This window comes from Salvelinus fontinalis, chromosome 1, assembly GCF_029448725.1.
Source record: "Salvelinus fontinalis isolate EN_2023a chromosome 1, ASM2944872v1, whole genome shotgun sequence".
Lineage (NCBI taxonomy): Eukaryota > Metazoa > Chordata > Actinopteri > Salmoniformes > Salmonidae > Salvelinus > Salvelinus fontinalis.
The window spans coordinates 42,837,880-43,126,237 of NC_074665.1; the positions used below are offsets into that span (position 1 = coordinate 42,837,880).

The 288,358-nt window shown below is 42.5% G+C and overlaps 6 protein-coding genes across 16 annotated transcripts in view; 2 read left to right on the forward strand and 4 right to left on the reverse strand.

Moving 5' to 3' along the window:
- Positions 1-49,180: 49,180 nt before the first annotated feature.
- svild (supervillin d) lies at positions 49,181-165,658 on the reverse strand. Of its 4 annotated transcripts, none has more exons than XM_055922005.1 (31): positions 165,183-165,658; positions 134,826-135,361; positions 120,488-120,667; positions 117,199-117,233; positions 108,864-108,928; positions 107,004-107,125; positions 94,174-94,279; positions 91,158-91,475; positions 90,465-90,712; positions 90,006-90,135; positions 81,247-81,394; positions 80,974-81,057; positions 80,480-80,566; positions 79,829-80,012; positions 74,482-74,654; positions 72,526-72,681; positions 72,056-72,192; positions 67,867-68,014; positions 67,384-67,529; positions 67,123-67,298; positions 66,369-66,498; positions 65,545-65,857; positions 59,737-59,891; positions 59,442-59,547; positions 56,744-56,951; positions 56,350-56,483; positions 53,614-53,769; positions 53,317-53,460; positions 52,852-52,964; positions 52,327-52,482; positions 49,181-51,222 (listed from the first exon to the last, which is right to left on the reverse strand). In XM_055922005.1, the coding sequence occupies exons 2-31, from the start codon at positions 135,182-135,184 to the stop codon at positions 51,136-51,138; spliced, it is 4,704 nt and encodes a 1,567-aa protein (XP_055777980.1). In that variant the 5' UTR covers positions 135,185-135,361; positions 165,183-165,658; the 3' UTR covers positions 49,181-51,135. The 4 variants fall into 4 exon arrangements, with proteins under 4 accessions (XP_055777980.1, XP_055777962.1, XP_055777972.1 ...); XM_055921987.1 differs by having other exon boundaries at positions 94,165-94,279; XM_055921997.1 differs by lacking the exon at positions 165,183-165,658 and adding an exon at positions 150,305-150,515 and having other exon boundaries at positions 94,165-94,279.
- On the forward strand, positions 99,021-178,322 carry LOC129854894 (sperm axonemal maintenance protein CFAP97D1-like). 2 transcript variants are annotated; one of them, XM_055922040.1, is made up of 7 exons: positions 99,021-99,147; positions 102,762-102,921; positions 175,077-175,147; positions 175,395-175,516; positions 176,092-176,215; positions 177,895-177,963; positions 178,228-178,322. In XM_055922040.1, exons 3-7 carry the CDS (start codon positions 175,085-175,087, stop codon positions 178,243-178,245), a joined length of 396 nt encoding a protein of 131 aa, XP_055778015.1. In that variant the 5' UTR covers positions 99,021-99,147; positions 102,762-102,921; positions 175,077-175,084; the 3' UTR covers positions 178,246-178,322. The 2 variants fall into 2 exon arrangements, with proteins under 2 accessions (XP_055778015.1, XP_055778006.1); XM_055922031.1 differs by lacking the exons at positions 99,021-99,147; positions 102,762-102,921 and adding an exon at positions 174,361-174,849.
- Positions 178,321-183,947, reverse strand: nmt1b (N-myristoyltransferase 1b). Its single transcript, XM_055922021.1, has 12 exons — positions 183,883-183,947; positions 183,489-183,600; positions 183,086-183,230; positions 182,778-182,899; positions 182,372-182,463; positions 182,081-182,197; positions 181,626-181,796; positions 181,338-181,452; positions 181,000-181,170; positions 179,586-179,753; positions 179,043-179,180; positions 178,321-178,740 (listed from the first exon to the last, which is right to left on the reverse strand). Exons 1-12 carry the CDS (start codon positions 183,900-183,902, stop codon positions 178,720-178,722), a joined length of 1,392 nt encoding a protein of 463 aa, XP_055777996.1. The 5' UTR covers positions 183,903-183,947; the 3' UTR covers positions 178,321-178,719.
- Positions 183,948-194,386: 10,439 nt separating this feature from the next.
- On the reverse strand, positions 194,387-250,423 carry plcd3b (phospholipase C, delta 3b). The gene is made up of 15 exons (XM_055922113.1): positions 249,948-250,423; positions 231,467-231,634; positions 218,714-218,942; positions 214,229-214,358; positions 213,468-213,693; positions 212,800-213,001; positions 212,427-212,571; positions 211,871-212,023; positions 209,699-209,839; positions 209,202-209,355; positions 208,036-208,152; positions 206,895-207,073; positions 206,484-206,619; positions 198,239-198,388; positions 194,387-198,147 (listed from the first exon to the last, which is right to left on the reverse strand). Exons 1-15 carry the CDS (start codon positions 250,027-250,029, stop codon positions 197,945-197,947), a joined length of 2,415 nt encoding a protein of 804 aa, XP_055778088.1. The 5' UTR covers positions 250,030-250,423; the 3' UTR covers positions 194,387-197,944.
- Positions 250,424-251,573: 1,150 nt separating this feature from the next.
- Positions 251,574-266,021, forward strand: acbd4 (acyl-CoA binding domain containing 4). 2 transcript variants are annotated; one of them, XM_055922127.1, is made up of 11 exons: positions 251,574-253,652; positions 253,763-253,973; positions 254,235-254,355; positions 254,828-254,912; positions 255,709-255,829; positions 255,984-256,244; positions 256,479-256,636; positions 256,779-256,992; positions 257,310-257,530; positions 261,552-261,611; positions 265,016-266,021. In XM_055922127.1, exons 2-11 carry the CDS (start codon positions 253,844-253,846, stop codon positions 265,145-265,147), a joined length of 1,503 nt encoding a protein of 500 aa, XP_055778102.1. In that variant the 5' UTR covers positions 251,574-253,652; positions 253,763-253,843; the 3' UTR covers positions 265,148-266,021. The 2 variants fall into 2 exon arrangements, with proteins under 2 accessions (XP_055778102.1, XP_055778112.1); XM_055922137.1 differs by having other exon boundaries at positions 251,574-253,636.
- A 165-nt stretch (positions 266,022-266,186) lies between these two features.
- Positions 266,187-288,358, reverse strand: part of arhgap23b (Rho GTPase activating protein 23b) — a 68,620-nt gene continuing 46,448 nt past the window's right edge. For 3 of the 6 annotated variants that reach the window (XM_055922091.1, XM_055922082.1, XM_055922053.1), the window contains exons 3-24: positions 288,343-288,358; positions 288,060-288,231; positions 287,884-287,944; positions 286,370-287,333; positions 285,477-286,112; positions 284,334-284,528; positions 283,830-283,938; positions 283,677-283,716; positions 283,381-283,518; positions 282,410-282,724; positions 281,987-282,048; positions 281,222-281,328; positions 280,845-280,951; positions 280,217-280,369; positions 275,174-275,252; positions 274,983-275,056; positions 274,699-274,788; positions 274,305-274,430; positions 273,462-273,506; positions 272,036-272,135; positions 270,882-270,913; positions 266,187-269,054 (exon numbers count right to left, since the gene is read on the reverse strand). The exon at positions 288,343-288,358 is cut by the window's right edge and continues 15 nt beyond it. In XM_055922091.1, the coding sequence (XP_055778066.1) occupies positions 268,062-269,054; positions 270,882-270,913; positions 272,036-272,135; positions 273,462-273,506; positions 274,305-274,430; positions 274,699-274,788; positions 274,983-275,056; positions 275,174-275,252; positions 280,217-280,369; positions 280,845-280,951; positions 281,222-281,328; positions 281,987-282,048; positions 282,410-282,724; positions 283,381-283,518; positions 283,677-283,716; positions 283,830-283,938; positions 284,334-284,528; positions 285,477-286,112; positions 286,370-287,333; positions 287,884-287,944; positions 288,060-288,231; positions 288,343-288,358 (4,614 nt within the window). In that variant the 3' untranslated portion in view covers positions 266,187-268,061. Of the gene's footprint in view, positions 269,055-270,881; positions 270,914-271,163; positions 271,189-272,035; positions 272,136-273,461; positions 273,507-274,304; positions 274,431-274,698; positions 274,789-274,982; positions 275,057-275,173; positions 275,253-280,216; positions 280,370-280,844; positions 280,952-281,221; positions 281,329-281,986; positions 282,049-282,409; positions 282,725-283,380; positions 283,519-283,676; positions 283,717-283,829; positions 283,939-284,333; positions 284,529-285,476; positions 286,113-286,369; positions 287,334-287,883; positions 287,945-288,059; positions 288,232-288,342 lie in introns of all 6 variants that reach the window. The other 3 variants (XM_055922100.1, XM_055922062.1, XM_055922071.1) reach the window with 3 other exon arrangements.

Here is a 288,358-nt window from a genome sequence, read left to right on the forward strand (position 1 = left end):
TGCAATCTGGTTTCAGAGCTGGTCATGGGTGCACCTCAGCCACGCTCAAGGTCATAAACGATATCGTAACCGCCATCGATAGGAAACAATACTGTGCAGCCGTATTCATTGACCTGGCCAAGGCTTTTGACTCTGTCAATCACCACATCCTCATTGGCAGACTCGACAGCCTTGGTTTCTCTAATGATTGCCTCGCCTGGTTCACCAACTACTTCTCTGATAGAGTTCAGTGTGTCAAATCGGAGGGTCTGTTGTCCGGGCCTCTGGCAGTCTCTATGGGGGTGCCACAGGGTTCAATTCTTGGACCGACTCTCTTCTCTGTTTACATCAATGATGTCGCTCTTGCTGCTGGTGATTCTCTGATCCACCTCTACGCAGACGACACTATTCTGTATACTTCTGGCCCTTCTTTTGACACTGTGTTAACAACCCTCCAGGCGAGCTTCAATGCCATACAACTCTCCTTCCGTGGCCTCCAACTGCTCTTAAATACAAGTAAAACCAAATGCATGCTCTTCAACCGATCGCTGCCTGCTCCTGCCCGCCTGTCCAACATCACTACTTTGGACGGCTCTGACTTAGAATATGTGGACAACTACAAATACCTAGGTGTCTGGTTAGACTGTAAACTCTCCTTCCAGACCCACATCAAACATCTCCAATCCAAAGTCAAATCTAGAATTGGCTTCCTATTCCGCAACAAAGCATCCTTTACTCATGCTGCCAAACATACCCTTGTAAAACTGACCATCCTACCAATCCTCGACTTCGGTGATGTCATTTACAAAATAGCCTCCAAAACCCTACTCAATAAATTGGATGCAGTCTATCACAGTGCCATCCGTTTTGTCACCAAAGCCCCATATACTACCCACCACTGCGACCTGTACACTCTCGTTGGCTGGCCCTCGCTTCATACTCGTCGCCAAACCCATTGGTTCCAGGTCATCTACAAGACCCTGCTAGGTAAAGTCCCCCCTTATCTCAGCTCGCTGGTCACCATAGCAGCACCTACCCGTAGCACGCGCTCCAGCAGGTATATCTCTCTAGTCACCCCCAAAACCAATTCTTCCTTTGGACGCCTCTCCTTCCAGTTCTCTGCTGCCAATGACTGGAACGAACTACAAAAATCTCTGAAACTGGAAACACCTATCTCCCTCACTAGCTTTAAGCACCAGCTGTCAGAGCAGCTCATAGATTACTGCACCTGTACATAACCCATCTACAATTTAGCCCAAACAACTACCTCTTTACCTACTGTATTTATTTATTAATTTATTTTGCTCCTTTGCACCCCATTATTTCTGTCTCTACTTTGCACTTTCTTCCAATGCAAACCAACCATTCCAGTGTTTTTTTTAGTTTTTATTTTACTTGCTGTGTTGTACTCACTTCGCCTCCATGGCCTTTTTATATTTTTATTTATTTATACATATATCTGTTTGCCTTCACCTCCCTTATCTCACCTCACTTGCTCACATTGTATATAGACTTATTTATTTATTTTTTTCACTGTATTATTGACTATATGTTTGTTTTTACTCCATGTGTAACTATGTGTTGTTGTATGTGTCGAACTGCTTTGCTTTATCTTGGCCAGGTCGCAATTGTAAATGAGAACGTGTTCTCAATTTGCCTACCTGGTTAAATAAAGGTTAAATAAAAATAAATAAATAAATAAAAGTTGGTGGAGAAGTAGTGATGGTGGCCATTTGAACTGTGCTTCTCAACAGCTTTCTAAGAAGAGATTTCTATTTACTGGTAGTTATTATATTATCTACTCTGAAATAGAAATGCAAATAAGGAGTGGGTTTTTTGTGGGGAGATATTTCGAAGTGTTTACCAGTAGACAATCCATCCTCAAATGACCTTACACAAATACTCTCATAGGCATATTGTTTTTGATGCTTTGCGGGCTGGATAAAATTGCTTGGCTCAGCAAGATTAACAAAAGGTCACATGCAATCCCTAAAGGCCAAAGCAATGCAATTTATATCCACTGCTATTTTACCACCAAGCCGTATCCTTATTCTGTCATGGCATGCTAATATGCAAATTATATACTAATGCTAATAATAACGCAAATATGGTAGTCATGACACCAATGTTTCTAGATCACCTTGTCTCACGTCAGAGATTGCAGATGTGGAGGGAAAGAAAGGGTGGGTTGGGGAGAGAGAGAGAGGGGGGGAGGGAGAGGGGGAGAGGGAGAGAGAGGGGAGAGGGAGAGAGAGAGGGGGAGGGGTAGAGGGAGGGAGAGAGATAGGGGTAGAGGGAGAGAGACTGCTAAAGGACAAGCCACAGAGGACACTCCCTCAGCTCAGTCAAGCTTGGGTAGGTCAATGGCTGTGAGTGAAAATAACTTACTCATGACTATCTGACTGTCAGCTGCTGATATCTTGGTAGTGCAAGTGGACTCATATTAGCATCAACACATTGATTGATTGGTTAATTATTTCATTGATTGAATGGTTTATTCTTAACCATTAGACAGAGAGGAAATTCCAACTTGGGCAAAAGGTGACACTGACTTTAGCTCGCGGGCTACCTCATTACAACAGTCCAACTCACCTTCGCTACATGCAGAGCTATAGTGCAGATCCACACTAAAACAACTAAATCAAATACATGATGCTGAGAGAGACCTGATGTCTGCTCCAGTCTATTACTCCTCTTGGACATGATAGTGCTTAACTGTACAGTACAACAGGCCACAGACTAGGCTGTCTCTCTCTCTCTCTGTGTGTGTGTGTGTGTGTGTGTGTGTGTGTGTGTGTGTGTGTGTGTGTGTGTGTGTGTGTGTGTGTGTGTGTGTGTGTGTGTGTGTGTGTGTGTGTGTGTGTGTGTGTGTGTGTGTGTGTGTGTGTGTGTGTGTGTGTGTGTGTGTGTGTACAGTGGTTTTGTCTCTCTGTCAAGGACATCGAATCAGAAAATGGAAACCTATTCTAGTTTCTGTGAGCCAGCATGTGCAACAGTGGAAGGATATGGATAGACATGGCATAGTCAATCCACAGATACCCAAACCTTTTAGTTTATACTGTTGACATCAGAAATTCGAGTCTTTACCTAGTATTTACCAGCAAATAACATATTGTGCAAAGTGAACTTGTTTCAGTTAAGTTGTTTCTTGGTTAGTTTGGTTGGTTCTTGGTTAGTTAGGTTGGCTTTGTGCATGCTACCTGTGCTGTGAAAAATGTCTGTCCTTCTTTGTATTTGGTGGTGAGCTAACATAAATATATGTGCTGTTTTCGCTGTAAAACATTTTAAAAATCGGACATGTTGACTGGATTCACAAGATGTGTATCTTTCATTTGCCGTATTGGACTTGTTAATGTGTGAAAGTTAAATATTTCAAAAAAATATTTTTTGAATTTCGTGCTCTGCCTTTTCAGTGGAATGTGGGAGGAGTTCCGCTAGCGGAACGCAGGGGCTAGACAGGTTAATCCTAAAATCTAAATGTAGCCTAATTATTAAGTAGGCCGACGCTGTGCGACCAGATAGAACCACCTGTTCTGCCCCAGCCTCACCCCCAAAGATGCATCTTTCCCAGAGCTAAACCACCGTATTACCTTCTGCACGTGTTACTATACGAACAAATCAGTCTACCAGTAGCATGTGGAATGTGTAGCTGGATACTGCATAAAAAAAGAACACTATTATTTAGACTGCCTGTCTGACTTACTGCTATTTGTGATGTAATCTTCATAGATATGCTGCCATATTGTAGCCTTAAAAGAACACTGCTTCTTTGACTGCCTGTCTACTTCCTGCTTATGTTTGCAACAGTGATGTGCGGTCAGGGAAGGCAGGGTAGGCACTCAGTGACATGCGATCAGGATGTCACCTGATGTCACCTGTGAAAATGAATTTTAAAAAAAACTGTAGAGAAAAATAAATATACATTTGATCAATAATCATTTTGTCATCCTCAGGTTTCTTCTGCATGATAAAATCGATTTCTGAACTAGTACTTCCCAGATTTGCAGTGATCTGGTACAACATGCGCAAGGAGGCCAGGGAAAAGGCAGCCTCCCGTGTTAGAAACACCACTAGATGAAAAAGATGTCCGTTTTCATCCACTCAGCTCCGCTTCAAGTACAAGTGATTGCCGCAGCTCTGACCTTAAGCCCCTTCCCAACCAACATGGCATGACGGGAAGTGGATTTTTAATGAGTCAAACTTGATGGAGCTTTTCCGAACCTGTTGTCAGTTTGGGAATGAAATTGTGGAGAAGAAGCTAATGACCAAAGCAAGTAGATCAAGATTAGATGGCAGTGTATCAACAACCACACAGGAGAGCGAAGTTCTTGTCCATCCTTGAGGGGCATGCCTGAAAACAAACTTTCTGTCAGCCTCCGCCATTACCTTCACTTGAGTCACGTACCAAGACATTTACGTCTGGTCAACGTCGATGAACCTACTGGTTCCCAGAAAGACGACCTTCGATGCCCTGCAGTCAACTTAGTATTTGCTCCCTGCAATAGAAAGTGAACACAAGCTAATGAACAACGCTATAATTGAAAGGTTTCTCCAAGATGCAGAGGCTGGACAAGGCATAGACATGTGTGGAGATGGGAGGTCTGATTCACCTGGCTACAGCGCTAAGTACACAAGTTACTCGTTCAGGGACGATCAGTCAAAGAAGGTTATTCACATGGAACTAGTACAAGTAGGCTCCATTTATATTTTTTTAGGACATTACAGGTATTGTATACATTGTTGGGACATTACATGTGTTATACAGTGGCAAGAAAAAAGTATGTGGACCCTTTGTAAATACCTGGATTTCTGCATAAATTGGTCATAAAATTTGATCTGACTTTATCTAGGTCACAACAAGACAAAAGCAGTCTGCTTAAACTAATAACACACAAACAATTATACGTTTTCACGTCTTTATTGAACACACCGTGTACACTTTTTTTAATTTTAACTTTATTTAACTAGGCAAGTCAGTTAAGAACAGATTCTTATTTACAATGACGGCCTAGGAACAGTGGGTTACCTGCCTTGTTCAGGGGCAGAACGGGGATTCACAGTGCAGGGTGGGAAAAGTATGGGAATCCTTGGATTTAATAACTGGATTTAATAACTGGTTGATCCTCCTTTGGCAGCAATAACCTCAACCAAATGTTTTCTGTAGTTGCGGAACAGACCTGCACAACAGTCAGGAGGAATTTTGGACCATTCCTCTTTACACATTTACATTTAAGTCATTTAGCAGACGCTCTTATCCAGAGCGACTTACAAATTGAAAGTTCATACATATTCATCCTGGTCCCCCCGTGGGAATTGAACCCACAACGCTGGCGTTGCAAGCGCCATGCTCTACCAACTGAGCCACACGGGAGGTAATTCCAAAGGGTTCACATACTTTTTCTTGCCACTGTATATATATATTTATTCTCTTAGGTCAGTCAAGCATCCAGTTCAGTCGGCATGGACGTGCTTGGTTTCAAAACTGGCATGGAAATGTTGTTATAACATGCCGTTAAAAAGGAGTGCGTCACCACTGACCAGTCCCCGTCAATCAAGAAGACGATGGCGGAGGAACACAGCGACGTTCCCCATGAGCTTGATACCTGGCACACTTCAAAGGGTGGGTTTGAATAATTTATATTTTATTCTTCCAATTCTAACCATCTCCCCATCATGTTTAAAAACATTTATTCACCTATTGCTGACTGGGTTATTTCATTTAATCTATTGTCATTCTAATCTATTTGATTACAGGTCTGAAAAATAAATTGGTTGCTCAGGGAACTGAAAAGGCCAACCGAGAACTTCTTCCAAGTCGATCTCAAATCACTTCGTCTGCTCATCATGTGGTGAGGATGATGAAATATTGGCATAAATTACTAAGCTTTCTATTCAGTGCTTTCACACCATTATACTGTGTCCGTGCGTGCACTCCAGTTGGTAATGTCATTTTGGAACTATTTATTGATTCTGTTTTTTGTCATTTAGTTTGTTGTTAGACCTTCCACTTCACTCTGTCTTATTAGCTCAAGAGAAAACGCAAGTCCCTCCTTTATCATGTACAAGGAGTCCACTCGTGGACTGAAAATGGTGTAGAAAGGAGGTACTACCAAACAAAACTCACAGAAGATGAGGACCTCCGGAAGAGGTGGTTGTCAAAGGACTCGGAGGTCTACAAGGATATCTTTGAAATAGTCCTTTTTTATTTATTTTATTTAACCTTTATTTAACCAGGTAGGCAAATTGAGAACACGTTCTCATTTACAATTGCGACCTGGCCAAGATAAAGCAAAGCAGTTCGACACATACAACAACACATAGTTACACATGGAGTAAAAACAAACATATAGTCAATAATACAGTGAAAAAAAATAAGTCTATATACAATGTGAGCAAGTGAGGTGAGATAAGGGAGGTGAAGGCAAACAGATATATGTATAAATAAATAAAATATAAAAAGGCCATGGAGGCGAAGTGAGTACAACACAGCAAGTAAAATAAAAAATAAAAAACACTGGAATGGTTGGTTTGCATTGGAAGAAAGTGCAAAGTAGAGACAGAAATAATGGGGTGCAAAGGAGCAAAATAAATTAATAAATAAATACAGTAGGTAAAGAGGTAGTTGTTTGGGCTAAATTGTAGATGGGTTATGTACAGGTGCAGTAATCTATGAGCTGCTCTGACAGCTGGTGCTTAAAGCTAGTGAGGGAGATAGGTGTTTCCAGTTTCAGAGATTTTTGTAGTTCGTTCCAGTCATTGGCAGCAGAGAACTGGAAGGAGAGGCGTCCAAAGGAAGAATTGGTTTTGGGGGTGACTAGAGAGATATACCTGCTGGAGCGCGTGCTACAGGTAGGTGCTGCTATGGTGACCAGCGAGCTGAGATAAGGGGGGACTTTACCTAGCAGGGTCTTGTAGATGACCTGGAACCAGTGGGTTTGGCGAAGAGTATGAAGCGAGGGCCAGCCAACGAGAGTGTACAGGTCGCAGTGGTGGGTAGTTTATGGGGCTTTGGTGACAAAACGGATGGCACTGTGATAGACTGCATCCAATTTATTGAGTAGGGTTTTGGAGGCTATTTTGTAAATGACATCACCGAAGTCGAGGATTGGTAGGATGGTCAGTTTTACAAGGGTATGTTTGGCAGCATGAGTAAAGGATGCTTTGTTGCGGAATAGGAAGCCAATTCTAGATTTGACTTTGGATTGGAGAAGTTTGATGTGGGTCTGGAAGGAGAGTTTACAGTCTAACCAGACACCTAGGTATTTGTAGTTGTCCACATATTCTAAGTCAGAGCCGTCCAAAGTAGTGATGTTGGACAGGCGGGCAGGAGCAGGCAGCGATCGGTTGAAGAGCATGCATTTGGTTTTACTTGTATTTAAGAGCAGTTGGAGGCCACGGAAGGAGAGTTGTATGGCATTGAAGCTCGCCTGGAGGGTTGTTAACACAGTGTCAAAAGAAGGGCCAGAAGTATACAGAATAGTGTCGTCTGCGTAGAGGTGGATCAGAGAATCACCAGCAGCAAGAGCGACATCATTGATGTAAACAGAGAAGAGGGTCGGTCCAAGAATTGAACCCTGTGGCACCCCCATAGAGACTGCCAGAGGCCCGGACAACAGACCCTCCGATTTGACACACTGAACTCTATCAGAGAAGTAGTTGGTGAACCAGGCGAGGCAATCATTAGAGAAACCAAGGCTGTCGAGTCTGCCAATGAGGATGTGGTGATTGACAGAGTCAAAAGCCTTGGCCAGGTCAATGAATACGGCTGCACAGTATTGTTTCCTATCGATGGCGGTTACGATATCGTTTATGACCTTGAGCGTGGCTGAGGTGCACCCATGACCAGCTCTGAAACCAGATTGCATAGCGGAGAAGGTGTGGTGTGATTCGAAATGGTCGGTAATCTGTTTGTTGACTTGGCTTTCGAAGACCTTAGAAAGGCAGGGTAGGATAGATATAGGTCTGTAGCAGTTAGGGTCAAGGGTGTCCCCCCCTTTGAAGAGGGGGATAACCGCAGCTGCTTTCCAATCTTTGGGGATCTCAGACGACACGAAAGAGAGGTTCTGGACAAGAGACTCATGAGAGACCTCTCTCAAATGTTCGAGATTCAAGCACACAGGTATTTTTTACACACATGTACTACAAAAAGTAAATAAATTACTGTTGCTTTCTTGTACAGGTGTAGGCAACCCTGTTCCTAGGCATAGGCATAGCACCAACTGAGCTAATTTATCAGTTCAGATATGCCTAAATCCTACACACTTGGTCTAACAGGTCAGTAACATCAAAAACACTCCAAAAATACACAAAAAACACCTGGTGTAGTAGAATATGCTTTCAAATCAAAATGCTGATTGTAAAACTGGAGGTGTTCAACAACACTGCTCAAGTACACCCCCAAAAGAATCCACTTGAAGTATCCATTTATGGCGACACGGACCCGGCTTACCATCCTAGATCACAACGAAAATGTGGGACGTGCACGAGCCACGACAGCTGCAGCCATAGAACACATCACATTTCACCACGCAGTGTCTGGTTTAATGCCTCTTATGTCTCTCCACCCATCTACTTCCCTCTTATCACCTCTAATTATGTATTTTCTTACTATAGAGCCAGCGCCTATAGCCACTGAAATTTGATATGGGTGTCAATTTTTTTATATCTGTTGCTATATTTGAACCTTTAAAGTGGTAAAAACTATCTTCCGGGAAGGGCGCTAATGGGCACCTTTCCCAACAAATCAATACTTTTATTAGGGGCAGCGGGTAGCCAAGCGGTTAATCTGTCGATGTGCCCTTGAGCAAGGCACTTAACCCTAATTGCTCCTGTAAGTCGCTCTGGATAAGAGTGTCTGCTGAATGACAAATGTAAAATGGAAAAGTTAGATTTCGTTAAAAATCGATTCACAACATCCTGCTTGTGCACTTCCTTCCTTTCTGTTTAAGGAGGAAATTGAAGGGCGGGGGGGGGGGGGGACACAATGAACCATATTGTCTCAGATTTGATCTTTTGTTCATTTCCCCCATGTTTGTATGCTTTTCACACCCTTTTCAAAGAGGAAAAGAGATTCCTCCACCCAGGCATCCTCAAATAGTGTTTGTCATAGTTTCTTTGCCATTGCCATCAGCGAGGGAACAGCTGCTTAGAAATCAATGAAAGCTGCTATACTACCCGCGAAGCATTGCTACAGTACTTATTACCATTTCACACCTGTTACACGTGCAGTGTGACTGCTATGTAGACCACCTGCACTCATCTATCATCCTGAGCTCCCACATGCTGACCTCTGATGTCACCTACTAAGGAAATGACCTACCTTCTGCAGTTAAATGCAACTAAACATTATTTATAAAATCTATTATGTTTTTTGAACAGTAATTTGTTAACAATCATGATAGCTTGGTTACTAACGGAGCAGAACTAATGCTGAGTGACAGTGCTAATCTCATTGTTGAGTTTTATAATGTGTTTATAGTTTGTGTGTTTAAAATGTTCATTTAAAAAAAACTTGGAATACAATGCAACTTTTTTTAAACAATAGGCCTATACAACATAAAATATAACAATAGGCTCAAGGATCATTAGGCCTATTCAGTTATAAGCCATATTGATGGCACAAAACTATTGACAGCTCTCTTGGTCTTGTATACTTGAAGACTGCTTGGTTGTAAGGACAGACGCTGGGAGACGAGATGCAAGTACAGGGAGTGAACATTTAATAAATAACAGACTTGAAACAGAACACGGACAGCGTCTGGACAGGGGAAACAAAGCAACATTTTGGGATCAAACTGAGGAATATAGACAGATATAGAGGGGGCGATCAACAAAGTGAAGGAGTCCAGGTGAGTCCAACGAAGCGCTGATGCGCATAGAGAGGGGGAGCAACGCTCGAGGAGGCTGAGGCGTGGGAGCCCGACGAGCTGGTCGGAAGCGTGGGAGCCTGATGAGCCGGCTGAGGCGTGGGAACCTAAAAGGCCGGCTGAGGCATGACGTGGGATGGGAGCATGATGAGCCAGCTGAGGCGTGGGAGCCAGACGAGCCGGCTGAAGCATGACGTGGGATGGGAGCATGATGAGCCAGCTGAGGCGTGGGAGCCAGACGAGCCGGCTGAAGCATGACGTGGGATGAGAGCCTGCCGAGCCAACCGAGGCAAGAAAACCTCTCGAGTCAGTTAAGGCATGGAAGCCCAATGAGCCAGCTGAGACACCCCCGGTTCCTTCAGCAGCGGCACCCGGACCCAACGTCACCCCCCCCCCCCCCCCCCCCCCCAAAAAAACCTCCCTGAATCTTCCAATAGGGGGGTCAGCATTCTGTAAAGACAGACGCTGGGAGGTGAGAAGCAAGTACAGGGAGTGAACATTTAATAAATAACTGACATGAAACAGAATACGGACAGCATCTGGACAGGAAAAACAAAACAACATTAATGCTGACACAGGGATCAAACTGAGGAGCAGACAGATATAGAGGGGGCAATCAACAAAGTGAAGGAGTCCAGCTGAGTCCAATGAAGCGCACAATGATGGTGACAGGTGTGCGTAATGATGTGCAGCCTGGTGCACTCGAGTGCCAGAGAGGGGGAGCGGGTGCAGGCGTGACAATGGTCAACGTATTGTTGAAAGGGTGAGAGTGTCAAGTGTGAGCAGTGGCGGTCGAGGCCATTTAATTTTTTTATAATTATGATAATTAAATTATTTCTATTACATTATATCATATTCCATTCACCCATCTCAATGTAACATCGATAGGTTTAGTTTCAAGTCAAAAAGTATTGAGGAAGACTGAAGATGGCGGTGCAGAATGCCTTGTGAGAAAACATAAAAATGAATGTCCCTCAAACTGACCAAATAATAGTACTTTTAAGCTGATCTGCTCACTCGTGGGCAACAATATCCAAACTGGATAATAACTCAAAACAACTTGTAAGGCTAGAGAATTTTATAGACAAACACGGACAGAATAGAGAACCAAACTCTAAAAGAAAACTAAGAGACTCTGACTGACACGGATGACCTATTTTCACCACCCTGTACGGTAAACTTGGAAACCGAACTGCTAAAATCTATGTGATAAATTAGGTGTGCTTGAGTTAGTCCGTAAAGCTTTACAAGGGATGAAGGCGAGCCTTGAAATTAGTAATGAGACAGCCGCAACACTGGAAAAATAAACTGAAGGCTACAGTCAATGTTATCGAAGCTGACGTTAACTTAAAAGAGAGAACAAGTTGTTAAGAGAATCCAGACTTGATATACAGACTAGTGTTTACCAGAATGAAAGAGGATGAAGGTGAAGATCCAGAGAGTGTGGTGAAAGAATTCATGGTTAAACCTCTGCAGATCCCAGAGCGACACTGTTGACCAAATTTAACTTGAACGTGTACATCGTTTCGGACAGAGAGGACAGCAATACTAGTGCCAAATTATTGCCAAATGTGCATAATTTAAAGCTAAAATAATGGTTAAAAGCATGGGCAAAAGACTCAGCAGCTTTAAAAAAAGGCATGAACGATCAGTTCCCAAAAGAACTTGCAGAACGACGCAAAGTACTGTATTCACTCTTCAAAGAAAATAGACGAAAAGGGAGACGTGTAGCTCTCGTAGTCGACAAGCTATACATTGATAACCAACTGTTCAGAGACACAAAGATCCCCCCTGTCACGCCCTGACTAGAGAGCCCTCGGGGTTCTCTATGGTGTTTTAGGTCAGGGCGTGACTCGGGGGTGTTCTAGTCGTTTTATTTCTATGTGGGTGTTTTGGTGTGGTTCCCAATTAGAGGCAGCTGATTATCGTTGTCTCTAATTGGGGATCATACTTAAGGTGTCCCTGTTCCCACCTGCATTGTGGGATATTGTGGAACTCAACACACGCTGCGCCTTGGTCCGACCTTTCCGACGAACATGACTATGGCTATTCTAAATAAAATGGAACATCCAACACTATTAATGGTAGGGATTGTAATAATAAAAAGAAAAACGGAAATAATAAAATGCAACAATAAAGAAACTATAAATACATTATACTATTCAAGTTAGGGAATGTTGGCAAATAATTGGTATGCTATGTTTTATGTATAGTATTTATAAATAGATAGAAGATAGGACAATTAATGAAATAATAAAAATGAACTGGAACACAAATACCCAAAGCCCGAAATTAGGCAGGAACCAACAAGGTAGAAATAAAAACATGATAAACAGAGGACATAAAAGGCACAATATGTGGGTATGTATGGGTGTATATGTGAGGGGACTGTGGGTGTGTTGGAAGATGGGGTGCCTGTGTGTTTTGTGTGATTGGAAAAGTGTGATGAGTGAGTAAGGAAAATGGTTGCAAATACCAGATCCCATGTGTGTCTGCGAGCAGGAGTTGTGACAGAGCGAGAGTATTCATTTTTGTGCAGATGTGGGATATACATTTTAAAATTAAAATATGTTGTTTGTTTATTTTTGTCAATGGAACAGTTCAAATCCTATATCTAAGACACCCACCTGAGCAATCCACCCACTAGGGAGAAGTCCTTATCCGTTGTATAGGCCTACTGCAAGTAGCCTATGCAGCCATGACAGAAAGGTGAAGACAGTCAGAGACCCACTAAAGCAGCACCACACCCTCGAGAGTCTGAGCCTGCCTGGCAGGGTAGGTCCAAAAGCCAAAGCCCCCGGATGGGTGAGCATAATATACAAGTATTTTATCAAAGCTGCTAATCAGAACCTTGACGACCTCGTACCTAGCCGGTGGGAATTCCAGTGGAGTGCCCCACCCAGGTAGTGGCAGTGCTGTAACACTGGCTGCAGTAACCCACGGGGAGGGAGTTACACTCGGACAATCAGAGAGGGGGCATAGCAGCACAGAATAATCAAAACGGTCTGACTGCACAGAGGTGCTTGGGAAGATGGGTCACAATGGAGGACCAGCGTGTGTGGGTGTTGGGGGGAAGGGGGGTATCCGATCTCCATCAGCTTGGACCAGATATTGGTTTATCAAATCTTCTCATTCCCGCTCAATTTGGCATGCCTTCTTAAAACAGCTAAACTGTATACGCATTCATACATCAGGTCTTCTCTTGTGTTAGGCTCGGCGATGGAACAACTGTTGAACATTTGAGATTGTGGTTGTGTGTGTGCGTGCGTGCGTGCGTGCGTGCGTGCGTGCGTGCGTGCGTGGGGGGGCAGAGATGTTCGTTTGGGTAGGGTGAGTGAGCGTATGCATCCCACATCTGTAGAAAAAATGTAGAATTCCTACTGCCAGCCCTTGTTATCGATAACAATCCTTCGTAGAAATGCTTATATTATTATGCATATTATTTCTGAATTGTGGGAATAAATTAAGATATGCAAGACTTTTTAATATATATACACAGGATATATATTTTTTATAACTAGATGCTGTACAACGAGGCGAAAGAGTTTCGAAGGATGTTGGCTGCTGATCTGGTTCTGTACTATAGGTGGCACCATGTGCTCTTTTTAAAGGATGGGCCCCTATCTCTTAAAGGCCCTAGTCTCCATGTGTTCAGGGATGGTCAACCAGTCACTGGGACGACAACCCAAATTGGGATGGAGGGAGGTTTTAGTGGGTGGAACATTGGAGGACAATTAGAGGTTTACATAGTCACAGTATCGTTAACAGTGCAATGGTACATCTACAGTTGGTATAGTTGAACACGGAACGAGGAAGAGCTCGGTATTGTTGTTTTGAAAAGATTTGTGAAGTGTATTATTGGAAAGTTCTTAGTAGTTGCGATCCCGCAACGCAGTTGGCATCAGTTGCTAGGACTGCTAGTCTCTGCCCAGTGATCTTGCCGACCAAGGATGGGTCTTAGGAGCTATTTGGCGTTGCAGCTAGCCTAATTACTAGCTAGCTGCATATTAAGCTAGCAGAGTTTTCGTGAGGGCTTGAACGCAGGCCGCGATGCGGTTAGCCATTGTGGCCGGGACCGCAGATTGTCCCGGGTTTGTGGCTGTCTAGATCCCTGCTGTTTGTTGTTTTCAATCTTCCCTGTCACCTGCCCTGCCTGAAACTGTGAGGAGTAACAGCATAACCTACGTTGCTAGCTACCATGACAAAGACCAAAGCCAGTGGGAGTACCGTTGAGGACAGTGGTGTCTCTCTATCAGATGTGAAGGATCTTTTAAACAAACAAAAATATTTCTACAAGCAGTTATTACAACAAGAAAATAGCTTCAAGTGTTTTGTCCGAATACCGGTGGATCCAACTAATAAAAGAATGGACGACCTGACCAGAGAGGTCCAGGATCTGAAGAACAGTTTGCAGTTCTCCCAGGGCCAGCTCGATGAGTTGAAACAGGAAAATGGCAAGATGATAGCAATCTGTAAGTCATTGAGAGAGGACATCAGTTCTGTGTGTGAATCCATGATAACAATGAAGGATAAATCGAGGGACAATCAAGGCGGAAGAACATGGTTGTGGACGGAATTCCAGAATCTCCACGAAACCTCTATCTTCCACAGGAAGATAGAGGTGGAGTGCGCCCAGAGGACTGGAAAACCCACCACTGGCCCAGGTGACAGGCCCAGGCCGATAGTGGTCAAGTTCCTGAAGGACAAGGTAGCTGTTATGGAAAGAGCCAACAGGAGAATGACCCAAAGCACATCTCCAAACTGTGCAAGAACTATTTAGGGAAGAAGCAGTCAGCTGGTATTCTGTCAATAATGGAGTGGCCAGCACAGTCACCGGATCTCAACCCTATTGAGCTGTTGTGGGAGCAGCCTGACCATATGGTACGTAAGAAGTGCCCATCAAGCCAATCCAACTTGTGGGAGGTGCTTCAGGAAGCATGGGGTGAAATCTCTTCAGATTGCCTCAACAAATTGACAACTAGAATGCCAAAGGTATGCAAGGCTGTAATTGCTGCAAATGGAGGATTCTTTGACGAAAGCAAAGTTTCAAGGACACAATTATTATTTCAATTAAAAATCATTATACAGTGGGGCAAAAAAGTATTTAGTCAGCCACCAATTGTGCAAGTTCTCCCACTTAAAAAGATGAGAGAGGCCTGTAATTTTCATCATAGGTACACTTCAACTATGACAGACAAAATTAGAAAAAAATCCAGAAAATCACATTGTAGGATTTTTAATGTATTTATTTGCAAATTATGGTGGAAAATAAGTATTTGGTCAATAACAAAAGTTTATCTCAATACTTTGTTATGTACCCTTTGTTGGCAATGACAATGACAGAGGTCAAACGTTTTCTGTAAGTCTTCACAAGGTTTTCACACACTGTTGCTGGTATTTTGGCCCATTCCTCCATGCAGATCTCCTCTAGAGCAGTGATGTTTTGGGGCTGTTGCTGGGCAACACGGACTTTCAACTCCCTCCAAAGATTTTCTATGGGGTTGAGATCTGGAGACTGGCTAGGTCACTCCAGGACCTTGAAATGCTTCTTACGAAGCCACTCCTTCGTTGCCCGGGCGGTGTGTTTGGGATCATTGTCATGCTGAAAGACCCAGCCACGTTTCATCTTCAATGCCCTTGCTGATGGAAGGAGGTTTTCACTCAAAATCTCACGATACATGGCCCCATTCATTCTTTCCTTTACACGGATCAGTCGTCCTGGTCCCTTTGCAGAAAAACAGCCCCAAAGCATGATGTTTCCACCCCCATGCTTCACAGTAAGTATGGTGTTCTTTGGATGCAACTCAGCATTCTTTGTCCTCCAAACACGACGAGTTGAGTTTTTACCAAAAAGTTATATTTTGGTTTCATCTGACCATATGACATTCTCCCAATCTTCTTCTGGGTCATCCAAATGCTCTCTAGCAAACTTCAGACGGGCTTGGACATGTACTGGCTTAAGCAGGGGGACACGTCTGGCACTGCAGGATTTGAGTCCCTGGCGGCGTAGTGTGTTACTGATGGTGGGCTTTGTTACTTTGGTCCCAGCTCTCTGCAGGTCATTCACTAGGTCCCCCCGTGTGGTTCTGGGATTTTTGCTCACCGTTCTTGTGATCATTTTGACCCCACGGGGTGAGATCTTGCGTGGAGCCCCAGATCGAGGGAGATTACCAGTGGTCTTGTATGTCTTCCATTTCCTACTAATTGCTCCCACAGTTGATTTCTTCAAACCAAGCTGCTTACCTATTGCAGATTCAGTCTTCCCAGCCTGGTCCAGGTCTACAATTTTGTTTCTGGTTTCCTTTGACAGCTCTTTGGTCTTGGCCATAGTGGAGTTTGGAGTGTGACTGTTTGAGGTTGTGGACAGGTGTCTTTTATACTGATAACAAGTTCAAACCGGTGCCATTAATACAGGTAACGAGTGGAGGACAGAGGAGCCTTTTAAAGAAGAAGTTACAGGTCTGTGAGAGCCAGAAATCTTGCTTGTTTGTAGGTGACCAAATATTTATTTTCCACCATAATTTGCAAATAAATTCATTAAAAATCCTACAATGTTATTTTCTGGATTTTTTTTTTCTCATTTTGTCTGTCATAGTTGAAGTGTACCTATGATGAAAACTACAGGCCTCTCTCATCTTTTTAAGTGGAAGAACTTGCACAATTGGTGGCTGACTAAATACTTTTTTGCCCCACTGTATATAACCTTGTCAAATCTTGACTATATTTCCTATTCATTTTGCAACTCATTTCATGTATGTTTTCCTGGTTGAGGCATGAGAGCCTGTAGCAGTTCCAGGGCCCGACGTCATTACTCCATGGCACAGCTGGTGCGAGATGCCTGGTCCGCAATCCTTTCGGCCCTCAGCAGCAGCACTGCAGCAGCACGCGGAAGGCATACAGAGGGAAGAAACCGAAAAGGACCTGAAAGCCTTCCTGGGAGATACTTCATGTTGTATCCTACAGTCATAGAAATCGTCTCCACGCCTGGTAGCAACACCAAAGATAAGACCAACTACACATTGCCCACTGCCAGCAAAAGCCTCCCTGTATATATGCACACAAGACACACTTCCACACATCCCTCCAGCACACACTATGTGTACACACTCCTATGTCTCCCAAGCATTCTCCTGCCCCCTATCCACTTGTTCCTACGAGCGCCATAGCCGTAGAGAAAGATTCCTTGAGCCCAAGGCCAAACATACAGTGAGGATGGCACAGTTTGGTTTCACCGAGACACACAGTTCAATTCCAGTCATACAGCAGGCTCTGCCTGTGGCTCAGCTAAACAGTCAAAATGAAATGACAGCTTTGCCCTCTCTAATAGAAAGAGCAGTGCTGTCCAGCAGACTGTGTTTGGGTACTGAATACCATTCGGAAGGGTTATGTGTTGCAGTTTGCTTACAGTCCTCTGGGATTCATTGGTGTCAAGCCCACTATTCTAGAACAGGAACAATCTCCCTTCTAGGAAAAGGAGCTATTCACCCAGTGAGGGAAGCAGACAAAAATGGGTCATTACCAGAAATATGTTCTAGTGCCACAAAAATTCATGAGACCAAACTTAGATTTGAAGGTGCTGAACAAATAATTACAAAACGACTTTTCTGCATGTAAAACACACCACATCCATTCAAAGTTATCAGACAGGCAGATTATTTCACCACGGTGGACATGAAGGACACACTCTTTCATGAACCGAATTCTGGAAAGGTACAGGACATTTCTCATGTTCTCATTTCAGAACAAAGAATACCAGTTTTGTGTCCTCCTGTTTGGCCTAAACTTAAGCCCTCACTGCTTCACCGTTTGTGTGAATGTAGCTGGTTAGGGTTTTACTGGGGCTGATGGCTGCAGCATCAGCAGTCTTACTACTCTGCCTATTACGCATGAGACCTTGCCAACGATGGTTTACCAGCCAACGCATTCCTCCCGAACAGAGACCAATATTGGCTGATAACCATTATACAGCCATGTCGCCACAGCCTATCCTTCTGGCTAAACCCGAGCATGCTCTCTCAGTGGGGATCCAGCTTGGTTCAGTAACCTTGCGGGTTGTCATAAAGACCGATGCCTCCCTGAGGGGATAGGATGCAGGTTTTCGACAGACGCATAACAAACGATCTGTGGGAAGAAATCATCATATAAATTCAGAGCTGGACGCCATGTGTCTGGCTCTATTACATTTTGCCTCCAGGATAGAGGGGCATCACGTTCTGATTCGTTCCGATAACTCCGCCTCGAAACGTCAATTGCCAGGGGTGAGTCCGCTCAGATACAGCTGTGGGCACACAAACACCTATGCTCACTGTCAGCAGAGCACATTCCAGGCCGGTTGAATGTAGGCAAAGACCTTTTGTCTAGGGGAGAGCCTCAGTTTGCGGAATGGACTATCCAGCCACAGGTGATAGAGGCGATTTGGCGCCAGTTCAGATGAGTCCATGTATATCTGTTCGCATCTCGAAACGCAACACACTGCCCTCTTTGGTATTCTAATCATAATGACAACCCAATGTTGGGTCATGATGCCCTGCCCCCCCCAATGGCCCCAAGATCCCTTATATGCATTTCCTCCAATTCCCCTGCTACAACAGGTCTTGGACAAAGGGAGGGAGCACAGGCTGATACTGGTGGCCCCGTTTTGGCCCTAACAGACATGATTTGCAGTGCTGAGTTCAATGGTGTCCGGAGCGTTGTGGATACTCCCGTTACGCACGGACCTTCTGTCTCTGGTGGAAGAGGATATATTCCACCCCTCCCTGCACAAATGGAAACTGGTCCGTTAACAAGGTCTCAACACATACAGGTGGGCAAGCGTTTGTGCAGTATCTGTACTGCAGTATTTGTTGCGAAATCGTACTGAGCTTCCTTCAGAGTCTGTTTGGTAAATGCCTTTCTCCTGTGACATTGAAGGTCTATTTAGCTGCTATATCAGTGTGCCACACGGATATATAATGAACAAAAATATAAATGCAACATGCAACAATTTCTAAGATATGACTGAGTTACAGTTCATATAAAGAAATGAGTCAATTGAAATAAATTCATTAGGCCCTAATCAATGGATTTCACATGACTGGGAATACAGGTATGTATCTGTTGGTAACAGATACCGGACGAGCAGCCTGAGCCACTCAGACCAGTTGTTTGTGTGCATTTACACAAATAAAGTAAGTCCAGGGAAGTATAATAACCATAAAAATATGTTGGCTTTACTGATAATATGATTACATATAAGTTGATGTAACAGAAATATTTAGTAAACTCAACATAATAGAGTTTCACAGAGAGTTAACGTTCAACATTGTTTCATGTATTAGATCATTTGCACTTTCAACCCACTTTGGCCAGCATTGTTGAGAACAGTGCTTTATCCACCAGCAGTAATTAGAGGTAGAACTGCAAGCATTGCAGGATGCTGCATTTGCCACTGTCATTTAGAGGGGTGATGGGGGTCTCATCATTGAATGTCATTTTGCTAACTACCTGCTTAATACTAATATAGAAATATACCTTTCTTTCTTCAAACATGCGTACGACATTGTGTAAAGAAAAAATAACTACACTTTTTAAGTAGAGATACATATTAAAATGGAGCAAATTAAATCATTTCAATATCTTTTTAGCAACATATTAAGTTGCATTTACTCTTAATTGTTTTGGGTAAAAATTATATTAACCAGTTAAATGTAACTAAATGTAATTGAAAATGTAATCTATGTAATCCCCAAAAGTAATTATTTAACATGAAAAGGCCATAAACAAGAACTAGTACATTTACATTTAAGTCATTAAGCAGACACTCTTATCCAGCGCGACTTACAAATTGGAAAGTTCATACATATTCATCCTGGTCCCCCCCGTGGGAATTGAACCCTGGTCCCCCCGTGGGAAATGAACCCACAACCCTGGCGTTGCAAGCGCCATGCTCTACCAACTGAGCCACACGGAACCAACTAGTAGTGCTGCATACTAAAAGAAAGGTTAAAATCTCACCTTTCTGGTAAAAATATTTATAAATTGCTGAGATGTAGTCACTTTTGAGGACACAAATATGATGAAAATATTAAATATTTTATATGATGTATTTCTTATTCAACAAAACTGTATGAATAAGGCTTGAAATAATGCATATGCTTTCTAAATATAGCATAATCAAATTATAAAACAACTATAAGATTTCACCTTCCATATTTGCATGTTTAGAGAAAATGTGCATATTTTCTAAATGTCTCTGTTGATCAAAACGCCTGTCCCCAACGCTGGGAAAGTCTCACAGAGCTCTAGCTTAGCTTCCTGAACTCGTTAGGAACTCGACTTTCAACTCATATTGGTTTATGACAAACAGAAAGTGTTTTTTGTTTAAAATCTATGAATTATATTTAGACTAATGGATAGAAATTGTTCTCTTAATGTGGTACCGTGATGAAACCACTCTCCCCTGCACTACGATGTAAGAATTAAAGGCATGTGCTTTGACAGTGGCTGCAATGTAGGGTTCAGCCAGGAGTTGATGGACAGTTGCAGGAGCGAATTAAATGGTAGAAGGGACATCCCAAATTCAAGTGGTTTCAGATTTGACATTTTACGTCACACTGGCACTGTGTCAGTGGGAACCAGGGCCATCGCTCAATGCAAGCCATTTCAATCTATGGTGTCCACAGATCGATTTATAAGCGAAAAGGTCCATCATAACCTGTACCAAAACCACGTAGGTCCCCAAAACAGGGGACCTTACATCGAAGTTGACAAATCATTAAAACAACTTGCATTCATTTGAATTAAGTATAATGCTATTATATCCATTTAAATTCACCCCAGAATAGGCTACATTTTACAGTGTAGGCTACAACATGTCCATCATGCTGTGGATATGCATAACAGACAATAGACAAAGACGTTTGTAGAGTTACAGAAGGTAGGGTGGTTTAGTTATCAGGAAGAGGCATCCAGAGAATCAGTACAAAGAACCCGGTCACGCAATCCAGTCCCATAGGGCAGGGCACAATTGGCCCAGTGTAGTCCGGGTTAGGGAAGGGTTTGGCTGAAGTAGGCCATCATTGTAAAATAACAAGTTGTTCTTAACGGACTTGCCTAGTTAAATAAAGGTTAAAAAAAATATACAAAACGTAGCCTCTCAGTATTAAGTAATTATTTAGCAATTGCCATTTTACTATGGGATTTCTAAACTAAATACCAGGTACATAACAGGATAAAACAAATCACAACCTTAATTCATAGTTCATGGTATTTTCGTAGTCATTGTAATGACTGAATTGGACCGACAGAATGCAATGGAAGCTTCTTCTGTTTGTGTTACATCACCCTGCTGTTTGGTTGAAGTTAGATAAGACAGTAGCATAATTAGGCACATCTGGAGGTCAGCTGCTATTCATACTTGATTGGCCTTCGGACAAAGCACAAACACACATGCATGCACACAATACATGCACAAGATATTGGGCACTATTATAGTAAACACACCTCTGTCACGTATACACATTTCATACTACTACACACACACACTACCACCACCCCTAAAGCTTTGATTAAGTAAACAAACTATCACACACACATACAGACACTTCCTCGCCCTTACACACACACGTACACACGTACACACACACACACGTACACACACACGTACACACATGTACACACACACACATGTACACACACACACACACATGTACACACACACACATGTACACACACACACACACACACATGTACACACACACACACACACACACACACACACACACACCTGGTCCTGCATGCCCTGCTCCTTCCTCTTTGGCCCTGGGTGCAGATGAATGAAGCATGAAGGCATGTCCGTATGTCACTGTGTCTCTTCTCTTTATTCCTTATGATGAAACATTAACCCTGCCTTGTGTTTTGTCAGAGCACACATCCCTCCTCTCACTCCAGACACACATAACGGAGAGGAGTGTGTAGCTGGATCTGAAAGGTGAAGTAAGCCAACATAGGAACCAAGCTAGCTAACCGCTTATCTCTCTTTTGACATAACGGACCTCAACGGTGTGTGTGTATGAGAGAGAATGAGAGTGTGTGTAAAAAAGAACGGCACTAACTGATGGTGGTCTTGAAAGAGGGGCCTGTTTGAAATATAGGAACAACTGTCCCAGCGTCCCGGTAAGACGATGTAGATCTCACGTTTTGAGGGAACTTGCAATTGGCATGCTGACTGCAGGAATGTCCACCAGAGCTGTTGCCAGAGAATTGAATGTTCATTTCTGTGCCATTCTACGTTGTCTAACCAGGACACCGGGGCCGATGTACCTATATTTTAAACAGTTACCTCTTTCAAGACCACCATCAGTTGGTGGTGCTCTTTTTCACACACACACACACTCTCATTCTCTACATACATACATGCATGCATGCATACATACATAGTGGGGCAAAAAAGTATTTAGTCAGCCACCAATTGTGCAAGATCTCCCACTTAAAAAGATGAGAGAGGCCTGTAATTTTCATCATAGGTACACTTCAACTATGACAGACAAAATGAGAAAAAAAAATAGTAGGATTTTTAATGAATTTATTTGCAAATTATGGTGGAAAATAAGTATTTGGTCACCTACAAACAAGCAAGATTTCTGGCTCTCACAGACCTGTAACTTCTTCTTTAAGAGGCTCCTATGTCCTCCACTCGTTACCTGTATTGATGGCACCTGTTTGAACTTGTTATCAGTATAAAAGACACCTGTCCACAACCTCAAACAGTCACACTCCAAACTCCACTATGGCCAAGACCAAAGAGCTGTCAAAGGACACCAGAAACAAAATTGTAGACCTGCACCAGGCTGGGAAGACTGGACATCAATGCGAGCTGTGGCAAGAAGGTTTGCTGTGTCTGTCAGCGTAGTGTCCAGAGCATGGAGGCGCTACCAGGAAACAGGCCAGTACATCAGGAGACGTGGAGGAGGCCGTAGGAGGGCAACAACCCAGCAGCAGGACCGATACCTCCGCCTTTGTGCAAGGAGGAGCACTGCCAGAGCCCTGCAAAATGACCTCCAGCAGGCCACAAATGTGCATGTGTCTGCTCAAACGGTCAGAAACAGACTCCATGAGGGTGGTATGAGGGCCCGACGTCCACAGGTGGGGGTTGTGCTTACAGCCCAACACCGTGCAGGACGTTTGGCATTTGCCAGAGAACACCAAGATTGGCAAATTCACCACTTGCACCCTGTTCTCTTCACAGATGAAAGCAGCTTCACACTGAGCACGTGACAGACGTGAGTCTGGAGACGCCGTGGAGAACGTTCTGCTGCCTGCAACATCCTCCAGCATGACTGGTTTGGCGGTGGGTCAGTCATGGTGTGGGGTTGCATTTCTTTGGGGGGGGGGGTCGCACAGCCCTCCATGTGTTCGCCAGAGGTAGCCTGACTGCCATTTGGTACCGAGATGAGATCCTCAGACCCCTTGTGAGACCATATGCTGGTGCGGTTGGCCCTGGGTTCCTTCTAATGCAAGACAATGCTAGACCTCATGTGGCTGGAGTGTGTCAGCAGTTCCTGCAAGAGGAAGGCATTGATGCTGTGGACCGGCCCGCCCGTTTCCCAGACCTGAATCCAATTGAGCACATCTGGGACAACATGTCTCTCTCCATCCACCAACGCCACGTTGCACCACAGACTGTCCAGGAGTTGACGGATGCTTTAGTCCAGGTCTGGGAGGAGATCCCTCAGGAGACCATCCGCCACCTCATCAGGAGCATGCCCAGGCGTTGTAGGGAGGTCATACAGGCACATGGAGGCCACACACACTACTGAGCCTCATTTTGACTTGTTTTAAGGACATTACATCAAAGTTGGATCAGCCTGTAGTGTGGTTTTCCACTTTAATTTTGAGTGTGACTCCAAATCCAGACCTCAATGGGTTGATAAATTTGATTCCATTGATAATTTTTGTGTGATTTTGTTGTCAGCACATTCAACTATGTAAAGAAAAAAGTATTTAATAAGAATATTTCATTCATTCAGATCTAGGATGTGTTATTTTAGTGTTCCCTTTATTTTTTTGAGCAGTATAATATATATATATATATATGTATATACATACATACATACATACACATGTACAGTACATACATACATATATGGAGTATATGGAGGTGATTATGGAGGCCAGGTCATCTGATGTAGCACTCCACCACTCTCCGTTTTGGTCAAATAGCCCTTACACAGCCTGGAGGTCTGTTGGGTCATTGTCCTTTTGAAAAACAAATGATAGTCCCACTAAGTGCAAACCAGATGGGATGGCGTATCGCTAAAGGAATGCTGCGGTAGCCATGCTGGTCAAGTGTGCCTTGAACTCTAAATTAATCACTGACAGTGTCACCAGCAAGGCACCCCCACACCATCACACCTCCTCCATGCTTCTCGTTGGGAACCAAACATACGGAGATCATCTGTTCAACTACTCTGCGTCTCACAATGACATGGCGGTTGGAACCAAAAATCTCCAATTTAACTCATCAGACCAAAGAACAGATTTCCACCGGTCTAATGTCCATTGTTTATGTTTCTGGCCCAAGCAAGTACTTCTTCTTATTGGTGTCCTTTAGTAGTGGTTACTTTGCAGCAATTCGACCATGAAGGCCTGATTCACGCAGTCTCCTCTGAACAGTTGATGTTGAGTTGTTTCTGTTACTTGAATGTGAAACATTTATTTGGGGTGCCATTTCTGAGGATGGTAACTCTAATGAGCTTAATCTCTGCAGCAGAGGTAATTCTGGGTCTTCCTTTCCTTTGGCGGATCTCATGAGAGCCAGTTTCATCATAGCGCTTGATGGTTTTTGTGACTGCACCTGAAATTTTCCGAATTGACTGACGTTCATGTCGTAAAATAATGATGGACTGTCGTTTCTCTTTGCTTATTTGAGCTGTTCTTGCCATAATAGGTACTTGGTATTTTACCAAAAAGGGCCATCTTCTGTATACCACCCCTACCTTGACACAACAACTGATTGGCTGAAACGCATTAAGGAAATAAATTCCACAAAATAACTTTTAACAAGGCACACTTGTTAATTGAAATACATTCCAGGTGACTACCCCATTAAGCTGGTTGAGAGAATGCCAAGAATGTTTAAAGCTGACATCAAGGCAATGGGTGGCTACTTTGAGTAACCTCAAATCTACTACATGATTCCATATGTGTTATTTCATAGTTTTGATGTCTTCACTACTATTCTACAATGTAGAAAATAGTAAAAATAAAGAAAACCCCTTGAATGAGTAGGTGTCCAAACTTTTGACTATACAGTTTAAGTCGGAAGTTTACATACACTTAGGTTGGAGTCATTAAAACTTGTTTTTCAACCACTCCACACATTTCTTGTTAACAAACTATAGTTTTGGCAAGTCGGTTAGGACATCTACTTTGTGCATAACACAAGTAATTTTTTCAACAATTGTTTACAGATTATTTCACTTATCATTCACTGTATCACAATTCCAGTGAGTCAGAAGTTTACATACACTAAGTTGACTGTGCCTTTTTAAACAGCTTGGAAAATTCCAGAAAATGATGGCATGGCTTTAGGAGCTTCTGATAGGCTAATTGACATCATTTGAGTCAGGTGTACCTGTGGATGTATTTCAAGGCTTATATTCAAACTCAGTGCCTCTTTGCTTGACGTCATGGGAAAATCAAAACAAATCAGCCAGGACCTCAGAAAAAACAGTGTAGACCTCCACAAGTCTGGTTCATCCTTGGGAGCAATTTCCAAACGCCTGAAGGTACCACATTCATCTGTAAAAACAATAGTGTGCAAGTATAAACATCATGGGACCACGCAGCCGTTATACCGCTCAGGAAGGAGGTCCTTCTCCTAGAGATTAATGTACTTTGGTGCGAAAAGTGCAAATCAATCCCAGAACAACAGCAAAGGACCTTGTGAAGATGCTGGAGGAAACAGGTACAAAAGTATCTATATCCACAGTAAAACGAGTCCTAAATCGACATAAGCTGAAAGGCCGGTCAGCAAGGAATAAGCCACTGCTCCAAAACCTCCATAAAAAAGACTACGGTTTGCAACTGCACATGCGGACATCGATCGTACCTTTTGGAGAAATGTCCTCTGGTCAGATGAAACAAAAATAGAACTGTTTGGCCGTAATGACCATCGTTATGTTTGGAGGAAAAGGGGGAGGCTTGCAAGCCGAAGAACACCATCCCAACCGTTGAGCACGGTGGTGGAAGCATCATGCTGTGGGGGTGCTTTGCTGCAGGAGGGACTAGTGCACTTCACAAAATAGATGGCATCATGAGGTAGGAAACTTATGTGGAAATATTAAAGCAACATCTCAAGACATCAGTCAGGAAGTTAAAGCTTGGTCGCAAATGGGTCTTCCAAATGGACAATGACCCCAAGCATACTTCCAAAGTTGTGGCAAAATGGCTTAAGGACAACAAAGTCAAGGTATTGGAGTGGCCATCACGAAGCCCTGACCTCAATCCCATAGAAACTTTGTGGGCAGAACTGACAAAGCGTGTGCGAGCAAGGAGGCCTACAAACCTGACTCAGTTACACCAGCTCTGTCAGGAGGAATAGGACAAAATTCACCCAACTTATTGTGAGAAGCTTGTGGAAGGCTACCCAAAACGTTTGAACCCAGTTAAACAATTTAAAGGCAATGCTACCAAATACTAATTGAGTGTATGTAAACTTCTGATCCACTGGGAATGTGATGAAATAAATAAAAGCTGAAATAAATCATTCTCTCTACTATTATTCTGACATTTCACATTCTTAAAATAAAGTGGTGATCCTAACTGACCTAATACAGGGACATTTTACTAGGATTAAATGTCAGGGATAGTGAAAAATGTCAGGAATAGTGAAAAATGTTAAATGTATTTGGCTAAAGTGTATGTAAACTTCTGACTTCAACTGTAGGTATGCATGGAATTTCTTGACGCTCCACACTAGCGCCAGTGCTTCTTTGTCGATTTGTGATTCGTTTTTCTCTGCATCATTCAATGTTCATGACGCAATTGCAACTGGCCTCTCTGACCCATCTTTCAATGTGTGTGAAAGGACGGCCCCTAAGCCGTAAGGGAACGCATCACAAGCCAACTGCACTGGCAGTTCAGGGTCGCAATGCATCAGGACCTGTTCAGATGTGATGAGCCGTTTTGCCTCAAGAAACATATTTTCCCATAGTTCTGTCCACTGCCATGTCCTATTCTTTTCCAGGAGCTGATTGAGAGGGTGGAGTACTGCTGAAAGGTTTGGGAGGAATCTTCTGTAGTAATTGATCAGTCCCGTGAAAGATCTCACTTCTGTGATATTTTGTGGATGTGGTGCCTGTACCACTGCCTCGATTTTGTCCTGCGTCTTTAGCAATCCATTGCGTTTGATTTCATGTCCACAGAAGACAATCTTGTCTTTGAAGCACTCACACTTCTGTAAGTTTGCCTGTAGTCCATACTCTTTCAGTCTCCTCAGGACCTCTTCCAGGTTAGCCAGGTGCTCTTTGTCGGTGCGTGCTGTTATGATCATGTCATCCAGGATACACTGGGGTCCTGGGATTCCTTGCAAAATCTGGTCAATAGTTTGTTGCCAAATGGCTGGGGCCGACGCAATGCCAAAAACCAGGCGGTTATACCTGTATAGACCTGTGTGTGTGTTTATTGTCAGGTACTGTTTGGAGCTCTCTTCAACCGGTAGCTGCAGGTAAGCCTGTTTCAGATTGATTTTAGTTAAATGTTTTCCACCAGCTAGTGCAGCAAAGATGTCATCCAGACATGGCAGGGGGTATTGGTCCACATGCAACATTGAATTCACAGTTACCTTGAAGTCCCCACACATTCTAACAGACCCGTCTTTCTTTACAATAGGAACTATGGGTGTGGCCCATTCGCTTCTGTCCACTTTCGTCAGGATCCCTGTATCCTGCAAGCGATCGATTTCCGCGTCCACCAATGGTCTCAGGGAGTATGGAACAGATCTGGCTTTGCAGAATTTGGGGGTTGCGTCATCTCTCAGTACAAGTTTGGCTGTGAAGCCAATTACTGTTCCTATCTGATCACTGAACACTGTTTTATTTCTTCCGCAAGTGTTCCAGTGTTTGGTCTGTGCCTTTCTCTTTGGGCTGGAACGTGTGGAGCGTTTACAAGTCACACCAGTTCAGTTTTATTTTTGAAAAGCCATTCCTCTCCAAATAATGGGGGGCCAGTTCCAGGTACCACATACAGCTGTAACTGCTGTGTTTGCTCCCCATAAATCACGCTGACCTGCAAACGCCCCCATTGGGCTCAATCTCTCTCCTGAGCAGGTCTTCAGCAACACATTTGTGTCCTTCAGCTTGATATCCTTCAAGTGCTCATTGTAAACAGTCGTGGAAATTATAGACACTGCAGATCCTGTGTCCAGCTCCATTTTGAGGGGTTTGCCTTCGATGCTACTGCTGGGAGAAGTCACTGTGCTTAACTCCATTGTACCAATTAATTGTTCTCTGCTCTTGCATTCACAGACCCTTTCATTTTCTCAGTTCTCCTATTGTGACTGAATTTTGCTCTGCATGCTCTTTGAATGTGCCCCCTTCTATTGCATATCTGACAAATTTCGTCTTTGAAACGGCAGTCTTCTGCTCTGTTGCATTTTTCGGCAACCCGGGGGGCGCTGTCGGCTGCGTGAAAACTTGTGCGGGGAAGTTTGTGATAGGTCAGTATTTCTTTTACTTTGCAACTCAATTGCATCTTTAGTGGCGATTTCCATAGCCACAGCAATTTCAACAGCCTTTGCAACAGTGAGATCTGATTCTGTGAGCAAACGTTTTTGAATGTGTTCATGTTTCAGTCCACCAACAAATCTATTCCTTAATGTGTCATTTGGGTTCTCTCCAAACTGGCAATGTTCAGACAGTTTCTTCAACTCTGCTACATCTGTACTAACACCCTCCCCCTCATTCTGATCCCTCGATTAGGAGTGGTTTAGGTGATAGGTGATTTTGCAATATCTCCACAATCTATGTGAATGTTTTATTGGAGGGCTTCAGAGGGGCAGTCAGAACTCTAAGCAAACTGTACATTTGTGGGCCAATTAAACTCAACAACGCTGGTACTCTCGTTATCAGCAATGTTGTTTGCAATGAAGTACTGTTCCAGTCGTTCAATGTAAGTTGCCCAGTTTTCTTGCGTGTCATCAAACACATCTATTTTCCCCGATGCTCGCCATTCTCTTTACCTCCGGCTCCACGGGTCTTTGATCTGCCGCCTCGTTCTCATCAGCGCTCCACTCGTCGTCACTGCTTGCTAGCTGTTGTGCTACAGGGTCAAAAATATTCCTACTTTCCTATGAGCTCCATCTGCATTCGTGATGCACACCGCAGGTCATCACCCTCGTCGTTATTACTTATTTATATAAGAAGAAAGACTCCGAATACAAGGAAGTGAACTGGGGCTTCACATGTACTAAAACGAGTTAGCATAGAACTCACATTTACTACCAGAATAACATAGAACGCCGCGCATGACCAATGGTGCTCCATTCTTAAAGGGGACATCGGTAATTAACGGAACATAAGAAGATTCGACCAGGATGGGCTAGGGATATAAGCAAGACGAGAGAAAACCAACATTGACCCAGCCAAAGGAAGCACAACTCAACTGAATGCACAGTCCATTGACTCCCTTCACCTGCCCATGCAGCTTGACACGCAGCCTGCTGCTCCAACTCCACATGTTGGGAGCGCATAGCCCTGCAGCACCAATGGTTCAACAAGCTGCCGCACTGCAGTTAAAATTCTTCATTCAATCCGTTTTGGGGATGTATTAGTTGGTTTTTGTTGTGTTACAAAATGTCAAATTGCAATGTTAATGTGTTGGCTATCATGTGAACAATAGCTTGTGAATAGAATTGGGTTTGCTACGGAAACTAGTCAACTGTGCTTTTTCTCTTCTTGAACGCAGTTGTGCTGTGTTGTGGTTTGTTGAGGAATTATTTCTAATGATTGTGTGCTTTGGTGGGAGGTTCCGCTGTTAAGTGAGTCCACTTTGCTGGATTTAGTTGGGTGGCACAGGCCCGATTCTGCATGGAGAGCTCTCAGCTGTTTTGTAAGTGGTGCTGCTCATGATTTACGCTCTTATCTATTAAATTGTGGGGGTTTGGAGTCAAACAAGCTCTGCTGCACGATAAACAGTTTAGTTTGAGTTGAGTCAGAGCTCTGTCTCCCTCCCTTTCCCTCTATTCCCCCTTGTCGTGGATATCAAGAGATCTGGAGCAGTGCTCGCAATAGTTTCTCACTTCTATTTTCTATTAGTTTACAATTCTATACTCTCTCGCATGCCTGCTCCGGCCCATGTCAAACACACTACTCCACTAGCAAGCAACACAGGGCGCGGTCCCGGTGGTGCTGGATCAAGGTGAGCACTTTTCTCTGAGATGGCTTGCATAGCTGTCCATGGTCCTGAACCCGTTTTTTTGGGGGGGTGTTCAGTTTTCTTAGGAACGATCTTGTTTTTACTAATTTAGTTACCACATTCCCTTCATTTTCTCTCTCTCTCTCACACACCAGCTGCAATTATGCAGTACAAAGAAATGTGCACGCTCTTCACAATGGGCTTTTATTTGGCAAAAAGCCATGAGTTAAATGACCTTGGCTACAGTGATACTGTGACCGAATCTTGTCCTATGCTTAGGCTACTCATTACATTAGGAATTGTATTTTATTCTTAGTCTGCATAGAGGCATGCAATGCTTTATTATGAAGGTGATTTTGGGGGGCTCTCACTCACTCACTCACTCACTCACTCACTCACTCACTCACTCACTCACTCACTCACTCACCCCCAGGGCACATAAGTGTTTCTAAAATCTATGTCTGATAATAAAATGGGTTTATTGCTGTGATATAAGCTACTGTCATGTCGAATGGTATTACAGATTCAGAATATGGTTCGCAGACATTACATTCCAGCAAGGAGATGAAGTGTTCAGAAAAACATGCACGAGGCATGTGCACGCACAAAGAAGGTACAAACACACACACAGTTAACTTCTATAATTACATGATTTTCAAGTAATTAGATATAAGCCCATCGAGTCACATTGCACCCACACACATTTCTATAAACCCAGCTCTCATCATAAGATAAACTTCATAGTGACCCAATTTGACCGACTTCATCAAAAACCACAGCCTCTTCAGAACTGAACGAGTCCCTATCCCACCCACCCCACAACACAATGTAAATGTCCCTTGGTGAGTGAGTGTGTGTGTGTGTGTGTGTGTGTGTGTGTGTGTGTGTGTGTGTGTGTGTGTGTGTGTAAGCTAATGGAAATCTCTCCTCAAGGACGAATGGTCAATGAGAACTCATTCCTCCCACTCAAACCAACTGTCTGTGGCGGTCTAAACTGGTTTAAACCAGATTCAAAACTATATTTTCAGAAAGTTTATGATATGAGTGTAATTTTTTTAACTATGTATCAAGCATCTCAGAGTAGGAGAGTTGATTTAGGATCAGTCTTACTTTTAGATCACAATGAATAAGATTACATGGGAAAAAATGTCATAGCACTTACACACACGCTAAATTAGCACAACAAATTACTAGGCATGACCAGTTAGTTAATGTGTGAAAGTTAAATATTTTTAAAAAATAGATTTTGAATTTCGCGCCCTGCAGCTGTTGTCATTTTCGTTCCGACGTCGGGCTTGCAGCCCAAACAGGTTAACATTACTAGCCACCCATCATCTCAACCACCTTTTTTTGCCACTTAATCCTAAAAGACCAAAGACAAAAACTCTTGACAAATACCTATGACCACAACATATAATTTAACCTGCAGCACATTGTATCAATACAATTTAGCAATAAGGCACAAGAGGCAGTGCTATGTGCTGAATACAATCACAGGTAAATGGCATTGTTTGGCCCGCCGCCTCCCCATAACACCTTTTTCTATTTTTTTCCCATAAAATTTCCTTAAAACTAAAGAGACCAACCCATGAGGAATCGGCCCAGAAGCGGCCCTCTTCCGGGGGGCAGACACTGATTTAATAGGCCCGGAATTGGGTGTCGGCCTGGAATCAAAACAAATAATTGCCCAGAATCGGCCCAAGTACATCGGGCCGTTTCCGTCTTCCAGAATTCAGACAAATTTGCCAGCATCTTTTTTTTTTTTTTTTTTTTTTTTTTTGGGGGGGGTGGATCAGCTTAATATTGCGGAAAGAATGTTGCTTCCAATGTAATTGTCTGCATCATTTCCAATCCCCCATATTTTTTTGGGTAAATATATATATCCATTCACGTATGCATACATATACACATACCTACATAGACATACATACTTTTTTAAAAAGAGTATACCTTTATTATTATTCCCCGCAAACCCTACCACCGATCCCCCAATTGGAGTAAACTGATAAACATTTCTGTTTTTACCTTCAATTTATACATCTTATACACATTTTACAGACACAGTCTACTTTATAATAGTTCTCTCTTGTTTGTTCTTAGTCCTTGCTCTATTTCTGTTGTCCATCCAGTTTGATTTCCACTTGTAACTGTGCCATTTCACAATAGCTCCGCACCTATACACATTTCACAGATCCCGTATGCCCTACATTGTTTATCTTATTATTAGTCCCGCCCTTCAGCTCCACTCAACCTTTCCCATCTATCTTCCAACATCATCCATTTCGGATTTTTATTTGCCATATATTTTTCAACTGTGCTGTGATGCTTCACAAAAGATTTGAATCTTCCTATTCTCATAGCTTCCACGGATTGTAAATTAAAAATAAACATTTTTGCTAAAATAATTATTATATTATTGATTGATTGACTATGGCTTTTCAAATCCCCCAGTATTGCTATCTGTAGCGTTAGTTCTACGCAAATGTTGCAATTCTTCAACCATTCCTGGACCTGTGACCAAAAACGAGCTACATGCGGACAATACCAAAATAAATGGTCTAATGACTCTGCCTCCTCACAGCAGAATCTACAGAGCTGGGAAGATTGTATCCCCCATATATATAACATTCTATTAGTTGCAAGAATTTTGTACAATAATTTAAATTGAAAAATTCGAAGTTTTGAATCCGGCGTTGTTTTGCGTATCAATTCATAAACCATGTGCCATGGAATGGGTACATCGAAAATCTCTTCCCAACTATTTTGCAATTTATATGGCACAGCTGTAAGTTTTTTGGTCCTTAAAGGAAATTGGTATATGTTTTTATTTATCACACTTTTCTTTAACCATTTATGTTCTTTAATATAAGGCCGACATACAAGTTCCTTACTTTTATCCCCTTCCACCTGCCTCTTCCATTTTTGTGGTAATGCCGCAATTAATTGGTTGTAATTTTGGGTAGAGCAGACATTTCCATATGTCTGTGTTAGCTGCATGTGTGACATTACTTCACCAGTCCTATTTATGATATCATTCACAAAAATTATACCTTTTTTAAACATTTCTTCGATAAATACAGTTTTTTTATCAATTACTATATTTGAATTTAACCACAAGATTTGTTGTACTATTTGTTCCGTCCTTTCAGGTGGATTAAACTGAAATTGCAACCAACTTTCTAAGGCTTGTTTAAAAAATAAAGATATTTTGGAAATTATTTCCTTTTCAAGCAACCGAAAGTGAGCAGGTGTAATCTGAATAAAGGGAAAAAGGCCCTTCTTGAACATAGGATGAGACATTCGTACCAATCTACTAGAGAACCAGTTTGGATTTAAGTATAACTTTTGTATGACTGATGCCTTTAGTGAGAGGTCTAATGCTTTAATATTTAATAATTTCTGCCCTCCGAATTCATATTCGTTATATAAATAGGCCCTTTTAATTTTATCTGGCTTGCCGTTCCAAATAAAATTGAATATTTTTTGTTCATATAATTTAAAAAGCAGGTCACTAGGTGTAGGCAAAACCATAAGCAAATAGGTAAACTGTGATATGATTAAAGAGTTAATCAGGGTGATTTTCCCACAAATAGACAGGTATTTTCCTTTCCATGGTAGCAAGATCTTATCTATTTTTGCTAACTTTCTATAAAAATTTATTGGAGTGAGATCATTTCTTTCTTTTGGGATTTGTATACCGAGTATGTCCACATCACCGTCAGACCATTTAATTGGTAAACTACATGGCAATGTAAAATGTGTATTTTTTAGTGATCCAATACGTAATATGGTACATTTATCATAATTTGGTTTTAATCCAGAGAGGATAGCAAATGTATCTAGATCCTCTAAGAGGCCGTGGAGAGTTTCTAGTTGTGGTTTTAAAAGAAAACATGAATCATCAGCGTACAATGACACCTTAGTTTTTAAGCCCTGGATTTCTAATCCCTTAATATTAATGTTTGATCTAATTTTAACAGCTAACATTTCGATGGCAATAATAAATAGATATGCCGATAGTGGACAACCTTGTTTTACTCCTCTAGATAGTTTAAAACTTTCTGAGATGTAGCCATTATTTACTATTTTACACCTAGGGTTACTATACATAATTTTTACCCATTTTATAAGAGATTCCCCAAAATTGAAATATTCTAGGCATTTATATATAAACTCCAGTCGTACTTTATCAAAAGCCTTTTCAAAATCAGCTATGAAAACCAGGCCTGGTGTCCCCGATATTTCATAGTGTTCCATTGTTTCCAGTACTTGCCTTATATTATCTCCAATGTATCGTCCATGTAAAAAACCTGTCTGATTAGGATGAATAATATCTGACAAAACTTTTTTTATTCTATGCGCCAAGCATTTTGCTAGGATTTTTGCATCACAACACTGAAGTGTAAGAGGTCTCCAATTTTTTTAATGGACTGGATCTTTATATATACCACTTGGGTCCTGTTTCAGTAATAATGATATCACACCTTCTTGTTGCGTGTCTGATAATCTATCATTTATATAGGTGTGGTTAAAACAAGCTAATAATGGTCCTTTGAGTATATCAAAAAAATGTTTGTATACTTCCACTGGTATGCCATCCAGTCCTGGAGTTTTCCCATCCTTAAAGGTCCCAATTGCATCAAGTAGTTCCTCCTCTGTAATTAGGCCTTCACATGAGTCTTTCTGTACAGATGTTAATTTTACATTATTATTAGGGAAAAAATCCATACAATTAGTTTCAGTTAGTGGAGATGGAGGAGCCTGAAACGAAAATATATTCTTAAAGTACTTTACTTCCTCTTTCAAAATATCATTTGGTGAATCATGCGTGACTCCATCATTTGTAACAAGTTTTAATACGTTTTTATTGGTAGCATTTCTATATTGACGATTGAAAAAGAATTTGGTGCATTTTTCCCCATATTCCATCCAGTTCGCTTTATTTTTGTAATATATTACACTGGATCTTTCTTGAATAAGTTCCTCCATTTCTTTTTGTTTTTCCTCTAACTTATTCTGGTACCGTTTTTATTGTTATCTAACTGTACTGTTAGTCCTTCAATTTCCTTTGTTAATATGGACTCTTTTGATCGAAATTGCTTTTGTTTTATAGATGAGTACTGAATTGCATGGCCTCTAAAGGCACACTTAAAAGTGTCCCATACAATATGGGGATCTGCTGTACCTATGTTATGTCTAAAAAAGTCAGTTATAAATTCTTCTGTCCTAGTTCTAAACAAGTTATCATCTAGTAGGCTTTGATTAAATTTCCAATATCCTCGCCCACGTGGAAATTCTGTAAGAGTAATATATATGCCAATTATGTGATGGTCCGACCGCATTCTGTCCCCTATCAAACACTTTTTAACTTTTGGTGCCAGAGAGAATGATATAAGAAAGTAGTCAAGGCGACTAGCTTGATTAAGCCTCCGCCATGTATATCTCACTAGGTCAGGGTATTTAAGTCTCCATATATCCACTAATTCCAATACATCCATGACATTTCTGATTTCCTTAAGTGCCTGAGGGTGATAGTTTGTAGTGTGATTTCCTTTCCGGTCCAAAGAGGTATTTAAGACCGTATTAAAATCTCCCACTATAATAATAGAGTCTAGTGTTGCTTGTAAAGTTGATACATTCTTATATATATTGTCAAAGAGGCTTGGATCATCATTATTCGGACCGTATAGGTTAATAAGCCATATATGTTTATTGTCCAATAACATATTTAAAATAATCCATCTACCTTGAGGATCTGTTTGGACAAGTTGCACATTTGGATCAAAGTTATTATTAATTAAAACCATCACCCCTTTTGAATTTCTTTGCCCATGGGAGAAATATATTTTGCCCCCCCAGTTCTTTTTCCACAAAACTTCATCTAAAACTGTCGAATGGGTTTCCTGTAAACAGTAGATATTATAATCCTTCTCTTTTAGCCAGGTAAATACTGATCGTCTTTTCTTATTATCTGCTAAGCCATTACAATTGTAACTGGCTATACTTATTTCACCACTTACCATAATGAGACACACCTTTCAATTATTTTTATCAAAATATATGTTTGTAAACGTCCTATTAAAAAGTAACATAATGATTGAGTGTCTATATAGTTGTACCATGACATTTGCATCTCCACTAAGCAAACCTCCAATTGGTCCCCACTATTCCACCCGCCAAAAGCACCCATCTCGAGTTGGGTTGTCATCCCAATGCCCGGCAGACCACCCCCGACCCTCCGCATCGCACACCCCCGGACCGACTGGGATCCATCCTTCGAAAAGTGCACACAGCACCATCCACCGAACCGAAGCAGATCCATTGCCAAATGCATTTCCATCGCCCTCACCTCGATTTTTATTACATATTGCTGTGAATCATCCTCTATAGTCCCTAACATCTTTTACTTCTTCCTTCGCAACAGTTGTGGGATACACACATACACCCACACACATTCAGCCCTTACCCCCACACAACCATAAGCTCACCCTCTCAACAATTGCACCATCCCAGAGCCCAACTCAAGATGGGTCATGATTTACAAATGTACTTGCAGTGCAGCTGCATGAGAAGGCCTGCAAGACCGCGCAAAAAATGAGCATAAATGTAGAGATTTATTTACCATTGTCACATCCTAGATGATGGAGGTCAAATGTACACCTTCTTCCTGAAACACCCACAATACGGTCATCCATTTTGACCATGTTCCCAAGCATCTCCATGCAGTCCGATTGGTTTCGTGCCACCAGGGCCACAATAATATACCCCCTCTCTGAATGTCCGAGTGTGACCCCCTCCCCATGGGTTACTGCAGCTAGTGTTGCCAGCACTGCCACTGCCTGGGTGGGGGCACCCCACCGGAATCCCCACCGGCTAGGTACAAGGTCGTCAAGGTTCTCATTAGCAGCTTTGAGAATTTCCTTGTTTATTATGCTCTCCCTTTAGGGGGCTTTGGCTTTGCAGGACCAACCCTGCCAAGCAGGCTCAGAATCTTGAGGGGGCAGTGCTGCTCATGGTCCCTGTCCTCATTTTGGCTGCATACAGACCGTTTACAGCATGCACATAAAACAGTTAGGGACTTCTCCTTAGTATCTGGGCCATTCATGTGGGTGTCTAGGGTATAGGGCCATGGACCGTACCATTAAAATAGGATAATAAATAATTAGATATAATTTATTTTAAAAATGTAGTTCCCCATGATAGGACAATAAATAAATAAGACGTATAATTCATTATAAAAGTATATCCATCATTTGAACAACATTGAAAGCCCTCTCATACCCTGCCCACAGCAATACACTGGCTCTGGGATATGCAACTATTTCATTACTCACTCACTCAACTTTCCAAACATAACAAATAAAAATAAAACACACACCACACCATCCACACATACTGTGCCTTCTGTTTACTTAGTTTTTATCTTCACTATGTAGAAATAGTGCTTGTGTTCAATTAGTTATATGTGAAGATTTATAGAAAAGCTATATTTTGTATTGTATTGTTACAATCAGTAACCGGGCTTGAATTGTGTTTATTTTCCTCATCTATGAGAACTTTGTAATTTTTAAAATAACCATGGAGTAATCTTTGTGTCTCTGAACAACTGGTTATCAATATATAGTTTATCCACGACAAGAGCTACTCGTTTCGCTTTTAATCTATTTTCTTTGAAAATTGGATACAGAACTTTGCGCCGTTCTGCAATTTCTTTCGGAAACTGATCATTCATGCCAATTTTGGTCCCAGCAAGTCTTTTACCTAGGCTTTTAACCATTATTTTATCTTTAAATGAAGCAAATTTGGCAACGATTGGGCGTTCGTACCTCTGCCCTCTCTGTCCGAGGCGGTGTACACGTTCAAGTTGGATCTTATCGATAACTTCGTGTGGAATCTGAAGCGCTGCAAAAAGGAACTCTCTAACTACAGATTCAGGAACCTCTCCTTCTTTCTCTTGGATACCTGTAAGTACCAAATTCTATCTCATGGATCTAGTTTGTATGTCCAGTAAGCATTCTTTCAGAACGTTGTTCTCCTTTTTAAATTCATTCATTTCGGTTTCAATCTTATTGACCGTCACTTTTAGCGCGTGTGTTTCCTTCTCCAATGTTGCAGCTTTTTCATCACTCATCTCTAGGCTTGCCTTCAAGTCTTTTATATCTTTACTAACTAATTCAAGTATACCCAGTTTGTCATTTATTGATTTTAACAGATCGGTTTCGACCTTTACCATTGCTGGTGTTGAGAATATTAGATCATCCGTGTCGGTTGAGGAGTCACATTTTCGTTTTTGATTCGGTTCCCCTGTCTTATTCTCCGTCATGTTTGGGTGTTGCTTGTTTTCGTAATATTTGTCGATAAATGTCTCTAGTCTTAGGATTTGTTTTCTGTTATTATCCAGATTGAAAGTTATCACCCACCAGATTATTTAGTGCTAATATTTTAGTCTAATTTAGCAGATATTTCGAATATTATGTTTTATCTTGAGGTGCTCTACATAACTTCGTTCAGTCCGCCATTACCTTTACGTCCGCCGTCTACGCTGTCTAATTTGCCAGCATCTTACCAGACTCCCCCCAGAAGCAGCCCGATGAAAATGTAAAGAAATGTATACAAAATTACCCGGTTTAGTAATTTAAATATTAGTATCATACATACAAATTATACCCATCCATCCAAATTATACCCAGCCTCATGGTTTCCTGGTCGCGGCCGGCACAGGTCTTGAACCAGCATCTGTAGCAACGCAGTTTGCACTGCGATGCAGTGTCTTACACCGGGAGGCTCCATCCAGAAAGTTAATGCTTATCAATTGCCTTGCACAAAGTATCAAAATACTAAAATACAACTTAAACAGGACTCTTAAAGAAGTTTATTTAAATGTTAATTGTATTTTTTGATCACAGAAACTATGAGAAAACATGTTAAAATAAATAATTAAATATTAATTATATAAAGCAGCCCATGTAATCATCTGCCAGAGCCCCAAGTAATGCATTTGTGCCAGATAACTCACACCGGAATCGGCCCGAGCCCCAAGTAATACATACATTTGGGCCAGATAACTCTCACCGGAATCGGCCCGAACAATACATACATTTGGGCAAGATAACTCTCACCGTAATCGGCCAGAGCCCCAAGTAATACATTTGGGCCAGATAACTCACACCGGAATCGGCCAGAGCCCCAAGTAATACATTTGGGCCAGATAACTCACACCGGAATCGGCCCGAGCTCAATCCCCGCATCCTAGCCATAAGTAATACTGCCGAAGGCGGCCCAGACTTGGGCCACTTGACGTCGGCCGAGTCTGACTCTCAGCCGGAATCGACCCAGATCCATTGTGTACATATTTCCGAGCTAGCACAATGAACACTAGACCTGCAGCACCTCAATCTCCACCCGGCACAGCCAGAAGAGGACTGGCCACCCCTCATAGCCTGGTTCCTCTCTAGGTTTCTTCCTAGGTTTTGGCCTTTCTAGGAAGTTTTTCCTAGCCACCGTGCTTCTTCACCTGCATTGCTTGCTGTTTGGGGTTTTAGGCTGGGTTTCTGTACAGCACTTCGAGATATTAGCTGATGTACGAAGGGCTATATGAATAAATTTGATTTGATCTGTAATCTGCTCCGAATCTTGAACGGCATTGATCACTTGCGCCATGTACTTTTAATGTAATCTCAACTGCAATCCATGTCATTTGGTTCTGCTATTCAAATGACATTGTATTTGTCACACGCGCCGAATACAACAGGTGTAGTAGACCTTACCGAGAAATGCTTACTTACGAGCCCTTAAACCAACGATGCAGTTAAAAAAAATATTTACTAAATAAACTAAAGTAAAAAATACAATAAAGTTACACAGTAATATAGCAGTATGGAGGATATATTTTTTATGCATTTATTTAACCTTTATTCTTATTTACAATCACGGCCTATATACAAGGGAGTTCAGGTTAGTCAAGGTAATTTGGACATGTAGGTAGGGGTAAAGTGACTGTGCATAAGTAATAAATAACGAGTAGCAGCAGTGTACAAACAAAAAGGGGGGGGGGGGGGGGGTCAATGTAAATAGCCTGGGTGGCCATTTGATTAATTAGATGACGCACAGTGATATCACATTAATCAAAATATCGGACATTGCATTCCCAATTATACTTTGCTGCATAGGCGGAAATCCCAGGGGGGACAGGGGGGACACGACAATACCAAAACCACAATACCTAGCACAATTCATATTGGAGGACACATTGAAGAAAAAAAGCTGTACAGTTATACAGTCAAATGGCAAAGGTGAATTGGGGGGGGGGGGGGGGGGGGGGGACAAAACAGACTGGTCGGAAATGAGTCAACTCTGTTGAGAGCAGGGAGAATATGTTGTGCAGGGTCATGTTAAATAGGGCACACTGTAGCAACACGTTTTGCAACAAAGAAATAAAATCAAGTTCAGGTCGTACCTCCCCACTTCACAATGTTTACTCCTTACTGAACATGACCCAGGTGTCACATTCACAAACATTACCGTTTGGTATCCCTATAATATTTAACATAATTGGATTCATTACTATAATTATAGGTGATTAAAACATCAGATGAAATGACAATGACATGTAATTAATCAAATTACACAAAAGACTAGTATGACCAACAGATAAAGCAATACGCAGGATTCAATTGAAGATGCATCACAGTGGAAGTTTCTCTCCACCGTCAGAGTGAAAAAGACCAGGTCAGATGTACAGTATTGTCCATCAAACATAGAACTATCATTAACAAATAATCTTGGGGTAGCCTAACACTTTCACCAAAAACCCCAATCTGAGCTCTGGCAGTGTGGCCAAGGCTGTTTTTAAGATGGCCACAGTAAACAGCAATTGATAAACAGACATACTGGTGAAAGAGAGAAAGAGGGATAAGAGCGAATGAGGGACGAGAGACCTAGAAGGCAGTGAGGGAGAGAAAGAGGGATAAGGGTGAGAGAAGGGAAGGCCAGTCAATCTGTCATCTCTCATTCCTGTCTCATCCGGAGGGGGGGGGGGGGGGGGGGGGGATGTCACGGTCAATACAAATGTGCCTTTCTCCCTCACACACACACACAGGTGTTTGTGTATGCATGTGCGTGTGTCAGGGGCTTGGGGGGGGGGGGGGTCATTCTAGCAGATGCCTTGACAAAGGGTTTAAACAAACACACAAGGACTTGTATACACGAGGATATTGTATATCTATGGCAAATTGAATGATCAATATGGGTTTCCATGGAGAGGAACGACCTTGGCGGCGGCCATGTCTTCCTGGTAACAGTTCCAACTCCTTTCCATTGAAATAGGTTTCATACAAATAGAAAAGCATACGCAATCGTGACCTATCCGTCACCTTATGTCCCAAAGGGAATTATGAGGACTAAATATGGAAGTAATGCAATATAAATATACAAAAATAACTGCACCCATAGAATTAGTTTGGGACCCTTGCAAAAATAGCAACTTAGCAGCAATGGCATTTGCTATCAAAAAAACATGAGTGAGTTAGAGATTGATAAGATAAAGAGCAGAAGAGCAAGCCTAATAATAATAATAATAATAATAATAATAATAATAATGGACCAACATTAAATAGCTTAATTATTATTGGATGTGGATGGGGTAGAGAAAGTATACTTTGTCAATAACTAAAATCTGTAACAGACCCTGAATTCTTTTTCATGGATAAGCCATTACAAATTCTTATGCTTGTATATTGATTGCAATTGTTTCTTTGTTAAAAAATAAATACATGTTGAAGTACTCATTTATGAATATATGTACACTATTAGTTTATTTGTGCATATTCATGAAAGTGAGCTTATTATAAAAAGTGTTACTAAAAAGTGTTTTTATTTTAAGAATCAAGAGGAAAGTCCCCCTGGACCTAAAACTAGTGAATGAAGATGAATAAGATCTAAATCAAGGCACTGAGGGCCCAGCTGTGCATTAGACAAGCATCATGTGCCACTATAGGTCTGAGCCAAATGTCTCTTTCTATGGTCTTTAAAAAAAATCTTCTAGATGTATAAACGTATGGGATGAGGGCCAAAAACAAAACATCAATTAACTACATTATCACCTCATTCCTTCAGATTCTAAACTAGATTGGAAAGGTTCAACAGTGTTGATGCACCACTGACACACATTCAGTATAAATGCACACACACACCTCTCGCACACACATGCATACCTCAAACACACACTTTCCCACATGCTCAAGGTCAAAGCTTGTTTCGAGGTAATATATTCTCTATTGAACAATTTCATTTTTTTTTCAAGCCCTTGGATTTCCAGAGCATAAAAACCCAGAGCTTTTACCTGATGAAATGCTACTTCTCTACAGTACGTTCATTATTTGTGTCTCAAGGACATGGTCAAGTAACAGTTTGTCCTCCTCTACTTCATCTAATGGATGTCCTACAGTGAAAACCATTAGAAGAATAGAGGAGTGAGGAGTGAGTGAAAGAGTGCAAACCACTGAGGACTTAATTGTGCAGGAGTATTCAAAATGCTTGCGAGGAAGCTTAATTTTTTAATTTTTTTGTGCTCTTTTGTTGATTCCTCAGACGACGTTCTCCTCGTACATTTTCAAGTATGACAGCGTATTCCTTGGAGGAGAAAACATGCAGTATTTGCTCTGTACTTATCTCTAAAGTTGGACAATCGACAAGGGCAAGAGGGTCTCAAGTGATTTGCTTGGAGAGTGAACTGTGCAGCGTGAAATATTTCACACGTCTCTTTCGTAAAAAGAGACTACGTCTAAACAAGCCTGCTAAAATAAAGATAAAAAGGAAACAAAAGGAGTAAACTTCAGTAGATACAGTAGATGCACTAAAGTAGCTGTAACGAAGGTGGTTCGTCGACATAACTCTTGTGATTAGTAACCTTCCTTGTGAGCCAAGGATCATATTTGCTCTCAGAGCTGACACCCAGAACCCAGGGCTTTAGCGCAGAATGCTAACATGGTCTTCGAACACAGACGACCTGTGTTCAATACCCGGTTGGTGTACTAAGCAATGAATTTACATATTGCTTTATCAACAGATACCTTTATCCTAATCAAATTCATTATTCCTAAATGAACTATTTCTTATAAAACCTTCCTTATTAGCATTATCTCTCTTGTAGCCTACAGCGCCATTACTGGTTTCTCGGACCCGGATTTAAACCTTGTCCTGGACAAAAATCACACTAAATCTCATTTTAACAATGCTATTTATTCCAGGATTAGGCTTGTGGGTCCGGTAAAACCAGCCCATCCCCATCATGTTATTACTCCAAGTTAATTGGAGTCTTATTAACAGCACTGTTTTCCAGCAGCGTTGTGTTGTGTCGTGGGCTGGTCTCTGTCTGTCTGACACCTGTGCCAACAAGCTGCTGCATGGTCCATGTGATTAATGCTCCCAGGACAGAGATAATAAATAAATAAACTAACACAGCCGCTGTTCTAGGAAGCCATCGCTGGCTGAGGCCATCTGCTGTGGAAATGACTTCACATCTGTGTGTGTGTGTGTGTGTGTGTGTGTGAGGACAAGTGTGTGTGTGTGTGTAAACAAATTCAGAAGCAGAGGTTGTGTTTGCATCAGGGACCATGATGATACCCAATACCTAGCAGGTAGTATCATGGGTATCTAAAATAGCAGATATTATTACAGCCAGTACACTATGTACAGTATGAGTCAGGTAGGATACAGTGAAAATCCATCATGCAATTTTGGACATGGTAATGCATTACCTTTGAACTCCACTGATGGTGGATAGACCCTAATAGACCCTAGAAACCATTATCCTAATAAAATAAAAAAATTGCACCCACCTTGGGGGTAGTCGATTCAGCAAGGCCGTGTGGCTTAAGCCTTAGAGAATTAACAGCCATATTTGTTAGTATTATCATCATCACAATGTGCTTCTGCTCATAAATTAGTTGATTTAAAATGCAATGCTTGAATTTGTAATGAAACCCCAATAACCTTCAGTATAGTTGAGTGAAAAGATACACTTACCTGCTTAATAAGTCAATACTGCCACCTGGTGTGGCAAAAAAAACATGTTGACATGTTGAAAACGTATTTTTAAACCTGAAGCCAAGGGCCTTAGCCTGGAATCCAGACACAGTTAGCAGTTTGGATTCCAGGCTAACAAAAAAAAGTCAACTGAAGTTGCCAGATTTTTTGTGCTTTCCCCTTCACCTATATGCCATTGAACAGTATATGAAATGTTGTTATTGAATGTACATTTAAAAAAAATAAAAACACCTTATCCGACTTGCCTATATCATTGACATCCAACACACAAACACAGCAGATGTATCCACAGTATATTTGAAACAGTATATTCTATATTGTAACATGTTACGTTGGTTAAAAAGGGCACATTTAGTACTATACATTTGTGCATACAGTTGTAGCTATGAAGCCAGCTTTATACTGTGCCTAGTGAAAGTCTACACACACCATGCAGTTTTCACATTCTGCTGCCTTGAAATTAAATCTAAAAAGGAAATACACATATAACCAAGTAGGACAAAAATCTGTATGTGAATAACTCACGTTGGAGAGTTTGGTGAAGTTCAAGCATAATCCTTTACTCAGGTATAACATGTTACAGGTCACGACATCCTAATCAGACACTTATAATGCACGCGTTTATATATCCTAGATAGGTGCCCCACTAGCGCCATCTCTGGGTTGGCATTATACTCATTATCTACTGGGTTGGAATTATGCCCAACACTACTGATCTACACAACATACTCCACGTTTTCAAAGTGACAGAAAAAATGATAGAAAATGTTAATTCATAAAAACAAAGATGTCTAGATTGTGTTTGTCTCCACACTCCAGAGTTTATACATGGCGGAAGCAATTACAGCTGTGCATCATTTCTAATAATGTTCTACCAACTTTGCACAACTCTTAGGGCAACATGCAGTGCCATCAGAAAGGTCACAACTCTTGACTTTTTCCACATTTTGTTGAGTTACAGCCTGAATTTGAGATTTTGTGTAACTGATCGACACACAATAGCCCATAAGGTCAAAGTGGAATTTTGTTTTTAGATTTTTTATCTTAATTTTTTTAAATTTTAATTAATTTGTAAAGTTGAAATGTATTGAGTCAGTAAGTATTCAACCCCTTCGTTAAGGCAAACCTAAATAAATACAGATGTAAAAATGTGCTTAACAAGTCACATAAGTTGGACACTGAGTGCAATAATAGTGGTTAACATGATTTTTGAATGACTACTCCATCTCTGTACCACAAACACATACAAGATAAATGTAAGGTCCCTCAGTTGAGAAGTGAATTTCAAAATACAGATTCAACCAAAGGCAAGGGGGGGGGGGGGGTTCAAATGCCTCGCAAAGATGGAGTTACTTACCAAGGTGACATTGAATGTTCCCGAGTGGCTTGAAAATCTATGGCAAGCCTTGAAAATGGCTGTCTAGCAATGATCAAACAACCAACTTGACAGAGCTTGAAGAATATTAAAAAGAATAACGGGAAAACATTGTACAATCCAGGTATGCAACGCTCTTAGAGACTTACCCCAAAACACTTACAGCTGTAAATGCTGCCAAAGGTGTTTCTAACATGTATTAACTCAGGGGGTTGAATACTTATCTAATCTAGATTATTTTTCATTAATTGTTAACAAATCGTATAATTTTTCTTCCACTTTGACTAGTATTGTGTGGATCTTTGACCAAAAAGGACAATGAAATACATTTTATTCCCACTTTGTAACATCACAAAATTTTCAAAAAGTCAAGGGTGAGAATAATTTCTGAAGGCAGTTTGTCTGTGACGGTCAAGCAGATTTAAGTCAGTACTGAGAATGGACCATTCAACACCTCTTGGAACGGTTCAACAGTGTTGGTGCACCACTGACACGGATACAGTATAAATGCACACACACCTCTCCCACACAAGGATTAGGTATTCAGAAGACCGAGGCAGGTTTTCCTCTTACTTTTTACCTGGGCTTCTCTCCTTTCATATTTATCTTGATCTTGACAAACTCCCTTGTCTCTGCTAGTGACAAGCATACCCATAACACGATGCTGCCACCCCAATAGATGAAAATAGAGAGTTTCACTCTGTGATGTGTTGTATTGGATTTGACCCGTACCTTAAGGTTTTAATTTAAGCAAAACAATGAATCTTTGCCATGTTGTACTGCAGTATTCCTCAAAGCTGGAATCCGTAGCTATGAAACTGCCACGTAGGTTTACAATATTACAACGACAGAGAAGTTACTTCAAACCAAGAACCCAATTGCACCCGCAATAGAACAGAAGAGTATGTACTGCGATTTGTTTTTTAACCAAGATGCTGTATGCTCCTCTCCTCGGTTCATGAACCAAACAAAAATGATAAATGGAGCCTGGGGCGACCAGTGGCACTGTTTCACCTACTGTAATGCGGATTCAAGCTTTAACGGCCTCGATTTTTTAAACACAGGGTTCCCTTCTTTTCGCTTCATCATACGTGCCAGTAATGTGGAGTGAATGTAATTTTGTTGATCCATGCACTGTTCTCTCAGCTCAGCCATTGAATTCTGCGGCCATTTTAAAACAATCTTAAACCCCATAGGGATGTCCCCGAGCAGTTTACATTCTATCTCACAGCTCAGTTAGGAATGACAGCCAGAACTTTGCAGTGTCTGGGTCAGTGGCGGTCGGTGCCATTTAGGATTAGGGAGGACACTTATTTTGTATTTTTTTATGAGCATGGCCTTATTTCTATTACAGCATATTGGATGACTGTTATTCATATTCCATTCACCCAGCTCAATGTAATATCGATAGGTTTAGGCTACATGATATTCAAATTTGCCCTACACCCATCATGAGGTTGCTAAAACATAGCCTACAAATTAAAGTTTAAAATGTAGATCCACCGGTTGAGAGACAAAGTGGAGTCATCATGGCGGCAAAGGGACATATTCGATACCGCCTTGCACACTCTTGACTGCATCTACTGTAGCTGATCTGGGGAGTAACCATTACGATGCTTTACATTTTACAGTCTTCACAATCCATGTGCCGCAATACAACAAAAATACTCATGCTAGACAGTGGTGGTTTACTACTAGTACTGCACGGCAAAGCAAAGGAAAAACTGAAAAAAATCTCTCTTATGACACAGCATGGAGTACTACCCGCAACCTCACACTGGATGGAGTACCACCCACAACCTACGCCTCGATCAGACCAGCAGTATCATTGCGTTTTGGTACACCAGAAGTATACTGAACAAAAATATAAATGCAACATGTAAAGTGTTAGTATCATGAGCTGAAATAAAAGATCCCAGAAATGTTCCATTAGCACAAAAAGCTTATTTCTTTCAAATGCTGTACACACATTTGTTTACATTCCTGTTAGTGAGCATTTCTCCTTGGTCAAGATAATACATCCACCTGACAGGTGTGGCATATCAAGAAGCTGATTAAACAGCATGATCATTACACAGGTGCACCTTGTGCTGGGGACAACAAAAGGCCACTAAAATGTGCAGTTTTGTCACAACACAGTGGCATAGATGTGTCAAGTTTTGAGGGAGCATACAGTTGGCATGCTGACTGCAGAAATGTCCACCAGAGCTGTTGCCAGATACTTTTATGTTAATTTCTCTACCATAAGCCACCTGCAACGTTGTTTTAGAGAATTTGGCAGTACGTCCAACCAGCCTCACAACCGCAGACCATATATAACCATGCCAACCCAGGACTTCCACATCCGGCTTCTTCACCTGCGGGACCGTCTGAGACCAGCCACCTGGACAGCTGATACAACCGTGGGTTTGCACAACCCAAAAAATGTCTGCACAAACTTTCAGAAACCGTCTCAGGGAAGCTCATCTGGGTGCTCGTGGCCTTCACCAGGGACTTGCTCTGACTGCAGTTTGGCATCATAAAAGACTTCAGTGGTCAAATGCTCACCTTCAATGGCCACAGGCATGCTAGAGAAGTGTGTCTTCACTGATGAATCCCGGTTTCAACTGTACCGGGCAGATGGCAGACAGCGTGTATGGCGTTGTGTGGGTGAGCAGCTTGTGGACTTCAACGTTGTGAACAGAGCGCCCCGTGGTGGGCTATGGTATGGGCAGGCATACTTTAAGCTACTGACAACGAACACGTTTGCATTTTATCTATGGCAATTAGAATGCACAGAGATACCGTGAGGAGATCCTGAGGCCCATTGTTGTGCCATTCATCCGCCGCCATCACCTCATATTTCAGCATGATAATGCACAGCCCCATGTTGCAAGGATCTGTACACAATTCCTGTAAACTGAAAATGTCCCAGTTCTTCCATGCCCTGCATACTCAGCAGACGTCGCCCTTTGAACACACCAGATATTGACTGGTTTCCTGATCCATGCCCCTACCTTAAAAGGTCTGTGACCAACAGATGCATATCTGCATTCACAGTCATGTGAAATCCATAATTTAGGGCCAAATTAATTCATTGCAATTGACTGATTTCCTTATATAAACTGTAACTCAGTAAAAAACATTAATAATTGCATATCGCATTTATATTTTAGTTCAGTGTAGCATTCCTCTCCGAGTCAGGTTTTTGAGTCGGCTAAATTAGCTGCATTAGCTAGCTAAGTAAGTGAAAGATAAACTAAAAATAAATACAATGAAATGTAGCTAGCTCTTTCTCCCTCTGCTGCTTCTCCATTTAAGAAATTAATTTGTTCAAAACTGTTAAGTATTGTATTTCTCTCTCTCCGAGTGAACTACTAGCTGTAGATTATGCTCTCAGTATTAGATTAATGCCCTGATCATCTGATTGGCTGGACAACATGTCAGTTCATGCTGCAAGAGCTCTGATAGGTTAGAGGACATCCTCTGGAAGTTGTGTTTTAACAGTGCATTTTAAATCAAATATTTGGTGACATGTGAATATATTTAATATAGTTTATTCTAAAAAGTGTTTCACTACATTTAAAAAATTAGGAAATTCACTTAATATGATGGTTACCATACTTGACAACACTCAATGGGATATTCAGTGGCTTAGAATTATTTCTAAACCACCCCTGATCTATGCCTGTCCAAAAATGTATCCCAGACATGCTTTTAAAGGTCATTGGGTGTGGCTCGGAGGTTGAATCACGGTTTGACATTCATTATCCAATTGAGGGACCTTACAGAGAAAGTTGTTCTTAAATCAGGAAAACCACAACTTTTGCATGGACCTCATTCAACAAGTGTGATTTTGTATGAAGATAATTTGCAACTATACGTATTTAGATGTGCCACAGCGAGGGGTGTGAATAAAAAATAAAATAAAACCTGAAAAATTCTAATTACATTTTTCTAGGAAAATGGGGGAGTATGTTGTGTAGATAGATCAGTGAGAAAAAATACTTCTTGAATATTTTTGGGGGATTTAAGTTTTAGGCTGCAAAATGGGAAAACTGTGCAAGGGTTTGTAGGCTTTCACTAGGCACTGTAACGCTTACTCATCCACCACACACTCCAAGAAATTCATAGTGAAGAGGTACAATACAGTCAGAGGTTTGGTCCTAGAGAAGTAGTCACACCATTGTCAAACACATGTAGTCGCTCCAAAGATTTGGGTCCAGTTCCCCAGACAGAGATTAACCGTTAATCATTCAAGGGAGATTCTCAATTGAAAGAGCTTTTTAGTACAGAACTAGGCTTATTCTGTCCAGGAAACCGGCTCTTAGGGTGTACTGTATTCATAATACTTAAAACCCCACAAAAAATCTAGCACCTTTTTTTTGTGTTTTTTGTGGAGCCATTAGTATTAACCAATTTTTAATTTCATCTTTAATTATACGGGTTAGTCTCAATGAGATAAAATCGCTTTTGCAAGAGAGACCTGAAAGTTCAAGGGGCGATTTCCCGGACACAGATTAAGCCTTGTCCTGGACTAAAAATCTATCTCAAAGGAGAATCTCCATGAAATGCTTTTTAGTCCAGGATTAGGCTTGATCTGTTGGAGAAACCACCCCAAAGAGACTTATTGTTTCAACTGCAGATTGAACCTTTAACAAAGAGGCACCCCACTAGTGTTTTGGTGAAAAGCTGAGCAATGGGTCTGGAGAAATAAAACCACTCTCAAATTCATAGACAAAGCTATGGACCATGATATCAAAATTATAGTTTAAACCATGGTTTGAGGCGATACAGTGTTTGTTGACATTTATGTTGTTTACAAACATTAGGTCAAACAAGCTTATATTTTGGGTCGCAATGGGGTACGACAGTTGAACAAAGCTAATGAGGCCTTCGTAAATTATAGTCCTAATGAATCAATGGGTATATATAAAAAAAAAATGTATGTATGTAGCAACTGCAGATGGCCTCTAACTTAGAACGGCTAATGAGTATTTCTTCTCTAAAAACTGGTGGCAACTTTTAGGTGATGGTTAGGTGTATGAATGACCCTTTGAGTGTTTTTGTTGAACACAGCCATTCAACACAACAGACACAAAGACAATCTCCCACTCTTGACAGAATTGACAATGCTAGAGTACACATGTAAGAACAGACATTTATAATACATATTTATAATTCAGGGGCATATATAGTTCACTATAATGAACAATAACCTCGCTGCCAAAAGGTAACACTTGCATATACTGTATATATTTGGCTACAATATATTGCTTTGTAGGAAAGGTCTATAAAAATTGGCATTTTTAAAAAGAGGTTATCGTTTTAAAACAGATACAAGTCTGTACATGTGTTTTGTTCTTTCGGTTTACATGAAAAAAACTACATGATTTCCCACAGAATACAAAACAGTATGAAAAAGGTGCCATATGGACTTTAAAAAAAATCCTCTTGTTTTTTGGTTTGTTTACAACAACAAAAAAGGAAAACTTTTTAAAAAAGGCCCTTGCTTTTCTTCAGGTTCTTCTGTTTCCAGTTTGGCAGGGCGTTGAATTCGGTGCGAGTCATCTCCAAGACCCTCTGTAACAGACATTTATAGGAAAATAGAATAAGTGTGATAGCAGTCATATTCATTACCATTATGTCGCAGCAGTTTATTTTTTTCCTCGGTACCAGACAAAGCACTCCGGTAATATGAATAAATGGATGTCATTTTCGCTAACAACCCAATTGGGTTTTCTAAATAGCTCTCGAGTCATGGAGTGCACTCAGAATTATGACAAATTATACACAGATGACAACGTAAATGTTCGAGATTGATGTGTGTATGTTGTTAAACGTAAGTAAAAACAGATTCCCTATAGTTCATTTATTCATAATTAAATGTTTTTAAATTGGATTTTAAACAGAACAGCCTCAATTCATCGGAGCATGGACTCTACAAGGCGTCGAAAGCGGTCCACAGGGATGCTGGCCCATGTTGACTCAAATGATTCCCGCAGTTGTGTCAAGTTGGCTGGGTGGTGGGCCATTCTTGATACACATTGGGAAGTGTGAAAAACCCAGCAGCGTTGCAGTTCTTGACACAAACCGGTGCACCTGGCACCTACTACCATACCCCATTCAAAGACGCTTATAAATGTTTCGTCTTGCCCATTCACCCTCTGAATGGCACACATACACAATCCATGTCTCAATTGTTTCAAGGCTTGTAAATCCTTCCTTAACCTGTCTCTTCCCATTCATCTATACTGATTTAAGTGGATTTAACAAGTGACATCAATAAGGGATCCTAGCTTTCACCTGGTCAGTCTACAGTATGTCATGGAAAGAGCAGGTGTGCTTAATTTTTTTGTATACTCAGTGCAGAGTATAACCACCCTCGGCTACCTCAATCAAGTTCATTCTCAAAATCTATCAATACAGCTTTTATGTGCTATATTAACCAATATTTCAAAACAATAAAACCTTGCTCCAATTGTAAAGCCATATGTACTGTTAATCTGTACGTTTTTTTTGTGTTCTTTTACATCCTGTTGGATTGCTGTGCATATCGTCTTAATGTTGTAAATGTGTCGATGAAAGATGTTTTTTTTTAAATAAATATATCAATACAACTTTTACATTCAGCTAAATAGTTTCAGTTCCGCCAAGCCCCAGTATGGTTCCAGTAAGTCCCTGTACCTGGAAGTCCTGGTCTGAAAGGTAGATCTCCAGGCGGAGGGGGTCCACTCCTTCTGGTAGAGGCTTGGCCGTCAGCTCCTCCACAGAGTATTGGTTCTTACTCAGCCAGTTCAGGGCGTCCTGCACCAGGGTCACCTTGTTGCGTGCCCCCTCCGCCTACACACACGTTCACACACAAGATATCAGCGACAGCGTATCATACTCAGACTTCAAAAGGAAAAACACAACATGCTACATTAGGGGAAGGCACCACCCTAACCCCTCCCCTGTCAAAGTACAACCGTGTTTACAATTTGGGCTGTACAATATGCACTGTATGGCAAACATGGCGGTATATGATATTTGTTGTTGTTGATACAATCACTTTGCAGGTTACCAGTGTAACATTAATCCACCACACAGGAAGATTCCCACCCCCCCTTAACACAAAGATATGTGTGTTAAGTCTCTCACGATCAACTACATTATTGCTGACTAGAAGGGTATTCTTGTATTAGTAGGGGAGTAGGGCTGTCAGTCTCTTGCCTGGGTGGTGATGTTGGGATCTCTCTCCCAGTAGGGGAAGATGTTGGTGAAGGTCAGCGGTTCAGAGCCCGCAAGGACCAGGTAGGCCTGAGGGGGGCGGCGAGAGTTCTTCTCTGAAATACGACAGCACAACATTATCAATAGTCAACTCAAGTACCACAACCTTTATATACTGCACATACAACACAACATTATCAATAGTAACATCAACTACCGCAACCTTCATATACATACAACATTATCAATAGTAACCTCAACTACTATATCATATTCACTACATCTACATAAACAAATGAATACACAAAACCTAAACAAACAGCACTGTGTCAATATAGCCTCTGCTGAATCTAATACATCTAATAATGATAATACATAAGATTTAACTCTCTCTCTTTTTCCTTTCTCTTAGACTTCTGTTCATCTCTCCGTCAACGTCTTCCCTCTCTCTCGTGACCTCTGACTGACCTTTGCAGTACTGCAGCACCGTCTCCATGGCACACTTCTTCTGGTTCTCCCAGCGGATCTTGGCTGAGCCTGTACACTCTCCGTCGTCGGGCTGCTGGCCCTGCCACAGGTACACCTCCATACGGTTATCTAGCATGAAGAGGGCTGGAGGGAGAGAGAGTAAGGGAGGTGGAGGGAGTTAAATGAAAGACAGGTGTAGAAAGGAGAGAGGGCGTACGCATGCATGAAATATTGTGGACAGAAACAGAATGAGTAAAAAGAGAGCGAGAGACAGAGCTATCCATCTGGGGTCTGTACCTGGCTGTGGCACAGAGTATAGATTCTCCTGGAGGAAGGGCATGGCCATGACGGCCCCTGTCACACGGGCCGGGCTCAGCAGTTCCTCCCCTTCAAATACCCCCGAGCTGGCGCTCAGACAGAACAGACGCGGGGTGAAGTTGTACTTCCCTGGATCTGGACCAAACAACACCACACAGGTGAAACAACACCACACAGGTGAAAAACAACACTACACAGGTGAAACACCACACAACTGAAACACAACACCACACAAGTGAAACACAACACCACACAAGTGAAACACAACACCACACAAGTGAAACACAACACCACACAAGTGAATCACAACACCACACAGGTGAAACACAACACCACACAGGTGAAACACAACACCACACAGGTGAAACACAACACCACACAGGTGAAACACCACACAAGTGAAACACCACACAAGTGAAACACCACACAAGTGAAACACCACACAAGTGAAACACCACACAGGTGAAACACCACACAAGTGAAACACCACACAGGTGAAACACCACACAGGTGAAACACCACACCAGTGAAACACAACACCACACAGGTGAAAAACACCACCACACAGGTGAAAAACAGGTGAAACACAACACAGGTGAAACACAACACCACACAGGTGAAACACAACACCACACAGGTGAAACACAACACCACACAGGTGAAAAAACACAACCACAACAACACAGGTGACGGAGGTAAGCTGGATGAGTAGCTAGTGCGGGACAACAGCAACATATAATTATCTGGTAGATGCTAATATCCAAAGTGACATAGTGAATACATATAGTCAGTTTAGTGTGTGTCAGAATAAGGAATTGGAGTGTTGCACTAAGGGATGTGCATTACGGTAAGGAGTGCGTGTTACGGTAAGCAGGAAATGTTACGTCATGAGTGTGTGTTGCATAGAAACGATGTGTGTTACGGTACGGTTAGTGTGAGTTAAGATAAAGAGTGTGTTACCGTCCAGGGAGTGTATGTTATGATAAGACGTATACGTTAGGGTACAGTAAGAATGTGTTGCGGTAAGGAGTCAGTTTAAGTTATGGTATTGGAGTCTTTATGTTACGGTAAGGAGCCTGTGCAGTGCATTCGGAAAGTATTCAGACCCATTGACTTTTTCAACATTTTAGTTATGTTACAGCCTTACTCTAAAATTGATTAAATACATTTTTGTCCTCCTCAATCTACACACAATACAGGCTTTAGATTTTTTTGCAAATGTATTCAAAATAAAAAACAGAAATACCTTATTTACATAAAAATTGAGACCCTTTGCTATGAGACTCAAAATTGAACTCAGGTGCATCCTGTTTCCACTGATCATCCGTGAGTCCACCTGTGGTAAAATCAATTGATTGGACATGATTTGGAAAGGCACACACCTGTCTATATAAGGTCCCACAGTTGACAGTGCATGTCAGAGCAAAGACTTAGCCATGAGGTCAAAGGAATTGTCCGTAGAACTTCGAGACAGGATTGTGTCGAGGCACAGATCTGGTGAAGGGTAACAAAAACGTTCTGCAGCATTGAAGGTCCCCAAGAACACAGTGGCCTCCATCATTCTTAAAAATGGCCACCTTGCCAAACTGAGCAATTGAGGGAGAAGGGCCTTGGTCAGGGAGGTGACCAAGAACACAATGGTCACTCTGACAGAGCTCCAGAGTTCCACATTGGAGATGGGAGAACCTTCCAGAAGGACAGCCATCTCTGCGGCCCTCCACTAATCAGGCCTTTATGGTAGAGTGCCCAGACGGATGCCACTCCTCAGTAAAAGGCACATGACAGCCTGCTTGGAGTTTTCCAAAAGGCACTTAAAGGACTCAGACCATGAGAAAAAAGATTCTCTGGTCTGATGATACCAAGATTGAACTATTTGGCCTGAATGCCAAGCGTCACGTCTGGAGGAAACCTGGCACCATCCCTACAGTGAATCATGGTGGTGGCAGCATCATGCTGTGGGGATGTTTTTCAGCAGCAGGGACTGGGAGACTAGTCAGGATCGAGGGGAAGATGAATGGATCAAAGTACAGCGAGATCCTTGATGAAAACCTGCTCCAGAACACTCAGTACCTCAGACTGGGGCGAAGATTCACCTTCCAACAGGACGATGACCCTAGCACATAGGCAAGACACCGCAGAAGTGGCTTTGGGACAAGTCTCAATGTCCTCGAGAGACCCAGCCAGAGCCCGGACTTGAACCCGATCGAGCATCTCTGGCGAGACCTGAAAATAGCTGTGCAGCGACACTCCCCATTCATTGACAGAGCTTGAGAGGATCTGCAGAGAAGAATGGGAGAAACTCCAAATACAGGTGTGCCAAGCTTGTAGCATCATACCCAAGAAGACTTGAGGCTGTAATCACTGCCAAAGGTGCTTCAACAAAGTACTGAGTAAAAGGTCTGAATACTTATGTAAATGTAATATATCATTTTATTTTTATGAAACCTGTTTTTGCTTTGTCATTATGGGGTATTGTGTGTAGATTGATGAGGATTTTCTTTTTTTAAATCAATTTTAGAATAAGGCTGTAACGTAACTAAATGTGGAAAATGTCAAAGGGTCTGAATGCACTGTATGTTACAGTATTTGAGCCTCTGTTACAGTAAGGAATATGTATGTTACGGTTAGACTAGCGATAAGACGTGCGTTACAATATAGTCAGAATGCGATATGATAAGGAGTGTGAAAATGTTACTGTAAGAAGTGGTACGGTACCTTGGAGCATGCAGTCATATGCCTTCCGGTCCTGCTGTCCCAGAGCATTCCTGAACCCAACTGGCTCCGTGCCTTCCTCTACCTCCTCTACCTTCAGACTGCTGTTACTGTTCAGGCCCAGCTCAGAAGGATGCCTGGTAGACACACACGTGTGCACACACACACACACACACACACACACACACACACACACACACACACACCACCACACGTTACCAAACAAACACATTAACTTGTATACATAAACTAAACGAATGGCACACCAAACTAGTCAGAGCCTAAACTAGTCAGAACCTAAAAACGAATGTATTTGCTTTACGTTTGGTTGCTACTTTACGTAAAGAATAAAGCAGATGGCAACAAGTCTCTCCCATAAACTGTATAGGATACTCACCTCTGTTTGAGCCTTTCCACAGCCCTGGCGCCCACCTCCCTGGCGCTGGCGTGGGACTTACATCCGTGCCACAGGTAGAGCTGTCCCTGGTGGGCCTCCAGCAGAACCAGGGTGGCACGGGAACGCAGGCTGGCACAGCAACACTCCACCTCCACCAGGGAAGCCTCCACCGTGGCTTCCCCGCGCACGCAATACAGATGCCAGCCGCCTGGACAGGGAGACACACAGGGAGACACACGTCAAGCTCAGTAGAGCAAGTAGACGCACACAAGCTCAGTGGCACAAAACAGACAGACAACGTGTGGTAAACACAAGCACTATGTTTTAATGCCACTCAAGGCATCCGTTCTAGTAGTGCCAAGTGAATAATAAATAAGTAATCGCCCAGCTACTAGCCATATTCCTCATTCAGATTTTGTTTTGAAAGAGCCTACTAGATTACTTTTGCAGTAATGAAAAGAGTGCTATATATTGTATCGACAGTATAAATGTAATACATTACTATTATTAGTAGTAGTAAGTGCTCATGTGAAACATACACTGTGCTCTAAATAACAAAATGTAATTAGTAGCACTGGTACTCCCAATTTATAAAAGTAAGGAGCACAACATAACATTTAGGAGCACCAGAAAATGTTTAATCGATTGAGATATAACCTATATTGGGCCCATACAGTTGAAGTCGGAAGTTTACACAGAGCTTAGCCAATTACACTTAAACTCAGTTTTTCACAATTCCTGACATTTAATCCAAGTAAAAATTCCCTGTCTTAGGTCAGGTAGGATCACCACTTTATGTTAAGAATGTGAAATGTCTGAATAATAGGGGAGAAAGATTTATTTCAGCTTTTATTTCTTTCATCACATTCCCAGTGGGTCAGAAGTTAACATATACTCAATTAGTATTTGGTAGCATTGCCTTTACATTTTTTTTTAACTTGGGTCAAACATTTCAGGTAACCTCCCACAAGCTTCACACAATAAATTGGATGAATTTTGGCACATTCCTCCTGACAGAGCTGGTGTAACTGAGTCAGGTTTGTACGCCTCCTGCTCGCACACGCCTTTTCAGTTCTGCCCACACATTTTCTATAGGATTGAGGTCAGGGATTTGTGATGGCCACGCCAATACCTTGACTTTGTTATCCTTAAGCCATTTTGCCACAACTTTGGAAGTGTGCTTTATTGTCCATTTGGAAGACCCATTTGCGACCAAGTTTCAACTTCCTGACTGATGTCTTGAGATGTTGCTTCAATATATCCACGTAATTTTCCTTCCTCATGCCATCTATTTTGTGAAGTGCACCAGTCTCTCCTGCAGCAAAGCACCCCCACAACATGATGCTGCCACCCACGTGCTCCATGGTTGGGATGGTGTTCTTCGGCTTGCAAGCCGCCCCCTTTTTCCTACAAACATAATGATGGTCATTATGGCCAGACAGTTCTATTTATGTTTCATCAGACCAGAGGACATTTCTAAAAAAGAACGATCCTTGTCCCCATGTGCAGTTGCAAACCGTAGTCTGGCTTTTTTATGGCGGGTTTTGGAGCAGTGGCTTCTTCCTTGATGAGCGGCCTTTTAGGTTATATGTCGATATAGGACTCGTTTTACTGTGGATAATAGAAACGTTTGTACCGGTTTCCTCCAGAAAATTCACAAGGTCCTTTCTGTTGTTCTGGGATTTTTTTGCCCTTTCCGCACCAAAGTACGTTCATCTCTAGGAGACAGAACGTGTCTCCTTCCTGAGCGGTACGATGGCTGCGAGGTCCCATGGTGTTTATACTTGCATACTATTGTTTGTACAGATGAATGTGGTACCTTCAGGCGTTTGGAAATTACTCCCAAGGAAGAACCAAACTTGTGAAGGTCTACAATCTTTGTTTCTGAGGTCTTGGCTGATTTCTTTTGATTTTCCCATTATGTCAAGCAAAGCAGCACTGAGTTTGAAGGTAGGCCTTGAAATACATCCACAGTTACGTAGCCTAGTGGATTATTTTGCTCTTCACTCGCGTAGGCTAGGCTACCCCCGACCAAAAGCCTGTGAGTTGTCTGATAATCAATCGGATTTAGTTCCACTGAATCTTTGTCTGTATTTGGTTAATTAATCTGGCTGGGCAAATAAATGGAGGTTAAGATTATTGATTTCTTAGCTCATCACTTATCAGAAACATTTAGCATGCTATAAAGTAGCATAAATCAAGTGTAGTCTATTATGTAGCTATTGACTAGCTCATAGGCAACACCAAAAGCCTGTGGAGGTTGTGAAATATGAACACGAGACTCACCTGCATCTGAAAATATACATTGCTATTTTCTATGCGTATTGTGATGAAGATATTGCCCAATTTAAAACCCTACGCCTGCTCCTTAGCCTACTAGGTGTAGGATCTGCCATAGGAAGGAGGTTGGTAATTTAGGTTGGTAATATAGGTCATATCATAGGGGTCAAATCTTTGAACTGTTTTGGCTACAAACAAGCTGTAGTAATGGTATAACCATGATGGCAACAAATATGTGCTCGCTTTCTTCTCTCCGAAACAACAGTTGAGTGAAGACTAATCATGACAACAATTATTACCAGGGCGATTTTCTTTCTAGGTGCACTGGTGCTCCCAAATGAAAATATGCAGGTCGCACAGCAAAATATTTAGGAGTGTATGCGAACGAAATGGTCAGACTTTAGAGCTGTGCATATACCTGTGTTGTTGACGCCATCATCTTCTCTGCTGCCCTTTTGGATGACCAGGCCTCCCTGGAAAAGCTGCAGGAAACATGGAGGCTCCTTGCCCTGTGTCACCAACACCTAACCACCAGTAAGAAAGACAGACCCCATTGTAACACAATGGATTCAATCAATCAAGGTCCTGTTGAACAGCTAATTCATACAATCAAGTGCGCTAGATTAGGGCTGGAGCGAGAGCCTGCAGGAGGGTAACTTTCCTGGGTAAGTGTTAGGCAAAAAAAGTGATACTTTTGGGTGCGGTGGACTCACCTGCGCCCCCCTGTGGTTCCCCAGCTCTACGGTCATCAGTGCGGAGGTGCCCTTGCCGCTGACGCTGGAGTGACGGCCCTGCCAGAAGAAACAGGCGCTGCGCTCCCGACCTGGACCCCCACTACTCAGCTCCCCCGGCTTCTGCCTCTTACCCACTGGAGGACAAATAATGCAACATACAAATTACAACATGAATGGAGTAATATAATATTTGTCGGGTTATGATGGGTAAGATATACTAAGCTATTTGTATGTATTATGCAAAGGCAGCAGCTCTCCTCACAGGGTCCGGCAAAATTAAGGTAGTTATACAATTTTAAATACATTACAATACATTCATTACAGAATTCCCAACACACTAAGTGTGTGCCCTCAGGCCCATACTCCACTACCACAACACAAAATCCATGTGTACGTGTGTGTATAGTGCGTATGTTATCATGTGTGTGTATGCATGTGTCTGTGCCTATGTTTGTGTTAAATCTGATTCTACTGCTTGCATCAGTTACCTGATGTGGAATAGAGTTCGATGTAGTCATGGCTCTATGTAGAACTGTGCGCCTCCCATTGTCTGTTATGGACTTGGGGAATGTGAAGAGACCTCTGGTGGCATGTCTTGTGGGGTATGCATGGGTGTCTGAGCTGTGTGCTAGTTGTTTAAACAGACAGCTTAGTGCTTTCAACATGTCAATACCTCTCACAAATACAAGTAGTGATGAAGTCAATCCCTTCTCTACTTTGAGACAGGAGAGATTAACATGCATATTATTAATATGTTTGCTCTCTGTGTACATCAAAGGGCAAGCCGTGCTGCCCTTTTCTGAGCCAATTGCAATTTTCTTAAGTCCCTCTTTGTGGCACCTGAACACAGGACTGAACATTAGTCCAGGTGTGAGAAAACTAGAGCCTGTAGGACCTGCCTTGTTGATAGTGCTGTTAAGAAGGTAGAGAAGAAGGTTAAAAAGGACAGTCTTCTCCCCATCTTAGCTACTGTTGTTTCAATATGTTTTGACAATGACACAGTTTACAATCCAGGGTTACTCCAAGCAGTTTAGTCACCTCAACTTGCTCAATTTCCACATTATTTATTACAAGATTTAGTTGAGGTTTAGTGAATGATTTGTCCCAAATATAATGCTTACATTTAGGACTAACTTATTCCTTTCCATCCATTCTGTAACAAACTGATGCTCTTTGTTAAGTGTTGCAGTCATTTCAGTTGCTGTAGTAGCTGACATGTATAGTCATCCGCATACATAGACACACTGGCTTTACTCAAAGCATGTCGTTAGTAAAGATTGAAAAAAGTAAGGGGCCTAGACAGCTGCCCTGGGGAATTCCTGATTTCTACCTGGATTATGTTGGAGGGGCTTCCATTAAAGAACACCCTCTGTGTTCTGTTAGAGAAGTAACTCTTTATCCACTATCCACTATTATCCTCAGTAATTTTCCATCCAAGTTGTCAAGACCCCGGTGGCTTGTTTTTTATTTATTTATTTAACTAGGCAAGTCAGTTAAGAACACATTCTTATTTTCAATGAGGGCCTAGGAACGGTGAGTTAACTGCTTTGTTCAGGGGCAGAACGACAGATTTTTACCTTGTCAGCTCAGGGATTCCATCTTGCAGTTAATTTACAGTTAACTAGCCCAGGTTTAAAAAATATATACTTGTGTATTGATTTTAAGAAAGGCATTGATGTTTATGGTTAGGTACACGTTGGAGCAACGACAGTCCTTTTTCGCGAATGCCACCGCATCGATTATATGCAACGCAGGACACGCTAGATAAACTAGTAATATCATCAACCATGTGTAGTTAACTAGTGATTATGATTGATTGATCGTTTTTTATAAGATAAGTTTAATGCTAGCTAGCAATTTACCTTGGCTTCTTACTGCATTCGCGTAACAGGCAGGCTCCTCGTGGAGTGCAATGTAATCAGGTGGTTAGAGAAGGTGGACTAGTTATAACATTTATAGAAAAGACAGAAATGCCAGTGGTGGAGGTGTTTGCTCTAACCACCTGCATATTTAGTTAATATTGCCTGCTAAAATGAATTTCTTTTAACTAGGATAATGCTGTCACTTCTCTTGCAACAGAGTCAGGGTATATGCAGCAGTTTGGGCCGCCTAGCTCACTGCAAACTGTGAAGACTATTTCTTCCTAACAACGACAGCCAACTTCGCCAAACGGGGGATGATTTAACAAAAGCACATATGCGAAAAAAGCACAATCGTTGCACGACTGTACCTAACCATAAAGATCAATGCATTTCCTAAAATCAATACACAGAAGTATATATTTTTGAAACCTGCATATTTAGCTAAAAGAAATACAGGTTAGCAGGCAATATTAACCAGGTGAAATTGTGTCACTTCTCTTGCGTTCATTGCACGCAGAGTCAGGGTATATGCAACATTTTGGGCCGCCTGGCTCATTGCGAACTAATTTGCCAGAAATGTACGTAATTATGACATAACATTGAAGGATGTGCAATGTAACAGCAATATTTAGACTTATGGATGCCACCCGAACGGTTCCGGATTTCACTGAAAGAATAAACCTTTTGTTTTCGAGATGATAGTTTCCAGATTTGACCATATTAATGACCTAAGGCTCGTATTTCTGTGTGTTATTACGTAATAATTAGGTATATGATTTGATAGAGCAGTCTGACGGAGCGATGGTAGGCACCAGCAGGCTCGTAAGAATTCATTCAAACAGCACTTTCGTGCGTTTTGCCAGCAGCTCGTCGCTGTGCTTCAAGCATTGCGCTGTTTATGACTTCAAGCCTATCAACTCCCGAGATTAGGCTGGTGTAACCGATGTGAAATGGCTAGCTAGTTAGCGGGGTGCGCGCTAATAGCGTTTCAAACGTCACTCGCTCTGAGACTTGGAGTAGTTGTTCCCCTTGCTCTGCATGGGTAACGCTGCTTTGAGGGTGGCTGTTGTCGATGTGTTCCTGGTTCGAGCCCAGGTAGGGGCGAGGAGAGGGACGGAAGCTATACTGTTACACTGGCAATACTAAAGTGCCTATAAGAACATCCAATAGTCAGAGGTATATGAAATACAAATCATATAGAGAGAAATAGTCCTATAACTCCTATAATAACTACAACCTAAAACTTCTTACCTGGGAATATTGAAGACTCATGTTAAAAGTAACCACCAGCTTTCATATGTTCTCATGTTCTGAGCAAGGAACTTAAACGTTAGCTTTCTTACATGGCACATATTGCACTTTTACTTTCTTCTCCAACACTTTTTGTTTTTGCATTATTTAAACCAAATTGAACATGTTTCATTATTTATTTGAGGCTAAATTGATTTTATTGATGTATTACATTAAGTTAAAATAAGTGTTCATTCAGTATTGTTGTAATTGTCATTATTACAAATAAAAAAATAAAAATCGATGTGATCAATACATGTTGATGATTACATTCCAATGCTATTTGTAACTACCCCGGGAAGGTTGACTGATAACCTGGACCAGGTTGCAGGCACTGGTTACAGCTTGATGAAAGCAAGTCAATATTCAAATCACCCAGAAAATAGACCTCTGTTGATATCACATACATTATCAAGCATTATCAAGCATGTTATCCAGATACTGACTGTTAGCCCTTTGGTGGTCTATAGCAGCTTCCCACAAGAATGGGCTTTAATTGAGGCAGATGAACCTGTAACCATATTACTTCAACAGTATTTAACATGAGATCCTCTATAATCTTAACAGGAATGTGGTTCTGAATATAAACAGCAAACACCTCCACCACTGGCATTTCTGTATTTTCTATAAATGTTATAACCTTGTATTGCTACCACTGTAACAAAGGTATTGTCTAAGTGAGTTTCTGAGATGGTCAGAATATGAATGTCATCTGTTACTAGCAAGTTATTCATTTAATTAACCTTGTTTCTAAAGCTGCATATGTTAACGTGGGCTATTTTGAGAACTTTTCTGGGATGTTTGTTTTCATTGGGAAGCTTTGCAGAAGTAGACATTCTCGTGTTATTTATGTCCGTGCAGGGTGAGCTGCACACAGACTTCCTACTAGGGCCCAACGCCTCAGTGCTAACAGCATAAATCTGGTTCATAGACATGCTTGCTGCATACAATAGCTGTAGGATCAGCAGAGGCATTCGGGGCGGTTTGAGAGACCACAATTAGGTTACTTACATTGTGTCTACCAATGTCCTTGGTATAATATACATTTGTTAAAGCATTATGTTGACTCAGGAACACAAATGGTAGGGATTAACTGGGCTTGGGTCATTGATAAGTCATTGTCTCAACGCAGCCTTATAATGCTGTGAAAGGGTCCAGGAAGCCAAATTATTTGGGTGGATCCCATCCTCTTTATAAAACGTGTTTTGTTTCCAAATGGTATCAAAATTGTCAACAAGTTACACCCATTAAGCTGCAATAATCACGTAGCCAGTTGTGAGGAGAAAGAAACCTAGTAAAGTGTTCAATGCCACAATTCAGAGAGGTCATAGGGCCAGATATGATGGATCTTTTATTAGTGTCAAGCAGAGAGTCAATCAACTCTTTGAAATCCAGTTTAAACTTTTCAGAGCAGCCCTTCATAATGTCATTAAAACAAAAATGGACTACGATAGAATCGATGTCCATGTCCTGCCGTACTACATTCGGGAGCAGATTAGTAATGTCATTTACTCATGCTCCGGTATAGGACATTGCATTTGCACCAGGAACAGTCACATTTCTTACCACGGAGCTGCCCAAAACCCCGGCCGGCGAGAAGGACGAGGAAAGCCCCCACTCCCACAATTCACAGGATGGCTCAGGCATCTGACAAATGGAGAAGCCCAGCTCGATCCAGAGCAGGGACGGACACTCGCCGACGTCGAAATCGTAGGGGAAGGATAGGAGTAGGCACAGCGGCCGCAGACACAGGTACCCCCAGTGACTAAGGTGCAGGAAAATCAGACTCCAGGGCCTCTCGCTGGGAGTGTAGGCTGCTTTGCGGCTTCCACGGCTCGTGACATGCGACCATCGTTGATTGCCATGCTCCCTTTTGCTTCAACTCAGCTATCAGATGGGGAAGGAGAGGTAGGAGATGGCTCCCCTGGCGAACGAACTCCGAGCAACACCGGCCAGTCGGATAACGACAAACGACAAGACGGAAATGCATCCAACATGCGCAAACGGTAAACATTCCACTCTGCGTTTTCCCCCAGGTTCTTACGTAGGCTGGCTATCTGCATGATCAAGGAAGCCACCTCGAGCATATAATCCTCGGCAAGCAAACAATTGCCGCACTGGATCTCTTCCAGTTTGTCCCGAAACAAAGCGTAGGAGATACAGCTCCTACAGCGCTGCTTCATTTACCTCTCCAGACAGAGGGCTCCATTGGAAGACTCATCTGGGACTAACTTCATAAGCTGAATGGCTGACGTTAGCTATAGTCAGCTCATGAGATATTATTCTTCAAGAACCGACGGGTATACACATATGGCAAAAACATCTTTAACTATCACCGATTGTGTACTTAATCCTGGTAAAGCATTGATCAAAACTTTTGACGAGATCCAATTAGTTGTTTTTGAAATATTCAAGATACAATACCAGTGAGCTGGAGTTTCTCAATCGTCTTTTCCTCCATGCCTCTGGAACTACGAACAACTACAGCGTGCAAAAACATCCCTCTCCTCAACAACCCGCTGTACTACATCTACTCCCATAGAGATACAATATAATGTTACACCTAATACCGTGACTCACCCACAGTGAGTCTACCTTAAGTAGATTTTGATGATGTTCGTCTGACATTACTCACCCACAGTGGTGACCGAGTACTTCCAGCGGATCACGTAGGTGTCTCCTTCATGCAGCTGGCCCAAGCTCGCCGCCACCAGCTCCTCCTCCTCAAACTCCCGGATATGCCAGGTGTCCACTGCCACTGTGGCGAGCTCCGCCTGGCGTCCGTCCTCCGTTCGGACCAGCCCGTAGCCACGCTGCACGTCTACGCCCTCCAGGAGGCTACGTACGGGGCCTCCCACACTGTCCAGCAGGGCCTTGGCGTCGCACTGTTTTAAGACGTCGGGCTTGGCCGCCTCAAGCGGCGAGCGGAGGGTAGAGTGGACAGGGCTCTGGAGGGGGAGAGAGTGAGGAGGAAATGGGTGTTAGTATTTCCCCCCCCTTCTTTCCACAAAAGCAATGGGAGCATATACTGTATGACTAAGTATGTGATTATGCCTCATAACATGATGACCCAATGTGGGGCCTGAAAAGGGTACATTCTATGAATCTATTATTTTTAATACTGTATTGAGGTAAACATTTTTAATTGCATCCCCATACCAGAACGCTTTTCATTTGCTACACAGACATTCTTCTCCCTGTCTCCTCATCTGCACTGATCTGAAAAAAACTGATCAGGTGAAAGACAGCCTAACGATGAGCTTGCACCATATTGCTTTCACCTGTCTTTCCCAATCCATTGCTTGCTCTCTGGGGTTTTAGGCTCGGTTTCTGTGTAAGCACTATGGTGACAACTGCTAATGTAAAGAGGGCTTAATAATAATTATGTTTTGATTGAGGACAGATGTTTAAGCAACTGAGATAAAGCCCATGGCCTCCCCCCTAAACCCATTTCCATACCTTGGCCTCATCCATGGCAGACTCATCTTTCCTCTCGGCCCAGTCCAGGAACTTCTCTCTGAACAAAGCCGTCTCGTTGTGCTCCGACAGTCGGCCGAACAGAGCCCAGCTGGGACGTCCCTCACCCTGCCTACACACAAAACACATACAGATACACACAAACATTGAGAAAACGACACCAACAAAAACACTTTCTCACAGACAGATACAAGCGGTGCATCTAAAGCAGTGATGGGGGAAGAAAATGGATACAAATACATATCGCAATATTATTTGATGATCTTACAACGATACTTTGACTCCGAGTATGTCTCTCTGTAGCAGACAAGAGCAATATGTTTGGAAGATCAAATCGCAATATCGAATCGCAATACATATAAAATCGTGAATAGCAATACATATCATATTGGCACCTAAGTATCGTGATAATATCGTATCGTTAGGTCCCTTGCCCCATCTTCACTCCATCGACACTGACTTCAACATTTGCAAATACTTATCACTGCTAAACAGATGCTAGACACATGCTGCCATACTCTAGTGTAGACAGTCCTTTGCCTCTGCATATTCGTGTTAGTGGTACTCTGTTCAAATGAGAGCACTGGTCCTTCAAACACTAGCCCTTCAAGCAACTCCAAACGTTTTTGTGGCATGACCCGGCAAAGACCTTTTGAATTTTCCTGTGGTCATCAAAAACTGAGCGATGTGATTGGACAGTGTGTATAAATGGGCAGGCTAAGAGCTTGCAACTCACTCAGGGACATCAGTATTGGTTGAACAGGAGTCCAGGGGGTTGACCCTGCAGCTGCTGTAGTCGTAAGAACCGCTCCACAGCTGCTTCCCTAATTGGACAGCCACCTTTCTGTCACCCAGGGGGACGTCCTTCCCCGTCCACACGTACACCTCACTGCCAAAGTCAAACACTAACACCTAGAGAGAGAGGGAATCAGGAAAGTCAGACACACACACACACATATATACTAAGACACACAAACTTACACACACAGCTATATACCTCTTTAGAGTTGAGCAGGGTGACACTGGGGATGGAGGCCCAGGCCTCTTTGTGGGGCACCAGTTTGCCCTCCTGCAGCCCGTAGACCCCATTAGAGTCTAACACACCACTTTCATACAGCTCATCCTCCTCTGGCTCCCCTGCACCTGCACACAGATGGACATGGAAATGGACATACGTGTGTGTGTTTTGGGTGTTGGAAGGTGGTGTGTGTGTGATGGGGGTGTATTAGATATGGTCATCAAATAATATACGGTCATCTAATGTGTGTTTGTGTGTGGTCTGTGTTCAAGAGTGCACCTGGGATATGTTTACGACCTGGTCCACCGTGTGTGTGTGTGTGTACAAGAATGTGTTTATGCGAGTAGGCGCATTTATTTATTGTGTAAGTGTACACTGTGTGTGTGTGTGTGTGTGTGTGTGTGTGTATGTGTATGTGCGTGAGAGAGACTGCAAGAGACATGCAAACATGCATGCATGTACCTCTGTAGTCGGTCTTGCCTCCCAGTAGGTCCCAGAACTCCTTAGCCCATTTGTTGTCAGTGTTGATGCCCTCCTCTAGCACAGTCACCTGGGAGGCCTTACAACCAAGGTCCCTCTTAGCCTGCACGAACGATGCCATCTCTGAAGCCTAGGGATACAGGACAGGCCAAAGAGCTTAGACCATGGCCATGTTCATTCGGGCAAGCAACGTAAAACTTTTTCCCCCAATTCATTATTTGTATTTCGACTAACTTCCTGACGTGAATGAAACGGACTACTTTCGGATCAACAGAAGTGTCTGGGGGATTAGGACCTACTGTAGATACCGTTTCGGGATGGGGATCAACTACAGTACATTGATCAAATAGAAAAGCATTATAACAGAGGCGTGAGACGCTACGCTCCCCAGATAGACGTGGACATCAGCTCGGAGCCAGAGCGTCAGCAGTCTCAGAGGAAGAGGACCAAGCACTGAACTGAACTGCCCAACTGCTTTTACTCTTTAAAAATATAATGAATATATTTTTTACACATTGCCATTTTCAAAATAAATATTTTTAAACTATACTATTTTGGGCTGGTCTTCCTAAATATCATATTTAGACAATAAAATGAAGATATATTTAAAATATATATTTTTAAACAAATAGTTCATAAACTATAACAGTCTTCCTTATCATCTGTTCATTTGAGAACATGTTGAGAAGTCGGACAGTGTTAGTGAATGATAGTCATGTAGAATAGAGGGTTGAGAGTGATGGATGGAAAGGTGGAAGGAATGTAATGGGAGAGTGCTCAGCCCATGTCCCTGTGAGTAGATCTGAAAGGATCAGATAACAGTAGCCTGTTCCAGGAGAATGTTGTGGTGAGTACATCCTGTTTGAAGTACATTATACCAACATAGCAGTCATGTAGCATGTGTCAAAGCTGAGTGCTGAAAAACCTTGGAAGTACATGAGTGAAGTTATGGCTATGAAGCTCATTTGAATTTCCTAGCTTTTTCGGGCTATGGATCAGTCCAAAATGTTCACCTAAAACATTGGTTTTGTGTTTAATTATAGACAGAGGCTGCGGTTACAAAAGTAACCACCCCATTCCGGCCCTGTCAAGGACCCCCCGAGCAAAAAACAACACTGAATCTTCCCCAGAGCAACAGCTGTATCACGTTCTGCACGTGTGTTTCTTTACCTCTACTTGACCTCTACTTTTGTCGTCATCCTCCCTTCACATTTCTCACTGTCAATTGTGAATGAAAAGTCATGTTTTACGATGAACCATCCATGCCAATCATCTGATCAGTTTAATGGGAATATGCATTTAGATCTTCTTGAGGTGTGTACAGTGTTGTTTCGAAGTAGTGTTGTTTTGAATGATGTATAATGACTGAATTTTTGAGCAGATGGAGTTCAACTGAAGCATAGCTGTGTTTTGTTTCAATCAAAACACATTTTGCCTAGTGGCGCACGCTGTTGAGTTTTGGCCGCATGAGAAATACGCACAATCTTCCTTAAATCTCATGAGGTGATGTTTTTCGTCTTACAGTATTGTTATAATACGCTGTTATATTCTGTTTTGTAGATTGTAGACAACTATCATTATGCGACCTTACACATAAGTGATTGATTCAACTTTGATTCATGTGCAGAAGCTTCAGATATTTTGCTTTCAGGAATAGGACAATAGGACTGTTTTGTCTAGTTTGACAAAACAGATGCCTCACAAGTCCTCAACTGGCAGCTTCATTAAATAGTACCTGCAAAACACCAGTCTCAATGTCAACAGTGAAGCGGTGACTCCGGGATGCTGTCTTTCTAGGCAGAGTTCCTCAGTTCAGTGTCTGTGTTCTTTTGCCCATCTTAATCTTTTTAAAATATATTTTTAATTTATTTATTTAATTTTTACCCCCTTTTCTCCCCAATTTTTGTGGTATCCAATTGCTAGTAATTACTATCTTGTCTAATCGCTACAACTCCCGTATGGGCTCGGGAGAGACGAAGGTCGAAAGCCATGTGTCCTCCGAAACACAACCCAACCAAGCCGCACTGCTTCTTAACACAGCGCGCCTCCAACCCGGAAGCCAGCCGCACCAATGTGTCGAAGTAAACACCGTGCACCCGGCTCCCTTGATTAGCGCGCACTGCGCCCGGCCCGCCACAGGAGTCACTGGTGCGCGATGAGACAAGGATATCCCTACCGGCCAAACCCTCCCTAACCCGGACGACGCTAGGCCAATTGTGCGTCGACCCACGGACCTCCCAGTCGCGGCCGGCTGCGACAGAGCCTGGGCGCGAACCCAGAGTCTCTGGTGGTGCAGCTAGCACTGCGATGCAGTGCCCTAGACCACTGCGCCACCCGGGAGTCCTAATCTTTTCTTTTTATTGGCCAGTCTGAGATCTGGAATTTATTTTGCAACTCCGCGAAGGCCAGCATCCTGGAGTCGCCTAGTCACTGTTGATGTTGAGACTGGTGTTTTGAGGATACTATTTAATGAAGCTGCCAGTTGAGGACCTGTGAGGTGTCTGTTTCTCAAACTAGACACTCTAATGTACTTGTCCTCTTGCTTAGTTGTGCACCGGGGCCTCCCACTCCTCTTTCTATTCTGGTTAGAGACAGTTTGCGCTGTTCTGTGAAGGGAGTAGTACACAGCGTTGTACAAGATCTTCAGTTTCATGGCAATTTCTCGCATGGAATAGCCTTCATTTCTCAGAACAAGAATTGAATGATGAGTTTCAGAAGAAAGTATTTTGTTTCTGACCATTTTGAGCCTGTAATCAAACCCACAAATGCTGATGCTCCAGATACTCAACTAGTCTAAAGAAGGCTTTTTGGAAGGTTTTATTGCTTCTTAATCAGCACAACAGTTTTCAGCTGTGCTAACATAATTGCAAAAGGGTTTTCTAATGATCAATTAAACTTTTAAAATGATCAACTTGGATTAGCTAACACAACGTGCCATTGGAACACAGAAGTGATGGTTGCTGATAATGGGCCTCTTATGCCTATGTATATATTCCATAAAAAATCTGCCGTTTCCAGCTACAATAGTCATTTACAACATTAACAATGTCTACACTGTATTTCTGATCAATTTGATGTAATTTTAATGGACAAAAATGTGCTTTTCTTTCAAAAACAAGGACATTTCTAAGTGACCCCAAACTTTTGAGTGGTAGTGCATGTTGGGCGATTAGGCCTGGCTCGCAGTCGGCGTTCCAATTCATCCCAAAGTTGTTAGATGGGGTTGAGGTTAGAGCTCTGTGCAAGCCAGGCAAGTTCTTCCACATCGATCTCGACAAACAATTTCTGTATGGATCTTGCTTTGTGCACGTGGACATTGTCATGCTGAAAGAAGAAAGGGCCTTCCCCAAACTGTTGCCACAAAGTTGGAAGCACAGAATCGTTGAGAATGTCAATGTATGCTGAAGCGTTAAGAATACCCTTCACTGGAACTAAGGGGCCTAGCTCGAACCATGAAAAACTGCTCCAGACCATTATTCCTCCTCCACCAAACTTTACAGTTGGTCCTATGCATTCGGGCAGGTAGCGTTCTCTTGGCATCCGCCAAACCCAGATTTCGACCGTAGGACTACCATACGATGAAGCGTGATTCATCACTCCAGAGAACGCGTTTCCACTGTTCCAGAGTCCAATGGGCTTTACACCACTCCAGCCGACGCTTGGCATTGCGCGTGGTGATCTTAGGCTTGTGTGTGACTGCTCGGCCATGGAAACCCATTTCATAAATCTCCCGACAAACAGTTCTTGTGCTGAGGCAGTTTAGAACTCTGTTGTGAGTGTTGCAACCGAGGACAGACGATTTTTAAGCGCTACACGCTTCAGCTCTCGGCGGTCCCGTTGTGTGAGCTTGTGTGGCCTACCACTTTCATGGCTGAGCCATTGTTGCTCCTAGACGTTTCCAACAGCACTTACAGTTGACTAGGGCAGATCTTAGAGGGCAGAAATTTGACAAACTAACTTGTTGGAAAGGTGAAATCCTATGACGGTGCCACGTTGAAAGTCACTGAGCTCTTCATTAAGGCCATTCTACTGCTAATGTTTGTCTATGGAGATTGCATGGCTGTGTGCTCGGTTTTATACACCTGTCAGCAACGGGTGTGGCTGATTAGCCGAATCCACTAGTTTGAAGGGATGTCCACATACTTTTGTATATATAGTGCATGTCTAGTACCTTGGCTTTCTCGATGACGTTGGCGAACTCTCCGCTCCACATGAAGCAGTGTTTGGGGGTGATAAGCAGGAAGCAGTCGCCGCTGTTCAGGGAATGGGCAGACGGCTCCACCAGACGCACCTGCACGTGCCTCCGACCTGCAGACCACACCCAGACAGACCTCCTTTAGAAACCAGACACTCACTTACGGTTTATGGATGTTTAGTTAAGGAAAGAATTTCCGAAAAATATATGATACTGTACACTCCTTGGAGATGAAGTGGAAGGGTGAAGCAAAGTTTGAAATCTGTGCCACTGTTGTATTATTCAAGAGTACTGGTAATATATATATATTTTTTTAAATATGTCAATTTTATTTACAATGAAGAATCATTGTAAATAAAACGTAGTGCACTATATTGAGAATATGGTGCAATTTCTGAACAGAAAAAGGGCGTTCCTGACCTATTGACCTTTGCCCTCTGACTGACCTTTGATGCGGATGAGCATGAGCTTGTTGAAGGGCAGCGTGCTGTTGTTGGTCACCACCTCAGTGGACTTGGTGCTGCGCAGGTTGACCTTGCGGAAGTTCTCCTTGCTAGCCAGGCCAGCCAGAGCTGCGTCCGCCAGGTTGGAATGCTTGGCCACTGTGGATGACAAGAGACAAAATGGAGGTTAGTAGGCCATTATTGTACTTGGCCAATGTGGACGTGAGCTGAAACGGGGGTGGGTAGCAATCAAAAATAGAGGTTAGCAGCGACTCATCGACATCCCCCACCCGCAGCCTCTAATCCTCTGACTCCATGGGGGATCGTGCATTCAGCTATGTCACCCTCACTCTCTGGAACTCTCTCCCCCCCCTTATACCCGCGAATCTGACTCCATTCAATCCTTCAAGTCTAGGCTCAAAACCCACCTTTTAGTAATAGTATTTACTAGTATGGGGTCCAAACAGGAAACAAAACAAATAAAATACATAATGTAATATTGATACTACTCTATTATCTCCTCCCTCCTCACACTTCAGAAACAGGAGACGGCTCCTGCCCTATGAGCCCCTACATAATACAGTGCAAATTACAATACAAAATATATAAAAATGTCTGTCTCTTCACAGTCCCGGTTGCCCGTAAGGTGTTTTTTAAATGTGGTTTTATTGCTAGCTTGAGTTACTTGGGGTTTCAGAAAGTGCATTTCCCAGCCTCTGTTCTGGACCTGGGGAGTGACGAGACCACTGATTGCATATCTTGTGTTGCACCGATGAGTGTCCGAACTGTGTGTCAAATGCTTGAACAGACAGTTTGGTACCTTAAACAGCAAGCATTCAGCCTATAACATTTTATTCTTGGTCTTGCTCTCTTGTCTTTTTATCATGTAGGCAATGTCATGTAAACTGTTGGTCCCATGTTTCCTGAGCTGATATAAAATATCTCAGAAATGTGCCCTCCCAGGCCCACCCATGGCTGTGCCCCTGCCCAGTCATGTGAAATCAATAGATTAGGTCCTCATTTATTAATTTAAATTGTCTGTTTTCCCTTCTATGAACTTTAACTCAGTAAAAAAAAAATGAAATTGTTGCACTTTGCGTTTATATTTTTAGTTTAAGTATATTTTATTCAGCTAAGTTCAATTCTATTCTTCTTACTATAAAATCTGATAAAACAAAATAATGGCAGGGGACTTATAATCAATCATGTCAGCTAAATGAACAAGCCTACAGCCTATGTCATGGGAGCGTAGCCAGATAACATAGGCCAATAGTAGGCAAACTCATTCCCGTTCTTCAGATCATGTTTCTTTAGACCGGAGGTAAGGTAAATGCATAAGGTAAATGTAGACTGTGATCAAGAACAGTGTAGTGACAGAATATAATAAAATAGAATAGCACTTCCTTAGCCACCTGGAGATTGCCTTTGGATTCACCTTTTAGAAAATGATATATTTACAACTTGTTAAACGGATAGTTATTTTTGAAAACAGAGTTGCATGGGCCTCCTGAGTGGTGCAGCGGTCTAAGGCACTACATCACAGTGCTTGAGGCGTCACTGGTTCGATCCCAGGCTGTGGCGCATCTGGCCGTGACCGGGAGACCCATGAGGCGGCACGCAATTGGCCCAGCATCGTCCGGGTTAGGGGAGGGTTTGGCCGGCCAAGATGTCCTTATCCCATCGCGCTCTAGCGACTCCTGTGGCGGGCCGGACACATGCATACTAACGTCGGTCTCCAGTTGTACGGCGTTTCGGGTTAAGCGAGCAGTGTGCAAAGCAGGGTCGTTTTTCAGAGGACGCATGGCTCTCGATCTTCGTCTCTCCTGAGCTCGTACGGGAGTTGCAGCGATGGGACAAGCCTAACTACCAATTGGATATCACAAATTTGGGGAGAAAAAGGGGTTAAAAATAAAATAAACAACATTGCATTACAGAACGCATATCATAGGGATGGCTTACTCCTCTCCACTTGGATCCTCTTGGTTTCCACGGTAGCTATATTGAGTCTCTGTTCCGTGTAGACCTGGCGGATGTCGTTGCGGGCCGCCAGGGCACGGAGGGGGTTGCGTGAGCCCTGGTTATTCCGAGTAGGACGCACAGCACGCTTGTGTTCCGTCACTGCCGACGTCAACCTAGAATCATACGTAGAAGAGGGAGGTTAGAAGGAGAGATATACACCTTGAGATCATTTACAAATGCAAAAGGTTAATTAAAAACAAAAAAACGATGTTAAGTGAGAATAGGCATTGGTCTGAAGCCAAAAAATAAAGGAAATTCACATGAGCACCACAATGCCTATTCCACCCATGTTCTACCAAGGTTTTCCAGGAAACAGCTCTGACCTGCTATAGTAGCTATGTTGGTATTGTACTTCAAACTGTGTGTAGGCAGGTTGCTTAGGATTCAAACGTTCTCAAACCACCTAATTCATATTTTTTGAGGTGCTTCCACAATAATGTGATTGTACGACATACAAGGTAAAGTATTGGAATCTTCACCCACCACAGTAAGACACTTTCCCATTACGCTACCTTTTCATGCTTTATAAATTAAATGAAGGCAAACTTTGCTTTTATTCTTACAAGACCATCAGGCTTGATTGAGACGATTTGTCTTGTAGTAATGTGGTGCATGCCTGTATTTCCTTAAGCTTTAATTTTAGCAAAACATGCAATTTAAAAAAAATAACATAATAACATTATTTTTTTGGTCAGTAGGTGCCCAACATAACAGGTGGTGGTGTGTTGGACACAGTAACTCAGATAGCATGTCTGCATTCATGATTTTTGTAACTGTTAGCTTATCTGTGTAATATTATGCTCAGAAGCACTTGTTTCAAACATGATCCTGTTTTATCAATTGCTGTGCCGATTAACGGAGAGTTCATTACCTCTGTCAAAATAATATGTAGTTGTTTGTACTTGTATTTCTTTTTGCAATAAAGATGGCGACGCAAGAATAATATACATTTGTGAATTTCATTTATTTTTTGGCATCAGACCAATGCCTATTCTCACATAAAACATTGTTTTTTGTTTATAATTTCCATGTTTTTTTACACCGGAAGGTGATTATGCTAAATTATTATACAACATTATAAATAAGCAATAAGGCCCGAGGTGGTGTGGTATATGGACAATATACCACAGCTAATGGATGTTCTACATTCCAACCTTGTCTAGCATTATCTACTCTAAATAATGGCATTATTCCATTGTTTGACTCACTTTTATATGGGGTACTTTTATTATGAAGGCGAACTGTAGATTCCACTATTGTGGCTAATCCTTACTGTGGCTAGCATCACACAGGTGTGCACGGCAGAGTTGAAAAAAATCCAACACATGGTAGAGTCGTTAGTATGGCCCTGTTGATCAGCACACATAGATTAAAATGCCAAAAAGAAAGGAGTATGGTGTCAACAGATCAATATATAAGCGAAAATATTGCTGGGAACCAGTACCAGAACCATACAGGTCCCCTAAACAGAGGACTTCACGTCTAAGAGGTTTAATGAAAGAATGGTCACAATATCTCCTCCAGGAGGCGATACTGCAATGTTCTAATCCACAGGCAGGAACTCTAACCATTACGTTCCAAATCCTGTTCTTAAAACGTTGACTTTGACAGACTATTTAAATGTCTGGAAGCATTCATTCCAAAATGATTTTGTTCATACACTCAGTAGTGATTGCACATTTATTTATCTTGCTTGGTGAAAATATAGTCTAAAACAGTTGATTTGTTAAAAACACTCAAAAACAGACTCAATTGATCAAGTAGAAAGCGTTTCCTTTTCTTTTGACCGCACGCTGCTGGCTGGCTGTGCTGCAGCCTGATCTCATAGCATTTCGTATGATTATGTACAGTACCAGTAAAAAGTTTGGTAACACCTACTCATTCAAGGGTTTTTCTTTATTTTACTATTTTCTACATTGTAGAATAATAGTGAAGACATCCAAACTATGAAATAATACATATGGAATCATGTAGTAACCAAAAAAGTGTTAACAAATCCAAATATATTTGATATTTTAGAATCTTCAAAGTAGCCACCCTTAGCCTTTACAGCTTTGCACACTCTGATTTTGATGTTATTTTACACTTGTGCAGCCCCTGCACTACTTTGGCGACTTCAGATTTTACGTGAACACACTGAAAAGTAACTTGACACTGTGTTGATCAGTGAGCACAAATGTGACCGACCGGCTCAAAATCGGTCTTATGTAGCACTCAGAGCTACAAAATGGCATATCATACACTACAGTTCAGGAACAAAGGGAAAGCAATTTTGCTTTGAAAGTTGATAAACTTGTAAACTCAATTTGAGAAAATGGCCTTTGAATATTTTGCTACTACTATTGGAGAGCCCTTCTTTGTCTACACCCATTCAGCATCGTTCACATCCTCTTAAGCTTTAGCCTCACCCATCTCTTTAAGGGTAGATCCAAATGTACTAACTTGCTAGCTACTTCCAGTCATCTACTGTAAGTGAGAGAGAACAGCTCACTGAACATTACTCGCCCTAGCAGAGCTGGTTAGGCTGTTATGTTATCCAGTGTGCTGTCAGATTGTCCATTCCAAATTCAGAGCATCCACTGGACACTCTGACCGATGAGTTTACTGACACCGGCCATATTCAACGGGTGTTAAGTGTTTGTAAATGAATCCGTTATTCTGCGCTCTCTGGCACACTCAGAGTGCTCTGAAATCGGAGTAGATGGACAGATTGAATTTAGGAACGCACCCGAAATGGTTACTTGCATGGTGGAGTCTTTTGATAAGACATGTAGCAACTCATGACGTTACTACCCTGCATGCATCTGCAGGTAGCTAACCAACCAGGTACAATGTTAGCTAGCTAACATTAGGCTATAGCTAGCCAAGCAAATGGCTCTTTCTGATAAAATTAGAAACATGTCATATCCGAAAATGTAGCTAGCTAGACTATCTTAATCGCATACATCATTCATGGTTGGAGGCGTCTCCTGTCGGATGCCATGGTTGTCCTGGTGTTTTCTCCATCTCCTTAGCTATCATACTTGAATTCCACTGATTTCAAAATATGTTAGCATTGTTTATAAATGCTACAAAAAAGGTAGCACATTGTTGTTTCTTATGTGCATGTGAGAGCGATAAATTATGCATTTTATAAAAATTGTTGCACCTACAAATTTAGCAAATCCGGCATAAAAAAAAAAAAAAAAGTCCAATAGTCACTTTATGGACGCTATAGTCTCGTTTTAATCCGACGTCTAGAATTTGAGCTAGGTAGGCGCAATAAATTGTTTTAAAAATCAATTGCTAACAACCCAGTATGTGGTTCTCGGTAACGGCTGGACGGCTCATGACGAGTTGCGGGGAGCGTGTTGTGTCCTCCAATCAAGTTGATTTACGAATTTTCATCAAGATTGGTGTCATATTGGCTTAGATATGATGGTGGGGATTTTTTTATTCAACATTGAGCTTCAATCAATGCCTATCGCCCCCACAATGATCAAGTTAACTGGTACAGTACATCTCATAAAGTACATTGGTATGGAAGATTCTGTATAGTCATGCTCGTTCTGTAGGAATAAATAAAGAAGAGCAATTTGCCTAAATGAATATGGGGAAAAAGACAAAACTAAAAACGACTATCTATACTTTGTTAAAACAGTGTTTCCAAATCTCACCTCAAGTACCAACTACTCTAGTAGACAAGCAAACTCAACTAATCAAATTGACTAGTGGAATTCCCTGACTTATTCTCCCCATGAGAACTAAACTCAGCAAAAAAAGAAACGTCCTCTCAATGTCAACTGCGTTTATTTTAAGCAAACTTAACATATGTTCATACAAATATTTACACAACAAGACCCAACAACTGAGACATAAACTGAACAAGTTCAACAGACAGGTAACTAACAGAACTGGAATAATGTGTCCCTGAACAAAGGGGGGGGTCAAAATCAAAAGTCAATACAGCTGGTGGCCACACCAGATACTAAGTACTGCAGTGCATCTCCTCATGGACTGCACCAGATTTGCCAGTTCTTGCTGTGAGATGTTGCCCCACTCTTCTACCAAGGCACCTGCAAGTTCCCAGACATTTCTGGGGGGGAATGGCCCTAGCCCTCACCCTCCGATCCAACAGGTCCCAGACGTGCTCAATGGGATTGAGATCCGGACTCTTCGCTGGCTATGGCAGAACACTGACATTCCGGTCTTGCAGGAAATCACGCACAGAACAAGCAGTATGGCTGGTGGCATTGTCATGCTGGAGGATGAGCCTGCAGGAAGGGTATCACATGAGGGAGGAGGATGTCTTCCCTGTAACGCACAGCGTTGAGATTTCCTGCAATGACAAGCTCAGTCCGATGATGCTGTGACACACTGCCCCAGACCATGACGGACCCTCCACCTCCAAATCGATCCCAGTCCAGAATACAGACCTCAGTGTAACGCTCCTTCCTTCGACAATAAACGCGAATCCGACCATCACCCCTGGTGAGACAAAACCGCAACTCGCCATTGAAGAGAACTTTTTGCCAGTCCTGTCTGGTCCAGCGACGGTGGGTCTGTGCCCATAGGCGACGTTGTTGCCGGTGATGTCTGGTGAGGACCTGCCTTACAACAGGCCTACAAGCCCTCAGTCCAGCCTCTCTCAGCCTATTGCGGACAGTCTGAGCACTGATGGAGGGATTGTCCATTCCTGGTGTAAGTCAGGCAGTTGTTGTTGCCATCCTGTACCTGTCCCGCAGGTGTGATGTTCGGATGTACCGATCCTGTGCAGGTGTTGTTACACGTAGTCTGCTACTGCGAGGACAATCAGCTGTCCGTCCTGTCTCCCTGTAGCACTGTCTTAGGCTTCTCACAGTACGGACATTGCAATTTATTGCCCTGACCACATCTGCAGTCCCCATGCCTCCTTGCAGCATGCCTAAGGCACATTCACGATGATGAGCAGGGACCCAGGGCACCTTTCATTGTTTTTTTTCAGAGTCAGTAGAAAGGCCTCTTTAGTGTCCTAGGTTTTCATAACTTTGACCTTAATTGCCTACCGTCTGTAAGCTGTTAGTGTCTTAATGACCGTTTCACAGGTGCGAGTGTTCATTAATTGTTTATGGTTCATTGAACAAGCATGGGAAACACTGTTTAAACCCTTGACAATGAAGACCTGTTAAGTTATTTGGATTTTTATTAATTATCTTTGAAAGACAGGGTCCTGAAAAAGGGACGTTTCCTTTTTTGCTGAGTTTATATTCAACAGGACTGATTCCAATACAGTTTGTAGATTGCTACATTGACACAGACTGAACCGTACTTTGGCGTGTCGGCTTGAAGGTCGCTGAATTCCTCCTCTGTCAGCGCAGTAACGACAGTGCCTCGAGCGGTGGGCGACACAGACTTGTAAAAGCGGCCAAACGTCTCCTCATCATCCAGGGTCATGACCTCCTTCTCTGTCTCGGCAGTCACCTCGATGGTGGATGTCCGGCTGTGCCCTAGCCCTGCCAAGAAACAGAAAGCAGGAAATGAGAACTTTCAGGATTCAACCAGTTTGACTGAACTCTTACTACTGTAGATCAAAAGGCCACCGCTGTCTAGTTTTCTACAAAACCCCATGTGTATGACTCATTATGGATTCATTACCAGTTTACCCATTATCGCACTATAGCCCTGCAAGCCAATGTGTCAGAGAAGTTTGAACGTCAAGAAACTCAACAAGCGATTCCAGTTGCTTTCTGTAACTCTGAGTGTGAGGAAGATTCAGGCAGAAGTCTATTGGACAGAGAAATGTTCTTATTTATTGGCAATTGTGTGTTGAGTGTCGATTTTCAAGCTTCTATGGCACAAAGGGTGTCATGACAAAAAGTGTGCCTACAGAGAAACCTGATAGTGGCTTTATTTTTAAAAGGTGTCATAACAAAAAGTGTGGCCATGGTGAAACCTAATAGTGTCAGTGTGTGGGATTTACCTTTACCGTGGAGCTTGTCCAGGAAGGACTCTAACTTGTCCAGCCTCTTGTCCCCTTCCACCTTGACGCCAGTCGGAGTGGAGATTTCTTCTCAGCAAAAGAGATGACAACATACAGGCGGCCATTTTGACAACAGGTCACTTGATGTATGGTTAGTTTCCTAAGTTCAGAAGTCTAGGAAAATGGCACTTGTATAGCACTTTTAACAAATACATGTCATGGGGCAACTAACTATGGACCTAAATCCCAAATAGCAAGCAGAGGCTTAAAGGGATAGCGCAAGATTTTGGCAATTAAGCCCTTAAGCATGCTATACTTCTAGTAGACTTCCAGTCATTGCGCTAACGCTAGATAGCATAGGCTCGAGAAACTAATACGAGTTCATCGGACTCTGGGTAGGTAGAAAAAGGGCTTAATTGCCAAAATGTTACACTATCCCTTAAGTCTATCTAATCATCAGTCTATCTAATCATCAAAAGGAGAACATAGTATACCTTCATGTGGCTTGACTGGCGTGGAGCTGGACTTCTTAATGTGAGAAATGGGAGACTCCTCTTTACTAGTCTCGGACACAAGACCTGATGGGAAAGAAAACAGGGGTCATACTGACGTCAATATGAAGTATGAAGGTGAGTATATACTCTAAATATAGTATTTCCAAGCTGCATTTTTAAGCCCACTCCACATACAATAGGATTAGTCCATATAAAAACAGCATGCGTGTGTGTAACGATAGGTGTGATAAAAGAGGGGTGTCTGATGCAGACCTCTCTTGGCCATGCGCCCGGCCACGGTGAACTGGGTGGAGTCGTTGGCAGCGCCCCGCCCCCTGCTCTTCCATGCCTCCTCCTTCTCCTGCAGGATCTTCATCCTGTCCGCCAGGGACATCTTGGTCTCCACGTCCGCACTGGACTTCTGATGGGGGAAGAGAGAGGAAGGAGAAAGGGATGGAGAGGGGGAGACAGGTTAGAAATAGGCAAATGAATGTGTAACACATGGGAATGTGTGAAACCGATTCCTCAGTCTGAAGTGTCCCAACTTGTGTCAGCAAATAGCTAGCTTTTCGGGGTGGCGCAGACTGGTAAGACGATTCAGGAAGGCGGTCACGTGAGCTGGCAAGGCAGAGGTCCCGAGTTCGCGACAGGTATGGGCCAAATCGGGAGGAAGTGGCACTCGCTAAGTAAAGAGCGTGACGTCCTTTAAGAATTCATGTGTTGACAGGTGTTACAGCATCGTACCTAGAATATTAGGCTACTTCTACAGCTGAATGTTGGAGACAAAGAGTGTGGGAGAGAGATGCAGAGAGAGCAAGAGGGAGACAGAGAGACAGAGAGTGGAACAGAGCACAAACACATATTGGAACATTTCCCAAACTACATTGGTCTTCAGGAAACTTATGAGCTGCACTACCAACAGAGAACCCCACTTCCCCCCTCAGTAGCAAAACAAATGTATACTCATGAATTTTGCTTCATTGCCATTTCTGCACCTAAATTCCATCATTAAAATGAATTACTGTGGAATTTACCAGGCACAAGTCCCACAAGCTGTTGCACAGTAATTCATGATATTAAATATCCGTGATGCATTTTATGGCCTTGGCTTGATTTCCAATGGCTGAGTACAGTACAATGGTGTGTGTGAGCTGTGAGACACAATAACAAAACCCCTTTCGGGAGTGCATGGTTTCAAAATGGCAATTGTTATCAACTTATTAGAAAATAACAATGTGATATTATTTAATCTCGCTAATTTACTCGGGTGAAAGTTAAAATGCTAATTGTGAAACGTAAAACTACAATGATTGAATGAACGTCGAGGGAACGTTGCCTAGCGCCACGCGGAGAATGGAATCATATGTTAAACATACATACAGTAGATCAAAAGAACTCCTAGAACCACCTGGCCTGTCAAAGTCTGCATTAGTTTTTGTTCAGCTGAAAACTAGGAAGCAACTAAACCTGCTGACTCACTGATACATTCAACAATAGAGTACCAACCTAAACACACAGGGCCGGCATCCCAGACACAGATTAAACCTAATCCTGGACTAAAAAGCATTTTCAATGGAGATTTCCCATTTGAGCATGTTGTTAAGTCCAGTACAAGCTCAATGTGTCCAGAAAACTGGAGTAAGGTAGATAGGTAATGCAATGGTCCCAGTCTAGATTATTGAGAAAGTTGATATTACATAGAAATATACCAAGATATATAGATATTGAATTAGTCAAAAGGAACTGAATTACGAGAAATAGAAATATGAACAGAATGACTAAAACTGTTCAGCTTTAGCTGGCAGCTAAAATGTCTATGAATATAAGTGTTATGCGGAGACATAAAAGAGATAGGGTTTCAGGCCCCAAGGCTCCATATAAAATCACATCCCCAGACTTGACACCCACACCTGAACATATATAAATCTTGGGTCAAAACATGGATACCCATTTTGAAGGAAAGGCTTGGTTGATTCCACAAACTAAAATTTTAAAAAGATGGCCATCTCTATTATTACTTTAGAGAAGAAAAACGACCGTCATGGATATTACAGGGTCTGAAATACACAATGAAATCTTAAAGATTACTTGATGAAAATCTATCATAACACATGTTGTCATTTGGAATGTTTTTAAAAATGTCAGCAGAAGGCATAGTACCTTATGATTGCATAAATAGAGGTAGCCTGAATACTATACAAGGACAGGCACCACACAGTTACAGATAAAGGTATACAAACACACACAGTTGAAGTCGGAAGTTAACATACACCTTAGCCAAATACATTTAAACTCAGTTTTTCACAATTCCATTTAATCACAGTAAAAGTTCCCTGTCTTAGGTCAGTTAGGATCACCACTTTATGTTAAGAATGTGAAATGTCAGAATAATAGGAGAGAGAAAGATTTATTTCAGCTTTTATTTCTTTCATCACATTTCCAGTGGATCAGAAGTTTACACGCACTCAATTAGTATTTGGTAGCATTGCCTTTAAATTGTTTAACTTGGGTCAAACGTTTCAGGTAGCCTTCCACAAGCTTCCCACAATAAGTTGGGTGAATTTTGGCCCATTCCTCCTGACAGAGCTGGTGTAACTGAGTCAGGTTTGTAGGCCTCCTTGCTCGCACACGCTTTTTCAGTTCTGCCTACAAATTTTCTATAGGATTGAGGTCAGGGCTTTGTGACGGCCACTCCAATACCGTGACTTGGTTTTCCTTAAGCCATTTTGCCACATCTTTAGAAGTATGCTTGGGGACATTGTCCATTTGGAAGACCCATTTGCGACCAAGCTTTAAATTTCTGACTGATGTCTTGAGATATTGCTTCAGTAAATCCTCATAATTTTCCGTCCTCAAGATACCATCTATTTTGTGAAGTGCACCAGTCTCTCCTGCAGCAAAGCACCCCCACAACATGATGCTGCCACCCCTGTGCTTCACGGTTGGGTTGGTGTTCTTCAGCTTGCAAGCCTCCCCCTTTTTCCTCCAAACATAACGATGGTCATTATGGCCAAACAGTTCTATTTTTGTTTCATCAGACCAGAGGACATTTCTCCAAAAAGTACGATCTTTGTCCCCATGTGCAGTTGCAAACCGTAGTCTGGCTTTTTTATGGTGGTTTTGGAGCAGTGGCTTCTTCCTTGCTGAGCGGCCTTTCAGGTTATGTCGATATAGGATTAGTTTTACTGTGGATATAGATACTTTTGTACCCGTTTCCTCCAGCATCTTCACAAGGTCCTTTGCTGTTGTTCTGGGATTGATTTGCACTTTTCGCAAAACAAAGTACTTTCACAGTTCCAATCCTGATTTGTTGGTCATTACTGAGACGTGGTTAAATAAGAGTGTTTTGAACACTGACGTTAACCTTTCTGCTTATAACATTTTTTGGCAAGACAGATCTTCCAAAGGTGATGGAGTGGCAATCTTTACCAAGGAACACCTTCTGTGCTCGGTTGTCTCCACCAAGTCTGTCCCCAAACAATTTGATTTGCTGGTTTTACGCATTAAACTTTCAAATAGCTCAGTTGACTTTTGCTGGGTGTTATCGGCCACCATCAGCACCGGCCTGTACCCTAAATGCCCTAAGCGCTCTCCTGGCCCATTACACGAAGTCTGAATTTGTCCTGTTAGGTGACCTAAACGGGGACATGCTTAAACCACCTGACCAAGTCCTAAAGCAATGGACGCACTAAATCTTTCTCAGATTATTACCAATCCCACAAGGTATGACTCCAAACACCCAGAAAAGGCTACTCTCCTTGATGTTATCCTTACAAATAATCCTGATAGGTATCAGTCTGGTGTTTTCTGTAATGACCTTAGTGATCACTGTTTGACAGCTGGTGTTTGTAATGGTAGCTCAGTGAAACGACCTGTCCTGATTTGTCATAGACACTTGCTAAAAAAACTTTAATGAGCAAGCCAGCCTTCATGACCTGGCCTCTAAATTGGTATAGAATCAGCTTTATCCCCTCTGTCAAAGACGAATGGACCTTCTTTTTTTATATTTTCAGAGGTATCGTTAACAAATACGCACCCATAAAGAAAATGAGAATTATAAACAGGTTCAGCCCCTGGTTAAACCGTGATCTGGCAGAGTTACTCCACTTCAAGAATTCCATTTGGCAAATCGCTCGGCACAAGCATACTCAGGCTGACTGGCTCTCGTTCAGGAAAATTAAAAATAAGTGCACTCAGGCTATCTGGAAGGCCAAAGTTAGTTACTTTAAGGAGCGGTTCTCCCTCTGTGGGTCTAAACCCAAGTAGTTCTGGAAAACGGTTAAAGACATGGAGAATAAACCCTCCTCCTCACAGCTGCCCATGTCCCTTAATGTTGATGATGTGGTTGTTACTGATAAGGAGCACATGGCTGACCTCTTTAATCACCACTTCATTAAGTCAGGATTCCTATTTGACTCTGCCATGCCTCCTTGTCTGTCCAACATTTCCTAATCTCCCACCCCTTCTAATGCGACTATCCCCAATACTCCTCCCTCTTTTTCTCCTTCCCAACTACAAAGTTTCTCCCTGAGTCCAAGGTGCTAGAGCTCTTTAAACTTAGATGGCTAATACAACCTGAAACCAGTGCTGGTGTAAGCCTAGATCAGCATTTCTGTGTAACGGTATCTACAGAGAGAAATAGGCAAAGCATGAATATGTTAGCTAGTTAGCTACATAAAAGGGGAATGTACCATCGTATAGGGCCCCCTGGGAAACGATGACCAACACTTTGGTTCCTACCTTTTCACAATAATTCCTCCCTGACTTATTTATTTGACATCATGTCAAATAACATGTATTCAAAGTGCTGCCCACTATACTGTAACTATTGAACTACAATAATCATTCTATTCCCATGATTCCAACAGTACACCGATAAACTAGGCCTATATATATTTTGATTCCATGTGTTATTTCATAGTTTCGATGTCTTCACTATTATTCTACAATGTAGAAATTATAAAAATAAAGAAAAACCCTGGAATGAGTAAGTGTGTCCAAATGTTTGACTGGTACTGTACATACAAGCTTGCACACACACTAGGTGTACACACACACGCAAACACAAGCGCGTACACACACACACTCCCAGTAACTCACCTGATTACTACAGACTTGTCAGTGTGTACGGTTGACAGAATAGGCAGGGTATCATACAGAGATGAGGAAAGGGTCTTGAGGTGGAAGCAGGGGAGGAAGAGAGGAGAGAAGGGGGTGGAGGGTGGGTCATCCTTAATATCCGGCGAGACCACAGCTGGAGTGGGAGGAAATTGGGTTTTGAGACCGTGCAGAGAAGCAACAGGAGTCATTCCCAACCTATGAGGGAATGCGGGAAGAGCGAGGGGAAAGGAGAGAGGGAGGTGAAAAGGTGGACCTATTCAGTGAGAAGAGGGGGATACATAATTAAGATGGTGCCCACCCTTCCCATTTGAGATTGAGGCCTGTAGGCTTTGGTAACACTTTAGTAAGCCTGCAGGTATAATGCTTAATAAACTTGCTATAAGTACTCATGCACGTCTTTATCAAATCTCATAAGACTTATAATATTTGAAGTCCCTATGTAACAGCATTTCAACAGACTCAAAATGTGTGGTATTTAGTCAGGATCAGTATGAGATAAGAGGGTCGTGCATGCTCATGACAGTACCTCAATGCATTATAACTGCATAATAATGCATGATACCTGTAGGATTTTAAGTAAATGGTTACCCAAGTTCTCCTAACGAATACAGCAGAATCTACACAACAGATGAATTCTAAGACAGACTCGACCCTTTCCCCTCGCAGACCTAGCATATGGCTCTCGTCTTTCATCTCCACAGAAAAGACTGTTTCTCCTATTTTGATTCGGGGAGAACAAACGTCCAACCAATCCCAAGCCCAGACAGGTGGGAGTGGGCGGGAGGGGGAGTTGCACACATCGCTGTGGTGAGCTCACTGTTATGGCACTGGAGGCAGCCTGTGAGACCTAAATGTCATTACATTTATGTTTTTCACTCTAAGGATGTTATAGATGGGTTAGCTGACAACGTCACGAAAACGATGCACTCAAGGCCTGTGTGTTATGATTCTGGATGGCCAGCTAGCAACAATGACAAGAAACTGCCATTTGGTGAATAAAAAGTGGGTTGTTTCAATTCGTTTGATCTTGTTCGTGATACCATGTCTATGCTAATATGGCTACAATTTGCTAGCTAGCTAGGTAACCAACAACTGTAACGATGTGTTTGAGAAACAAGTGCTCAATGTGCAAATGTATTTATGTTTTCAATAAAAATTGGAGACAAAATATAGTTTACATGTTATCAACAATCTAAGTCAAACCCATCTGTTTTGCCCCATAGTTGTGCAAGCATCGGTTTGGTTGCTAAACAACCAATCCGTCTATAGCCTAGTCGACAGATGTCAGGCAGACCTCCAGTTACTGGCGAGAGGGGAAACTTTTACAGGTTTACTGCAGGTTGGGGGAGGTGAGAATGAATTTCATAGGTTTTGTGGTATTTGTTGCTGTAAAAAAGGATAAAAGTATTAGCCAGTGTTTCTCCTAGCTAAATTATTTTCCAAGCAGGGGACCGCAAAGCCACCATAAAATCATCCAGGTCCACGTTAACATAACATTTCAATGTAACCAATTTAGGTCAAATTATTTTAGGTAGAGGGGAACATAACAAGGCTGGAGTACCCATCTTATCTACACAAAAGTATTCGGAACACTGAATATTTCAAAGCTCTGGTCAAGTTTGAACCCAGCAACAAGTCACATTGGAATTCAAGATGAGAACTAGCATTTTCGCTACAAAAGATTAACTTACTCCACTGAATGACAGTAGAACTTTGCATGTAGAGTACACTAATAAGTGACAGCCACATACAAATCAGTGTCACTCATACACTCCAACAAATGTTTTTTCAATAGCATTTTAAAAAATAAATAAAAAATGACACCAGAGTGGAAAATGTTGCGCTAGCAGGAAACATCTGTAGCTTGTGAGAGAAGGTGGCGGCGGTGTATGTTCCATGCCCCATTCTCCTGACGACGGCGAAAGAGCAACAACATCTGTTCCGGCTCGGTTCCACAGCGACTCAGAGGAGAGTTCCTGTTTTTCCTAAACGTGTGCCTGGAAAACTAAAGGTGCTACCTAGAGTTAAAAAAATTATAATAGAGCATCTGGAACTATGATTTTCACCATTATATCCACCCAAGATGATGAGGGGCACAACTTGTGTGCTGGTGAAGTGTTTCACTGTTTTGAATCAACTTTATTGATTGAATAGACTTCATTTCCCCCCTCCTAGCTGTTGCACTTCACCCCCACTCAATAGTTTTGTTTTTATTGATTTCAATTGACAGTTTTCATGCATTCAGGGTCAAATTTGGTATCAAAATGATACATTGTACCTTGGCTCTGGTGGTAGCTAGTCTCCTTATAAACTTGTGCTCCCTCTCTCTCTGCAATGCTGACAGCTGCAGCATGATGAGTTCCAGTCCAATTCATCAGTAGTGACCTCAGATGGATTAAAGGAAGAAATCCACAGGCATATTTGGAAGCTTGGCATACTTTTTCCCTGGGACGTTTCTGAGCTGTCTGTGAATGCCTCCGATGCACTTTTTAGGTTAACTGTGGACTTATCCATAAATTACAGACATAAATTGAATAAATAGTCCGGTCTCCCTTGGGAAATAGGTCTTCTGACCTCAATGGAACTACATGGTTAAATAAAGTTGAAATAAAAATCGTAAAGACCCCGTCTGTATAAAGGAAGATTACATCATTTCTGGAGCCCAATTGAATGTTTCTGGGATTTGTGTTGAGAATGCTTTGGCTCCCGGTGAACACTTGAGATGGGATTTTCAGACTAAGAGTGTATTTATAGGGAAGATGGCAGCTACTCTCGGATGGAAGCTTCACCATAACCAGTACACCCATCGAGGTTTGTCTCATGTGGAAGCCTAGAAAGATGTTCCATCCATATGAATAAAGATGACATTGTTTCTAGTGTCCTATTGAAATGTTCTGGCGATTTGTGAAGAGCTCCACAAATGCGTGCCACAAACGTTATATAAATGAGTAACATGATGATGCATTCAGAGTTGGAAAACAAAAAGGAGAGGGCGAGCACATGATATGTCGAGTGAGTTAGAGACAGAGATAGATTAGGTAAGGGAGTTTGGTGTGAGTGAAAGAGATGGAAAAAGAGTGTATGAATGAGAGAGGGAGGAGAGACTGAGCATGTGTTTTTGTATATTTTATATGAGCGGGAAATTACACTTATGTTTCTGTGTGTGTGAGAGAGCAAGAGAGAATGTGTGTGTGTAGCACAGAAAAGTACAGAGAGAACTTTAATTTCTTATTTCTATTAGTGAGAGACAGGGAGAGGGTATGTATGTACGTGTAGGACAGAAAGAGGGAGAGAGTATGTATGTACGTGTAGGACAGAAAGAGAGAAAGTGAGAAAGACAAATAAAGGGAGAAACAGGAAGTAGACCAACTCGCGGGAGGAGAACCACAGGAAACACCCTGTACTGCGTGGTATTTTATTTTTATGAGTGCGTCTTTCTCTGGGAAGCTGCATGGCTAGGCCCTGGATTTGGCCTCATCGCACAACCACTCCCAAATATCCCTCCCCACATCACATCTCCTCCCCACCCACCCCACCACACTCCCCCCTTTCCTTCCCCTCCCCACCTTAGCCACACTCACCCTTTTCTCAACCTCCTACCCCCACCCTACTACACTCCCGTCGTTTTCCTCCGCTTTCCCACCCTTCTCTTCTTAGCACAACACACAGGAAAGCAAACTGGATCAGCACATTTCCACCACAAAACCCAGACCGAGTCTCAGTCTTTACAGACAGGTCACATTTCCTGGGTCATGATCACTACCAGAGGCCCAGGCTTCAGAGGCCTCCAGTCCTTAACCTTGTCAGACCCAGAGTTTCTCCAAACTTCCAAAGCCCAAATCGAGCCTCATTCCTAGCCTCACAAACAGCTCCAGTCCTCTGTATAGAGTGACTCAGAGGCCCAGACTTACCTTCTTCTTCCAGGCATCTCCAGAGTCCTGGAGCTGGTTGAAACGGTCAGCCAGGGACTTTTGCACCAGATCCTTGGGCTTCTTCAGCTTGGCCTTCCACTCCTCCTCACCACTGCTCAATTCAGCCAGCCTGGGAGAAGGAGAGGAGGGCAGTCAATGTAGGCCTTACTAGCAAAGAAAATCACATGTAATGTATAGGCTATTTTTCAAACAGAGTAACACACAAAGTGTGAAGGACTACATCTGAATCGTAAGAATATATCTTATTTATACAGTATCATAGAATATGCATCTTACAGTATGTTTATACAAAATACACTGTAGAGGTAGAAATGCTGTCAATGTCCATGTATGAAGTGGGCAGACCTGTACCAGTCATTTGTTTTATGATAGGTAGGCGATGTCTACAAAATGAAAACGCATGTGTGTGTGCATGCGTTTAAATTTCCCCTACTGTACCTCTCTTTCAGGGATGACCCCACACTGCTGTCCAGACTGCTATCCATATCCTGATCCTCTCCATCTTCCGTGTCCAACGACGACATCTTCTCCATCTCTTCCTCCCCCAGGCTCTCGTCTGGAGAGGGGGTCCGGCTCTGGAGGTCCTCCGCTGAACTACTGCTACCACCACGCCCACTGCCCCTCTGCATCTGGGGGGTACTGAAACGCCCACCGTCAGGGCTATCGTCCACTATCGTCTCATCTTCCTGAAATAACAACAATAATTATTGATTGGGCTGATCGCTCGTTAAACCATCAATACACGCTAAAAATCACCCGCACAGCTGATCTCAATTGCAACCATCATCCGCCACCGGATTGCAGCTCCATAAAGCGGATGTCGGGGTTATTTTTTAGTCCTGATTGCAACCAACGTTTTCCAAGACAATTTCGCCCTCTTATCATCGGAACAATTTTCTCTAGCAAGTGATCTATTATACAGTCATTCAACTGAAATAAAGTATTTCACATAATCCAGATGATCATAGTGGGAAACTAGTGTGGATACTAAATTACATAGGGCCGATTTCCCAGGCACAGATTGAGCCCAGTCCTAGACTAAAACACATGTTCAATGGAGATTATATAGAGACGTATATAAATTCAGATCCTCAAACTGTTTTTTACATACTAAGAAGTGAGAAAACACACCTCGTCCTCCTCTTCCTCCACCTCCTCTGTTTTCTCCTCATCTTCCTCGTCGCTCTCGGGGTGGCTCAGGGTGACGCTGGTTTGTCGGACCGCCCCGGTGGTGGGGGTGCTTTCAGGGGTTCCTCCCTCACTGTAGTCCGACTCGACACTAGTGGAACGACTCTTTTTGAGGATGCCCTTGATGCCGCTGCGGGTGCCCGAGTCTTGGCGCTGCAGCAAGACAGGCTGGGAGGGTATAAGGGACTTGTCCTCTTCGTCCTTGCTTCTGGGGTATGGTGTTTGGTCGGAGAGGGGTAGGGGGGAACTGGAGGACGAGAGCTGGACGGGGGAGGGAGGAACAAGGGAATTATCGAATTATGAATCAGAAAACTTCATTGAAATTACAACATCTAGAGTGTACAATGGTAAGCTAAAGAAATGAGAAACACATTTTTTACAAAGTGGGATTCAAACAGTTGTCAAGGATCTATACAAAACACAATGTCAAAGCGGAAGAAAAATGTTTACTTAATTTTTTATTTCAAATAAAATATTAATTAGATAATTACTCAACCACCTGAGTCAATACATGTTAGAATCACCTTTGGCAGTGATTACAGCTGTCAGTCTTTCTGGGTAAGTCTCTTAGAGCTTTGAACACCTGGATTGTACAATATTTGCCAATTATTCTTTAAAATAATTCCTCAAGCTCTGTCAAGTTGGTTGTTGCCATAGATTTTCCAAATTCCAAATTGTAACTAGGCCACTCAGGAACATTCAATGTCGTCTTCGTAAGCAACTCCAGTGTATGTTTGGCCTTGTGTTTTAGGTTATTGTCCTGCTGAAAGGTGAATTTATCTTCCAGTGTCTGTTGAAAAGTAGACAAACAGGTTTTCCTCTAGGATTTTGCCTGTTCTTAGCTCTATTCCGTTTCTTTTTATCCTAAAAATCTTCCTACCCACTGGGCACAGATGTCAATTCAATGTCTATTCCAGGTTGGTTCAACTTAATTTTGTTGAAATAACGCTGATTCAACCAGTTTGTGCTAATCCTTGCTGAGGACAAGCATACCCATAACATGATGCATGCAATATGAGGAGTGGTACTCAGTGAAGTGTTGGATTTGCCCCAAACGTTATGCTTTGTATTCTGGACCAAAACAAATAATTTATTTGCCCATTTCTTTTGCAGTATTACTTTAGTGCCTTATTGCAAACAGGATGCATGTTTTAGAATATTGGTATTGTGTTCAGGCTTCCTTCTTTTCACTTTGTCATTTAAGTTAGTATTGTGAAGTACTACAATGTTTTTGATCCATCCTCAGTTCTATCACAGCCGTTAAACTCTAACGTTTTAAAATCACTTACCATCAATTTACCATTGGCCTCATGGTAAAATCCCTGAGCGGTTTCCTTCCTTTGCGGCAACTGAGTTAGGAAGGACACCTGTATCTTTGTAGCTCGTCATTCAGGACAAAGAGTTCAATCTTGGTTTCATCAGACCAGAGAATCTTGTTTCTCATGGTCTGAGAGTACTTTAGGTGCCTTTTGGCAAACTCCAAGCGGGCTGTCATGTGCCTTTTTACTGAGGAGTGGCTTCCATCTGGCCGCTACCATAAAGGCCTTATTTGTGGAGTGCTGCATAGATGTTTGTCCTTCTGGATGGTTCTTCCATCTCCACAGAGGAAATCCAGAGCTCTGTCAGTGACCATCGGGTTCTTGGTCACCTCCCTGACCAAGGCTTTTCTCCCCCGATTGCTCAGTTTGGCCGGGAGGCCAGCTCTAGGAAGAGAGTCTTGGTGGTTCCAAACTTCTTCCATTTAAGAATGATGGAGGCCACTGTGTTCTGGGAGACCTTCAATGCTGCAGACATTTTTTGGTACGGTTTCCCAGATCTGTGCCTCGACACAATCTTGTCTCTGAGGTCTACGGACAATTTCTTCGACCTCATGGCTTGGTTTTTGCTCTGACATGCACTGTCAACTGTGGGCCCTTATATAGACAGGTGTGTGCCTTTCCAAATCATGTCCAATCAATTGATTTTACCACGTGGACTCCAATAAAGTTGTAGAAACATCTGTAGGAATATCAATGGAAACAGGATGCACCTGAAGCACAATTTTGTGTCTCACAGCAAAGGGTCTGAATATTTATGTAAATAAGCTATCCGTTTTTTGTATTTTTAGAAATTTGCAAAAATGTCCTAAAACTTTTTTCGCTTTGTCAGTATGGGGGTATTGTGTAGAATTCTGAGGATCAAAAAAATTAATTTTAGAATAAGGCTGTAACGTAACAAAATGTGGAAAAAGTAAAGGAGTCTGAATACTTTCCGAAGGCACTGTATATATATTTATATACACAAAATTAAGTATGGATTTCACAAGGCTGGGCAGAGGCGCAGCCATGTGTGGGCCTTGGAGGGCATAGGCCCACCCACTGGGGAGCCAGCCCAGCCAATGAGAATTAGTATTTCACCACAAAGGGGCATTGTCAGACAGAAATACTAATTTAGTATTGTTTTCTTTAGTAATATAGCTACTATTCTTTAATATGAATCATTTAGCTTTGGCAACACTGACCTTATCCTTTATGCCAATTAAAGCATTTTGAATTCGACAGAGAGAGAAAGAGAGGAATGGGATGAGGAAAAGGAAGTGAAGAAAGGAGGAGGTGGAGAGAAATAAGTAGAGAGGTAATAGAGGAGAGGAGTCGAAGGTAGTAATGAACAAAAAAGGGAAAGCATTGCAACAATGATAAAGGTTAACTACAGTGTGACGTTTTTCAACACATCTTCAAAAGCAGAATCCATTGCTAATTAACCGACCCTGACCTGTAGCTACCACTCACAAGACCTGTATTTTTAGCATGAACACGCTCAATCCATTTTTGTAACACACGACTCAACCCTGAAATACACACAAACCAATTCTCACGCATACCCCACAGACTGATACAAGAACACACATCCACATGCATACACTGCTCTTACAGTAGAACACACTATCATCCACATGTTTAAAAAGACTCACCCTCTTCACCTCAAACTCAGTGACCGGTTGTGTGTGGGAGCGCTCCCCCTTCGACCTGCGCTTGTCTGTAGCCTCCTGCATCTCTGAGCCTTTAGACTCTTCCTCCTTGGGAGGGCTGCAGAAAAAGACAGAGCGAGAGACAAAGGAAGAGAGTGAGCGAGATAGAGAAATAAATAGGGAGAGAGACAATGATGGACAGAGAAAATACAATTGAGGATGGCATTGATAGAGGTTGCCTACCAGGACTTTTATTACTGGCACCAACAATCTCCTTTATTATGACACCTTGGCTGGCTGGCTGTCATTTGTGTTTATCATGGGCACTAAATGTACCTTGCCTTCTGATTTGATAGTGGCACTGGCCTCATTCAGGGCTTCTGATAACAGAATCTATGTAAAATATAATCAGTGAGTGAGTGCGTGCGTGTGCATGCGTGTTAACAATTCCAACGTATATTCAGTTCAATGAAAAACCTGTTAAAAAAATAACTCCTAGCACCATAAATGTGGGTACAACACTTTAGTGATCTATGTCTATACTGTGCATTCGGGAAAAGTAATCAGACCCCTTGACTTTTTCAACATTTTGTTACGTTACAGCCTATTTTTCAAATGGATAAAAAAATATATATATTTAAAAAAGTAATCTACACACAAAAGTGACAAAGCAAGAGTTTTTTTCCGAAGACATATCTTACTTACATAAGTATTCAGACCATTTGCTATGAGACACGAAATTGAGCTCAGGTGCATCCTGTTTCCATTGATCATCCTTGAGATGTTTCTACAACTTGAATGGAGTCCACCTGTGGTAAATTCAATTGATTGGACATGATTTGGGAAGGCACATGCCTGTCTATATAATGTCCCACAGTTGACAGTGTATGTCAGAGCAAAAACCAAGCCATGAGGTCGAAGGAATTGTCCGTAGAGCTCCAAGACAGGATTGTGTCGAAGCACAGATCTGGGGAAGCGTACCAAAAAATGACTGCAGCATTGAAGGTCCCCAAGAACACAGTGGCCTCCATCATTCTTAAATGGAAGAAGTGTGGAACAACCAAGACTCTTCCTAGAGCTGGCCGCCAGACCAAACTAAGCAATTGGGGTAGAAGGGCCTTGGTCAGGGAGGTGAACAAGAACCCGATAGTTACTCTGACAGAGCTCCAGAGTTCCTCTGTGGAGATTGTAAAACTTTCCAGAAGGTAGAGTGGCCAGACGGAAGCCACTCCTCAGTAAGAGACACGACACGACAGCCGGCTTGGAGTTTGCCAAAAGGCACCTAAAGACTCTTAGACCATGAGAAACAAGATTCTCTGGTCTGATGAAACCAAGATTGAACTCTTTGGCCTGAATGACAAGCGTCACGTCTGGATGAAACCTGGCACCATCCCTACTGTGGGGATGTTTTTTAGAGGCAGGGACTGGGAGACTAGTCAGGATCGAGGGAAAGATGATCGAACATCTGATCTGCAAAGAATGGGAGAAGCTCCCCAAATACAGGTGTGCCAAGTTTGTTGCGTCCTACCCAAGAAGACTCAAGGCTGAAGTCGCTGCCAAAGGTGCTTCAACAAAGTACTGAGTAAAGGGTGTGAATATGTATGTAAATGTCATAATTGTTAAAAAAAAAAAAAAAAGTCAAATGTATAAAAACCTTTTTTGCTTTGTCATTATGGGGTATTGTGTGCAGATTAATGAGGAAACAAACAATTTAATACATTTTATAATAAAGCTGTAACGTAACAAAATGTGGAAAAAGTCAAGGGGTCTGAATACTTTACGAATGCACTGTAACCTGAAAGTAAATGAAACAAGGTTGTGTGTGGAATTTATGAAGGAATGAAAATTGTCACATTCCTGACAGTAATAATATTAGTGGTTGGTCTCAGAATGAAACTGAAGACAATCAGTAGAACTGGTCAAATTCCAAAAGGTTAGAGGGGAAGGTACGCATTGACATCACACACACACACGCACATAGTGGACATGACCCAGTGGTAGACACCTGCAGCCAGATAACACTGATTATAGAGATTATACAGAGACACCATGCACCAAGGTTATTATAGTTTGTGTTTTTACATTCGTTTTTATTTCTATTAGTTTTAAGATTTTTATTATTTGAAATTCAGTTTATTTTCAGAACCACTTTACACGTTTTATTTATTTGAAGTTTTATATTATTTAGTTTCAGTGTTCAGAACTGAAAGTAGCTTATGCGTGGGAGGCTAGGAACAATTTATGTGTTGTATAGATTTTTGGGACATCACTTCTTGCCAGCGTGAGGCAGTAATGAATAAGGTGATGGGTCAGATCATAGGTTAGGTTTAGGAAATGTTCTGGTTAGGTTTGGGAAATGTTCTGCTTCCTGGAATTGTGTACATATCCTTGCGACATGAGGTGATGGATGAATGGCACGACAATAGGCCTCAGGATCTCATCACGTTATCTCTGCATTCAAATTGCCATCAATAAAATGAAATTGTGTTCGTTGTCCGTAGCTTATGCCTTCCCATACCATAACCCCACCATGGGGCACTCTGTTCACAACGTTGACATCAGCAAACCGCTCGCCCACACGACGCCATACGTCTGCCATCTGCCCCGTACAGTTGAAACTGGGATTCCTCTGTGAAGAGCACACTTCTCCAGCGTGCCAGCGGCCATCAAAGGTGAGCATTTGGCAACTGAAGTCATTTATGAAGCCTAGCTACAGTCAGGTCTAGACCCTAGTGAGGACGACGAGCAGATAAGCTTCCCTGAGATGGTTTTTGACAGTTTTTGCAGAAATTCTTCGGTTGTGCAAACTAGATGTAGACCGATTATTTGGAATGGCCGATTAATTAGGGCCGATTTCACGTTTTCATAACAATCGGAAATCTGCATTTTTGTACACCTATTTGGCCAATCTTTTTTTTTTTTTTTTTACACCTCCATTTAATCTTTATTTAACTAGGCAAGTCAGTTAAGAACACATTCTTATTTTCAATGACGGCCTAGGAAGGGTGGGTTAACTGGCTTGTTCAGGGGCAGAACAACAGATTTTTACCTTGTCAGCTCGGGGGATTCAATCTTGCAACCTTACAGTTAACTAGTCGAACGCTCTAACCACCTGATTACATTGCACTCCACGAGGAGCCTGCCTGTTACGCGAATGCAGTAGAAGACAAGGTAAGTTGCTAGCTAGCATTAAACTTATCTTATAAAAAACAATCATAATCACTAGTTAACTACACATGGTTGATGATATTACTAGTTTATCTAGCGTGTCCTGCATTGCATATAATCGATGTGGTACGTATCGTTGCTCCAATGTGTAGCTAACCATAAACACCAATGCCCTTTTATAAAATCAATACACAGAAGTATATATTTTTAAACCTGCATATTTAGCTAAAAGAAATCCAGGTTAGCAGGCAATATTAACCAGGTGAAATTGTGTCACTTCTCTTGCGTTCATTGCACACAGAGTCAGGGTATATGCAACAGTTTGGGCTGCCTAATTTGCCAGAATTTTACGTAATTATGACATAACATTGAAGGTTGTGCAATGTAACAGGAATATTTAGACTTATGGATGCCACCCGTTAGATAAAATTACGTAACGTTTCAGTAAGTCACTGAAAGAATAAACGTCTTGTTTGAGATGATAGTTTCCGGATTTGACCATATTAATGACCTAAGGCTTGTATTTCTGTGTGTTATTATGTAATAATTAAGTCTATGATTTGATAGAGCAGTCTGACTGAGCGATGGTAGGCACCAGCAGGCTCGTAAGCATTCATTCAAACAGCACTTTCCTGCGTTTTGCCAGAAGCTCTTCGCTGTGCTTCAAGCCTATCAACTCCCGAGATTAGGCTGGTGTAACCGATGTGAAATGGCTAGCTAGTTAGCGGGGTGCGCGCTAATAACGTTTCAAACATCACTTGCTCTCAGACTTGGAGTAGTAATTCCCCTTGCTCTGCATGGGTAACGCTGCTTCGAGGGTGGCTGTTGTCGTTCTGTTCCTGGTTCGAGCCCAGGTAGGAGCGAGGAGAGGGATGGAAGCTATCCTGTTACACTGGCAATACTAAAGTGCCTATAAGAACATCCAATAGTCAAAGGTTAATGAAATACAAATGGTATAGAGAAAAATAGTCCTATAATAACTACAACCTAATATTGACGACTGATGTTAAAAGGAACCACCAGCTTTCAAATGTTCTCATGTTCTGAGCAAGGAACTTAAACGTTAGCATTCTTACATGGTACATATTGCACTTTTACTTTCTTCTCCAACACTTTGTTTTTGCATTATTTAAACGAAATTGAACATGTTTCATTATTTATTTGAGGCTATATTGATTTTATTGATGTATTAAATTAAGTTAAAGTAAGTGTTAATTCAGTATTGTTGTAATTGTCATTATTACAAATAAATAAATACATAAAAATCGTCCGATTAATCGGTATCGACTTTTTTTGGTCCTCCAATAAATCGGTATCGGCGTTGAAAAATCATAATCGGTCGACCTCTAGTGCAAACCCAGTTTCATCAGCTGTCCGGGTGGCTGGTCTTTGACGATCCCGCAGGTGAAGAAGCCAGATGTCGAAGTCCTGGTTCTTGCGTGGTTACACGTGGTCTGCGGTTGAGATATCGGTGGCCTTTTATTGTCCTCAGCATAAGTTGTGCCTGTGTAATGATCTTTTTTTAATTTTATACCTTGATATGGCACACCTGTCAGGTGGATGGCACACCTGTCAGGTGGATGGCACACCTGTCAGGTGGATGGACTACCTTGGCAAAGGAGAAATGCTCACTAACAGGGATGTAAACAAATGTGTCAAATTATTTGGGAAATGGCATGAGCATTAAATATTTTGAGGAGCGAGGGGAACGTGACGGAATTTAACATGCTAAATTAAAGACAGTACAGTAAATGTTGGGATTGTAGCTACATGTCCAGGCAAGACAACGTTAGCTGGAAATCTACAGTGATTTGGCCGGTGGGTGAAACTGACTAAATGTGGCACACGTTGCTTCGTTCATCTTTCCCTCTATCCTGACTAATCTCCCAGTCCCTGCCGCTGAAAACATCCCCACAGCATGATGCTGCCACCACTTTGCGCCATGTTTCCTGCAGATGTGATGCTTGGCATTCAGGACAAAGTTCAATCTTGGTTTCATCAGACCAGATATTTTTTTCCCCCATGGTCTGAGAGTCCATTAGGTGCCTTTTGGCAAACTCCAAGCAGACTGTCATGCCTTTTACTGAGGAGTGGCTTCCGTCTGGCCACTCTACCATAAAGGCTTAATTGGTGTAGTGCTGCGGAGCTTGTTGTACTTCTGGAAAGTTCTCCCAACTCCACAGAGCAACTCTGAAGCTCTGTCAGAGTGACCCCTTCTCCCCCGATTGCTGTTAGGCCGGGTGGCCATCTCTAGGATGAGTCTTGGTGGTTCCAAACTTCTTCCATTTAAGAATGATGGAGGCCACTGTGTTCTTCGGGACCTTCAGTGCTGCAGACATGGTACCATTCCCCAGATCTGTGCCTTGATAGAATTCTGTCTCCGAGCTCTACAGACAATTCCTTCGACCTCATGGCTTGGTTTTTGCTCTGACATGCACTGTTAACTGTGGGACCTTATATAGACAGGCATGTGCCTTCCCAAATCATGTCCAATCAATTGAATTTACCACAGGTGGACTCCAATCAAGTTGTAGAAACATCAAGGATGATCAATGGAAACAGGATGCACCTGATCTCAATTTTGAGTCTCATAGCAAAGGGTCTGAATACTTGTGTAAATAAGGTATCTGTTTTTTTTATATTTTCAAAAATGTCAAAACCTGTTTTTGCTTTGTCAGTATGGGGTTTTGTCGGTAGATTTGAAGGGGGGAAATATATTTAATCCATTTTAGAATAAGTCTAACGTAACAAAATGTAGTCAAGGAGTCTGAATACTGTCCGAATGGTGTGTAACTAGTTAACATTAGCTAGATAGCTCAACAGGGCAGTATATAGTTTGTGCGAATTGACGCGGCTAGCTCACTCGACAACACACGTCCTATCGCGCAACAGTAAGCCAAGGCCTAGCATGTAGTGACACGGCTAGCTAGCTAACTCAACAAAAAGCCTTTTTGAGCAAAGTAGCTAGCTAGCCATTGTTTCAGCTCATCTTGAGCTAGTTAAAGTTAGCAACATAGCGTCAGCTAGCTAACATTAGCTTACTAGCAACCATGCCAAACATTAGCTAGCTAACATTAGTTATAAAGAGGCTGCAGCCAGCCAACAGCAGAAAATACCAACACGGATTAGCTAACTAGTTAACAACATGAAAAACATTTGCTTCGTTTATTGATTCCAATAAAGATTTGATTCCTTAAAAATAATAAATTCCCAATATATTAAAGCATGTAAATCGCGAATCATTTCCAAATCGATTCCTGAAGAATTCATCAGCTTTCTGACCAAATGGCAGCCGTCATTCTGCTTCATTGTATTTGCCTCGGTAGCTACAAACATGGCTTGAAATTTGGACCGAGTATGCCAACAGCCGACAAATACAGCGAGGGCCGCGTAATTAGCTACTGAGAAATATACACTCACAAAGCACGACATAGTCAACTCAGTGGTTCAAACATGTGTTTCCTTTACTACTAATGCAAGTTTGTTCAACTATTTTGCTAACGTTAGCTCCCGTGCAAAACGTGCTAGCTAGTGAAAGTATTCAGACCCCTTGACTTTTTCCACATTTTGTTGCATTACAGCCTTATTCTAAATTTGATAAAATCGTTTCCCACCTCATCAATACACAATACACCATAATGATGAAGCAAAAACAGGTTGTTAGATCTTTTAGCAAATTCACAGGTCTCTTCAAGTCCGGGCTCTGGCTTGGCCACTCAAACCACCAAGACTCATCCTAGAGATGGCCACCCGGTCTAACAGCAATCGGGGGAGAAGGGGTCACTCTGACAGAGCTTCAGAGTTGCTCTGTGGAGTTGGGAGAACTTTCCAGAAGTACAACAAGCTCCGCAGCACTACACCAATTAAGCCTTTATGGTAGAGTGGCCAGACGGAAGCCACTCCTCAGTAAAAGGCATGACAGTCTGCTTGGAGTTTGCCAAAAGGCACCTAATGGACTCTCAGACCATGGGGGGAAAAAATATCTGGTCTGATGAAACCAAGATTGAACTTTGTCCTGAATGCCAAGCATCACATCTGCAGGAAACATGGCGCATAGTGGTGGCAGCATCATGCTGTGGGGATGTTTTCAGCGGCAGGGACTGGGAGATTAGTCAGGATAGAGGGAAAGATGAACGAAGCAACGTACAGAAAGATTCTTGACGAAAACCTGCTCTAGAGCGCTCAGGACCTCTGGCTGGGGCGAAGGTTCACCTTCCAACCTGGCAACCCTAAGCATACAGCCAAGACAACGCAGGAGTGGCTTCTGGACACGTCTCAATGTGTTTGAGTGGCCAAGCCAGAGCCCGGACTTGAAGAGACCTGTGAATTTGCTAAAAGATCTAACAACCTGTTTTTGCTTCATCATTATGGTGTATTGTGTATTGATGAGGTGGGAAATTATTTTATCAAATTTAGAATAAGGCTGTAATGCAACAAAATGTGGAAAAAGTCAAGGGGTCTGAATACTTTCACTAGCTAGCACGTTTTGCACGGGAGCTAACGTTAGCAAAATAGTTGAACAAACTTGCATTAGTAGTAAAGGAAACACATGTTTGAACCACTGAGTTGACTATGTCGTGCTTTGTGAGTGTATATTTCTCAGTAGCTAATTACGCGGCCCTCGCTGTATTTGTCGGCTGTTGGCATACTCGGTCCAAATTTCAAGCCATGTTTGTAGCTACCGAGGCAAATACAATGAAGCAGAATGACGGCTGCCATTTGGTCAGAAAGCTGATGAATTCTTCAGGAATCGATTCGCGATTTACATGCTTTAATATATTGAATTTATTATTTTTAAGGAATCAAATCTTTATTGGAATCAATTTAAGGATTCATGTCTTTTGTGTGTGAAATGTATGTATTTATTTTATAACTGTTACTTTCGAAATAAATAAATAAATGAAACACACCCGAAACGAAACAAATTAGAAACTTGGCCTCCTACACTAACTGAAGTAAAATAAATACCATGGTAAATTATTGAGCTTGCTAAATCAACCTTTTATAACAGACTGACCAGAAAAATTCGAATTACATGATCTTGAAATGATTCTAAATGGTCAAAAAATATTACATTAAAAAAAAAAGACTAGATAAATCATAAGGGAATAAGGTTACTGTATGTCAACGACAGCCCATTAAGGTCCATTTGGCTACATCTACACTTGCAGCCCAATTCTGATCTTTGCCCGATTATGGGCAAAAGAGCTGATCTGATTGGACAAAAGACCAATTTGTGGAAAAAGCATCAGTACTGGGCTGCCTGAGTAAATGCTGCCATAGGGACCCATGTTGTAGCCCACATGGGTATGTCCATGTCTGGCCCAAAAGGTTAACCCAACTAGGTCCCAGTTAAGATGTCCATTTAGAGTCCTTGGATATGAAATGTTGCACTAGATCAGTAGCCTAAATACTTTGTTTTATTTTCACAGCTACCTATGAACAAACCCGGATCTAACTTTTTTAAAAAGCAGAGGAAACTTCTGATCTGCAGACAGACTCCGACTTGGATGAAGAAGAGTCAGAACCTGACAGTGGTAACACGGCGACAACTTCATTGCTGACATGCACAATTTTGGGATTGTATAAAGTGTGAGTAAACCAATGTGCACATTGGTAATTTTCTTTAACTATACCTGTAATCAGAGTTCCTGCATTCTATTTGATCTGAGCATGTGCTATAAATAAACATTCATTTGTTTTTTTATAAAGAACTGCTTTTGTCATCTCTTAAGACAGCTTGCTCGGGCAACAACATCTGGGTACTGCATGGAGACAGAACAAAGCCAGTTTGGTCCCAGGTGGACAGCACAATTGAGAAAAAAAAAAAAAAAAAATGGTACAGCCTACTTTTTGCACATACACATCCATTTGGGTAAACACCTGGGACCCATGTAGGTAAGTATGATAACCCACATGGCCCTCGGGTTTAAGTCCACTTTGAAGGGCCTTGTTGGGTTTCCCCTAATGGGGCCCAAGGAACAGCCCTTCATTTCCATGTGGGGCCCATATGGAAATGTTGGCTGCAACATGGGACCAACAGTTTACATGTTTATTTTTTTGATCAGTCTGTGTGTGTATGTATGTATGTATGTACAGTTGAAGTTGGACGTTTACAGGCACTTAGGTTGGAGTCATTGAAACTTGTTTTTCAACCACTCCACAAATGTCTTGTTAACAAACTATAGTTTTGGCAAGTCGGTTAGGACATCTACTTTGTGCATGACAAGTCATTTTTCCAACAATTGTTTACAGATTATTTCACTGTATCACAATTCCAGTGGGTCAGAAGTTTACAAACACTAAGTTGACTGTGCCTTTAAACAGCTAGGAAAATAACAGAAAATGATGTCATGGCTTTAGAAGCTTCTGATAGGCTGATTGACATCATTTGAGTCAATTGGAGGTGTACCTGTGGATGTATTTCAAGGCCTACCTTCAAACTCAGTGCTGACATCATGGGAAAATCAAAAGAACTCAGCCAAGACTTCAGATAAAGAATTGTAGACCTCCACAAGTCTGGTTCATCCTTGGGAGCAATTTTCAAACGCCTGAAGGTACCACGTTCATCTGTACAAACAATAGTATGCAAGAATAACCACCATGTGACAACACAGCCATCCTACCGCTCAGGAAGGAGACGCATTCCTTCTCCTAGAGATTAATGTAGTTTGGTGCAAAAAGTGCAAATCAATCCCAGAACAGCAGCAAAGGACCTTGTGAAGGTGCTGGAGAAAACAGGTACAAAAGTATCTATATCCACAGTAAAACGAGTCCTATATCGACATAACCTGAAAGACCACTAAGCAAGGAAGAAGCCACTGCTCAAAAACCGCCATAAAAAAGCCAGACTACGGTTTGTAACTGCACATGGGGACATCAGTCCTCTGGTCTGATGAAACAAAAATAGAACTGTTTGGCCATAATGACCATCGTTATGTTTGAAGGGAAAAGGTGGAGGCTTGCAAGTCGAAGAACACCATCCCAACCGTGAAGCACAGGGGTGGCAGCATCATGTTGTGGGGGTGCTTTGCTGCAGGAGAGACTGGTGCACTTCACAAAATAGATGGCCTCATGAGGACGGACAATTATGCGGATATATTGAAGCAACATCTCAAGACATCAGTCAGGAAGTTAAAGCTTGTTCTCAAATGGGTCTTCCAAATGAACAATGACCCCAAGCATACTTCCAAAGTTGTGGCAAAATGGCTTAAGGACAACAAAGTCAAGGTATTGGAGTGGCCATCACGAAGCCCTGACCTCAATCCCATAGAAAATTTGTGGGCAGAACTGACAAAGCGTGTGCGAGCAAGGAGGCCTACAAACCTAACTCAGTTACACCAGCTCTGTCAGGAGGAATGGGACAAAATTCACCCAACTTATTGTGAGAAGCTTGTGGAAGGCTACCCCAAACATTTGACCCAAGCTAAACAATTTAAAGGCAATGCTACCAAATACTAATTGATTGTAACTTCTGACCCACTGGGAATGTGATGAAAGAAATAAAAGCTGAAATAAATCATTCTCTACTATTATTCTGACATTTCACATTCATAAAATAAAGTGGTGATCCTAACTAACCTAAGACAGGGGATTTTTACTTGGATTAAATGTCAGGAATTGTGAAAAACTGAGTTTAAATGCATTTGGCTAAGGTGTATGTAAACTTCCGACTTCAACTGTATGTATGTATGTATATATGTATACACACCTCTTTATCTATTGTTCTGAACTATTCTCAAAGATGAACACACACCACCACTACACTAGTGTGTTTTCCTGTATGTGATACAGGGCCTACAGCCTCAGAGCTCAATTCAATATATTATAAAAGATAACCAACTCTCGCATAAACAAACGCACATACATAAAGTACATGAGTATGAGCACCCACAGACACACGCACACAAAGTGTTTGCATCTATACAAATGTTAGGGACCATTATCTGCTACCACTACAATAGTCTGTGAAACTGGCCTGATGAATGCGGAGTTGCACTGATCAAAAAGCCCGTTGAAATGCTATGCAAGTTTGTCTGGAACTCTGGTTATAAAACAGGGTCCGGTTGCACCAGTTGGGTGTAAAAACGTGGTCTTAAATGCAAGGTCGGGCGGAGCTACGTCAGAATTTACACCTGTTGCACCAACCAAAAATAAGAGTAGTCGTAGATAAATCCGTAAGCAATGCGCATTCATGAGATTCGATGCTTCATAACGATAGTTTCTAGGCTGTTAATATCTTTACGTCAGTTCTAAACTTTGCGAGGTATGTCCCATCACTTCGCAAAGCCCACCACTATGCACGCACCTTTTCTTAACCACAACTGGATGGATCAATCAATAATTATTGTGGGAATGAATATCACTGAATGACGAAAATATTGGTATAAAGGACACTAATGCCATTGAAGGCATTTGTCATTATTGTTGCTTACTGAAACTCTCCAAAGTCATCCAACCGTTTTAAATACTTTAAAGCAATAGCCGTGGGGGATAAAACTATAATTTCAGCACCGTTATGATTGGGACATCATTATCACGATGCTTTGAGACAAGCGTGGGGACTCAGATTTTTCTTTTCACGGAATCTCCGTTTGGATATTTGGTTACAATTAGGCTGGGAAAGTGTTAGCCAAATTGAGTTGAGTGTTAATGATCTTTAGTCTAGTTTGCTCGTCTAACAGTGTTATCAGAACATTTTGAAAGCCTGTTATGTAGCCTATGATAGCCTAGTATAACAGGCGGATTACTTTGCTTTTCACTCACGTAGTAGCCTAGGCTATATCCGCAAAGGCAAATAAGTGGTGGCAGCTCATCTATTAGTTTGCTAATATCTAATTAGACACATTTAGCATGCAAAAATGTAGCATAAATCAAATGTATTACTTTGCTAAAAGCCCGCGGAGGTTGTGAAATATGAACACAAGACTCACATCCTTTTGAAAATATAGATTGCTATTATTTTCTGTGCATATCATAAAATAACAGTCCCAATTTAACACCTTACGCCTGCTCCCTACTAGGCGTAAGATCTGTCCCAGGCGTAGCTCATAGAAGGGCTTACACCCAGGTGGTGCCACAGGTATCATTTTTAGGTCCGGTTTAAGGCACATTTTATGTCGGACGTAGAGTTTACTAACCACTTGCACCACTTACCGACTGGTGCAACCGGCACCAGGTGCACTAGCCTGGCCGCTATGACAACCGGACAGACCACAGTAGCCATGCCGATGGGATTTAGACTGTTGTAGCTATGGTAATGAGAACATGGCTGTAATTGGTGCACTATCCACTTGGGATGTGGGTGACTTGGGGGAATGTTGAACTTTGCTAGGAGGAGTGAGGAGTTGAAGTGACCGGTTCAAGTACCTGCCACCCACAAAAAAATATGCACAGGAAAAAACGCACACAACACACACACATGTACACCACCACCGTGTGATACAACTTATCTGACAGGCTGACTGTGCTGTGTTTTTATCTGTGCTGACTCACTAGACTAGCAGACTACAGTGACATGTTGCTCCGACGCACCAGAAAACACTTATATAACAACTGTGTGTGTGTGCTCATGTTTATATTTTGAGTCCACAATCCAGTGCATAATCATTCAAATTTGTAGACAATCCCATGACCTTATAAATATAATACAATATCTCCTCGACGCCGCCTACCTGCCTGCCGCCACCATCTCCTTGCTTGTGATTGGCTGGGTGTGCGCTCGGCTGGCGTTGTTGGCATGGCGACCACTCCCCTCTGTTGTCAGGGGAGACGACTCTTCAGTCTTCTCCAGCCCCTGGTGGAAAAGGGATTTATGAGTATTTCCCACAGACAGCGTCCCCAGGGGTTTCAGGGTGAGGTTTCCCATAGATAAAGTTCTAGGATCAGCTTCCCCTCCCCTAATTCGAACCTCAACCATTAGTAAGGGAAAACACAAATCTGACCCAAAACAGCGTCTAGGGGCATCTTGGGGAGGCAACATTGTGGTTTTACTGTCCCCAAAGTTCCTCTGTCCAGTGTCTGTGTTCTTTTGCCAATCTTAATCTTTTATTGGCCAGTCTGAGATATGGCTTTTTTTCACAACTCTGCCACACATAGGGGATCCATTCACAAACTCGATGAGGAGGAGAAAGAGATGGAGGAGGAGCGAGGAGAGTTGTGTTTCTCAGCCAGCCAGTGCTGGACTGGAGCCCTCAATATAAATAAACAAAGAGAACACCCAGGGAACTGGACAACAAGTGAGTCCAGACCTACAGCAGAGCAGATGTCGATGAGAACCATACGGTCGAAGGCCTACAATGTATACGTGTCTATCTATTTGGTGCCCGGGTTGTATTAATTAGGCACCAAAGAAATAAAAACAAACGGACTGGAACAGAGAGGGACAATGCAAAATTGTGCAATAAGAAATGCTCATTCTCCATTGAAAAATGTTACCATGGGCCCTTATGAATATGACCCTGAATAAACCTCTTTATCTATGGTTCTGAACTATTCTCAAAGACAAACACACACCACCACTACATTAGTCTGTTTTCCTGTATGTGGTGCAGGGCCTACAGCCTCAGAGCTCAATTCAATATATTATAAAAGATAACCAACTCCCGCATAAAGAAACGCACATTCATGGAGTACATGAGTATGAGCACCCACAGACACACAAAGTGGGTGCATCTCTTTCTTAAAACACTGTCATTTGCTACCATCTGGGTCCACTTGGCCAACCCCTGGCACTCTCCTAAGGCCAATTATAGAACCACAACAACACCGCGTCCTTCTTTTAGGTCTACGACTACACAATCCCCTCATGGAAGCCCAATAGCCTGGGAAAAAGTCAGTTACTCTGTTACTGTGCTTTTCTGTCATTTGGTTTAAAAATGTGTGCACGTGCACAAAAAAAGGGTCAGTACTGGGATATTTGTTTTTATATACACTATCGTTCAAAAGTTTGGGGTCACGTAGAAATGTCCTTTATTCTTGACAGTTTATCATTTTAAAAAGGCTAACTGATCATGAGAAAACCCTTTTGCAATTATGTTGGCACAGCTTAAAACTGTTTCTAAGTGACCCCAAACTTTTGAATGGTAGTGTATGTATATGTATATGGCCTTAAGTATGCCTGAGTACACAGGCTTTCTTTTCCTTTCCAAATCTTGGCTCGGTTTGTACTCCAATCTCCAAGGGAGTGGAGGAGCCAAGTCTGACTCCAGGTGCGGGTCAGTCCGTATACTCTACGGGACAACTCAATTATAGAGGATATTTTGGAGTAATCAGCTTTGGGGGATATGGGACTAGGCCAGATGTATGGAGCAAGAAAGAGGAATTGAGATTTGAGGATAGTTGGAATGGGGCCTAGGTAACACACACACAACAGAACTGCAAAATACTCATACTTGTACTGTAGCCATATTCATAATTGCAGATGACAAACACCCATACAAGTATGCACAAATACATGGCTGTACACAGAGGCATATGTGCACATAAACACACCTCTACATACACAGGTACACACACACACGCACAGAATATACCTTAATCAAAGACATGTTGGCAGCCATGTTCATCTTGGCTCCGTCATCAGTCTTCCTGTCAGTTACTGGCAAAAAACACATATTAGCACACGTGTATGTGATTTGATTTAAACATTGGTCAAAAATCACATGAGCACAAATTCACAGGTTCACATCAGAATGTTATTCTTTCATTATTGTGGAGGATATGAGCGACCTATCAGTCACCTCAGGTCTTGGATTAGGTCTTTGTGTGTGTTTTGTTTTTAAAACAGCTATTGCTGTAACGCTGTTTACAGGGTTGGCTTGTTGGTGTGAGGCCCACTTGCACACAGAAGGACAACTCATTCTCGCTTTCACGCGCATGCACATGCAGTCACACACACAGCGAGACAGAGACAAACACACCTACTTCCTTCCACCCACACATACATACATACATACATGCACTAATCCTACCATAGCTGGACTGAACACTCTGTACTCTGTCTGGGAGGGAACAGTACTGTACATTCACCACCTGCTCTGTAAAGTGATAAGGGTCTTTCCCAGGAGCGAAAATGGCAGAAAAGGGCCTGGGAATTCTGAGGATATCCCATCAGTTTCAGTTTTACAGACAAGTGCCTCTGAGATTGCAGTCATCGCCATACCTATGGAAATACGCCCGATGTTGCAAGAATGTTCCCAGAACACATTTTATATGTTCTTCAAAAGGTTCCCAGAATGTTTTATTAGATTGTAGGGAACAGTCTGGTCAGAACATTGCTGGACAAAACAAAATACACTGCTCAAAAAAATAAAGGGAACACTTAAACAACACAATGTAACTCCAAGTCAATCACATTTCTGTGAAATCAAACTGTCCACTTAGGAAGCAACACTGATTGACAATAAATTTCACATGCTGTTGTGCAAATGGAATAGACAAAAGGTGGAAATTATAGGCAATTAGCAATACACCCCCAAAAAAGGAGTGATTCTGCAGGTGGTGATCACAGACCACTTCTCAGTTCCTATGCTTCCTGGCTGATGTTTTGGTCACTTTTGAATGCTGGCGGTGCTCTCACTCTAGTGGTAGCATGAGACGGAGTCTACAACCCACACAAGTGGCTCAGGTAGTGCAGTTCATCCAGGATGGCACATCAATGCGAGCTGAGGCAAAAAGGTTTGCTGTGTCTGTCAGCGTAGTGTTCAGAGCATGGAGGCGCTACCAGGAGACAGGCCAGTACATCAGGAGACGTGGAGGAGGCCGTAGGAGGGCAACAACCCAGCAGCAGGACCGCTTCCTCCGCCTTTGTGCAAGGAGGTGCACTGCCAGCGCCCTGCAAAATGACCTCCAGCAGGCCACAAATGTGCATGTGTCTGCTCAAACGGTCAGAAACAGACTCCATGAGGGTGGTATGAGGGCCCGACGTCCACAGGTGGGGGTTGTGCTTACAGCCCCACACCGTGAAGCATGTTTGGCATTTGCCAGAGAACACCAAGATTGGCAAATTCGCCACTGGCGCCCTGTGCTCTTCACAGATGAAAGCAGGTTCACACTGAGCACATGAGCACATGTGACAGACGTGACAGAGTCTGGAGACGCCGTGGAGAACGTTCTGCTGCCTGCAACATCCTCCAGCATGACCGGTTTGGCGATGGGTCAGTCATGGTGTGGGGTGGCATTTCTTTGTGGGGACGCACAGCCCTCCATGTGCTCGCCCAGAGGTAGCCTGACTGCCAATAGGTACCGAGATGAGATCCTCAGACCCCTTGTGAGACCATATGCTGACACATGCACATTTGTGGCCTGCTGGAGGTCAGTTTGCAGGGCTCAGTGCACCTCCTTGCACAAAGGCAGAGGTAGCGGTCCTGCTGCTGGGTTGTTGCCCTCCTACGGCCTCCTCCACGTCTCCTGATGTACTGGCCTGTCTCCTGGTAGCGCCTCCATGCTCTGAACACTACGCTGACAGACACAGCAAACCTTTTTGCCACAGCTCGCATTGATGTGCCATCCTGGATGAACTGCACTACCTGAGCCACTTGTGTGGGTTGTAGACTCCGTCTCATGCTACCACTAGAGTGAGAGCACCGCCAGCATTCAAAAGTGACCAAAACATCAGCCAGGAAGCATAGGAACTGAGAAGTGGTCTGTGGTCACCACCTGCAGAATCACTCCTTTTTTGGGGGTGTCTTGCTAATTGCCTATAATTTCCACCTTTTGTCTATTCCATTTGCACAACAGCATGTGAAATTTATTGTCAATCAGGGTTGCTTCCTAAGTGGACAGTTTGATTTCACAGAAGTGTGATTGACTTGGAGTTACATTGTGTTGTTTAAGTGTTCCCTTTATTTTTTTGAGCAGTGTATATGTTCCTAAAACACAAAAACTGTCCAGAGACACCCTGTTTTTGCTTTGTCATTATGGGGTACTGTGTGTAGATGGATTAAATTGATGAGGGGGAAAAAACTATTTTAAAATGAGAACGTAACGTAACAAAATGTGGAAAAAGTCAAGGGGTCTGAACACTTTCCCGAATGCACGGTATATCCTGTCATATCCCGACAATGTTCCCACAGCCTAAAAAAATGTTTTAAAAACTTTTAAATAATATATATTGCATTCTGAAAGTATTCAGATCCCTTGACTTTTTCCACATTTTGTTAGTTAGGTTACAGCCTTATTCTAAAATGTATTGAATTGTTGTTGTTTTTTCAATTTACACACAATACCTCATAATGACAAAGCAAAAACATTTTTGCCAATGTATTAAAAATGTAAAACTGTCATGACATTTACATAAGTATTCAGACCCTTTACTCAGTACTTTGTTGAAGCACCTTTGGCAGCGATTACAGCCTCGAGTCTTCTTGGGTATGACGCTACAAACTTGGCACACCTGTATTTGGAGAGTTTCTCCCATTCTTCTCTGCAGATCCTCTCAAGCTCTGTCAGGTTGGATGGGGAGCATCGCTGCAAAGCTATTTTCAGGTCTCTCCAGAGAAGTTAAAATCGGGGTCAAGTCCGGGCTCTGGCTGGGCCACTCAAGTACATTCAGAGACTTGTCCTGAAGCCTCTACCGCCTTGTCTTGGCTGTTTGCTTAGGGTTATTGTCCTGGTGGAAGGTGAACCGTCACCCCAGTCTGAGGTCCTGAGTGCTCTGGAGCAGATTTTCATCAAGGATCTCTGTACTTTGCTCCATTCATATTTCTCTCTATCCTGACTAGTCTCCCAGTCCCTGCCGTTGAAAAACATCCCGACAGCATGATGCTGCCACCACAGGCTTTAACATAGAGATGGTGGCAAGTTTCCTCCAGACGTGATGCTTGGCATTCAGGCCAAAATGTTCAATCTTGGTTTCATCAGACCAGAGAATCTTGTTTCTCATGGTCTGAGAGTCCTTTAGGTATCTTTTGGCAAACTCCTGGCGGGCTGTCATGTGCCTTTTACTGAGCAGCGGCCTCCGTCTGGCCCCTCTACCATAAATGCCTGATTGGTGGAGTGCTGCAGAGCTGGTTGTCCTTCTAGAAAATTCTCCCATCTCCAGAGAGGAACTCTGGAGCCATGTCAGAGTGAGCGTCGTGTTCTTGGTCACCTCCCTGACCAAGGCCCTTCCCCCCCGAATGCTCATTTTGGCCGGGCGGACAGTTCTAGGAAGAGCGTTGGTGGTTCCAAACTTCTGAATACTTATGTAAATAAGGCATCAGTCTTTGTTTAAATTTTACTCTAAAAACCTTTTTTCGATTTGTCATTATGGGGTATTGTGTGTAGATTGATGAGGAAAGAAATGTATTTAATACATTTTAGAACAAGGCTTTAATGTAACAAAATGTGGAAAAGGTCAAATGCACTGTATAACAATTTCTTTTTAATAGTTTTTGGAGTTTTAAATATTGAACTTTTTTTCCGGGTAACTTCGGAACAACTCAGAATGCACTATATCGACCGTCATTAAGAGAACCTACTCTGCTACAGAGTTCGTATGCTAGCTCAATAGCTAGCACGAGCTGGCTAACTTTAGTCACTAGCCATGCTAGCATGTAATTAAATTCCAGACCGAGTGTTGGTGGTGGTGAGCTACAATCCACCAATTACGAGAAAATGTGATGTAAACAAGCTATCGTATTACCAATCAGCGAGTATTCCCCACACGTGAGGCATCCTGCATGTTCAACAGGCAGGCTCTTTGTGCCTTCTTGCCTCAGGCTCACGAAAGGAGAAAATCCTCCCTGCCTGCTTTAATTGTTTAGTACCTCATCTGTTTGGTACCTCATTTTTGTCCTGTGTTTTGTCACCTTTGCTTCTCTGGTAGCTCTGAATTAGGCTACCAGAGATTTATTTTAATTACTTTTTCAACGTTGGCTTAGTGTTAGATGACTGACATCGGAGTCTGGACTGTGCTATTGTGTGATCATTTCCGATTGCTGACTGTCTCCCTAGTCTACTGTGCACTCTGCCGCTTCTGGAGTATTGCTCCTGGAATCCATCTACTTTGGATTTCCCTCGCTATATAGCTATTGGATTATCTGCCTCACTGACTCTCAGCCCGGTGAAACGGCCTATCCCTCCGAAGGGCCTCGCTCCCTGGCTCTCGCTTAGCAACTCAGCCACTCTTGCCATAGGTTGGGCCCCAAGCATCAATGTCTCTGCTCTCTCTTTGCTTTTGATCTGCTGGTGTTGTTTAAATTGTGGTCTGTGGGTTCCTGCCTGTGCTAGTTGGTCTCGAGTTGTTAATCGTGTTGCGCTCTGGCTTGCTACTTATGCTGACCTTGGTGGTTGGCTAGCTAGGCTAGTTAGCTAGCTGGCTAGTTAGCTAGCTGGCTAGCTTAGACAACTGCATATAATACTATTTAATAACTGGTTAGATGGTGTTTCAGATTACTTTAATGTGGCTCAATTCAATATTAAAAAGATGTAAATTAGCTAGCTACTGTCGTGCCAATTAGCAGCACACCGGCCACCATGCTGCAGACAAGGAACCAGAAAAAAAGCTGCAAAAACTAAACTGGTAAAACATAGAAATAATTGTTAGAATAAAATGTTAGAAATATAAATCTAAGAGAGTGCACTCAATTTAGAATTAATATATGCAACAATTTTTAAAAAATGTGTCTGATTTTTTAAATGAAAACCATGCATTGGTCATGAAACATTTGGTGCAAATGAATGTTAAAGTGCAAATGATAGGAATATTTAGCTGTGCGGCTACATGTGGCCGTCACATTGACGTAATCCAAAATCCACCGGAGTCGGCTGTTCAAAACTACTTCTGACACAAGTCAGCAAAGACCCATTACACACACACACACACACACACACACACACACAAGCCAAGGAAGTTGAGCTTCACTCTAGTTATGCTCAGTGGGGGTTTTGGGTTTTGACTTCAAGCCAGAAACCATTTTGACAGAGTCAGAGAGTAGGAGTGCTGATCTAGGATCAATTTTGCCTTGATCATAATGATATATAAGATATACAGACATGGGAAAACTGATCCCAGATCATCACTCCTACTCTAAGATACTGTTTGACTCAAGTCCAGCCCTCATCACTTCATCCTAGACCTTTCGCAGAGATCAAAATAAACACAAAAGCCTGGAAAAGCCTTGGCAACATGTCCACCTCTGAAGATTAGCAATTGTTCCGTAAGTGTTTCCCATTCATCTTGAAACAGCTTGTATCCCTCAGGGAAAGACAGGGAGCCAATTGGAAAGCGGGGATGGCTGGAGGGGCCAATGGATCCAGCAGCGCTGATGTGAATATTACCCAGCATCTCTTGGGACGCTCCAGAATTGAGCTCTGTGGTTGGAATTCACACATTAATTCAAACCGTCACCCGTTTCTCTTATTTTCAAGGAGTTAGACAACTTTTAAGTAAGTGAAATGTACAATACCAGTCAACAGTTTGGAAACACCTACTAATTCAAGGGTTTTTCTTTATTTTTTTACTATTTTCTACATTGTAGAATAATAGTGAAGACAAAACTATGAAATAACACATATGGAATCATGTAGTAACAAAAAAAGTGTAAAGTGTTAAACAAATATTTGATTTGAGATTTTTCAAAGTAGCCACCCTTTGCCTTGATGACAGCTTTGCACACTCTTGGCATTCTCTCAAACAGCTTCATGAGGTAGTCACCTGGAATGCATTTCAATTAACAGGTTTGCCTTGTTAAAAGTTATTTTATTTTTTTTCCTTCTTAACGCGTTTGAGCCAATCAGTTGTGTTGTGACAAGGTAGGGGTGGTATACAGAAGATATCCCTATTTGGTAAAAGGCCAAGTCCACATTATGGAAAGAACTTATCAAATAAGATAAGAGAAACGACAGTCCATCATTACTTTCAGACATGAAGGTCAGTCAATCCGGAAAAGTTACTTCAAGTGCAGTCGCAAAAACCATCAAACGCTATGATGAAACTGGCTCTCATGAGGACAGCCACAGGAAAGGAAGCTCTACCTCTAATGAACGTATCCTCTGCAGCAGAGTTACCAGCCTCAGAAATTGCAGCCCCCGAAAAATGATTCACAGAGTTCAAGTAACAGACGCATCAACATCAACTGTTCAGAGGAGACTGCGTGAATCAGGCCTTCATGTTCGAATTGCTGCAAAGAAACCACTACTAAAAGGATATCAATAAGAAGAAGACACTTGCTTGGGCCAAGAAACACGGGCAATGGACATTAGACCGGTGGAAATATGTCCTTTGGTCTGATGAGTCCAAATTTGAGATTTTTGGTTCCAGCCGCCGTGTCTTTGAGACACAGAGTAGGTGAACGGATGATCTCCGCATGTGTGGTTCCCACTGTGAAGCATGGAGGAGGTATGATGGTGTGGGGGTGCTTTCTGGTGACACTCTGTGATTTATTTAGAATTCAAGGCACACTTAACCAGCATTGCTACTACAGCATTCTATAGCGATACACCATCCCATCTGGTTTGCGCTTAGTGGGAATATCATTTGTTTTTCAACAGGACAAAGACCCAACACACACCTCCAGGCTGTGTAAAGGCTATTTGACCAAGAAGGAGTGTGATGGAGTGCTGCATCAGATGACCTGGCAGCTGACAAGCAGGCAACAAGTGCTCAGCATATGTGGGAACTCCTTCAAGACTGTTGGAAAACCATTCCAGCTGAAGCTGCTTGAGAGAATGCCAAGTGTGCAAAAATGGCATCAAGGCAAAGGGTGGCTACTTTGAAGAACCGAAAATATATTTTGTTTAACACTTTTTTGGTTACTACATGATTCTACATGTGTGTTATTTCATAGTTTTGATTTATTCACTATTATTCTACAATGTAGAAAATAGTAAAAATAAAGAAAAACCCTTGAATCGGTAGGTGTGTCCAAACTTTGGACTGGTACTGTATGTGCTGAGCCAGCATTCTTCGTAGTTCGACCAGCCTTTTCCACTTGAGAGAGTTAACCTCTGCCACACTTGCCAGTGGAACAGTTTCACGGATGGGGAACTCCATACTATCAATGACGGGACACCGAATCTGAACCCCCCACACTCCCCTTCCTCCAATAGAAAACTCCAAAAGCAAAACAGAGGCTTTGCCAACTCTGCATATACACACTAATTGACGAGCCCACAGAGCTTACCTTTCCCAGTCTCCTCTCTCCTTCTGACCCTTTTTGTGTCATCAGTTCGATTCCTCTGCCTCTTTTCTCCTGCTTCTTCCTCAGTCTCTTTTGTTTCTCTGCTTTGCATCCAATGTTAAAATGAAGTGTGCGGTTGCGAGTCAGGAAGCGAAGAAGTGATCCATGGTCTAACTCCACAATTTCCCCTCTCTCAAGCTCTCCGTGTCGGAACAAGCACTGGGATTGGTCCGGATTCGGGAATAGCTGCTGCAACATTAGTGGCGTTTTGCCACTTTCCCTTCAGGTCCTGAACATCCCTCCGTCTCACACACATGTTTTAAACACAGTAGCACTTAAGTCACCCACAATCTCCCTCTGTTTCTCATTCACACACAAAGACACACAGAATACTCACTCCCTCTCAAACGCACACACACGGACGCAAGCACAAGCAACGCACACACGGCCTCACCCTATGCCACCACTGCTGCTTTTGATGCTGAACATGAACCCCTGAGGTGGGATGGCCAGCTTTCAAACATAGCCTGAACTGAAAAGGCTCTGGGCCGAAGAATCCCTTTTCATTCTGCTCCGAAGCGCGACATTAGCCCGAATCAATGCCCTCTTATCCCGACAGCTATAGCAGCTGTGTATCTGTTTAATGTACTGTACACTCTGTAGCCTCTTTCCTTTAACATTGAAATGCATAGAGTGTACAAAGGAGGTGGAAAGAAAAAAACTGGTACAGTGGTGCCTTTGAGGCCTGTAAAAGCAGAGTTCTTACCTTTTGGCTCCTCGGCGTCCCCAGCTTCCAAAAGGCTGTTAAAAGAGAGAGAAAGAGCGAGAGAAGACAAATGAGGTCACACACTGAGATATGTGGCAAGGGGACAAACGATGACATGGTTTCACCTGCTAACACATGCCAGGGTTTCCATCAGCCCCCCCCCCCCCCCAAAGGATGAAAAGATGATAAAAAAAAAAGTAAAACATGTTGCCGGCTTAAAATGACCGGGAGAAAGAAAATCCTGTTGTAAAATAATGCTTTCTATTTATTGATGGAAATACCAGTCGATGGAAATACATTTGACCGTCATGCTTATCGGTCTATAGGTTGATTAGCGTAATTTAGTGGAATTAAATTGGCCTGTGTGTATTTTCAGTAGTCATCATACATCTTATTTACCCAACACAACTATCACACAAGCTTACAGAGCCTATTGTGAGCAGAATGTCTACTAGTAGTTCCTCAGCTGGTTGCTGCGTTAGTAAAACATGTGCTTTTATGAGCCCGTTTATTGTGCAACAACAATTCTAAATGCAATGACATACTAATAACATTTTTTTGGTAAACGATTAAAAAAAGAGATACTATTTTTATTTCTCAACGTGTAATTGAAGTAATTGCCTCCCACTCACCGTTCAAATGGAGCCAACATTCTGTCAATGCGTCACCCACCACTTCACAATGTGAGCTGGAAGCCTTATGCATTTTTGAAAGCACACTTGTTTGAAACCTGAATGTTTCATTTCATATTATGAGGTATATCTTCCCTTGCTTCAAAGTAGCCTACACGCAAAATCCGACCATGGAAACTTTTATAAAGACTTCACAGGCGGCGCATGAGTTTCAAATCCAGGGAAGCATAGAATTAATCCGACCATTTTTACCATTCTGCGTGCCAGATTTTCATATGGGCATTCTTGTGGAATAGTTTCATATCAATAATGTTTTTGTTTCTAAATCTAGAAGTTAAAATTCAACTAATGTGAGATATGTGGACCATTCTTGATACACGTTGGGCCCTCATACCACCCTCATGGAGTCTGTTTCTGACCGTTTGAGCAGACACATGCACATTTGTGGCCTGCTGGAGGTCATTTTGCAGGGCTCTGGCAGTGCTCCTTCTTGCACAAAGGCGGAGGTAGCGGTCCTGCTGCTGGGTTGTTGCCCTCCTACGGCCTCCTCCACGGCTCCTGATGTACTGGCCTGTCTCCTGGTAGCGCCTCCATGCTCTGGACACTACGCTGACAGACACAGCAAACCTTTTTGCCACAGCTCGCACTGATGTGCCATCCTGGATGAGCTGCACTACCTGAGCCTCTTGTGTGGGTTGTAGACTCAGTCTCATGCTACCACTAGAGTGAAAGCACCGCCAGCATTCAAAAGTGAACAAAACATCAGCCAGGAAGCATAGGAACTGAGAAGTGGTCTGTGGTCACCACCTGCAGAACCAGTCCTTTATTGGGGCTGTCTTGCTAATTGCCTATAATTTCCACCTTTTGTCTATTCCATTTGCACAACAGCATGTAAAATTTATTGTCAATCAGTGTTTCTTCCAAAGTGGACAGTTTGATTTCACAGAAGTGTGATTGACTTGGAGTTACATTGTGTTGTTTAAGTGTTCCCTTAATTTTTTTGAGCAGTGTATTTTGAATTACTTCACTCATTTCTGTACAGACAGGAATAATTATTTAATTATGGCACCCAAAAAATAAATGAACTTCCCTATTGGACCCATCGCTTTGCCATTTCTCTCCTGTTCTATTGGCTTTCATATCAACTTTCTTGTCCAGACACCAAAGGCACAATCCTTGTCATATTAGCAACCCATGCTAGTTGTTTCATCTTTAGATTCCCCCTTTTTCTAGGTTTCTAACAGAGATGTTCATATCTGTCACATATGGAACCGCTAGCATGCATGCATACATGGAGTTTAGAATGGTGTTTTCCCGCTGATTGCATTTTGGCAAATGTTTGAAAATGACGTTTTATTGGCTGCTTCATTAAATGAGTTGCATGTTCTGTTAAGATGAATTACCATAATCTAAATCACAGTCATTCTGAGCACCGTGGGTGGACGCTGGAGCTGTCCCAGGCAAAAAAAAAAATCTTGGTCGACCAAAAGTTGCCAGAGATCTAGATCACAAAAAAAAAAAAAAAAAAACGTAACCTGACCCAACTAGTCTCCTCCTGTTGGCTTTCGCAGATTCTGCCATTTCTCTCCTGAAGTTTCCAGTAATAGGCTACACGAGGAATCGGCAACATTTTTAATGTGGAATGCCAATTTATCTGATAATTTCTACCGATCTGCGTGCCAGTTATGGTTTTCATATGCACATTTTCATTTCATTTAAATGTTTAATAAGTTCTTTATATCTCAAAAGAATTACTAATAGTTGACTAATTGGAGTCAGCCCTAGTGAACGCCCTAATGGATTATGCACCCGATGCATATGGGTCTGGTAAATGGCTGGTAAATTGAAGTCTTACCAGTCACATTGTCTGGCACCATATTTTCCTAATTGGAAACCCTGAGGCACGCACAGGTGCAGGCACACACAAAGGGTCACATAAGGTCATGAGAAATGTTGATAACTTTTCCAAAATCACAAGGTTTCTCCAGAAATCCCGGTTGGAGGGCTCCCTCAATCTTGAAGGAATAAGCATGGAAGGGAATCCTCCAACAGGAATTTTGCAAGCCTACATCCACGTGATATCATAAATCAGAGAACGGTTAAAAGAAGGCTACTTACCGTCGCCTCAATTTTCAATTCAACATTAATTCACAGAGGTTAGAAAGACTGCTCACATTGTGTATCCGTGCACCCACAGCCACATCACTACCCATAATAAAAGTGAAACGTGAACCATTTGAAGACAGCTGTTCATCTATAAGTAATGGCCTTTAAATATGGATGGAAAGCAGCTGATGTGGGGACGGATGATGATGTAACACAAGGAAGGAAGCTGGTTTTAACACAAAAGAGCCTGGAGGGGATAGCTGGGTAAGGAGGCAAAGGGCACAGTGGAATAGAGGGTGATGCTGAACCACAAAACGGTACACTGCAACGACAACTAGGCTGGCATCTAAGTAAATTGACCACAGCAAGGATAGCTTTTTTCACTAAAACTAACTGATTTAGCAACTGGTTGCATGCCCTTGCACACAAACACACACAGCTATGCAATATGTTATGCGTCTCTACACTTGTCCACTACACTTGAGCTCGGCACAGTGAGCATCAAGCTAACGTTGTCTATTAGGGACTAGTGGCTCTTCCTTGAACCCTACCATTGACTCGCGGTGACGTCGCTGGCGGTCACCGGCTGCGTCCGGAAACGACCGCTAGCCATGCGGCTCCCTTCAGACACCCCCCTTAGCAACCGGAGGGGTCGGCGACGCGCGGTTGACCCCGCCCCTGGCTTGACTGGCGGGTGAAGGGGAGGGGCCACGACATGCAGCGTGTCCATGCTAGAGTCCAAACAGAGAAGAAAAAGGAGAAGAAAAAATAATAACAATAATGGAGAATGAAAGATGAGGGGAAGTAGGAAAAAAATGTGAAGAAAAACAGACAGCCAGAGTGAATCAAAGAAGTCATAAATCAAACACTTATTTCAGTGTTTCCCCAACTCTGGTCCTCAAGTAACCCCAACAGCAGGCAGGTGTGCTTGTCCAGGGATACAAATAAAATGTGTGCTGTCGGGAGTACTCAAACACTTGTCTCTATGGATCACGCAGAAATTGTGATGCTCTCAGATACCAGACAGACACCATCTTCGAATAACCATCACAAAGCCTGAATGATAATTGTGTTAGTACAAAAGGGCCTAGTGCATGGCTCTCCAACCCTGTTCCTGGAGAACCTACAGGACGGTAGCTCTCCAGGAACAGGGTTGGAGAGCCCTGTGGCCTAGTGAATGAAAAGGAGACGGGGTGTCTTTAGATAATGAAATGGAATGTAAATTGGATAATGTTCAATAATTCATTATTGCCCTGAACATGCATGAAAGGTCAATTTTATCCCGTATGGGTTTTACTAGTGAGGATCCAGCAGTACACAATGATTTTTGAAAATCAGGCTAATTCGTGACTGAGCATGCTGTGTATTATCTCAGGGGGGAAGTCAATGGCCAATACTACTGAGCCCGTATTCAAAGATATTCTCAAGATTAGTAAAATCAGGTCCTCCCTGTTCACTATAATCTGTACGGCAAAACTGAATCTGCAACACAAACTCTTACGTTTTAGTTCGAAAAGATTCGGTGATAACATGTTTCATAAACACATTCATTTTACATTCTAAATTAAAATCTTCTGGGCCTCTGAGCTTTCACAAAGAGTTTCAGTCTGAGCTGTGTGTGTGTGTGTGTGTGTGTGTGTGTGTGTGTGTGTGTGTGTGTGTGTGTGTGTGTGTGTGTGTGTGTGTGTGTGTGTGTGTGTGTGTGTGTGTGTGTGTGTGTGTGTGTGTAAACATGTATGTACTATGCAGGCACCTGAGCTGCGCCATAAGGGAGACTAGGCATCTACCATCCCACTAATCACTAGATTATGGGGTAAAATGTAGCCTGTGACATAGCCAATTCATATTTATAGCACAATTTTGGATTACACCCCCCACACATCTCAAAATCGAATGGTTTTGACCCTTTGGAAGTTTAGTGAGTTTCTTTTCTCCTCCCGCTTTTGGCCATGCAGTGCGCCTGCAAAGTAATTGCGGTCTTGTTATGAAATGATCAACTTTACCCTGTAGATCAAAAAATGGCCATATATACACTTATTGTTTAAAGCAAAACTACAAAAACTAGTGCTGGTGAACCTGAAAAATCAAATCTATTGTAAGCCCCATTCAGCATGTAGCCTACTGTATAGCCAGATGAGAGTTGCGTCTCCGGTAGCTTATTATAAGTCCAGTAAAACACAATTTTCAACAGAGCATCAGTGAATCATTACATCCTTATAAACTACTATTGAAAAATAATACTTAACTGGAGGTAGGGCTTGTCGATATGGCCAAAATATCATATCACAATATTTCAGATTTGAGACTGTATTTTATGTTTTGAATAATAAAAGTTCTAAATATGCTTCATGAGTAGTGCATGACCTGACCCAAAAATTATTCAACATTCCATTTCTGTATTTCCTTCACTAATTAGTTCATTTCCAGTGTACCACATTTGTTTTATCTTTGTATGCCTCTATTTTGTGGAAAAAGTCACTTTTCCTTTATCCGAATAATTATTCTTTATGACCAATTTGTAAGTCGCTCTGGATAAGAGCGTCTGCTAAATGACTTAAATGTAAATGTAATTATTTTAAATGGATTCATTGGCAGTTCTTATTTTCGCCACAAGGGGCGTTGTGCCAATTTCTAGGGAGCTTTTGGCAACAGTGCAGCTTCACAGGCAATATTAAATGGCAAAAAAGTATGTCTGTTGTGCGCCTGAAGCTCTTGCTAGAAAATTAGCAGTTCTCAACTGTTATCAGTCTTTTACTGGCGGTAAGAATGGATGATGGCCATCATTTTGAATGTCATCATACAGTTCGGGCCTATTATTACATTTATATTATATTTAACAAACCAAACATTGAAATAGCGTTATGTAAAGTAAAGTAAAATTCCAAACCTGTTCATGCATCATACTGGTATATAGTAAAATACAGTTTACCACCAAGACTGGAGGCCAGTGTCTTTGGTTAACCTGGAATTGAATCACTCCCAACACCACAATTACTGGTGTTTACTACAAGCACTGCATGAGTTTACACAGGACAAAACAACACTTGGCCGAGGAAGAGAGGTTTAACCACCCACCCACTAGGCTATACCAGACAAAAGAAAATATTGGTAGACCGAGAGTCATCCGTTCTTTCGACCAATCGATTGGTAATTTAAAAAAAACATGTTTAAACATGTATTTTTCCATATATAGACACAACCTGTTTGAATAAAGTCAACTATATGTAGGCTACTGAGCTTGTCTGATGCTTTAAGCACTGCAAATAAAAATGAAGACACAGCAATGACTAAAGAGGGAGCCAGAGATCAATATAGCCTAACCAGTAGAAGAAAAAAAACCTGTTCCCGATCTCCACCTCCCGCAAACATTGCAGCCCGCAGGTGGAAAATATGCTGATAAAAATAAATATCCTATAAATCACTGCAAAGAAATTGAAACATTGTATCAACTATTAACTTGGTTCAGACTCGTTCTAGCAGACTTGCAACATTCTATAAAAAATTCTGGGCCCTCAGAGTTCCACACTGCAGTGAGCTCCTGACAGAGACACACAGCTGTAGGCTATTTGCGTAAGGGATAAGAAGTAAATCAGGTATTTTTTCATTTTTTTTTTACATCAGAGCATTATTTTTTCCCCTTCATTCTGAGCGGTTATCTAAAGGGAGAGAGATGGAAATATTTTTCACATAGGCTACATTGAGGAACTAACTAGAATGACAATAGATGTAAATAGACTGTTTTCTTGATATTTGAGGCAAAGAAAAAAAGCTTCACATTGATGGTGAGTTAAGACAATCAGAAATAGTATCAGATCCCCAAATGGGCACATTTATAGGTCTATATTTGCACGCAGGCCAGGTAGCCTAGGCCTACTTCTATGTGTAATCAGGTGCGTGTCCTTACTCAAGATTGACAGGAGTGTGCCAAACAAAAGACAATTAATAAATTGACAACTGGTAAATGGAATGAAATCAACCAAAACCTTTTTTCTCACAACTGTATCCTAGGTTGTGTGCTCCGCAAACAACATGTCCACTCCTACAATGACAACGGTAAGACTGTAATAATAATATATTGAAGGCATTAACAGAAATGACCATAACCAAACAAGCATTATAGATTAGAAATGATGGGAATTAAGGGTAGGCTAAATGTACTACTGGTGATACTGGTGTACCATCCCCGCTTCCGCAATGGATTAGTCCTCTCAGACAGGCGTGAATCAGACAGGTGTCTGATCTGGCATACATTTTTGTATATATTGCCACTGCTCGAGTAAAAAAATAAAATATCGGTCGACCAACAGCCTTTCGACTGTTGAGGGTTCAGTGAATGTGTGCAAACCAGCCTGACCCTAACATCTGAGCATACCTGAGCACAACAACATACCTGCCTTACTCAACACCCACTCCATCACCTGCAAACAATAACAGCAATGTTACGGTGTCGCACTGGAATGTGTTCCGGAATTCTTCCGATGGCATTGAGGAGTACACCACATCAGTCACTGACTTTATCAATAAGTGCATTGAGGACGTCGTCCTCACAGTGACTGTACGTACATACCCCAACCAGAAGCCATGGATTACAGGCAACATTAGGACTGAGCTAAAGGGTAGAGCTGCCACTTTCAAGGAGCGGGACTCACACCCAGAAGCTTATAAGAAATCCCGCTATGCCCTCACATGAAACATCAAACAGGCAAAGCGTCAATACAGAACTAAGATCGAATCATACTACACCGGCTCCGACACGCATCTGATGTGGCAGGGAATGCAAACTATTACAGACTACAAAGGGAAGCACAGCCGAGAGCTGCCCAGTGTCACGAGCCTACCAGATGAGCTAAATAACTTCTATGCTCGCTTCGAGGCAAGTAACACTGAACAAGCTATACACCCCCCCCCCCCCTAAGACGGCGGACGTAAAGGTAACGTAAAGGTAATGGCGGACTGAACGAAGTTATGTAGAGCACCTCAAGATAAAACATAATATTCGAAATATCTGCTAAATAGACTAAAATATTAGCACTACATAATCTGGTGAGTGATAAACCTTCAATCTGGATAATAACACAAAACAAATCCTAAGACTAGAGACATTTATCGACAAATATTACGAAAACAGGCAACAACCAAACATGACGGAGAGTAAGACAGGGGAACCGTTTACAAAACGCAAGCGAGATTCTTCGACAGATACTGACGATTTAATATTCTCACCACCGGGAATGGTAAAGGTCGAAACCGATCTGTTAAAATCAATAAATGAAAAACTGGGTTTACTTGAATTACTTAGTAAGGATATAAAAGAGTTAAAGGCAAGCCTAGAGATGAGTGATGAAAAAGCTGCGACATTGGAGAAGGAAACACACGCGCTAAAAGGGACAGTCAATAAGATTCAAAGCGAAATGAATGGAATTAAAAAAGAGAACATCGTTCTGAAGGAAGCCTTACTGGAGATTCAAACTAGATCCATGAGAGAGAATTTGGTACTTACAGGTATCCAAGAAAAAGAAGGAGAAGTTCCTGAATCTATAGTTAGAGAGTTCCTCCGTACAGCGCTTCAGATTCCATGTGAAGTTGTCGACAAAATCCAACTTGAACGTGTTCACCGCTTCGGACAGAGAGGGCAGAGGTACGAACGCCCAATCGTTGCAAAATTTGCTTAATTTAAAGATAAAATAATGGTTAAAAGCCTAGGTAAAAGACTTGCTGGGACCAAAATTGGCATGAATGATCAGTTTCCGAAAGAAATTGCAGAACGGCGCAAAGTTCTGTATCCAATTTTCAAAGAAAACAGATTAAAAGCGAAACGAGTAGCTCTCGTCGTTGATAAACTATATATTGATAACCAGTTGTTCAGAGACACAAAGACTACTCCATGGTTATTTTAAAATTTACAAAGTCCTCATAGACGAGGAAAATAAACACAATTCAAGCCCGGTTACTGATTGTAACAATACAACAAAAAATATAGCTTTTTTATAAATCTTCACATATAACTAATTGAACACACAAGCACTATTTTTACACAGTGAAGATAAAAACTAAGTAAACAGAAGGCACAGTATGTGTGGATGATATGGTTTGTGTTTATTTTATTTTTTATCTTATTTGTTATGTTTGGAAAGTTGAGTGAGTGAGTAATGAAATGGTTGCATATCCCAGAGCCAATGTATTGCTGTGAGCCGGGTATGAGAGGGCTTTCAATGTTGTTCAGATGATGGATATACTTTTATAATGAATTATACGTCTTATTTATTTATTGTCCTATCATGGAAAACTACATTTTTTTTATCTTAATAAATTATATCTAATTATTATCCTATTTTAATGGTACTGTCTATGGCCCTATACCCTAGACACCCACCTGAATGACCCAGATATTAAGGAGAAGTCCCTAACTGTTTTATGTGCTCGCTGTAAGCGGTCTATATGCAGCTAAAATGAGGTCAGAGACCAAGAGCAGCACTGCCCCCTCAAGATTCTGAGCCTGCTTGGCAGGGTTGGTCCTGCAAAGCCAAAGCCCCCTAAAGGGAGAGGAAAATATACAAGGAATTTCTCAAAGCTGCTAATGAGAACCTTGACGACCTTGTACCTAGCCGGTGGGGATTCCGGTGGGGTACCCCCACCCAGGCAGTGGCAGTGCTGGCAACACTAGCTGCAGTAACCCATGGGGAGGGGGTCACACTCGGACATTCAGAGAGGGGGTATATTATTGTGGCCCTGGCGGCACAGAATCAAGGTCGGACTGCATGGAGATGCGTGGGGACATGGTCATGACTGGTGGCCGTATTGTGGGTGTTTTTTCAGGAATAGGGTGTACATTTGACTGCCATTATCTAGGATATGACAATGGTAAATAAATTTCAATTTTTGCTTATTTTTTTGCGCGGTCTTGCAGGCCTTCTCATGCAGCTGCAACTGCAATAGCATTTGTAAATCATGACCCATCTTGAGTTGGGCTCTGGGATGGTGCAACTGTTGAGAAAGTGAGCTTATGGTTGTGTGGGGGTAAGGGCTGAGTGTGTATGTGTGTATCCCACAACTGTTGCGAAAGAAGAAGTAAAAGATGTAAGGTACAATAGAGGATGATCCACAGCTATATATAATACAAATCGAGGTGACGGCAATGGAAATGCATATGGCAATTGATTTACTTCAATTCGGTAAATGGAACTGTATGCTCTTTTCAAAGAATGGATCCCAGTCGGTTCAGGGCTATGGGATACAGGGGGTCGAGGGTGGTCTGCCGGGCATTGGGATGACAAGCCATCTCGAGATGAGGCCTTTTAGCGGGTGGAATAGTAGGGACCAATTGGAGGTTTACTTAGTAGAAATGCAAATATCATGGTACAACTATATAGACACTCAATCATTATGTTACTTTTTAATAGTACGTTTACAAAAATATATTCTGATTAAAAGAATGAAAGGTGTGTCTCATGGTAAGTGGTGAAATAAGTATAGCCAGTTACAATTGTAATGGCTTAGCAGATAATAAGAAAAGACGATCAGTATTTACCTGGCTAAAAGAGAAGGATTATAATATCTACTGTTTACAGGAAACCCATTCAACAGTTTTAGATGAAGTTTTGTGGAAAAAGAACTGGGTGGGCAAAATATATATCTCTCCCATGGGCAAAGAAATTCAAAAGGGGTGATGATCTTAATTAACAATAATTTTGATCCAAATGTGCAAATTGTCCAAACAGATCCTCAAGGTAGATGGATTATTTTAAATATGTTATTGGACAATAAACAAATATGGCTTGTTAACCTATACGGTCCGAATAATGATGATCCAAGCTTCTTTGAAAATATATATAAGAACTTATCAACTCTACAAGCAACACTAGACTCTATTATTATAATGGGAGATTTTAATACGGTCTTAAATAGCTATATAGACCGGAAAGGAAATCACACTACAAATTATCACCCTCAGGCACTTAAGGAAATCAAGAATGTCATGGATATATTGGAATTAGTGGATATATGGAGACTTAAATACCCTGATTTAGTGAGATATACATGGCGGAGGCTGAATCAAGCTAGTCGTCTTGACTACTTTCTTATTCCATTCTCTCTGGCACCAAAAGTTAAAAAAGTGTTGATAGGGGATAGAATGCGGTCGGATCATCACATAATTGGCATATATATTTCTCTTACAGAATTTCCACGTGGGCGAGGATATTGGAAATTTAATCAAAGTCTACTAGATGATAAATTGTTTAGAACTAGGACAGAAGATTTTATAACTGACTTTTTTAGACATAACATAGGTAAAGCAGATCCCCTTATTGTATGGGACACTTTTAAGTGTGCCTTTAGAGGCCATGCAATTCAGTACTCATCTATAAAACAAAAGCAATTTAGATCAAAAGAGTCCATATTAACAAAGGAAATTGAAGGACTAACAGTACAGTTAGATAACAATAAAAACGGTACCATAGAGGCACAGAATAATTTAGAGGAAAAACAAAAAGAAATGGAGGAACTTATTCAAGAAAGATCCAGTGTAATATATTATAAAAATAAAGCGAACTGGATGGAATATGGGGAAAAATGCACCAAATTCTTTTTCAATCTTCAATATAGAAATGCTACCAAAAAAAATGTATTAAAACTTGTGACAAATGATGGAGTCACGCATGATTCACCAAATGATATTTTGAAAGAGGAAGTAAAGTACTTTAAGAATATGTTTTCGTTTCAGGCTCCTCCATCTCCACTAACTGAAACTAATTGTATGGATTTTTTTCCTATTAATAATGTAAAATTAACATCTGAACAGAAAGACTCATGTGAAGGCCAAATTACAGAGGAGGAACTGCTTGTTGCAATTGGGGCCTTTAAAGATGGGAAAACTCCAGGGCTGGATGGCATACCAGTGGAAGTATACAAAACGTTTTTTGATATACTCAAAGGACCATTATTAACTTGTTTTAACCACTCCTATATAAATGGTAGATTATCAGACACACAACAAGAAGGTCTGATATCGTTATTACTGAAACAGGACCCAAGTGGTATATATAAAGATCCAGTCCATTTAAAAAATTGGAGACCTCTTACACTTCAGTGTTGTGATGCAAAAATCCTAGCAAAATGCTTGGCGCATAGAATAAAAAAAGTTTTGTCAGATATTATTCATCCTAATCAGACAGGTTTTTTACATGGACGATACATTGGAGATAATATAAGGCAAGTACTGGAAACAATAGAACACTATGAAATATCGGGGACACCAGGCCTGGTTTTCATAGCTGATTTTGAAAAGGCTTTTGATAAAGTACGACTGGAGTTTATATATAAATGCCTAGAATATTTCAATTTTGGGGAATCTCTTATAAAATGGGTTAAAATTATGTATAGTAACCCTAGGTGTAAAATAGTAAATAATGGCTACATCTCAGAAAGTTTTAAACTATCTAGAGGAGTAAAACAAGGTTGTCCACTATCGGCATACCTATTTATTATTGCCATCGAAATGTTAGCTGTTAAAATTAGATCAAACATTAATATTAAAGGATTAGAAATCCATGGCTTAAAAACTAAGGTGTCATTGTACGCTGATGATTCATGTTTTCTTTTAAAACCACAACTAGAGTCTCTCCAGGGCCTCATAGAGGATCTAGATACCTTTGCTATCCTCTCTGGATTAAAACCAAATTATGATAAATGTACCATATTACGTATTGGATCACTAAAAAATACACATTTTATATTGCCATGTAGTTTACCAATTAAATGGTCTGACGGAGATGTGGACATACTCGGTATAAAAATCCCAAAAGAAAGAAATGATCTCACTCCAATAAATTTTTATAGAAAGTTAGCAAAAATAGATAAGATCTTGCTACCATGGAAAGGAAAATACCTGTCTATTTGTGGAAAAATCACCCTAATTAACTCTTTAGTCATATCACAGTTTACCTATTTGCTTATGGTTTTGCCTACACCTAGTGACCTGTTTTTTAAATTATATGAACAAAAAATATTCAATTTTATTTGGAACGGCAAGCCAGATAAAATTAAAAGGGCCTATTTATATAACGAATATGAATTCGGAGGGCAGAAATTATTAAATATTAAAGCATTAGACCTCTCACTAAAGGCATCGGTCATACAAAAGTTATACTTAAATCCAAACTGGTTCTCTAGTAAACTGGTACGAATGTCTCATCCTATGTTCAAGAAGGGCCTTTTTCCCTTTATTCAGATTACACCTGCTCACTTTCGGTTGTTTGAAAAGGAAATAATCTCCAAAATATCCTTATTCTTTAAACAAGCCTTAGAAAGTTGGTTGCAATTTCAGTTTAATCCACCTGAAAGGACGGAACAAATAGTACAACAAATATTGTGGTTAAATTCAAATATAATAATTGATAAAAAAACTGTATTTATCGAAGAAATGTTTAAAAAAGGTATAATTTTTGTGAATGATATCATAAATAGGACTGGTGGAGTTATGTCACACATGCAGCTAACACAGACATATGGAAAAGTCTGCTCTACCCAAAATTACAACCAATTAATTGCAGCATTACCACAAAAATGGAAGAGGCAAGTAGAAGGGGAAAAAAGTAAGGAACTTGTATGTCGGCCCTGTATTAAAGAACAAAAATGGTTAAAGAAAAGTGTGATAAATAAAAACATATACCAATTTCATTTAAGGACCAAAAAACTAACAGCTGTGCCATACAAATTGCAAAATAGTTGGGAAGAGATTTTCGATGTACCCATTCCATGGCACATGGTTTATGAATTGATACGCAAAACAACGCCGGATTCAAAACTTCGAATTTTTCAATATAAATTACTGTACAAAATTCTTGCAACTAATAGAATGTTATATATATGGGGTATACAATCTTCCCAGCTCTGCAGATTCTGTTGTGAGGAGGCAGAGTCATTAGATCATTTATTTTGGTATTGTCCATATGTAGCTCGTTTTTGGTCACAGGTCCAGGAATGGCTGAAGAATTGCAACATTTGCGTAGAACTAACGCTACAGATAGCAATACTGGGGGATTTGAAAAGCCATAGTCAATCAATCAATAATATAATAATTATTTTGGCAAAGATGTTTATTTTTAATTTACAATCTGTAGAAGCTATGAGAATAGGAAGGTTCAGGTCTTTTGTGAAGCATCACAGCACAGTTGAGAAATGTATGGCAAATAGAAATCCGAAATGGATGATGTTGGAAGATAGATGGGAGGGGTTGGGTGGAGCTGAAGGGTGGGACTAATAACAAGATAAACAATATAGGGCATACGGGATCTGTGAAATGTGTATAGGTGCGGAGCTTTTGTGAAATAGCACAGTTACAAGTGGAAATAAAATTGGATGGACAACAGAAATAGAGGAAGGACTAAGAACAAATAAGAGAGAACTATTGTAAAGTGGACTGTGTCTGTAAGATAGGTATAAGATGTAGAAATTGAAGGTAAAAGCAGAAGTGTTTATAAGTTTACTCCAATTGGGGGATTGGTGGTAGGGTCGCGGGGAATAATAATAAAGGCATATTCTTTAAAAAAGTATGTATGTCTATATAGGTATGTGTATGTATATATGTGTATATGTATGCATACGTGTATGGATATATATATTTACCCAAAAAAATATGGGGGAATGGAAATGATGCAGACAATTACATTGGAAGCAACATTCTTTCCGCAATACTAAGCTGATCCACCCCAGAAAAAAAAAAAAAAAAAAAAAAAAAAGTATCACTGAACAATACATGAGAGCATCAGCTGTTCCAGACAACTGTGTGATCGTGCTCTCCGCAGCCGATGTAAGACCTTTAAACAGGTTAATATTCACAAGGCAGCAGGGCCAGAAGGATTACCAGGATGTGTACTCTGAGCATGCGCTGACGAACTGGCAAGTGTCTTCACTGACATTTTCAACCTCTCCCTGTCTGAGTCTGTAATACCAACATGTTTCAAGCAGACCACCTTAGTGTTCTTGGGCACAGGGACTAAGGTAACCTGCCTAAAAGACTACCGACCTGTAGCACTCACGTCTGTAGCCATGAAATGCTTTTAAAGGCTGGTCATGGCTCACATCAACACCATTATCCCAGAAACCCTAGACCCACTTCAATTTGCATACCGCACCAACAGATCCACAGATGATGCAATCTCTATTGCACTCCACACTGCCCTTTCACACCTGGACAAAAGGAACACCTATGTGAGAACGCTATTCATTGACTACAGCTCAGCATTCAACACCATAGTGCCCTCAAAGCTCATCAACTAAGCTACAGGATCCTTGACTTCCTGACGGGCCATCCCCAGGTGGTATGGGTAGGGAACAACACATCCGCCATTATGATCCTCAACACAAGCACCCCTCAGGAGTGCATGCTCAGTCCCCTCCTGTACTCCCTGTTCACTCATGACTGCACGGCCAGGCACGACTCCAACACCATAATCAAGTTTGCCGATGACACAACAGTGGTAGGCGTGATCACCAACAACGATGAGACAGCCTAAAGAGAGGTCATCAGAGACCTGACCACGTGGGGCAAGGACAAAAACCTCTCCCTCAACCTGATCAAGACAAAGGAGATTATCTAGGACTACAGGAAAAGGAGGACCGAGCACGCCCCTATTCTCGTCGACGGGGCTGTAGTGGCGCAGGTTGAGAGCTTCAAGTTCCACATCACCAACAAACTAACATGGTCCAAGCACACCAAGACAGTCGTGAAGAGGAGACAGAAAAGATTTAGCATGGGTCCTCAGATCCTCGAAAGGTTTTACAGCTGCACAATTAGAGCATCCTGATTGGTTGCATCACTGCCTGGTATGGCAACTGCTCACCTTCCGACCGCAAGGCACTAGAGGGTAGCGCTTCTGAAGCTAAGCAGGGTTAGTCCTGGTCGGTCCCTAAATGGGAGACCAGATGCTGCTGGAAGTGGTGTTGGAGGGCAAGTAGGAGGCACTCTTTACTCAGGTCTAAAAAATATATTCCAACGCCCCAGGGCAGTGATTGCCCTGTGTAGGGTGCCGTCTTCGAATGGGACGTTAAACGGGTGTCCTGACTCTCTGTGGTAACTAAAGATCCCATGGCACTTATTGTAAGAGTAGGGGTGTTAACCCCGGTGTCCTGGCTAAATTCCCAAGCTGTCCCTCATACTATCACGGTCACTTAATCATCCCCAGCTTACAATTGGTTCATTCATCCCCCTCTCCCCTGTAACTATTCCTCAGGTCGTTGCTGTAAATGAGAATGTGTTCTCAGTTAACTTACCTGGTAAAATAACGGTAAAATAAAATAAATAAAAGGAAGTACGTACGGCCCAGTATATCACTGGGGCCAAGTTTCCTGCCATCCAGGACCTCTATACCAGGCGGTGTCAGAGGAAGGCCCTAAAAATTGTCAAAGACTCCAGCCACCGTAGTCATCGACTTATCTGCTACCGCACGGCAAGCAGTACCGGAGCGCCACGTCTAGGTCCAAGAGGCTTCTAAACAGCTTCTACCCCCAAGCCATAAGACTCCTGAACAGTTAATCAAATGGCAACCCAGACTATTTGCATTGCACCCTCTCTTCTACGCTGCTGATACTCTGTAATTATCTATGCATAGTGACTTTAACTCTACCTACATGTACATATTACCTCAATTACCTCGACACCGGTGCCCCTGAACATTGAATCTGTACCCGTACACCCTGTATATAGCGCCGCTATTATTATTTTACTGCTGCTCTTTAATTATTTGTTATTCTTAGCTCTTACTTATATTGGGGGGGGGGGGGGTATTTTCTTAAAACTGTATTGTTGGTTAAAGGCTTGTAAGTAAGCATTTCACTGTTGCATTTGAGGCATGTGACAAATAAAATTTGATTTGATTTAACAGCATGGGCCACAAAGAGACTAGGAGATTACGTCAGAATGTGCGCTAAGACTTTTAAGCGACACGCAAGCGCGACAACACCCTCAAGCAGAATATTATCTCCGCATAACTACACGTTGACTGCATGTGAAGAAACATGTAAAATGCCACAGGTCTTCCGGGAGGGCATTGCAACATAATACAATGAGTGCATGCCTTTCCTAATCAACATGTAGTAAGGAGACGATAAGATCTGACGAGCAGTCAGTCAGACTTATCTAGTTCAATAAGGAGGGGGCTGGAAGCTTTGGCACAAACTACGGTGCATGTTCCAACTCGTTCAAATTCAACCCCGTCCTCGCACTCATTCTCTCCTCTTTTCAGTCGGTCCATCTCCCCCTCTGCTACACTCATCCCCTCAAGCTGCTTGTCAGGAGCCAACAGGCTTATGCGCACTAGGCAGAATATTTGGGATGATTACAGGGAAAAGATCCCAAATGGAGGAAAGGACATGTTTTGCTTCATCCATGTGCAGACGCCGAGGACATTGTTGGCAGCGAATGAGTTTTGTTCCCAAATCTCCACTCCCTATGCAGCATTTCCATGTTGTTTATTCTCGAAAAAGGCTAAAACACTCCCATTCCGATGAATAGCTGTAAATTGAACCATAACAAGAATCTAAGATGTCATAACATGCAGCAAAACATGTCTCAGCAAAAGCATTTGGCATATGTGCCATTTCCCAACTAACTGAATTTGTCCATCTCTGGACATTCCAGAATGGTTCCCTCCAAAAAGGAGTGATATGATAGCAGCATGACTAACTTATCCTGATCTCTTATAAGGAGGGGTGTATGGTGATGAACCACTGACAATGGCAGCTTCCCCCTTAGATTAGTCTCCAGACAGGGTGCCCCAAAGGCCCCGATAGCAACGTCCAACCCTCTGGCAGAACAACAGTCAATTGAAACCAGGCGGGTGGAGGCTGCAAAAGAGCTCGGCGTGGACATGGAGAGTTGACCGGACTCACCTGTGATTAGAGTTAAGCCTCTTGGTGGCAGCAGGCTTTGACGGGCCAGGTGTATCCAGTTGAGCCTCCTCATCCCCCACGGTCTCCTGGGAGGACTCGCTGTCAACAGACTCGTCGCGGTCTTCCATCCTACTCCTGGAGGCCCGGCTAGATAACGTCTGCTCGGAGCTTTTGTCCTCCGGCTTCTCTTCCTCAGAAGTCTCACCAGCTTTCCTGTCCCTCCTGGTGTATTTAGAGCCGACTTCCTCAGTGTTTCCGTAGCGCTCCGCCAGCTCTCTCCTCCTCTCGGCTTTGTAGCGGGCGATGCGCTCAGCCTTGGTCTCCAAGGCAGTATTCTGGATGGTGTCTACGGCATCCATTTTGACGTGCCTCCTTTTAAGTCCTCTCGCGTCACTCAATATCCGCCGGTTTGAGGAGCCTCCTCTCCACTGGACACCACCAGATCAAAAGGAGTCACAGGAGTTGTTCAGACGCTGATGGTTTTGCAGTTGGTCTCCCCTCGAAGGACGATGGACCACGTCATTAAAATCATCTCTCTGTTGAAACAAGAGAGACAACGTTTTGTATTGCAACAAGCGAAAAGGCTATGTGAGACTTCCAAACACTTAACAAAAATCACCAGGACTGGGCCATTAGGATATATACAGTCTCTGCTGGGTGCAATGGGAACTGGATGTAACTGCCTGGATAAACAAGAGCCCAACCCTGCCTAGCCCAACCCCAGCTAATGAACCCCCGGTGAGAGTGAAGTCAGCCAACTCAGCTCAAAGACAATACAGGCCCCACAGCAGACTGCCGCACTGAGACTCTCACATAACCTCTCAAGGATATTTAATCCCCTCACATAGAGGAAAAGGGAGAGAGAGAGAGAGACAGAGAGAGAATCAGAAAAAGAGTGGGAAAACAGCCGTCCAACAGAAATTCTCAATCTACAGTTTCTCAACATTCAGTTAACTGGAGGCAGATATCCTTGCTTAATCTGGACTTGAATGGCATCCAAACGCTACAAATCATTCCATGTTTACTACGGCAAGCACCGCACAGGCTTACAAAAACAGCAAAAGCCACTTGGCTTAAGAGACGTTCCACAATTACGGACGCAAATAAACTCACACCAGTAAAAATCCACACAACCAAGTGAACCATCGGCATGCCCAGAACACTATACACAAAGCACAAAAACACCCCAGGAGCTGGAGAGAAAGTAGTGGGTATGTGGAGGTATGTTTATATAAGTGGGGGCAGGGATCGAGGGTTAACGTGACGCTCTGGGATCCCTACAGTAAAGGGGCAAGGGGTAATTTAGCACATCTGTGATTGCACATTCAATAGCGCTTAGTCAGAAGGGGGGGGGGGGTAATAGAGAGAGGGGGAGAGTAGAGAGGCAAGGACTCTACAGGAGAGAAGAGAGAGGGGGAAGAAAGTGTGGGGGTAGGGTTGTGCAAGAGGGGAAGGGGGAGTCAGAAGAAAGTAGGTGGGATGAGAGAGGAGAAGAGAAAGGGAGAGGGGTCGCAGAAGGGAGAAGGTAGTGGTTGGAAGGGGGAGAACAGGAGAGGTGGGTGTCAGACTGTAGAATATTGGAAAATCGATAGTTACATATTGGGATATTATTTTTGACAATATACCGTATTGACAATATCACAATATAATTTCTGCACTAGTTTGCTGTACCGTACCAAAACTCCAGTATTTTTCCTTCATAGCTCATTCTCCATCTTCTTTTTAAATAGGGAGCCCATTTGTTCTCAGAACTTTTATTTCCAAGACTGATCAAAACTTGTTTTCTCATGGCTCTCTTGTCCTTCTGCAGCAGACATACTGTATGTTGAGCAACATATTTGGAACATCGAATCACAATACATATAGTATAGAATAATAAGTATCATGAGAATCGCAATACATATCGTATCGTCACCTAGGTATCGTGATAATATCATACCGCGAGGTCCCTGGCAAATCCCTGCACTACTAGAGTAAATTAGCTGTCTTGGGGGGACCATTTCTGTAATGATGACAGGGGTTCATAAATCTCCCAATATACACCAACCACCTGCAGAGCCAAATAGTGAACCAAGAAATTAGACCCCCCCCCCCACCCCTTTCACTCAAAAATAAGTCTGGAAAATTTTACACAATAAATCTGTGTGTGTGTGTGTGTGTCTAACTTCACCTTGACCTCACCCTCCTCCACCTATCAAACTGTTGTTGGAACAACGAGGACCACAATACCTCCACTGGAACAGCTTGAAGACATCAGCCGAACAAATCCATACTGTGAAATCTGCTGGATGAAAACTATTAGCTGACCTTGTGTAGGATTTGCTGCCAGGCTCTAGCTATGGGAGAGACATTCACTACAACCAGCCATTCAGTGACCTACAGTGCCTTCAGAAAAGTATTCACACCCCCTTGACTTATTTCACATATTGTTGTGTTACAGCCTGAATTCAGAATGAATTATATAGATTTTCTCTCTCACCAATCTACACACAATACCCCATAATGAAAAAGTGAACACATGTTGTTTTCACATGACGGCAGGCCTGGAGTTTGGAAAAAGGCACGTGAAGGACTCCAAGCATAAGCCAAAAATATTATGTGGTCTGAGAAAAAAAATGTTACTAATGCAAAGCACTAGGCACAGCTCATCACCCATCTAACGCCATCCCTACTGTGACGCATGACGGTTGCACCATGATGCTATGATGATGCTTTTCAGCAGCAGCGACAAGGAGACTGGTATTGATAGAGGGAACAATGAATGGCGCCAAATACAGGCACATCCTTGACGAGAACCTGCTTCAGAGTGCAAACGACCTTAGACTGGAGTGAAGATTTAGGTTCCAACAGGACAATGACCCCAAGTATTCAGCCAAAGCAAGGCTGGAATGGTTTCAGAACAAGAATATGAAAGTCCTTGAGTGGCCCAGCTAAGACTTGAATCTTAGCCCATTGAAAATCTGTGGAAAGACTTGCTGTTCACTGCCACTCCCCATCTAACTTAACAGAGCTTGAGAAAATCTGCAAGGAAGAATGGGAGAAAATTCCTAAGTCCAGATGTGCAAAGCTGATCCACGCATACCCAAAACGACTCAAAGCTGTAGCCACCGCCAAAGATGCTTCAACAAAGTATTGACTCTGGTGTGAATACTCATTTCATTTACATATTTCTAATATTTCAAATGTTTAACAAATTTGCTAAATATTCTAAAAACATGTTCTCACTTTGTCATTATGAAGTATTGTGTGTAGATGTGTGGGGGAAAATGCATACATTTTGATTTCATGCTGTAACAAAATGTGAAATTAGTCAACGGGTATGAATACTTCATGAAGGCACTGTAGCATAATAAAAGCGAAATCGATTTGATTTAAGGACAAGCGGAATCCCTGGGGTTATTTGGCTTTATGAGTTTACAAACTTGCTCCAACTTCTGATGGAATATTCGGAAACAAAATTGGATTTTCTTGATCATAAAGAAAGCTCTACTTCAGCGGTCACCAACCGGTCGATTGCGATACAAACTCTGCCTACCTGGCCGACCGGGAGATTTGTGGCTAAATCGAGTGCGCTTACTGTGCATAGCTCCAATCACCGTGCCATTAACTTGCACGACCCCGGCCACAGCAAAGTTTGGTACTAGCCTACGTGAGATTGTATAACCATGACCAGAGAGAGACTATCTTTATGAGTGAGTTTTTATTCACGACTGTCAACACTGTTTTTAATTCAACACTATTGCAAAACATAAAAACACGCTTCTCCCTACTTCCACTGGTGCTGCAATTAATGAGTAGCCAAGTGTATTGATAGCCCTGTATTTTTATTACTACTATTAGCAGCTCGTCATGTCCATTTTAAATATCAAGGAATATTTCACTTTATCTGGTCAAAGGAACAATGTGAATTTGTGGATGAGGTACAACTCGAATTCAAAGTTCACTGTTGTCTTGAAAACACCATGAATATCAGATGCAGGTCCCATCAGTCTAGTAAAATAAAGTATTATTTCAATTTATGCTCAGCTGTGCCTCACGAGCACTACACCAACTTATCTATTTTGTTATCAAAGCTCAAGTTTTGAAATATACTATTGCCTGAGAATAATAATATTGGCAGCCCAGGCCAGGCATAGAGCCAATATGCTGTGATAATGTATTAGTCCTACTGCACAAGCCTCATTCCTAGAGAACTGTTTTTATTAGGTTAATGTTAAAAAAATTTAAGTCATGATTTATTTTTATTTTTTAAATCGGAGCGGTAGATCTCCGCTTGCTTTTTGACTGGGAAAGGGATCTCGACTCAGAAAAGGTTGGTGAACACTGCACCTCTTGGTGCTGGGCCAGTTAGAGCACTGTATTATGGAGTCTCCTTTGTTTGAGCACCAGATAAAAATCAGGAGTTGCTTCGACCCAAGTTAGCCTGCTAATTCATCTCGCTTCATACCTCCCTACCCTGGGATTCTCCCTGACCTGAGTTGAGTAGATAATCTCTGGGGCATCGACAACTCATGCCGCCATTGATCTCTAACTCATCCAATATCAATCCCAAACATAGGCTTATAAATCTCCTAATGAAGGCAACATTTCCCTTGAGGTTTCAATGTTGATTTCGGGCCTCTGAATACACTGACGTAACTCACAAAGTCATCCACTCTGTATTACTCTCTCACTACCTATAAAAGGAGTTTTGAATAACACACTAAAGCTTGATCGTGCAGATCGAAAACAAAGAGCCTGCTTTGTTTGGAAGCCGACTTTGTTATTTCAACCGAACAAGGAGAAGAAAATCAAAGTTGTGAGTCATACTGAAGATATTATCACCCCTATTAGGGAACAGTGAACTCACCTAAAGACATGCAAAACATTTTTTATTATTTTTTATTACCCTTTACCTTATGGTATTTAAAAAAAAAGAAGTTGCACCATGGCTGGAGAGCATGTGGGAACATGCAAAGCTGAAGGCACAGAGAAGCTCTCTCAACAAGCCAGTGTCTGAGAGACACTAGTAATGTCCCTGTAAAATAACAGATGTTAGGCTGATTAAAGAAGAACAATTCAAAATAGAACAGACCTCATCTATTTCAATGAAGTAGAAGTAACGCCTGTGCAACCCACATCTTTGTTTTGTGGTTTTGTTGAGTGACAACAGTCAATGTGTCAGAAGAGATAAAACCCCAAAACATGGCATTTATATGCATTGCAAAAGAAGATAGTATTCCTATTTATTTTTTATTCTAAACACCACCAGTCAAACACTCCATAATTTTGGCTTGTCCAAATTGGATGTGTAAATATGGCACTACCATGCCATGTAAACAAAGTCCACATCCAGTGTTTGACAGCATGAGTGAGCTCTGACATGTCCTTGCCCCAGGGGAGAGGTTATGGGCCTTGAGAGGAACCTCTGTCTCAACAATGGCCAAGTATGTCACTTCCTGACTGGGAGTCATATCCTCTTTCATAAAAGCACAATTAAATGGCAGCATTGTATTCATCATAAACTAGGCAACTCTCCAAAACCCTCGGTCTTGGGGGTGTCGGGTGAAGACGGGGCACTGGTTTTAAGTGGGTTCAAAGGGCAGATTTCCCCTCACATAGAAACTTCAATCCATGATCATTATAATGAGTTACAGACCACTAGCATGCAGCCTTGCCCATCACTTGCAAATCTCAGCATTAATAAGAGTCCACCTTTTTGACCTTGTGGGAGATCTGTCGACATGCCCTTGAGCAGGGCGTTGATCCTGGTTGCTTCTGTGTGTCGCTCTGGATAGGCGTCTATTAGATGACTAATGTGATGTAGTTGTTGAGTTGCTTCACTGCAAGTATATTGTATGTTTTAAACATTCAATAAAACATTATTATTATTGATTTTTTTTAGAGTCCATCCACTTATGGAGCCCGTATGCCACATGGGGGTAGAGACTACTACAGCCCAGTGGATTAAAGACCCTTAACTCAGAGGGAAGAGACTTTCCCCGTGATCTTTTACGATGACATCCCATCCTAACGTTTATCTACGGTCGCCTTATCTTTTTGGCCTGTAACAAATCCAACAGGTCAGATGATTCACATAGGGAAACAACATGGAGTTGAGAACTCAATGGCCTGTGCTCTAAATAGGCTTTCAAATCAGAGTAATTGAAAATACAGTTCAAATCAAATGTTATTGGTCACAAACACATGGTTAGCAGATGTTAATGCGAGTGTAGCGAAATGCTTGTGCTTCTAGTTCCAACAGTGTAGTAATATCTAACAAGTAATCTAACAATTCCCCAACAACTACCTAATACACACAAATCTAAAGGGGTGAATGAGAATATGTACATATAAGTATATGGATGAGCGATGGCCAAGCAGCAGAGGTCCAGTAGATGGTATAAAATACAGTATATACATGTGATATGAGTAATGTAAGATATGTAAACATTATTAAAGTGGCATTATTTAAAGTGGCATTGTTTAAAGTGACTAGTGATCCATTTATTAAAGTGTCCAGTGACTGGGTCTCAGTGTAGGCTGCAGCCTCACTGAGTTAGTGATGGCTATTTAACAGTCCGATGGCCTTGAGATAGAAGCTGTTAATCTCTCGGTCCCAGCTTTGATGCATCTGTACTGACCTCGCCTTCTGGATGATAGCGGTGTGAACAGGCAGTGGCTCGGCTGGTTGTTGTTCTTGATGATCTTTTTGGCCTTCCTGTGACATCGGGGGCTGTAGGTGTCCTGGAGGACAGGTAGTTTGCCCCCGGTGATGCGTTGTGCAGGCCGCACCACCCTCTGGAGAGCCTTGCGGTTGAGGGCGGTGCAGTTGCCGTACCAGGCTGTGATACAGCCCGACAGGATGCTCTCAATTGTGCATCTGTAAAAGTTTGTCAGGGTTTTGGGTGACAGGCCAAATTTCTTCAGCCTCCTGAGGTGTGGATAGGGGGGGTGCTCCCTCTGCTGTTTCCTGAAGTCCACGATCATCTCCTTTGTTTTATTGACGTTGAGTGAGAGGTTGTTTTCCTGACACCACATTCCGAGAGCCCTCACCTCCTCCCTGTAGGCTGTCTCGTCGTTGTTGGTAATCAAACCCACTACTGTTGTGTCGTCTGCAAACGTGATGATTGAGTTGGAGGCGTGCATGGTCACGCAGTCGTGGGTGAACAGGGAGTACAGGAGAGGGCTGAGCACACACCCTTGTGGGGCCCCAGTGTCTAGGGTCAGCGAAGTGGAGATGTTGTTTCCTACCTTCACAACCTGGGGGTGGCCCGTCAGAAAGTCAAGGACCCAGTTGCACAGGGAGGGGTTGAGACCCAGGGCCTCCAGCTTGATGGGTACTATGGTGTTGAATGCTGAGCTGTAGTCAATGAACAGCATTCTTACATAGGTATTCTTTTTGTCCAGATGGGTTAAGGCAGTGTGCAGTGTGATGGCGATTGCGTCATCTGTGGACCTGTTGGGGCAGTATGCAAACTGACGTGGATCTAGGGTGGCGGTGATATGATCCTTGACTAGCCTCTCAAAGCATTTCATGATGACAGAAGTGAGTGCTACGGGGCGGTAGTCATTTAGTTCAGTTATCTATTGCCTTCTTGGTTACAGGAACAATGGTAGCCATCTTGAAGCATGTGGGGACAACAGACTGGGATAGGGAGCGATTAAATATGTCTGTAAACACACTAGCCAGCTGGTCTGCGCATGCTCTGAGGACGCGGCTAGGGATGCCGTCTGGGCCAGCAGCCTTGCGAGGGTTAACAAGTTTAAATGTTCTACTTTTGTAGTCCGTGATTTCCTGTAGACCCTGCCACATACGTCTCATGTATGAGCCGTTGAATTGCGACTCCACCTTGTCCCTGTACCGGCATTCCGCTTGTTTGATTGCCTTGCGGAGTGAATAACCACACTGTTTATATACAGCCATATCTCCAAACTTCTTTCTATGGTTAAATGCGGTGGATCGCGCTTTCAGTTTTACGCGAATGCCACCATCCATCCGCGGTTTCTGGTTAGGGTAGGTTATAAATGGTCACAGTGAGTATGACGTCTCCAATGCACTTATTTATAAAACGCACTCACCGAGTCAGCGTATAGGTCAATATTGTCCTCTGAGGCTGATCTGAACATATTCCAGTCCGCTTGATCAAAACTTGAACGTACATGATGTTCAAATAAAGTGCTGTCAATCAGTGGTGTAAAGTACTTAAGTAGTACTTTCAAGTATTTTTACATAAGTAGTTTTTTTTGGATATCTGTACTTTACTATTTATATTTTTGACAACTTTTAATTTAATACATTCCTTTAAAAAAAAACATGTTTAAGTACTTTCTACTCCATACATTTTCCCTGACACCCAAAAGTACTCGATACATTTTGAATGCTTAGCAGGACAGGAAAATGGTTTAATTCACACACTTATCAATAGAACATCCCTGGTCATCCCAACTGCCTCTGCTCTGGCGGACTCACCAAACACATGCTTCGTTTGGAAATGTCTGAATGTTGGAGCATGCCCCTAGCTATCCGTAAATAAATAAATAAGAAAATGGTGCCGTCTGGTTTGCTTATTATAAGGAATTTGAAATGAATTATACTTTTGATACTTAAGTAGATTTTAGCAATAACATTAACTTTTGATACTTAAGTACATTTAAAACCAAATACTATTAGACTTTTACTCAAGTAGGATTTTACTGGGTGACTCACTTTTACCTGTGTCATTTTATATTAAGGTATCTTTACTTTTAGTAGTACGACAATTGGGTACTTTTTCCACCACTGCTGTAAATGCACCCTTCCCTGGTTTGAAAGCTTACAAAGCAGATAGAGTTCATAGTTCACCGTGTACATTAATAGGTGCAGGTGATAGTGGGACTGTCGACATGAGTGTGTGTGGGTGTGTGAGGGGGTGGGGGCAAAAAGGGACAGGATCAGGCTACTTTAGTGACTGGTCTTCGAGGTAAAGGACCATAGCAGTTTGCAAATTAAGGGGGGGGGGGGGGGGGGGGGGGCAATGGTGCAGTTTTAGAGGCTCTCCTCTTTGCTGGAGACATTTGGATGTTTTAAAGCTGGTTTCCTGCGATTATACACATTTTGCTATGGCTTATGCCTTATGCTATCTCAGTGACTCAAACATTTTAACAAAATAGGGGTGTCATGCCATGACATTTTTGGAATTTCAGATTCTCCCACTTTTTTGGAGGGGGGGCAGCTATGATTTAGCAGCGGCTATGATTTAGCAACTATGCTATTCATGATAATCACAGCTGATTTACGGATTACAACAGCTGAGTGTTGTAAGCGATTTCTCACCAGCTACACATGCAACAGCACCATTTCATACAACAACAAGAACCGTTGAAGGGAGGGTGGGTCACAACACGACAGGATCCCATTTCCTAGTCCACCTCACAGGTGTCAATATCTAAACGTGTGAAGAACGAGCCATCTTTGGAAAAACATACCACACACAGGACCTTGGAGGTTAGCTGCATTTATGAACAAGTTCATGCGTTCATTCTTTATAGGTCTGGGACAAGGCCCAGGCATAAAGGCTGCATCGGGGGCCAAACTGACCTGTAGTCCATTAGTCTTCAGATTCTTTAGGAACTCGCATGTCCACACAAGAACACGGGGCAGGAATGCAGCCACCACCCTTGGATCAATTTGGGAGCAAGGGGAAACAACTGCTTTGGCTGTATGCATTTCTGACAGTAACACTCTTGGAATTAGTTCAAAGGAATGTCAAAACTGGGGTATCTATTCAAAAAAGGCACAATTCTGGTTGTACACAAGCTCTTGTCAGTTCATCTATCAAATGGTTATCAGTTAGTTGCACTACCCCTTTCAAATCTACCACAGAAACCACAGCAAGACATCAGTCTCTAAATGACAGGAGTCGCAGCACCAATGTAATGAACACTGGCCCTAAATGCTGATTCATGGTAACACCTTTTTAACAAGACACTCAATTACCATGTTAGGCTAATGACCAAGTGTAGTTCATAACACAAACACTCAATTGACAATTAATTGGTTTAAAGTGAAGCGATGCACTAACATGCACGTAAACACTTGTTTGAAACAGATGTAAAGCCCAATGCTTTGGAAAGTCTGGAATATCTGTTGAGTGAAAATGCTTTGCAGTTATAAAACTGAGGAAGAGCTCCTAAGCCTAATAGTTATAGCCTAATCGTGTCCAATCATGTCTTGAGCCATATTCATTCCATGTAATTTCAGCATGCCAAGCCAAGATCACCCACAATCATTTCAGTGGTTAGAAACAGATAAGAATGGCTTTCCTGAAACATTTTGTTGAAATGTAATTTGATCTAGGAGAGAACAGCAATAACAGCGGCATCTGGTACTTTCGGACTAAATTTATGGTAAATAATGACAAATGACTCTGAACAGGGGAACACTGCATAGTATGAAGAAGCAATACTCCAAACTGCATATTCCTACTACTTGTCAGAGAACTGATACTGTATACTGGTTGTTGGGGTGGGATTGGCATAGGGTGTGGGGAGTATGTGGGTGGCTTTTGACCATGTTATTGGATTACTCATGTCTTACTCATTGGTAGGAAGAAGTTTGGTCCAAATTGAATGTTGTATACTATAATTCTTGAATATTATCTGAATTCTATAAATTAGAAAAGGTCAAATTGGGTGCAATCATATTTGGGGACCTTATTCGATTTTTCTTATTCAATTCAGTCTGGTATGAGAATGGTAGCCTCTATCTGCAAAAGCAGGGTGTTTGCGGGAAGCTGAGTATCTTGGATATTGATCTGTGACTTAAAATCTTTGGTGTTACTTACTACCATATGGGCATACAAATGTATAAGGGCAGGCTGAGCCGATGACCTCATTTCAAGATGGCTGCTACCTACATTACAGTTAGCGTTGTGACGCAATAACGAAATAAACGGGGAATATGTCGATACACACCGAAAGCCGGGACTCCACAGATCATGAGGATGTCTTATTTGTCTGCCTGTGACCTATCGTTATTGATCACCAGCCCCGAGAGTCAAAATATTTATTTTACACAATGTTTTCAGCAAACATCTTACAAGGTAAGCTTCGATTTGGTCTGTATTTGAGCTATAGCTACATGGGGAGGGGGAATTACATTAATCCTTACATTGGTAGGAACACATCTAGCCTATTGCCAATGTTATTTGATGATGTATGACTTAAATGGCAACATCGAATATCCACCGAGTCTTCATCGACCTGGCCAAGGCTTTCGACTCTGTCAATCACCGCATTCTTATCGGCAGACTCAACAGCCTTGGTTTATCAAATGACTGCCTCACCTGGTTCACCAACTACATCCCAGACAGAGTTCAGAGTGTCAAATCGGAGGGCCTGTTGTCCGGACCTCTGGCAGTCTCTATGGGGGTACCACAGGGTTCAATTCTCGGGCCTACTCTTTTCTCAGTACATATCAACGATGTCGCTCTTGCTGCGGGTGATTCCCTGATCTACCTCTACGCAGACATCACCATTCTGTATACATCTGGCCCTCCTTTGGGCACTGTGTTAACAAACCTCCCAATGAGCTTCAATGCCATACAACACTCCTTCCATGGCTGTTCTTAAACGCTAGTAAAACTAAATGCATGCTTTTCAACCGTTCGCTGCCCGCATCCGCCCGCCCGCATCACTACTCTGGACAGTTCTGACCTAGAATATGTGGACAACTACAAATACCTAGGTGTCTGGCTAGACTGTAAACTCTCCTTCCAGACTCTTTTTTAACATCTCCAATCCAAAATTAAATCTAGAATCGGCTTCCTATTTCGCAACAAAGCCTCCTTCACTCACGCCGCCAAACATACCCTCGTAAAACTGACTATCCTACCGATCCTCGACTTTTTTTTATTTTTATTTAACCTTTATTTAACCAGGTAGGCAAATTGAGAACACGTTCTCATTTACAATTGCGACCTGACTGCGGCACTGTCATTTACAAAATAGCCTCCAACACTCTACTCAGCAAATTGGATGCAGTCTATCACAGTGCCATCCGTTTTGTCACCAAAGCCCCACCACTGCGACCTGTATGCTCTTGTCGGCTGGCCCTCGCTACATATTCGTCGCCAGACCCACTGGCTCCAGGTCATCTATAAGTCGTTGCTAGGTAAAGCTCCGCCTCATCTCAACTCACTGGTCACGATAACAACACCCACCCGTAGCACGCACTCCAGCAGGTGTATCTCACTGGTCATCCCCAAAGCCAACACCTACTTTGGCTGCCTTTCCTTACAGTTCTCTGCTACCAATGACTGGAATGAATTGCAAAAATGTAGACTTATATTTCCCTCACTAACTTTAAACATCAGCTATCGGAGCAGCTAACCGATCACTGCAGCTGTACATAGCCCATCTGTAAATAGCCCATTCAATCTACCTACCTCATCCCCATATTGTTTTTATTTACTTTTCTGCTCTTTTCCACACCAGTATTTCTACTTGCACATCACCATCATCATCATCTGCATATCTATCACTCCAGTGTTATTTTGCTAAATTGTAATTACTTTCGCTACTATGGCCTATTTATTGTAGCCAATGGGATAAGCTTTCCAGGGATATACAGTTGATCTGGGTGGGACAAAACAACGCCAAGAACCTTTAATGCGTAATGCAAACTATTGCTACCTGGCTCAGAGATGAGACGCACCGAGCACGCTACATTACATCGTGAACAGATTTCATCACTTTAAATTCATCGCTTTAGCATAAAAGATGGCTTCTTATGGGGGAGAAAAAGTTAAAGAATATCGAACAGGAAGCTAAAAAGGCAGCAGCTATGAATAAACATACCGACATAGAACCTTTGAATAAAATACTGGTCGGACTCGGATGAGGGGAGCAATTTGGACAATGAGTGTTCCGCCTCGGCCAACGAAGATTGCTTTCTAGAAGGATTGGAACCACTTTTAGACCTGTAAGTAAATTATTTTCATGAATTTCCTGTATGTATATCGTTTTTAACAACTTGTCTGCTATTTGTGCTTTGGATTTGGTTTACATAGATCTATGTAACAAGTCATTTCAATGTTATATAATTCCAAAGTAGTTATTTTCTATGTTTCATATTAGTTCAGTTTGCTGTTCTGTTTCATCCTTGTAACTTGAGGCCACTAAACTCTCATGCCCATACTTTACTACATTTTGTTACTGTTATCGATTGGGAGTGTGTCCTTCACACCTATGTGAGTCACAGTACAGATAAAGTTTAGACTTGGTGTTTTTACTTTACAGTAATGTCGTTTTGTAAATTTAGTCAACTGTAATTCCGTGTGTCTTACAACAATATATCCCTTTAGAGGATGCAGAGGATTTGGATGATGACATTTGGGAGCCACCCCTCCCCAGCAAGTGCCCCCGCCGGTCAAGGTCTTCACCCCCCACTGCTATGTCAGTCATCTCATCGGATGGTTCTGCATCCACTTTTGATAGACCTGTTGAAAAAGAAAATAGGGCAAATGGTGCCACAAGCCTCTAAGAATATCTGTTTCCCCAAGACCAAGGTAAAGGTCATGACAAAGACAGCGGAGAGGGGGGACCATACATTGGATCAGAACTCACAAGCTGCTTTTTGTGAAATGGAAGGACACTAGGAAAGTAACCATGCTCACCATACAGCATAAGGCATTCAACAACAATGTCTCAAGGAGGGTGAAAAAGGAAGAATGTAGTCCTTCACAGGAATGGGGACAATGGCAGCATGGGGGGTGTCGACCTGGTAGTAGCCTCCACAAGACCAGGAAGTGGTAGAATACTTATTTTTTTACTACTTTGTGAACAATGCTACAGTAAATGTTTTCATTCTCCACAAGCAGATGGAAGGCCAACCTTTTTGCTTTGACCGAGAGCAGCTGGTTTTGGAAATGGTTGAATTGGGGGCTCAAAGCAACCTCACAACCATTACAATCCCCCCCCACTCAAGGCGAGTGCCACTATTCAACACACATGCCAAAAGGAACAACTGCAAGCATTGCACAAAACACAGGTGATGGGGTTAAATGCCAGATCTTCTGTCCGAAATGCCAGTTCGCTGTGTGTTTCCTGGCAGACAGGGACTGCTTCAAAGACTAATCACGAAATGCACAAGCAACAGTGAAAGTGAAATCTAATCATCTACACCTGGGATGTAAAACGAACACCCTCGGTAAATTGTTTTGTTTATTTCTATTTTTGCACCCCTTTTAGTGAAGGACGTGTGTAAACAAGTTTGTGTATGATAAGAAATGTTTATATATCTTTATGTATATCTGTTGCTTTAATATTGTTTTGTAAACAGTTCATTTGTATGTGGGACCAATACATTGGATATGCCTGGGCTAAATGTTCAGGCACTTTGAAGAGGTTGAGAAAACACTTGGATAGCCCCTGAATGTCCCGACACCACCACAAGAAATGTAGTTTTATAGTTAACAATAACTTTTAGGCACATCCACTGTGCAGAAATTACCACATTCGGAAACTTTGGAGGTTGAAAGGACACTTGAATGTACCCTGGATACTCTATAACACCAATGTTTGAGTGAGGCTGATAAAAAAAAATGTTTTTATACTGAACAAATCACATTTAGGGATTGCAAATATGTAATATCACTGGAATTTTCTAATTTACAGACATATGCCACTTTGGAGATGTTTAGGGACACTTGGAAACGTCCCGTAACCACACCTGACACAACTTACTAAAACAGCTGCCCATTTCTAGTTGTTAGGTCTATCAATTCCATTTTTCTGATATCGTTCGCATGTTGTGGAAGCCATCTGATGCGTTTCCAGGTCTGGGCATCATTAATTCACTTATAACTTGTCAATGAAAGATAACTTTAAAAAATTAAAAAATAAAAAGTTCTTTGTGTGTGCTTGGTCTTGTGTATTCTGAACTACGTAACTTTTATCTTCTTCTTCTTATTATTATTATTATTATCTCCCAGATGTCTTCTTTCCAAAGATACCAAGTTTTGGCATGTCAGAATCATGTAATTACACATGAATAGCAGTTACTTTTGGGTATGTAAAAAAAAAAAAAGTTCAACCTAATTTCAGAGATCAAATATTTCAACAAAATAATGTTTCAGGAATGCTAATTGTTCCCAAACTACAGAAACGATTTCAAAACAATCGGAGATGGTGGGTGTCGAAAATGTCTTTCTTGTGACTTTTGAAGTGGAACAACCCCATAGAGACATTCAAGCATAGGCTTCCTTCCCTTTGCACCCTGGGAAGAGCCAGTTAAACAAATCGCCAGCTCCTGACATTCACATTCTTCCTGAGGGAGGAGGGTGGAAACTTTTGTCCACAGTGAGAAAACCAGGTGCCAGTGTTCAGCTGTTGAAGACAGCAAGCAAACAGGCGAGGCCAGTAAGTGCAAGCACCCACAGAGAGGAGAATAAAAGGAGTGAGAGAAATAGGGTATGCCACTGAGATATTACAGTATCTTATGAAAAATAGAGCCTTACCTTTTCCTGTAGGCTACACTACGCCTCTAGTTGAAAATAATGTTAAGGAAAAAGTGTCAAGCTAAGACCGGCAGACGCACATCTCCGGACAGCAGCAAAAGTGTCTGAGTTTCCTGTCCCGTTTCTAGCAGTGTGCGAATCCAGACGGGTCATGTGACCAGGCAGCGAGAGGAGACGAAGCTCAGTATGGGTCATCAGCCCGTAATCCAATAACGCTATCTGACATCTACATGTGCTAAGCAGCAGCTTAGGCCAAAACTATTTAACCAACCACAGGCGAAAAACGCCATAGGGGCGGGGCCATGGTGCCATGCATTTCCACCCCATACCGTAATAGACCGCATACTGGAAAACCAATGTGTTTCCCATTACAAAGCCATAGAGGCTGATGCTCATCGTATGGCAGTTTAAGGGCCCAGAGTGCCATCATCGGCAAAACGAGGGCTTAATTACAATTGCAGAAACTTTTAACACTAGTATCCACTCCTCCAAGAGGTTATTCTGCTAATAAAGAGCTTTAAAGGGAACGCTGACAGCTTGGGCGGGTTTTGCATGGCAAGCCCCTTTATTGATGTGACTCATCCCTTCCTTGTGCTTTAGTTGGTGGGAATAGAGAGGGGAAGGGAGGGGGGGGGGGGGGAGTAAGGGAAGGGGGTGTTGTGGGGGCAGATTTTCTGTTTTGTGGGGCATGAGTCACCAGGGTGCCAAGAGGCTCTTGTCTGGTGATACCGGGGGGTGAGGAGGTTGAAAGGGGAGCGCAGGATGGGGTAAAAACAAGGTCTGAGGCAAATCCGTCAAACACAGACACACACTCCTCCCCAGCCAGATCCCTTTAACCCACACAGTCCCACTGACTAACCAGCCACCCACTGTCTGCTGTTGACATAACAACCAAGCCTAGTCATGCCCCTCAACTCCGTTTTGCCTTTATAACTGTAAAGTTATGTATATTTAAACTGACTGGGTTCTGTTGTATTTACTGATACAGTGAAAGCTTGTAGGTACACTGAAAAAGTGGGTTGCTTCCTTTAATTCCTCAGGAGTGCCTTTGAGAGACAATGGCTATTGTTTCCCAAATACACACTGTGGTAATGTGGTTTACACACGACACACCCAATAGGAAAGCACTGTTAAATTCTATTCCTCGATTTGTGCTCTGGTTTCTTAGTGATCCCCTTTGTCCCAGTCTTCCGGCTTTCTGTTTGCCTTAGTCAAACATGAAGGAAAAGAATTGAAAACAGACAAAAATATGTGGGCCTGTATCTGCACAGCAGCACATTGTACCCTTGTCTACAGCACAGTGTCTAAGTACCACACAGAAGTACGCAATACAGTGCATTACGACACACAGACGGCCTACAGAGCTTTCAGGAAGTATTCATACCCCTTGACTTATTACACTTTGTGTTACAACCTGTATTCAAAACGTATTAAATATATATTTTTACTCAACCATCTACACACAATACCCCATAATGACAAAGTGAAGACATGTTTTTAGGAATGTTTGCAAATTTATTGAAAATGAAATACAGAAATCTAATTTACAAAAAGTATTCACACCCCTGAGTCAATACTTTGTAGAAGCACCTTTGGGAGGAATTACAGCTGTGAGTCTTTCTGGGTAAGTCTCTAAGAGCATTCCAAACCTGGACTGTGCAATATTTTCCCATTATTCTTTTCAAAATCCTTCAAGCTCTGTCAAATTAGTTGTTGATCATTGCTAGACAACCATTTTCAGGTCTTTAAGTCAAAACTGTAACTCGGCCAATCAGGACCCCTCACGGTCTTCTTGGTAACCAACTCGTGTAGATTTGGCCTTGCGTTTTAGGTTATTGTTCTGCTGAAAGGTGACATCTCCAAGTGTCTGGTGGAAAGCAGACAACCAGGTTTTCCTCTAGAATTTTGTCTGTGCTTATGGAATTATGTTATTCTGTACAAGCTTCCTTTTCACTCTGTCAATTAAGTTAGTATTGTGGATTAACTACAATATTGCTGATCCAATCCTCAGTTTTCTCCTATCATGGTGAAATCCCTGAGGGGTTTCCTCCCTCTCCGGCAACAGAGTTAGGAAGGACACCTGTATTGTTGTAGTGACTGGGTGTATTGATACACCAACCAAAGTGTAATTAATAACTTCACCATGCTCCAACGGATATTCAATGTCTGCTTTACCAATAGGGGCCCTACTTTGAGAGGCATTTGAAAACCTCCCTGGTCTTTGTGGTTGAATCTGTGTTTGAAATTCACTGCTCAACTGAGGGGCCTTACAGATCATTGTGGAGTTCAGAGATGAGGTAGTCATTCAAATCATGTTAAACAGTAGTGCAAACTATGTTACTTGTTAAACAGATTTTTAATCCTTAACTTATTTGCCATAACATAGAGGTTATTTTTCATTTGTAAAGATTTCTAAAAACCTAATTCCACTTTGGCATTATGCGGTATTGGGTGTAGGCCAGTGACAAAATCTAAATTGAATACATTTTAAATTAAGGCTGTAACACAACAAAATGTGGAAAAAGGCCAGGGTTGTGAATACTTTCTGAATGCACTGTATTATCAAAGAGGAAGGGTGGTGTGTTTTTGTGTCCATTATCAGACTGGCAGATCGGGAATTCCCCGTAACCGGCGCTCAGACAAACTCATACCATGCGTGGCGTGCCCAGCTGGACTGTTCTCAAAGGGCTACTGCAGCCAGAGTAGACACACAGGAAGTCTTTATGAGAGCAATGTAGTATCTTACTAACACACGTCCGCACCCTTCATCAAATAAACACCCTTTGTCCCCAAAAAAAATTCACTGGGTTACCTTGGCTTGAGTAGCCTTCAATGACTTATATAAACCCTGGATTGCTGATGCTGTGTACTAGCAAATGACAGGCTTTGAAACCACCGGTCAGCCATCCAATATACTCCCCAGAAGGAGCAGTCCTCCATAATAATGAAAGGAGTTCTACAGTATCTCAATTAAAATGTTAAAGGACAAAATTACATGTATTTAACTAAATGTGTTGTGGAGACAGTAACATTAGAACTTTCAAAAAAGTATACTTCAAGGAAAATGTTTTAATATATTTAAGTTCAGCTCACATAATATAATTAAAATATGCATTAAGGTGTTTAATATAATAAATGTGGCAAAAACAAATGTAGTAATGATTAATAAAATGTATTTCCATAGCTTCCAAAATATATATATATTTTTTTACAATGGTGGGGGTAGTGCCAAGATGGAGGCGTGGTGGATTCAAAACAGAACCCAGTCAGTCATCTACTGTATATACACATCCTTGGTAGCCTTCAACACTAAAATTGACAAACGAACTGACTCCTTACTCCAGTACGTTTTAAAAATGTCAATCTATAAAAATAAAAATTTAAATTATATACAATGCGCTTCTTTGGATCACAGTGATATTGTTGATAAAAATGATATAAGCACTCTCCTGGTAGTGTTTCCCAAGAGCACCCCTTGGGGAAACTGCATTGCAGATTGGAAAAACTGACAGACTAAAATTGGAAAGGTGGTTACTCTAGGATATCAAAAAAGAGACCACGTTAAAATGCTCTCTCTGTGGAAACCGTCAAAATAGCTTACGTCAATGCAACAGTCTCAGGTTAGATGTAGAGGAATGTCACTTTACAGCCTCAGTCTGGCCTACTGTAGAGGACAAAGACATCCAGACAGAGAGGGAGAGAGAGGAAAGGAAGGAAGAAAGAGGCGGATAGTGGGGGGGGGAACATAGCGAGGTGGAATGATTCATCCAGCCTATCCAACTCATGGGATCTCGGGGCATCCACCAGACACCATCTGGACTGCTGGAACTCTAACGAGGGGTCGCCGTTAGGGGGTCTTCTGTACAGGCAGAGGGGGATGGGTTAGTAAATCCCAGAGATACAGTACATCAGATTTTAACCCTTCTGGACAACGCACCAAAATCAGCTAGCCTACTTTCTACTTGATAGCCTACTTTGCAGTTGATGGGTTAGGGCCCAGAGATACAGTAAAACAAACTGAACCTTTATGGGACCAGGCCTGACAGTTGACTTTTATAAAACAAAATGCTACAAAATCAACCACAGCTCAACTACATGCTAAAGGAAGGAATTACCAGATGTGGGATTAACAGGTAATTCCCATTGAAACACAAACAAAACCAGATAGCCTACTTGCTAAATATGAACTATGTAGAAACTGGAAACATACGTAGGCTGATGCAGGAGTTTCTCCTGTAATGTGAGGTTTCCTGAATGGAAATAAAAGGGTCGATCATTTGCATCGCCACCAGAGCTGCGTCAGAGTTTGTGCCCTCTTATGAAAAGTTTATGATGATGATGATTGGCTGGATAATGATCCAAGTATGAATGAGGCCAATTAGATGAAGTGGACATTCTGTCCAGTCGACTACAATGTTTTTTCAAGTGTCATGTATGGACTGCAGTACTTCAGAGAACAATCCAGAGACCCAAACAAGGCTTTTACTATGACTCCATATGCAGTCAGATCCTGGCTCATTAGTCTTAGTGTCGCTCGTTGTATCAGAAATGCTGTCCAGATATATACACTTCAAATCATAGTTGGACTGATTGTCAACATATGCTCAATGTCACTGTGTCATCAATTACTGAATTCACACACTTCGCATATACTAAATCACAGGCCAAATTAGCTTTATCTTCTTTATCTTCTATTATCTTCTTTTTGAGAGAGTGGCCGCTTTACAATGTCCACAAACTACTAACCAGATTTACAAATATGTCTTAGAGGAGATTAGCCTCCTGGCTAACCCAAGCATCCTTCCCCTGGGAGTTCCTATTGCTCATATTGTCACATCCCCTCCACTCACTGTAAATATTTACAGAGTGAAACTGCCTGCCGAGACGGCCATTATGGTTCCCCACCCCCGTTGACTGCTGAGGAAAAAGGATGGGTCGGGGGATTTGTTTAAAAAGGTCGCAGTTAGACCATTTATTATTTTTTTTTTTACATTTTGCAGTCGAACAATATACAATGTATTCCTATGTAATATATCAAGGCATTTAAATTAGGTTTTGGGCTCATTTAAGCCCCTCACAATCCAGGAAATTATCTTTAAATGACCAGTTGCATATGATTACTCAAACATTCTCAAAGTGCCTACTGACTATTGAATATCCAGTGGGCACTTGTTTCTGAACTATCAAATAATGCAGGCATAACCAGGGTTATTGATTGACTGTACTGTATTGAATCGACTATTCTCGGACTGAACAGTCAAGTACAAGTGCCGTTCGGAATAAAAAATGATTCTGATCTTCCTGTGGCCATCCACAACTTTAAACGTATTGCACGTACAATATAGTATGCTTTTATAACATGCAGTGCATTCGGAAAGTTCTCAGACCCCTTGACTTTTACATTTTGTTACAGCATCATTCTAAAATGGATACAATTATTTTTTCCTTCATCAATCTACACACAATACCCCATAATGACAAAGCAAAAACAGGTCTTTAGAAAATATTTGCTAATTTATAACAAATATTTTTTTAAGGAAATATCACTTTTTCTCCTGAGCGCTCAGGACCTCCACCCCCCAGTCTAAGGTTTGCCTTCCAACATGACAACGACCATAAGCACACAGCCAAGACATAGCAGGGGGGGGGCTTCGGGACAAGTCTCAATGTCCTTGAGTGGCCCAGCCAAAGCATGGACTTGAACCCCATCAAACATCTCTAGAGACCTGAAAATAGCTGTGCAGCGACGCGCCCCATTCAACCTGACAGAGCTTGAGAGGATCTGCAGAGAATAATGGGAGAAATTGCACACTCCCACTAAAGTCTAGGGAGTGTGCAATTTGCATTCTGACTGCAGGAATGTCCACCAGAGCTGTTGCCAGGGAATTGAATGTTAATTTCTCTACCACAAGCCGCCTCCAACGCTGTTTCAGATTTAGCAATATGTCCAACGGGCCTCATAACCGCAGACCACGTGTAACCACTCCAGGACCTCCACATTCGGCTTCTTCACCTGCGGGATCGTGACCAAGCTTGTACCATCATACCCAAGAAGAGTCGGGGCTGCAATCACTGCCAAAGGTGCTTCAAAGTACTGAGTAAAGGGTCTGAATCCTTATGTAAATGTGATCTGTTTTTTATTTAATACATTTGCAAACATTTCTGAAAACCTTTTTTAACTTTGTCATTATGGGGTATTGTGTATAGATTGATGAGGTGAGGAAAACAATGTAATCCATTTTAGAATAAGGCTGTATTGTAACAAAATGTGGAAAATGTCAACAGGTCTGAATACTTTCTGAATGCATTGAACAAAAATATAAACGTCACATGTAAAGTGTTAGTCCATGTTTCATGAGCTGAAATAAAAGATTCCAGAATTGTTTCATATGCACAAAATCTTGTGTCTCAAATGTTGTTCACCAATTTGATTACATCCCTGTTAGTGAACATTTTGCCTTGGCCAATATAATCCATCCACCTGACAGGTGTTGCATATCAAGAAGCTGATTAAACAGCATGATCATTACACAGGTGCACCTTGAGCTGGGGACAAAAGGGCACTAATATGTGCCGTTGTCACAACACAACGCCATAGATGTCTCAAGTCTAGGGAGTGTGCAATTTGCATTCTGACTGCAGGAATATCCACCAGAGCTGTTGCCAGAGAATTGAATGTTCATTTATCTACCACAAGCCACCTCCAACACTGTTTCAGAGTATTTGGCAATACGTCCAACGGGCCTCATAACAGCAGACCACGTGTAACCACTCCAGGACCTCCACATTCGGCTTCTTCACCTGCGGGATCGTGACCCAGACAGTTGATGATACTGAGTAGTATATTGGTCGGTAATAAAGCCTGATTTACTGGGCCTGGCTCCTCAGTGGGTGGGCCTAGGTCACAAGTAGATGAGGCCTACATCCTCCCAGGCACACTCATGGCTACGCCCCTGCACAGTTATGTGAAATCCATAGATTAGGGCCTAAGGAATTTATTACAATTAACTGTTCCTTACATGAACTTTAACTCAGTAAAATCTTTGAAATTGTTGCATGTTGCACTTATATTTTTGTTCCGTATAGTTACTAGCTATTCAACCTTGACATCATACTTGCATCAATGTAGGTACACTAATGGCCCTTCAGCCTGATGGCAATGGATCAAAGCCAGCCAATGTTTTTGTCAGGTGTCATTCGGGTTGCACATTTTGGGGAATAGTCAGAGGTGAAAATGTTGTGGAAATATATTTGAATTAATGGAAATACACACAAATTAATATTAATACCATTTAAAATGTAGATCTTTTTGCATTGGATACATTTACCATATCATATGGAGACAGAACAATTTAGTTACAAATTGAACTTGAATAAAATGAGTTGACTTCACATGGGATGATTCCACTGAACACCAAAAGAAAGGGAATATTGAATGATCCCCAAGGATCCATCGCATCTCCCAAAAACGTTTAACATACATCTGTAAAATGATAATCTAGGAAGTAAAGCCTTGGTCGTCTTCCTCTCAGGCTTCCATGTCTTCTCCCTGGACCTCCTCAATGTCCACCTCTTGAACATCAGACTCTGAGGCCTCATCTTCACTGTCATTTCTGCAAGCAGAGTCTGAACATCCTCCAGGATGGCATTGTCTCCCTCAATCCGTGCAATGGCTACTGCTATAGGTTTCAGGAATTTCAGGCTGCTTACCACTCTCTCCCAAAATACATCCAGGAGGATCCTCTTGATGGGGCTGTCCATATCGGCAGACTGTAATATGGCCATTTCTTGGAGAGACTCCTTCCCCTCCAGGAGACTGTCAAACATGATGACAACACCACCCCAACAGGTGTTGCTGGGCAGCTTCAATGTGGTGCTCTTATTCTTCTCACTTTACTTGGTTAGGTAGATTGCTGCTATAACTTGATGACCCGTCACATACCTAACCATTTCCTTGGCCCTCTTGTAAAGTGTATTTATTGTTTGCAGTGCCATGATGTCCTTGAGGAGCAGATTCAATGCATGAGCAGCACAGCCAATGGGTGAGATGTGAGGGTAGGACTCCTCCATGTTAGACCAAGCAGCCTTCATGTTTGCAGCATTGTCTGTCACCAGTGAAAATACCTTCTGTGGTCCAAGGTCATTGATGACTGCCTTCAGCTCATCTGCAATGTAGAGACCAGTGTGTCTGTTGTCCCTTGTGTCTGTGCTCTTGTAGAATACTGGTTGAGATGTGGAGATGTAGTTAATTATTCCTTCGCCACTAACATTCAACCACCCATCAGAGATGATTGCAATACAGTCTGCTTTCTCTATGATTTGCTAGACCTTCACTTGAACTCTGCATCCAGCAAATGAGTAGAACAAGCATGTCTGGTTGGAGGGGTGTATGCTGGGCGAAGAAGATTCTGAAATCTCTTCCAATGCACATTGCCTGTGAGCATCAGAGGTTAACCAGTTGCGTCACGTGCGCGAGCATTGCAAAATAATTTTATTGCGTGCGCCAACGAGCGTCTGCATTGCCAATTGTTAAAATAGAAGTCAGTTCTATTGACGCAGATCGCGCTGCAAGTCCTGCCTCTCCCATCTCCTCATAGCTTTTATAGAAGCAGATAACCAATGAGGAGATGGCATGTGGGTATGTGACTTAAAGACAAGGTCAGTGGCAGTAATGCACCTAATTTATGAAAGTTGCCAATCACAATATAAAGTCCAGAGAAGAAAAAGCCTGTAAGGAGAAGAGATGACTAGAAACGATTCGGTTGACCATTTCATGTGTGGATTAATTGGTGAGTAGAGGACCTTGTGCATTTCAGGTAAAATAACAACTCAATGTTTATATCCCTAGAGAAATTAGCTAGCAACAGCAAGCTAGCTAAATAGGACAAATTAGCTAGCAAGTTACCTAGCTAAATTGACATAAATGTTTAATGCTTTTCGACCTGTCCCCAAATTAATATAATTGGTTTAGAGTTTGTTTTGATATTTTAACCTGTGTGTCGTGATCGCGTTTGTTGTGGGGAGACAAAATATATTTATGCACAATGGCGCACGCGCGCAGCCGGTTTGGGTTCCGTGTAAGGTGTCTGATTCATCATTTTCACCTCGAATAGAAGTAGAGGGACTTTTGTCAGAGGTTGCTTGTTGTGAGCGCTGAGGAAACTTTATGCACTTGGCCAGATGATTCTGCATCTTTGTTGCATTCTTCACATACATCAGATAGTGGCATTTTCCTGTAAAAGATTAACTTTTTTACAATTTTAAGTTTAATTCCACATACAGATAAATACTTAAGCAGTTAGATTAAACAACTCCTTCATAAGATAAATGTTTTAAAATAAAACATGTATGGAAACAGGTGAATTAACACTCATTTAGCAGGCTCAAGCAAGCTAAAACCCACATGGTAGCAAAAACTAACTAGCAGAAAAAAAATTCAAGTTGTAAATGATTTAAAACACACTTTGCTGTAGACTACTATTTACTAGTTGACAAAAAAAATCATGCATGCCATATAAAATATTCACCCCACCCAATATTGTAATCAAAACTTACCAGAAAGCATGTAGTCCTGGTCTCAGGCAGTGTAGTAATGTGGGCTCAATAGCATCTCATTAGTGTGCAAGATCTTCAGAATCAGCTGTACATGTGATGGAAGAGTGCACTGCACATGTGAAGGAAGAATTCACTGTGCATGCAGAGGGTTGCAATTCCATTGAATTGGGGATAATTTAATCAAAATATGCCACAAGACCTAGAATTGCCTTGTGTATGCCACAAAAAAGGTCCACTTATAAGCTAACCTTTTTTATGAATTTAAGCAAAATTCCCCAAATTCCAGGGCTTAACTTCCCATGTAAATGTTCCGACCCTTTGCAACCTTGTGTCATACAATGTGAATGAAGGATATTAGTGGATGAGGTTAGACAGGTTTAATCTCCCAAAGGAGAGGTGTTAACTTCATCTAGTGTCCTCACAAAAACCTATTTTTTTTTTTACATTGTCTGTCAGGGACCGGAATGTTAGCAGTGTCAATAGCAATATGGCTTGAGCAACAAGTCAACCCCTTTGCAAAGTGAGGGCTGTCAACATCAAACAAATTCAATACCCCCTTATCTAAGCGGAGCACTTCAGGTGTACCAAACCAAGCTTTATCCAACATAGGGCTCTCCAGCCACCCTCATCCTCTCTATTCCCCCATTTGTTGAGTGACAGATACGTGTGTACGCAACCCAACCTCACCCAGGACCACAGTCACACGTTCAGCTGAGTGATGGTGACACTTACCACTTAACTGCCAAACAATGCAGTCAATGTCACCTTGTTTGGAGTCTCCATGCCATTTATACGGTCAAAATAAAAGGATGGGTAAAACAGAGAAACAAAGTCTGAGAAAACGAGTGCTGCTCCCTGCTTGGGAAATGCTCCGCTGTTTGAGCTGGAATGTTCTCTCTGGGGCAGCATGTCTTTATGAAATCGTGGCTTTGTATGCGCATGTACTAGGTTTTTTTTTTTTTTTTACCCAAACACAATGTGGTATATCAAGACACCCATCAACATTCTTCTCCCCTTCTTGCTTAACTCCAGCCGATGGTTGGGTATGATATGGCTGGAAGGCTTGTTGTGACATAACTAGTACTGTCAGAGATGTGTCTACTTTACCCATGATAAAAATTTGTCTGCCTCAAATACCATTACATCCACAGTGTAGCTACAAAACGACCAACAGTCAGAGTAAAAATAAGAATTGTAATAGCAGTGTGATCAAGGTAGTTTAGTAATAGAACAATTTGCAGATAATGTGCACCACGTCATTGCTCCCCCTCTCGCTCGTCTGTGTGTGATTCTTACTAGCGGTCATTCAAACGGCGAGGGGCTGAATCTCACTGGCTAGAACTCAAATGTCTAGGGGGCTGGCCTATGTGGGGAGATGTAGGTAAAATGCCACAGCACAGCTTCCATAAAACAGTTGCTTTCAAACTTGGGATTTTGTGGCTAATTGAGATGAGAGTAATTCAGCATGTATGAACTACACACAGGCACATCCAGCCCAAAGCGATGCATACCTTTAACTACAGCATCATGATGACATAACACACAAGTGCTTGACAGCAATTTACTGCACAAAACCAGCCTAACTCCTGCACACACATTGTGCACAGTACTCTCTCACACACACACACACACACTACACTTACTTGTACCTTGTTTCACACAGTTTGCATGGAGCTGCTATATGGACAGATAATGCCTTGATTCCAAAATAATATTTTGCCAACTAAGCTCATGCCTCATTCCATTTGGAACTCAAACTTTCACTCCTATGGCAAAATGGTTGCCTTATGTTACATCTTACTACTACAGTATGAAACAACTTGGCCTACAGCACATTCTTGTTCCGTTTTATCTTTAGCTTCTTTAACTTTGATTTCACAGGTGTGTTTAAGAACAATTTCCCCTGCTTGCTCGTTCGCAGTCATTGTTTGCAGAGATTTTGTCTCTGCCTTGCTTTGAGGAGAACTCAGGCTCTCCAAGACTCCTAAGTATACGCTCTGTCAACCAAAACACTTAGGGTAGTTTTCTGGGCACACCGCCAAGGCCAATACAGTGGGTGGAACAAGAATAGAGGTAGCTTTTATGACGTCGAGCTCATTCAGTGTATGGGCTCCATTCAACAGTGCGGTGCGTGAATGACATTCACATTCAATGGAGCACTGGTCTAGCAGCTGTTAAGAAGAGTTGGCACTTGACAGTATTGATACAAAACGCAGAATACATGGAATAGTGGCGTGAGAAGTTAAGACCAATTGGCCACATACTAGTGATGTGTTATTCAGTTGGAAAATTCTGTTGATTGCAGTCACAGATACTTACACAATATTGTGAAATATTACTTACTCAATGCATTGAGTATCTGATAGATTGACTGTTCTGGGTGTAGAAAACACTGAACTGTTCTGGGTGTAGAAAACACTTAACTAGATCTACATCTCCACAGTAGGCTACCTGATATAGTCTTACTAGCATGGGAACTAAACAAAGAAGGAAGCCACAAGGACTCACAAATCTCCAGACTATGTAAATATGTTATAACATTAAGCACAGGCGAAGCACAGCCAAGGGGGATGGGAAGGGGGGGGGGGGGGCATGTTAGCATATGAACACTTCAAAAGCAAAAGGGAAGAATGTTTAGAATTGCATGAAATTAGTTTTAAACAATGAAACAAGTGTCAGTCTTTATCCATGGTATATATATAGGGACAACTCAGTCTTCATATTTTGTGTGTTCTTGTTCTAAATATGCATGTGTGCATCATTATAATACAACTCAACTTTCATCTTCTGTGTCTTCATAATATTTGCCTTGAAATACCTCCATTAGTGATCGTGGCGACTTATCCTTCCACTTATACTGTGTTTTCAAAATATATAACAAAATATAACCCTCAAGAAAAGGCATAAGTCATGTCAAACTGGATGTGTCACCGCAACCTTAAAGGTCCTAAATGAAGTCACGATTGCCCTTGATTGTAAGCAATGTTGTGCTGCTATTTGTATTGACTTGGCCAAAGCTTTTGATACGGTAGACCAGGTATTCCAAAACTGGGGAAGTGGTACGCAAATAAAAATGTGAAGGACATTTTATTAATTCACATTTTCAAACAGTACATTTATAATTTCCAACGTGGCTATACATTTGGGTGAGGTTTTTTTTTGGGGGGGGGGGGCGCTGAGTAGCCTTGGTTTAATTGTATTTTTGGCGGTGAAACATCTAGTGTCCGGCGAAAAAACAACACAATGTCAAATACAGGTAGCCTAGTCAAATAATTAACATCCAATCACATTAACCATTAATCTCTCGTGGGAAACCTTCACCCTTGCGCAGACATTAAGAAACGAAACATGACCATTTGAAAAATAAGTCAAGGGAGTTTGAGCCAGAATAAAGATGACTGTCGAGTAGTAAGACATGTATAAAAGCAACAGATAACATTAATAAGAAGGGGCTAGAAACATCTTATATAGTGAGCTACCAAGTAGCTAGTACAGGCAAGTCCCATACTATTGTGGAGGCCTTCATTCTTCCTGCAGCCGTGGATATGGCTGGGACAATGCTGCGGGAGAAGGCCAAAAACTATACAGACAATGACTTCATCAAACAACACTGTTTCACAACGCATCAGTGACACGGCAGGAGATGTTTTGAAACAATTACTGCTTTGCATACAAGCCAGTGAATTATATGCATTACAGCTGGATGAGTCAACAGACGTGGCGGGCCTGGCACAGCTCCTGGTATATTCCCGTTACATTTAAGGGGGGGGGGGTCAAGGAAGACATCCTCTTCTGAAAACCAGGACAACATGAGAGGATATTTTTAAAGTACTGGACCGCTTTGTGACATCAAATGGACTTTGATGGTCAAGTTGAGTTGGTATCTGTACTGATGGCGCAAAAGCCATGACAGGGAGACATAGTGGAGTGGTAATGCGCGTGCAAGCAGTTGCTCCCGACGTCACTTGGGTACACTGCAGCATCCACCGAGAGGCTCTTGCTGCCAAGGGAATGCCTGACAGCTTGAAAGATGTTTGGGACACTACAGCAAAAATTGGTTAAAGCAAGGCCCCTGAACTCTCGTGTATTTTCTGCATTATGCAATACAGGCAGCGACCATGTAACGCTTTAAAAACATACAGAAGTGTGCTGGTTAACAAGGGGCAAAGTATTGACATGTTTCTTTAAATTGAAAGACGAGCTTAAAGTTTTTACTGACCATAATTTTCATTTGTCTGACTACTTGCATGATGACGAGTTCCTCACACAATCTTTTTTCTCACCCGAATGATCTGAATCTAGGATTACAGGGACTCTCCGCAACTATATTCAATGTCAGGGACAAAATTGAGGCTATGATTAAGAAATTGTAGCTCTTCTCTGTCTGCATTAACAAGGACAACACACAGGTCTTTCCATTATTGTATGATTTTTTTTGTGTGCAAATAAATTCAAGCTTATGGACAATGTCAAATGTGATATAGCGAAGCACCTGGGTGAGCTGAGTGCTCAATTACCCAGGTATTTTCCCGAAACTGACAACACTGTTTGTACCATGTTTTGTGCTTGTACCATGTTGTTGTCATGTTGTGTTTTCATGTGTTGCTGCCATGCTGTTGTTGTCTTAGTTCTCTCATCATGATGTGTGTTTTGTCCTATATTTTTAATCCTAGCCCCCATCCTCACAGTAGGCCTTTTGCCTTCTGGTAGGCCGTCATTGTAAATAAGAATTTGTTCTTAACTGACTTGCCTAGTTAAGTAAAGGTTAATTAAATGTTTTTTTTCGAAACTGTAGAATTGTAGGAAATTCATTATAAAATGTTACTACAAAAAAAATAGGTTGAGGAGCCCTGGACCCATTACTGTTCATCCCTCCCACCATCTACACCACAATTTTGCCCTTAACATCAATCTGAGTGAGCAGTTGATCTTTGAGCGTAACACAAAATACACACACCCACCTATATATATACAGATCAGCTAAGTAGGCTACAGCACTAGGCCTACCTCCCTGAAAAATCTATGCAGAATACTTGTCTTTCAGGCAATTGAATGACATCTTTCAATATCACAGAACAGTTACTAGAACATAACTGGCAACATTAAGAAACACTAAATTACCGTGCAGTGTTTGTAGTCATGTAATTTGGTGACGTGTTTTTGATTGGAAAATGGCAAATGTAATTATAGAAAAATGGTTTACAATGAAGGAAAATGACTAACTCAATGAATGTACGGCGTGAAATGTGTTATATATTCATTCATGAAACCCGCGCGTAACTTCAAAACAGATACATTGCTACATAATATCTAGCCTACATACCTGTTTTTCAATTGGAGAACAGCCAACGGAAGGATTGGCTATCGTCAACAAACCACATTCCCCTTCTGCTGCAGTTTGTTGAACGAGTTACCAAACGGCCAGGTGGGTTGTCTTTCGAATTTAATTCACGAAAGGAAGCTTGCAAGCTTGCGAAGCAAAATTTCAGGATTTAAACTTCCAAGTCCACTGAAACTGTAGCTAGAGCGAATGAAAATGCAATGCAAATGCCGTTTTGTCCAACAGCGGGAGGCAACAGGCTTCAACTGTTGTTAACTAAATCCTACGACGATATCCTACATATAGGATAGTGGCTTTCCCACAGTAACTTGCAAGTGTTGATGAGAAACTCCAAATACACAACCAGATCGGGTGCTAAAAGCCTACCCAGTGCCCTACGATTTTGAAGTGCTGTGTGTATTTTACTTTCCAATAGCTTCAAAACTTGAAAGCCCGCCCACTCCTGCTGTTCGCGTATAAGCCACTACATATTCTACTTCTTCTTCTATGGTATATTGGCGATCGCACAATTCTAGGTGCATCCTGCCACCTACTGTGCGGGGTGGAAACAGGATTCCCCAAAATTGAATAAAATAGACAAAAAAACCTACCAAAGGAATAAATAAATAAACGAACCTGGGAGGGAACCTCCACTACCATATATTCACTAGCATCACTTGTTTTCTCAATTATTTTAATCGCCTCCGCATAAGAGATTCAATTGATCGCTCTAACTTTCGCCACCTCAATGCCCTTCACCCTGACAGCTCACTCCAGGAACTCAGGATCATGATTCCCACCACAATTGCAATACTGGCGTCCTTCTACAAACCGTTCTTCAATATACTCTGTCCGTCTGCACACACTTGAAACTTGGCTAAATCCTTTACAATTCTTAAACTGCAATGGTTTGGGGACGAACGCTCTTACAGCGTATCTTACATAACCAAGCTTTACATGCGTAGGTATTTGCTCTTTGTCAAAAAACAACAGGACTGACAGACGTTCTTATTTTTCTCCACTCACCCAACAGGTCAGATGCATGGCACTAACTACACCAGGAATTTTCTTCAGGTATTCAACCTGAACATCCGTCGTCACTCCTGAGATGACTCCTTTGGCGGGTGCTCTACTCCCAAGTTCAAAACACAAAACTTCTGTTGTTTGGATTCTTTTGAGGCTCACTGCAATCTTCCTTTGTTCTTCAGAAATACAATGAATCTGAATAAGACCACTCCTGGTCACTCTGAGAGACTCCACTTTTCCCAGTGCATACTTCACCATTTTCAACACCTCAAACGGGTTTCCCACATATGCATCCTTACTCAACAAACGCATCCCAACAAAAGAGATTCATTATCATTCATACACGCATCCTCCACTCCAATTTTAACCAATTTCCTTTTTGTTCCAGTTTTCGCTACTACTGTTGTCCATACAGAACATTCGTCTTCACCAACTTTGCTCGGCGCGCTGCTTGATTCGAACTCAGCATCCACTTCTGCCATAGAAATTCTCTATGATGCAACTTCAAGTTGCATCAGTTGAAAGAGGCCAATCAAGTCAGAATATTGCGTCAAAGAGTGCTTGCTAGCCTATCAAGTATGCTTATGTGATTTTGTGTAACATGATGCACCAGTCCTGTCTTTTTTCAAGCTGTATACTCTCTCTCTATCTCTCTCCTCTCTCAAACACACGTGCACACACACACACACACACACACACACACACACACACACACACACACACACACACACACACACACACACACACACACACACACACACACACACACACACACACACACACACACACACACACACACACACACACACAGACATACCAACAGTATGCAATAGATTGAGTTTTATAGAAGCCATAAAACCTACTACTAGTATGTATGCATACCATTTCATTTAAACAGCACCTTCTGCTGTTATTTGTATGATAGTACGAAACAGATACTGTGTGGGCGTCATGTTTTGGCTGATAAATGTACTAAAATGGAAATAAAATAGAAATCTTGACTTTCAAATGGTACCACATAGATGGTTGGAAGTTCACACATCAAAGAATGTTGTCTTGAATGGGAATATCTGTTGTTTTAAATTATACTGTCAATCCTCCATAGGAAGCCTATTGAAATCATAGAAATAGCCTATATATAATAGAATAGACATGACCATTTAAATTGACATTGGATGGTGGGTGGGCAGGTGGCCATCTTAGAGGTAGTAATTAGAAGTAAAAAATTTGATAACATTTTAATTTCAATGGTGTACCAGCTAAATTGCCGTGTTCTGAATGGATATGTCCATTCTATTAATCCTATTTCTATGATTGAAATGACATCCACCCTGTATTCAAGAGCATGTTGTGTCTCTAACGATTGCAGGCACAACACAAAAACATCAGATTATGTAAAGTAGGCTCTAAACTACAACATATGCTAGTATAAAACATATCTGAGTTTACAGTTTTTAGATACAGTGGCAAGAAAAAGTATGTGAACCCTTTGGAATTACCTGGATTTCTGCATAAATTGGTCATAGAATTTGATATGATCTTCATCTAAGTCACAACAATAGACAAACATAGTGTGCTTAAACTAATAACACACAAATTATTGTATTTTTATTGTCTATAATGAATACATCATTTAAACATTCACAGTGTAGGTTGGAAAAGTATGTGAACCCCTAGGCTAATAATGATTTCTCCATAAGCTAATTGAATTCAGAGTCAGCTAACCTGGAGTCCAATCAATGAAACGAGATTGGAGATGTTGGTTAGAGCTGCCTTGCCATAAAAAACACTCACAAAATGTGAGTTTTCTATTCACAAGAAGCATTGCCTGATGTGAACCATGCCTCGAACGAAAGAGATCTCAGAAGACCTAAGATTAAGAATTGTTGACTTGCAGAAAGCTGGAAAGGGTTACAAAAGTATCTCTAAAAGCCTTGATGTTCATCAGTCCACATTAAGACAAATTGTCTATAAATGGAGAAAGTTCAGCACATCCTGCAAAGATTCCTACAAGAACACAGTGCAGAATGCTCAATGAGGTTAAGAAGAATCCAAAAGTGTCATCTACAGACTTACAGAAATCTCTGGAACATGCTATCTTCTCTGTTGACAAGTCTACGATACGTAAAACAATAAACTAAGTATGGTGTTCATGGAAGGACACCACAGAAGCAGCCACTGCTGTCCAAAAAATTGCTGCACGTCTGAAGTTTGCAAAAGTGCACCTGGATGTTCCACAGCGCTACTGGCAAAATATTCTGAGGACAGATGAAACTACAGTTGAGTTGTTTGGAGAAAAAGGCACAGCACACCAACATCAAAACCCCGTCCCAACTGTAAAGTATGGTGGAGGGAGCATCATGGTTTGGGGCTGCTTTGCTGCCTTAGGGCCTGAACAGCTTGCTATCATCAACAGAAAAATGAATTCCCAAGTTTATCAAGACATTTTGCAGGAGAATGTTAGGCTATGTGTCCGTCAATTGAAGCTCAACAGAAGTTGGGTGATGCAACAGGACAACGACCCAAAACACAGAAGTAAATCAACAACAGAATGGCTTCAACAGAAGAAAATACGCCTTCTGGAGTGGCCCAGTCAGAGTCCTGACCTCAACCCGATTGAGATGCTGTGGCATGACCTCAAGAGAGCAGTTCACACCAGACATCCCAAGAATTATCCTGAACTGAAACAGTTTTGTAAAGAAAAATGGTCCAAAATTCCTCCTGACCGTTGTGCAGGTATGATCCGCAACGGCAGAAAATGTTTGGTTGAGGTTATTGCTGCCAAAGAAGGGTCAACCAGTTATTAAATACAAGGGTTCACATACTTTTCCCACCCTGCACTGTGAATGTTTACTCAGTGTGTTCAATAAAGACATGAAAACGTATAATTGTTCGTGTGTTATTAGTTTAAAGCAGACTGTTTGTCTAATGTTGTCAGGGGAGGAACCAGAGGGGTACCTGGGATTGCGCTGGACATCCCTGATATCTGTTTGGCCACTCCGGGTGCCACGCCAAAATTGAATTCGCTACTGGCAGTTTGATGCTGATTGACATCTCATTTCACCTCTTGTTGAAATAAGCATTTATTTTGACATTCGGCAGCACATTTATCAAAATTGAGGACGAGGACGGGAGAACATTAACGTTGGTTGAGAGATACAGAAGAATAAGAATAAGAAGAACATGCAGAAGAAAAAGATAGAATATTTTCACAGCTCCACAAGCTCTTTTCGCGATTGGCGAAAGCATCATATTTGAAGTAAATTTTAAGGTTTAGCATCGGTTTAGGTTTCCTGAACAACTTTTACGGAAGTTGAGTCGCTGTGTAAGTTAACGTTAGACCTTTGGCTCCGTTAACAAACAGTTCATCAGATAAGAGAGATAGGCTAAATTGGGAACCAAACATTATGTTTACCTCTGCGCTAGTAATACACGCATATAATTTGCAGTGTCGTAAGTTACAGTATACGAATGTTTAGCTAATGTGGGCTAACTTGTAGGCTACAGCTGTCAGTATTCAGCCATTTGAAATCCATTAACGTTAACTCAGTTAGATTTTCATACTTGAACTCAAAACGAACAATTGTTATTATCAATCTGTTAATGTTACTCAAAATATTACCACAATTTGCAGCCTGTTTGCTATCGTAAAGGTGTAAGAAATTATAGCTAGCTAAGTTACTTACTGCAGAGTAGGGCTAGCCATCATCTAACGAGTAACTTAGGCTGGTAGTTGATTTTAAGGTACAGTTATGATAATGGGGATTTGTAGTTAAGATTGAGATTGGACTATAATGTAGGTAATTGGATCCTTAGATGTAACCATGTCCTGTCTTATTTTTGCATAGGGTATATTAAACATGAAAAGAAAGGGAGGGATATCAGACTTATTTTTAAAGAACCACAAACAGGCAGATCAGGTGCAAACAGACCCCATCCCTTGCATCACCACTGGACCCCAGAGCAGCTCCTTACCTGAGGCTAGTCAGAGTCAGTGTGGTCAGACTTCACAAGGACCAAGTCTACCACCACCAGATCAGAGCATCTACCAGTTAAGAATTTACGTTTAGCTTCAGCTTGTAATAGATTATTTTGTCAGATTAAGCCTCACTTTAAAATGTTGGTTGTTGATTCATGTGTGTTCTTGTTTTGATGGCTGTGGCATTTTTATTGTGATTATGCACTAATGGTTCTTGTGTTATTTTAATGTAATAGATGTATCAAGGGATGACACAGAGACCTCTGGCTTTGAGCAAGATAGTGAGCCAGATCTGCCAGGAGATGTCATCGAGCCCCTCCCAAATGCATCAAGCACCCAAAAGGACATGTGTAGAGATATGACAAATCATTTAAGGTGTATTTAAGACATTTCAAGATCCAGAGAAGAGGGTCCTGTACAGCCGGGTTTGAAAACATTTCCCAGGACTTTCAACAGCTCCTGGTAGGAGGATAATTCATGGCTTGAATATTCTGTAAATCAAGATTCAACTTATTGTTTCACCTGTAGGCATTTTTCTCTGTCCAGTACACCTGAATCTACCTTCACGTCACAGTCAGGTTTTTGTACCTGGAAAAAAGTGCTGTTTAAAGATTCTGGGTTTAAGCTCCATTCGAAGGCAGAGCATCATATCAATGCTACGTATGCTTGGAATCAGCATAAAAGTGCTATTGACAGCAACTCATCAATGTTAGATGTCATAAATGAGGACCGGAAAAAGAAAGTGGAGAAAGACTGTACTTACATTAAAACAATTGCAGGTGTGCTCCTATTAAATGCCATGCAAAATATAGAGCAGAGAGGTCCTCGAGAGTCTGATGACTCTCACAACAAGGGTAATATTTTGACAATCTTAGAAGAAATAGCAAAGCATGACCCCCTCATCGAGAAAAGTATGCATGCATGTGGCAATGCTAAGTACACAAGCCACCAAATCCAGAACAATGTTCTTGAGGGCTTAGCTGAGATGGTACAAAGGGAAATCATAAGAGAAGTAAAAGAAAGTGACGTTTTTAGTGTAGTTGCAGATGAAACCAAATATTTAAAGAAAAAATAACAAATGTCTTTAGTTGTGAGCTACTGCCGTAATCTGAGGGAGAGGCTTCCAGCAGTTCTGGGAGTGCTACAGGATATCACACTTAAAAATAGTGGTGATAGATCAGTGGAGGCAAGGGGCCTTCTTTCTCGGATAGATTTACATTTCATAGGACTTTTGGTTGTCTTTTGTAAAGTGCTTGGTGATGCCAAATGTCTTTCTGACATACTCCAATAAAGCTCTCTTGACCTAGCAAGAGCTGTGGATCTAGTAGGTGCCCTTACAGACACATCACATGACTACAGAAGTGAGGGTTACTTTGGAGAACTATGGAAGGAGGTTGAAGAGATTGCAGAGCACTGCAAAATAAGTGTACAAACAGTGTGTAAAATACAGCCTAAAACAAGCTTAAGATTTCACGACTCATTGATAATGAGCACTATAGGACATAAAAATAGTGACCAAAGCGATGGTGAGTTTCCAAAGAGATATCTTTTATCAGGGGCTTGACAGTCTCACAGCTGAGCTGCAGAGGCGTTTTTTCAAAGAAGAATTGCGTGATAATGGGGATCCAGTCTCTCAACCCAAAGAGTACAACATTCTTGAATGGGGAGCCTCTGTTTGCCTTTGCTCAGACCTTTGAGTCAGAATTAGAGGACCTCAAACACGAGGTTCATCAAGCCAAGCGGCTTCTTGATAGGAGAGAGAAAAGTGGAAGGGACAGACCGTCTACTCTCCTTGGCTTTGTTGTGTTTCTAGAAACGTATTTATTTAAAAAAAAATATATCTCACCTTTATTTAACCAGGTAGGCCAGTTGAGAACAAGTTCTCATTTACAACTGTGACCTGGCCAAGATAGAGCAAAGCAGTGCAACACAGAGTTACACATGGGATAAACAAACGAACAGTCAATAACACAATAGAAAAGTCTATATACAGTGTGTGCAAATGTAGTAAGATTAGGGAGGTAAGTCAATAAATAGACCACAGTGGTGAAATAATTACAATTTAGCAATCAAACACTGGAGTGATAGATGTGCAGAATATGAATGTGCAACTAGAGATACTGGGGTGCAAAGGAGCAACAAAAAAAAAAAAAATATGAGGAAAGAGGTCTTCCATGAGCTCTTTTGACTTTCTGTTGTTACACCAGTCATCAGTGCTTCTTGCGAGAGAAGTTTCTCAGCTTTAAAACTGATTAATCCCCCCCCCTTGGACAACAATGGTTGATGACAGGTTAAGTCACCTGGGAATTCTCAGTGTTGAGTCAAGAAGGGCACGCTCCCTCAACATGGATGAGTTTGTGAAACATTTAGCCAGTTCTCACCACTGCAGAATTATGCTGTTTTAAATCTACCTAGGATAATTTGGCACTTAGGCGGTGCCTCTGGTCATGATTAAAATCTGCACTGTGTACTAGTTAGTACACTGACATTCTAAAATGATAAATCCAAAGGGTATCATGTCATACAGATTTAATTTGGTTTGGCCAATTCCAAAACTTTTCTTTGCTATTAGTTAACATGATATATATGAGCATAAATATACTGTACATTTGTAATATTGATGGGCACCAAAATGATTTATATTTTTCAAGTCCATTTCTGCTTGATACCTGGTATGTCAAATTGCAGTGTTTTTTTGTTGTTGTTGTAAATAAACTATGCAATTTATGTAACACACAAATGTGTTATCTCCTTGGTGCTTGAGCATTATTTGCTGAAAATATTTTGGATGTTCAACCCAGATTATATATTCATGAAAACAGAGTGACCCAAGTCTCTCCAGTAGGTGAGTACAGTACAGTGTGTGTGTGTGTGTGAGAGAGAGAGAGAGCTGCCGTTCCGAGGTAGAGACGCTGTCTATTCATAGTATGTTCAAGAATTCTAGTGAAGTAACCCTTGGACCACACTATCTGCATTGAAGAACTTTGGGATAAGTGAATTATCACTTCTACCTCTAATCAGCAATCATAGGATTCTTTCATGCTCCTTAGATGCCAGGTTAGGATTACACACACATTTTCTGTCATTAGTGTATGGACCCCCTGAAGTAGCCTTGGCCACCCCATGTATAAAACTCTAGTTTCGCCACTGATTGTGTGACCTAGATGATCAGATCAAATTTTATGGCCAATTTATGCAGAAATACAAGTATTTCCAAAGGATTCACATACTTGTTCTTGCCACTGTAAGTAATGTTTAAGGTAAAACTACAAAAAAATCTGTTTTTATTTGAAAACATGTTTTTCAAGAAATTATAAATTGTTTGACAACCTTGTTTGTAAGCTTTTAAATTATATAAAACTCAACTGTTTTTCTTTTCCACTGATGAAGACATGGATGTGTCATGGCATGGTTTGGTATGTGAAAAAAGATGAGAAAAAATAAGAAACCCGCACACTGCTCTTGATGGGATCTCTGCACTTTAACCCCTGCGGGATGGTTGAGCTAATGTGGGCTAATGTGATTAGCATGAGGTTGTAAGTAACAAGAACATTTCCCAGGACATAGACATATCTGATATTGGCAGAAAGCTAAAATTATTGTTAATCTAACTGCATTGTCCAATTTACAGTAGCTATTACAGTGAAATAATACCATGCTTTTGTTTGAGGAGAGTGCACAGTTTTGAATATGAAAAGTTAAACTTTTTTTTTTGCTTCGTATTATCTTTTACCAGATCTAATGTGTTATATTCTCCTACATTCCTTTAACATTTCCACAAACTTCATTTCAAATGGTCACAAGAAAATGCATTTCCTTGCTTCAGGGCCTGAGCTACAGGTAGTTCGATTTTGGTATGTCATTTTAAGCGAAAATTGACCTTAAAAGGTTTAATAAGCTTTACATATCAACCTCAAGGCCTTAGTCAAAGCTGATGGTGTGGTATGCAAAATAGATTAACTTTGAGCACCTCTATCGCCTGACCGTTTCGGCATTCAGGTCCAAAAAGTCACTTTCTGACCACTTCTTCTATGAACCATGAGCAAACATTTATATACATATGGATTTGCCCTATATGTTCCACGATGTAATTTTATCACATTGCCCGCCTGAAAACGACAGCCTATTTCGATGTACGTGCATATTTATTTGGGTTGTGCGTAAAGGTATGTAGGCTGATGAACATTTGGAGAACAACTCCAAATGTTTGTCTACCATACGTAAAACAATTTGTACGCAAACCAATCAAGGCAGCCCCCCGCACCTGTGATTCAGAGGGGTTGGGTTAAATGCGGAAGACACATTTCAGTTGTATAACTGACTAGGTATCCCCCTCCCCCTTTCCAATCGGAATTACAGGGCAAAAATATGAAGCCTTGCGCGCGTCTGTGGTCACAATGAAGTGTGTCATAATAGCGCAAACGTGGAATATTTGGTCAACGGGTTCCAAATGAAGATTCTGATACATTTGAATATCAATTTTGATGCTGTTTAAGCTGACGACTGTTTACTTTCGAGTGGACTGGTGCTATCTAAATAAAGCAATGAACAGAGCGGATTATTTGGCATTCCCAGCCATTGTTGGGACCACTGGACAATACAATAACTTGAGAAAAATGTGGGATGGCCAACACTACAAATATCACATGGACAGAATGCAGAAAAGTAAGGCTAATTTGATTCATATGCTAGGACACATCTTTCTCACGAATGTGTTTTAAACATAAGAAGTTGAGTGCATTGTGATTTAGGCAGCTAATATCACACCTGTAGTAGTGTCATATAAAAACATTGTTATTCCAAGAAAACCAGTATCCCCATATTTCCCGAAATCTGTCAAGTGAATTTATTTCCATTCAATATTGTTACTAACATATTTTAATGTCTTACAGCTAAACAAATGGTTGACAACAAAGCACCCAGCACATATCTGCATTGTCATCTAAAGATGAAAAAGATTCAGGTAGAGTGGCACTGGTACCTTTAGAACCATTCTACTATGTTCTATTCTATGTTATTCTATTCTATTGTGTTCTAGGGTCGGTTTCCCCAAAACATAAAGATCCTCTTTCGCGCTAAGATCATGGTAGGCAATTGACAAACAATGATCTTAATGCTAAAGATGATCTTTGTTTTTTTGGAAACTCACCCCTATTTGACTATCCAAATAGTATAATAATGGTAGAGGAAACACTGAATGTCCCTGTCAGATGGAGCAGGAGCGTCTGATGGAGCTGGAGAGGGACAACCGCTTGCTGGTGTCCAGGATCGCCCGCACCATGGGCACCAAAGGAGGCCTGGACAACTGGAACAAGTACCAGCCCAAACCCAGGTGGGAACACGTCACATTAGGGTACCTATGTCCCCATTATGAATGGGAATCATATCTTTATAAGTCATATCTATGTATACCAACACCAGTGTTTCACTATTCTTTATTAACTTGAACATAGCCTGAGATTTGCGAATGCAACAATATTCACTGACGTCATGACATGAATATTGTTGAATGTTATGAAACGAGGGATTTCCATCATGAAAGTTACTAGAATTGATTGCCTTAATCAATTGATTGATTAGATACTTAGCTGAGAGTTTGGTTTTCATATGTGGTTGGCATGAGAATGCCCCTTTCTCAAACTGTGTTCTGTGAAACAGTGAATATGAAGTTAAAAGATAGTTAATAAACTGTAAAGGGTTATAAACTATATTAAATATAATATAATATATCATTTTAAGGTAACACCTATTCAAGACAGTGTATTCTCATGTAAGCTTCCCATTGTGTTTCCAGTGTGTTCATACTTAATAAATGTTTAGTACAGGGTTATAAACCCTCTTACACATTGTATTCTATGGTTACAGAGACAATGTAATCTCATGTAAGTTTCCCCATTGCGTGTCCAGTGTGAGCGCAGACCTAAGGAACAGGGAGCTGGTGAAGATTTCTCTGGAGAACCAGGCCATTCTAAAGAAGATCAACATGACTAAGTCAGTCTACGACCACAAGACATGGCTGGACGGCTACAAAGTATGTGTGTGTGTGTGTGTGTGTGTGTGTGTGTGTGTGTGTGTGTGTGTGTGTGTGTGTGTGTGTGTGTGTGTGTGTGTGTGTGTGTGTGTGTGTGTGTGTGTGTGTGTGTGTGTGACAGAGGGAGAGAGAATGAGATATATTTTGTACTGCAGTCTCTCTATCTCACAATACTAGTAGTGTTTGTGTGAATGTACACTACCGGTCAAAAGTTTTAGAACACTGACTCATTGAAGGGTTTTTCTTTATTTTTACTACTATAGAATAATAGTGAAGACATCACAACTATGAAATAACAAATGGAATCATGTAGTAATCAAACAAGTGTTAAATAAATCAAAATATATGTTATATTTGAGATTCTTCAAATAGCCACCCTTTGCCTTGATGAGCTTTTCACACTCTTGGCATTCTCTCAACCAGCTTCACCAGGAATGCTTTTCCAACAGTCTTGAAGGAGTTCCCACATATGCTGAGCACTTGTTGGCTGCTTTTCCTTCACTCTGCGGTCTGACTCATCCCAAACCATGTCAATTTGGTAGAGGTCAGGGGATTGTGGAGGCCAAGTCATCTGATGTAGCACTAAATCACAGACAGTGTCACCAGCAAAGCACCCCCACACCATAACACCTCCTCCTCCGTGCTTTACTGTGGGAAATACACATGCAGAGATAATCCGTTCACCCACAGGGCGTCTCACAAAGACACGGCGGTTGGAACCAAAAATCTCCAATTTGGACTCATCAGACCAAAGGACACATTTCCACTGGTCTAATGTCTATTACTCATGTTTCTTGGCCCAAGCAAGTCTCTTATTATTATTGGTGTCCTTTAGTAGTGGTTTCTTTGCAACAATTCGACCATGAAGGCCTGATTCACACAGTCTCCTCTGAACAGTTGATGTTGAGATGTGTTTGTTACTTGAACTCTGTGAAGCATTTATTTGGGCTGCATTTTCTGAGGCTGGTAACTCTAATGAACTTATCCTCTGCAGCAGAGGTAACTCTGGGTCTTCCATTCCTGTGGCGGTCTTCATGAGAGCCAGTTTCATCATAGCGCTTGATGATTTTTGTGACTGCACTTGAAGAAACTTTCAAAGTTCTTAAAATGTTCCGTATTGACTGACCTTCATGTCTTAAAGTAATGATGGTCTGTCATTTCTCTTTGCTTATTTGAGCTGTTCTTGCCATAATAGGGACTTGGTCTTTTACCAAAATAGGGCTATCTTCTGTATACCCCCCTACCTTGTCACCACACAACTGATTGACTGAAACACATTAAGAAGGAAAGAAATTCCACAAATTAACTTTTAACAAGGCACACCTGTTAATTGAAATGCATTCCAGTTGACTACCTCATGAAGCTGGTTGAGAGAATGCCAAGAGTGTGCAAAGTTGTCATCAAGGCAAAGGGTGACTATTTGAAGAATCTCAAATATAAAATATATTTTGATTTGTTTAACACTTTTTTGGTTACAACGCGATTCCATATGTGTTATTTCATAGTTTTGATGTCTTCATTATTATGCTACAATGTAGAAAATAGTAAAAAATAAAGAAAAACCCTTGAATGAGTAGGTGTTCTAAAACTTTGGACCGGTAGTGTATGTAGTTGCCAACTTGCCACCACAGCTTAGTCCCAAATAACAATGAAACCCTCATCTCAGTGATCTTTTCTAGGTCACAAGAGGTTATGTGAACAGACTGTTGAAGTACCCTGAACAGCCCATACCGCCAAAGCAGCACAAGGTTAGTAGCACTCTTACTTCTTTCCATAGCAGCAAATGGATACTTTAGACATTCAAGAGAGAGTTGTTTCTCATTGATATCCTGTTTAGCCATGGAATGTTCCATAAGAGCAAGATAGAAACTAGCCTTGAAAGCTGGTTGAAAGGACATTATCCCAACCAGCTTTGCCCATTGGGAAGGACTTTGGGATTGTTGCAAATACATGTTTGAAGTCTTAGACATTTCTGTTTCCTAAGTTTTACATGCTCTCCCCTGTCCCCCCAGATGCTGAACTTGGTCTAGAATCACAACCACAATCAAAATGCAGCCATTTTGCCACATACTTGTAAGACTTCAATACATTTAACTCATGGAAACTTTATTCATTTTTGTGTCACTTCCATCATTTGTGTTTATTGTGCGTTTGAGATAACATTGTTTGTCATTGCCTGCTGTATTCATCTGGGTTGGTTAGTATTTATGGCCCTCTTATCTGTGCCCTAGCCATCAGTTAAGGCCTCAGAACAAATAGTAGTGCAGGTCAAAGTTCAAATTTAAATAGACGGCTCAGATGCTTTTGCTGGTTGATTGGTCCAGTGTTTCCCCCAGCACTACACGGCTGATTCAAATAACTAACTCATCATTAAGCTTTGATTATTTTAATCAGCTGTGTAGGGCTAGGGAAAAACGAAATGTTTACCCAGGGGTGGGCCCCAGGACCGAGTTTAGGAAACCCTGGATTGGTCCACCGTCTTCACCCATCAGTGGTCATGGACATCACAGCAACACCAAGCCAACCTGTCAAAATAATAAATAATTCTTGCTAATTTATTTTCCTCAGTACAAACTCTATGGATTTACACCTATCAATCCATATAGCTTTTAAAATATTTTTTGTAAACACGATTTTCTTTCCGGTTGGGATTGCCGGTACGTACAATCATCATTGTCATCAACATAATTACAATCCATTTATATACAATGTATATGTACCACGTGAGTTATGGTAAGGTAAGCCTTTCCAAATGACCTCTAGAAGTAAGGATTTTAAGAGTCCGCTTAAGGGGTAGGTTCATAACAGATACTGCAGTGATAGTTACCATTTTCAGGCCTATTGTGGGACATCTCCAGTTGTACAGGTAGTAGTGTAGGCTCCTGTCCCCGATGCCAAACTTGAGCTTCTCCAGGAAAGAAGTGTTCTCCATCAGGTCCAGAACAGTGAAGACGTCAAAGCCTTTCTGTATCACAGAGAAACAGAGGTGACAGAAAGAGAAAGAGCATTTAGCCAAGGGGATTGATACAGTATGAATAAACTCATTCACTCGTCACTCATTCTCACACACACACACACACACACACACACACACACACACACACACACACACACACACACACACACACACACACACACACACACACACACACACACACACACACACACACACACACACACACACACACACACACACACACACACACACAGAGCTTTGACCCCTCTACTCGCACAGTTGATTTGATTTGTGGCCCCTACACACTCAGATTTGGCCCTCACACAGTCATTGCTATAGCTTTGGCGCCCACACACACACTCACAGGTTTACCCGCAGACACATAAACGTTGGCCCCCAGACACACACACTCACAGATTTGGCCAGGAACAGAGTATCCTCCATGAGGTCAGGCAGTGGAGTGGAGGAGGAGACACAGTAGAGGGAATGGGCTGCCTTCAGCCCCTTGTGTACCGGATGGTTCAGCACCCTGGACACCATGGTGTAGAAACTCACAAAGTCTGTCAGCACACCAGCAGAGCTCTGTGCCAGGGAAACAGGGTGGTGTTCATTGGAGAAGAAAAGGGGACTGAAACATGGAAGGACTACCTGCACTTAATAAGAATAGGGGGAAATTGAAAACTACCTGTTATTGGCAGATAGGTTGGGAACTCTTTTTCTTATTGGTCTATTAGCTAATTTACGCAGGCCAACACTTTTTTTGTCTTTTCAAACATCTCTTACACTAGAAGGGTATTATCATAATGTTCTATTATTCCAACGTCATAGTGTGGAAATATATATAAAACACAGGTAAATCACGTTTTTGACTGCCCTGGGCCTTTAAGTAAACTCTGTTGGTCGTAGGATTTGAAGCTCAACTGAAGGCAATAAACAACATTTCTGATATGGCCTATGTGGCATCGAATTTAGTCAGAAGAATGTATTCTCGTGTCAAATTGACTACAACGTGTAAATCATTTTGTTCATAAGGTCAGTCTTATCCAAAACTACGTTTTGTGAGTTAGTTCAAGTCATGACTGTTCGGTTTTGATTTCGACAATGCTCACTTTCCCTCTAACGCATGATACACAGCTGTGGTGATTGCCTCTATCCATTCCTACCACAGAACATACAGACAGTGACTCTGACTTTGTTTACATAAGACAACAGGTCATGCATTTTATTACTTGAGAAATACTGCACCAAACACCAGATGTAAAATTGTGCCACTTAAAACCTCCTCCTCTGCAAAAAAACTAAATTAATCACAGATTTCTTGAGTTATCTTAGATTCATTCGGGCTATTTTGAAGAAGTAATACTGGCTTTGTTCCAATGGTGTCTCATGGGGGACAAACATCAGTAACTGCCCCATTGAACCACACCCCCAAGACTGATATCTTGTTTTTCTTAATGAGCAACAGAGAAACACATGCAGAATCGGTGCGTTCAGTCACTCTTTAAAGCTGTAATCCATAGCGGTGAAGTTGCCACGTCCCTTTGCGATATTACAGCAGTAAAAGTGTTATTTCAAACAACAAACACCGTTTTTTCCCCCCTCCGACATCATTTCACATCATTTCAACATGCGGGAGAACAACAAATATATTTTTTATTTACCACAATGCTGGATTCTCATTTCCTCAAAACAAAAACAATAACAAATGTGCCTGGGGCGGCCATTGGCACTGTTTAGCCTATTGTGGTTTTCAGCTTTAAGGGACTGCCAAAGCCCGGAGAACAATAATAATTTGCCTAACTGACTAAGGTATTGGAAGGTCACCAACCTCCACCACGTAGGTGTCAATCACATTCTCCCGTGGTAGCAACCAGTGCTCCACTTCCTCCTGAGACAGGACGGGGGTCAGGTGGTACTTCTTGAGGTACCCCTGAAGGAGCATGTGTACCCCTTTCACATCACCCCTTGTCATGGGCCGCAAACCTGCTGTTTTGGGAGCCTGACAGAACGGGAAAGAGAGAGCAAGAGCAGGATTGGGGTCAATTCCAGTTTTCACTATCAAGCCATGGTACACACATGATGAGATTGTGATTGCAGTGTATTTAAGTGCGTCTGGTAGTAGTTGCATTGTGTTGGCCACAGGGGGGGCACCAGCCACACACTAACTTCAAGCAGGCGGTTGAGCTTGAGCGCTCGTTGGACGGTCATGTTGCCCCTCAGGCTGGAGATGGGGAAATTCACCTCGATCAGCTTGCGTGGGTTCAGAGAGCGGTGCCAGTACCTGCCAACATGTACACACACGATAGAAATGGGCGTAAACAGGAGAAGAGAAACAAAATGATATTTTTTGGACTAACTCGTGTATTCAGCAAGTCTTTCTAGTTTGAAGTCTGTCTATATATTGTGTGTGTCTGAGTGTGTGTCTACATTTGTGTATGTGTGTGTAGCACCTACCTGCAGGTAGCCACAGGTTTGGGCAGTACCCCGCTGGCAGTGTAGACGGCCTGGCAGACTCCCTGCAGGTTGACCCGTCTGGTGATCTCTCTGATGAGCACCGGGGTCATTCGTTTGGAGCGCAGCTTCTTGTGGACGCACAGGAAGTGGACCTGCACCATCCTCTTCTCCCTAGGGAACCATTCATTGTGAGGAACACATTTTGTCATGACACCCAGGCTATACCCATGTTTACTTGGGCGTCTAGCAAGAAGCTTATGACATAATGCTTTGTTTACTACTGTATTATTATAACGTATGCAATAATGAATATTTTATAGCCTGGGGGCCAGACTTTCTGTATTCAACAATGCTACTACATTGTTTCACTCAATAGTTGCATCTAACCACTGAGTTGGGCTCAGCCACACAGAGATTTTGTATCCGTCGAAAACGGATGGCCACTTTTGACTCACGTGTCATATATGCGGATGTTAGTGGGCACAGCAGCGATGAAGCCCACTAGTTTCTGATTGGTGTTCACCTTTACCCCACAATGCCACTGGGGCAACCAACCTGGGGGGCACAGGGCCCTAGAGGAGAGGGGGGATGAGAGAGAGAGAGAGAGAGAGAGAGAGGGAAATAATGTTTTTTCAACACAATTAACTACCCACCTACTTGAGTTGCATTTTGGATAGTTTAATAGTTAGTTGGCTTATCTACAGACCAAAACAAAGATACATTCAGGTGCTGTAAACTTCACTCACCACAGCAGATACTCAGGGGAGAAGTCAAATCTGGAGGTGTTGTCATCCTCCTCCATATAGTTCTCATTCAGTAGAGCACACAGCTCCCTCAGCTGGAGAGGGACGGTAGAGAAGGGTAGCCAGAGTGGGAGAGTGTTTTCGTTTGATTCATCGATTGAACCCAATTGAATCAAATCCAATGTTTACTATTAACATACGGTTAGCTTTACTTTGACTAAATATATCTATTAGCTTTGGGAATATTGTTGTATCTTTAAAGTCGTGCCAATAGAGTTTTAATTGAAATATGAATTGGAGAGAGAGAGAGAGAGCCATAACATGCAAACACGCTCACAAACAAAAGAGTGACAGCATCCAACAACAGCTAAGGCCTCAGTAAGGAAGGAAGGGGAGAAGTGTCACTCACCACAGCAGGGTCCCCCAGATCCAGGGGGGCCCAACTGAACCCCTGTGGTAGACTGTAAGGCTCCTCACGAACACTGGCCTTATCCACCTCAATAGGACCATGGGTCGTGGAATTGTCGTCACCTGGAGTGTGACAGAGAGAGAGAGAGAGAGAGAGAGAGAGAGAGAGATGGATAAAGGGATAAATAAAGGGTTCTGGATAGCATTGCTGGTTTACATTGGCTTGTTATTTTAATCTCATAACTTTTACTCTGTCTTGAATCAACCATGTACTATACAACACGTTTGGGTACCATACATATACCATACCTAGTTTGGGGACTGGCTGGGTGTCCCAGAAGGGGTAGGAGCGTCTGCTGGCCTCCTCCAGGGTCCTCGGGAGGCCCTTGCCCAGGGAGAAGAGGTGCAGGGCCCTCTGGATCTCCTGCTGCTTTTCCTCCGGGAGAGCATCCAGCTGGGGAGAAACCCACAGTGTTGATCACTCTAGGCACTGGTACAGGGTCAGCTGTTATTTTCGTCCAAATGGTTAGGGTTAGAATAGTGGTAGGGTGATCTGATTCTAGATCCGATTTTATGAGAGCATTTGTGGGAGGCCTCAGCGTGCTGTTTTTCAGAGTACTCTCTTTCTCATATTTAAGGATCACAACGTACACAGTTAACACATATTCGCACACACACAAACATACACACACACACACACACACCCTCGCACCATAGCAAACGGGTCTTTGGGTCCATCAAGATTCCAGGCATCCTCCTTGCTCTTCTTCTTCTTATTCCTTTTTTTCAGACCGCCACTATTTTCTTCCCCCAGGTTCTTGTCACTAAAATAAAAATGACAACAATAGAATACTAATGATTCATTTACATGCAGGGACACAATTTAAACATTGACACATTGAAGTCGGATGCATTGCACCGTCATGCTTTAGCTCGCGACATCTCTATCAGTATTGCCTACTGTAATAACAGTATTATTTGACTGTTAATAGTAGTAACACCCAACAGCACATACAAAATCACGTGGCATCCATAATTGAAAAAGTGTCCTCCTTTTAGGATTAAAAGTACATCAAGCGTAAAATAGGTTACTTGATTAAACTTACGGAAGGTTTGAATCAGTCATTGTAGAGCGGAGAGAGAGAGACCACAATACTGAATATGTGTGGCACTTGGGGTTTTGTCTCTTATCTTGAGAGACAGTTAGGGGAGGACAGTGACCGCCTTAGTCCCCCACCCCCATCTCTACCCCACCCAGGCTGCCCCATACATATCTTACTTAAAACAATGTTTGGACTCCAATAACTTGCCTGGGACTACAGTAGATGTGGCTAGAAGTGGCTGAACGGGGCTTATTTGTTTGTCAGCGGTAACTACACTGAGCAAACATATAAACGCAACATGCTAAAATGTCAAAGACTTTACTGAGTTACAGTTCGTATGAGGAAATCAGTCAATTGAAATAAATTCATTAGGTCCTAATCTCTGGATTTCTCATGACTGGGAATACAGATACGCATCTGTTGGTCACAGATACCTTAAAAAAAAGGTAGGGGCGTGGATAAAAAAAAAACTGTCAGTATCTGGTGTGACTACCATTTGCCTCCTATAGAGCGACACATCTCATTCGCATAGAGTTGATCAGGCTGTTGATTGTGGCCTGTGGAATGTTGTCCCGCTCCTCTTCAATGGCTGTGCGAAGTTGCTGGATATTGGGGGGAACTGGAACACACTGTCGTACGTGTCCCTTCCGTGTTAGTTTTTTTGTTTAAAGTGTTTTAAAGTTGCAATCCACCTCAATCTACCAAGTTTTTAGTGGTATTACATGAGATAGATAATAACGAGGCAAATAGCAGTACTTTGGCTGTTAGTTTTAATCATTTTTTTTGTGAAACGTACCAAACAAACTGTCGACTTAACCCTCAATCAGTGGTGGAAAAAGTAACCAATGGTCATACTTGAGTAAAAGTATAGATATCTTAATAGAAAGTTACTCAAGTAAAAGTGAACGTTGGTCAGTAAAATACTACTTGAGTAAAGGTGTAAAAGTATTTGGCTTTAAATATACTTAAGTATCAAAAGTAAATGTAATTGCAAAAAAATACTAAAGTATCAAAAGTGAAAGTATAAATTATTTAAAATTCCTACTATTTAGCAAATCAGACTTGTCTTGTTTTAAAAATTTCCGGATAGCCAGGGTCACACTCCGGACATTATTTACAAGAGATGCATTTGTGTTTCGTGAGTCCATCAGACCAGAGACAGTAGGGATGACCACTGCTTGATAAGTGTGTGAATTTGACTATTTTCCTGTCCTGCTAAGCATTCAAAATGTAATGAGTACTTTTGGTTGTCAGGGAAAATGTATGGAGTAAAAAGTACAATATTTTCTTTAGGAATGTAGTAAAGTAAAAATTGTCAAAAATATAAATAGTAAAGTACAGACCCCAAAAAACTACTTAAGTAGTACTTTAAAGTACTTTGACTTAAGTACTTTACACCACTGTCCTCAATGGATACAGCGAGCTGCAACGTCATAATGTCATAATCTCTGACCCTTTGCTGAAAGTTTACACTACAATGGAATACCACAATCAATACAATCAACATACTGATTGGCAGTAGAGGAAGAATTCAGAATCGGATTTAAAAAAAACAACCCTTCAGAACACCTATTCCATCTATTATGCATGGCAATGTACAAAGCGTAAGGAATAAGACTGAGGAGCTACGGGCTTGTATCCAATACCTCTCAGAGTACCGACAATCCTGCCTGATCTGTCTATCGGAGACCTGGCTTACGGAACAGGATCCCGACTCCGTTGTGGAGTTGGAGGCCTACACAATCATTAGAATGGACCGAAACGTCAACTCCGGTAAGAGAAAAGGTGCAGGAGTTTCTGCGTTCATCAATGAGAAATACTGCAATCCTGCCCATATTACAACTAAGCACCAGGTCTGTACTACAGACATTAAACTACGGCCATACTACCTGCCATTTGAATTAAATCAGGCCAGACAATTCATTGTTTACACTGCTCCCCCCCGGCACCCAAATAGCTGCCGACTCGATCCATGACCTTGTATCCCAGGCTTAAACAGAGTCACCCGAAGCGGTAAAGCTGACCATGGGAGACTTTATCATGTGCAGTCTATCTGGACATTTACCATCATACCAGCAATGTGTTACATGTCCTACCCGAAATGAAGCCTGTCTGGACCTTTGTTATGGTAACATCGCAGGTGTGCATTCTTCCAAGGCACTACCCAATCTCAGGGATTCGGATCTTAATAACATGGTTCAGCTCATCCCAGTCTACAAACCACGACTGCAGCGAGAGAAGGCTAAAAAGGTGGAGATTAAAAACTGGACTCCTGAAGCTACTTAAGCCCTCCAGGACTGTTTAGAGTCCACTGACTGGGCGGCCTTGACAGACAGAGCCCATGACCTGGAGGAGGCAGTGGATACTGTCTCTGAGTACATCCGTTTCTGTGAAGATCTCGTTATTCCCAAAAATAAATCGTGGGTAAATTGGGAGCCCCTCAACCAGAAAAAAACAAGTCTTTAAATGAGGTGCCAGTAAAGAGGAAAGGAAAAATATGCAGAGGAGACTCAAAAGCAAAATGAAGGAGTGCAAGGCAGCATACAAAGACAAATTAGAAAACCTTTTTAAGGACAATGACAGTAGGAAAGCCTGGCAAGGGCTACAAACCATCACAGGCTACAAACAAAACAGACATTGTATGACTGATGAAAATGACCTTATTTTGCAAATGATTTGAACAGTTTCTATTGTAGGTTTATGTGTGATTTTACATCGCGGCAGAAAGTGGCCCTGGATAGTATAGACAGCATACCAGCTGTTGATATACAGATCTCTGTGAATGATGTCAAGCAATACTTTCAATGTGTCAACCCACGAAAATCATATGGTCCAGACAGCGTCAGCAGCCAGGCACTTCAGGCATGCGCTGACCAGCTCGCAATACCATTCCAGAACCTGTTCCAGCTGTGACTGGACAGTGGGATAATTCCAGACGTATGGAATAAGTCGCTGAATGTCCCAGTACCTAAAAACAACAGGCCAAAAGAAAATAACGATTTCCGCCCTGTAGCCCTGACATCTGTACCTATGATCACTTAGAACAGGCAGTACGAACACTTAGAACAGGCAGTACGAACACTTAGAACAGGCAGATAGCCTAGTGAAAATGTTATTCGTTGACTTCAGTAGCACGTTTAACACCATCCAACCCTACTTAATTGTGTATAAGCTGGTGAATTTGGGTGTCAACTCTCTACTGATCAAGTGGAGTAATAGTTCCCTTGTGTACCGTACTCAACAAGTAAAGTTTATCTCCGCCATCTCTACATCAAGAACGGTGAATATGGGAGACCCACAAGGTTGTGTACTTTCACCAATACTGTACACACTGTACACAAACGATTGACAAGCCTCTGAAAATGATTTAAATACGCAGATGACACCACTGTTGTGGGTTTCCTCCACCTAGACCAAGCCTCCTTCAGGGTTTAGACAGAGGAACTGCCAAATTCATCCAGTGGTGCGCAGATAACTTTCTTGAAATTAACGGTAAGAAAACAAAAGAGATGGAAATTAATTTTAGAAGGAACAAAACTGCACTACCCCCTACGAAGATCAATGGGGAATCAGTCGATAGAGTGACCACATAAATACCTGGGAATCAAAATAGACAATAAACTGAAATTCAGTGACTGTGCCCTTACAAAGAAATTGCAACAGAATATTTCTTTACGCAAACTGAATCATTTTAATGTCGACTGCCATATCCTACAAATGTTCTATAAATCTGTGGGCTGTCCTTTGGTCTGATATGCATGTTTGGAAACATGCAAGACCAAGTCAAGCTTAGATCAAGAATCAGCCACCAACCCGTTGTAATGGTTTTCTTCTGTGGACAAAGGAGAGGACCAAAGCGCAGCGTGGTTAGTGTTCATCATGTTTAATAAAGAACATAAACACTACAAATACAAAACAACAAATGTGAAAAACCGAAACAGTTCTGTCTGGTGCAGACACACGAAGACAGAAGACAACCACCCACAAAACCCAACACAAAACAGGCTACCTAAATATGGTTCCCAATCAGAGACAATGACTAACACCTGCCTCTGATTGAGAACCATATCAGGCCAAACATAGAAACGGGAAAACTAGACACACAACATAGAATGCCCACTCAGCTCACGTCCTGACCAACACTAAAACAAAGAAAACACAAAAGAACTATGGTCAGAACGTGACACCTGTACACAAAACTCATCCACCAAACTTGAAAGCATTTTACCGGACAGAACCCATCCCCTTCCCCTTAAATCTCAGTCACAGCAGCAGCCGGAAGAGGGGAAAGAGACTTATTCAAAGGATGATCAAAACAGATAGATATGGGGACTTTTATTCCAACAGCCATTAGGCTGTACAATGGATAGTTTGTTGGTCCCTTGAGTATACAGCATATTGCACTGTTACTGTGAATGAGTAGGTTCCAGCACTTTCAATACGCTTCTGTGTTTTCATGTTTTATGTACTGTGTTTTTAAACACATTACCAAATGAATTTCCCTCTGGTGGAATAATAAAGTTGATCTGAATCTGATCCAGAGCATCCCAAACATACTCAATGGGTGAAATGTCTGGTAAGTATGCAGTCCATGAAAGATCAGTGACATTTTCACCTTTCAGGAATAGTGTACAGATCCTTGCGACATGGGGCTGTGCATTGTCATGCTGAAACATTAAGTGATGCCGGCGGATGAATGGCACGTCAATGGCCTCAGGATCTTGTCACGGTATCTCTGTGCATTCAAATTGCCATCAATAAAATGCAATTCTGTTCTTTGTCCGTAGCTTATGCATGCCCATACCATAACCCCACCACCACCATGGGGCACTCTGTTCACAACATTGACATCTGCAAACCGCTCGCCCACACGATGCCATACACACTGTTTGTCTTCTGCCTTCAGTTGAAACCCGGGATTCTTCGGTGAAGAGCACACTTCTCCAGCATGCCAGTGGCCATCGAAGGTGAGCAATTGCTCACTGATGTCGGCTACGGCGCCGAACTCCAGTCAGGTTTCTGGGATCTTTTATTTCAGCTCATAAAATATGGAACCAACACTTTACATGTTGCGTTTATATTTTTGTTCAGTGTAAATTACCAAGTAACATTCTGAAGCTTAATTCGAAACCGAATGACCTTGATTGACTCCACTTTCGTATTGTCTTCCCTCACATTTCTACATGAACAAGTATATATTTAGCTAGAACATTATTTTCCCTGAGGGAATTTCACTTGTCGTGTATGACGTTCATACCTAGGCCTACATATGAACAATATAGAGCAATATGAATGAACTAAGATGGCGCCGATAGAGATGGCAGTTTCGCTTCTAGTCCTTAGGAAACTGTGCAGTATTTTGTTATGTATTATTTCTTACACTGTTAGCCCAGAAAACCTTAAGTGTTATTACATACAGCCGGGAAGAACTATTGGATATCAGAGAAACTTCAACTTAACAGCACAACCAGCACAATGACCAGGAATACAACTTTCCCAATGCGGATCCTTTGTCTGCACCTCCCCGGGCATTTGAACTGATTCCAGAGGCCGACCCAAAACAATGCCTCCGGAGCAGAGGGTGCCGGAGCGGTCTTCTAGTGAGGCTTCGGATGCGTGCACACCACCCACCGCTTCCGAGTACATTACCCGCTAATGTCCAGTTCCTAGTTAACAAAGTTTACGAAATCAGGGCAAGAGTTGCTATCCAAAGAGATATCCGGGATTGTAACATATTCTGTTTCACAGGAACATGGCTAGCATGGGACATGTCAGTACAGCCAGCGGGATTTTCAGTGCACAGGAATAAACATCTCTCCGGTAAAAAGAAGGGCGGGGGTGTATGTTTCATGATTAATGACTCATGGTGTAATTGTAACAACATACAGGAACTCAAGTCCTTTTGTTCACCTGACCTAGAATTCCTCACAATCAAATGCCGACCATATTATCTCCCAAGAGAACTCTCCTTGGTTATTGTCACAGCCGTGTATAACCTGAAACCGTGGATTGATGACAGCATACGCACAAAACTGAAAGCAGGTACAACTTCATTTATTCATGACAAGGCAACTGGGAATATGGCCGAATATAAACAGTGTAGTTATTCCCTCCGGAAGGCAATCAAACAAGCAAAGTGTCAGTATAGAGACAAAGTGGAGTCGCAATTCAACGGCTCAAACACAAGACGTATGTGGCAGGGTCTACAGACAATCACGGATTACAAAAATAAAACCAGCCCCCTCGCGGACATCAACGTCTTACTTCCAGACAAATTAAACAACTTCTTTGCGTGCTTTGAAGACAATACAGTGCCACCAATGCGGCCCGTAACCAAAGACTGTGGGCTCTCCTTCTCCGTGGCCGACGTGAGTAAAACATTTAAACGTGTTAACCCTCACAAGGCTGCCGGCCCAGATGGCATCCCTAGCCGCGTCCTCACAGCATGCACAGACCAGCTGGCAGATAGGATCACCACTTCATTTTAAGAATGTGAAATGTCAGAATAATCTCAAGGTATTGGCGTGGCTTTGTGATGGCCACGCCAATACCTTGACTTTGTTGTCCTTAAGTCATTTTGCCACAACTTTGGAAGTATGCTTGGGGTCACATCCATTTGGAAGACCCATTTGCAACCAAGCTTTAACTTCCTGACTGATGTCTTGAGATGTTGCCTCAATATATCCACATAATTTTCCATCCTCGTGATTTCATCTATTTTGTGAAGTGCACCAGTCCCTCCTGCAGCAAAGCATCGCCACAACATGATGCTGCCACCCCCGTGCTTCACGGTTGTGATTGTGTTCTTCGGCTTGCAAGCCTCCCCCTTTTTCCTCCAAACATAACGATGGTCATTATGGCCAAACAGTTCTATTTTTGTTTCATCAGACCAGAGGACATTTGTCCAAAAAGTACGATCTTTGTCCCCATGTGCAGTTGCAAACCGTAGTCCGGCTTTTCTATGGCGGTTTTGGAGCAGTGGCTTTTTCCTTGTTGGGCGGCGATATAGGACTCGTTTTTACTGTGGATATAGATACTTTTGTACCTGTTTCCTCCAGCAACTTCACAAAGTCCTTTGCTGTTGTTCTGGGGTTGATTTGCACTTTTCGCACCAAAGTACGTTCATCTCTAGGAGACAGAACGCGTCTCTTCCTGAGCTGTATGACGGCTGTGTGGTCCCATGGTGTTTATACTTGCGGACTATTGTTTGTACAGATAAACGTGGTACCTTCAGGCGTTTGGAAATTGGTCCCAAGGATGAACCAGACTTGTCTTGGCTGATTTCTTTTGATTTTCCCATTATGTCAAGCAAAGAGGCACTGAGTTTGAAGGTAGGCCTTGAAATACATCCACAGGTACACCTCCAATTGACTCAAATGATGTCGATCAGCCTATCAGAAGCTTCTAAAGCCATGCCATCATTTTCTGGAATTTTCCAAGCTGATTAAAGGCACAGTCAACTTAGTGTATGTCGACTTCTGACCCACTGGAATTGTGGTACAGTGAATTATAAGTGAAATAATCTGTCTGTAAACAATTGTTGGAAAAATGACTTAAATGACTTGTGTCATGCACAAAGTAGATGTCCTAACCGACTTACCAAAACTATAGTTTGTTAACAAGACATTTGTGGAGTGGTTGAAAAGCGAGTTTTAATGACTCCAACCTAAGAGTATGTAAACTTCCGACTTCAACTGTATGTACTGTATACTGTATCCTACACTATCTATTCTATACTATCGATTGCACCTTAGCCGCTCAGTCACTCCTCATCCATATACACTGCTCAAAAAAATAAAGGGAACACTAAAATAACACATCCTAGATCTGAATGAATGAAATATTCTTATTAAATACTTTTTTCTTTACATAGTTGAATGTGCTGACAACAAAATCACACAAAAATTATCAATGGAAATCAAATTTATCAACCCATGGAGGTCTGGATTTGGAGTCACACTCAAAATTAAAGTGGAAAACCACACTACAGACTGATCCAACTTTGATGTAATGTCCTTAAAACAAGTCAAAATGAGGCTCAGTAGTGTGTGTGGCCTCCACGTGCCTGTATGACCTCCCTACAACGCCTGGGCATGCTCCTGATGAGGTGGCAGATGGTCTCCTGAGGGATCTCCTCCCAGACCTGGACTAAAGCATCCGCCAACTCCTGGACAGTCTGTGGTGCAACGTGGCGTTGGTGGATGGAGCGAGACATGATGTCCCAGATGTGCTCAATTGGATTCAGGTCTGGGGAACGGGCGGGCCAGTCCATAGCATCAATGCCTTCCTCTTGCAGGAACTGCTGACACACTCCAGCCACATGTGGTCTAGCATTGTCTTGCATTAGGAGGAACCCAGGGCCAACCACACCAGCATATGGTCTCACAAGGGGTCTGAGGATCTCATCTTGGTACCTAATGGCAGTCAGGCTACCTCTGGCGAGCACATGGAGGGCTGTGCGGCCCCCCAAAGAAATGCCACCCCACACCATGACTGACCCACCGCCAAACCGGTCATGCTGGAGGATGTTGCAGGCAGCAGAACGTTCTCCACGGCGTCTCCAGACTCTGTCACGTCTGTCACGTGCTCAGTGTGAACCTGCTTTCATCTGTGAAGAGCACAGGGCGCCAGTGGTGAATTTTCCAATCTTGGTGTTCTCTGGCAAATGCCAAACGTCCTGCACGGTGTTGGGCTGTAAGCACAACCCCCACCTGTGGACGTCGGGCCCTCATACCACCGTCATGGAGTCTGTTTCTGACCGTTTGAGCAGACACATGCACATTTGTGGCCTGCTGGAGGTCATTTTGCAGGGCTCTGGCAGTGCTTCTCCTTGCACAAAGGCGGAGGTAGCGGTCCTGCTGCTGGGTTGTTGCCCTACTACGGCCTCCTCCACGTCTCCTGATGTACTGGCCTGTCTCCTGGTAGCGCCTCCATGCTCTGGACACTACGCTGACAGACACAGCAAACCTTCTTGCCACAGCTCGCATTGATGTGCCATCCTGGATGAGCTGCACTACCTGAGCCACTTGTGTGGGTTGTAGACTCCGTCTAATGCCGTCTCTACCACTAGAGTGAAAGCACCGCCAGCATTCAAAAGTGACCAAAACATCAGCCAGGAAGCATAGGAACTGAGAAGTGGTCTGTGGTCACCCCCTGCAGAACCACTTCTTTATTGGGGGTGTCTTGTTAATTGCCTATAATTTCCACCTGTTGTCTATTCCATTTGCACAACAGCATGTGAAATTTATTGTCAATCAGTGTTGCTTCCTAAGTGGACAGTTTGATTTCACAGAAGTGTGATTGACTTGGAGTTACATTGTGTTGTTTAAGTGTTCCCTTTATTTTTTTGAGCAGTGTATTTTATATTTATATACTCTTATCCCATTCCTTTACTAGATTGTGTGTATTAGGTTTTGTTGTGTAATTGTTAGATTTTACCTGTTAGATACTGCTGCACTGTCAGATCTAGAAGCATGAGCATTTCGCTACACTCGCAATAACATCTGTTAACCATGTGTATGTGACCAATAAAATGTGATTTGATTTGAATGATGCAGCAACGGTCAGCTTATCAGCAGTGTGACTTTACAGCGTGACCTGTTGTGTAGAGACAAGAGTAGCACATACAGTACATTCAGTGACGTCTCTAGCTCGTGTGGGGGCCAAAGCAAGATTATGTATAGGCCCCTTCTGTATATCGGGGGGCCCCCTCTGCTTATCGGGGACCCCAGAGCACTGCTGACATGGGCTAATTGAGTGACTGTCAGTGACTGACATAACTTGTGCTGATGCACAAACAAATTTCTAATTTGCACCTTGTGTATTCCTCTTTTCTAACTCTCAACCACAGGAGGTTGGTGTCACCTTAACTGGGGAGGACGGGCCGGGCCGTGGCACTGGCTGGAGCGGAATCAGTGGAATGGTATCACATACATCAAACACATATGGTTTCCATGTGTTTGATGCCATTTCATTTACTCTGTTCCAGCCATTAATATGAGCCGTCCTCCCTTCAGCAGCCTCCACTGCTCTCAACAGTAAGTTGAGACGCTGACTGAGTTCCTTTTTGGAGCTCTGGGGCCACCTAGCAGCCGTGAGGCCCTACACACAGCGCATAGTCTGCTTATAAGTATAGCACTAGTATAGCATCATCTAATTTTCAAGAACATCTACAGTAACCTACAACGCCTTTTACAGTAAATAAATGCATGGTAATGCATACCGGTGTATGAGGAATAAGATCCTGTATCTAATATGCTATTATCAAATCTTTCAAAAATGTGCTGTATGAACTTCGTTTTTATAAGAAACATTCATGTGTTGAAAATTCCAAAATTGTTCGCATAGTAAACTTATACACAGCACTGACACACACACTTACCCCACCAGACATGTCACCAGGGGTCTTTTAAGAGTCCCCAAATCGAGAACAAATTCAATAAAACGTATAGTATTAAATAGAGCCATTATTGCATGGAACTCCCTTCCATCAAAGATTGCTCAAGTGAACAGCAAACCTGGTTTAATAAACATAAAGCAACACCTCACCAGACAACGCCTCTCCCCTACTTGACCTAGATATTGTGTGTATGTACATTTACATTACAGTCATTTAGCAGACGCTCTTATCCAGAGCGACTTACAAATTGGAAAGTTCATACATATTCATCCTGGTCCCCCCGTGGGAATTGAACCCACAACCCTGGCGTTGCAAGCGCCATGCTCTACCAACTGAGCCACACGGAACCGTGTGGTAGAGTTGGTGTACTGATACATACTGATACATATGTAGGCCACATTTGAAATGTTTTACATTGATGTAGTTCTGTCCTTGAGCTGTTTTTGTCTATTAATGTTCTGTATCATTTAATGTTTCATGTCTTGTGTGGACCCCAGGAAGAGTAGCTGCTGCTATCGCAACAGCTCATGGGGATCCTAATAAAATACCATTGCCAAGTATGTCCACACTTTGTAGGATACATTACACCACTTTTCATTTATTTAATTTTTTAATTGATTCAGTTATTACAGCCAGAAATAAATACTGTAAACATTGCATTAACGCAAATTCTTTTAACTAACTTTTTTATCAGTATATTTTTGTTGTTGTTGCATAGCACCAGATTCTGACAGTGTTGTGAATCCAACATGCCCCCGGGGTCCCTTGGTACAGATCTAGGATCTGCTTCCCCTCCCCCAATCCTAACCTTAACCATTAGTGAGGGAAATGTCAAACTGACACAAGAGCACCTGGGTCACCCGGCCTACACCATCCAACATCCTGGTCAGTGTACCAATCGAGTCACACGACGTAAATAAATCTTCTATGATAGGAAATCTTAAATAAGCAGAATTCAATAACTGCAAGCGTTAAAGTTAAGAAATGAAAGTTCTGAAATGTACAAGAGTAAAAAACACTATGAAAGAGGTCATCAAAAAGAACAACCTACAATAAACATACGCATTGCAGCAGGAAGTAGGGGTGCTGAGCATGCTGCAGCACCCCCTGGATTTTTTGGGGGGCAAAAGTAGTGCACTGGGCCTTTAATAATCCTATATTAGCAGACCTGTATTACATGCAGAAACGCTGATAATGGAAGATGGATGACACAGTTTTTAAAAAGATATGCCATACAATACAGAAGAATGAAAGAGAAAAGGCATTTCGAAGTGTATTTTGGACGATAACATGTCATATAATAGAACTGAATAGAGCAAAAATACAATAGAACTAAAGGATAAACCTAACATACGTAACACATTTGTACTGTAATTTCCCAGTCAGTTTTGTGAATTGAACCGTTACCCTCCTCCTCCACCTCATTATCATCATCATCATCATCATCCAATATATACTCCATCTCCTTCAGTAACATTTCTTTTTAAAAAATCACATTTTGTGTGAACACTTAGGTCCATGTCGTTGATACAATATGTTTGGTAATGGAAACCTGAAAGTGTCCTTGAGTTAAAACAATACTTTTCATTGCCTTGGAAAATCACAGTACAAAATAAATAAGCTATAGCCAAAATATGTGCAATAAATACCATATATAATAGCGTGACATGGGTGTTTGTATTTTGCACAACAATTACAGTATACATTTTTCTCCTTATCTTTGCTACAGAAGGACATTTTCACAACTTCACTTCGGCCTTTTACACAAACATCACATCTCTCTTTGAATCCATACAATACCATTGAGGCGTAGACCAGGGCCCGTACTCATAAAGCATCTCAGAGTGCTGATCTAGGACCAGGTCCCCCCTGTCCATCAAATCTTATTCATTAGGATCTAAAAGACAAGACTGATCATAGATCAGCATTCCTACTCTGAGACACAATGTAAACTATTACAAAAACATATTCCTTAAAAAGCATTCTAAAATGGATGTTATTGGTTTACATTACAGCAAATATGTATAAAAATTGTCTATTAAATAATTCTACAACAAAACTAATCTGGGTAATAAACAAGAAGATTGTTGTTAAAACCCTTCTTTCAAAGATGACATGATATACATTATGGACAATAGATAATGTATTTAAAATCATTGAAATCATTTTAAAACACTTTAAAAAGGCTAGAGTCTCAAACTAACCTCACTTCTTGTCCCAAGTTGAAGATTGTCATCTTTAGTCTCAATAACATCTTTCTACAGTACACCTGGCTGTCTCAATAATCTAAAATGACTTACTTTTCTCCTCTCCTTTACCCTTTTCATTCATCTCCTTTCCTTAATCACTGATAGGTGGATGGACTCAAATCAATGGCACTCGTGTGAGTTTCCGGCTTTCCTTAGCTAACGAGGCATGCTATTCCTCTCGACAACCCAGACGCACAGCTGCCAGAGGGTAAAAATTCTAAAAACAATCTTCTGTGCTTGAACAAGTTAGATTTGTCAACGATGCACTTTGCTGTTCTTCAAGTGCCATGGTCTGGGTTGTCAGAAAAATAATAAAGTTCCACATCAGCTACAAGGCTTTCAGGAAAGGTACACTTCATTTGACATGTCCAGCCTGAACGGTCATCATGGACATAAGGACACAGGATAAGAAACGACTTCCAACTATTGAGACACAGCCTATTGAACTTGAACATCACTTGAACAGTGATGTCATGAAACAAAAACTTGAAAACATCATGGGCCCTGGTTAGTCTCAAAAAAAAAAAAATCTTAAGACGAATCTGAAATGCTACAAACATATTGTAAATATCTTTCATATCTTCAAAACGTGCTACAAAAAGGCAACCGATCTACTGTAGTGCATATTCTAATATTGCCACGATAACTATATCTATCTACAACAACTAGATAACTAAAGTATAATATGAAAATGAGAAATATAAAATCTAACTTCTATATGGGTACATCTCTAAAGATGTCTCGGCTCGGGAAACTGATAAATCCTTTGATGAATTATAGCCATAAATCGTGACAGAATTGAATCCAGGGACGGTATAGAGTGATCTTCTCTGTGAGGAACAAATACGTTACACCCTTGTAAGCATGTGATTCTTTAAAAATACTGGTGAATAATAATTTACTATAACAGTCCTTTTTATATGCTTCAAATATGCAAAGTTCTGTTTGGACGGTTTACCTGTTGTGGAGGGATGTACCATTGACCCAATACCCTGGCTGGCTATCGGTTGGTAACTCTTTTTGTGTTTGGTCCAATCATCACACAAAACAGACAGCCAGAGATCCTGGTCCAGTAGTTTCACAGAATACTGGAGATCGAAGTTCATTACCTTCATTACTATAGATATGCTGTTAGATAATGAATGGTATACAGTAGGACATCCACACTGTTGATGGTCTAGACAGTTTTCACTTGGGCCCACTACTTAGATCACTCAAGTTGGGAGGGACCAAGAACAGTGGTTCGTTTTCATGTTCTCTTTAAAAAAATAATACTGTGAGTGAAGCAGAGGCAGAATTAACTCAATTGAAATGGGAATGGACTGCAACCATGTTTACTGCACCATAAAAAAAAGAGTAGAGGACAGAATGAGTTTCATCTTAACCCTGGGTTACTTGGTGAAGCCTGGGGAAAGACTTAATGCTTCTTGGCTGGTGATTTGGCTTGGGACGTGGTCGGAGATATGGCTGGTGATATGGCTACGATCTTGGTTGGGGACGGAGATTTGGCTGAGGCCTTGGAGGGGCTACTGTGGCAGGGGGTGACCTTAACGTGGACGAACAGAGAAGTGGGTGACAGGCTGGAACCATCGACCTTCAGCAGGTGGACATGACGGTAACCTGGGGGGCGAGAAGGCAGAGGTGAAAGGTCAGACAAACTGATTATTGGCTATAGTCTAAACAGTAAGATACGTTATTTAGACACACACACCTGTGCGGAGGCTGGTGAAGGGCAGGGTGAACTGTCCCAGGAAGTCGTTTCTGGAGGTGAAGTCGTGGTCCTCCACCATGAAGCGCACCAGAGCCAGCTCAGGGACATGCAGAGTGAAGTTGAAGGTACAGTCCCACCGAGGGTTAAACCCTGACAAACCATAGGAAAGGGGGAGAGCGAAGGGTTCAATGCAGAATTCTTTTTGTGTAACTTCTATTCGTACATCAGGTTTGGGCTCAATTCTATTTCAATTGGAATTTCAGTTTATTCAGTAAATTGAAATGTAGTTGATAACGTAGGTTCAATCAGTAAGGCTGGCCTGAATGGATAGCTCACTACTTCTTTCAGTAAGCACAATACAATTCACACTGCTTCCTCTTCTACTGCATGTGCATAGCGGGAATGTCCATGTGACTGCCAAAAATAAAGGAAACACCAAAATAGGGCATTGGGCCTCCATGAGCCAGAACAGCTTTAATGCACCTTGGCACAGGTTCTACAAGTGCCTGGAACTCTATTGGAGGGATGCAACACCATTCTTCCATGAGAAATTCCATAATTTGATGTTTTGTTGATGGTGGTGGAAAACACTGTCTCAGGTGCCGCTCTAGAATCTCACACAAGTGTTTAATTGAGTTGAGATCTGGTGACTGAGACGGCCATGGCATATGGTTTACATTGTTTTCATGCTGATCAAACCATTGAGTGACCATTCATGCCCTGTGGATGGGGGCATTGTCATCCTATCGGGGCAGAGCCATGGTAACCAAAGTAATGTCCAAAATAATGCCCTACCTAGCATTTTATAAATTACCCTAAGCATAATGGGATGTTAATTGCTTAATTAACTCAGGAACCACACCTGTGTGGAAGCACCTGCTTTCAATATACTTGGTTTCCCTCATTTACTCAAGTGTTTCCATTATTTTGGCAGTTACCTGTGTACAAAATATTAGGGACACCTTCCTAATATTGAGTTGCACCCCGTTCCCCTCAGCCTCAATTCATTGGGGCATGGATTCTACAAGTTGTCGAAAGCATTCCAAAGGGATACTGGCCCATGTTGACTCCAATGCTTCCCACAGTTGTGTCAAGTTGGCTGGATATCCTTTGGGTGGTGGACCATTCTTGATGCACAGGGGAAACTGTTGAGCATTAAAAACCCAGCAGCAATGCAGCTCTTGACACTCAAACCGGTGCGCCTGGCACCTACTACCATACCCCGCTCAAAGGCACTTAAATCTGTCTTGCCCATTCACCCTCTGAATGGCACACATACACAATCCATGTCTCAATTATCTTAAGGGCTTAAAAATCCTTCTTTAACACGTCCCCTCCCCTTCATCTACACTGATCGAAGTGGATATCACAAGTGACATCAATAAGGAATCATAGCAGTCTATGTCATGAAAATAGTTAGTATTTACAAACACTATTATCATCAGCATAGTCTCTACTCTCCTCTCCTCATTAGCATTGTCTCTCCTCCTCTTTTCTATTAGCCACGTGCGGAATGTCATTCAACTATTTACCTTATAGCATATGAGCACGGAACAATAATTGCACATTCCTCACGCTTGCTGTTTAACCTATGGGCACACTCTTGCAATTCTCACCTTCTCTCTCTCAACCAATGGGCATACATCTTGCAATTATCACCTTCTCTCTCTCAACCAATGGGCATACATCTTGGGATGTATGTATATGTCAAACTTGCCCATGTTCTCTTACAGTTCATTGGAACTCCTTACTCCCAGAAATGATCAAATGTATTTGATTCTTTTTTTGATTTTTTTGTTAGGACAAACAAATAAATGGATTAATAACATTTGCTAAATGAAAACTTTGCTGTTCTACAGGTGGTGTCGGGGAAAGTAAAGAGAAATGGAGTAGGACCTAGGGCTGTTACGATGAATGTATTACCGCCAGTCACGAGTCATGACGGCAGTCAAATTCCACAAATAGTCACGGTAATTAGGCTTCTTTAAGCTCTGATGCGGCTGGTGGTCATTAGTAGCCTGTCAATCTTGCTAACTGGCTGGTACTCAACACTCCATTGTCCCTCTAATCACGCTGACATCAATGCAAATCAGAAATCAAATTTCACACATATTATTTCATATATTTGTAAATCAAGAATAGTCTGATGGGTGACAATATTATCACTTGTGAATGATGCCCAGCTTAAGGAGGCTTAAGGCAGTTTAACTTCTTATGGCTGCAGGGGCAGTATTGAGTAACTTGGATAAAGGTGCCCATTTCAAACGGCCTCGTACTCAATTCTTGCTCGTACAATATGCATATTATTATTACTATTGGATAGAAAACACTCTCTAGTCTCTAAAACCGTTTGAATTATATCTGTGAGTAAAACAGAACTCATTTTGCAGCAAACTTCCTGACAGGAAGTGGAAAATCTGAAATCGATGCTCTGTTCTAGGGCCTGCCTATAAATGTGCTTGATATTTATTAGTATACATGCACTTCATACGCCTTCCACTAGATGTCAACAGGCAGTGAGAGAAGAAATGGAGTGTATAACATGATCTGAGGTCGAATAAAAGCTCTTGGCATGACGTGACCCCAATTTCCTGTTTTCTGGAACGCGCGAGAAGTGACCTGGTATTGCCTTCTGTAAAGCTGTCGTTATAGACGACTAATATCTCCGGCTTTGATTTTATTTGATACATGTGACAATATCATCGTAAAGTATGTTTTTTCAATATAGTTTTATTAGATTATTGAAATTTTTTCGGGACGTTAGGCGTGTTGCTTTGTCTGCGTATGTTCAGGAAGGAAAGCTTCGCGCCACTTTGCTAGCTTTCCGTGCTAATTGACTGGAGAAGAGGACATTATAAATCCAAACAACGATTGTTCTGGACAAAGGACCCCTTGTACAACATTCTGATGGAAGATCATCAAAAGTAGGACCCATTTTATGATGCTATTTCATATATCTGTCAAACATGTGAACTAGTAGTTTGCGCCCAGATTTTGGGCACGCTCTCGCCATAACGTAAACTGCATGTCATAATGAAGTTATTTTTAGAATTCTAACACGGCGATTGCATTAAGAACTAGTGGATCTATCATTTCCTATACAACATGTATTTTTTAGTAATGTTTATGAATAGTTATTTGGTCAGAATATGTGAGTGTCAGAAAAATATCCGGACGTTGTGGAGAAAAGATGCTACGTTAGCACAATGTATAACCACTGATTTCAGCTCTAAATATGCACATTTTCGAACAAAACATAAGTGTATGTATCAAGGTTAGTCAAGAATTTGTCAAAAATTATATATCTTTTGCTGGTTTGTTACGATTGCTAACTTTTGCTGCTGGTAAATGGCTTGTGTTTCTGGCTATTGTGGTAAGCTAATATAATGCTATATTGTGTTTTCGCTGTAAAACACTTAAGAAATTGGAATTATTGGCTGGAATCACAAGATGCCTGTCACTTTCCTGACCGGTTTTCTGTTATTTTGTATGTGTTTGACGGTCAGGGCGTGAGTTTGGGTGGGTATTCTATGTTATGTGTTTCTATGTTGGTTTAAGGGTGACCTGATATGGCTCTCAATTAGAGGCAGGTGGTTTTCATTTCCTCTGATTGAGAGCCATATTAAGGTAGGTGTTTTCACATTGTTTGTGGTGGGTGGTTGTCTCCTGTGTCAGTGTATGTTACGCCACACGGGACTGTTTCGGTTTTGTTTGTTCGTTCGTTTTATGTAGTCAGTTTTCCTGTTCATGCGTTCTTCGTGTTTCATGTAAGTTCGTCGTCCAGGTCTGTCTACGTCGTTTGTTGTTTTGTAATTATTCAAGTGTTTGTCGTGTTTTCTGTTTTGTTTATTAAAAATCATGTCTTATCACAACGCTGCATTTTGGTCTAATCCTTGCTACTCCTCTTCGGATGAGGAGAAGGAGGAAGCCCGTTACAGAACCACCCACCAAACCCGGATCAAGCAGCGGGACCACGAACAGTGGTCCACGAAAAAAGGATTGCAGGATTTCTGGAGTTGGGAGGAAATCATAGAGGGAAAAGGACCCTGGGCTAAGGTGGGAGTGAATCACCGCTTTGAGGAGGAGAAGGAGGCAGCCACAGCCCAAAACCGCAGATATGAAGGTACCCGGCTAGCAAGGAAGCCCGAGAAGAAACCCCAAAAATTTCTTGGGGGGGGGGCTAAGAGGTAGTGGGCCAAGGGCAGGTAGGAGCCACCAACCAGACAGGATCTGCCAGAGCCGCCAACCAGACAGGATCTGCCAGAGCCGCCAGCCAGCCATGAGCAGCCAGAGCCGCCAGCCAGCCATGAGCAGCCAGATCCGTCAGCCAGCCATGAGCAGCCAGATCCGTCAGCCAGCCATGAGCAGTCAGATCCGTCAGCCAGCCATGAGCAGCTAGATCCGTCAGCCAGCCATGAGCAGCCAGATCCGTCAGCCAGCCATGAGCTGTCCAGCCAGGATCCGCAAGAGCCGTCCAGCCAGGATCCGCAAGAGCCGTCCAGCCAGGATCCGCCAGAGCCGTCCAGCCAGGATCCGCCAGAGCCAGCCATCCAGAACTGCCCCTCAGTCCAGAGCTGTCTCTCTGTCCGGAGCTGCCCTTCAGTCCGGAGTTGCCCTTCTATCCTGAGCTACCTCTCTATCCTGAGCTACCTCTCTATCCTGACCTACCTCTCTGTCCTGAGCTACCTTATCCCGGTGCTGCCCCATATATCGACGGTACCCTTTAAATTAAGTGGGTGGAATAGGAGGGTGGTCATTCAGAGGGGAATACGGAAGCTGGGATTGACTATGGTGGGGTGGGGACCTCGCCCAGGGCCTGAGCCACCACCGTGGTCAGACGCCCACCCAAACCCTCCCCTAGACTTTTGGTGGTGCGTTCGGAGTACGCACCATGAGGGGGGGGGTTATGTCACGTTCCTGACCGGTTTTCTGTTATTTTGTATGTGTTTGACGGTCAGGGCGTGAGTTTGGGTGGGTAGTCTATGTTATGTGTTTCTATGTTGGTTTAAGGGTGACCTGATATGGCTCTCAATTAGAGGCAGGTGGTTTTCATTTCCTCTGATTGAGAGCCATATTAAGGTAGGTGTTTTCACATTGTTTGTGGTGGTTGGTTGTCTCCTGTGTCAGTGTATGTTACGCCACACGGGACTGTTTCGATTTTGTTTGTTTGTTCGTTTTATGTAGTCAGTTTTCCTGTTCATGCGTTCTTCGTGTTTCATGTAAGTTCGTCGTCCAGGTCTGTCTACGTCGTTTGTTGTTTTGTAATTATTCAAGTGTTCGTCGTGTTTTCTGTTTTGTTTATTAAAAATCATGTCTTATCACAACGCTGCATTTTGGTCTAATCCTTGCTACTCCTCTTCGGATGAGGAGAAGGAGGAAGCCCGTTACAATGCCTGTCTTTCATTTGCTGTACACCATGTATTTTTCAGAAATGTTTTATAATGAGTATTTAGGTATTTGACGTTGGTGTCTGTAATTACTCTGGCTGCTTCGGTGCTATTTCTGACGGTAGCTGTGATGGTAGCTGCAATGTAAAACTGATTTATAGCTCAAATATGCACATTTTTGGTTTTGTGCATGCTACCTGTGCTGTGAAAAATGTCTGTCCTTTTTTGTATTTGGTGGTGAGCTAACATAAATATACGTGGAGGAAGCCCGTTACAATGCCTGTCTTTCATTTGCTGTACACCATGTATTTTTCAGAAATGTTTTATAATGAGTATTTAGGTATTTGACGTTGGTGTCTGTAATTACTCTGGCTGCTTCGGTGCTATTTCTGACGGTAGCTGCAATGTAAAACTGATTTATAGCTCAAATATGCACATTTTTGGTTTTGTGCATGCTACCTGTGCTGTGAAAAATGTCTGTCCTTTTTTGTATTTGATGGTGAGCTAACATAAATATACGTGGTGTTTTCACTGTAAAACATTTTAAAAATCGGACATGTTGGCTGGATTCACAAGATGTTTATCTTTCATATGCTGTATTGGACTTGTTAATGTGTGAAAGTTAAATGTTTCTAAAAAATATATTTTGAATTTCGCGCCCTGCACATGAAGTGGCTGTTGTCATATTGTGCCCGGCTTCGGGCTTGCAGCCCAAAGAAGTTAAGGCAGCCCAGCTTAAGGCAATAAACCGCAATGCCTTTTTCAAATCATAGTCGAACACCTCATGTAGCCCAGCCCATAGACCTACACTACCGTTCAAAAGTTTGGGGTCACTTAGAAATGTCCTTGTTTTTGAACATTAAAAAAGTCCATTAAAATAACATCAAATTGATCAGAAATACAGTGTAGACATGGTTAATGTTGTAAATGACTATTGTAGCTGGAAACGGCAGATTTTTTATGGAATATCTACATAGGTGTACAGAGGCCCATTATCAGCAACCATCACTCCTGTGTTCCAATGGCACGTTGTGTTAGCTAATCCAAGTTGATCATTTTAAAAGGCTAATTGATCATTAGAAAACCCTTTTGCATCCCTAATGCCTCTGATCTGGCAGATGCATGAACTTTTTAGGGATAGGGGGCAGCATTTTCACTTTTGATGAATAGCGTGCACAGAGTGAACTGCCTCCTACTCTGTCCCAGATGCTAATATATGCATATTATTATTACTATTGGATAGGAAACACTTTGAAGTTTCTAAAACTATTTGAATGATGTCTGTGAGTATAACAGAACTCATATGGCAGGCAAACACCTGAGAAAAAATCCAAACAGGAAGTGGGAATTCTGAGGCTGGTCGATTTTCAACTCATTGCCTATTGAAATCCCAGTGGGATATGGATCTGTTTGCACTTCCTACGGCTTCCACTAGATGTCGACAGTCTGTAGAACGTTGAATGAAGCTTCTACTGTGATGTTGAGCCGGATGGGAGCTGTTTGAGTCAGTGGTCTGGCAGAGAGCCAGGTCCTGGTCACGCGCATTCCACATGATATCGACTTGCGTTCCATTACTTCTATAGACACAAAAGAATTCTCCGGTTGGAACGTTATTGAATATTTATGATAACAACATCCTAAAGATTGATTCTATACTTAGTTTAAGAAGTTTATTCGACCTGTAATATAACTTTTTGAAGTTTTCGTCCGAAGTTCGCCTGGATCTGCACGAGGGTTTGGATATGTGTACTAAACGTGCTAACAAAAGTAGCTACTTGGACATAAATAATGGACATTATCGAACAAAACAACAATTTATTGTGGAACTAGGATTCCTGGGAGTGCATTCTGATGAAGATCATCAAAGGTAAGGGAAGATTTATAATGTCATTTCGTATTTTTGATGACTCCGACATGGCGGAGAAATTTTGTTTCTATCTGAGCGCCGTCTCAGATTATTACATGGTGTGCTTTTTCCGTAAAGTAAAAAAAAAATCTAACACAGCGGTTGCATTAAGAACAAGTGTATCTTTAATTCTATGTAAAACATGTATCTTTCATCAACGTTTATGATGAGTATTTCTGTTGAAGTGGCTCTGCAATTTCTCCGGATATTTTGGAAGTATTTCTGAACATGGCGCCAATGTAAACTGAGATTTTTGGATATAAATATGCACATTATCGAACAAAACATACATGTATTGTGTAACATGATGTCCTATGAGTGTCATCTGATGAAGATCATCAAAGGTTAGTGATTCATTTTATCTCTATTTCTGCTTTTTGTGACTCCTATCTTTGGCTGGGAAAAATGGCTGTGTTTTTTGGACTTGGCGGTGATCTAACATAATCATATGTTTTGTTTTCGCTGTAAAGCATTTTTTAAATCGGACACGATGGGCAGATTAACAAGATGTTTATCTTTCATTTGCTGTATTGGACTTGTTAATGTGTGAAAGTTACATATTTCAAAAAATATTTCAGCGGAATGTTGTCGAGGGGTTCCGCTAGCGGAACGTGTGTCCTAGAAAAGTTAAACACAAATGCTTTGTTTGTAAATGTTGTCTGAGTGTTGGAGTGTACCTGGTTTGTTTAATATACAGAATTTTAAATTATTATTTATAAATTTTAGCAATTCCATTTACTTTTGATACTTAAGTACATTTAAAACCAAATACTTTTAGACTTTTACTCAAGTCGATATTTTACTGGGTGACATTCACTTTTACTTGAGTCATTTTCTATTAAGGTATCTTTACTTTTACTCAAGTATGACAATTGAGTACTTTTCCCACCACTGACAAAATGTGGAAAAAGTCAAGGGGTCTAAATACTTTCCGAATGCACTGTATATTCACCGTTGTTGTCCACGCGGGGGGTCATCTTCTTGTTGTTGTCGATGGGAACGCCATGGGTCTCCACCCACACCTGAGGGTCCACGATGGAGCTGGGTTTATCCCACTCTGGCTTGGGAAGCTGCTGGGCCGAGATCACCTGCATGGGATTGGTTATAATGGGATTGAGGAAAAACAGGAATGGGAAAAATAGGAATGGGAAAAATAGGAATGGGGAATTAAAGGATTGTGAGAACTAGCATTAGAGAAAAGTGAGGCATTGATTTTAATTCTATACATTGCATTCATTTTTTGCGATAGTCTGACCTTATTACTTTCTCGATGGCCTCTTGGCGGATTGACAAAGTCGTATAGAATTTAGTTAAATTGGATTGATTTGGGGGGCTGTCGGGGCATCCAGGAACACTCACTTACCCGTATGGTGAGGAGGGTGGGGTCGTGTCCGGGTCCTCCCCCCGTGTTCTCGGGGTTGAAGTTGCAGTCGGGGCGGGTCATGAAGGAGGGCTTGAGGACGTATCCGCAAAGGCCGTTGGGTAAAAAGCGCCCCCGGTTCAGGTCCATCTCTTCCCCTGCCGTCTGGTAGTTCAGCGCCACTGGAGAAACAAATATTTCAGTTACTTACTGTGAATTAGTGCGTTGATTTAAAGCCTAGACATTAGCCAGATCATCTGCCTGCCACAATAGTGTTTTAGTGCATTACAGGACATACTGTAGGTCATTACTGGATAATCACTGTGGTTTAGAGTTACAGTGTATTGTGCTTTATTTATCTGTCTAAGTAATGAGAGAATTTATGTTGTCCATTAGAGTGTAATAGAATGCTGGAATATTGCTCTTGTTAGGATCTTATTTTTCAGAGTTAATAAGAAGCTTTAACCAAGTTGAATTCTACCCAAAGGTTCTGTACAGCTGTAATCAGACAGCAAAACATTTCTCTCCATTGGTTATATACATCCTACTTAAGACACGCCTTCTCTCCAATCCTTCTTATGGTTTAACAGGAAAAGAGTAACAAGATCCCAAACCCGTATTACTCTCTTCAGGTGACCTGTCCTCACCTCCTGACCTCAACCCCTCCATCTAATCCACAGATGTCCATCTGTCTTTCCTGTATCAACACGGTGCTCTGCTCCCGTCCCCCAACACACTCCAACACATTCCACAGCTATCTGTCCTTCTACAGAGACATAAAACCCAGTCTCTTTCGTTTCCTGTCATTCATTTACTATCTCGATGATCAATGTTTAGCCGATTCCAACACTCTGTAATGGAGTGTACGGCACTGACCGGTGTAGCAACACACAATCTCCAACACAATACGGAATTCACAAATACTATCAAATCTGGCAACTAACATTGGACACCCCCGGTTGAACAGTGTACCTGGTAAACACTGTTTCACATTTCTGAGATGGGCCATACTAACCATATTTCTTGAAAACACGCTATGAAAGTAGATATATGTTATATTTTGCTGTTTTTGGCGTTCTACTTTCATAGCGTATTGTAGGGAACATAATCTGGCAACTTCAGAGAGTGGTTACAATGTTCTGACCAATCTGGCAACCGCCGTTCCACATATCCTGGGGATCGTAGTTGGAGGACTGCAGGCGTTGTCCTGAGGGGTATATCCTGCTCAACTGATGGCTGTTGTGACGGACAAAATGTTTTCCTGCAGGAAGAGGAGAAAGAAGGAGGGCAAGGGTAGTTAAAACACTGGAAAAAGGGAAAAACAGAGAAGCCTATGTTTTTCCAGGTAGAGGTAGACTCTTCCTGTTTCAATCTGTTTTCTTCCATTTGGTGCCTAATGAACACAGCCCAGGTGTCTTGTCTTACCAATAGGGAATCAACAGGGCCTGCAGAAAAATAGCCTAGTGTACATATTAATAATAATAATTGATTGGACTTAGAAAAAACTTTTTCTAGTGATCCAAAGGGCTTTAAATAGTAAGGGGGAAGCTACCTCATCCACCTCCAATGTTTAGCACCCACTTGGGTGATGCACGGCAACCAATTTGCACCAGACCGCACATCAGCTATCAGGTGGTGAGGTGAGGAGTGATATATGCCAATTAGGAATGAGGGGGATAATTAGGTGGCCAGGTTGGGCAATTAGCCAGGTCACCAGGGTTAACACCTTACAATAAGTGCCATGCAATTTTTAACAACCACAGAGAGTCAGGACACGCGTTTAACGTCCCATCCGAAAGACGCCTATTCAAGGCGATGTCCCCACCACTGGGGCATTGGGATCTCCTTAGACCAGAGGGAAGAGTGCCCCCTACTGGCCCTCCAACACCACTTCGAGCTGCATCTGGTCTCCTATCCAGGGACTGACCAGGACTGACCCTCTAGGCTTCATAGGCAAGCCAGCAATGGGATGCAGGGTGGTATGCTGCTGGCTCGCGTGGGTGTGTGCGCAGGTGGGTCCGTGTGTATGTGTTTACATACAATGCTAACTAACAGAGAAGCCTGTTGATGTAATTGGCTAAGTGTGTAGAGTAGATTAATTGTACCCTTGAGCTTTTACTGAACTATTATCTTTTGAGAGCTATTAATTAGGATTGTATGTAAACACACACACACACGGACACACATTGGCAGATACGCACACACACACACACACACACACACACACACACACACACACACACACACACACACACACACACACACACACACACACACACACACACACACACACACACACACTCTACATACCTGATTCTTTGACGTATTTGAGGGCGTCGCTCTCGGAGAAGGAGGACATCTCTGTAGGGGGTTTCTTTGCTGCCTGGTCAAAGCCTTTAAAGGGAACACTGCGTGTGTACACCACCAGGTCTGACAGCTCTGGACTCAGCTTAGAGACACCCGGCTAAAGAGGTACACACACACACACACACACACACACACACACACACACACACACACACACACACACACACACACACACACACACACACACACACACACACACACACACACACACACACACACACACACACACAGGGTGGGGAAGAGGGAGTAGGAAGCAGAGAGAGAAAGGAAAGGCAAAGTTACTAGTACTACATGAGATCAAGAAAGCCGATGCTATGCACAATCAGCAAATCAGCGGACTCAGCAAGAAAGACAGACAAAAGACGCACGCACGCACGCACGCACGCACGCACGCACGCACACACACACACACACACACACACACACACACACACACACACCTTCTTCTCCTCCTTCTTTTTGCTCTCTGCATGGCTACACTCACACTCCTCCGAGGAGCTGAGGTCTGAAGAACTGGAGGAGCTCTCCAGCTCCACCACTCTCTCCTTCTTCCCCTTCACCAGGATCTTCCCTTTCAGCGCCTACATACACACATGTAAAAACAGATGGATAAAACGCACACACTTTGGCTATCCATGAACGCACATACGTATAGGCAGGTACAAGTGCACACACACACACACACACCCATAAGCAGGCACACCTACACACACACACACACACAAACACACACCCATAAGCAGGCACACACCTACACACACTTACACACACACGCGCACACACATTTTAAATACTTTATTTGAATCCACCAATCAAATGTACATTAAAAAAGGATCCAAACATTTCAAAGGTCCCTGTATGCATGGCACTGAAGGGTACAGAAAGCACCTCATTCATTCAGCTAGGCTGCCCACGACAGCTGAAACAGAGCAGTACCTAGCCAACCGATTTGCCCTAGTTTGTGTCAGACCCACAATCTGGAGGCCACGCACTGCAAGCCTGTGTACGTGGCCGAGACTGCCAAATATCAGCTGGCAAGCTGATATCGAGGCTGTCCAAGCATGTCACGTGAGGCTGTTATTTAAGAAGCTTGTCGGCAAAGGCCTGCTCCACGTAGCCGTCAAATGAGCAATCCACTTCCAAAATGGCCCCCTCCCTCTGCCCTCCCCCCACAACAACAACATCTGGCGTATTTGGCACACAGGAAAACAAATCATCATGTACATCGAACCAGCTTCCTCTTACACAATAATGTTTATGGATGTGTGCTGTTGGTGAGACTACCTGTCTCACTTTACTGGCTATCAGGTATTTTCTACAATGTAGAAAATAGTACAAATAAATAAAAACCCTGGAATGAGCAGGTGTGTCCAAACTTTGGACAGGTACTGTATATGATATGGGTATTATTTGAACTAGCTAGCCAGCTAACTTAACGTTAGCTCCCTAGCTAACGAGCTTGAAACGAACCAAAACATTGTTTAGAAAGTTGCTTTTAGTTGCCTGGTTTGATAAATTGACATATACCAAACAAATGTCTAAACGGATGGGTTTATTGGCGTTAAAATACACCAGTTATGCTATTTTGGACCACTAAAGGCTGTTGTCGCAGTGACATCATGAACATTCTATTGTCGTCTGACATCGAACTTGTCGTTTTCATTATGAGAAAGTATAAACACAAAAACGACGGGCTGCATGACATCAGCAGCCCAATAGAATGTTCATTATGTTACTGCAACAACTGTTTATAAACATGTTGATAGACTTAGTATAAACCAGCCTTTAGTCTTGACATCTTTGTTTGTTTAGTACACTACCACACTCACTCTGTTTAGCACATGGCCTCACATGTGAATCCTTCAAGAGATGGGTGGGGCCAAGGCTTAAGAGGGTGTGAACGATGCTGAATGGGTGTCAACAAAGAAGAGCTCTCCAGTAGGTGTACCAAAACATTCAAGGGCCATTTTCTCAAATGCCCGGTAAATTAAAATGTTGCCAGTCAAATGTCCTGCGCCACATTTTCCTAACGGAAAACCTGACACACACACACACTCCTGATGTTGTAAGAAAGGAATGGCAGATGGGCCCACCCAAGCCATAGCAGAGTTCAATATTGTTATTATTCATTAAGCCATTGTTTACAAATGCTAGCTTTTCAATTGTGGACGACAGTTGCTAAAACTAAAAAACAGGAAGTGGTGAGGAATTTGAATCTGAAATGTACTACAAGTTGAAATCCTCACTATTGACTAAGAGCCAATGAGTCAGCATCTATTTTAAGAATAAATAATGAAATTCCATTCAAAGCACTCTCTCTAAGGAGCAGAGCAGAGAGGAGTGTGTGTGTCTGTTCTTGGCTGGAAGGAGGAGAGACAGAGACTAAGAGAGAGAGAGAGAGAGAAGAGATATTCTGGCAAATCTATTACGATATTTGAGGAAGAAAACACATCACTGTTTATGGCTGTAATGACAGCGATTGGGTCTCGAGCTTTGAACCAATCCTTTATGGGAGATCGCGTGTCAAAAAGTTTGAGAACCACTGCATTATAGAATAGTAGAGGTGTAGTGTAGAATAGGAATGTATAGTAGTAGTACAGTAGTAGTCCCACCTCTGGTGAGGGCAGGCTCTGGAGCTGCTGTTCATTGAGGGGCTTGGTGAGCAGCTTGTCCCCCAGGATGGAGCGCAGGTGTCGGGCCATGACCGCCTGCTGCTCCACACCGCAGTGGTTCTCAAGGGACAGGATTAGAGGGTACGGAGACGCCTGGAAGATGAGACGGCAACGGAAGAGAAGAAGGTGGAGGGGAGGGAAAGAGGGTGGAAAGTTAATACATCTTAATTCAGGAGAGATATTTTTGGTGCCAGAGTTTGGTCTAGTGGTAGTGTTGCCGACTCTCAACCACGCATCACCCTTGGCGATGGATCGAATTCTGTCTGGGCCACTTTCCTATCTGTCTAACCTAACCCTCTATATATATATATACACACACAAAAAAAGGCACACCCAGAGACAAATGTAATATTTGCTTCTGTCTATTCCTAAACAAATACCAGTAGCTAGTAATCTTCCAAACTAGTCTAATGTAGGGGGTTAAAAACTACAAAATACAATACACAGTCCTTAAAAATGAATGGCATTGGACTGCTAATGGAGTATTGGAGCTTACTTTGAAGGCGTACTCAGCGATGGTCTCGATGACTTCTGTGAAAGGCACTTTGGAGGTGAGTGTGTGACCGTGGTAGATGACCGGCTCCCCTTTGTCCCCATCCCAACAGTCTAACTCCACACAGCGACAGCCTTGGTTCAGAGCCCTGGGACAGAGGAAACACACGTTAACGCACACACACGTTAACATACATGCGATGTTAACACAAACACACACAGTATACACTCGCAGACTTAAAACACATGTATAGAGTGTGTGTTTTGTAGTGCTCAATATAAGGTGATGTGGTGTTTGTGTGTTTATGTGTGTACGTCTATGCCTGCGAATGCGTGTGTACATGCACGCATACATTTCCGTACATGTGTGTGTTCACCTGATATAAGCCTCCGTGCTGCTGTAGCCAGTAACCTGGTCACTGGTGAGGTAGGTGTTGTGTGAGGAGGAGATGAAGTAGTGGGCCAGAGATCTGGTCATGTCCTGGTACACCCTGGCGTGGTCCGGGTCAAACACATTGTTCTCCTTGGACAGCATGTACATGGTGAAACCATTGGGCGTCATGTACCCATTCTTCTGGGCTGTGCAGGGCATAGGCACATGGTTGGTATGGGAGTGATAGAAGAAAAAAAACATACCAAAATATACATTGATTTGCTTGTATTAATGTACAGTAGGTAAAACAATTATTTAATTTGGATACATTTTGGGGACAATAAGGTGAGCTGAAGGTATAAATAGTATGGAGGAAGTGAGAAAGGGGCTATATTCCAATCTAAAAAGACCCTAACTCCCTTAAATTTTGGCCATACAGGTAGCTTAGCACTTAGTGTACCTTAGCGCGTAGCTTAGCACTTAGGGTAGTGTAGCACTTGTGTAGCTTAGCACTTAGCATGGTGTAGCACTTAGCATAGTGTAGCACTAGCGTAGCTTAGCACTTAGAGTACTGTAGAACTTAGCATAGCTAAATGAACATGTTAGCTTCACTCAATGCTAACTAAGTAGCACTGAGTGTCGCTTAGCACAACCATTAGCACGTAAGCGTACCCCACTCATTGAGCTCGTAGGTGAGGATCAGACTCTGAGCGTGGATCAGCGAGGAGTCCTCTCCCTGGTCTTTCAGGAAGTCCTTCAGGTCCACGGTGGAGAGTACACAGCCGTTAGCCGAGTAGCGGCTAAACACAGCGTCCAGGTCCGGCCGCCGTAACAGCTCCCTACAGAACACCTCGATTTCCCCGTGGTCCAGACGACCGTCACACGACCGGTCACACTTCTGATGGGAGGAAGGCGGGAATATTTCCAAAGGGATCAAGTCAATGGATGAACATGATCAAAGGTATTGTTTCACGGCAAGCTAATAAAATAGTCCCCTGGTCACAGTCATCATTTTCAACGTAATTTTAATGAGTCAATTGGACCTACATGAATTTAATAAAAAAATATCAAACAAGCCATGGGATTGAATTTGGAACTACAGCTGAAATGTTACTGAAATGCCACTGACTCCAACCATTGATGAACTTTTTCAAAGTCTTGCCCTCTGAGTATGATGTATCAGTTGCAGACATACAGTATCATTTGAAATTAGTTATTTCCGGACAACAGGACAGAAACAAATATTTGAGAAGTAAGGACAATGCAGTGTGATGCTAATCTATATCCAATGTTTCCCCCACCATAGCTTTAACTCCCTCTCTTTCTAAAAGAGTTTGGCTTCTTTGGCAATTTTGGCTCACAGCCAGTGAGCTTGGGTGTTGTTATAGGGCTGGAAATGAATCTAGGGGAAATAATGTCTATGGTCTGATCACCTTAAAGAGGTTGCGCGCATACTCTTCATTTAGGTCAATGTTGATCATGGTGAGCAGCCCCTGGACCTCCTCGTAGCTCAGCTTCTCGTCATGGTTCAGGTCGGCCCGTTTCATATAGCCATGGATCCAGGTGACCACACGCAGTCAAGGACAACGGTGGACAGATTAAACTAGAGCACCCTCTCTACACGAAAGTCAAAATGGCTGCTTTCATCCAAGGATGTACTGCACATTGGTGGGTGGTGAATTGGAGGGAGTTCAGCCCAATATGTCAAATGCTTCATTATGCAATAATGGGCATGACGCCTCTGAAAACATACTGTATATCCACATCGTTACCATTATCATCATCATCTAGGGTCTCTCTCTCTCGCTCTCTCTCTCTCCATATATATAAACTCAGCAAAAAAAGAAACGTCCCTTTGTTCAGGACCCTGTCTTTCAAAGATAATTCATACAAATCCAAATAAATTCACAGATATTCATTGTAAAGGGTTTAAACGCTGTGTCCCATGCTTGTTCAATGAACCATAAACAATTAATGAACATGCACCTGTGAAACGGTCGTTAAGACACTAACAACTAACAGACGGTAGGAAATTAAGGTCACAGTTATGAAAACTTAGGACACTAAAGACTCCTTTCTACTGACTCAGAAAAACACCAAAAGAAAGATGCCCAGGGTCCCTGCTCATCTGCGTGAACGTGCCTTAGGCATGCTGCAAGGAGGCATGAGATGTGTAGATGTGGCCACGGCAATAAATTGCAATGTCCGTACTGTGAGACTCCTAAGACAGTGCTACAGGGAGACAGGACGGACAGCTGATCATCCTCGCAGTGGCAGACCACGTTAACAACACCTGCACAGGATCGGTAGATCCGAACATCACACCTGCGGGACAGGTACAGGATGGCAACAACAACTGCCTGAGTTACACCAGGAACGCACAATCCCTCCATCAGTGCTCAGACTGTCCGCAATAGGCTGAGAGAGGCTGGAATGAGGGCTTGTAGGCCTGTTGTAAGGCAGGTCCTCACCAGACATCACCGGCAACAACGTCGCCTATGGGCTAGAGGTAAAAAAAAAATACAAAAATGAATACAAAAAAAAAAAACGGAAAATCGGCGCCCAGAAATACCGATTTCCGATTGTTATGAAAACTTGAAATCGGCCCCGATTAATCGGCCATTACGATTTTTTTTTTTTTTTTTTTTTTACACCTTTATTTAATCTTTATTTAACTAGGCAAGTCAGTTAAGAAGACATTCTTATTTTCAATGACGGCCTAGGAACGAGGTAGAACGACAGATTTTTCACCTTGTCAGCTCGGGGGACCCGATCTTGCAACCTTACAGTTAACTAGTCCAATGCTCTAACACTGATTACATCATAAAAAACAATCAATTAATGACTGTCATTGCTCCATTATATACTTAACCATAAACATCAATGCCTTTCTTAAAATCAATACACAAGTATATATTTTTAAACCTGCATATTTAGCTAAAAGAAATCCAGGTTAGCAGGCAATATTAACCAGGTGAAATTGTGTCATTTCTCTTGCGTTCATTGCACGCAGAGTCAGGGTATATGCAACAGTTTGGGCCGCCTGGCTCTTGCCAGAATTGCCAGAATTTTACGTAATTATGACAACATTGAAGGTTGTGCAATGTAACAGGAATATTTAGACTCATGGATGCCACTCGTTAGATAAAATACGGAACGGAATAAACGTTTTGTTTTCGAGGTGATAGTTTCCGGATTAGTCAAAGGTATATGGTTTAGAGAGAAATAGTCAACGCGTTATAATTCCTGTAATAACTTGCGGCTGAACTTGACAGGGGTTCCTTCGTTATTTTACAGTTCATGTCTTCCATAGAGAATGTCTTGATCTACTTTAAATAAGGTCTGTGTTTCGTGCAGGCTTAAACTGCCTCGACGTTTTGATACCCGTGTAAATCTCACTAGGATAAGGTAACGTTTGTCAACATATTTTCATAAATCCACTCTACAAAAATAATTATCTTCGCTTATATTTAGCCAATATTGATCAGAGTTACCTTGTCCTATGGATATCTACACAGTTATAAAATTGGCAAGGTGGTGTAAGCCTACACGAAACACAGACCTAATTTTAAGTGAATCTAAAAATATCCTATGGAATAAAAGAAGGAACCACTTTTCAGATTTTGCTAGGTGTCATGGGAATTATGACTCGCACTTTGGTCGTCAATTCTTATCATGCCCATTATTAAAATAGGATTTCCTGCATATAGAAATGACAGCTTTTGTTTTCAACATTCATCACAGGTAACTTAAACTCTATTTTTATTCAAACAGTTGAGAGTATTTGTCTCCTAAGCAGACTCTTCAGTATCATTGTCACTTCAGAGCTGTGTGTGTGCGTGTGAGTGTGTATTTATGCATTATATTAAGTTAAAATAGAAGTGTTCACTGTTCATTCAGTATTGTTGCAATTGTCATTATTACAAAAATGTGTGTGTGTGTATGATATATAAATATGTAATACAAATAATAATAATTATAAATCGGTCGATTAATCGGTATCGGCTTTTTCTGTCCTCCAATAATCGGTATTGGCATTGAAAAATCATTATCGGTCGACCTCTACTATGGGCACCAACCCACTGTCGCTGGACCAGACAGGACTGGGAAAAAGTGCTATTCCCTGACGAGTCACAGTTTTGTCTCACCAGGGGTGATGGTCGGATTCGCGTCTATCGTCGAAGGAATGAGCATTTCACCGAGGCCTGTATTCTGGAGCGGGATCAATTTGGAGGTGGAGGGTCTGTCATGGTCTGGGGCGGTGTGTCACAGCATCATTGGACTGAGCTTGTTGTCATTGCATGCAATCTCAACGCTGTGTGTTACAGGGAAGACATCTTCCTCCCTCATGTGGTACCCTTACTGCAGGCTCATCCTGACATCACCCTCCAGCATGACAATGCCACCAGCCATACTGCTCATTCTGTGCATGATTTCCTGCAAGACAGGAATGTCAGTGTTCTGCCATGGTCAGCGAAGAGCCCGGATCTCAATCCCATTGAGCACATCTGGAACCTGTTGGATCGGAGGGTGGGGGCTAAGGCCATTCCCCCCACAAATGTCCGGGAACTTGCAGGTGCCTTGGTGGAAGAATGGGGTAACATCTCACAGCAAGAACTGGCAAATCTGCTACAGTCCATGAGGAGATGCATTGCAATACAAACCAGATACTGACTGTTACTTTTGATTTTGACCCCCCCTTTGTTTAGGGTCACATTATTCCATTTCTGTTAGTCACATGACTGTGGAACCTGTTCAGTTTATGTCTCAGTTGTTGAATCTTGTCATGTTCATACAAATATTTACACATGTTAAGTTTGCAGAAAATAAACGCATTTGACAGTGAGAGGATGTTTCCTTTTTTGCTGAGTTTATATACATATATACAGTATACACAAGACCATTCAAAAGTTTGGGGTCACTTAGAAATGTCCTTGTTTTTGAAAAAAAAAAAAACATTTTAAAGTGCATTAAAATAACATCAAAGTGATCACAAATACAGTGCCGACATTATTAATGCTGTAAATGACTATTGTAGCTGGAAATGGCAGATTTTTTTAATAGAATATCTACATAGGCGTACAGAGGCCCATTATCAGCAACCATTACTCCTGTGTTCCAATGGCACGTTGTGTTAGCTAATCTAAGTTTATCATTTTAAAAGGCTAATTGATCATTAGAAAACCCTTTTGCAATTATGTTAGCACAGCTGAAAACTGTTGTCCTGATTAAAGAAGCAATAAAACTGGCCTTCTTTAGACTAGTTGAGTATCTGGAGCATCGGCATTTGTGGGTTCGATTACAGGCTCAAAATGGCTAGAAACAAAGAACTTTCTTCTGAATCTCGTCAGTCTATTCTTGTTCTGAGAAATTAAGGCTATTCCATGCGAGAAATTGCCAAGAAACTGAAGATCTCGTACAGCGCTGTGTATTACTCCCTTCACAGAACAGCGCAAACTGGCTCTAACCAGAATAGAAAAAAGAGTGGGAGGCCCCGGTGCACAACTGAGCAGGAGGACAAGTACAATAGAGTGTCTAGTTTGAGAAAAAGACACCTCACAAGTCCTCAACTGGCAGCTTCATTAAATAGTACCCGCAAAATACCAGTCTCAACGTCAACAGTGAAGAGGTGACTCTGGGATGCTGGCCTTCAAGTATCTGTGTTCTTTTGCCCTTCTTAATCTTTTCTTTTTATTGGCCAGTCTGAGATATGGCTTTTTCTTTGCAACTCTGCCTAGAAGGCCAGCATCCCGGAGTCACCTCTTCGCTGTTGACGTTGAGACTGGTGTTTTGCGGGTACTATTTAATTAATCTGCCAGTTGAGGCCCATGACCACACCCACCACCTAAACCTAATTTTGATCCAGAAAAAAACTTGTCATCATCATTTTCATCGTCACCATCAACCATAAAGGATATTTGTCCAGCTTTTCCTTCTGGGTCATGTTCTCCACCCTCTCCTGGAGGGTCCTGATGCCCCTTGCCCAGCGCTGGGCCTCCTCGTCAGTCTGGCAGCGCAGGTCCAGACTCTTCCTGGCCCCCTTGAACACCACAGTGAGACACTGGCCCTCGGGAATTGAGCCCGTCAGCTGTCGCAGGGTCTCCGACTGCAAGCCCTCGCGTACACACTCCACGTCCGTGACCGAGACTGAGAGAGGGAGGGGAAGGGAAGAACAAATGAAATGACACCTGTGTGGCTCAGTTGGTAGAGGATGGTGCTTGCAATGCTAGGGTTGTGGGTTTGATGCCCATGGGGGACCAGTACGAAAATGTATGCACTCACTACTTACTGTAAGTTGTTCTGGTTAAGAGAGTCTGCTAAATGAAGCACAAATAGCTCAATTAGCAAACAAGCAATTAGTAATCACACACAGTAGTGCTATAGGTGTGAATCTCCTGACAGGTCTTCAGTGCACTGCTATCTTTTCTCTCAGTGTGTGTGATTACGTGGCATCGTTCTGAGAGCAGTAGCTGGACAGATTCCAAGCACACTAAGACACTATAGACTCTTGGTACACACTGGCACGAACTACTGAGCGTCTCTCTTCTTCACAAAGGTCTTCATACACATCTCCAATTCAACAAATCAGTTCAAGGCGATTTATTTGAATAGCACTGTTTGTATACCTCCAATTATCACTTTAGTCTTACGGTATGCATTGCCGAGGGAAGATGTTCTGGGGTGGGGGTGACGATACATTTTCTAAGGGGGGGGGGGGCACCCTCAGCACCCTCAGCACCCCTACTTCCCGCGGCTATAACGGTATGACAAGGGGACATTATTGACGGAATCATGTAGGCCTATGAACAACAGAGTTCCTAGGATATCTATTTTCTACTGGATTAACAGTGGCCAGTCAAGGTTAAGAAACAAACAACTCTCCAAAGACAGACACCACTAAAGCACCTAAGCCAAGAATAATATAATAATAATATATGCCATTTAGCAGACAATTTTATTCAAAGTGACTTAGTCATGTGTGCATAAATGTTTTATTCATGTGCTACAGAACCCCCCTGCCGAGGGCGCTGTGGGACTAATGTCTTGCGTTTGTGTTTTTGTTCATATCTGTCTTGTGCCATGTAGTCTAGCTTCCCCTCACGTGAGAGATATCGATCATCCCCAGGTCGTGGCTTCAGCCAATCATGCTCTCTCCATGCATTCCACACTCTGTCCATGCACCGATCAGGCATTATCTGATTGGTCAGATGCTCATAGCTAGCCCTGCACTGGTCAGACAGGTCCGTTGCACGTTCCCCGCAAGAGTATAAATATTGCCTTGAGCCTGACAGTGTTATCGTGGGTGGAGTTAAGTGCATGGGATGCGTGAACACAAAGTAAGTTGTTGTTTAATTTGGCTTTGTATGCGTCTATAAGTAGTCATAATATAACAATTATTATGTTATGTATGTATCCCATACGGCGGCGCACTATTGGCCCAGCGTCGTCCGGGTTAGGGGAGGGTTTAGCCAGGGTAGGCCGTCATTGTAAAATAATAATTTGTTCTTAACTGACTTGCCTAGTTAAATAAAGGTAAAAAATAAATAAAAATAAAAATACTGTCTCCTTCACCTGTAGCTCTGCTTTAGGTAACTTACCGTCATGTAAATACAGTCCATTCTTACACTGCCGTTGTTTATGTTAGGGATAAACACCTCCGTTCTGTACATTACCTTGGAAATAATGGACGACGATGCGGGACGAGGCGGAGCCGAGTTCATTTTTCAAAGGTAATGTACAGATCGGAGGCATTTATCCTGCTTATACCACAGTTGCCAAAGAAAACAATGCTAAAGGACACATTTACCGGTAGAAAAAACCTTTTGTTGATATTTATATTTTTCTAAGAGAATTTATACTTTCTCATCGTTTTGGTTGCTAGTCGTTCGTTCGATTAGTTTGTTTGATTAGTTCGATATTTATGGACGTGACCCAGTTGTTCGGTCTATATGTTCCGGCAACGTTCTTGTCCCTTGCTTGCTAGTTAGCCAACTAACCTAAACTCACCCCATTCCGTACAAATGTGCGCAACCGCAACATTCAAACGAGGCTACAAAGAAAACTAATGGGACTGTAGCGACTGTGTTGACTTCAAAATCGTGGGTGTGAACTAGGTTTCTATTCAAGCGTTGATCGACATGGTAATGGCTCTATAGTATTGGAGAAAAGTTGAAAAAACTGACCTTCCGTTACATCGTGACGTGTCATGTCGTAACGTACAGCACGCATAAAGCAACTATTTCTGTCTTACAATCTCTCTCCACCAGGTGTAGCACTTCTCTCATTGTGTAAAAACAAGAAATGGACAGTGACGGGGGTAAGGGGGGGATACCTAGTAATTTTTTGCGTCATCATTGCATGCGATCATCATTCTCAAAGCTGCTGTTTACTTCTAAGATCACCTTAGCACCGCCCTAAAAACCCGATTCAAATTCGACACAAACCTTCAAATAGGTATGTAATGACACATTATATAAACTCTTTATAGTGTTTTATTTACATTTTAGAGGCGATAAGGTGATAAGTTGGACAGATCGAGTGAAAAAAAGCAATTTTCCCACACAACCTCTCTCCTTCTCACTATCACGCATTAGTTTCGCTTCCCCACCCGACATTTTAAAAAAAGACCCGACGGGGCTCATTGCTTGCTTGAATTATGCAGAAACAGGCAGCGTTTAGGTCATGTAATTGATAATGTTGGAAAGGGGAGAAATTGTGCTTTACAATGGTATTGACATTACAGTTGATTTGGAAGTATTACGTTTTTGGAGCGCTAAAATAAGGGCAATTGTACGGACCAAGGCGATGTACGAGTTTACGTGAGTTTACGTTAGCTACGGCTAACACAGTCACAACCTCTGCAGCCAGAATAACAGAAAAGTAGCTGCATTTGCGTTGGTTTAAGCTGTTATCTATTGACATTTATTTGGATACATCCATAACAATGAGCTGATGATGCCCGATTTTGCCTGGCATAGCGAGAAAAGTTACCTTTCTCGTCAGGACACTCGCCACTGTTCATTACAAGGAGATCGCATTGCTTATAAAAAACTAGGCTAGAAGCTAGCTAAATAGTTTCTTGCTAGCAAACCTTCCAATCTGGACAACCAAATTCTAAAATAACAGTTGCTGAAAACAGCAGGTAAAACTAGAAACATGTGGGAGGATTTGACAGCATAGCGCCACTTACTGCAACATAGGGACTGGAGAAATTCATGTTCATCACTCGCCACATTAGGTTATCAAATGCAAAAAAAAAATATGTCTCTGCAAAAACAAATCAATGCTAGGTAGCTAGCTAGCTAAGTTTTCCTCATTGGACCTGCATTTACAATGTATCCAATTTCGGTTTGTCTGGTTGTTGGTTTAGCTTTCTGTAACTTTGTAGCAAGTACGGTCTGCATGAGTAGGCACATATTGCAAGGTGTCCCGATATCTTTTCAACTGTCCCGTTATCTGGTTTTAATGTCCATTCTAGAATGCCTTTGTAACCAATCACGAACAAGTACTCAACAATGCTGGAGTATAATACTTGTTAGCAAACATGCTAGTCATTAGCCTACTCCACTACGTAATATATGCCTATTAGATACAGTCCTTGTTATTGAGTAGTGCTGTGTCATAGCCTACTGTTTATTGTTGCAGTGTATTATCATATAGAATCGTACATATTGTGCTTTTGTAGTTCTATGCCATTGCATGGTTGTAGCTCATTCATGTCCATTCAATGCTCTATCCATTGTAGCCTGTAAGTCTCTACTGTTTCGGGGTGGAAGTTACGCAATAAATATTGGGATTTTACCAGCTAAATACAAGCTACTCTTGTTTGACTTTGTTTGTCTTTGTAGGTGAGCTGTCATTTTGGTGAAGGTAGGTTTGGTTTCTGAATGGGCAATGATGCGGGTGTACACAAACACAAACACAAACACACACACACACACACACACACACACACACACACACACACACACACACACACACACACACACACACACACACACACACACACACACACAAATGCAAACAGGGAGGCCTGAAAATAGGACAGAGGTGTTTGCAGACACTACTGTATTTTCAACATGTTTGCTTGACTACCTCTTTTCCGCAAATGGATAGTGTGTGTGCATGTGTGTTTCCCTAGGTAATCACACACAGTGCAATAAACTGGCTAAAATAAGCCATATTCATATTTCCCATTCATCTGTGAGGCTAGCTAATATTATTTGTCTATCTCTACTTCTCACTGAAAACAGTGGAGACATTAATGTTTGCCCACTGCCCAGTTCCCAAGGCTACCGAAATGGACCAAATAAGTGATTTTGGCAACCAACTTGGTTACCCAGCTTGGCAACGACTTTCAAAATAAGTGTCGGGCCCTGGTAGAGACTCTACAAGCACACATTATCTGCGCTCTCTACCACGGGAGTGCAGGGCTCTGGTGGAGAGCAAGCAAGAACTGAATAGGACGATCTGAATAGGAAAGTAGTTGGGTGTATGCACACATCCATAAAAACACTTGTCCCAGGTGCTGGATTAGAGAGGATAATGTAGAAAAAAAGACATCTGCACACTGGTATTATGCTCCCGAAGTATAATTTAGTAGGACAACGTTTTGGTGAAAAATTTGTCCTGGCAAAGACCAAGTTTGGGGTCGTAACGTTCTCCCAATAAATTACACTTTGGGAGCATATAACAGCGTGTATTTATTTTGTGTTCTACAGAACTGCATAGGGATCTGTATGCTTCGTTAATTGACTGAGACACTAGGGAAGAATCCTAACATTAGATTAGTGTGGGGAACTCACATTTTCATGCACATCTCACGTTGACGTGCATGATTCCTGTAAAAGTCCAAGTGATTTGTGCTGAACTGAATTCTCAAACTAGGTTCTGCCCATAGCTATTACAGAGTAAACATGTCTAGTCTTTGATGGTGAGTGAAGAGAAATGTTGGTTTTAATGATAGGCTTTTTAGGCTTCTCCAGAGCTAGAGATGGGCGGACACACACCCTGCTATTGCTGGTCAAAGGAGAGGACCCTATTACACACATGTGGATAAGCACACAGATTCCCATACCCATGCCCACACACGCAGCTTGGGTTAGGGCGGTATACGATAATATCGTTTAATGGGCTATTTTGAAATACAGCAGGTATGATGTCCACTATCGTTGACACAATATCTTTAAATGTCCAATGCAGCCGGTTTTATCTCAATATCAAATCATTTCTGGGTAACAGATAAGTACCTTACTGTGATTGTTTTCAATCAAAATGATCAAAAATAAATAAAAATAACTTCTTAGCAAAGAGCAATTTCTCAAGCAAGAATTTTGCTAGGATTGTCTGGGAGTGGTCTAAGTGGGGAGGGGAAAACTGAAAGCTAGCTGTTATTGGCAGAGAGGTTTGGAACTCTCTTTCCTATTGGTATAGTAACTCATTTCCCACCTGGTGATGTGACCAGGCAGGCCAAAACGCCATCCCACCAAAACAGGCTGAAATATAAGGCGGTCTTTTCAAATAGATCTCACACTAAAGGGCATCATGATATTCACAATTTTACACTATTATTCCAACCTCACCTCAAAGTGTGGAAAACACAGGAAATCACATTTTTTGACTGCAACTGGGCCTTTAAAACTTTTTTAACCAGCCCAACTGGTTAATGAAATAGGGCTGAGATTCATCCCTCTTGTTTGTGCATTGTTTGACCAATGAAGCACAGGACTGGTCCTGGTTTGTTATCAAACAGCACAACTGTCAATCTAATCTGTCGATCAGCTGCTACCTCATGCCTTTATCTTTTTCTGAGCTTGGACTTTGAGCGGGCGGAACATGTGTTTTATAAGCCTAGATGAATAAGCACTGATTAATCATTATCCATTAACCATTCAACTATTTTCAAAGGCTGCAAAGGCATCACATCCTTTTGTTTGATTCTATTTTTATTTCATTTGTCTATTTTATTCATGAAAAAAATATATGATTTGATATATCATTCCTTTAGAAATTCTAACTTTGGTAACTGCGGTAACTTTTTTTGGTAATAATACGTAATTATTTGAAATCACTGAAACATTTGCAGTGTGGCCTTAAGAAACCCTTCCCTTTGTGTAAACAGATGGTGTAAAAAAAAAAGTGTACCTCCAAATGGGACCCACTGGACACAGAAGTTAATTCAACGTCTATTCCACATTGGTTCAAACGTAAAAACAACGTTGATTCAACCAGTGTCTGCCCAGTGGTAGTACACTCCCACTGGGCACACACTTATTCCCCTCACAGTCTCTTCAGTTTCCATTAAGTTCCGTTAATTTGGCTGCTCAGCATACCTTAGTTATACCTCACCTAAAAAATTGTCATTTGAGCCAGATTTAGTGAAGAACAGTTTTCTACACGGTCCGTCATTTCTCAGGATTTAGCGACCAATAGTTTTTACATGGTCCTTCAAGGCGGATTCTGATTGGCTATAGTTTGAGATGTTGAAGTACCCAGAAGAGGAGTTGTTTCCTCTCCCCAGGATGCAGACGAGTTATCCAGCATCCCCAAGACGTATGAGGCTGCTGTCACCACCCACCTCAGTCCACACCGCCACACGAAGCCGCCATGCATCTGAGGAAGATGAGTTGCGAGGCCCTACACACCTCTTTCATCTAAGAGACTACCAGCCCTGCTCCAGGCCTCCTCAGTGGTCAGGGAATGACCACACCCTCACCAGTTGGGATCTGATGAGGGAATACGAGTACCTGCGTCACGAGCAGCAAGAGATCAGGCGGGTAGTCCCTCCCAACCTGAGTCACCGCTGCGGGAGCACCAGTACCGCCGCTAGTCTCCTGACCACCACTGCTCTAGGCCTCCCTGGCTATAGCCATCGTCACCACCATGGGAGCACCATCACTCCTACTCCTCCTACTGCCCGAGGTCCGACTGTCTGCTACTCTGGAACTTTCAGCCACAAAGACTCCACCTGCTCTCCCCCAAGAGCCCCTCACTGCTCCTGGCACTGGATTCTTCACCCGCTCCTTGGATGGAGCCACAGCCTGCAGCTACTGCAGAAGTACAGCCCAGACGTTGGGGCCTCTCCAGTCACAGCCTGGTGGGACTTGCCAGTCCCAGGCCTGGAGTCCCTGCTGGCCCACCTGCTACCACTGTGATAGTTCCAGCCCGAGGGTCCTGCTACCTACAGACCTCACCTCAGGGGACCTGCCAGACATCACCCCAGGTGACCCACCAGAAGTCACCCCTGATGTCCCCCCTGACCTAGTTGTCCAGTTCCCTTCCTTCCTGGTAGGGTCAGAGTTCCCTTCCTTCCCGGTAGAGTTAGAGTTCCCTGCCCACCTGGTAGGGTTATAGTTACAGTTTCGAGCCTACCTGGTAGGTGTAAAGTGTCCAGGCTTTGAGTGTCCTGCCCCTCAAGTAGGTCTAGTGTATCCTGCATCTATGGTAGGTTTAGAGTTCCCTTCCTTGATGGTAGGTTTAGAGTTCCCTTTCTTCCTGGTAGGGTCAGGTTTAGAGTTCCTTGCCTTCCCAGTAGGCCAAGTATGTCCTGACCCTCAAGTAGGTCTCGTGTATCCTGCCCTGTTCAGATCGCAGCCCCCTGCCTTAGTTGGTAGGCAGTTGCCTATCCCACCAAGTTTAGAGCCTCCTGCCTTACTAGGTCCCAAGTTCATTGTACTAAGCTCGCAGTCTCCAGACATAGTCAGCCCACAGCTCCTTAGCCCACCAGGCTTAGAACCCCCTGCTAAGCCACAAGTTACCCGTGCTAGGTTTTCAGTCCTCAGCCCTCGTCTGCCCTCAGTCCCTAGCACTAGGTCAGTAGTCTCCAGCTGCACTAGGTCTGTTGTCTCCAGCATTTGTCAGCACTAAGTCCCTAGCCCAGGTGGGTCATCAGGCTCCTGCCCTGCTAGGCTCAAAAGGTACCAGTTTCTCTAGTAGTCCCAGAGCTCTACTATTCTCCAAGTCCAGCATCAGTGTCGCTGGTTGGTCCAGAGTCGTTCTCCCTGTCAGGTTCAGAGTCGTTCTCCCTGTCAGGTCCAGAGTCGGTTTCCCTGTCAGTTTCAGAGTCGGTTTCCCTGTCAGTTTCAGAGTCGGTTTCCCTGTCAGTTTCAGAGTCGGTTTCCCTGTCAGTTTCAGAGTCGGTTTCCCTGTCCAGTCCGGAGTCGGTTTCCCTGTCAGGTCCAGAGTCGTTCTCCCTGTCAGGTCCAGAGACGTTCTCCCTGTCAGGTTCAGAGTCGTTCTCCCTGTCAGGTTCAGAGTCGTTCTCCCAGTCAGGTCCAGAGTCGTTCTCCCAGTCAGGTCCAGGGTCGGTTTCCCTGTCAGGTACAGAGACATTCTCCCTGTCAAGACTCCCTGTCAAGTTTTCAGCACTAGGCTCCCAGCCTTCAGCCGTTCTAGTTTCCCTGTGTCCAGCTCTAGTCGACCCTCAGTCCACTGCTCCGCCAGGCTATAGGTTCTCTGCGCCACTAGGTCTGTAACATCTGCCCTCAGTTGGTTGTCAGCCCCCAGCCTCAGTTGGCAAGCAGTCAGCTCGGTCAGTGCTACATGCCAAACCACCTTCCCTAGTCCTAGGCCCTGGGTCGCCCGTCCCGCTAGACCTGGAGTTATCTGCTTCTCTAGGTGTGAAGTTAGACTGTTTGCAGCCCTCAGCCTGCACCCAGTCGCCTTTTTAGCGCTAAACTATACATTCCCTGCTTGGCTAGGTTTGCAGCCTCCGATTTAGCATTGTTCCGAATCCCCTACCCTGCTAGGCCCTCAGCTCCCTGACCTGGGTGAACCACTGTTCCCTGACCCGGGGGGCCTGCTGTCTCTAGTTCTGGGGGGCCACCCGCCTCCTGCCTTGGATGACCCTCAACCCTTCCCATGTGGGAGGCCACCTGACCTTGTCTCTGGGGCCCAGCCAACCCCTGCCTCCAGATCCCTGATGATCCTCGCCCAGGGATCCGCACATGCTCCAACATGGGAGTCATCGCTTTCAGCAGTGTGAAAGAGTCATCAGCCTCAGCCGCAGCCAGAGAACTGCCAACGACAGTTGTGGCTGGCATGCCACATTTCTCTGCTGCAGTAGGCTTCAGTCGTGGCCAGCTTCTGGCATTGCACTCAGCATCTAAGAATGGGGCCCAGCTTCCCGGCAGCAGCTGATTTAGAGGGCCCTCCCCCACCCGCATGGCATTCCATGGGGTGGCCCAGGATTGTCTCTGCGTATCTGTGTACCTCCCTCGCGGGGCGGTCCCTAAGCCCTGCCTATCCTGCCAGGTAGGATTAGGCCGCTAGGAATGAGCTTCCACTCGAGGCCTGTGGCTTTTCAGACTCTTTGGCTGTGGCCCCCATTGGAGACTTTACCATTTAGGTTAGAGGCCTTTTCGTGGATGTTAATATTCCCATAAGAAATATTGGGGCGGCTGTAAAAAAAAGGCCGTCCTGCTCCTCTCCCCTCTAACTAACTCCCCCTCACAGTCCCTTCAGTTTCCCTTAAGTGCCGTTAGTTTGGCTGCTCAGCCTACCTTAGTTATCCCTCACCCATCATAGCCCTGCCATTCCCAACCAATCAGAGCGCTTGGGAAGGCGCATCTGGACACTGCACCCACCCACTCAGGTCAGAGTGTTGTCGTCGTCCGAAGGGAGAAAACGCACGTTTCGGAATACTTTTTTATTGTCGACAGTAACACGAATGTCTGAATGTTGTGCGTGCATCGAAATGTAAGTTGCAGGGGATTTATTGGGGGTTTTACATGCTGTGTAATTGTAACGATGTACGCTGAGAGCCGGGAAGCAAGTTCAGGGAGTGAATACATTTAATGAATAAATGAACAAAAACAAGAAACACAAACAGCGCACCGACATGAAACAGGAACAATGATGACTGGGGAAGAAACCAAAGGGAGTGACATATAAAGGGCAGGTAATCAAGGAGGTGATGGATTCCAGGTAAGTGTCATAATGTGCTGTTGCGCGTAACGATGGTGACAGGTGTACGCCATAACACGTGAATTTGCATATCGCCCTAACAGATCCACAGATGATCTCTATTGCACTCCACACTGCCCTTTCCCACCTGGAAAAAAGGAACACCTATGTGAGAATGCTATTCATTGACTACAGCTCAGCGTTCAACACCATTGTGCCCTCAAAGCTCAACACCAAGCTAAGGACCCTGGGACTAAACTCCTCCCTTTGCAACTGGATCCTGGACTTCCTGACGGGCCTCCCCCAGGTGGTAAGGGTAGGTAACAACACATCCGCCACGCTGATCCTCAACACTGGGGCCCCTCTGGGGTGCGTGCTCAGTCCCCTCCTGTACTCCTTGTTCAATCATGGCTGCACGGCCAGGCACGACTCCAACACCATCATTAAGTTTGCCGATGACACAGTGGTAGACCTGATCACCAAAAAACAACGAGACAGCCTGTAGGGAGGAGGTCAGAGACCAGGCCGTGTGGTGCCAGGACAACAACCTCTCCCTCAACGTGCGAACGGACCAGTACATCACTGGGTAACCAAGCTTTCTGCCATCCAGGACCTCTATACCGGGCGGTGTCAGAGGAAGGCCCTAAAAATTGTCAAAGACTCCAGCCACCCTAGTCACAGACTGTTCTCTCTGCTACTGCAGAGTACCGGAGCACCAAGTCTAGGTCCAAGAGGCTTCTAAACAGTTTCTACCCCCAAGCCATGAGACTCCTGAACATCTAATCAAATGGCAACCCAAACTATTTGCATTGCCCCCCTTTTACACTGCTGATACTCTCTGTTATTATCTATGCATAGTCACTTTAATAACTCTACCTACATGCACATATTACCTCAATTACCTCGACTAACCAGTGTCCCCGCACATTGACTCTGTACCGGTACCCTCTTTATATAGCCTCGCTATTGTTATTTTCATGCTGCTCTTTAATTGTTTGTAAATAATTATTTTCTATTTTTACCTTTTTTTAAACTGCATTGTTAGGGCTTGTAAGTAAGTATTTCACTGTAAGGTCGACACCTTTTGTATTCGGCGCATGTGACAAATAACATTTGATTTGTTCGAGTATAGACGCAGCCTTCCTTATGACGTATATTGTTTTTCAAGGGCTGATTTTAGAAGAACCAGGAGAGTAGAAAAGTACGTGAATAGGCTGATAATCAAACATATGATAAGAAGGACAAAAGCATGGGTAGAGTACAGTATTTGTTCAGCCTTTGTTTGATTGAACTTTTTTTGGGGACGTGACAACTTTACTTTACAACTTTAAATGTAGAGGTTGTAATGAAGTGTTCGCCATATTACTCATGTCAACGTTCTTCCCTATCTTTCTAAGAATGCAACTATGTTGTTCTGTTTTTGTTCATGAGAGATATACAGTATCAATCTGTTTTTGTATACTCTCCTTGATGAACATGTCTTCTATTCCTTTACTTTAAAGTGTGAAAAGCTGCGGAATCAGATTGCAATGATTTCATGTGGCAGGTAGCCTAGTGGTTAGAGCGTTGGGCCAGTAACTGAAAGGTTGCTGGATCGAATCCCCGAGCTGACAAGGTCAAAATCTGCCGTTCTGCCCCTGAACAAGGCAGTTAACCCACTGTTCCCCGGTAGGCCTCATTATAAATGAGAATTTGTTCTTAACTGACTTGACTAGTTAGATCTAAAAAAATATATATAATAATGTGTTAATCACAACTATATATCTAAGTATAGTCCTCACATTGTTATTGCACTGTCACAATATTGTCATTTGAAGATTTCAAACAATTAAACTGCTTTGTATGTGCTAAGATTGAAGCTGAATGATTTGTGTAAGAATGATGACATGCAATCTGTCTTTCTTTATTTACAAAATGCATTAGTTACTGCTATTCCTATTTATTTGTATTTGATATATTTTACAATCTCTCCTACAGTAAGCTCATCTACACTGAAATGAGGCGCAGGTTTAAGTTTAAAGGTATAATTGGCCACATCACAAACCAAATCTACTATTACAGCAATTGAAGGGCATGTTTCTAAGTTGAGCGTGGTACCCCATGATTGTGTTGTATGGTAACTATATGGGACAAACCACAGTCGAGGGAAACTCCTACCCCCATATCATGTCCTTTAATTTGATGTGTTTCAACTTAAACCAGGATAGGTTGAAAATACATCACTACTAAAATGACTGGTGTTTGTGTGTGTGTGTGTGTGTGTGTGTGTGTGTGTGTGTGTGTGTGTGTGTGTGTGTGTGTGTGTGTGTGTGTGTGTGTGTGTGTGTGTGTGTGTGTGTGTGTGTGTGTGTTTGCCTGTATGAGTACATACAGTGAACCCCACATCCCAAAGCAGGGCGTTAACACAGCCTATATAAGGGGTTGTATTTACATGTGTTTCACCTTACAAGCCCATATGCCAAGTCTGTGATCAACTGCAACTCAACCAAAGGCCCTCCAATCAGTGCTCATAAAACTGTCTCCCTGAAATATCTCCTTCTTCTGCCTTACAATTTCCAATACGAGGTCTGGAATTAGGCCTTGTCTTATACCAGTGTTATTAAAAGTGGAAAAAGCTAGGTTATGTAATAACCTGACAACAATCTAGTAAGAACATTATGTTATAGAGTATGCTTACATTCAATGATATTGATGCTCTGTTTTTGGGGGGAATGGATTTGGGATGCACGTACACACAGACACACACACACACACACACACACACTCACAGGACTGCTGGGCCTTGGAGCGGCTGGAGAACTTGTCGGACTCGCACCACACGGTGACTCCATCGTCCAGCAGCTTCAGCGTACGTCTCCTCTGCCAGCGCGGGGAGCGTACCTTCACCATGCTGGAGCCTTTCAGCATCACCTTCACGTCCTCATCTTCCTCTACGCCTGGAGACAGAGACAGAGAGATTTAGAGAGAGGGAGAGACAGGGAGAGAAGAGAGAGAGAAGTACAATAAGTAAGACAGACAGAGATGGGGCATGGGAAGGAAGAGGGAAAGGCGGAGAGAGATGGAGAGGAGTGGAGGGAGAGAGCGAAAGAGAGAGAGGTAGGGATGAAGGTGAAGGAAAGGGATGGTGAGAATGGGGAGCAAAATAAAAATGGTGCAACAGGAAGAGGGGCATAACAAGGGAGAGAAAGATAGAAATAGAACGAGACAGCACAGGATAATGAGAAGCAATGTTATCAGCTAAGTGCTTCAAGTTAATAGCCATTTGAAATCTATCCCGGCCGCTTTATGGTTGCACATACAGACGTGGGATCTTAATTGGACCAATCTGTTGTCGCAGAGAATTTTCCTGCGTCGCAGGAAATTCAAATGAGCATTGTGATTTACATAAATTCACTGAAAACCTGCAGTTCTCTTTCTCTCTGTGAGGGGGCAGTCGAGTCAGTTGGACCAAGGACTGCTAGGCTATCAAAATCATCCTCTCGGGAGTTGGGCCGAAGCACTGTATCTGCATTAGTTTTTGTGAAGAAGGAGCTAGATTTCACATATTGGGTTTATTTATTTATTCTGAACACATTTCTGTTTGTTGGCCATGTCAATTCTTGTATTTAAAAAATAAAAATAATCTTAATTTTAAATTTGCTAGCTGGACAGGCAAACGCTGCCAAGGATTAAACAGTAAACCAATCAAATCAAATCAAATTCTAATCACGTCTGCCAATCCTGTTCTCCGTACCTAAGGGAGTAAACACAGCTGGTAACAGCTCGAGAGCGATCTCCTTCCAACAAAATGCTATAAGGTAAAGTCTTTTTTGACTATTTTAGTTATAGAAACGCAATACCACCAATACATTTTAAATGTGCAAGAAAAACACTTCTGGAACACCTTTACTCCACACACAGAGACGCATAGAAAGCTCTCCCTCGTCCTCCATTTGGCAAATCTGACCATAATTTTAGCCTCCTGATTTCTGCTTACAAGCAAAAATTAAAACAGGAAACACCAGTGACTATATCAAAAAAAAGTGGTCAGATGAAGCAGATGCTACACTACAGGACTGTTTTGCTAGCACAGACTGGAATATATTCTGGGATTCCTCAATGGCATTGAGGATTACACCACATTAGTCATTGGCTTCGTCAATAAGTGCATCGATGACGTGGTCCCCACAGTGACCGTACGTATATACCCCAACATGAAGCCATGGATTACAGGCAACATCCGCACTGATGTCCGCGCTAAAGGGTAGGTAGAGCTGCCGCTTTGAAGGAGCGGGACTCTAACTCGGAAGCTTATAAGAAATCCCGCTATGCCCTCCGACGAATATAGGACAAAGATCGAATCATACTACACAGGCTCTGACGCTCTACGGATGTGGTAGGGCTTGCAAACCATTACAGACTACAAAGGGAAGCACAGCCGAGAGCTGGCCAGTGACAAGAGCCTACCAGACAAGCTAAACTACTTCTATGCTCGCTTCGAGGCAAATAACACTGAAACATGCATGAGAGCACCAGCTGTTCTGGAAGACTGTGTGATCACGCTCTCCGCAGCCGATGTGAGTAAGACCTTTAAACAGGTCAACATTCACAAGGCCGCAGGGCCAGCCGGATTACTAGGACGTGTACTGCGAGCATGCGCTGACCAACTGACAAGTGTCTTCACTGACATTTTCAACCTCTCCCTGTCCGAGTCTGTAATACCAACATGTTTCAAGCAGACCACCATAGTGCCTGTGCCCAAGAACACTAAGGTAACCTGCCTAAATGACTACCGAACCGTGCACTCACATCTGTAGCCATGAAGTGCTTTGAAAGGCTGGTCATGGCTCACATCAATACCATTATCCCAGAAACCCTAGACCCACTCCAATTTGCATAACGTCAGAACAGATCCACAGGAACACCTATGTGAGAATGCTATTCATTGACTACAGCTCAGCGTTCAACACCATTGTGCCCTCAAAGCTCATCACCAAGCTAAGGACCCTGGGACTAAACACCTCCCTCTGCAACTGGATACTGGACTTCCTGACGGGCCACCCCCAGGTGGTAAGGGTAGGTAAAAACACACCCGCCACACTGATCCTCAACACAGGGGCCCCTCAGGGGTGCATGCTCAGTCCCCTCCTGTACTCCCTGTTCACTCATGACTGCACGGCCAGGCACGACTCCAACACCATCATTAAGTTTGCCGATGACAAATCGACGAGACAGCCTGTAGGGAGGAGGTCAGAGACCTGGCCATGTGGTGCCAGGACAACAACCTCTCCCTCAACGTGATCAAGACAAAGGAGGTGATTGTGGACTACAGGAAAAAGAAGGTCCGCGCACGCCCCCATTCTCATCGACAAGGCTGCAGTGGAGCAGGTTGAGAGCTTCAAGTTCCTTGGTGTCCACATCACCAACAAACTAACATGGTCCAAGCACACCAAGATCGTGAAGAGGGCACGACAAAACCTATTCCACCTCAGGAGACTGAAAAGATTTGGCATGGGTCCTCAGATCCTCAAAAGGTTCTACAGCTGCACCATCGAGAGCATCCTGACTGGTTGCATCACTGCCTATTATGGCAACTGCTCGGCCTAGTGCGAACGGCCCAGTACATCACTGGGGCCAAGCTTCCTGCCATCCAGGACCTCTATACCAGGCGGTGTCAGAGGAAGGCCCTAAAAATTGTCAAAGACTCCAGCCACTCTATTCATAGACTGTTCTCTCTGCTACCGCACGGCAAGCGGTACCAGAGCGCCAAGTCTAGGTCCAAGAGGCTTGTAAACAACTTCTACCCCCAAGTCATAAGACTCCTGAACACCTAATCAAATGGCTACCCAGACTATTTGCATTGCCCCCCCCTCCCCCTCTTTTACACCGCTGCTACTCTCTGTTGTTATCATCTATGCATAGTCACTTTAATAACTCTACCTTCATGTACATATTACCTCAACTAACCAGTGCCCCCGCACATTGACTCTGTACCCTTCTGTATATAGTCTCGCTAGTATTATTTTACTGCTGCTCTTTAATTACTTGTTACTTTTATTTCTTATTGTTAAGAAAAAAATTTTAAACTACATTGTTGGTTAGGTGCTCGTAAGTAAGCATTTCACTGTAAGGTCTACGCATGTTGTATTCGGCGCATGTGATCTGAAATTTGATTTGATTTGATATGCTGTAAAATGACTCTCAACTTAGAACGCAGCAACATTGGTAATGTAACTAGCTAGCTAGTTAGCTTCAACAAGTAGACCTGTTGCTAGCTCGCATGAGGAGATAGCTTTAACACTAGCATGTCATTTCGGGATAGGGAGCTTTAGCTATCAGTTTATTACAAATAATAATTTAAGAATGCAAAAATCTATAGGACAAGTCGTGTAAAGCTAATACAGTACTGTCATTAAGGCAGGACCCATTCATTTAAATACTGACACATAAGAAATGCCACATTATCCATGTCAACATTTGGAGTAGGATGATTGCAGAGAACTCTGCCTCTATCCTAGTAGCTTACTTATGTTGGCATTATTAAGACTGCCAGGATGTTCGTTTCTAGCTTTCAAACTACAATCCTTTGCTATGATGATTTTTTAAATGCATTCTTGTCTGTAACTTTTGTCTCCCGTGATCTATTCAGGTTTCCATGTGTTCTGCTACCAGAGAAATTAACCAAATGCTATTCACCATCCTACTGCAGTTTGAAACTGTAAGAGGTGTGACTGGCTGCAGGGAAGTCAGGCGCAGGTGAGCAGAACTGGGTAATAACCGGAGCAGTTTAATGTGCAAAACCAACGGCACCCAGAACAACAAAGTATGAGTACAAAATAACCCGTTGCGAACCAGTCAGAGTGCACAAACACTTTATAACAAACAATTTCACACACAGACATGGGGGGGAACAGAGGGTTATATACACGACAAGTAATGAGGGAATGTAAACCAGGTGTGTGGGAAAACAAGACAAAACAAATGGAAAATAAAAGGTGGATCGGCGATGGCTAGAAGACCGGTGACGTCGACCGCAGAACACCGCCCTAACAAGGAGAGGAACCGAATTCGCCGGAAGTCGTGACAGAAACAGCCCTGCCTTCACTATTTAGACCACATATGCACATACCTGTAAAGTCTTTTCTTTGTAGGGTTTGTCTTACAGTCTAGTGCATCCTAGAGTTGAAGAACACCAACTACAAATACAAGGGTTTGTCTGAGCATCTCAAATACTACATTCAATATACAATTAGTGCAATGAGTTGACAAACAGATTTTGTTTTTACTATTGTAACATGCAGTAATGAGAATTCTATTGTCTCCGTCAAGAGCCTGGGTTTTGCCTTAGATGGTAGAGCTCTGGTCTGTGGACCGCAGGATCGTAGGATTGCATTCCGCTAAGGCACTTCTCTTTCTCTACATTTGTCGGCTAACTTGGTGACTAGGGTGGGATCCTTTTGATCCACCTATGGGGCCTAGGCAAGTGAATGCCCAAAGAGAGAGGGGAGAATACAGAAGCATACGTTGATGACAGTTCACTCTGAAGTTTTGTGCTAGATTTTCCCCAAACCTAAAGTTTTGCATTTATGCCAAAACGTTAATTTCTTTGCCATAGTTCTCTTACAGTATTGGTGAATGGTCTTATTGCAAACAAGAAGGATGGTTTGGAATGGATTATTATCACAGGCCAGTAATGTGTAGTTAATGCAATGTTGTTGATCCATTCATTGTTTTTCTCTCAGGTCATGCAATGAACTACGTGGCTGTTTTAAATCACCTTTGGCCCCACAGTGATATCCCTGAGCAGTTTCCAGTCTCTCACGCTGTCACGTTCCTGACCGGTTTTCTGTTATTTTGTATGTGTTTGACGGTCAGGGCGTGAGTTTGGGTGGGTAGTCTATGTATGTGTTTCTATGTTGGTTAAAGGGTGACCTGATATGGCTCTCAATTAGAGGCAGGTGGTTTTCATTTCCTCTGATTGAGAGCCATATTAAGGTAGGCGTTTTCACATTGTTTGTTGTGGGTGGTTGTCTCCTGTGTCAGTGTCTGTTACGCCACACGGGACTGTTTCGGTTTTGTTTGTTTGTTTGTTTGTTTTATGTAGTCAGTTTTCCTGTTCATGCGTTCTTCGTGTTTCATGTAAGTTCGTCGTCCAGGTCTGTCTACGTCGTTTATTGTTTTTTAATTATTCAAGTGTTCGTCGTGTTTTCTGTTTTGTTTATTAAATATCATGTCGTATCACACCGCTGCGTCTTGGTTCAATCCATGCTCCTCCTCTTCGGATGAAGAGTTACACACGCAGCTCAGTTAAGAAGGATGACCAGATTCTTACAGTGCCATGGTGATATTATACACCCTCCACAGCTTAACATCATACTTGACCATAAACAAAGGGATATTCACTGTATTGGAATTATTTCAAAATGTATCCCAGACATGTTTCTAAAGCACTTTGGTGACTTTGAGGTTGAATCTTTGTTTGAAATTCACTAACCAGCTGAGGGACATTACATATACAGAGGAAGTTTTTTATTATTATTATGAGAACCAATACTTTTGCACACAGATGGCCCCAATTCAACTAGGCTAATTGTGTGATTTTTCATGAAAATATTTGCTCCTGAATGTATTTAGATGTGCCACAGCAAGGAGTATGACGACCTACTTCAATCAATAAATCTTTGCGTTTATTTTTTTTATAAATGTTAGAAAATGTATATAATTTTTCTTTCACTTTGAAAGTGTGCATTATGTTATTTAGACCAGTAGGGGAAAATTCTAATTTAATTTGTTGTTTCATTTCATCGTTGTTCATTTGAGTTTAATTTAAGGCTGCAGAATGTGAAAATTGTGCAGGGGTGTAAAGAATTTCACTAGACACTGTATATCTGCCTACAACCAAATTAATTGGATTCTGCTCAATATTCCAATCCTGACTGAAGATCTGATGCTTGTCTGACTTGACTGATCCATAAGGAAATAAAGAAAACTGCAAAAAAGAGAAAATTATCTAAAACCTTCTCTCCGTACACTTACAGTTCATGTTTTGGTTCAAAGTTCAGTCAGTCTGTGTAGCTTTTTAGAGTCACGACAGCTAGGTTAGGCTTAGCCTACATGTAGTGTCTGTGAGTCATTAATCTAGACTAGTTTATGTTATGTAATGAGTCACAACGAACACAATAGACACAATGAGTCATCGACAGATCATATTACATACACCATAATGTGGTACACAAATGTGTGTACAGCACTACTAAGCTATATGCATCCTCTCCTTTTACAGCACACACACACACACACACACACACACACACACACACACACACACACACACACACAAACTCGGTGTATATCGCAAGTCACGACTTCACAGGAGAGCCGTTTGAACATTAAAAAATATATATATTTTTGGGGGGGCAGAAATGCCTTCTCGAACATGTGAACTTTCAAGTGCCTTCATAACAAACTTTTATGCCATCTGTAAATACGAATAAAGTTGTTAAATTACGAGCCTAGTTGGTTTAGCCAAAGAAAAAGTAAGGAACCTTCCCGCTAGAAATGATTGGCTGAGATAATGAGTGGCCTGGACATGCCGAGATGAGTTTCAGATTGGTCTGCGGTGTAGCATCTTGTCTATAAAATGAGCTGCTCATTATGCGTAGATAATCCTTTCTACTGCAGTTTTTTCGAAAGATGTAACGTTATAAGATATAAGTCAGACAAGCATCAGAAGTGCAAATATGTTGCTACTGCTTTCAATAACATTGCTGATCAGGTGCTATCGACAAAGGTCAGTGGGAAAAAGTTGTGATGGACTACTTCCTTGAGGACGATCGTGCCATGCTGATTCTCTCTGACTCTGAAAATGAATCAGATGATGAAGAAATCCCTGATTTAGGTGAGAGAAAAAAAATCATTTTTAGAAGACATTGTAGAGTCTTCTGATGATGGTGATGGGGAAGAAACAGCGATTAACAGTGTTGCTGTCACGGAAGAAGTTGACCGAGTTTTGAAATCAGTGGAACACAACGGGCCAAACAAGCTGTACAAACAAAACGGAAACGACACAGGACGTCTTATTTAATGAAAGGGGTTGCAGTCTGCTGTGACGCTTTCATCCATGTATACGGGTAAGAATCTAGCTACAGTTTCAGATATTGTACGTTTCTAATTTTGTCAGAAAATTGTTTTCATTGCAAGTTAAGGCTTGCTGTTAGCTAGCCAGCTGGAGTTCGATGGCTGGCTTGCTAGCTATCGTTAACATTGAACCTAACTTATTTGGTTAACTTTAGCTATGACAATCGGTTTGTATTGCTAGTGACGTTACTCTATGGATTGGGATTATAGTAAAAAAAAAAAAATAGCTAGCTAACGTGACATGTCTAAACAAAAGACCCCAAGTTAAAGCTTGCTGTTAGCTAACTAACGTTAGCTGAGGTTAGATGGCTGGCTTGCTAGCTAACGTTGATATTGAACCTAACTTATTTGGTTAACTTTAGCTATGACAATCGGTTTGTATTGCTAGTAACATTACTCTATCGATAGGGATTGTAGTTCATTTTTAAGCTAGTTCAAGTTAACGTGACATGTCTAAACAAAATACCCCAAGTTAAAGCTTGCTGTTAGCTAGCTAACGTTAGCTGAGGTTAGATGCTGGCTTGCTGAATAACATTAATTTAAGTGAATGAATTGTGTGTAACGTTAGTGATGTTTTCTCAGAATGCCATTTCGCATTGCTAGTTAAAGCCTAATGTTAGCTAGCTAACATTGAACCTATTTGGTTAACTTTAGGTAGCTATGACAATCGGTTTGTATTGCTAGTTAAAGCTTGCTGTTAGCTAGCCAGCAGACGTTGTGTGTAGTGATGTTATCTCAGAATGCCACTTCGCATCTATTGTATAATAATGCTAAAATATTTGTATCTGGAATTTGTCTTTCAGCAAAAGTAGAGCACGCCCGACTCTCTTCCACCAGTCATACAAGGAGAATGGTCTAAGACTCTAATGCCTCCCATCAAAAAGAGAGCTGGCCCAAGCAAGCAAAGGCAGATATCAACTACATGCACCATTTCTTCATCAACTACTATGTTGGGGAAACATGTGTGAACCCGAATTGTGATAACTGCAGTGCCCAAATAAGAACAAGTTTGTTCTCTGGCTGTGTGCTTAGGGTTGTTGTCCTGTTGGAATGTGAACTTTTGACTCAGTCTGAGGTCCTGGGCGCTCTGGAGCAGGTTTTCATCAGGATCTCTCTGTACTTTGCTCTGTTCATCTTTCCCTCTATCCTGACTAGTCTCCCATTCCCTGCCACAGCATGATGCTGCCACCACCATGCTTCACCATAGGAATGGCATTGGCCAGGTGATGAGCGGTGCCTGGTTTCCTCCAAACGTGACGCTTGGCATTCAGGCCAAAGAGTTCAATATTGGTTTCATCAGACCAGAGAATCTTGTTTCTCATGGTCTGAGAGTTCTTTAGGTGCAAACTCCAAGCGGGCTGTCATGTGCCTTTTACTGAGGAGGCCCTTCTCAGTTTGGCCGGGTGGCAAGCTCCAGGAAGAGCCTTGGTGGTTCCAAACTTCCATTTAAGAATGATGGAGGCCACAGTGTTCTTGGGGACCTTCAATGCTGCAGAAATGTTTTAGTATCCTTCTTTCCCAGATCTGTGCCTCGTCACAATCCTGTCTCGGAGCTCTATGGACAATTCCTTCAACCTCATAGCTTGGTTTTTGCTCTGACATGCACTGTAAACTGTGGGACCTTCTATAGACAGGTGTGTGCGCCTTTCCAAATAATATCCAATCAATTGAATTTACCACAGGTGGACTCTAATCAAGTTGTAGAAACAGCTCAAGGATGATCAATGGAAACAGGAGGCACCTAAACAAAATTGAGTCTCATAGCAAAGGGTCTGAATACTTACGTAAATAAAGTATGTCTGGTTTTTATTTTTTAATAAATTTGCAAAAGTTCTAAAAACCTGTTTTCACTTTGTCATTATGGGGTATTGTGTGTAGATTGATGAGGGAAAACATGTATTTGATCGATTTTAGAATCGTAACGTAACAAGGGGTCTGAACACTTTCCGAATCCACTGTAGGTATGTTTTATGCTACTTTTAGAGGACAAGCCTGGAATGAGGAGTGTTGTACATGGGTCATTTCACCAATTTGGTGGCTTTTGAGAAGAGTAACCTTGTAAATAAAACAACTTTTGATTTCACCTAATTTTAACATTCTGTCATAAAGAGCACATGTTCAACTTCATAAAAACATGTTTTCCAATCTCAAGAGGTTAAATTAAAAAATGACTATTCTAAGTGCCAAATAAAGTAACACGGTTGACCGTAACAGGGTTGACCCTAACAGGGTTGACAACTTCTTAAATCAGCCATCAATTCCCTTGTGACAGGGGGAATGGAAGCTTGTGGTGTGCAGAAGGGAGTAGCAATTGAATGCAAGCTTCACAAAAAAATGAAATTGTAAAAAAAAAAAAAAAAAAAATACTGTCTTTTTATGGGCAACAGGGTTGACATTATGCTAGACACGCTCAGATATCCACCATCAAAACACCAGAAAAGACTCATACTCCGACCCTCTCGTGCTCCAATTTGCGTGCTGGGAGCACGGTAGCATGCATTTTGAGAAACACCCACCATCTACAGACATCCGTCTTTGCAATGTCCACTGCTCCAGAGTCATCACAGGATATCCCACATGGCCAGAATCAACAGCTAAAACAGGAGTGCACTGTACATACTAGACCAGGGCTTGGTCCATAGACTAACAAAGCAGTCTTGGTACTCCTTCACACCACACAACACCCAAACAGACTGGCTTCCTTCCACACTATGGAGGAGTAAGCAAGGCAATGAGAATAACATTGAAGCTAATTCTACTGGGGTGTTAAGACATACTTTTTTATATGGGGGAGATGGAGCATTTGGATATTGCTCCCCAATCGGTCTACAACGTTCTCACAGAAATAGTGAAATCAGATCATTTTTGCCGTTGACAGGACATGACTGACAAACTTTAGACTAGGCTTATTTCTGGCATGTACTCAAAGCATGCGCGGACCAACTGGCAAGTGTCTTCACTGACATTTTCAACCTCTCCCTGACTGAGTCTGTAATACCTACACTACCATTCAAAAGTTTGGGGTCATTTAGAAATGTCCTTGTTTTTGAAAGAAAAGCTCATTTTTAAGTCAATTAAAATAACATCAAAGTGATCAGAAATACAGTGTACACATTGTTAATGTTGTAAATGACTATTGTAGCTGGAAACGGCAGATTTTTATGGAATGCCTACCTAGGCGTACAGAGGCCCATTATCAGCAACCATTACTCCTGTGTTCCAATGGCACGTTGTGTTAGCTAATCCAAGTTTATCATTTTAAAACGCTAATTGATCATTAGAAAACCCTTTTGCAATTCTGTTAGTACAGCTGAAAACTGTTGTTCTGATTAAAGAAGCAATAAAACTGACCTTCTTTAGACTAGTTGAGTATCTGGAGCATCAGCATTTGTGGGTTCGTTTACAAGCTCAAAATGGCCAGAAATAAAGCACCTTCTTCTGAAACTCGTCAGTCTATTCTTGTTCTGAGAACTGAAGGCTATTCCATGCGACAAATTGCCAGGAAACTGAAGATCTCATACAACGCTGTGTACTACTCCCTTCACAGAACAGCGCAAACTGGCCCTAACCAGAATAGAAAGAGGAGTGGGAGGCCCCGGTGCACAACTGAGCAAGAGCCCAAGTACATTAGAGTGTCTAGTTTGAGAAACTGACTCCTCACAAGTCCTCAACTGGCAGCTTCATTAAATAGTACCCGCAAAACACCAGTTTCAACGTCAACAGTGAAGAGGCGACTCCGGGACGCTGGCCTACAAGGCAGAGTTCCTCTGTCCAGTGTCCGTGTTCTTTAACCCATCTTAATCTTTTATTTTTAACTCTGTCTAGAAGGCCAGTATCCCGGAAGTCGCCTCTTCATTGTTGACGTTGAGACTGGTTAAATCGACTACAATCAGTGTAGATGAAGGGGAGGAGACAGGTTAAAAATGATTTTTAAGCCTTGAGACAATTGAGACATGGATTGTGTTTGTGTGACATGCTGAATGGGCAAGACAAAAGATTTAAGTACCTTTTGAACGGGGTATGGTAGTAGGTTCCAGGCGCACCGATTTGTGTCAAGAACTGCAACGCTGCTGGGTTTTTCACGCCTAACAGGTTCCCGTGTGTATCGAGAATGGTCCACCACCCAAAGGACATCCACCCAACTTGAGTTGACATGGGCCAGCATCCCTGTGGAACGCTTTCGACACCTTGTAGAGTCCATACCCTGACAAATTGAGGCTGTTCTGAGGGCAAAAGTTCTTAATTTTTTTACACTCAGTGCATACGCACATGCCCACACATGTACATGCTCACTGACATGAAACCTTGCCATTCTTACAATCGTTAGCTTACAATTATACTTATACCACCAGGATATTTATAATGTAGCGTGCAATATAGAAATTGCATACATAAGCAAAATTGCATTTGAATGAATCTATGATTGCTGAGAAGAAGATCAACATAGCTACTGCATGCGACCTCAGGATAATTAGACAGACAGACTAGACTGTATGTTGCCGTCGCTTTCTGTATGTTGCCGTCACAATTCTAAGCACCTTAAACCCTGCTTAACCGTTTAAAAAAAGACACACACACACACACTCACACACGAACACGCATGCAGACGCACAGACAGACCGACAGACAGACAGACACATAAGAATTACACCCTGTCAGCAATGATACAACTGTAAGACTCACAGCGGTAAATTGCTCGACGTACAGTTGTACCCCCATGACCTTGGGCCAGTGTGAACTAGTAAAGCTACACTTTCCTTAGGGTCATTAGCCGGAGATAGATGTGCTCTGACTTCCTCCGTACAGCAGAAGCTAGCTCCCTGAAAAGCATCCTGCACTGTTCCCCTCTCTATGGCCTAAACGTCCCGCTGGTTCCTACTTGTTCCCCAGTCTCTTATTAGTGCATGTCCTCTGTGGTGGGTGGGGCAAGGGAGGAGACTATCATTTCAAATAGGGTCAGCTTTGAAGACTTGTGGGGCCCCCTCACGCGCACACACACACATGCAGATGCACATACACACGCAGACACAAGCTTGAATGAATGAACACTCACACGTACATACAGTACACGGACACATGCACGCAAGCACACACACACATCAAATAGCGTAAACCCCCTTTCACTCAAGCCCCTACTGGGCCCTGTATGAGTCCAATGCTTCACCAGAAGAGTGAAAGGACAAATCCAATGCTATATCAGCCTTTCTGTAATTAATTGACTGCTGGCGTTAAAGTGACAATCCACCTGCTTTGACATGATATTTCACATCGTCAAATAAAATGTCAAAGGGATTTTATAAAGTCAAACCAAACCCTACTGGTGGAGACCTTGAGAGGAGCCAGAATGTAGACAGGGAGAGACAGGCATATCGTAGCAGTAGTAGTTACCTGGGGTAGGCAGGATGGTGGAAGTTTTACCTTAAAAAAAAAGGCTGATGTAGCCCTGGAGCCATGTACAATACCCTACGTTGGTAAGTACCTTTACTACCAATGGTAAGCACCCACACAACCAGGGTTGTGTTCATCCAGGCTGGATCACATCCGGCCGTGATTGGGAGTCCCATAGGGAGGCACACAATTGGCCCAGCGTTGTCTGGGTTTGGCCGGGGTAGGCCGTCATTGTAAATAAGAATTTGTTCTTAACTGTCTTACCTAGTTAAATACAGGTTCAATTTAAATTCATTAGGCACAAAATGTAAGAAAACAGACTGAAGCAGGGAGAGGGACTCCCTAGAGTTGTCCAATAAGAAACGCAAATTTTCAAATCAGCAAGGCAATTTAAAACATTTTTAATTGTGTATACTAATGAACATGACCCAGGGCTGAAAAGAGGATTGTGGACACTGCACAGCATAGTAGTATAGCACCTGGACGCCAATCTGTTTCTGCTTCAACTTATTTATTGTTAACTTGCCAAATCAGCAACATTGTTGAATGCCATTTTTTAAATTTTAGCAGACACTCTTATCCAGACTAACTTACAGGAGCAATTAGGGTTAAGTGCCTTGCTCAAGGGCACCTCGACTAATTTTTCACCTAATCAGCTCGGGGATTCAAACCATCGACCTTTTGATTACTGGCCCAACGCTTTTGACCACTAGGCTACCTGCCACCCAGGCTTATACATTAGGAAGGAACTGAATAGATTTCTGTTAGAAATGACCACGGAAAAGTAACTTGGCTAATTTGAGGGACAGTTCTACCACCTACAAATTTAATCTAAATGTAACCCTTGCCCACAACCACCATTGTTTGACAACGGTGGGCTAGTTGGCACTGCCTTGACAGGGCACAGGAGGAGAATCTCCATTCATGCCCATCTGAACCAAGGCACCCAGCGTGTGGTTTTGGGCACCTATAGGGTGTGGTTGACCATGGCAGACAGACCTCCCACTCTGTCCCTGGCTACCCAGGGAATACAGTAGTACCATAGCTATAGAGTTCTGTTAGGAAAACTGCCGGAGGACCAACCATTATAAATAGCCTGTATCCCACATTATACCGACGCCACAAATGTTAACCTACTTGCACATCTGCCACATGAACTGCATGATTATTTTCTGACATGAAGTATGGGGTTGAAAACTGAGAGATCCCTGAAAGCAATGTTAAGTCATTACAAGTGCAGCTGTTTGCAATTTGACCTAATGATTTCAAGATAAGGTCGGCTATAAAAAAATTTCTGTATAGGTTATCTAAGCATACCTCTTGAGCAGTCTGTGTCCTTACGGGTGGTTCTTGTTTTAAAGAAAAAAAAGATGCTTCTCTGCATCTTTGCTAAAAGATTGAAAGGAATGTGAGTCTTATTCAGTACATTTAGTAATTGCTTGCTTTTCTAAAGTCTAGCAACTTTCTATAGTGTAGCAGCAATTGAGTTTACTAATTCCTTTTAACATCTGAACAATTTTAAAACAGGACAAACCTGATGGCGCATGTGCCTTTGTGCATGCCGCCACTGCCCACAAGTATAGAAAGTCTTTGGCTGCAGGTATGCTGGAATACATAATGTGATTCAAAAGTGCACACTGCTTGCAAAGTTGATCTTTTCTAGTTATTTCTAATTGCCAACATTTTGGTCTATGAACCTTGGCCAGAGCATGCTTTTTAACAGACTTTGAACAACATATCTATTGTCTAATCAAATCAAACTTTGAGAGCCCAAGCACTCTCCCAGTGTTTCCCCAGATCAAGTATTAAGACATTTCTAGTCAGAACAGGCCTTGCACAAACCTTTCCCCCAGCACATTTTCTGGCTGGCACCTGCATTGCCTTCACTGTTTTCCTTACAAATTGGACTTTGGACATCTATGCGTTCCTATCAAAAGTAAGTGTGTTCTTTTTTGTAGATCGTGTTGTCATTTCTACTGTAGCACACTGTATGTAAGTATGGATCATAATATATTTACTGTTTTATTCACGTTTTAAAGTAGTGGTGAGACATCATGAATTCCGATTCTTGCATAGATTGAAAAGGACACTTTTTTTTTTTTTAAGGTTGTACTGATTATGATGAGCTAATGCTAAGCTATTTGCTGGCTATGTGTTGCGCCATATTTGTTGACATTATACAATGTATTCTGGTTGTCATGTAAGCGTCTGTCAAACCAAAGACGTTATAACAAGAGATAGTTTACTCGACTGACTTATGGTACTTTCAAGACAACTGGGAACTCTGAAAAATACTAGGTAAAACCATGACGTCAGTGATCTAAAGGTCGGAAAGTCGGAGCTCTAGAAAGAGGTCTGAGTTCCTGAGTTGGAATTCCGAGTTGGATGACCGTAAAAAAAAAAAGAATCCCATTCGGGGCTCGTTTCTCCCCCCCCCCCAAGTTCCCAGATGTCTTGAACGCACTGAAGTCGGAAGTCGGAGATTTCCGAGTTCCCAGTTGTCTTGAACACGGCATCAGATTGTAACGTTGGTACCTGGGGCGGCAGGTTGGGCCAGTAACCGAAAGGTTGCTGGATCGAATCCCCGAGCTGACAAGGTAAAAATCTGTCATTCTGCCCCTGAGCAAGGCAGTTAACCCACTCTTCCCCGGGCGCTGTGGATGTCAATTAAAACAGCCTCCCGCACCTCTCTGATTCAGAGGGGTTGGGTTAAATGCGTGAAACACATTTCAGTTTCTAAGCATTCAGTTGTACAACTGACTAGGTATCCCCCTTTCCCTACCTCAGGGTTGCCAGCCCCTTTCCAGGGGTATTATTTTTATTTAGCGTATAAACTTCTGTGTTTACCTCCCATTTATTGATAAATCTCGCATCATAGTAATATTTCCTGCATCATATCCCCCCACGATACCTTTCCCCATTTCTACACACCATGGACTTTAAAAAATATATAAATGAAATTAACCCCCCTAAAATAGTTTTATCCCTGTTTAGCTTTCACGCTTCAGTTAGGCTAGGCAGTAGGCCTGTATTTGGTGTGATGATCTGTGAGGTGATAACATTTTATTTGCTTTGTGATTTGGCAAAAAAGGTGAATGACTTGTATACACTGTAACAAGTACATCGAAGATTTGTAATATGCTGAAAAGTGGCTAAATGAAGTTAATATTTTTCAGGCAATGGGCGCAGCCATCTTTGGCTTTGTTTATTTGCGTCTCATAATGAATGGAATTTTGGGACAAGGGAGTTATCACCAAGTCAAACATAAACTTGGCTGCCGTCATAAAGAATTTAGCTGCTGTTAGCTTAGCTGAAACGCATCTCTTTTCTAAACAATATTACATTTCTCCCTTTCTCCAGAGATGTGGTACATTGTAAACAAGTCTAACGGTTAGGTCGCTAACTTATGGTAAGTCGTTTTTTCCAGCGCAACGTGTTATTTAGGCTGGTTTATGGATTGAGTTTAGCTGTGAATGTGTTCCGTGTGATGATTGGATGATGAGGTTCGCATTTATCTTTTACAATAAAAGGTGAAATTGAAGAATAAAGTTGTGAAGACCTTTATTTCCCATCAGTGTAAAACATTGTTCAGATGCTTTTCAGACAACAATGCTGTTTGTTGCATCATACTTTCTGTTGAGATCACTCAACAATGATCACAAATACATGATTGTACGCATTAAAGGGTTAACCAAAAAAGGATATTATGTAGTTTCTTGCAATAGCCCTCTTTGACTTGAAATATAATGTAGTAATGAGTATAATGCTTGTATGGATTTCAACCCCAACACATGTTCATGTCATCGTTACCAATCAACTGCATAACAGTTCAAAAAGACTGACTACCACCACCGATTTCTGTATAGCTATGCTAAACAGCTTATAGAAAAGGGAGTTAGCATTAACAGTCACTAACCCTGAAAAGAGACAACTTCTACATATTATGCAACAAAAACAGCCAAATGTATCCAAATAGGACTTAAGTAACCATATTGTGGGCCTGTTATAATACATAAATCATAACGGATTTGACAAATATCCACTTTGTTAGATAAGATTTGTTGAATGTGCGTCAATCTGGTCAATGCAGGGGCGGCAGCGTAGCCTAATGGTTAGAGCGTTGGACTAGTAACCGGAAGGTTGCAAGTTCAAATCCCCGAGCTGACAAGGTACAAATCTGTCGTTCTGCCCCTGAACAGGCAGTTAACCCACTGTTCCTAGGCCGTCATTGAAAATAAGAATTTGTTCTTAACTGACTTGCCTAGTTAAATAAAGGTAAAAATAAAAATGCAACGTCTGCATTCCACTGATTCCTTTTGGTCAGGGAGACATTGGAATGGCAGTAGAGGCCTAATGCAGGAAAATAAAAGTAAGGCATGTGATATACCAGCAATTATGTTATGTAATATAATTATTGTCAACCTAAAATATGGTCATTTAATTATAAATACAGTTTATATCAGTTTTATACCAATTTCCTGTATAAATAGCCTCAAAAAATATATATGTAAACAGAATGTCTTAAATTGTGTTTTCTTGTAAAGCAGTGTGATACAATATTAATACTGGTTGCATTTAGAACTTGTCTAAGTCCTATCAATTGATTTCAGCCAGTGTATGGCTGAGGATTGACTGCATTATTTGAATTGAATGTTGGCATAAAGTTAATTTGACAAGTGAATGCTTTAATCATTACTCTAAAACTGTCTGGCTAGCTAACAAACACACAGATAAATTCTTCAAATTCATAATTTTACGGTTGACCAACTTCCTGACCAAAATGGCTGCCCTTTATCCCATCATAAGAAGGTACATGTCCATTCTAGTATTCTATTTCCTAATTCTATTGTCACAACCACAAACTGTCAACTCTAACTGGCTGACAGATTAAGACAGAAAATGCATTTTTGCTCAAATATGTTACATTTTATTAGGTTAAACAATCATAAAAAAGCAACTGAGTAAAAAAAAAATTGCTACTGTGTATAACAATTGGATGAAGATTTTTTTTTTCTTTCAACTCCGTAAAACATTAACTCCATCCGATTTGTGTCTAAAGTATTGGGGATTTCAAAACAATAATTTTGAATATTTTAAATATATTTCTGTTTCGAGTAACGCCCTTATTTACACAATTTAAAATACAGAACGTCTTTCAAGAATCCCTGAATTATAGCCCTTCTATGTAAATTACACTTGTGGACCACAAGAGGTCAATTACCATGTAATAAATGCTGATAACTTTCTAATCATAAATGTTACAGTGATCAATTATTATTGGTTTGATTACTGATTTTTCCTAATTTCCTGGTGCGTTGAGAATACATAGCCTACTGGAAGCCCATCAATGTAACGTTAATCTCAGAACAGTGTATATTGCAGATTAAAAAAAATTGATCAATGTCTTCTCCCTTCTGTAATTTCAGGAATATAATATGACCTGTTCTGTAGCCTACTGTATTGTTAATTGTGAAATTGTATGCACGAATTGTGGACACCGTAGAAATGTGTGTGCCAGTTATTAATGGTTAGCTAGCTAAAGAAATGATTGAACTAACGTTACAACACAACCCAGGGATGGGATAGAGAAAACGGTAGCAAGCGTTGTTTTTGTGAGCATACAGAGATAACGGTCCTGCCAGCCTACTACATGACAAGACCTGGGCTATAAACCAGTTTACCAGTTTACCAGATATACATTTCTTTCACATTGAGATAGCTAACGTTAATTCGCCAAATGCTTACCTAAATTTTTAAGAGGGTCGATAGTCTTTGATTCGGACGTCCCGGCTCCATTCTTCACGGGCTTCTTGCCGTTGCCTAGCATGATCAAAGACGCTGCCGCTTGAGCTCACCCTCTTTCTGGTTATCCCTAGCTAGCTAACGTTAGTTAGTTAGCTAGCTATATACGCCTATTGTTGAACGAGTTCAGCTTTTCAATGCCACCGAAAGATTATAGCACAGTTTACTGTTTTGATTATAGACTGCATCAAGTTCTTGCTAGAACATGTAGGCTAGTTTGTAACTGAGCTAGCTAGCTTTCTCCAAGACTGCAGCGCCTCATGATTTTATTCCTTTGGAGCAAAGGCGAGACTGAACAGCCAGCCCATCTTTGATTATGTCATGCCACGGATTGGAGGCAAACTGGGGTGTAATCATTAGTCTAAACCGTTGCAACGTTTTGCAACTACAAACGAGGGTTTCTATTGAAAACATTCAGGTATGTCCCTCCCCGTTTCGTTCAGTTTGCTTAAGTTTAAGAAACGTTTTGCAACAGATTTGGCGTAATGAATATGCACCTGAACAAGCGCACGAGAACGGTAACTGATTATTATATCCTGAGACCAGATGCTAACCATGCCAATGCACCTTGAATTCACATTTATTCAAATAAACGAAAAATAAAACACAATATTTAACAGTAATATTTCTCTGTAATAAGGAAAATATTGAAATTATAGGCTCTGTTGCCCTTGTGCTTGAATACCTCCTGGAAAAAATATGTGTTTAGTAGGCATGGGTTAGATTATCACAGTCAGAAAATCTTGAAGAACTGTGTCAAAACATTAACCTTTTTACTTTGGCTTTTCAAACCACACCCTGTGACATGCACAGTAGAGGGCTTGTTCATATACTGAACAAAAATATAAACGCAAAATGCAACAATTTCGATGATTTTACTGAGTTGCAGTTCATATAAAGAAATCAGTCAATTGATATAAATTCATTAGGACCTAATCAATGGATTTCACATGACTGGGCAGGGGCATAGCCATGGGTGGTCCTGGGAGCGCATGGGCCCACCCACTGGGAAGCCAGGCCCAGCCAATCAGAATTAGTTTTTCCCAACAAAAGGGCTTTATTACAGACATAAATACTCCTCAATTTCATTCAATTATAAGGCAACAGCTCTGGTGGACATTCCTGCAGGCAGCATGTCAATTGCACACTCCCTCAAAACTTGAGACATCTGTGTTATAGTGTTGTGTGAGAAAACTGCACATTTTAGAGTGGCCTTTTATTGTCCCCAGCACAAGTTGTACCTGTGTAATGATCAAATCAAATATATTTATATAGCCCTTCTTACATCAGCTGATATCTCAAAGTGCTGTACAGAAACCCAGCCTAAAACCCCAAACAGCAAGCAATGCAGGTGTAGAAGCACGGTGGCTAGGAAAAACTCCCTAGAAAGACCAAAACCTAGGAAGAAACCTAGAGAGGAACCAGGCTATGAGGGGTGGCCAGTCCTTTTCTGGCTGTGCCGGGTGGAGATTATAACAGAACATGGCCAAGATGTTCAAATGTTCATAAATGACCAGCATGGTCAAATAATAATAATCACAGTAGTTGTCGAGGGTGCAGCAAGTCAGCACCTCAGGAGTAAATGTCAGTTGGCTTTTCATAGCCGATCATTAAGAGTATCTCTACCGCTCCTGCTGTCTCTAGAGACATGAAAACAGCAGGTCTGGGACAGGTAGCACATCCGGTGAACAATGATCATGTTGTTTAATCACCTTCTTGATATGCCACTGTAACAGTTTAACTTTACGTCGTCCCCTCGCCCCGACCCGGGCGCGAACCAGGGACCTTCTGCACACATCAGCAACTGACACCCACGAAGCGTCGTTACCCATCGCTCCACAAAAGCCGCGGCCCTTGCAGAGCAAGGGGCAACACTACTTAAGTCTCAGAGCAAGTGACGTAACTGATTGAAATGCTACTAGCGCGCACCCGCTAACTAGCTAGCCATTTCACATCCGTTACACTCACCCCCCTTTCAACCTCCTCCCTTTTCCGCAGCAACCAGTGATCCGGGTCAACAGCATCAATGTAACAGTATAACTTTAAACCGTCCCCTCGCCCCGACACGGGCGCGAACCAGGGACCCTCTGCACACATCAACAACGGTCGCCCACGAAGCACAGTCGTTACCCATCGCTCCACAAAAGCCGCGGCCCTTGCAGAGCAAGGGGCAACACTACTTCAGTCTCAGAGCAAGTGACGTAACTGATTGAAATGCTACTAGCGCGCACCCGCTAACTAGCTAGCCATTTCACATCCGTTACACTCACCCCCCTTTCAACCTCCTCCTTTTTCCGCAGCAACCAGTGATCCGGGTCAACAGCATCAATGTAACAGTATAACTTTAAACCGTCCCCTCGCCCCGACACAGGCGCGAACCAGGGACCCTCTGCACACATCAACAACGGTCGTCCACGAAGCACAGTCGTTACCCATCGCTCCACAAAAGCCGCGGCCCTTGCAGAGCAAGGGGCAACACTACTTAAGTCTCAGAGCAAGTGACGTAACTGATTGAAATGCTACTAGCGCGCACCCGCTAACTAGCTAGCCATTTCACATCCGTTACACCACACCTGTCAGGTGGCTGGGTTACCTTGGCGGCAGGTAGCCTAGTGGTTAGAGCGTTGGTCTAGTAACCGAAAGGTTGCAAGATTGAATCCCTGAGCTAACAAGGTTAAACATCTGTCGTTCTGCCCCTGAACAAGGCCCACTGTTCCTAGGCCATCATTGAAAACAAGAATTTGTTCTTAACTGACTTGCCTAGTTGAATAGTTGAAAGTAAAAACAACTTTAAATGCTCACTAACAGGGATGAGCAATACATTTGAGAGAAATAAGCCTTTTGTATGGATCAACATTTCTGGGATATTTTGTTTCAGCTCATCAAACATGAACATGTTGCGTTTATATTATTGTTCAGAATGGATAGGCGTAATCCTGGGAAAATATTGCCCCCTAGCCCTGGCTAGATAGAAATTGCAGTGGTGGACACATTAAATATATATTTTTTTATATAGCATGTGATTGTTTGGCAATACAAGCACTGGTTTGTGCCACTGACCTATACGTGCTAATATATATAGGGCTACCTACATGTACAGTTTTCTGACAAATACTTTTATATGACAATAGCCCTTCTAAACACTGTAAAATAATAATAGCTTGCTAAAATTGACAAAATTGTGCTGCAACGTATTATTGTTTTTGCTTATATAGTGTGCACTGTGCATGAAAATTATTAACATTGAACCAATCAAGAAATGTATTTATTATTTTACACCGACACGCACATCGCGCAAATCACTTTGGAGAGGGCGTAGCCACATGTTACCATGTGACCCAACACGGAAGACCACTCTGCAACTGTACGAAGTAAAGGATATTGAAGGTCTCGACAAACAACTTTATTAATTCGTTTGACTCAAATAATACACTTATCATCTGCAACATTAGCTTTGCATATCTGTAATTTGGGCGTTTTAAATGTTCTTGAAAACCTGCCATCTCATATCTGTCAACAACGTTTTTACAAGCGTGTTCGGTGCTGCTGTCATGATAAAAAGACGGGGCGACTACAAGTGATTTGAGCAGAGATTCGGAGGCACCAACTAGAAAAGGCAAGTGAACTAACCGGTTGGTCCTCAATCTGGTTGGCGACTCAATGCTTATCAATGTTGTTTGTTATTGTGTTTGAACCAGCAGCAGGCTTGCTAATTTACCATATCATTCGTTATGTCATCGAATTATGTGCCTTTCCAGCTCGTTTCAGTCCTATTGATTCGTCGTTGGTCTGAGTTGGCGAAGGACATCGTAGCAGTCCCTTGTCGCTTCCCCGGTTGAATGCCACAGGGCTGTGCCTTCATAGAGAGACGGCAGTTTGCAATGCCAGTTCCAGTTATGGCAGAGTCGGTGGACCACCAGAAACGCTTCCAGGCCGCTGTCGACGTCATTCAAAACCTTCCCAAAAGTGGTGGGCGACTAGTATACAGAGACATAACCTATATCTATTTTATTCCAGTGATATCATATAACAGAATTGGAAGTGTATAGACATATAATTAGTTGTTGTGTTTTGTAAACAAAGCTCCATTGAGTGCTTAGCTGAAAGCTCATTAGGCCCAACCAGTGATTTTATTGATCAGCTACTGCTACTCTTTTACACAAGGCTTACCCACATGTAGGTCAACCAAAGTGTAATAGACACTGAATAACAACTGAATAACTCTTGCAGGTGCCTACCGGCCCCCCTATGAAGTGATGCTGCGGTTCTACTGCCTGTACAAGCAGGCGGTGTGTGGACCCTGCACAGTGTCTCGACCAGGCTTCTGGGACCCAGTAGGTCGCTATAAATGGTGAGTGTGTGTCTGCACAAGTGGATATGAGAGGCTGTATATGTGTGTCTGCGTGGGTGAATGTACATATTTAGTAGGTAATGATGTAGGAGTGTAATTTGATCCAAGATCTGTTAGGGACAACTTCTACCTCGAGCCAAACTAGTTGAGCCAGGTAAGAGTGTTTCAGTTGGCAGGCACCTCCACACCAGGCGTGGTTTTAGCTCATTGGCGTTTGGACTGGCACTACAACTGCTGACAGCTGTCACAATCCCTTACTATTCCCTGTTACTTCTCAAGTGCATGTGTGCTGCTGTTGTACAGGATGGAGTTATTCCCCCTCTAACGGTGATTGTTCCTTACCAAACTAACACCTCACTCGTAGTCCATTGGGTGGTGCTCTTTTTCAAATGATATACAAACAGTGGTACGAAGATGATATAGAGAGATGTTAGCTAGAGAACACTGTTTTGGTGTCGTTTTGTATCCATAGGGATGCCTGGAGCCGATTAGGGGCGATGAGCAGTGAGAGTGCCATGGCGGCGTACGTGGATGAGATGAAGAAAGTAGCACAAGAGGTACAGCTGAGTCGTCCTACTCCTTCATGCACATCCAGATAAACATATGTGCTTCTCTACCTTTTTTATACCAGGAACAGCTAACATTAAAACTAGCCCTCTAGAACCGTCTAAATCAGTGCCAGCTAACCGTCAGAGGGACTGGTCAGCAACCTAACAGGGGCCAGTGTTGGTCCGTGGGCCATCATATTGTATGTGTTTAGACTGAAGGTAGACAGCGTTTTGACGTTGCCACGAGCATCACCGCAGATATTGAGATGATCAATGCAAGACTGTGATCTCACACGGTCGCACAGAGTATCTGCGTGGGTGCGCATCACGCTGCTACAACGTTGTAGCTACGGGACCAAAACTGCAAAGAAGTTTAGCCCCGCGCTTCAACACTCTTAAGTTGTTGCAGAAATCGACACGATATTGCTGTTTACCGCGTGCATCGCCGAGTCTACTTTTGAATATAAACATGCACACCACAACCACCCTGTATCTTCTTTTGGGGATGGGAGTAAAAGCCTTGGGGCCCGTAATCACAAAACATCTCAAAGTATGATTGTTGATCTCTAGGATCATGCCCCCCCCCCCCGTCAATGTAATCTTATTCATTATGGTCTATCGAAAAGAGAACATGTATCGTAGTTGAGCAGTCCTGCCTGATCTGAGATATGAATACTGACCCTGTTGTTTAGTTAATCAATTCCTCCTGCGATACTGTCATCATATAAAAATGAAATGTTATCTTATAGCATATACATGCATTCACATAGAGCCCCAATTAAGAGAAAAAATGTCTCCCTTGTAGGTTATTGACACAATGCCCATCAATGAGAAGACTGCATCACTGTTCCACCACTTTGAGCCCCTTTACGTGGTCATCCACGACATGCCCCGGCCACCAGACACCTTGCTGGACCTAAGAGAAGGTCAGTGCACTACTGGACTTTAGACCACTATCTGTATTGTTGGTGTTGAAAGAAAACATTCCCTGCATGTTATCTGAGCCTCAGTCATATAAGGTCACAATATGCTCAAATGGACTTTGATTTACTGTGTGTGTGTGCGTGCGTGCTTGCGTAGACATTAAAGGCTTTGACAAGGCAGCCAGTCCAGTGAAGGTTGAACAAGAGAGGGAGACCCAAGAAGAACCTGTCCCAGATAAGGACCCTGCACTAGATGAAGAGCCTGCCCTGGAGCAGGTGCCTGTCCCAGGAGAAGAACCCGTCACAGAGGAGGTACCTACCCTGGAAGAGGTGGCCCTCGCAGAGAAGGTGCCTGTCCCAGGAGAGGTGCCCAGTCAGACACAACAACAACCAGTCACCTTCAACGGTGAACCCCAGGGTAAGAGTCATGCTCACCTCTCTCTGTTTCAAGAGACTAAATCCTGCCAAGCTAGGGGTAGCTACACCCAGGCAAGAAAATACTGTCATTCCATAGAACCCATACCAGATGGATGGATGGATGGATAGGCAAATGGATATTTACCCACTTGTAGCTAACTTGATGCATTTTCTACTCAACACAACTGACTTTCTCCTAACTATACTGTTGATATGTCTCACAATGGTTACACAGGGCCAAATGTACAAGGCTTCCTCTTTCCAGAGCCTGTTCCTGAGCTTGTTCCGTCTGAGGCCATGGGGTCGCCTGAGGTGTTGTTGTTAACCAGTGACTCAGAGAGTGAGATCTTCGTTGACTCTGTGGATTCTGTGGAAAAGCTGGACAATATCAAGGTACCGTAGGGCCTGAAATAATGGGACTTTACAAGAATGCAAGTTTAATCTAAGTTGTTGTTCTCTGGGTCCTTTGTAAGTGGATCCAAATAAAGGACCATATTCTGTATGTATGTGTGTGTGTGTGTTTGTTTATACACAGGTTGTCCCCAAGTCAAAGTCAAACGGCCTCCATAACGGCCATGCTTACTCGGAGCCCTCCTCAGTCCAAGCCAATCACACAGAGACGGTCTGCCAGGCAACGCAGGTGGGGGCAGGGCAAGGTGGAGAGGGGGCAGGGGATGGAGGGGGACCGCCCATGAGGAGGAGTCGGGATGCAGGAAGAGACGGGATGAGGGACCACGGATGGAGAGAACGTGAGTTAAAGGCTCTTCCTCTCATTTTCCTAAAATATCTGTCCTCTCCTTGCCTTTTCTCCTTCATTGCACTGATCTAAAAAAGAGCGGAAAAGGTGAAAGCCAGCTTAATAGTGTGTCCACCATATTATTTACATTTTTCAAATATTTTTCAATTTGTGCAGATGAAGGGGAGGTGAGAAACAGAATTCTATGTAATTGTGTTAGAGCCAGAGAGAGTGTGTGAATGAACATGTGTGTTTGCAAGTATTCCTGTTGTGTGTGTGTGTGACGTGCATGTGGCATATATGCCAATTACACATATGCACTATCCCTAGGTGGTGTTCCCCAAGGCAGCCACAGGCGGGCGGGGAGAGAGGCACTGGGGGCAGGGGGAGGGGCTGGCCGAGGGGGGGGAGACGGCTCAGAGGGAGGGGCTGAGAGGCTGCAGGACATCCAGGTGCAGCAGCAGATCCTGCTGGCCCTACGGAGGCTCAGAGAGGACATGCGGAGCGTCATGGAGAGACTGGAGGCAGTGGAGAGACTAGCTGCAGCACAGGTAGATATGATTTGATGTATCCATAGAGTTGAATAGAGAGCATGGAGATTAAACATTTTAGTAATTTAGCAGACACTCTTATCCAGAGTGAGTTACATTCATCTTCATCCGACATTCATCTTCATCTTAAAGAGGAATCGAAAAAAAACTAAATTACCAATTTCTTGCAATTATTATTCATAGTAAGGCATAAACATTCATGAAATAAGTTTTAACTAGAGGTTTAGTACAATGTACTACTTAATGGACATAAACTGGCTAATCATTTAGATTTCTTTTTTCTTGGTCCTGTGCATTTCTAAATAAAACAAAAACCCGTGTGAACACCCTCAAAAATGTTCTTATTATTTTGGAAGCAATAGTGAATTGTGCAAGGGTGCCAATATATTAGAGCGCAGCCTAGCTTTTCCTGGGACTTCACAAGAGTAGTGGATGAGCTAAAAGGCAAGTGGAGGTACGTAAATGCGCAGGACAACAGTGAAGACTAGAGATCACGTACCTATACTGAACAAAAATGTAAACGCAACAATTTCAAAGATTTTACTGAGTTACAGTTCATATAAGGAAATCAGTCAATTGAAATTCATTCATTAGGCCCTAATCTATGGATTTCACATGACTGGGAATACAGATATGCATCTGTTATTAACAGATACCTTTAAAAAAAAAAAAGTACGTGTGGATCAGAACCAGTCAGTATCTGGTGTGACCACCATGCCTCATGCAGCGCGACATCTCCTTCGCATAGAGTTAATCAGGCTGTTGATTGTGGAATGTTGTTTTCAGCTTCCAGGAGTTGTGTGCAGATCCTTGCGACATGAGGTCGTGTATTATCATGCTGAAACATGAGGTGATGGCGTGGAATGAATGGCACGCCAATGGGCCTCAGGATCTGGTCACGGTATTTCTGTGCATAAAAAATGCCATAGATAAAATGCAATTGTGTTCATTGCCCGTAGTGTATGCCTGCCCATACCATAACCCCACCGCCACCGTCGGGCTCTCTGTTCACAACGTTGACAACAGCAAACCGCTCGCCCACACGACGCCATACACGTGGTCTGCGGTTGTGAGGCCGGTTGAAAGTACTGCCAAATTCTCTAAAACGACATTGGAGGCAGCTTATTGTAGAGAAATGTAAAGTTATTTTCTGGCAACAGCTCTGGTGGACATTCCTGCAGTCTGCATGGCTATTACACAATTCCTCAAAATTTGAGACATCTATGACATTGTATTATCTGACAAAACTGCACATTTTAGAGTAGCTTTTTATTGTCCCCAACACAAGGTACTACTATGTAATGATGTTGCTGTTTAATCACCTTCTTGATATGCCACACCTGTCAGATTGATGGATTATCTTGGCAAAAGAGAAATGCTTAGTGTAGTTAGAAGCTCATTCTTAACCTTCATTTTTTGGCTAAATAGTATTATTGCAATATTTTTATTATTGCGGGTAATTTCTATGTTCCAAATGGTTGTCAATTTCATCTTCATCACACTATATCGCACTAGCTGTACTACTCTCACTTTCATACTATTCCCCCCTTCAAACTCTCTTCAGCAATTTATTTGATATTATGCCTTTGCATTATCATATATATATATTTCTGATATTTTGCTCATTCTTTTTAAAACAGAATACAGACCAGCTGGACCTACTGCAGCGAATTTGTCAGTTGAGATGACGGGGGGACAGCCCTTACCCCCGAGGTGCCTTATTGCTATTATAAACTGGTTTCCAGTGTAATTAGAGCAGTAAAAATAAGTTTTGTCGTACCCGTGGTATACGGTCTGATATACCATGGTTGTCAGCCAATCAGGGCTCGAACCACCCAGTTTATAATCCAAAATATATCCTAATGCATCTACCCATAGCCTCTAGGCCTGGCATGTATAGTCAACCTTTCGCATCGGCTATGGGTCTAGGCAACTCTTTACAATTTACAAGGTGCAGAGAGGCACATTTGCAGGCCAGTCATATGGGTGTATTTTGTTAGGATGTATTAGCGTTAGCCATCGGAAATATGGGCTTCTCCTGATATACTGAGAATGCCTGTCGTGGATCATCATTCTCTCAAGTCGTATAAATAATGTGGCCACCAGTATGCTTAAAGACCTGAACACTGTTGAAAAAGAGGAATAAATCCAAAACTGAGGCTTGAATTCAAAAATAGAGATGTTTTATTGTTATTCAGGTGAAGCTTACCGCGTGCGCTGCCGCCTCTCCAAGACATGGAGTCCCTCCATCCACAGGCAAGATGGTAGCAACTAGGTGCTTCACCAACTGTAGCTACTGTACTTCGATAATAAGTGATTATTTGTTTATTTAGAATTTTAACAAGATTTGAACAAGCTATACTGGACATTAGGCATCACGAGTTTAATGCAAATATGTCTTGCATTTCATAGTCATTTTGCATACTATTGAGATGAGAGAGCTGTCACTCCTTACAGTAAAAGCCATCAGAAATCAACGTTCCAAATTGTTCTATCCAACCGATGCCGTTGATGGTAGCGTCGTTACCATGGCAATTGTAATGGCGGAACCCAGTCCCAAATTAGCATTTTATCAAAATATTCAAAGTAGAAATGTGTATATGACAAACATCCCGGTCACATAGGATTTGTATAGATAGTTTTATTTGACGTACCTTGTAAAATGTTTCCATTCCCCTTTAAGGTAGCTAGGTAAGACAACCACGTATCACAGTCACTAACTACATTTTCATCCACAGTTTTTATGAGTAAAGTCATAACGTATAAAAAAAAACTATGACAGCTGTTTTGGTACAATTTTATAAATGCCGACAGATAATTTGTTCGTTTGACATGGTGGGATTATTTTGTCTGTAAAACTAATTATACGAGAAATGGCGGTAGAAACGGCCTTTATGCGCAAATATTGATATAATAACCATCATATCGAAGTAAACTTAAAGTCACACAATGATATGATGTGTGGCCCTCCCACTACGACTCGGGAGTTTATTAGGCTACAGATGAAATAAGTTATGATGAACTTCACAGGGTGGTGAAAGTGCACGGTGATGAGCTTGATGTTCGATTCCAATAAATATCGAGGGTCTTATTCTGGTGACATGATGAGTGATACTTGACTGCCTTTTGACAAATACAAATATTCTCGCTCTTATCCATAATAATCTCATCATGTAGACTAGCCTACCCGCACCGTATCTGCCAGCTGTTGGCTAGAGTGCACGTGCCAAGACCAGAGTGGGCACATTTGCTATTTAACGCAAGTTGGAAATGCGATGGAAACAAATAGAATTTGAGATTTTTTATTCGGTAAATGAATTTAAGCAAAAAATGTACATTTTGTGTGCACTACGTCATCACGCAGTGATATTTATTCTTAGACAAGTCAGTTTAGTGGAAACACCACTAGTGGGAAAATGTGCATATTTTCTTTAATGCGGATTTTCGATTTTTTTATTTATTTGACTAGGCACGTCAGTTAAAAACAAATTCTTATTTACAATGACTGCCTACCCTGGCCAAACCCGGACGATGCTGGGGCAATTGTGTGCCACACTACAGGACTCTCAATCATTGCTGGAAGTGATGCAGCCTGGATTTGCATAAAAGTCTTTCGCCATTTGGTTGGAAACCTAGCTACTGTAAAAATATTATACCAAAAAAATCTGCAAAGTCTATGCTAGTAAGAAAAGACAAGTGCAAGTGTTAGTGCAAGAAAGGCAAGTACAAGGGTAGGGTGTTAGTTATTATATATATATATTTTTACCCTCAATGGTGCTGCCCATGCTGTCACAAGAGGCCATTAGAAAGACATTAGCTCTCTAGTACATCTCTATGGGTGTATCTTTCTGTAATGAGCGGTGAAGTTGAGCGGGAAAGCAACTACTGACGACCAACCATCTGGCATTTTCTTTCTTATACGTTCTAGACCTTGGTCAAATACATACTGTATGTTGAATGCCTTCATATATTTAAAGGTATTGGAGTATTTTGTGTATTCACCAATGTATCCCATCACCAGGCCCAGAATTCAGACTGGAGACCATGTCTTCAGTGTGCTGCCTCAGCCGCCCAATCAGAGGTAAGGGTGTGGAGGTATCCGAAAATTCAATGTGCATCTATTTATCTCTGTCTTACTAGCTTTTGGCAATATGCTCATTGTGGTTTGTGCAGTAACAGTAGCGTGGTCACAAACTCAGGTCCTGGAGAGCTACTGTAAAGGGTGTGCAGGGTTTTTTCCCCAGTCCCAGCACTGTTTAACTTATTTTGTACATAATGTTGCTGCTACCATTTCTTATGACCGAAAAGAGCTTCTGGAAATCAGAACAGCGATTACTCACCTTGAACTGGACGAAGAATTTCTCTTTAATGAGTCGGACGAGGGATTTACTCCAAACACCTGAACAGGCCCTCATCCCCGTCATTCGCAGGAGAACGAGACTGAAAAGATATCGCGGAAGGAGATCAGATCGGCCGACGAGTGGCTAATCTGCCATCGGTACTATTGGCCAACGTACAATCACTGGATAATAAATTGGACAAACTAAAAGCATGTATATCCTACCAACAGGACATTTAAAAACTGTAATATCTTATGTTTCACTGAGTCGGGGCTGAACGACGACATGAATAACATATAGCTGGCGGGTTATACACTATCAGCAGGATAGAACAGCAGCCTCTGGTAAGACAAGGGGAGGCGGTCTGTATATTTTTAAACAACAGCTGGTGCACGATATCTAAGGAAGTCTCAATGTTTTGCTCGCCTGAGGGAGAGTATCTCATGATAAGCTGTAGATCACACTATCTACCTAGAGTTTTCATCTGTATTTTTTGTAACTGTCTACATACCACCACAGACCAATGCTGGCACTAAGGCCGCACTCAATGAGCTGTATACCGCCATAGGCAAACAGGAAAAAGCTCATCCAGAGGCGGCGCTCTTGGTGGCCAGGGACTTTAATGCAGGGAAACTTAAATCCGTTTTACCAAATTTCTACCAGCAACTCTAGACCACCTTACTCCACACACAGAGACACTTTCAAAGCTCTCCCTCGCCCTCCATTTGGCAAATCTGACCATAATTATATTCTGTTTCCTGCTTACAAGCAAAAATTAAAGCAAAAAGCACCAGTGACTCGGTCAATAAAAAAAGTGGTCAGATGAAGCAGATGCTATGCTACAGGACTGCTTTGCTAGCACAGACTGGAATATGTTCCGTAATTCTTCCGATGGCATTGGAGTACACCACATCAGTCAGTGGCTTCATCAATAAGTGCATCGATGACGTCGTCCCCACAGTGACTGTACGTACATACTAGGGATGATATATCGGTGACCATATCGGAATCGGACGATATTAGCTAATAATGTCGGTATCGGCCCGATGTCTAGTTTAACACTGATGTGCAAAACCGATGTCAAAGCTGACTTGCATACCTATATAACGTAAGTAGATGACGTAATGATGCCATGGAAAATACAGCGCTACACAGAATAAAAGCAGAAAAATACTAAGCGCACACTTCCAACAACTAAACAAGTTCAAGTCGAGCAGTTATTTGAAAGAGTAGGAACATTTCAGGAAGACAACTCAAAGGTGAAATCCATTAACGCCAAGATAATGGAATTCATTCCCCCTGACAATCAACCGTCCTCTGTCGTGGATGATGTTGGCTTTCACCGACTGGTCGAGCCTCTGTACACACTATTTTTCAGATGTTGCCCTACCGGAGTTACACAGTATTGTTGAAACACACATCTTTGATCTACGTGCTATGGGCGTCGCTGCTATTAGCTTCACAACTGACATTTGGACCAGCGACGTCAGCCCCGTGAGCATGCTGAGTCTGACAGCACAGTGGGTCGACGAGGATTTCGTACTGAGGAAAGCCGTATTGTATGCTCTAGAATCTGCTGGTTCTCATACCGCTGCTGCCATTTCAATGGCATTTGAGAACATGTTTGAAACTTGGAAACATGAACACACTCCTAGCACCATTCGAACAACTGACTCGAGAAATAAGCTCATCAACTGTGTCTGCAGCAGACGCGATACACTCTGTCATGATATTGAAACGCCTGCTCAACAAAACAGCTGACAGACCGTGGGGTTAAAACTTACAAAAGTACTCGAGGCTGTGAACAAGAGATTTGGTGGCATTGTCTCTGAGCCTCTTCACTGTGTCACCACCATGCTCGATGCTAGGTACAAGGACCGATACTTTGATGCAAACAAAAAAGAGTTTACGTGAAATGTTACATACACAGCTGGACAAGATAGAAACGGACACAGAGACAGTGCGCACCGGGGAAGACAGACAGAGCTGAAACTTCACTGCTTGACATGTATGATGAAATCCTGGTTGAGAATAAAATGACTGAACAGTGAAACAGCACAGCAAGTAAGTGAAATAGGTTTGGGGACATACGTAAATGGCAACAAAATAACGTTTTGGTCTGTGTGGTGTGTGTGTGTAACCTTTTATTTAACTAAGCAAGTCAGTTAAGAACACATTCTTATTTACAATGACGGCCAACCCCGGTCAAACCCGAATGACGCTGGGCCAATTGTGCGCCACCCTATGGGACTCCCAATCACAGCCGGATGTAATACAGCCTGGATTCGAACCAGGGACTGTAGTGATGCCTCTTGCACTGAGATGCAGTGCCTTAGACCGCTGCGTCCATGTGTGTGTTAACTTTCGGTTAACCTTTTAAGTATTCTAATACAGTTAAATAGTTATCATTATCAGTGTCGTTTTTTTTGGCAAGGAAAATATTGGATATTGGTATCGGCCAAAAATGTCATATCGGTGCATCCCTAGGACATACCCCAACCAGAAGCCATGGATTACAGACAACATCTGCACTGAGCTAAAGGGTAGAGCTGCCGCTTTCAAGGAGCGGGACTCTAACCCGGAAGCTTGTAAGAAATCCCACTATGCCCTCCAACGAACCATCAAACAGGCAAAGCATCAATACAGGACTAAGATCGAATCATACTACACCGGCTCTGAAGCTCGTCGGATGTGACAGGGCTTGCAAATTATTACAGACTACAAAGGGAAGCACAGCCAAGAGCTGCCCAGTGACACGAGCCTACCAGACGAGCTAAATTACTTCTATGCTCGCTTCGAGGCTAGTGACACTGAACATGCATGAGAGCATCAGCTGTTCTGGACGACTGTGTGATCATGCTCTCCGCAGCTGATGTAACTTAACTGCATTGTTGGTGTAGGGCTTGTACGTAAACATTTCATTCGAAGGTCTATACCTGTTGTATTCAGCGCATGTGACAAATACAATTTGATTTGAACACACTTGGTTCAGCTAATCAAGACAATCATAAGTGGGATTGGGCATGTTAATACTTGGCTGGATCAAAAGCCGACACATCCTCTACAGCAGTTATGAATTCATCCCTATTAGAATAATGTACGTTTTAAGGTTTGTCACCCTAAATGTCCCATATGTTCTTCCCAGGAGGAGAGTTGGTGGCCGTTCCCTGAAGTATCAGGACGGACGATGCTGCTTCTGCTGCTGTGGCCCCTGGTGGCTCAGGGCATAGTCTTTCTACTGCGGAAGGGCCAAAAGAAGGCCCGTATCTCTACTTGAAGCCAACGGACCACAAAGTAGTCCCATATCCCCCCCTTAGGAATCCATTGGAGGAAGAAGTATTTCTTTTTTATTTCAATAGGACTCTATGGGACAATGGAGGTCGTTAGCAGATCTGTTTTTGGTGTCTTGCAAACTCCTATGGTCATTGGTGTGACAATGATCATAGGAGACATCACAAACATATATGGGACAATGGAGGTTGTGTATTTCCACATGAATCCACTGGAAGAAGTTGTTGGCAGTCCTATAGGACGTTATTGGAGGAGAAAGTCTCTCACTCTCTTCAGTACTGTTATGTACATTGCTCAAGTATTGGGAGAAACCTGAACATGTTTAAATGACAAATGTGTCACATGCTGGGCTGTTCTTTTAACCTTCAGGTTGAAGGATCTGGTCCCGTATTCACAAAGAGTACTGACATAAGATCAGATTGCCTTTTAGATCATAGTGGAAAGAGATCATCATAATGATTCGAGATCAGACGCTGCTGTTCTTGAGACGCTTTTTGAATACGGGACCCTGATCCACTTTGGTGTTCCTTGTCCCCTCACTAACACTAATAAATCATGATTTAATTTATAGCTATTTAATCTTAAATCACAGAATTGTTTTCAAATAAATAATTGGGATGAATAAGCACTTTTCTCAGATCATATTTGATCCAATGATTTCAGTGGGGCACAGAATTGGATATGAGTGCACTGGCAATTGCTCCAGAATGCACACGAGATAAACAATGTTCAGTTAATATGTAAGGAGAAATTATTCTACTTAGTCACCAATGGTTGAAAGATAATAATTTTTCAAGCTATTGTTATATGAACAGCCTTGGTGTAGTGAATGATTTCAAATAAATATGGTCTGAAAAATGTGAATTCTTACAGTTGTGAGGATATATATAGAAGAAAAGAAGCAAGACACTTTCGAACTGCAGGTGTTGCCAACGGCTAAGAATGACATGACATTGGGGGGGGGTGGTTCTTTATATCTAATGGAAGATGCCAGTCTTTGACCAAAGAATGAATAAAGTCACCTGCAAATTTCAAAACAAATAATTTAATATATTATGTATAATATATACACAGGTTAACTTAACAAGCTTTGTACAACTGTTACAAAATTGGTCCACGCACAATCACCCACGGACATACAGTACATGCACATGGGCACACACAGACAGACAGGGAGAGATTGAGTCGTATAGCTATGGAAGAGACCATGGAGTGGGTAGCTAGGAGGACATTGGTTGGCAGTGCAGTTTGGTTAATCTTCATCTCCACGTTGGTTTTCAGACCCAGTTTATAACTATGGTTCATAATGATCAGTACATGAAAGAAGAAACAGGAAAAATATCTAAAATGCAAAAATGAAAACCTTAAAACAGTTAAGACTCCAGGGTTCTTTAGATCATGGGAGACATTTTTCAGAGGAGGACCGAGGTATCTCCAAACCACCACTTCATCAACTGCTCAAAATGAAAATGCTTTCTCTGTAATACTGATAACAACCGGAGCAACTCTTGGCATGTGTGAGAATCTGTGTGTAAGTGCTTCTCAACTCTTTTTATCCTGCCTTTCTTGGCTTCCCAGTATTGATATGATTGAATGGCCCCAATTGTCAAAATGAGTTTGGCATGACTTAAAATAGCTGCCATAAACACCTTTTTCCTGCAATGGAGGACTGAAGAGAGGTCTGGGTCCTCCACATGCACAGGCAGATACAATAGGTTTGTGTTAAAACACGTAGGCTTTGCATATGTAAGATCCCCCATATTTGGAACATGCGTTATCATATTCAATTGTCCAAGGAAGCTTTGGCACAGTGGCCCACATGGGTTTAGAGTTCCAGAGGAGTAAAACTTAGTCCAATGCATGTATTTTGTCCTGAGGGATCCATGTAGTTCCCTGTTGATCCACAGTGGGGCTTTGGAAGAGCTTAGTAAAGGGCAGTACTAGTCTATGGAGAAGATGCTAACAAGTTAACTAGATGCTAACACATTGCCTATGCTGGTCCTTAAATAACATTTTCCACTATCGTGCCATCCCGAACCATAACACTGGAAAGAGAACCAAACTTGTACAGCTGGGACAGCATAATAGTATGAAAAAGTGGGTGCTGTTGGGGTTTAAAGTCGACAGCGTAGGCTTATGCTGGGATTCAAAACGATTGCAGGGTATAGGCATTGCGGCTTTTAAGGCATTGTTCCTGCGTTCCTGGAGATCCCATTCATAGTAAATGCTGCATATGTCAGTTAATTATTATTTTTTACCCTCTTTTTCTCCCCAATTTTCGTGGTATCCAATTGGTAGTTACAGTCTTGTCCCATCGCTGCAACTCCCATATGGAGTCGGACGAGGTGAAGGTCGAGAGCCATGCGTTCTCCGAAACAACCCAGCCAAGCCGCACTGATTCTTGACACAATGCCCTCTTAACCTGGAAGCCAGCCGCACCAATGTGTCGGAGGAAACACCGTACACCTGGCGACAATGTCAGCGTACACTGCGCCCGGCCCACCATAGGAATCGCTAGAGCACGATGGCCACATCCTCCCCTAACCTGGATGACGCAGGGCCAATTGTGCGCCGCCCCATTGCGCTCCCGGTTGGGGCCGGCTACAACAGAGCCTGGACTCAAACCAGGATCTCTAGTGGCACAGCTAGCACTGTGATGCAGGGCCTTAGACCACTGCGCCACTCGGGAGGCCCTGGAAATTGCCTTTAAAAGCTTCAATGCCTATAACCCGCAATTAGACTATGACCCTTGAGACTGCTTATGTATGGCATTACGCTTTGAACCTGTCGATACTCGCAATGGAGAGTGTGTTTGTGTAATATGTGTGTAAAGGGCAGTACTTTCGAGTGGGCATCTACAATGAATCACTAACTGAACCCATGAGGTTTCCTTAGCGAGGTTAGACCACAACCGTGTGGCGGCGCAAGGCTTTCCGCTTGTCTTGAGGCTCCAGGGCCGACCTCCGCATGACAACAGTAGAACCAAGGGAGCCCTGATCTGTCCATGAAGGGGAAAAGGAGGAGGAAGGGAGAGGGTGAGAGAGAGAAGAGACTGGAGATGGGGCTAGAGCAGAGGCTAGGCGTGAACTCCTTTGAACTTTGAGGGATGCGACAACACACCCCTGAGGAACACCAACTGAACTGCTGCGGTGACGTTGCACTTCTGTTGTGGCTCTTACCACCTTCACCCTATCTCCCCGTCTCCCAACTCCCCCCTCGCCCTCCCCCTTACCCATCACCATATCCAAATTCATTGACTGGGGCCTTGCCCTTCCTCCCCTTGTCTTCCTATACTGCACTGGCAGTGGCTGCTGTTCCAACTGCGGCTGTTGTGTTTTCTGGGTGTCATAAGGTTGGCTAGGGCCGGGCTGTCTGGAAGGGGAGAGCCAGGAGGGAACAGCGGCGCGTCCTCGGGCCAGGCCGAGGAGCTTCGAATGTGTGGAGACTGAGGGCTCTACTGGGGGCCTAGGGCTGGTGGTGGTGGGTTGGTAGTGTGTGTAGAGGAAGCTGTTAGGATGAGGTTTGGGGGATGCCACCTCTTCTTTATCTTTCGCACTCCCTTCTTTCTTCCCTTCTCCCTCCTTCTCTCTTCCTCTGTCAGACTGTTGTTTTGCCTCTATCCTCTTCCTACACTTCTCTTTTCCCTTTTCCTCCACTTTCTCAGTTCCATTAGGGGTGCATCCTTTTCCAACCCCTTCCTCCTCATCTTCCTTGGCTCCTCCCCCTACCCCGTAGTTGCTGGCTTTGATTGGCTCATGTTCTGAGTCTTCGTCGGTGCTGCTGCTCAGGGGGCGGGAGATGGGGCGTATCTTGCGTTTCCGGGTGACGGCGGAGATGATTGACAACGGGAGGAAGTCCCTGGCACTCAGGTCCTTCTTGGAACCCCATGTGCACTAAAACACAGATCCAGGATCAGTCAGAGGTTCAGTGGTTACTATGGCTTATGCTCTGTACAATGGAACCAGTGAAATAGTCCCAAAAGTGCAAACCCGGGCTAAAACGCATTCAACCCAGGTCTGGATGACAATTACAGTGCATTCTGAAAGTATTCAGACCCCTTGACTTTTTCCACATTTTGTTAAGTTACCGCCTTATTCTAAAATTGATTAAATTGTTCCCCCCCTCATCAATCTACACATAATACCCCAAAATGACAAATCAAAAACTGTTTTTTAGATTTCTTTGCAAAAAACTGAAATGTCACATTTACATAAGTATTCAGACCCTTTACTCAGTACTTTATTGAAGCACCTTTGGCAAAGAGTACAGCCTCAAATCTTCTTGGGTATGATGCTACAAGCTTGGCACACCTGAATTTGGGGAGTTTCTCCCATTCTTCTCTGCAGATCTTCTCAAGCTCTGTCAAGTTGGGTGGGGTGCGTCGCTGCACGGCTATTTTCAGGTCTCTAGAGATGTTTGATCGGGTTCAAGTCTGGGCTCTGGCTGGGCCACTCAAGGATATTCATAGACTTGTCCTGAAGCCACTCCTGCATTGTCTTGGCTGTGTGCTTAGTATCGTTGTCCTGTTGGAAGGTGAACCTTCGCCCCAGTCTGAGGTCCTAAGTGCTCTGGAGCAGGTTTTCATCAAGGATCGCTCTGTACTTTGCTCCTTTCATCTTTCCCTTGATCCTGACTAGTCTCCCAGTCTCTGCCGCTGAAAAACATCCCCATAGCATGATGCTGCCACCACCATGCTTCCCCGTAGGGATGGTGCCAGGTTTCCTCCAGACGTGACGCTTTGCATTCAGGCCAAAGAGTTCGATCTTGGTTTCATCAGACCCGAGAATCTTGTTTCTCATGGTCTGAGAGTACTTTGGGTGCCTTTTGGCAAACTCCAAGCGGGCTCTTGTGCCTTTTACTGAGGAGTGGCTTCCATCTGGCCACTCTACCATAAAGGCCTGATTCGTGGAGTGCTGCAGAGATGGTTGTCCTTCTGGAAGGTTTTCCCATCTCCACAGAGGAACTCTGGAGCTCTGTCAGAATGACCATCAGGTTCTTGGTCACCTCCCTGACCAAGGCCCTTGTCCCCCGATTGCTCAGTTTGGCTGGGCGGACAGCTCTAGGAAGAGTCTTGGTGGTTCCAAACTTCTTCCATTTAAGAATGTTGGAGACCACTGTGTTCTTGGGGACCTTCAATGCTGCAGAAATGTTTTGGTATCCTTCCCCAGATCTGTGCCTCAACACAATCCTGTCTCGGAGCTCTACAGACAATTCCTTTGACCTCATGGCTTGGGTTTTGCTCTGACATGCACTGTCAACTGTGGGACCTTATATAGACAGGTGTGTGCCTTTCCAAATCATGTCTAATCAATTGAATGTACCACAGGTCGACTCCAATCAAGTTGTAGAAACATCTCAAGGATGATCAATGGAAACAGGATGCACCTGAGCTCAATTTCTGTATAGCATTTTGTGACATCGGCTGATGTAAAAAGGGGTTTATAAATACATTTGATTAAATTTGAAGTTTCATAGCAAAGGGTCTGAATACTTATAAGGTATCTGTTTGTATTTTTTTTATACATTTGCTAAGATTTCTAAAAACTTGTTTTCGCTTTGTCATTATGGGGTATTGTGTGTAGATTGATAAGTGAAAAAAAATATTGAATCAATTTTAGAATAAGGCTATAACTTAACAAAATGTGGAAAAAGTCAAGGGGTCAGAATACTCTCTGAATGCACTGTATATCAAATTATGTTCAGAGTAATGCATTGCTTACCTTATCCTTAGGTGAATCGCTGGTGGTGGAATCTGAATAAGATGAAGGTTAGGGTCACGTAAGTGAAGTAGCATGGGGGTCTACGGCAGTCACAGCACATTAGATATCCCAGCACAATATTCATGACATCACTCCCAGAGAGAGAAATGGAGATATAGATATATGTGGATAGGCTTCCAAACCAAGGTTACACGAACAGAATGTCACAGACACATACTCTCTCTCTCACATACAAGGTACGCACACACACACACTACGTTGGAGGTAGAGTCCTGCTCCTACCGAAGAGGTTGATCCACAGGCTCAGCTAGGAGGATATGGGGGCAGAAAGGTCCAGAAAGAGAGAGAAAGTGGGAAACACAGTAAGTATACAGTAAGTATACAATAGGCCTACACAGGCTGAAACCAAGCCAAACATAGTAGGATAGTAAAGCACAGCCACAGACTGCAAATGCCAAGAGAAAAGAGCAAAGTCCACTGAATTTCAGAGACGACATCTTCATTGAAATGCATGGTGTGAAACGAGTTCATTGTTATAGGGAATGTTACAGTAAGGGAACTGTATAAAAGATCATGCTCAAATTAAGTCCACAACCCAGAGTTAGGTGCTCCACATTAGTGGTGGATGAGCTGAGGTGAGTTCTGCAGTCTTCCTACATACCATGTAAAGCATTTAGAACATACAAATGCAGGAAAACAGACTTACAGAATTAAATAATTATATTTCTATAGACACACAGGAGAGGAGCTCTTCTTTGGTTATAGTTGTATCCTATGAGGTGCTCTTTAATCATGGGATGAAATACTATAGAACAAACAGAAGTTGATGCGGGATAGTGAGCAATGCTGAGAAGCCTTTGTGCAAAAAATGTCCAATCTCATGTAGTGGAAAAATTCCAAATCCTTTTTTTTTAACGTCTTATGCATAGCAAGAATAACAATAAAAAAATAATAAAAAAACTCACTGACACGTTGTGGCTACAAAGGCCTTTATCAGGGTGACACAATCAGTGACAAAAACATTTCACTAAATGAGAGTGCCTTGATTACTTCTGGACATTAGTTTATCAAAAAGGAATTTTCTGCATTTTTCACTATCTAGCATCAACTTCTGTTTGTTCAAATTCTATTTGTATGATTTCATGTCCCCTCACCTGAAGCCTCACTTCCAAGCAGCCCTGTTCTCCCGATGTTGGAGAGCAGGTGATCGATGTTGGGGACCGGTTGCATATCCCTCTTAATATCCACAGGGGCCTGCAGACGCACAGCAACACAACAGGACATTCAAGTGAAAAAGACAGGAAGAAAGACATGACCACAGACAAAACGACAGCCATAAAGACTGATTTAACAGATGTGTTTTTGACAGCATTTGTGTTTTTTCATACAGTACCAATTAAAAGTTACTCATTCAAGGGTTTTTCTTTATTTTGACTATTTTCTACATTGTAGAATAAGACATCAAAACTATGTAATAACACATATGGAATCATGTAGTAACCAAAAAAGTGTTAAACAAATCAAAATATATTTTATATTTCAGATTCTTCAAAGTAGCCACCCTTTGCCTTGATGACAGCTTTGCACACTCTTGGCATGCTCTCAACCAGCTTCACCTGGAATGCTTTTCCAACCGTCTTGAAGGAGTTCCCACATATGCTGAGCACTTGTTGGCTGCTTTACCTTCACTCTGCTATCCAACTCATCCCAAACCATCTCAATTGGGTTGAGGTCGGGTGATTGTGGAGACCAGGCCATCTGATGCAGCACTCCATCACTCTCCTTCTTGGAGAGTGATGGAGAGTGACTTCGTCTCTGACCTAACAACACCCGGGCCAATATATCCTCCAAAGACCGGCTTCTAGGGCATTATCACTTAAATATCGATTCAACGGTGTCATAAGACCGGCAAGTCAGCTAGTTTGGTCAAGATAACCCATAGGCTAGCTAGCTTGGACATCACAGAGGCTTTTTGTAGTTTTGAGTTGATCTCTCATTCCAAGGTTGGATTATCCCAATAACTGAAGTGTAATGAGCCTCTGGCGCCCTTGCAAAATGACGATGCCGGCTTTACCCGAGTGGGTGTTACATGTTGTTTGAGGAGTATCTACCCACGGAGTCTGCAGAGAAGCTGTGGATGGCAAGGGCAGGCTTGATGATCCGGACCTGTCATACTAACTAGTCCTCTCCCCTGCTGGATGTGACCACTGATTCCCCCCACTCAAGCCTGTTTCAGGGCATCTGAGGAGCTGAGAAAAGCGTGGAGGAGGAAAGTGCTGAGAGTGGATAGTGAAGTGGATACTGTTGTAGGCTTTGTCCTTGGATGAGTTGGATGAGACCTGGACACGCCAGCCGCTGTTGAAGACCATTGTCCAGGCCAAGACCTACGTGTACTTTTGTTATTAAGCGTCTTTGAGATTACCTGTACAATGAAAAGCGCTATATAAAATAAATATTTTATTATTATTATAAACCGTAAACAGACGGACGGATACAGTAAGACCGATAAAGAAGACCACATTATTAATAAATACTTTTTCTTTAGGTTGGCGTTATGGAATTTCTTGCCCATTCACATACCTTTTCATCCTTATCCACCTCTCCATCACGGAAGAACCAGTCGTGCTGAAAAATAGAGAAAGAAAAAGGAGTGTCATTCCAATGTAACACTGTAACAATAGGGCGCCAGGTAGCCTAGTGGTTAAGAGCCAGTAACCGAAAAGTCGCTGGTTCAAAACCCCAAGCTGACTAAGTGAAAAATCTGCCGATGTTCCCTTCGTCGACATGTGGGATACAGGCTATTTATAATGGTTGGTCCTCCGGCAGTTTTCCTAACAGAACTCTATAGCTATGGTACTACTGTATTCCCTGGGTAGCCAGGGACAGAGTGGGAGGTCTGTCTGCCATGGTCAACCACACCCTATAGGTGCCCAAAACCACACGCTGGGTGCCTTGGTTCAGATGGGAATGTAAAGGCAGTGCCAACTAGCCCACCATTGTCAAACAATGGTGGTTGTGGGCAAGGGTTACATTTAGATTACATTTGTAGGTGGTAGAACTGTCCCCCAAATTAGCCAAGTTACTTTTCCGTGGTAATTTCTAACAGAAATCTATTCAGTTCCTTCCGAATGTATAAGCCTGGGTGGCAGGTAGCCTAGTGGTCAACAGCGTGGAGCCAGTAATCAAAAGGTCGATGGTTTGAATCCCCGAGCCGACTAGGTGAAAAATCATTCGATGTGCCCTTGAGCAAGGCACTTAACCTCAATTGCTCCGGTAAGTTAGTCTGGATAAGAGTGTCTGCTAAATTACAAAAAATGTAAATGTACAAAATCACTAATAGGAGACCGATTGGAATGATGCCTGGGTCTGATGATCACTAGCTGACCACTGAGTAATCAGATGGTGAACGACTGCAGTTCTTACATGCAGGATGAGTGTCTCGATGATCTTGTAGCGGTCGGGCATGTGGGTGACCATGTCGGTCATGTTGTCCTCCGAGGTACGCACCAGAGTGGGACCAAACACTAGAGCCAGGTTCCTGGGCTCCATCTAGAGAGAGGGAATAATGAGGGGGAAATAGGAGGGCAGGGACAGAATGATTGAAGGACGAAGAGAGAGAAAGTAACATGTTGAGGAAGAGGGAAGAGATGCAGACAGGTGCAATAGTAAGGATATAAAAAGAGTGAGCGAGAAAACAAAAAATATACAGATGACAAGAGGGGAAAGGGAGATATACAGTGTTATAATTGTAAAGTCAACTAATGTAGATATGAAGAAATTCCCATATTGAAAGAGCAGACCAGAGAGCAGTTCTTACCTTGTTCTTGTCGGCGTGATCCGCTACTGTCTTCAGATGACAGACCAGGAACTTTAGAGTGTGGTGATAGTGGTCTGGAAGATCATGGATCTTAGAGAGAGAGAAGAGGGGGTGAAGAATATACAAAAGGAGGGGGGTATAGAGGAATGGATGCAGGGAGAAAGAGATACAGAGGAATTGAGGGATGGAGAGACACATATAATGGAGACAGAACGAGAGAGGGGTCAAATACTGTAAGCCCAAATTAAAGTATTTCCTTTAGTATATACTTTTCAGCCACATACCAGTTTCTTCATGCTCTTCAGCCTGTTCCCTGAGTCCTCTAGCCGGTTGGCATCAATAAAGTCATTATACTTGTCTGCAGACAGAAGGCGTAGTGAGTAGGGGTAAAACACACACAGCGAGAACAAACACACAGTCATCAGAGCAGTCACACACTCACACATGCACACACGCGTATTAAGTTCGGACTCACCATCAGTGAACAGGGGTTCTGGTAGTTTCCTAAAGAAGGACTTGAGGAGACTGCTGATCACATTCAGGTCCTGCCATCTCTGTGGACGCGAGAAGAACAAGTCTTATAGTTTACCTTTCTTTCCTGTCTTTCTTTTTTTCTTTACCTGTCAATCAATCTAACACCGCCCCAAAAAGTTTGTTTCACATACACGCCAAGCATCAATGGATAGATGTAATAATAATAATTAATCATAATAATTTATTACCTTTCTATAGCGCTTTTCATAATCTCAAAGCGTTTCAAAAGCCCCAAAAAAAGAAGCAATACATCATCATGAGTAGCCTAGCTATAGTTAGGTCAACCGATAGAGGTCAAGTCTTTGAGTGCATGCATCCTCCAAAGATGGAGAGGGACAGAACACGGCTTGATCAGAGGAATGTGGTCAGGGAGATGGTTGATGAAGAGTCTGGTGACAATCATGTAGTGATCAGAGTCATGTAGCTACTGAACTTGTTACATGTTACAACAAATCATACATTTCTATCTTTCTCTCTCTCGGACTTCCCAAACTGTTACAAAATAAAGATGAAGGTAAATGTATTTATTTGTTTGTTTCTTTATTTAAATCAAATTGAAATGTTTCTGTTTGCAATGTAAATCCTGTAAACTACACGACTATGAAGCAATAAAATAAAGATGGCACATCTCAAATTGCATTTGATGCATCATCACTTATGACATCACAACGAAGGAGTTCCGGGGGTTCCAACACATGACACCTGTTCATTCACCTGTCATTCTGTGCTCTTGAACTAGCCTCAACACATGTAAATTAGATCCAAAATCTTCCAAATGAAGTCCTTGTATGTTGGTGACCTCCACCAAAACATCACTGAGGCAGACATACTTGAGATGTTTAGTGAGGCTGGACCAATCATTTCTGTCCATGTATGAAGGGATCGGGTTACCCATCGTTCCCTTGGCTATGCCTACGTTAACTTTAATCGGTGCTGAGCGTGCCCTGCTCATGTTCAGCAATGATATGCTTGAAGGAAGATATCTGCGCATGAGGTCTGACCCTGACCCTAGCTTGAGGAAGAGCGGGGCCATATGGGCCATATACCGCTTTCCTTACTGAGTTCCCTGAATTCCTATCGGACCTTGTAGTCATAGCAGATAATGTTCTAATTTTTGGTGACTTTAATATTCACATGGAAAAGTCCACAGACCCACTCCAAAGGCTTTCGGAGCCATCATCGACTCAGTGGGTTCTGACCTACTCAATGCCACAGTCATACTCTGGACCTAGTTTTGTCCCATGGAATAAATGTTGTGGATCTTAATGTTTTTCCTCATAACCCTGGACTATCGGACCACCATTTTATTACGTTTGCAATCGCTATAAATAATCTGCTCAGACCCCAACCAAGGATCATCAAAAGTCGTGCTATAAATTCTCACACAACCCAAAGATTCCTTGATGCCCTTCCAGACTCCCTCTGCCTACCCAAGGACGTCAGAGGAAAAATATCAGTTAACCACCTAACTGAGGAACTCAATTTAACCTTGCACAATACCCTAGATGCAGTCGCACCCCTAAAAACAAAAAACATTTGTCATAAGAAACTAGCTCCCTTGTATATAGAAAATACCTGAGCTCTGAAGCAAGCTTTCAGAAAATTGGAACGGAAATGGCGCCACACCAAACTGGAAGTCTTCCGACTAGCTTGGAAAGACAGTACCGTGCAGTATCGAAGAGCCCTCACTGCTGCTTGATCATCCTATTATTCCAACTTAATTGAGGAAAATAAGAACAATCCTACATTTATTTTTGATACTGTCGCAAAGCTAACTAAAAAGTAGCATTCCCCAAGAGAGGATGGCTTTCACTTCAGCATTAATAAATTCATGAACTTCTTTGAGGAAAAGATCATGATCATTAGAAAGCAAATTACGGACTCCTCTTTAAATCTGCGTATTCCTCCAAATCTCAGTTGTCCTGAGTCTGCACAACTCTGCCAGGACCTAGGCTCAAGGGAGACACGCAAGTGTTTTAGTACTATATCTCTTGACACAAGCTGCATCCTGGACCCTATTCCAACTAAACTACTGAAAGAGCTGCTTCCTGTGCTTGGCCCTCCTATGTTGAACATAATAAATGTCTCTCTATCCACCGGTTGTGTACCAAACTCACTAAAAGTGGCAGTAATAAAGCCTCTCTTGAAAAAGCCAAACCTTGACCCAGAAAATATAAAAAACTATCAGCCTATATCGAATCGCCCATTCCTTTCAAACATTTTTGAAAAAGCTGTTGCGCAGCAACTCACTGCCTTCCTGAAGACAAACAATGTATACGAAATGCTTCAGTCTGGTTTTAGACCCCATCATAGCACTGAGACTGCACTTGTGAAGGTGGTAAATGACCGAGGCTCTGCATCTGTCCTCATGCTCCTAGACCTTGGTGCTGCTTTTGATACCATCGATCACCACATTCTTTTGGAGAGATTGGAAACCCAAATTAGTCTACACGGACAAGTTCTGGCCTGGTTTAGATCTTATCTGTCGGAAAGATATCAGTTTGTCTCTGTGGATGGTTTGTCCTCTGACAAATCAACTGTAAATTTCGGTGTTCCTCAAGGTTCCGTTTTAGGACCACTATTGTTTTCACTATATATTTTACCTCTTGGGGATGTCATTCGAAAACATAATGTTAACTTTCACTGCTATGCGGATGACACACAGCTGTACATTTCAATGAAACATGGTGAAGCCCCAAAATTGCCCTCGCTGGAAGCCTGTGTTTCAGACATAAGGAAGTGGATGGCTGCAAACGTTCTACTTTTAAACTCGGACAAAACAGAGATGCTTGTTCTAGGTCCCAAGAAACAAAGAGATCTTCTGTTGAATCTGACAATTAATCTTGATGGTTGTACAGTTGTCTCAAATAAAACTGAAGGACCTCGGCGTTACTCTGGACCCTGATCTCTCTTTTGACGAACATATAAAGACTGTTTCAAGGACAGCTTTTTTCCATCTACGTTACATTGCAAAAATCAGACATTTTCTGTCCAAAAATGATGCAGAAAAATTAATCCATGCTTTTGTTACTTCTAGGTTAGACTACAGCAATGCTCTACTTTCCGGCTACTCGGATAAAGCACTAAATAAACTTCAGTTAGTGCTAAATACGGCTGCTAGAATCCTGACTAGAACCAACATTTTTCATCATATTACTCCAGTGCTAGCCTCCCTACACTGACTTCCTGTAAAAGGCAAGGGCTGATTTCAAGGTTTTACTGCTAACCTGACATTTATTCCTGGGGTGCTGACCTGTTGCACCCTCAACAACTACTGTGATTATTATTATTTGACCATGCTGGTCATTTATGAACATTTGAACATCTTGGCCATGTTCTGTTATAATCTCCACCGGCACAGCCAGAAGAGGACTGGCCACCCCTCATTGCCTGGTTCCTCTCTAGGTTTCTTCCTAGGTTTTGGCCTTTCTAGGGAGTTTCTCCTAGCCACCGTGCTTCTACACCTGCATTGCTTGCTGTTTGGGGTTTTAGGCTGGGTTTCTGTACAGCACTTTGAGATATCAGCTGATCTAAGGGCGGCTATATAAATACATTTGATTTGATATCCGACTTGGACATTAGTAATTAAAATTTGCTTGAGAAATGTATGTTTTAATATACATTCGACAGGCCAAGACTAGGGCTGTTGCAGTGACTGTATTATCGCCACACTGGCGGTCACGAGTCACGATCGCAGTCAAATTCCATTTGACCGTTTAGTCACGGTAACTAAGCTTCTCCAAGCTCTGATGCTGCTGATGGTCATTAGTAGCCTACCAAACCTGCTAACTGCCTGGTACTCAGCACTCTATTGTCCCTATAATCACACTGACATCATAAATTATTTAGTATATGTATGTAGGTGATTCCCAGCCCTCACTGGGTGACCCAGGTGTCTGACATAATGCCCGCTCAGTGGACGGCCACCCAGGCCTTGGGCCAGCGATCAAGTGCTGCCACTGCAGATGCAGCCACAGCCATGAGCAAGCCTCAGTGATAGAATTAAATGTTTCTTAAAGAAATACAGTATATTCATACAGCACCATAAAGTGTACTAGCAAGCAGTATGCTCATCATTCATCTGAGTGTGATTATACAATCTCTGTGCTCTTTTCATGTCTGCACAGTTTGATAGTTGATGTCTAGTAATTCCTATAGGGGGAGCACACAGCAAGCTTATCTTTCATTACAAATGTGACTGAAGCAAGCTTTGTTGTCCTTGTAAGTCATTTTTATATCCCTCCTTTCACGGACACAACATACACAGCTGGCGACAAAGTAATCAAACACATACTGCCCACCACTGTCCATTCGAGTCCAGGAGCCACACCAGGCTAAAGCCGGACAGAAATCTGTCCCAAACACTCAAGCTTGAAGCCAACAGAGTATCCTGGAAACCTTCTTCACCGAAAAAGAAATTATTTTACACTGAAAAGTACAAAACTCTGAGAACATTGCTGTGCAAACCCCCCTTTGGCTCCCTCTAAATGGAAATATATATTTTTATATTAATATAAAAGTACTTCTTAATTTGTTTTATTCATGATTGACTCTGCCATGTCTAAATAAGGTTAGACCTTGATGATAAAACTACCAAAGTTTATTTTAGAAAATAGGGTAAAAAGCCAAATTTACTGTAAGTCTGGAAAAATATGAATATTCAAAGTTTCCTTACTTTCCTTAGCTATTTAATGTCCTCATGTCACATATTATATCTAATTTTGACTGAATTTATTTTTCTCTCTTACTCTGTCAGCCTTTCTCGGTATCACACAAACACATCTATCATCCACCTCCTTCTTACTCTCTCAGTCTCTCTTTCTAGTATGTTGTAATGCGCACACACACACACACACACACACACACACACACACACACACACACACACACACACACACACACACACACACACACACACACACACACACACACACACACACACACACACACACACACACATACATAAACACACACACACACACACCTCCTCAGTAATGTTGATCTCCAGGCCCTTGTTGAGCTGCTCCTGCAGGTTGGACACCATGGCATTGTTGCCCGGCACCCTGTAGACGCCAGTGTACTCCAGACCCATGCTCTCCACCAGCCCACAGCACAGCTCCACAATCAGAGGGACAAACTGGGGGAGGGGGGAGAAAGAGAGAGTAGATGGAGGGGGAAAGAGAGAGAGCAAGAGAGCGAGAGAGAGAGAGAGAGAGAGAGAGAGAGAGAGAGAGAAAGAAAGAGAGAAAGAAAGAGAGAAAGAAAGAAAGGATTAGATCGAGTGGAGAGATGGAGACAGGAGTGTCAGAGAGAAGGATGTTAGTAATTAATACATTTTTATTTCATAGACAAATGAGAGGCAGAGCAAGAGAGCGAGAAAGTGATAGCAACACATTACTAGATAATATGATAAAAGTAGCTAATGGATAATGGCTGAATGGATTATGCATTATTGCGCTTTTCAGTTGGTCTTGAGGTGTTTGCATGTCATGGGGTAACACACCCCATTCCCCGATAATGTGAGACACTGAGAACACATTGAGAAGATGGAAGAGAGATAGGGAATATGTAAATGGTGATCGAGGAACAGAGTAGATCGACAACCGACAAACCTTGTTGTTAACAGCAGGTTGACAGTCCTCAAGTCGCACTCCAAACACCTTGGGGCCTGTCTTCTTTGCTTTCTTCATGATGATACCCCATGGACCCTTGCTCTCATCTAAAACAGACAGATAAACAGAAAGAGAACGCAGACAATTTACAAAGCAGCCCTTAAGTACAGAATACTCCTGAAAAAATGCAATGGCTTGGTACTGTCCTAAAATCATGCACTAAGCTAACATTTTGTAGCGGAAAATTAAAAACAGTGTTTATTATTGGACAAGTCCAGGTAGTCCCTCCATGTTTCAGTCTGTTTTCTTCCATTTGGTGCTTAATGAACCTTTATGCCATGCTTGTGCCATGGGACTGTGGTATGTGTGTCACTCACCCTTGCTGGAGGAGCGGTTCATGAAAGCGTTGTCTGTCTTGGCCAGGAGGAAGGGGGGCATCATACGATGGGCCCTGGGAGAGGTGTCTGGCTTATTGCCTGTTGTACTGGATGGAGACAAAGAGAGGGCTGGAATATTGCATGTGTCACGCCCTGATCTGTTTCCCCGGTCCTTGTGCTTGTCTCCACCCCCCTCCAGGTGTCGCCCATCTTCCCCACTTATCCTCTGGGTATTTATACCTGTGTTTTCTCTCTGTCTGTGCCAGTTTGTCTTGTTTGTCAAGTTTACCAGCGTTTGTCCTGTCAGCTCCTGTCTATTCCCAGCCTCTCTTTTTCTCATCCTCCTGATTTTTGACCCTTGCCTGTCCTGACTATGTACCCGCCCGCCTGGCCGCTCTGCCTGGCCGCTCTGCCTGTCCCTGACCCTGAGCCTGCCTGCTGTCCTTTACCTTTGCTCCTACTCTGGATTATCGACCCCTGCCTGCCTTGACCTGTCGTTTGCCCGCCCCTGTTGTTACAATAAGCATGGTTACCTCTGCACTTGGGTCTTACCTGATAGTATGGGCATTTAGAAGACAACAAAAGGCCCATGAACATAAGGACAAATGTAATGACGGCAAGATTTACTCTAGCGTTTGTGCCAAGAACCAAAAGGGAAAATTAAAGGTTGTAAGAGTGTATTGATATTTGAGAAAAGTAGTTGACATGGATTTAGTGTATAAACGCTTAGAATTAAGTGAGTGTGGTTAGGGGTGCGTAGCTTACGTTTGTTTCCTGTAGTCATTGAGCTTCTTGCTGATGAGCGCTTGTCTGGAAAAACCCAGCTCCTGAAACACAAGCAAAAGACAGTTTTGTATATTATGTTGATTACATGTTATGTTTAATTTTTTTTTTTAAACCTATCCTGCCTAGTTCTGTTCCCCCCCTCATCTAGGAGAATTTTGTTTCTATTGGTTTCAATTGTCAATTTGATGCCAGATGACCTGAATGCTGCTTTGGGGGCCCTAAACTTGGGGAAAGACTGGAGAGTGGGCCCTCCACAGTATTTAACAGAACAAAGTATAAGTATTATACTGTATCTCTATGATGCACTCTTTAAAAACATTTTATTTAACCTTTATTTAACTAGACAAGTCAGTTAAATGATGCACTCTTCCTCAGTTTAATATCATCTTTGTTTCCACCTACCTCGTTGTCTGTCTTGCTGTTCTCTCTGATGACCCGGATCCAGCCCAGCATGTCATCTCTGTCCTCCGCCTGCAACAGGTACTCACAGAAGTCCTGAGTGGTCAGCCTCAGAGTGTGCTTACGCTTGGTTTCGCTATAGGCAATGTCAATCAGGCAGCCGCGGATGCTGATTGGAGGGTGCTCGTCCTCCCCATGGCCAGGTCCCGCCCCCGCCCCGTGGAGGACCGCTTCCCGCTTGTCTTTGTAGAGCAAAAGGCAGTGGGAGCGCAGCACGGAGAAGACGCGCTTCCACGGACGCATGCCGCCGCCCACCTTCTGTGGTTGGTGGAGAGAGAGAGAGAAAGAGAGAGAGAGAGAGAGAGTGTGAGAGGTCAGTTTAATTATATTTCTTTCCATTTTTTTCCTGTGAGCTCAATATTCTACATAGTTTAGTGCAGAAAACGTGGTAATTAAGACCATAAACCATTGCGCGCCTATTTGTCCGGTCTGTGTGTTTCTTTTACGCCTGCTACATTAGGTTAGTGTGGGGCAGACAAAGAGAGAGAAGAGACAGAAGAATGCGTGATCGAGAGGGATAGAGAGCAGCTGCTTTGCGAGATACAGTATCTCTACCTGAAAATACATGATCTAAGTGATTGATAGTTGGTTTTCAGCAGTCATAAAAGTATGCCTTATTTACTTTGAAGAACTACTAAAATAGTGATTTTGTCAGACCGCATAGGCAGCAGCTCTATAGAGATGAGATGATGACTTGGAATGAAATAATAAAATATTCAAATAAAACAAATGTAATATTCACAACTGAAATATTTTATTACGGTAAAGTAATGTGAATAAATTATGCTTAATAAGTAAGTGATAAGCAGTAATGGGCAGTCACTACCATCATGGGACTTTTAATTGAATTAATTGGATGGGAATCAATTGTTTGGTCCCCACAAGGATAGCAAACAAAAGTGTGTGTGCATTACTTTTCCCTTCTCCGTGAGGATCTGTTTGTAGTGAAGCCAGCCGTCCTTGCGTACGTCACTGAAGGTGATGGTCCCCAGTTCGGAGGTGGAGTGACGTTTCGACCGCGCATCCTCTGCAGCACGCAGGCTCTCCAGAGACTGGAATACACAGCCAATCACACCACACAACCACAGCTCAGAGCCAATCAGATCACAAAATCAAGTACAGTTCTAATGCGGTTGGTCCAAAGCTGACGCAGACAAAATAAAATATAATGATCAAATAGAAGATGAAACAGCGAAGAGATAATACTCACCCCATCAGTGAAAAAGCTCTTGACCCTTTTTGGTAGTCTCCTGTGGAAAGATATTTGAGAATGTTGCATGACTGACCAAACAAGATATGTTCATATCTCCTGACCTTTTTGACCTCTGCATATAGTCTTCAGACAACAAGGGGCCAAACTTACGAGAAGACACGGCCTTCCTCCCGGAAGGTGTTGAGGCCCTCGTCACATGACTTGGAGCGCTCTGTGGTAATGGCCAGCAGGTAGGAGGAACGGCGGCTTTTGATACTGCCTTCTCAGAAAGAAAGAAAAGAGAGGGACATGATGAGAGAGAGATGAATCAGTAGGGAGGGAATTAAAGACATGCAAAAAGAACACAGTGACGTGAGATAGCTCAAAATGGAAGGCATTCTAGACATGTCAGAGAGAAGCAAACACAGAACACATTAAGCCTGGAGATAGAGGTGGATGGGGGGCAGTTGAAGGGGGTTTGAGGTCTAAGTACAATTTTCCTTGTTTTGACATGTGAACCTGTTTTTGCACTTTCCCTGTATCGACTGACTGGGGATATCGACAACAGTCGGTGTAGAAGTGAAAACAGGTCTACATGCCAAAACGTGGGAAAACGTTCTAAAGGAAGTGATGGCGGTATGGTGAGGAGAGGTGAAGCGAATGGGGGACACTCACTGCTGTCCTGGGAGCGGAGCTTGACGAGGGGGTAGGTAGAGGAGGAGAGGGTGACAGGGGAGACAGTAGTGGTACTAGAGGTGAGGGCACAGGGCAAAGAGGACACAAGAGGGCACGGGGCACTGGAGGAGGACACCACGGAGCAGGCGGGTACATGGCGGGCACGTAGGTCAGCGCTAGGGCTGATGGGGTCATCTGTGAGGGGTCAGGGGTTAGAGGTTAGAGGTTAGGGGTCATTGAGGAAGACAGTCATAATAGAAATAAGTATTACTTCCTATGTAATATAGCATATTTCTAATGGGAGAGTCAAAATGTACTAGTGAATTACACCACTGGATAGACAGTCATGTTACAGACACACTCCCCAGAGACATACATAGGTGTTACTACATAAGCACACTGAAGGTAATATGTGTGTAAAAATCTATATTTATCTGGACACAGAAGACTTACACACATACACTGTACTAACAGTTTCAAGTTACAAAGACATTTACTCAGTTATACACATATAACATATAATTTAGTACAGTATATGTGTATACACTGAGCATACAAAACATTAAGAACACTTGCTCTTTCCATGATATAGACTGACCAGGTGAATTCAGGTGAAAGCTATGATCCCTTATTCAAGTCACCTGTTAAATCCACTTCAATCAGTGTAGATGGTTAAAGAATCATTTTTAAGCCTTGAGACAATTGAGACATGGATTGTGTATGTGTGCCATTCAGAGGGTGATTGGGCAAGGCAAAAAATGTAATTGCCTTTGAACAGGGTATGGTAGTAGGTGCCAGGCACACCGGTTTGTGTCAAGAACTGCACCGCTGCCGGGTTTTTCACGCTCAACAGTTTCATCCAGCCAACATGACACAACTGTGGGAAGCAGTCGTCCATGCCCTGACGAATTGAGTCTGTTCTGAGGGCAAAAGGAAGGTGTTCCTAATGTTTGGTATTCTCTGTGTACATCACAGTTGGCGTTCTCATTGAAGTCTCATTGAAAAGCATTGAAGAAAATTGGAATTGGAATTGAACCCTGGTATAAATGTATAATTCCCCCCCCCCCCCCCCAACTATTCATAAAGAAAAGGGAAGGGAGGAAGGCGGAAGTTGGAGAGTAGGGTGGGGTACTAACTACTAACCTATAAAGGGAATAGAGGCCAGGGAGTCGGGTGTGCTGTGGTGGGGTTGCAGGCTACCGTTGGGCCTCCTTAGACTGTCCCCCATTCTGGTACCCCCACAGACGGGCGAGGGTGTCCCTGCAGTGGGGGTGTTTGGGGAGGGTAGCAGCCCGACGGGGGGCTCGGCTGAATCCACTGGGAGGGCGTAGAGGGGGTGACGGAGGGTGTGCACGGGGGTCCGACGCCCCATAGGGGGCTTCTGCCTCAGCACCACCTCCTGGCCCAGAGGGAGAGGAGACAACGTCTCCCTCGACTCCCCCCTCTCCTCCCCCAGCCGCACTCTCTCATCCTCCGACGAAGAAGGGATGACGGCCGGGGTGGAGGAAGGACGAGGAACTACCATCCCCCCTCCTATCCAGCCTCCCTCGCAGTCCGAGGGGCTAGTTTTGGCACTGGGTGCCCAGTTGAGGTGGGGTCCGATGTAGGTGGGTTCTCTGAAGGAGTGGGCTTGTTGGAGGAGGTGGCCGGCCTTGCGGCAGAAGGAGGGGCTGTAGCTTTTGTAACCCACCAGCTCCTCTTCCTCCAACCTCCTGCTCTGGGTCTGGGGCACAGCCACCTGCTGCTGCTGGGTCTGCCGACCAACGGAGGGTGCTGTGGCTGTGGGGAAAAGGTAGACATAATATAGGCAGTGTACAGCAGGAGAAGTACTGGCTAAATACCAATTCCTTGCCCTCCTGCTAAAAGCGTGCACTTGCTTAAACCCCCTCATGGATTTTAAGGCATGTTAGAGTGGTGTATGTCGTATGTTAAATCCACAAGGGGAGTGAGTAAGTGTACACTTTAGGGAGATCAGATTAAGGTCTGTCTTCCTGCCTATCTATCCATCTAAATATCTCCATGCGTGTGGAGCTTACCCAGTGTGGCTGCGGTTGTGGCTGTCACCGTGTGGTGGTTTCCCAAGTCCTTGTCCTGCTCCTTGGCATCCTGCGACGGCCAGGCGGGGGCTCTCTCGCAGTGCGGCGAGACCAGCGCAGCCGCCTGGGCTAGCGTCTCCTGCGAGCGCCCGTAGTTGCGTTCGTACGATGCGTACGCCGCCAGCAGGCTTTCGGAGCACGAACGGCTCCCTGGCCCGGACACTCCCCCCCAGCCTCCCAGCCAATAGGAATCGTGGGAGGCGGCTGCTGCCTGGTGGTGGAGCAGCAGAGTTTCTTGGGAAACGCCGTGGTCTCTGTGAGCCATGGAGGACATAGAGTTAGACCCAGGACCTCCAGCGCCACCAGGCCCCAGTGCTAAGCCCAACCCCAGCTCGGCTAACCGATCCTGGGATATGCTCCGGTGTCGAGGGGACATGCGCTCGGCCGCCTCTGCCTGGCTGTAGTACCAGTCCGACAGCGCCTGGTGGCACATGGCGTCGCTGTGGGCACGCGTAGCCGGTAAACTTCCCTTCCGGGTGGGCATGTGGGGCAGGGTTGCAGAGGCGATGGCGGCGTTGTGGTTGGCAAAGTGGAAATCCAGTGCGCTGACGGCCGACGACGAGCGCCCGCGGTTCTGCCCCAAAGATGGCCGCCAATCTCCCTCTTGTCCTGCCGAGGAGCCAAAATGGCCTCCGCCATCCTCCTCGTTTTCTCCCGGACCCCTGGGCCTGCCGGAGGTCAGAGTTACGTTAACCGCGGCAGAGCGGTTGTCCAAGGGGGATGCCTGGTTAACAGGGCTGGGGCGGCAGTGCCAGTTGTCCAGGGGGCTTTGGTGGTTGGGTGGCAGAGGGGCCGTGGAAGTGGGCTTGGCACGGGGGTAGCAGAGTGGGGGAGGATCAGGGATATGCTGCGCCCCTCCCGTGTATGGCTCATTTCCTCTCAGGTAGGCATCCTGAGAGTACGCCTGTGGGGGAGGGAAGAGGAGAGTGGGAGCATGAGAGATGAAAAACTGAAGAGATAGAAAGGAGATAGAGAGGGAGGCAAGGGATAGAGAAGAGTAGAAAGCAGGTGCGAAGTAGTATTTCACACAAAATGAACACCTTCCGTTTGGTAGTCTAACGCGTTCCATGGCATGTGACATGATTTGACAACCTGTTTCCAATACATTTGAAATGTATTTCGGAACTAAAAATCCACCCCAAACTAGCTTGTCAGGTGTTTGTGAAAGCAAAGGCGGGTGGAATGCATATATATATATTTTTTTTACATATTACAATTAAATTTGTGTTACAATGAAAACGTGTTATTGTGTAATTATTGTATATCCAGTAGGGATAGTTCAGCACTGGAATTATATGAAATGTTTGTAATTGTCTATACATTACTACTAATATTCTTCACCAAACCAAATTGCTTTGTGATTGTGAGGTGTATTGTTATTGGGCTATGATTATAAATAATTTGATGTGTGGGAAGGAGGAGAGGAGAGAAAGAAACAGAAATCTCATACTCACACTTACCAACTGCAACACATCCTCATCTTTTGGCATGATGCAGAGCTCCAGAACATTCTCGCTGGAAGAGGGATAGAGGAGAGATAGTCAAATAAGGGGTCATTGTGTAAAGTTATGTAACAAGTATTATATAATGTGTCATATCACATGTGTGTAGGTGCCTGCGTGTGTCTCACCTGTTCTGGATCAACGCGATCACCTGAGAGTAGGTCTTCCCTAATACACTTTCCCCATTCACCTTTACCAGTCTGTCCCCTGTACACAGACCAGCTTGGTGGGCAGGGCTTTTCTCCCTCACACTCTTTACAAAGATGGTGTCCATGGGCTCCAGACGACCCCTTTGACAACCTGGGACACACGAACGTGGTATATATTCGTTGAACATTTTTAACACCGATTCATAAACTTGTAAACAACGCACACCAAAGGAATGTATAATGACACATGAAAAACCCTCACCTTTTCCATTGCCGTT

Coding starts and splice junctions, on each gene's coding strand:
- svild (XM_055921987.1), bottom strand. CDS start 135,184: ATGGATGCCGTAGACACCATCCAGAATACTGCCTTGGAGACCAAGGCT. Junction 80,567..80,973: donor GCCAGTCAAGCCACATGAAG/GTATACTATGTT, acceptor TTTGCTGAGAAG/AAATCTCCACTCCGACTGGC. Junction 66,499..67,122: donor ACCAATACTGATGTCCCTGA/GTGAGTTGCAAG, acceptor TTTTGTGTGTAG/GCAGGGTGAGGGACGTCCCA.
- nmt1b (XM_055922021.1), bottom strand. CDS start 183,902: ATGACTGATTCAAACCTTCC. Junction 181,797..182,080: donor AACATCCGCATATATGACAC/GTGAGTCAAAAG, acceptor ATGGTTCCCTAG/GGAGAAGAGGATGGTGCAGG. Junction 178,741..179,042: donor CCACAATAGGCCTGAAAATG/GTAACTATCACT, acceptor TTATTTTGACAG/GTTGGCTTGGTGTTGCTGTG.
- plcd3b (XM_055922113.1), bottom strand. CDS start 250,029: ATGCTAGGCAACGGCAAGAAGCCCGTGAAGAATGGAGCCGGGACGTCC. Junction 208,153..209,201: donor CAAATACGTCAAAGAATCAG/GTATGTAGAGTG, acceptor CTCTTCCTGCAG/GAAAACATTTTGTCCGTCAC. Junction 207,074..208,035: donor GAACGGCGGTTGCCAGATTG/GTCAGAACATTG, acceptor TTGTTTCTCCAG/TGGCGCTGAACTACCAGACG.
- LOC129854894 (XM_055922031.1), top strand. CDS start 174,669: ATGCTGTTTAAGCTGACGACTGTTTACTTTCGAGTGGACTGGTGCTAT. Junction 175,148..175,394: donor TAAAGATGAAAAAGATTCAG/GTAGAGTGGCAC, acceptor TGTCCCTGTCAG/ATGGAGCAGGAGCGTCTGAT. Junction 175,517..176,091: donor AAGTACCAGCCCAAACCCAG/GTGGGAACACGT, acceptor TTGCGTGTCCAG/TGTGAGCGCAGACCTAAGGA.
- acbd4 (XM_055922127.1), top strand. CDS start 253,844: ATGCCACAGGGCTGTGCCTTCATAGAGAGACGGCAGTTTGCAATGCCA. Junction 254,356..254,827: donor CCAGTAGGTCGCTATAAATG/GTGAGTGTGTGT, acceptor TTGTATCCATAG/GGATGCCTGGAGCCGATTAG. Junction 256,637..256,778: donor AAAAGCTGGACAATATCAAG/GTACCGTAGGGC, acceptor GTTTATACACAG/GTTGTCCCCAAGTCAAAGTC.